At 33.8% G+C, this 288,358-nt stretch overlaps 4 protein-coding genes across 6 annotated transcripts; 2 read left to right on the forward strand and 2 right to left on the reverse strand.

Annotated features, from left to right (window-relative positions):
• The first annotated feature begins 25,432 nt into the window (after positions 1-25,432).
• On the forward strand, positions 25,433-161,258 carry Fs (Follistatin). Of its 2 annotated transcripts, none has more exons than XM_077437691.1 (7): positions 25,433-25,751; positions 58,985-59,294; positions 119,472-119,663; positions 124,029-124,253; positions 124,389-124,625; positions 158,586-158,816; positions 160,758-161,258. In XM_077437691.1, exons 2-7 carry the CDS (start codon positions 59,162-59,164, stop codon positions 160,829-160,831), a joined length of 1,092 nt encoding a protein of 363 aa, XP_077293817.1. In that variant the 5' UTR covers positions 25,433-25,751; positions 58,985-59,161; the 3' UTR covers positions 160,832-161,258. The 2 variants fall into 2 exon arrangements, with proteins under 2 accessions (XP_077293817.1, XP_077293819.1); XM_077437693.1 differs by lacking the exon at positions 25,433-25,751 and adding an exon at positions 52,109-52,302 and having other exon boundaries at positions 160,758-160,964.
• A 9,579-nt stretch (positions 161,259-170,837) lies between these two features.
• LOC143917150 (oxysterol-binding protein-related protein 9) lies at positions 170,838-253,103 on the reverse strand. Of its 2 annotated transcripts, none has more exons than XM_077438562.1 (15): positions 252,857-253,103; positions 210,842-210,970; positions 210,364-210,570; positions 208,900-208,977; positions 208,246-208,296; positions 208,074-208,161; positions 201,500-201,620; positions 178,939-179,042; positions 176,911-177,017; positions 176,752-176,837; positions 176,418-176,671; positions 176,155-176,329; positions 174,021-174,243; positions 173,714-173,941; positions 170,838-171,794 (listed from the first exon to the last, which is right to left on the reverse strand). In XM_077438562.1, the coding sequence occupies exons 1-15, from the start codon at positions 253,049-253,051 to the stop codon at positions 171,645-171,647; spliced, it is 2,196 nt and encodes a 731-aa protein (XP_077294688.1). In that variant the 5' UTR covers positions 253,052-253,103; the 3' UTR covers positions 170,838-171,644. The 2 variants fall into 2 exon arrangements, with proteins under 2 accessions (XP_077294688.1, XP_077294689.1); XM_077438563.1 differs by lacking the exon at positions 252,857-253,103 and adding an exon at positions 229,245-229,571.
• On the forward strand, positions 211,161-213,402 carry LOC143917155 (very long chain fatty acid elongase 4). Its single transcript, XM_077438571.1, has 5 exons — positions 211,161-211,353; positions 211,433-211,623; positions 211,693-211,936; positions 212,024-212,166; positions 213,214-213,402. The coding sequence occupies exons 1-5, from the start codon at positions 211,305-211,307 to the stop codon at positions 213,400-213,402; spliced, it is 816 nt and encodes a 271-aa protein (XP_077294697.1). The 5' UTR covers positions 211,161-211,304.
• Positions 253,104-258,090: 4,987 nt separating the features above from the next.
• LOC143917247 (uncharacterized) lies at positions 258,091-262,639 on the reverse strand. The gene is made up of 3 exons (XM_077438732.1): positions 262,574-262,639; positions 258,929-262,431; positions 258,091-258,845 (listed from the first exon to the last, which is right to left on the reverse strand). The coding sequence occupies exons 1-3, from the start codon at positions 262,637-262,639 to the stop codon at positions 258,347-258,349; spliced, it is 4,068 nt and encodes a 1,355-aa protein (XP_077294858.1). The 3' UTR covers positions 258,091-258,346.
• Positions 262,640-288,358: the final 25,719 nt, after the last annotated feature.

Here is a 288,358-nt window from a genome sequence, read left to right on the forward strand (position 1 = left end):
CAGCAAATATGCGAGAAATGAATTATGTATGTAGGTAGCATATTTTTATAATATTCAACAAATTCGATATGATAAATAGCTCGAATTTTCGGGAAACTGAGGGGTATCATATCGATTTATTGGATCCGTCACAACAATTAAGCTAGAAAAATCGGAAAACCCTAACAAGAGACTGTCGATCTGTGTTTTAATACCCAAAAGATCAAAAGATCTTGCCAGCAGCGTATTTGACTGGGACTTGAACCTATGAACTTTCTACTGGTATGCAATAGCTCCACAAGTACACTGCGCTGTGGTTGTCAATTTATTTATACCCAATTATATTTTCTCATGATGCCATTTCTTAGGTTGCCTCTGAGCTACATCTATGGAATTAAACTTGTATGTATATAAATTTTGAAATCATATTCAAGTATCGTTACATTGATAGTTTTTGCCAATTTGACGAGGAACCGTTTCAACAATTAAATCAGATAAATTGGCGAACTCTGGTTGAAAACGACCGACTTATAGTCACAGATATCCAAGACAAACCAGCAGCACTGCAGATAATACTCGGAATAAATTATTTTCAATCGAGGTTAACCCACAGGATCGAACCCGGTAACACCTTGGTGGTTAGCAATAACGCAACCACCAAGCTATGCTTCTGGCTGATGGTTGCTAAAATTTTAACAAATAATAAGGTGGGGGGGTAATTAACATTTCGTTAATGTGTCTTTTTTTATTACTTACCTCTTATACAGTTCACATGGTTTTCGTGTTAGTGGTAATTTTTTATATCTCTTATCCGATCGTTTTCATACTTTGCCATATTGCTCATTTTGGTCATCAATATACATTAATGTATAGTCTGCCATTACGTTGGAGATAAAATAACGTATACAATGCGTTAATTGTTTAAACGCCTATAATTCACTCTATATTTTATAAAATTTGCTCTATTGGTTCTCGTTATCTCTAATATATGAATATTTATAGTTTTAACTCTCATATGTATATATAAATTTCAAATTTGGCGTCTAGCTTCATGTAATGTAATACACGATATATATTAATTTTTGGCCAAGTATGTCAGATCTGACATTTCACTGCTAAAAGTATATATCTTCACTGAGTTTTATCTGCGAGATAAGTATTCAATAAGAAGTTATGTTGTATCTAATTGTTAATATGATTTACAATAAGCTTACATACATTTAGTTTTTTACAATAAGTTTCTTTTCTTTATTTATTTGTAAAAACGAGCCGATTTTTAATGCTTTAGTAGCGCACCCTTGAATATAACAACGGTCCAGTTACGAATAATAGCCGCTTTCCGGGAAATTTTTGAACGTAAAAGTTCGGGTCCGGTATCGCAATGTCCCGATTTAAAATCGTGGTTTTACGATCTCAATAAAATATACGATGGGACGAGTGTTGTCGTCTGGGGTGAGATATGGGGTTGAAGGTTTACACCCCCCCCCCCCTCACCCATCCCCTTTTCTTGATTCTATGAGGCGAAAACTCGAGGGGGAGGGGGGGGTTTAACAACTTCCGGCACCGATTAACTTCTCTGCGTTTTGCGACCCCTCGTTTAACAAAAAGGACATTAAAAAGTATATCGTGTTTTTTTTAAAGCGTATTTACATTTTTACGCGGCTTCCGTTTCCTGGCGTTTAAAGAGTTGGATGTGAAATTTTGGCATTGTTTTAATTATTTAGTGTTGCGGTGGTTGGAGTTTATATGTATTATATACATATATGGAGTTCGGTCTTTCGTGTCATGTGAGGAGGACGTGCTTCTGCGTTCCTCCCGCTATTACTCGCTTAAACCCGGCTATTGCACGAAATTTAACTTAACCATCTAATCACTTATTTTACTAATTGCATCCTAGTATAATTTAAGTGTAAAAATAAACAGCAAATCGGTCGTAAAAAGCGGTTTTATATCAGTTATTTCGAAAAATTTTGTGCTAATTTTTGTGTCAAATCGGTGTCAAACGAGATACATCTCCCTACCTGAATACAAAAAAAGGGTCCTTCGCCAGCCAAGTCGGTCCCACAGAAGCAATAAATCTTCCACATAATTGCTTCCAGCCAAAAATCTTTAACGAACTTTACTTAATAGAATAATAGCAAACAGAAACGGTGTTTCCCAACTGTCTATCAGTTCTTTTTCATATTTAAATTATATTAAAGTAATTCGTGTAATTTTATATACTTTACTAAAGTTATTATTAAAATATTAAATTGCAAACCGCACTCACATATATAAATCCGTTGTCTCCAAAGAGGCGTCTCACGATAAAGATCTGTAAAAAAGTAGTATAACAATTGCTAATCTATTATTATCATAACTAACTACTTTCACTTACAAAGTAACCCTGTTAAATGGCATGTAATAACTCATAAGTGATCCAAGTGATACCTAGGATGACTATATGTCAAAGCTGACCACAGAGAAGAGTTTATGGCGGTAAGAACTCACTCCTTGAATGGAAATCTCTCTCAAGTACCGCCTTTTTCTCAACACATCTTGGATAAATGCGAGAAAAATAATATCCAAACCTCCAACAAGGTAAGAGTGACGATGGATGATAGCTTAGCTAATAGAAACCTGTATTTAGCCACGTACAATGTAAGAACGTTATCGAGTGAAGGAAGTGTGCTTGCATTAGAGAATGAACTAGAAAGTATCAAATGGGATTTAGTAGGACTTAGCGAAGTAAGACGAAAACAGGAAAACCAAATAATCCTAAAAAGTGGTAACTGTCTCTACTGGAGAGGGCTACCAAATGGTAGAATAGGAGGAGTAGGGTTTCTTATCAATAAGAGAATAGAAAGAAATATTATAGAAATAAACGACATATCGGAACGTATATGCTATGTAGTATTAAGAATCTCGAGCAGGTACACTTGTCAAATCTTCCAAGTGTACGCCCCCACATCTAGCCACCCAGACGAGGAAATAGAAGACTTCTACGAAAAACTACAGGGCGCATACGATAATAGCCGCCACCACTTTAAAATAATCATGGGCGACTTTAACGCAAAAATAGGACAAAAGGCAAACACAGAAAGAGCAGTAGGCAATTTTGGTACCGGCCAAAGAAACGACAGAGGCGATCGCCTCATAGAATTCGCAGAACACAACAGGCTCTTCATCACTAATTCATTTTTCAGGAAAAACACCAACAATAAGTGGACTTGGGAGAGTCCTAAAGGAGACAGAAACGAGATCGATTTCATCCTAACAAATGCCCTGCACTCCGTTAAAGACGTTAGTGTTTTAAGTAAAGTAGATATAGGCAGCGATCACAGATTAGTCCGTGCCAAGATGGCCATTAATATAAATTGCGAACGTAGGAAATTAATAAAAGGATGCAGTAACTCTCCAGATTTCGCTCAACTAAGGTCTAGGAAAAAGGAATTCGAACTCGAACTTGGAAATCGATACGGGAAATTAAACCCAGAAGCAGACATCGAGGAATTGAACACTGTAATTAGTTCGGTTCTAACCTCAACAGGTAAGAAATTAGGTGGTTTCAGGAAACAGATTAAATTAAGCAAAATTTCAGCGGAAACAAAAAACCTAATTAAGCATAAAAGGAATTTAGATAGGGATAATAATAAGCAAGAATACAATCTAGTAAATAAGGAAATTAAGAAGAGAATAGTCAGGGATGTCAGGGATTTTAACAGCAAGCTAATAGAAAATACCATTAAGAATAACCGTAGCCTGAAAAAGTGCAAACAGGATCTTTTCTTAGGCAAAAACCAAATGATCGCAATCAGATCAGAGAGCGGAGTAATAATTAGGAATAGAGAAGAAATCATAGACAGAGTTTACACGTTCTATGCAAAACTATACGAGAACGACAACGGCCAATTCCCCACTCTGGAATCGACACACGGCCAAAGGGTTCCTGCAGTATTGCCTAGCGAAGTAGAGGCCGCGCTAAAAACTGCAAAGAATGGTAAAACCCCAGGGGAAGATAATATTCCCATCGACTTACTAAAATGTGGCGGCCCCCCCCTAATTAATATCTTAGCTAGGCTTTTCAGCAAATGCATCCAGAACCAAGCTATACCAGAAGGATGGAATAACGCAACTATCATTTTAATACACAAAAAAGGCGACAAAAGCGATATCAAGAACTACCGACCCATTAGTCTACTTTCAGCGGTCTACAAGCTCTTCACGAAGGTTATTACAGAAAGGCTGAAGAATATCCTCGACGAGAACCAACCTATAGAGCAGGCAGGGTTTAGGGCAAATTTCAGCACAATGGACCACCTCCAAGTAGTTGGCGAACTAATCGAGCGCGCCAACGAATATCAACGGCCACTGTGCCTAGGTTTCGTCGATTATGAGAAAGCCTTCGATACAGTTAGTCATAATGCAGTACTTAACGCTCTAAAAACACAGGGAGTGCCGGAACCCTATGTGGGACTGTTAGCTACAATATATAAGAATGCCACAGCTTCAGTTAAAATTTTTTCAGGTACAGATAGATTTAGCATAGGAAAAGGAGTAAGACAAGGAGATACAATCTCGCCCAAGTTATTCAATGCGGTGCTTGAGGGAGTTTTCAGGAAATTGGATTGGGATACAGCCGGAGTAAGCATCAATGGTCGCTTTTTGAGTCACCTTCGGTTCGCAGACGATATAGTTTTAGTAGCTCGTGATTCAGCTGACCTACTTATCAGACTAACACAGCTGGACAGGGAAAGTAGAAAAGTAGGATTAAAAATTAACGTAGATAAGACTAAACTAATGTTCAATAGTTATTGCATGCCTGATAGCATCCCCTTAGATGATAAACCAGTAGAAGTAGTAAATAATTATTTATATTTAGGTCAAATAATTGACATGTCTGGTAGTAAAAATGAAGAGATAAAGAGACGTATGAAATTGGGGTGGAGTGCATTTGGACGGATGAATGCTGTTTTTAAATCAAAAATGCCACTCTGCCTGAAGAAAAGGATCTTTGATCAATGCGTTTTGCCAGTGATGACGTATGGATGTGAAACTTGGACACTGAACGCCAAGATGCAAAATAAAATCCAATGCACTCAAAGAAGTATGGAACGCTGTATGCTTGGCATAACGAGGAAAGACAGGAAGCGGAACACGTGGGTGAGAAATATGACAAGGGTAGTGGACATAGTGGATAGAGTGAAGAGATTGAAATGGCAATGGGCGGGTCACGTAGCTAGGAGGATGGACGAAAGGTGGACAAAAGAAGTGCTTGAATGGTACCCGAGAGAAGGCAAAAGAGTAAAAGGAAGACCGCAAGGAAGATGGGTGAACGAAATTAGGAAAATGTGCGGAATGAGATGGATGAGTGTTGCGCAAAACAGAGACGAGTGGAAGCGTGTTGGAGAGGCCTTCATCCAGCAGTGGATGGCGAATGGCTGTAAATGATGATGATGATGATATACATATATGTAGGTACATACATACATATATAGGTTTGATTTGTCTTTCAGTTTTGCTCTACTTCTGCTGAAAGTTGTGTCGTAGACGTGTTATATTACCTGTGACCCCGATGTTGATTATTGTAATGTATAGAAATTTGATATATTGTATTGAAGTGTATTTTTCATTTCAATTTCCCATAGATGTGAACTGATTTTACACGAGTACGATATTTTTTACTGTTAAGTTTGAACATGAAACGTCTGCCCCATTTCTCATGTGCAATTTTCTTTATATGCAATTTATTTTATTTTAATTTATTTGCAATTTATGATATATAGATAAAAAATAAGTATGTAATAAAAGGATTTTACATACATACTGAGCAATTAATTAAAATTTGAATCAGTCAATGCGATGATTTCATAATCATTATTAGTAAATTAAAATTAAAGCAGAAATCAAGTCAAATTAACATAACTTTGCCCAGATTTTAAAAAACACACACACATATATTTTAATACTACAACTCTACACACACACACATATTTTAATTGTATTTCACTATTAGTGGTTTTTTACCCAGCATCGCTCGGTATTTGTAATATAATATAAACCGCTTGAACATGGCTAATCTAATAGTAAACATTAATCGAAAAAAAAATTTAACGACAGCCAATCAGAAACGAATGGTTTTTTTTATATATAAGGGAATCGGAATTGAAACAGGAATCCGTAACCGGAACTGAAAAAGGAATCCAGAACCGGAAGTGAAAAAGGAATCCAGAACTGGAACTGAAACAGAAATCCGGATCCAGAACTGAACCAGGAATCTGGATCCAGAACTGAAAAAGGAATCGGGATCTGGAACTGAAAAAGGAATCTAAATCGAAAACGGAATCGGAATTTATTGATATCGTCGAACCAAAACTTACATACATACATACAAAGTATTTTTCGAAATTATATATAATATAATATAATATAATATAATTATTTCATGAAACAATTATTGTTATTAAATTATATGTAAACAGTGCTTCCTATGTACGGAACGCGGGGAAAAGATGATTAGATTTAAATGTCATTTTAAGAAGTTTACTTTTACTTAGGCGAGTCTTTTGTATACAAATAGAGAATATTTTGTTTGACTTCTAAAGTTGTTAAAATATGTTTTTAATTATAAAGGGCAGATATTTCTTTAACATTTTCAATTATGCTACGTACATACATATGTAGTTTGAAAGTCAGCTTAAAGTTACGTTACTAAGTGTACGCTTTACCATATTATGTGTTGTTTATATTGAAAAATTAAGAAACTGATATGAATTTTAGATCAGAAATATTTCGTTCAAATGTTTTCTAATTAAAAACGTAAAGGAGGCATGTAAAAACGGTTTGTAGCGGCACAAGTTTTTTTAAGTAATTAAATTTTGATCTTTGATGCCAATTTTGTCGGATAAGATTGGTCAACTGTAGCAAGAAATCGGCTAATGTTCTAATATTGCCGAAGTTATAGAACTAATCATGTACAAATAGGAAAATCGAACATTTTTTTCCCATCTCAACTAGGATACGCATCTTAAGCTATCACAAAACAGGCAAACTATGCTATCTCTTAACGATATCGCTACTGAATTAATGAATGTGTAATCGAAGCTGGGCGGGGAGATGCAAATACGGCGCGGCAAAGTCACCCCTATTGCCTAATGAGACTAAATGTTGTTTCATAATTAAATACGGGAGTTAAGCTCTCCCATCCAGTAACTTGTGTTTTGCTAACGAGGCTCAGTAGCCCTTGGCTATAAAAAATGGTTGAAGGTTGTCTGCAGGCTGTGTTTCCTTCCATGCCTCCGTCTGCCCTTGCCCCACATTACAATCTTTCTAACATCGTCGCGTCTGGGTCGTTATTAAATTGTTTCAATTTTTTTCGTCTGGCGCGGGTGTGGAAGGCTTTTGTTCTAAAAGCCTCCACGTTGATCGATTCGTTATTAATAATGTAATGGACCTAATTGCAAGTCGGGCTAGACTGTGTAATCCAATCCGGTGGAGCCGCGGCTCGGATTGACTCGTCGTTGCTTAGCATGCCGCAATTTAAGAATTAAGATATCGAGCCGTGAGGGGCTGGTAATTATTTTAAAAGGTTCGTTCTAGGGATGGGGAAGGTCGTGTGTGTCGTCGTTTGTAGAAGTTTCGGGAAAACTCGGCGTTTGACCTTGCGCCGGAAAAGTTGGGCGGAAAAGTCGACGTTCGAACTTGGAAATCTTGAACATTTCCTGTACAATCTATTTACGGTTCAGGTATATAACATCCTTGAAGAAATATTTCGTGAATGTAAAGTTTGTCTTTTCGAACTGTAGCTATCGACAGTCAAGTAGTAAAAGTCAAAGGTTCATTTACGATTTCCTTATAACTAAAAAAGCAAAAGTTTCATTTACGATTTTGTTATAACTAAAAAAGTAGAAGGTTCATACATTACATGTTTACAATGTAGATTTGGAAAATGAATTGGGATAGATATATAATTTAGATATATCATATAAGGCGCTAAATTTGAAAGAGGCTCAAGTCCACTTTTCTTCATTTCGAGAAATATTTTGCAAAACATAAAATATTATGTTTTGCGTTTAACTATAATTTAAAAATACTGGTGGCCTGTAATACGCTTTTTCTGCTTTTCCGAGTTTCTGGACATATCGAATTAAAATAAGTGATGACAATTTGTGAATTAAGTCAAACAGAAATTGTCTTTTTGGAATTCCGCCACTTTTAAATATAACGGCTAATTTGTAGTTTTCGGCGGTAGAAATTGAATTAGCACTTTTTATTAAAATTATCGTCGTTGCTTTCAAATAGAAAATATAAATACTACAAATTTAATATGCAAAACCATGGAGGATATAAGGATACTATGAAGTAAATATTTATCCATTATAAGGATATTATGAAGTAAATATGTACATCAACAATTTTAATCAAAACGATATGAATATATGTATAGGTACATACATAAATAAATTGCATATTGTTCACGTCAAAGATATATGTATATTGTATATGTAAGTATATATTTTAAATGACATAGAAACATTCTGTTTCTAATTTTTAACCTTTTATTAAATATGTGGGGATATCATATTTATGTTTATGGTTTAAAATATTAAAAAACAAGGTATCATTAAAATAAACTAGAGCGTTTTTAATCGTGTATTAAATTTTCATATTTCAAAATTGAGATATAATTTTATTTTGTAATACTTATTCTAACATCTCCTAAAGAAAATAAAAATTATTATTTGACTTTCATTATTATAAAAGTAATACTTATTGAAAAATCGAAAACATTCAGCAAAAATGAGGATTACTTTAATGTACATTTACATATGTAATTATGTACGTATGTATGTAAATATGTACATATATGTATTGTCACGTTTCAATGAAGATTAAATATATTTTTCTTTTTTTTTAAAACTACTTGGTTAACTAACCAAGATTTCTTTATTATTATTATTATTACGTTACATTTATCTTATTGATAGGATTTAATTACGGAACGGGGAATTTAAATGAGATACGTAGAACTGTTTCACGTTAACTTTAAAGGTAATGAGTTTATATACTCTTCTATAAAACAATGAAGTGTTGAAGACACGTATCGTACAATTTTGGTTAGTCAGTGTTTAAGGTGTGCTATAAACCTACGGTGTTACTTATTAAATTAGGTGTGCCACAAATAAACGGTGTTATTTATTAAATTAGGTGTGCCACAAATCAAAGGTGCTACTTATTAAATTAGGTGTGCCAGAAATCAATGGTGTGTCTTATCAAATTAGGTGCGCCACAAATCAATAGTGTGTCTTATCCCTACTGGTTAGTCAACTACATTGACAAGCGAGGTACATAATAGTATGTTTGTACATATATATGGATATGCGCGTATTTTATAATAATTTATACGGCAAAAATATTTTATCTCCTTAACAGTTTCCATTTCTGGTTATAAATTGATTGTATTAGTTGTATCAAAAGTATGGTATGGTATAAATATGTATGTGTGTATATTATTGTATTAGTCGTAATAAAACGGAACTCGTGCAAAATGAAAAAAATAAATACATACAATGAGAAATCGCTTGAAATATGTAAGTCATTCTTCTACTTTATATGAAATTTGTACAACTTTAGCGATAAATCGTCCGATAGTGTTTGCCGGATACACATTTCATTCCTCCTCACAGAGTTATGATCGTTTCCTGCAGAATACACTTAGGGGACGGCGGGCCGGGGGAGGGGATGCACTTCCGTTTTCGGTCCAGGGGTTGAACGGATCTCCCTTCCTCTGTTTTACCACTACCACCTCGTCGTCCTCCTCCTTCTCCTCCTCCTCGTCGAAATCCGAGTAAGGGCACAAGACCAAGGGCAGACTCGTCCAAGGTCAACGAGATCTCATCTCAGGTACAAACTTCCTGTCTAGCCGGTAAAACGCCGGCTTTTCCGCTACGAAATGGCCGACGCTAATAGCGCGTCTGAAAACTTTCCGAGTGGGTGCAAAAATCGTCGAGCCGTCCACTCGCGAGGTCCAAAATTGGCGAAAGAAGACAACCTTGACCTTTATACGAGGGAACTGGTCTCGGAGAGCACTCCCATTATAGATAGGTAGACGCCGAGCGAAAGAAATAGATCGATCGCGGTATGCGAACTGAAAAACAAAACATATACTGTTATGACACCATTGAAGAATGGACGCAAAAAATATACTATGATTCTGCAGATGCGAAATACGCTAGTTTGTGATGCTAATACAATAATACTTATGAATAATAATTGGTTGGTTTGGTAGCTTATGTACAGTCGGCCCGTCAAATTACGTAATAGCTATGAGAGAAATGTATGAAGTCCTTTGAATGACCGTGAAAAAATATTGTCAGCTCTGTTGATATTCACAAGGAAACCAAACGAATGTTTGTGAAATAGCTTCTAAAAACGTGTCAATATGATTTTTTGTCACCATCGTAATGGCGGATGACATTTCTACTTATATTGATGACCAAACCGAGCAAAATGACAAAGTATGAAAACGATCGGATAAGAGCCAAATTTTTTTTTGACTAGTGATCGTAAGTGAAAATAAGAAGAGGTTAGTAAAAATGATATACTTTGACTTTTACATTCTTCAGCGGATGGATCCATTTCAGATTTGATAGTTTTAAGTTGAAACTTATCTACGTTAAGTGGAACGAATTGGATTTACATGACCGAAAGTGTTACGGAAAAGTTGCACTTTCCTACACAAACCTATCCTGTATTTTTACTTTATCTGTGTAACTAACATATGTATGTACGTAGTAACAATAGGTGAAGTTTTGTGATCATGCGAAAATTCTAACTCGAAATTTTGACTGATTCGAACTCAGAATCGATCACTGATCCGTTTTCATGATCTAGAAAAAAGTGTGTGTGTGTGTCTGTATTTTGGTGATTTTTTTCAATTATAATAGTAAACTACAACTGATGGACTTCCACCTCGTAGTAGTCCTACCAAATGTTTCAATTTGTAAAGCTGAATCAACTTTGGGTTGAGAAGAGCGCATATTATGTAGATATAGGCTTTCATTAAATTCCTCTCCTCTTATCAGAAAGATCAGGAAACGCTCCTTAAGTTTTTACAGATCTGCACTAATTTTAGTATCCAACTGCTCAGATTCACGTTAAGATGGAGAAGAATCAAATTATGCAACGCAGATAAGAGAGTACATGTTGATGAAGCGTCCCTCAACTCCGAGGCCGTATTGAGCTGAGTCGTCGGAAATTGATACGAAATTGGAAATGCTGCATTGACGTCTGTGGATGTCAACAACCTGCAGTGGGAAAACGACACAGCATGGAGCTCGTTATGTGGGTCAAAGATTACCCACGTGGTCGCACGGGTATTTGTTACGTTCTGGCAAAACGTCTATTATTGTAGTAACTACTCGGTAGGACTACATATTGCTTGCCTAAGCGACTTTGCGCTATCATTATCTGGTTATACGATCTTGGGTCAATGGATTCAATTAAAGGTGTTCGATATCATGGGTGATGTGAATACGATGATAATGTGCATACATCTGTGCTACTACGAGTATCTCTTGGTGATGAATCTTTTGGGCTGGGCATGCTCTTCAGATGCTTAGAAGGAGATATAATAAAAAGGTAAAGATTGTTTCATCGTTGATCGTCTTTTGGATATTTGGTGGTTGCGTTGTAATGGAAAGCGAGAAAAATGAAGAGAGGACAGCTTAAAATTACAACTAGGATATGTTCTTAGTTTAAGAAACTAAAAGTCGGCTTTTGGTGTCAGCAGTGGAGTGCCGTGAAATTATGTATAAAAGTATTTAGTTGCCTTCTTGAAGTTTTAGTAAAAAAAATAAGAAAGTGTGTTCCTTCGACTAATATTAAAAAAAAATAGTGTTCGACTTTGATATCTGATGAAGACTTTTTAAATTTATTTTTCATATTAGCCAGCAGTATGGCTTAATGGTAGCGTGTATGTTTAGCACCAAGTGATCAGTGGGTTCCATCCACCATACTGCTCGTTAGACTTGTGACTCCAAATCGATTTTTTCTTAACAGAGTTTGCCAATTTTATCTGATCATTGTTGAAACGGTTCCTCAAAATTGGCAAAAAATCATCTCTCCTATTGTCACAAATCTTCTGTATTTATTGTGTGTATAATTTGTAGAAATTATGTACCAAATCTAAATCCATAGCTGTCTCAATGGATTACTATCACTGGAATTTATTTATTTGCACTTTAAAATTACTAAAGCACACGTTATTTTGTAACTGGCAACGCTATGTTTCCTATCATAAAGTACGTTTGCGTCTAACCTCCTTTCTATGTTTATTTGTGACATGGTGAGCGAATTCATTTATTCGTTACATGAGCCGTTATATTTGAAAGTGGCGGAAGTCGAATTTTTAATTCCAAAAACACTATTTCTGTTTGACTTAATTCATAAATTGTTATCACTTCTTTTAATTTGATATTTTCAGAATCTCGAAAAAGCATTAAAAACGTATTACAGGCCACCAGTAGTTTTAAATATTGTTAAACTTAAAACATTATATTATCATATCATCTTTCTTCAAAAACATATGAAACATTAAATTACTAACTGAAAATTATTCGATTAAAAGTTCATGATACGATGTCACAATTTTCTAAATTTATATTTGACGTATCAGTATTGGAAATAAAGTTAAGGTATACCAAGTGAACTTATTTATAATAGTACTTATTTATTTTAAAATTAATAGTATTTATTTTAAAGTTTTAAGTATTCGAAATAAAGTTATGATGTACCAAGTGAATATTATTACAAATAAAGTTCAATTATGCATACTTACATATATTCCCCAATTCACTATACCATGCGTAAAGTAAAATCCACTCTCAATAACAAATAAATTTGGCACTTTTTTCAATCCAAGCATGTTTTTAGCACGTCTAAGCAATCGGTTTTTGGTACACAAATTTTGTTTTTTCCGTATTTTATATTTCCTTTGAGGATATATATGTATATATAGCAAATTTACATTTGTATGTGGTGTAACAAAATAGAATGTATTTTTGGCTTATTATGTTGTGATTTTCTTCTAGAAATACATGTGTATATTTAGCAGGAAATATATTCATACACTTTTTGGCGTATTGAAACGTTCGCCTTCGACAGTTTTTCCCCGATTCAATTAGCAAATAACCATTCAAATTCAACACGAAACCGTTAGTAAGCTTTGAAACTCTTATCGCACGCATCACATACATACATACATTATTGGTAGGGTTGCCAACAGGTCTCTTTTTAAGAGAACATCTTCTCTATATTTTTACTTTATCTATGTACGTAGTAACAATAGATGAAGTTTTGTGATCATGCGAAAATTCGAACTCGAGATTTTGACTGATTCGAACTCGGAATCGATTACTGATCACGTCTTCATGATATAGAAAAAAAATGTGTGTATGTGTGTGTGTCTGTGTATTTTGGGGATGTTTTGAACACCGTTAGTCTTATCGGACTGAAACTTAGTATCAGTTACTGAAATTCTTATCGACACGACGTAAATTTTTAAGTTGACTGGAAATGGTACCTCCCCTTATAGGTGTCCTCTTTTTTTTAAGTTTTTGAATTCAATTATCTCCCAAACCGCTAACTGAATCGGACTAAAAAATTTTTACATGTAATAAAAATAATAATTTTCAAAACCTTATATTTTTAAAATATTTTTTATATTATAACCATAATGTCCTCTTTTTTCAATTTCACGCCGTCCGTACATATTTTCTCTCACAAGATATGACGTGAGTGGGGAGGCTTTTGTAATACCTGGCCAAAATGTCAATGAAGAAAGAATATTTATCATGATCAACGGTCAGTGGACTGAATAAGTTGAAAATTTCCACTGTCCAGAGTATTTATTTTAAGTGTAGCGTATAATTTAAAAATATATCATGTTTCGAATTTTATAAAGAAATAAACGAAAACAAGAATCTTTTGCATCAAATTAGCAGTGTAGATAAATATAGCAACACAGATGATAAAATTGATAGTTAGAAGGAAGATGATTAAATTCATTAATTAATTTTTAAGCGCACTTTTCAAGTTCCTAACTAGATATGTATGTTCCGGTAATTATGAAAGTGGAATAAGTCATATAATATTTCGTTTGAGATAATTGGACTTAATTTGTTTAAAAAATTATTTTGATACTATGTACATAAAAATATATGTTTATGTCACAGTGAAATTATATTACAAGTGAAAATATATGTTCACTCACGTTTCAGTGAAATCATAACCAGCTACATTTTCAGGGTTGGTTTTATTCATTTAAGATTAGATTGTTAGGGTTGGTATTATTTAAGGGTTAGGATAGGTTAGATTGAGTAAGGGTTGGCCCTATTCATTTAAGATTGGGTTGTTAGGGTTAGATTTATAGAGTTAAACGTTGCAAATTCATTGTTTGATACATTTTCACTGCTTGGATTGGTGAAAATATATTTTCGCTTGAAATATGCTTTCACTGTAACATACACACTATGATTCTAAGCCTAATAGATGTGTATAATCTTTCCTGTACTGGTGGAATTTTACGATTACCATGTAAAATAATGGTATTTTTACTAACCTCTTTTACCTTTTATTTACGATTACTATTAAAGAAGAATTTTGTCTCTTATCCGATCATTTTCATACTTTGCCATATTGATCATTTTGGTCATCAATATAAGTAAAGGTATCATCCGCCATTACGATGGTGAAAAAATATCGTATTAGACACGTTTGAAAATTCTCCCACGAAGATTCCCATCATTCACATCGGTAGTTTCATTACTTTTCGCCCTGCCATCTCGCTGTCAGTTTTTAATTGTTTAAACGCCTATAACTTTTTCTTTTTTCACTCTATATTTTTGGTACCTTCAATGTCTTATTTCACTTTAATAATAACTCGCACAATTATAATAAAAATAAACATTTGTTTGCTCAATGTTTTCTTTTTTATTAGAAACCTCTTTTTAGTTTCACTTACGATTACAATTCTGAAAAAAATTTGTCGCTTATCCGATCGTTTTCATACTTTGCCATATTGCTCATTTTGGTCATCAATATAAGTAAATGGATCCTCCACCATTACGATGGTGCAAAAATATCGTGTTAGACGCGTTTGAAAATTCTCCCACGAAAAAGTGCCTGCCGTTAATCGCCCAAAAAGGTTGAGGGGCATTGTTCGCCCACTACGCTCGCCTCGGCGTTTTCTTGGTGAATATCCATAGATATATAATACACATAGATCCGCCCTCACGCTTTATACTGGTCTCCCTTTTGGCGCATGCAAAATACATGGCGCATGCACAGTTTCTCTCAGTAGGTAGGTAGGTACCGCTGCATCGTAGGGAAAAAAAAAACATTTTTTTCCCAACTTCCCCGCTAGTTAAGCCCCCCGCACCCCTCAGTTAGTGAAGACAAGATCTCCGACCAAAATCACACGTTAAGGCCCATCTAGTGTATTATACATCAATGTGAATATCCGCATTCGCCGTCATCTAGCTTTAATTGCTTAAACGCCTATAACTATTTCTTTTTTTCACTCTATATTTTATAAATTTTTTGGCCATGGCACTTGGCAACCCTAATTATTATCAGTATTGTATCGAACACTCGTGAGTCATCGTCATCGATTCACGAAACTCCTCATTTAAAAGAAACCGTCTCCGAATATGTCGCGACATCACATATTTGATTGAGAAGAAGACGAAGCACACGTGCACGTCGAAGAAGAAGAAGAAGACGAAGAAGAAGTGACGAGTTTTTGAAAAGGTGATGTTCGCATATTTGCACCGGGCGATACTTTGTTTGTGGCAAAGACAATTGTTTTTGTTCAAATTAACCACCTGTGGCGGCCGACGTCCGCGCCAGAGGTTCTTAAGCCTTCAAATTGGTATTGGAGTGTTTTTAAAAAAATCGATCGGCTGATCGATGGTGCAATTTCCGCGTCGCGAAATTGTATCGGAGCGCACGCAACATTGTATGCGATTGTCGAACACACGAATATGCACCTAATTGACGCTATTAATTTGGCCGTCGATCGTTCGGTCAACGGTACTGCGGTTGCGATCTTCCAATTTCGGTTTTATCGTCGGTCATTATTTATCAAAATGCGCAGGCTGTGTATTTTTGTATGTATAATGTTGCGGTGCGGCGATTGACGACACCTGTCCGATGCGTCTGCTCAAGTTTTTGCGGCCGTCTGGCAGCGATAGGTTAAGTCGGTGCGCGAGCCGGGCAAAAATGGACATTTCTCCGTGTCCGGTTGCTTTCGTTCGATTAATTTAATTATATTTTAAACGGAGATGCGCTTTTCAACGATTCGCCATTGTAATTTGTCGGTATGCTGTTCGCGAAAGTTGCAAAAAAAAAAAAATCGTTTTGAAATGTGAGTACATTTTTATTTTATTTTACATAGATATATGTATATACCAGGAAGGCTTGACAGGAAGACCCCAATGCGCCTTCCTGGACAATTAATAACAAACAATGCAGCATTTTATCTATATATATATATATATATATATATATATATATATATATATATATATATATATATATATATATATATATATATATATATGTATATAAAATTGAATGTCTGTGTGTGTGTGTGTCTCGAATAGGCTCCTAAACCACTAAATCCATTACGATGGAATCAGTTGGATGGATTTGATGTATGCATGTCCAGTAAGATTACTGTGAAACAAAAACCGGAAAAAACCTCTTAATAATAATATTCGTAATTACGATTTTACTGACGCGAAAGTAAAGCGAGTGTGACAATAATCGCGCCACGCCTACCTACTACTCGAATGTACTGACCATTCAGGGCTGTACTCCAAGCACACAGCGGATGGCCTACGTCAACAAATATATCTATGTCTGTGGAACGGGAACGAGAATGGGAAAGGGAGCGGGAACGAGAACGGGAACGAGAACGGGAACGAGAACCGGAACGGGAATTGCAGGCGTTATTGTGGCATTTCAACGCATGCTGGGTTCAGCTAGTTATCACACAAACCACTGTATTTCCAGAAGCTGAAGAACACGAAATAACAATTAATGAATTAATTAATTACAGAATTAATCCATTGAGATATCTATGGATTTTAGATTTGTACATATATTTTACAAATTGTACATACAATAAATACAGAAGATTGGCGGAAGCAGGAAAGATGATTTTTTGCCAATTTTGAGGAACCTTTTCAACAATGATCAGATAAAATTGGCAAACTCTGATGAGAAACAATCGATTTGTAGTGACAAATACCCCCAAATCTAACCAGCAGTATGGCGGATCGAACCCACTGATCACTATACTGGAGCTAAATATACGCGCTACTATTAAACGATACTGCTACATATGTATAATATTTCATATGTTCATCATATGTATTTCATGTTCTCAAATAATTTTTATTTTAAACGGCGCATAGACAATATTTGTTTGCGTGCCACAAAAATGCTGGTATTCTCACTACGAGTGAGTAAACCTTTGCAGAGTGCGTTGGTGCTTAAAATTATTTATTTATTTAAATTGGCACACAAACAGAATAAAATATAAAAAAAGAAAGCAGTACTGTGAGACAAAAAAATAATAAATACAAATAAAAATATAATATTCCATGTACAGTGAGCACCACATGGTAATATAAGAAAACCGATTTTTACCGATTTAAAATTCAGCACACTTCTAATTAACCCTTTTAAACGAAAACAAAAAATAGTGTGGCCAGAATACTATCTCAATAAACATGTTTCAATACAAAATACTTAATATAAAATAGTATTAACAGAGGGAAAAAATCCCAAAGAAAATACGTACTTTTGACTTTTGATTTAAACTGGACGACTGCTTAGAGAGATTTGAAAGCTGAAAAGTACTATAAATGAAAGATAAAATACCCGACTATATATTCCAATATTCATTTTGAACAGGAAATTGACAGATTTTGAGACATCGACCGAACAACACCAAGATATAGAAAAATCGCGCGATTTAAAAAACACATTCAATATCTCCGAATCTCGGGCCTATGAACATTTTATTACCAGATTCGTGTTTACTGGGCATATATCTATAAGAAAAGTCATATCTCGTTTCTGAACCAAAAAAAGGCGTCATTTGTCGAACAGTGTTATTGCACTCGGACGTATTTATACGTTTGGAAAGATTACCAACGTGACATCATGAAAGTTGAATCACTTCCTGAATAAAAAGTTAATACATCACATTTCCGAGAAGCTCTATTTTTTACAAGGTTTATATTAGTTTCACTTTGTTGCTCTTATTATATTATTTATAGCAGGAATTTCAGCATCTTTGACTTGAACTTGATATGTAAATAACGTTTTACTTTTATTGTTTTCTGAAAATATTGCGACCAATGATAAAAAGCAATGGGGTGGGGCGTTTATGCGCGCACGTACGTATTTCCGAAAATCCATTAAGCATGGCTTTCATCTTAATTTGGCTTAGACCAGCCGCTTAACTTAACTTAACCAGGGTTTGAAACTCCCCGGGCCCCAAACGAAGCAAGTCCAGCACTGATGACAAGTTATAATATATAGTCTTAAAAAATATTTTAATTTAGTTTTTTTTAGTAACTCGGCCAGTAACAGTGATCGTAAGAATAGCCATGTTTTATTGTTATAGAGCAGTTCTAAAAATAATGCAATGTTTATTTTAATACGTTGTTATTTTATTGAATTGATTGCATGAGTCAAATACTTAATTAATTGCATTCAGATTTAGTACAAAAATATTCTTAATACTAATAGTATAAATTTATATAAAAAAATACTATTAATATAAATTTATTAATGTCAAAATTCAATGCAATAACCTTGTTTCAAGCTTTCTTGACTTTCTTCTAAAAATATTTATACATACATATGTAAATATATATGTACATATGTATGTATTCTTGGGTAGCATTTGAGCTAATCATTCATTTGGCTGCATATCCCATACCTTAATTTACCAACATATACCATTTTTCATTATTCCAAACATTCGTTACTGATAAAAGTCATTGATGAACTCTTTCTTTACTCCCATTGACGTACTCTCTATTGCGTTCAATCAGATATGTACATATATGCATAATATTGTGTGCGTAAATGAATATAGATAAACATTTCAAGACAGCAATCAAAAGCGAATAATATTAAAAATTGAATTAAAATATTAAGATCAACATCAAAATGTCACTCAAATAGCACACCAGATCTAACGCATATATTACATATTCCGGAATAGCAACTTATAGACTTACGAGCAGAAGAATTCAAACTATGTGTTCCAAAAAGACACACAGACACACACACACCCGATGTATTTTTATTGTGATCAAATATTAACATAAGGTTTCGGTAAAGCGTTCAAATTAGCGAAGAGACTGAAACTGGCGAACGTTAGCAGCAGACGTCTCGGTCGCAGCCTGAAAACCGGTCAGGCAGGACCAACCGAACGAGACGGTTTCATTCTAGCAACATAAAAACCGTATTTATGTATATATGTATTATGTATGTGTGTGTGTGCGTATATTTGGTTGTACAACATATTTATACATACACAATGTTACGTGGAAGTGTTTGAAATTCGAAGTTTCCCATAAAAATGCCCGTACGAATCTGCTTAGCCGTTAGTCGTTGCGTCGCTCTTCGGTCTATGCTTTTGTTTTTTTCTTTTTCTGTTTTGTTTATTTATTTTTAATAAATTGATATCCGCCAAAAGCGTATCCAGAAGCTGCTAATTTTCCGCTCAATCTAACGCCAAACGTCCAACATCATTGATGCGGCAAATCAAGATAACCGACCCAAATGTGTCCCAGACGGAGTTTGCTTTTTATTTTTGTGTCGCACTTGTCAAATTTTATCAGGTTTTTTGTTGTTGTTTTGTACTTTTTTTTTTAATTTATTTGAGTCTGCGTCATTGAATTTTTTGACACATGCTAATCTGTCGATCGAAAGTGATTCCTTTTTGTGTTGTTTTCTAGAGGTCGTGGGATTTTGTGAAAGTCATCTACATATGTACATATGTATGAATGTACAATATGGGCGGGTAAAATATGTGACGATGGAGAAGTTTTTTTTAGAAATGAGACATAATTAGTTAATCGAAATCTTTTTCAAATATAAATAATAGATACTATTGGCAAAATCGATGTAGAAGTTACATTTCATGCTTAATTACTTCGACGTTTTGATGGTCATTCTTCCCAAGAGCATTTCTAATTTTTTAATATATTTTTTTATCTAGTATAAAAGATTATGCTCACCAATGTAAATATATTTTTTTATAGAGGAACTTGAATGCTTACATCCACCATAGGTATGAGCCGTTATATTTGAAAGTGGCGGAAGGCCAATTCTCAGTTCCAAAAACACTATTTCTGTTTGACTTCATTCACAGATTGTTATCACTTCTTTCAATTGGATATGTCCGGAATCTTAAAAAGGCAGAATAGACGTATTACAGGCCACCAGTATTTTTAAATATTGTTAATCGCAAAAATATATATTTAATGTTTTTCGAGATATTTCTCAAAATGAAGAAAACTGGATTTACACCACAATGTCACTTATCATTGCTAAAAATTCTAACCTCTTCATATGTATGTATGTACATACATATTTATGATCACATAACAGATTAAATACATCTCAGTCGGTTTATATGATATTATTATACATATGTAGTATTAAGCTAGAAGAAAACTGTTGATAATTGTGAACTTCTAGAACACCAATGATTTTGGTTAGAACCTTCGAAGCCCTTCTAGTTGAAGATTTTGCCCCATTTTTGAATACAATTCACTTAATTTACATACAAGTTAATTCACTTAAGTACCTAAATATTAGGAAATCATTCGTGGAACTTTTTAAATCTTCTATGGAGCTTTTTAAAGGTTCCACGGCAACTACATACATAAATACATACATTTGTTGAAAAACAATGTTTTAAAATTTTGGCTCCTCTTCAGACATGAAATGACAATCATAGAAACGAATACTGATATAAGTTTATTCCAGATATCCATGCATGATCTTTTGTAAGACGATGAAGCTAGCAAAGAGCTGCTTCAAACAGTGACAAGATAATATAAATAAATGTATATAAAACTAGGCAATAGTCCTACTTTGAAGATGACTCGGACACAGAGCATGCGTTTGAAAGAAAAGCCCCACCTATCGGAATCCTACAAGCGAGCTCGCTTGACTCTCAGTACTTTTTTTAAATGTATTTTTAATTTCGTTATTATTTGAAGATCCGCGAGCAAATTGGCGCTAGACATTCCGCAGAGAACGAATTCATAAAACGGAGATGAAAAAGAGTCGACGAAAGACCTCAACGCAAGAACGACGTCGATGACCGTGGCAAACGCCAACGCAATTTCTTCGCGTTGAATAATTGCCGCACTTTTTTGCAGCTCAAAAATGCCACGAGATTACGTCTCTCTCTCCCTCCCTCTCCCTCTCTCTTCTCGGATGTGCATATGTGGTATTATTACATACATTGTATATGTGTATGCATGTCTGGCTTTGGGATGGCCTCGTGAACTACATACGTATTATAGTTAGACTCGGCTGAAAATTCAACCTAATTTGTCACTTGTGTCAGTTTTCAAAAGGACAAATGTGAAAAATGTGAGACATAAGAGAAAGTTGGAAAAAACATAGATTAATTGAGAATGTGTGAAAAAGAATTTCCTTCTGGACTAAATACATATGTAGATGATGTTTTTTATCATGCTTGAATTCAAATGTCACTGCCTCATCATATGAATTCGCCAATTTTAAATGTAGCGAACCTTTCTCAATATATTACTTTTTGATATTCCCAGTGTGGTATATCCTCAAGTATGCCAATGTTAATCGATGATTTCTTTGCCTTTTAGAGGGACAGAAAGTGGTCGAAGAAGGGACAATGATTGAGTGATGATCTAAGATGAATGCAGGAAGCTTTGTATAATTCAAATCAGATTTTATCAAGAATAATCTTAAGTCATCAGTAAAATTGAATACAATTTTCGACTTCAATCAATAATTGAGCCGTGGAACTTTCAATATACATATAACTAAGCTTTTTTTATATTTTGGAAGATATCTTTTGAGTAACGGTTCAGGCAAATCCACATTTTGCGGAAAAAATCCATTCATAAATTAGCTATACTAACTGTAGGTCCTCGGTAAAGTGCGGAAATTCAGGAAACGATACTCGTGGGCTAGACATAGTATACATATGTAAGTGGAATAGCCGATATATTATATATAGTAGAGTAAATAAAGAGACTTAAATGGCATTGGGTGAAATATTCAATAATATAAATAATATTCAAAAGAGTGTAAAATGATGCAAGGGAGTTTACAAGTGAGATGGGTATATGAAGTAAGGAAAGTGTGTAGAGGTTGTGATCGAGAAATTTTGACTCTCGTTTCTCGAGAATATTTTATTGTGAAAATTCGAGGTTCTCGTATCTCGAGAAATCGTTTATTAGAATCTCGAAAATATCGAGAATATTTAAAATTTATCACTACATGTTTTTGTTCAATAAACTGACTGATTTGTATACTTGTTAACTCATAAATAATTTTGTGAAGTATTGTAATATGTATAAATGGTCAGTATTTTTATTATTTGTCCGTTAAGTTATTATCCGGTCATCATATATTTAAGTACATATACACACGTCACAACGAAATCGCACCATTTTAAAGTTACATATATGTGCATGTAGGTACTAATCACAAGTGGGAAAGTATTCGGTTATGATATCACTAAAACGCCAGTGAAGATATATTTTCACTGACAATATGACCCCACTGTAACACACATAAAACAAAGATTTTTTATTTATTTATTCGTGTATTTGCTCCTTATATATTAATCAATGCATATTCAGTATTTTAATATGAATAGATGTTCAGTATTTTTATTATTTGTCCGGTCACAAAAACACGGGCAAAGCCGGGTGGCGAAACTGGGAATTTTATAAAATTCTTTGTTACATATTGTTATTTTTACTATTTGAAATTATTTTTGTATATTTTTATTTTCTTTTCGTGCCTTTTTTATAATATTTTTTTTTATATAATCTTTCTTTCATCATGTCTTTAATAAAGTTATAAACCCTTGATATAATATACATATGTAGTGTTTGTGTCCTTTTGATGTTGTCGATTTTATATGCTAAAAAAATCAATTCACTATATTAAAAAAAAATAATACTTTCTCGAGAATTCTCGAGATTCGAAACAAAAAAGAAAATCTCGAATTCTCGAGATTCAAATATTTTGAGAAAATAAGATTCTCAAATCTCGAGATTCAAATATTCCGAGAAAATGAGATTCTCGAATCTCGAGAATCAAAAACAGTCGAGAAATCACAACCTCTATTAATGGTAGCGTGTATGTTTAGCACCAAGTGATCAGTGGGTTCGATCCGCTATACTGCTGGTTAGATTTGGGGGTATTTGTGACTCCAAATCGATCACTTCTTATCAGAGTTTGCCAATCTTATCTGATCATTGTTAAAACGGTTCCTCAAAATTGGCAAAAAACCATCTTTCTAGCTGTCACAAATCTTCTGTATTTATTGTGTGTATAATTTGTAAAAATTATGTACAAAATCTAAATCCATAGATGTCTCAATGGATTAATTCTGTAATTAATTGTTATTTCGTGTTATTCAGCTTCTGGAAATACAGTGATTTATGTAATAATAAAAATTGCTGCATTGTTTGTAATTAATTGTCCAGGAAGGCGCAATGGGGTCTTCCTGTCAAGCCTTCCTGGTATATATCTATGTAAAAATAAAATAAAATTAAAAAATCGAATAAACATTTCAAAAATCATTACATGGACGTACATACATATGTACCTATTATATGTACATATGTATGTATATACATATATATCACATATTTTTATCCTTGACATGGCGCCGGTCAGTGTTCGTCTGAAAACGATTGTACATACAGACATACATACATACATAGATTAATGCCACTAGAAAGAAGTTGAGTTTGAAAACGTTTTATCAACTGTGCCAAGTGTAGAATAAATCAATCACCAATCGTATACATATTTTTATCATTGACATGACGCCAGTCAGCGTTGATCTGAAAACGATCTTAAGGATTTTTTGCCGATCCGAAAATACCATAGTCAGTGCTTTACAAAGATTCATTTATTTCATTTATTATGATAATATAGGGACCGAAAGTCATCAGACTGCTCTCCAACACGCTTCTCCAGTTCGCCTCTTTTTTGACCAGCTCTCATCCATCACATATCAATTATTTTCTAATTTCATCCACCCATCTTCCTTGCAGCCTTCCTTGCACAATTTGACATTTTCTCGAGTACCATTCGAGCACTTCTTTCGTGCTCGAATGGTACTCGAGCACGAAAGTATGGTATAATAGGTACGATTTCACATGGATACAAAGAATGCGTGGATCGAAAAATAATAAAAATTTAATCTAATATATAATTTCGAAAGAGACTTTGTATATATGTGTGTATTGTATTAAACATTTTATTAAATTTATTTGAATAGTTTTATTTTTTATATATTTATTTGAATACTCATTTGTTTTTTTTTTATTAAATTTACTGTCACGAACAAACAATGTTATATGTATACATACATATATACTGTACATATGTATACATACATATATACTGTTTCTTTCGAAATTATATGTATATACCAGAGTCCGGCGCCTGCAACCTCGGAGCCTTCGCCCCCAGAGGTTTCTCCCCCTAGGGCTTCGCGCTCGGCGGCTGCGCCCCCTAGGGCTTTGCCTTGGGGACTTCGAATCCTTTGAATCGAAAAAAATCGAATCGACGCCTATGAATCGAAGTTTCTTTCGAAATTATATATTAGATTATAGTTGTATATTTAAAAATAATTACTAAATAAATAATGTGTTTTAATAACATATTTTTTTAATTTTTACTAATAGGGATTAAACAATAAAATAAGCTAAGTGTTCCATTAAAATTTTCGGGTTCACGAAGTGTTCCATTGCAAAAAAGGTTTGGGAAACCCTGCCCTCGTATATTTTGCTGGTTAAAGAAATAATAGATAAAGAAAAAGTGTAAAATGGTATTCGTAATTAAAACGCAAAATGCTAATAAAATAAAAATACGAGTGTGTCTCATGCTATTTTACAATCGTATATGTATTTATATCGTCGATGCAATACCGGTCAGCTTCGATGTTACGGTATGTATGTAAGTAGAGTGAGTGGCTTGCTGAAAAGTGGTGTCGGGTGGCGCAGCACCCCGCGAACGCTCATGAATCGAGAGTAGTGTTTCGCCCCCCACCTGGTGGGGCCCCCGTGCGGTGGTGGGGCGCCAATCGGAGCCCCCTTCGAGCCCCCGCCCTCGTGTTGCGGTGTGGTGTTGGCGCGTAAACACACGCGGTTCGACCGAGGCGAGGTGCGCGCGCGCACGTCTGCACGCCCGCGCGTGCCACACACGCCACAACACGCCACAACACGCCACAACACACCACAACACACCACAACACACCACAACACACCACAACACACCACAACACACCACAACACAACACACCACACGCCGTGCCGGTGCGATGCGATGTGTCGAACGCGAACTCCATTTGCTATCTACGATTGTGTGTCAGTGCTATCCTGTGAAACTTTTTAATTTTTCACTTTTTAACCCGCCCCATCCTCCCCCCACCCACTGCGGACGAGTGTTGTTTAATCAAAGTAAGTCTTGGTGATTATTTTTTTTTTATATTTTTTAATAGTAATTTTTACTTTACTGTGTACTTGGAAATGATTTTTTTTTTTTGATTTTTTAATGCTTTTTATTATTGCTAAATTATGTTCATAATACATCTTATATCTGTTTTAATAGCTACTGATCTACTGATCATTTTCTATTTTACAATTTTAAATTAATTTTGTAAGTATTATTTATTTATTTATTTAAAGTTTGGACCATTGTAGCATTACAGGAATTCCTAATGCGCCACAATGGTCAAAAATATAACAGAAAAGAAAAGAAACAAAATAATAACTAAAGAAATTAGACATAACAAAAACAAAACATATATGTATATACACAAACAACTAATAATAATAATAATAATAATAATTACAAATTATAAAAAACAACAAAGAAGGGAATGTATTATAAAAGAAATTTGATCTGATCATTTTCTATTTTACAATTTTAATTTAATTTTGTTAGTAATCATAGTATTATATTATTCTATTGTTAATTTATTTATTTATTATTAATTATTTATTTGGAAAATTTACAGTTTATTACGTTACATAGATTGATAGTAAAAAAAACATAATTATTTTAAGTAAACCATTAATAATTTTCGCATATAGGTAAAAAAAGAAAAGCTTAAACACTTAAAATAAAAAACAAAAATAATAATACAGTAAGATAATTAGAGAAAACAAAAAGAAAAAAAATAGAAATAACAGTATAGTAAAAATATCAAAATAATAAGAGTAATAAAACGATAATAATATGATAAAAATTATGAAATAATAAAAAATAATATAATATATAACAAAAAACAAAAAGACAAAATAAATACATCAAAATAAAAATTCATAATCACAATTGTACAGCGTAATAGGAAAAAAAGCTCAAAAACCTATTTACAATTCTTATAAATGCTCATAATACATCTAATACATAGTATTAATTAAAGACTCTCTAAAGTCGATGACCTAAAGCAGATTGTGTTTAGGTAATCTAAATGAAGTTTTGTAATTTGGAGAAAATTCGACTTTTTTTTTAACTAATAGATTTTGTAAAATAGTATTTTTTTTAAATAGATTTTGACTGATTTGAACTTGGTATCGATCCCTGATCATGTTTCTATGGTTTTAAAAAATTGTATGGATGTCTTTTATCGGCGGTTTCCAATCTGTGGTGGTAGGCGAAAAAAAAATCACTAATGGCGGACATGCAATAGTGAATGATTTATAATCATAAATAGAAATATTCACAATACATCTTATATCTATTTTAATAGCTACTGATCTACTGATCATTTTCTATTTTACAATTTAAATTATTATTTTTTTGGTTATCATAGTATTTTACATTATTTTAATGTTAATGTACAGTATAATAGGAAAAAGATCTCCAAAACCTATTTATGTACAATTCTTATAAATGCTCATAATACATCTAATACATAATATTAATTAAAGACTCTCTAGAGTCGATGATCTAAGACAATTCGGCAATTAATACCGTTTTATAAAATAGGAATATAGAAATAGATTGAATGCAGCTCCAGACTCGAAACAAGCAACTCATTAAATCTATTTTGTAAGGAGATTTACTCAATAATAGAAAATATATTATATGTACTTTGTAACTTTGTGTTTTTATGAACACCATTTATCAATAATAGAAATATATGACTAAATAGTAGATAAATATATTAAACTTTAAGACTTCGCGAATAACTTTTTTTCCACAAAATTTCTTAACAAAATAAATCCATTGCGTCTTTACATTCCATACCATGGAAATACTAGATAATTACACTTGCGATAACAAATTTCATGAAATACAATCATTTTTATATGGTGTTACAATTTAGCGTAATGTATTACCAAGTGGTACGCGAGTTAAAAATGGTTGGGAGCCGCTGTCTTTGATAATTAATCACATTGAATTTTTATATCTATATATATACATACATATATAGTTTTGATTTTTTTTTTTATTTTAAGTCGATCGATTGGTCATATAAGTTTTTGGATTAAATTAACTCCTGAATGGATCCGGCTGAAATTTTTTGCACCCAATGTATGATGAATTTCACATGCTAGTGTTTTTACAAGGCTTTTATATTTTTCACTTCGCTAATGATTCGGGCAATATTCTCACATTCTTCCGATTGGTTTGAAACTTTGCCATTTTGCGCGATTTGGTCACCGATAGAAATTTAAATCGCTTTCGATAGTTCGACGGTGAAAAATAACCGTAATAAACATGTTTAAGGATGAAAAAATTTTGGAGACGACGATATACATATAGTGGCCAGTTGCTTTGCATGTTTGACTTTCCACCATCCACTCGTTTTTTCAGATTTTATTAAATGTTTTTTACTTCAACCGCTTAATCAGTTTTTTTATAAATTTTTTTCTTCGAAACTTTTCGGCGTATTGAGTTGTAATTTCATATCAAGTTAAATAAATTATAAATTGAGTGAAGATCTGTCAACCGGAAGTGGGAGTTTATTTATTAAGGTATTGTTTGGTATTTTTTTGATTCAGTATAGTTCAATAAAATGGTATATATTATATAAAAATAAGTGGTAGAATTTTTTTTAAATTGTATTATTGCTATTAACGTTATACTACAAATATATTATAATTCGCAAATCAAAGTCAAAGATACATTGCGTATTTTTAATTAAATTCAATTTTTTGATATATAATATTGCGGACTCCAATGTAAAGTATGAAATGTCAATTCTTTATGAACATTTTTGTTTCATGAAGGTGTATTTTTGTATCAGGATTCGTACTAGTTTGTTTTAAAGTCTCCATAAATGTACTTCCTATGATTATTATAAATTAATTTGTTTATTTAAGTTAAATTTTGGACCATTGTGACAGGAGTCCCTAATGCGCTAAAATGGTCGAATAAATACAGAGAGATGAGAAAAATAAAAATATATATTATACATATGTTTGTATATACACAGACAAACATGCATTTATACGTAATAAAAAAAAACAATAGCAGATAAAGTAAAACTATCAAATAATAAAATACAAAGTAGGGAATGTCTTGCACCTATAGCCAGCACCAATATATGTACATATGTACATACATATAAGAACCGGCCGCAAATACATAACATCCCTGCGAGACGTTTTATTATATAAGATGTTTACGATTATTGACCACAAGTACAGTTTTAGTGTATACATATGTATGTATTTGAATCTTATTGAATGTACATTTAAAATTTGTCTTAAAATACACCTTCTTTAGATATTAGGATTTCAGTTTCTGAGATAAAAAGGTTTTAATTACAAACAATGTGTCCTTTTTACTTCTAAACTTTTCCGTCAAATTTGCTTTCTTTCTATTTATTTCTAACAATTTTCTCTTTCGTCAAAGTTTACCTTTTTTTCTATTCAATTTAACATTGTTCGCTAAATGGTTTTCTTTACTTCATCAATGTTGGATTTTTTCTATTAAATATGTTCTATAATGTAGTAGAAACTTATATAAAAAAATTGAATTAAAACAGTCAAACAATGACAACAATATCTACATACATATGTAAATAAATATGTAGATATTGTTGGCTCCTAAACCACTGACTCGATTACGATGGAACTTTCAGGATTTGTTGTATGCATGTTCGGGAAGATTACTGTGAAAAAAAAAACGGGAAAAATTGGGAATGGAAACGGGAAAAACGGGAATGAGTGTCATTGCAACGCTATAATTTCAAATGTTTTCGCGTCGCGACCATCGTGTTCGCTGTCTGCGTTTTTCCGACAAATGGGAACGGGAACGGGAACGAGAACGAGAACGAGAACGGGAACGGGAACGGGAACGGGAACGGAAACGGGAATTGCTTGCGTTATTGTGGAATTGTAACGCATGCCGGGTTTAGCTAGTATACAATAAAACAAACAATAATGAAAAGTGACCGCACTTTCAGCTCTTAGAATTTACAATATGTTTTAGATTATTTTCAAATATAAATTAAAAAATCAATTCATATATAATATACGTACGTATGTATAAATTATACGAGGGCAAAAACATATCGTGCGTTTATTTTAATCGGCAATTGAAAAACGTCGAATCTGCTTGTATGCACAGACGTATCAACAGCACTCATGTATCACTTCAGATCGAATTTATTTTTTTGTGTGCCACTCGTGAATATGCGACGAGGGTAAACAGCCGTACACGTGTACGAGTACTTAAAAGCAATTGCGAGAAAAAGAAACCGATGCGGTAATAGGATGATTTCAGCCACGGTCGCGATCGAAACTGGTCGAAAGTTTTCGCGCGCGAATTTCTGTCATACGTGCGCGTCGTCTCGCCGGCGGCCACTTTTTACTGGTTTTCGTATGTATATATATATATATACATACATATATATATATACATATATATATATATATATATATATATATATATATATATATATATATATATATATATACATATGTATACATATATATATATATATATATATATATATATATATATATATATATATACATATGTATACATATTTCTGGTGAATAACAAAGTTTGGCAGAATTGCACTTTGGCATGGCTCCATAAAAAATGTCATACGGCCAGGGACGGCTTATTATTACCATCCGGACGCGAATTTTTCCGCGAGCTCGGTTGCTGAACTTTTACGAGTCTTTTTGAGCGCTCGCTGTTCCGGTTTTTGTCCAAATTCCGATGGATGGCGTTTTTTTTTTGGTTTTTTTTTTTTTTTTTAATATTTCTAACCGTGTTTTCACTTCCTGTGACGGTTTTAATACATGTATGAATTCTGGCGGGAATTTGTTGCGGTGGAAAATATCGTTAGAGGCGTACGATTTGCAATTCAGAAAATGAACACAAAAACCAGCGCGAATGTCAATACGTGACGTTTCGTTTAAAATATGCAAAGTTGCTTTTATACAGGGTAGCGCGACTTCCGTTATCATATTACAGAATGCTTTCATGTCTTGTGAAGTTTGAGATGTGCTGTGTTTTCGCGTTGATAATAATAGCATGGGTGATGCAGTTTTAATTGCTATGATTTGTTTTTATATACGGTGACCATATTTCGCAACACTCAATACGGGACGCCCCGCAAAAACATTGTCCCCCCCCCTTTATAGAAAAAAGTGTGTCCAAAAATTATTGTAATTTTTACAAACCTCTCATGTTTCACTTACGATTACAATTCTGAAAAAAGTTTGCCTCTTATCCGATCGTTTTCATATTTTGCCATATTGCTCATTTTGGTCATCAATATAAGTAAATGTGTCCTCCACCATTACGACGGTGAAACATATCGTTTTAGATGCGTTTGAAAATTCTCCGACGAAAATGTGCCTGACGTTAATCGCCCAAAATGTTCGGTCGCACTGTTCACCTATTTCGCTCACTTCGGCGTTTTCTTGGTGAATATCCGTTTTTGCCGTCATCTAGCTTTAATTGCTTAAACCATTTCTTTTTCACTCTATATTTTATAAAATTTGCTCTATAGGTTCTCATTATCTCTCATATATAAATATGTATAGTTTTAGCTCTCATATGTATATATATAAGTTTCAAATTTGGCGTATAGTTTCGTGTAATGGCATATAGCCTCTATATATCGATTTACGGCCAAATGTGTCAGATCTGACATTTCACAGCTAGAACTACATCTCTTCACTGAGAATTATCTGCGCTTTAATTGAGATGTTAAGATAAGTATTCAATAAGAAGTTATGTTGTATCTAATTGTTAATATCATTTATCAATAAGTTTTTCCCTCAATCAATTATTTTAATATTGACAAGGAATAATATATATTTTTCAGAATGTACGAGTTTAAATAAATAAAAAATAACTGAACATCATGCGCCGCAGGCTGATTTTTTTTTTGAAACGTAAAATTAACTAATAAAATAGCTACGAATTTTTCAGATTTTCCAAAGAATAATTTTTTATCTTATTTCATTTTCATCTTTAAAAGGACTGTACGTTCTGGTAAAAAATATATTATATCTTATGTATGTGTACATAACAAAATAATAAATTAAAATTAAAGAAATCAAAATTTTTAGTTGCACATAATTTTTGCAATTAAAAGAATATCTTTTTGGAAACGTTGAAATTATGATGAAAATAATAGCACAAAGTGATTTTATTTTTTTACATATGTATATTAAAATATTTTGTTACAAAATGTAACAAAATATTTTAATATATGTAACTTTATAATGAATATATCGTATGCAAATGTATATTTTATAATAATATTTGTTTTTGGGAAACTAATTCGTTTGGAAATATATGTATAATAAGATTCTTATGTGCATCGGTGTACGGACAAAACGGGACAAATCAAACAACTGTACGAAAACGACGGGACAAACGCAAAGAATGTGAGAAACAGGACTGTCCCGGCCAAAATGGGATGCATGGCCACCCTATTTTTATATAATCTTAAGTTGGAAAGTGGTTTCGAATAAATATGCATGTAATGCAATATGTAGGCCCAAATCATATTGCCTTATACTGATTTGTAATCAAAGCATAATGCAAAAGTTTTTTTGTGATTATATCTGCTATATACATATATGTACATATGTATATGTAGTTTTTAATATGAAAGTATGTTATTGATCATTCAAAATCAAATCATATCTGTATTGAATTATAAAGTCTAATTGAAGATAAGCTCACGGGTCGATTACAAGAGTTGAATGAACTCTCTTATCTGTGTTATTTTAAGATCTTATTACAATATTTGACCGCAAGCTGTTGCAGCTTTGAATTCACGTGTAGACAGTTCGCGGTTTGATGTTCGATTCTCTCGATTTATTTATGACAAATTCACAATTCGCCAAATTTACTACGCAGCGTTAAATTATCTCTTGTAATCCCAATTCAATGTTTTTTTTTTATTGCATATCAATTGTATCGTTTATGTATGTATGTGTGTGTGTAGATAAAAGTATTTTTAATTTATCTTTTCGTTAGATAATCGAGTACGCCTTCTTGTTTATATATATAAAGACCTAATAAATGATGATATAATAGCTAATTATTTATTGCTGATTTGCTTTTAGTACTTTTTGCGATAAATGTAAAATTATCTACATTGTATTTGTATTTCATTCATGTCGGTTTGTAGCGTTTGTTTATTTCTTTCTGTTAAAGAAAAACGTGCATGCGAAGCACAACTGTTGAATAAATAAGTCGGGATTACTGAAAAAAAAAACAAGGAGAAATCTATTTTAGGAAAAGTCTGTAAAATGTTAACGTGGGGGCATCTTCCAAATCTCGTTCATTTTTGTGATAAAAACATCTATAGAAAATCCTGTCTGCTTTCACTTTGTTTCTTGTCTTTTCAAGTCTTCTCATGGAAAATGTTAAAATATATTTTTGTATGTATTTATTTATTTAAACCATTGTGGCATTACAGGATGACTAATGCCCCACAATGGTCAAAAAATAATAGAAAAGAAGCAAAAGAAATTAACTATACAGAAATTAATACGTATTTATACATACAATTCATAAAAAACAAAAGCTCAAGCAATAATAGAATTAGTCACATAACATATACAAAACAAATTATAAAGGGTATCATTTATCGGGGTCTACCTCACGGGACCGAAAGCCCAAAAAAGCAAATTTCGGAAGGCAAAGATCGAAAATCGAAAGATCTTAAGTCGAAAGATAAAAAAAAGGTGCATGGTAAACAGTACTATGTATATATAATATATATGAGTGGCATGCGGTGAAATAATCTCTCTTTTTGTCATACAGCCTTGTTTAATGTGCGCGCAAAGGATTCGGGAGGAAAAGCCTGTTCCTCTTGTTCCTGTTGTATCCTGCTCGCGCAAATTAAGTGAGGATGTACGACGGAGGGAGAGAGAGTTTTACCGCACGCCACTGATATATATATACTAACCGTTTTTCATATGTATGCATGGTAAACGAACATTTTCGACTTTTTAACATTCGGTGCGGTGACGGTCACCCCATTTATCGGTCCGGCAAAATAGACTTTAGATTTCCAGACAAATTCGGTATTTATCACGACATTATATGCGAATGCCCATCTCTAAAACATTTCGCCCTGCAAATATAAAGAGTGCCTCTACTGATCATTTTCTATTTTACAATTTTAATTTAATTTTGTTAGTAATCATAGTATTATATTATTCTAATGTTAATGTAAAGCGTAATAGGGAAAAGAGCTCAAAAACCTATTAACAATTCTCATAAAGGTTCATAATACATCTAATACATAATATTAATTAAAGACCCTCTAAAGTCGACGATCTAAAGCAGATTGTGTTTAGGTAATCTGCGTTTATACCTGAAGGGTATAGACAGTTTGTTAGTAATCTCTATTACAAACGAAATATTATTTATGGCATGCAGTTTTCTCAAGTTAGTATATATGGGTGTATAATAAATTATTTTTAGGGATTTATTTTGGATTATTTTTATATCTAAATTTTGAAATTGACTAAGTATATATGTACAGTTTAGTTAAAATCTGGAAAAATAAATGGGACATAATCGGCTTCGTTTTATTGGTTTTCAAATCTTGGCACTGGACATTTTGAAGTACTAGAAATTCTGATATGTATGTATGTATGTGTGTATCATAAAAAAAAATCGAATAAATCTTTACCGCGGTGAAGTTAGCACCTCTCAATCAAAAGTGTATGGTGTGTTTAAAAATCCTCATTTTCGATTGTGGTTTTTTGAATGTTGATACGAGAGGGGCGTTTGGACGTTTCTCGATGCATTTTGAAGGATGTATCGACGTCGGGATATTGTTCACGTCTGTGGTGTGCTTTTTTTCATTTTGGCAACCAAGTCGAAGGAGACGAGATGCATGTCTGCGTTGCGGTGAATAACTGGTTTAGGATTTGCGCGAAAGCCACTTGTCCCGCCTCTGACACCGGCCAAGAATGCAAAGATGATGACCTCTGAAATGCCAAATGAGTTTGACGAAATTCCTCAAAAGCCTCGCGAACGTTTGACCTTCCGCAATGGCCGAAAAAAAGATTTCAAAAACACATCAAAGGATCCAGAGAACGTCCATATTCTAAAAGAATGGTATATGTTCTCTTCGCGATGTGGCTTTTATCAATTTTCAGTGAGACATTGACTTTATCATTTTCTAATGATACCATATTAGCCAGCGGCTAATACCATATTAGTTGGGTTATAGTATTTGGTCCGATAGGAAGAATTAGGAAATGGCTCAAATATTTTGGATACAATCGATAATTTTGATTACGAGATGGATCAAATTTTGAAAATCAAATATTATTAATAGAATGGTGTTTTAAAACTGTAAAAAATCTTTCAATTATATTGACGATTGAACCGCAAATATTCCGTTAAATGAGTTCAGTGGTCTACCAGTCTTGACTATTCACTATCGACTAAAACTGATGAATCTTTTACTACTACTCCTTATACATAGTATTCTCAGTAGATTGAATTACATTTTAATTTTTTTCTTTCATAATTTAGTACCTTTATGTTTGCTTGAAAATGGTTATATTATACTGATTCTGGATTAAGAAGAAAGATAACTAATGATCGTATTTAATTGAGTTTGACATTGCTTTTGATGTAATACTTAATTTAATGGGACATTTTATCTTTTTTTGTGATAAATATTATATTTTAGAGCGTTGTAATAAATCAATTTTAAGAGAGTTGAACAGATTTCAATTGATTTCTAGATTGAAAGTAGTGTATAAAATAAACTTTCATATTTATTTGTTTAATTTTTTGACAGACATATCAGTCCATTTAAGTAAAACCACAAGATAATGATACTCTCAATTTTGTATTCAGTATTTTGCTGACGTAGTTGGTAAGCAAAAGAAATTGACAAGTAAAAAAATTTATAAACTTATCGCTTTGATACAGAGATAATTGGTATACATATTCAATAATATTGAATGTATTTTAGCGATGTTGAGAATTGTTGAATGTATGGTATATATATTATTTACTGTATTACAAATTTAGTAATTACTATGTGTGTTTTCGTTTTCATAATAGTGAATAATGTGTTTTGATGTCGCGAATATGGATAAGAAGAAAATTGAAACGCATCGCGAACGAAATTTTCCCGCGGGCACACACGCTATGAATTATTATGTTTTCTCGGTCGGTGTCGGTTGAACGAACCCATTTATTAGGTCATTGTCGACGTGTGTTGGCCGCAAATAATAATGTATCAAGTCGAGGCGCACGCCACTGGAAATTGCGCTAGCAATTTCCCGAAGATTTTCCTCGGAAAATAGCTCGCATTGTTGGCACGCGTTTCCCGACCGCCAATCTCGAGCTAGCGCCCCTCAATGGATTTATTGTGTAATCGGGAACGAAAATGCTCAATCATACGACAAGGTGACCGTGTAGAAATATATCCGTGATCTAATCGATCATATTTGTCTTTTTTGGTATTGAAAGTCATGTTTTTAAAAAGAAAATGACAAGTAATGAAATTTAATCAAGAAAGGCAGCAAAATTTTCGCAGTTATTTTATTTTATTTTATTTTATTTTATTTTATTTTATTAATTGAAAAATCAACAGACAGGATGTACAGAGATAGGTATAAAAAACACAAAAAGTAAATAAATAATATATGTAACACCCGAGTCCAATAATAGATTTTTACAAAAATGAAAAAGATAAATATAAGGAAAACAAATTAAAAAGTAAAGAATAAAGGCATGACAAAATATGTAGTACATTGCATAATTAAACTATAGTATTAAAATATTTGGAAAAGGTTATAAGATAGAATATAAGAAGAAATTGAAATTTACAAATATAAAAAACAAATGAAAAAGGTAAATACAAAATAAACAAATGAAATGGAAAGGAATGAAAGCTATAATATGATTAAATAGCACATTACATAACTAAACTAAAGTATAAAAATAATGGAAATATTGGAAAAATAGAATAGAAGAAAAAATGAATCAATCGGTCAAGATTCTCTTGATGTTAGACCTGAATTGATGTAGGGAAATACCAAACAGATCAACCTCATTCAGCTCTCCGTTAAACATACGATAAACGCGCTGCAGATAAAAATATTTTTGGGAATTAGTATTGAAAGGATCAAGTGAAAAGAGTGTAACGCGTCTAGGGTATCGAACTGGGATTCTGAAATTAACCTTATTCAGTAAATCAGAACAATCAAGGAAACCATTTATGAGCTTAAAGAAGAATATAGCATCAGAATGTCGTCGCCTGACAGAAAGATTGTTAAAAGAAAGGATTTTTAAAATGTCGGAAACAGTAGAATGGGTATAGGTAGGAAAAAGGTAGCGTAAGGATTTAATAAATTTAAGTTGAACTTTCTCAATACAATTAATATGGGATAAATAAAAAGGTGACCAGATAATTGAGGCAAATTCAAGGTGAGACCTTACAAAGGAAAAATAAAGTAATTTTAGTACATAAGGATCATTAAAGGGTTTTGTTGAGCGGAGTAGGAATCCAAGAGATTTAAATGCTTTGTTGGTAATAAAAGAAATATGTTCAGAGAAATCTAGTTTATTATTGAGTATTACACCAAGATCCTTAATAGAAGATGACGTGTTAAGGATTGAATGATTTAATTGATATTGATTAGTAATAATTGACTTATTTCTAGTGAAATTTAAAATAGAGCATTTTTCTAGATTAATAAAAAGATCATTATTTAAACAATATATAGAGAATCTATCTAGATCTTCTTGTATCTTATGACAATCGTCTATGGTGTATATAGGTTTGTAAATTTTTAAATCATCAGCGTAAAGAAGTATAAAGGAATGTTTGAAGATGTATGAGATATCATTAATATAGAGTAAAAAGAATAAGGGACCTAAATGCGACCCTTGTGGGACACCGGAAGGAATATGTCTAAGTGATGATCTAAAACCATTGAGAATTATGATTTGGTGACGATTTAGTATATACGAAGAGATCCAACGAAATAAATTTCCTCGGATTCCGAGGGACCAAAGTTTATTGAGTAAAAGGTTGTGATTGATTTTATCAAAAGCTTTAGAGAAATCCGTATAAACGACGTCTATTTGGATTCGTTTGTCCATATAAGATGTGAGAGTACTAGTGAAATTAAGCAGGTTAGTCTCTACCGATCTCCCCTTAAAAAAACCATGTTGTTCAGGTATAATGTAGTTTTTGAAATTGGAGAAAAGGAAATTATAGATAATTTTTTCAAAGATTTTACTAATGACAGATAGTTTAGATATAGGACGGTAATTCTCAATAAGATTCTTATCACCTTTTTTAAAAATAGGGGTGATGTAAGATAATTTCCAATAGTCAGGAAATTTACCGTTCGACATAGAAAGATTGAAAAGGATTGTTATGGGAAGAGATAATGGGACAGCACATTTAACAAGGAAAAAAGAAGGCAAACCATCACAACCCGCACCAAGATTAACATTGAGAGAGTTGATGTGACTGAGTACAGTAGATAAGTCAAAATGAAAAGTAGATAAGTTACAAGAAGAAGTATCTGTATTAGAGATAGAAAGGTTAATGGTAGAATCACTATTGAAAGTGGAGTCAAAATAGTCAGCAAAAATGGTACAGATTTCAGAACCATGTGAAGCCGACTTATTTCCATAATACATTACGGAAGGATATGAAGAGGAGGTATTTTTTTTTGAATTTATATATGACCAAAATGATTTGGGATTAGTTTTAATATTATTTTGAATAAGAGAAATATAATTTCTAAAGCAGATTAAAGAATATTTTTTAATTCGAGCTCTTAATAGTGAAAAACTTTGATAATCTAAGGGATTTGAATAAATTTTAAATTTTTTATGGAATTTGTTTTTTTCTTTTATTATTTTAATAAGAGACGATGTAAACCAGGGGGGATATTTGGTACGTTTAGATTTAAGAGTAAAAGGGACGTGGCATTCAATAATATTTTGTAAGGTATCGTAAAATTTTTTACAAGCTAAATCAATATTTAAATTGGACAAAAGTGAATTCCAATTGATATCGCTTAAAATTGGAATAATTGTAGCATAGTCAGCTTTTCTAAAGAGGAAAGTTTTATTATAATTATAATTCAAGGGTGAAGATTTGTTGTAAATTATTGAGATGCAAAAGGATAAATGATGAGAATCTTCATGGATTAGCGTAGAGTCAGCACGAGAAATATATAAGGGGAAACTACTAATAGCTAGGTCAAGAATACGATTATTAGTATTTGATAAATAATTGTATTGATATAGTTTATTATAAGATAAGAATTGAGTAAAGGAAAGGGAAGAAAAATTAATACAATTGGAAGGAAATAGATGCAGATTTGAGTCGTATTTGTCCAATCAATAGTGGGAAGATTGTAATCACCGAGTAAAATGAATCGATCCTCTGGATAATTGGTTATTAGATCAGATACTTTATTTAAATGGGTAACTAATAGAGTTTGGTGAGAATTACCAGGAGGAATATAGACAGTACAGATATTTAGTTTAAAAAATTTAGTGGTAATAGTAATCCAAAGGTCTTCTGTGGAAGTTAACCAATTATTTTGAATGACAGAGGGTAGATTATTTTTCACAGCTATGATTACACCACCACCAAATATTTGGTTATGAAGAGAATAATCTCTGTCACGTCGAAACACCTGATATCTGGCATCAAAAAACTCACTATTATTGAATGAGTCATTTAGCCAAGTTTCTGATAGACAGATAATATCATAATTATTAACTAATACATTTTGAAGAAAAGAGTCAGATTTAGTTCGGAGACCTCTGACATTTTGATAATAAATGACAAGACGATTAGAAGACATTGTAAAAAAGGAAGTAGATAGAGCACGTAGTGATATAAATATAAATATCCATATGCATAAATGAAAATAGATATATGCATATAAACATACACATAACTGCATACACAGATAAAGATATGGAATTATTAAGCAAACCATCCTTGGTGATACCAGTTGAAATGCAAAGGTATACATGGACACAAATATAAAAATGAACTCGTACCTTTTTTAGTTTATGAGTAAAATATATGTAAATAGCATAGTTAAATAGTAATAATAAAAATAATAAATTATATAGCCATACGTACATAATTGTTTGCACATACATTATAATATGTGATGCAGACCAGTAGACAATAAATGCATAGATAATTATTAGGTTATTAAAATTTAATATTGCACTTAGTCATTTGATTTTGCAAAGATCTGATTCTTTTGAGATTTGTATGATATTGGAGCTCGCACTTTTTCTAATCATGATCTTGCAATCTTTAACCCACAAGTAGGCGTAGTTATATTCAGTTTTCAATTGGCGTGCTCGCTTCAATAATAATTTATTCGTTGGTGTAAGGTGATCCGTTACGTATAGGGTGGTGGGCGGGCCTGGAATATTGATGTCGTTGGTGGTGATGCCGCGGCGGGCGCGCACGGCCGCCATCAGCAGCTCCTTACGACGGCGCTGAGTGACCACTGAGGTACGACCACTGATGACGTGCGCACACTCACATCGCTGTTGCCCTCTCGCTGTTGCTGTTGCTGTGAACCTGCAACGCCCTGGGACGGGTACGGCCGCACACGGTGTATGGTGTCAATATCTGTGTATGGTGTCAATAGCACATAAGTCATATAATATAGACACTAGATTTTCACCCTTTTTCATAGGTATGCCGGATATTTCTACATTGTTTTTTCTAGAGAATTGATCTTGCAGATTGTTTTCTTGTTTCAGTTCAACAATAGTATTTTGCGCCTCAATTAAACCTTTATTTACATCAGAAAAGCAGGAAATTTTCTTTTCAGCAGTGGTTAGTCTCCCATCAAATTCATCAGACTTAGCCTCTATTGTGAATAATTTATTGTTTATGTCTGTGATTACAGATTTTATGTTTTCAAACTCATTTTTCATGGTATTAAAGTCTGCTCGAAAGCATTTAATTTCATTAAGTATATCAAATAAAGATGGCTGAGGACTGATGACTGAATCTTGAGAACTGAGCATTAGTGATGAGGACTGAGACGGCGGAAGGGGGTTAGGATGGATACGGCAAGAAACGCATCGCCATTTTTCCTTATTCTTTGACGTCATTTTTTTGTATTTTGTTTCCGAAATCCCCACACAATCATGGTGGAAAGGTTCTTCACAAAGCTCGCACAGCACATAATTAGTCAACAACACAACACTTTTGCATTTATAGCAAATCATTGTTAAGTATTATTAGTTATTAGCGTCACAATTTATAATTTAAATAAGAGAATATTCTCAAAATTTCGCACAAAAATATGTATGAAATAAATAGTTTTTTGTTTAACAATGTTGCATTATGCTGTAATATTATGCTATATAATAATATGCTCTGGGTTCGAGAGTTAACTTATAATTATAGATGGTCAGTAACTTAATACGAATTTAAAGAGCAATATATCAGTTTGGTCAGTAAATACGTTAACTCTTTTATTAGAAAATCTGTCGTGTTTTCGACTGAAAATAAACTAAATATTATTTTATTATGCGTAATAGCACAATAGACGTTCATATATCGAATTACTAACCAATTGTCAAAATAAACTGATCATTTCATTTAATTACTAAGCAATCGATGTATGTTTATATAACTGATCATTGCAATAATTGACTTGAATGTCCTGATATTGTTTTTTTATTTACTGATCCTTGATTATTCATTGACTGACTAAAATAATTTAAATTTGGTTACTGATTAAATATACATACATAGATAGGACTGTATGAAAATCTTATCATATAATGAAATTATTCGATTTTATCAATTATTATACTGAATTATATCACATTATATTATATTATATTTTATTCCTGATTCAAATACTTGAAATTCTTTGCATGCATTCATATGATGCTGTCTGTCTTAATGATAGCCGGCCTAATCGTAGAGTTGTCATTCAAAACCGATACTATTATGGTAAATTAAATCAGATCTATGATATTATGATGCTTTTATTAAGGAATGTCGTTTTATATAATTGTTCCATTATTTTCCATTGAATTTCCGCAATCAGTATACTTTATTATTGAATTATAACGACATTGTTCATGGTTAATATTATGTAAAATGTAAATGAATTGACTAAACAGTAATTAATTAAATATAAATTTAAATATTATGTACAAAAATATGTTTGCAACGACTTGGCTATTACTAATTAAGACGTACATATGTATTTACAAAACCGTTAATTAAAATTTGCCTAAATTTGCGGAACCGCATGCAAATTCCCAACATGAAACGTCAACACAAAACTTTTGTATTCGAGAAACAGGAATCGTTTTGAAAAAAAAAAAACTAATAAATTCTTGTACAATAATATGGATTCTATTTTGAATTCGTGTATTTATTCTTAGAACAGGTAGTTAAATAGAATATTAGTCATAATGCTTTTCTAGTTTAGTACTGAGATAATTTATTACATATGTACATACATACATATATCGCCTGTAAATAAGTTTTACTTAAAAAATTTTTTTTAAATCGCCGAATTTCGAGATGCTGAAAAGCTTGAAATTTTCGCGACATCTATGTACAAATTGGCAGCATTTTATAAATCTGTAAACTGGAATTTTGCGAGAACGAGGACAGGGTTGTCAATTTTTTTGGAAACCCTGTGTCAATGATATCGAATAAATTGGAAAACTCTGATAGGAAACGGTTGACCTTAGAGTCACTTATCCAAGGTCTGGCCAACAGCATAGCCGGGGATTGAACCCGTGTCCACACAATTGAAAGCAGTATACGATAAACATTGATCTATGCTGCTGGTTATATAATATTCATTTTTGATTTTTAAATGCTTTTTATTATTACGAAATTATGTTCACAATACATCTATTTTAATAGCTACTGATCTACTGATCATTTTCTATTTTACAATTTAATTTAATTTGGTTAGTAATAATATTCATTTAAAAAATATCTATACTTAAAGAATTAAACGATCGAAGCTTATGATTATTTTCAGAACACATAATATTTTAGTGTATTTGCATACATACATACATGCATAAGCATTATTTTGAAACATTGAGAGTGATAGCTTGATAATAGTGTTAAAACTTATTCAAAAATTCTTTTTAACGGTAGTGAATTTCTCTGCAGCATCATGAAATGATGTATCAAATTAAAATTCAACAATTGGAAAAGCACTCTATCGCCCCACCTTTTTCTCCTATTTGCTCTCAACTCCCTCGATAATTATCTGACAAACTTAGTCTCTTATCTCTTGTAGATTTTGTGTAAGGGAATTTTACTTCTATAGTTTGTAGTGTATATGTATGTACATAATGTGTAAGAATAAGAGTTTCTTTTAGAATTTCAAGTCCAAAAAGGCGTCCGATAAATTGTCTCCTGATCTTTTTAATATACGGGGAATACACAATGAGAAGAGTACTTGACGGATGGGAAGTTTGAATAAGAAGAGGCGACAGAAAGATTTCTAACATAAGATTCACGGACGAGATGACGGTCGTTGGAATACTTCGCAGAATAGAAATTGAGAGTAGACACCTGGGTCTAGATTTTATACAAAAATCCTATTCGATGACAGAATTGAGACTGTCATAATGTCTAACGCTCTAAAAGACTATGAGGAGGTCGACGACTTCGTCTACCTAGGTGCCTTGATCTTGACCTTCTTGGGAAGGAGGATGCCAATCCGCAGAAGAATAGGAATGGTGAAAACGGTGATGGTCAGTCTAGTAAAAACACGAAAGGACCGCTCTATTATGAGAAGAACGAAAATCCGTTGTCAATTTTTCGAGAGTTTTCCGTATTATGAATCAACTTACTAAGTATCATCTACTTTATTTTTTTGACATTCAATGTTTACCCCGCTTTAGAGCTATGCACAACAATTGCGTCTAGTGTTGCTTGCAAGCAGTGGTGTAGCCGGGCCAGGTCGCCGCTCTGGTATTTCTTTTTGAGCCAGGTGTCAAGTGCCAAAGCCAGTGCCAAGGCGGCACCTTGGCACTTTGATTGATATATGTAAACATTGTTTTTCGAGTACAATTAAAAAACATTTTAACTAAAATTTCACATAAAATTTTGTATTCCAAATATTGTGAACAGACTCCCGTTCTAACACTCGATGACCACAATCGAATAGTAATCTGAACATATTCAGAACTTAAAGGACGTTTAATGAAATTTATTGGCTTTTTTATCTAAAACCACCCAAAACTTCGAAAGAAAACATTTTTTGAACTATTGACCATTACGCACTTGAGGATAGATAAAATGAGGGAACTCAGCTTAAATGGATAGTCATCTCTAAATTCACAAATGTTGCTGTTTTGCAAAATCAAAGATGTTGAAGAGGATGCATTATGGAAGTTTTTATAAAATATAAAAAAATTCATCATAATTTCAACAAGTTTTAATATTAGGAAAAAAAAATTTCGTAAGGAAAATATCAGGGAGGAGGGGGGGTCGTAAAAATTAAACACTGACCTGGTTCTTTTTTTTAGCACTACACTGCTTGTAAGTAAAATTTTTTGGCCATATGGCCGGGAAAATTTGGAGAGTCTGAACGCTTGAGGGAAGGCGAACGAGAGGTCGATCTCCCAGAAATGGTCAGACCAAATCAAAGTACCGAAAAGACCGTCCCTTAAGAAGGCTGTACACCCGAAACCTTAATTTTGTTGCCGTTCCTTTCTTCGATATATATATTGAGTGAATGCGACAATATGTATCAATATATGTATATATTGAGTGAATGCGACAGTTGCGCTTCGACCAGATAAAACGTATTTTAAATCGACAAAATCGAGGTTTCATATTCTCCTCCAAAACTGGAACAATTTAAAAAAAAAATCATCATCGATATGAGAAAGATATTTTTTATGCAACTATGCGCGTATTTTTTTTTAAATCGACCGTTAAATAAGCACGCTGGACTGTTTTCGTGGGTGTAAAAAAGAAGCGATTTTATAGATGTTTGGCGGCGCTTAGCTCCTATAAAAAATAGCTGATCAAAAAAATAAAATGATAGGTGCATTCCAATGGTGGATATATTCATAGAATATTAAAAAATAATTTCTCTAGTGCCATAATTGAGGAAGGAAGAAGTGTAATACGTTTGTATGGACAAGGCGCTGGTGTCCAGCCCTCTTAACGCTGCTTTCAAATTGGCACAGAACCGGGAACTAGTGGAGACGGGTCGTCCATCAAATTCCAGACATCGATGACCACGATGCTCAGCATCGAGCAAACGAGGAAGAAGTCTGTAGTGTAAAACACATGGTCGGTGTTTTTTTTCATTCCTAATCGGACACTAGTTCACGAGGCCGCAAGACAGTCTCGTAATCTCGTGGCATTTTTGTGAGCCGTTGTGGATAAAGACGAAGTTAAAAAAAAGTGCGGCAATTATTCAACGCCGTGGAATTACGTTGGCGTCTGTTGCCACGGTCGTCTGCTTCGTTCCTGTGCGTGTCTGGCCGTGCCGGATCTTTCCATCCTCATTATGGCCAACAATCTCGACTTGGGTCCGTCTGTTGAGTTTTTTATCCCACTGACGGATCCGACGAGCACTTGTCCATAAAAAAAATGTCTGACAAGTCTAGTACACGTGTACATTGTTCGTATGTGTGTATGTACGTGCCAAGTCGATAAACACCGGTTGCCATACTTTCATCTCGGAATGTGCGGTTCCGATCCGGCACGTTCCGAAAAGACTTGAATCCCGAATCTCCTCCGAATATCCGAACGTGTAGACGGGCCTCTTGGCATTTTTGCGAAATCTCTATACGTTCGAAGAACCATTCAAGCATCTGCTGGTTTATTTGTCAAATAGTATTCATGCAAATTCAAGTCAAATAGCAATGATTTGAGATCGGTGCGACCCAGTCCTATTTGGGACAAAAATGGGTTTACCATTGTCTATTACATTGCAAAAAAAAAGTTGGCCATTGTCATTTATTTTTTACATATATACCAGGAAGGCCCAATGCGCCTTCCTGGCCAATTACAAATTTACAAATTACAATTCAGCATTTTTTTTATATAAATCACTGAATTACGAGACACTGTTAAACTTTTAAATCAATGAGACATCTATTAATTTGTACACAAACTTATTTATTGTACATTAATTAATAACAAATTATAGGTGACACATCGTATATAGGAGGGATTTTTAACCAATTTTTTTTCCGGTAACCGTTTCAACAATGAAATCAGAGAAAATTGGCAAACTCTGATAGGAAAAGGTCTAACCAACAGCATACTCTGAAAAATTCATTTTAATTCGAAGCCCGGGCTCAGGGATCGAACCCGCCGCCTCTCCACGCTAAGCAGAAGCTTAATGACCGAGCTATGCTGCTGGTATTCCGGTACCCGGAAAGATGCACCAAATTGCACTGAATAGTAGCGCAGTTTCGACAAGTCCCAATTTTCAAAGGCTCTCAAAAAGAACTTACGCAATAGAATTCGACAAAAAAAGGTTAGCACCCTCGGACAATATACAAATACCCCTTGACGCTTTTTTTGTGAAATTCTATTGCGTTAGTTCTCCTTGAGCATCTTTGAAAGTTTGGATGTCTTGAGAGTGCAACTATCACGAGTGCATTTTTCCGGTCACAGTAATAGACAATGATGAACCTATTTTTTTACAAACCTCCTTTACGTTTCACACGGTCTTCGTTTAAGACGTCATTTTTTATATCTCTTATCTTGTCCAAATAGCACTGGGTCCCGCCGAACTTTAGTAATGATACGAATTTAGGTAGTTCGCCGAATGTGTAGACGTAGCATAGCCAGCGGCGTGGACTAGTGGTTAGTATATTATGCTTTCGAGCAGAGTGGTCATGGGTTCGAGTCCTACTAAAGTCCCGCTGCTGGCCAGACCTTGGTTTGTGACTCCAGGTCGATCGTTTCTTATGAGAGTTTGCCAATTTTTCTGTTTTTCATTGAAACCGTTCCTGTAAAATTGGCATCTCCTTTCGTATTTCTCTTACTAATCTCAAGTTATTCAGCGGTTCGCGAATTTGTTTATAAAATGCTGCAAAAATTTCTCCATAGATATCACTGTTGATGTTTGTATGAATTCGCATTGTATAATATGCTTATGTATATTGCTTGTATTGGATCTGTATCACATGTAAAAAAACGTTAGCATGCCATGAGTTTTTAAATAAATAAATTCATCAAAGAAAACTTTAGTGTAAGGATTAAGGGCGCAAACACACAATGGTACGCGGCGGCACGTCTTTTTTCTTAGATAGTTTTGCACATGTAGTAATAGACGTCACCGATAACGAAAATGTAGTATTTTCAAACGTGTCTATTACGATTTTTTTTCACCATCGTAATGGCGGATGTGATTTTCACATATATTGATAACCAAACCGAGCAAAATGGCAAAGATTGAAAACGATTGGAAGAGTGTGGATAAGAACCCAAATATCGTCAGACGAAAAAATCGAAAGCAATTTGATAAGAGGCTAGTAAAAAAAACGCTAGCACACCTGATCTATGCCAAGCTAAAAATTACCCCCCGGAGTGTTTTTAGTTATGTATTTTCCTTGTATTGAAGACATATGTATATGTACATAGATTTGATAGTGATCGATAAAGGTGATTCCCATATTTAAAGAAATGTATGAACAACTTACCGTAATAATAAGATTGTAAGAATTGACAATGGTATTAGAGACGCCCAATCACAGCTGGAGTTTGCCTAGACATGCCGTGCCGTATGATTCTGTGTGTTTGCGCCTTAAGAGTACATAGGTATATGAATCGGAAATTCCAATTCGGAATGATATTGAAAGTGATAGTTTGACTAGTTATAGTGAATCGAATCAAAAAGTAATCGGGTTGAAGTGTGTAAATGTAGAACGATGTATCCTATAGTATAGGATTTCTTGCAAAAATGAAAACTAAAATACTTACTGTAAATCATTGGGCCAACTGATTAGAAGTCGTTATTCTTGCTCTATTCAGCGATTAATGTATGTATGTACTATTACTATGAAAGAGAGTTTCCATATTTTGCTGATACGTATTCTTAAAAAAAGACGTATTTTTACGTCAAAATAGGTTGATGAGTTTTAATATTGTACATAGTTAGCAAATAAGCTCTGACTAATAAGATTCCCGTATTTAAACGTTCGGGTATGCTAAAGACCAATTGGAAGCGAAATTTAGAGTTTTCCTACTGTCAATACGGTGTATTAGGTATATTGTATATTGACGGAATAAGGTGTATTGGGTATATGTATATGGGTACATATATAAGAAAAGTTGTCGTAATATAATTTCCTCCAAGTGGATTGGTTTTTATCGAATAATTAATTTAAAGATTATTCAATATTGTCCAAAAAGGTTCTATTATTCAGACGTAATTCTATTATGTAGATATTTTCATTGAAAGTCTTAAAAAAAAATAAATTCTCACTTTCTTTGCACGTTTTTTTTTTACAGCTATCGTTAAGCATTTAATCAACGAATGCCAAACTTTTCAGCAACTTCTCACTGGATGTGAAGTTGCTGAAAAGTGTTAGGTGTAATCATCTGACAATAAATTTGTCAGATTTAACCAGCAAATTCTGACAGGAGATGATTATTTTGGTTTCTATTATTGTTTAAATTTTGGAATTGTTTACAATAAAATTTTGTGTGTTTATAAATATTTTTGTCCGATAAAAAAATCCGCAGTTTTCAACTAAATCCTACGAAATTTGGTATATTACCTTAAAGTACCATTGGTATCATAGCGGATCTATAGATGGGTTTTAGAAGAGTTTAGAGCTTTGGATCAAAGTGCTGTTACGGTATCCTAATAAAGACAGCAGTATTATTTTGAAAGGCTTGGGTGTTTGAATACTCGAAAAACACCCGAGCAAAACTTGGCAATTTGAAGATCCATTTAAATATTCGAGTTGTCTTGGAAGGTGTCTTTTGAAGGTTTTTTCCCAACTTATATAAAAAAAATAAAAGCTTTTAAAAGCCCAGGAGTCCTGGAAAAGGTCGGTTTTGCAAAGCAAAGCCCAGATTTAAAGTTCAGATTTAGTCTCAAAATTTTAACATATTTATTTAAAAATATTTGGGAGTGGCGGCAAAGCTGATGAACACAAAGGGTTGACAGACTATTAGCCGAACGGAAATTACACCGACGTAGATTTGGCCGAATGAAATTTTTAATTGTTTAAATTTATCAAATATTAATGAGGTCGAGGTGATTTCTGAATAATTTTTATGATTTTATTGAGTTTTGGGTAATATCTATACACAATTAAATAAATGCCCGTTCGGCCGAAGGTCCGTTGGCCTAATGTTTGTTTGGCCAAATGTCCGTTCGGCCAAAAAGCCGTTGCCCTAATGTTCATTCAGCCAAGCGTCCGATTTCGCCAAAAGTCCGCTCACGGACCAAAAGATTTATCAATAATAAAATATAATAACAAAAATAGGAGAAATGAAAAAAAATACGATACGAATAAGCCGAAAAAAAGAATTATAAAACCCATTTAATTTTTGGGAGATGATCAATTCATTTGGTAGACGATTTCAAATATTAACGACTCTATTTGAAAATAAGGCATAATATCATCATCTAAAGTCGCTCGCCATACACAGTTGGATGAAGGCCTCTCCAACACGCTTTCAGTCGTCTCTGTTTTGCGCAACTGTCATCCATCTCACCCTACACATTTTCCTAATTCCGTCTACCCATCTTTCCTGCGGGAAAAACGAATAATATATACATACATAAACCGGTATGCAATCCGTAATGGAGGGATTCATTATTTTCAATCTCATATCGTTTGAAAGTGATTTGAATTCGGAAGGCATTTTTGATATTCTTCCTTGAACTCTTTCAATACATATCACATCCTTTTCACGGATCTAGGAAACTTACCCCCTGGACACACCCCCCGGACACATACCCTCGGTTGAAAATCCTTTGGACATTAACCTCCCGTGCAACCCCCCCCCCTCGGGTAAAGGATAAAAATTGACAGTTTCTTTAATAAAAAGTCAGTATCAATGCTAATTATTTATTTCAGCCAGAAAAATACAGATTCAGAAATACAGATATTAATAATACACATATCAGATTCTTTATAAATAATCAATAATCAATTATAAAAAATCAGTAATCAATAATAATAATTTAAAATATACAAAACTCCAAAATCAATTTTATTTTAATCTCTTTTTCTTTTCCATTTCTCGATTTTACGAATTCCATCATGGATAGTCTAAAAATATTTAAAATATAATATTAATAATATAGCAATAATATATACTTCTATTAAAATTAACTTTCAATACCACAGAACGCAAACGCTAACTGGTAACTGAAAATCTATTAAATTGATATTTATTCTATTTACAACAATAAATTGAAATTAAATATTGTATATAAATTGAAATTCAATATGCTCTACCATACTTAATTTATTCTTATTTATTAATTTAAAATAATTCATTATTTATTAATATTTTTAAACAATTTTTATTAATGTCCAGGGGGTTTTTGACCGAGGGTATGTGTCCGGGGGGTATGTGTCCGGGGGGTATGTGTCCAGGGGCTACATGTCCAGATACCCCTTTTCACGCACGTGGTCTTCTCCGAGCAACGCCGGCTAGTTGCACATTGATCACTGATTTTTATTATTGATTATTGATTATTTTTCAGAATCTGATAAACATATGTATTATTAATATGTGTATTTTTCTAGCTGAAATAAATTAGCATTGATACTGACTTTTTATTAAAGATACTATCAATTATCCTTTACCCGAGGGGGGGGGGGAGGGAGGAGGGTTTGCACGGGGGTTTAATGTCTTCTCCGAGCAACGCCGGCTACATTGATTACTGATTTTTACTATTGATTATTGATTATTTTTAAGAATCTGATAAACATATGTATTATTAATATCTGTATTTTTCTAGTTGAAATAAATTAGCATTGATACTGACTTTTTATTAAAGATACTATCAATTATCCTTTACCCGAGGGGGGGGGGGGAGGGAGGAGGGTTTGCACGGGGGTTTAATATCTTCTCCGAGCAACGCCGGCTAGTTGCACATTGATCACTGATTTTTATTATTGATTATTGATTATTTTTCAGAATCTGATAAACATATGTATTATTAATATGTGTATTTTTCTAGCTGAAATAAATTAGCATTGATACTGACTTTTTATTAAAGATACTATCAATTATCCTTTACCCGAGGGGGGGGGAGGGAGGAGGGTTTGCACGGGGGTTTAATGTCTTCTCCGAGCAACGCCGGCTACATTGATTACTGATTTTTACTATTGATTATTGATTATTTTTAAGAATCTGATAAACATATGTATTATTAATATCTGTATTTTTCTAGTTGAAATAAATTAGCATTGATACTGACTTTTTATTAAAGATACTATCAATTATCCTTTACCCGAGGGGGGGGGGAGGGAGGAGGGTTTGCACGGGGGTTTAATATCTTCTCCGAGCAACGCCGGCTAGTTGCACATTGATCACTGATTTTTATTATTGATTATTGATTATTTTTCAGAATCTGATAAACATATGTATTATTAATATGTGTATTTTTCTAGCTGAAATAAATTAGCATTGATACTGACTTTTTATTAAAGATACTATCAATTATCCTTTACCCGAGGGGGGGGGGAGGGAGGAGGGTTTGCACGGGGGTTTAATGTCTTCTCCGAGCAACGCCGGCTAGTTGCACATTGATTACTGATTTTTATTATTGATTATTGATTATTTTTAAGAATCTAATAAACATATGTATTATTAATATCTGTATTTTTCTAGTTGAAATAAATTAGAATTGATACTGACTTTTTATTAAAGATACTATCAATTATCCTTTACCCGGGGGGGGGGGGGAGAAGGGTTTGCACGGGAGTTTAATGTCCAGGGGGTTTTTGACCAAGGGTATGTGTCCGGGGGGTATGTGTCCGGGGGGTATGTGTCCAGGGGGTACATGTCCGGATACCCCTTTTCATGCATGTGTTCTTCTTCGAGCAACGCCGGCTAGTTGTACAAATCAATATTTAGTAAAATTACTGCGCTTATAATTGCTCTAAGTTCGTGTTTGAAAACTTGGAACTAAAAAAATTGTTGACGGGATATTCGACGGGGCTATTTGGGGCTTTTGCCATAGCTCGCAGAGTACACGCCGTATCGCGATACCGAGACGTGGAAATGGTGGAGGGGGATGTTGGGTATAATTTCCGGTCGTTTTTCCCGCAATGAGATCGACGGTGTGGGTGTGGGTGTGTGTGGTGTGTGTTGCGCGCGTGCCCCCTTTCGGGCACTTGTTGCTTGCGGCTCGCCACGTGGCCCCACCGCACGTGCCGCAGTCGCTGGCGGGACGCCGGGCCGTGCGCTTGTCTCTCATCAACACCACACGACACACGCACACACACACACCCACCACTGCATCGCTGCAACTGCAACTGCAACTGCAACTGAGTCTCGATATCTTCGCCATTCGACATCTGTCAAAGGTAGGCGGAAAACTCGTATCGCACCCGTGTTAACTTTTCGCGGAAAATTTGTTTTTTTTTTTTTTTCGGGATACTTTTTGACGTGCTGTCAAACTTCTGTCAAAGTTTTGAATTTGACGTCGCTTTATATATACTTGGTTGTTTTTGAGTTGATTTGATAATTTTGATTTTTTTTGTGTAATATATTATATAGTGGTTTTACCCGGCTTCGCTCGGTATTTGTAATATAAATTGCTTAAACATGGCTAATCTAAATAGTAAATATTTTATTTAAATTTAACGTCATGGATTCAACCACTCAAATCTTACGTACAAAGTCGCATTCGAAATTTAATATTAGATGTATGGAGTTTGAAAGCTTTTTCAGTCACATATGCAAAAATTTGAAGCTTAATAATTTTATCGATGTTTTATATTTATTTTTTTTTAATTTGTAGGAAATTTTATCTAGTTTTATTATATATATAAAATTTTTACGAAATTATAATCTTTTATTGTATATTATGTAGGAATTGCAAAATGACTTTGACATTGAACTAAAAAAATGCTTACGCTTGGTTGCGAGGAAAGCTTGTCGGTTTTAATCATTTCTATGTAAGAATTTTAAATGATATAATAGTTTTATTGAATCTGAACGGATTTTAATTATAATACGACGTCGATTCTGTGAATTTTTAGTCATGTCTTTCACTTTTTAGAAATATTACTGTCAAAATGTATGTCGTTTTCAAAGAATTTGCATATTGACTGCGATGAAGTAAAAAAAATATTTAAAATGAAGTAAATTGCAATTATATGTAGTACACCAATTCTGTAAATTTTTAGTCATGTTTTTCACTTTTTATAAATATTATTGTCAAAATGTATTTTTTCAATGAATTTGCACAATGAATGCGATGAAGTAAAAAACATATTTAAAATTAAGTAAAGATAATTTATTTTTATTAGCTTTAATATCGAGTCACAAAAAATGAACTTTTTCAGATTTACAATTTTTTCGATTTGTTTTTATGAATGTTAACTTGCTATATATAATATGTACATCCCATTTTTATTTAATAAACTAGACTTTTTTCACTTACTTAAAAGCTATGTATGTATATAGTTTTCCGTAAAATAATTTGAATTGCATTCATGCATAACATATTATTAGTTTTATTTTTTTGAATATAAATTAATATAATTTACGTTTCATATATCGACTTTTTACAATTTTTATGCAATAAATTTATATTATTTTTAATAAACTGTTTTAAAAAGAATTTTCAATTACCTCATAGTTATCGTGTAAGATTTATACACTATACATTGTATTTTTAAATTATTCTATGCAAATTTGATTAACAATTAAATATAATTCTTTGCACACTGATCGCGTGTGAGGAAAATTTGTTGGTAAAAATGAAAACTTGCCTATAACTGCAATTTTAGTTATTGAGGAAAATAATTTAACTGTTATTTATTTCCGTCGTTAATTTTGTATAATAAGCTAACTGTAAAATTGCGGAAAATCTATACGAATTTTTACACCGAAAACATACATAGGGTTCAATCATTAATGCATATTTTTTATATTTAAACACACTCTGATATAGCAATAATTTTTTTTTAACAATAAAACTAAAATTGAATAATTTTCTAAATAATTAAATATATTGATAATTACATCATCGCAATTTTCCTCTTAATATTGTTTACAAATTCGCATTCATTTTTAAGTACGCCAGAGCAATATTTTCAAATGGCAATTATATGCGCATAAAATCATGCGATCGCCGCATAATCATTTTAAATGTTTATTCATATTGTAGTAGCTAATAGTGGAGATATTATACTGTATAAAGTTATTACATTCAACACACAGTATTTTATTAAACATAGACACCATTATTTATAATAACACTCGATTATTTCAAAAAAACAAGACAGTAATGACGAGATATTAATTTATACTTGCTCAGAATTGTATTTGTATTTGCGATGCACAACTAAGTCTTTATGTCGTAGAATTGTATTTCTATGACATATGTATGTCTTAAAATCTGTACGTAAAAAAAGGATGACGCTTAATCAATAATGATCAGTTGGTCCTGTGATTTAAATTCAGTCCACGAAAAATAATGAAAATGACTATAATAAACGAATGATGATGTTCACAAATCAAATGTACAAAACAATGGTAAAAATTATCTATTGTATTTAAATTGCAACTGTGGAAGTTTCATTTCTGTAACGCTAATTAAATTTTTTTTTTTGATTTTTAAATGCTTTTTATTACGAAATTATGTTCACAATACATCTTATATCTATTTTAATGGCTACTGATCTACTGATCATTTTCTATTTTACAATTTTAATTTAATTTTGTAAGTAATCATAGTATTATATTATTTTAATGTTAAAGTACAGCATAATAGGAAAAATAGCCCAGAAACTTATTTACAATTCTTATAAATGCTCATAATACAAATAATACGTAGTATTATGTACGTTACTAGAAGATAACGCTAACTAATAAGTCATAACGTAAATATGTAGTTCTACATTTGATTAGTCGATCAGTTGAATAACCATAAATACACCTTTACAATTAAAACCATTGAATCAAAATGAAATGATTTGAATTTTCAACTGAAGTCAGTAAAATGAACAAAAAAGCTATTGCAAGTTCGTAGTTTTAAGTCGTACATGATTCTATGTACGTTCAAACACTAGTGAATCTACTCTGGTATTTATTTGTAATGGTTAAATCTATACGGGATATTCTGTCGAAGTGTCTGTTGACGTATGAAACATTTATACCGATTTGACGTAATCAGACGTGGCGTGCGTCGCAGCGTTTTTATACACGTTTTACATAATTTAGAGTTAAATTTGAAAATTGTCGATTCGTCATCGTGTGTCTGTTGTTCGACGAGAGACTGTATAAATACACATATGTATGTATGTATGGTATGTGCGAGTGGATGTTAACCATGTCTCCGTCGGACGGGGTGGTAACTGATGCGAGACGTCTGGGTTATGAAAACTAGACAATCGGTCTGTGAACAAACCTGACCGGTGGTATAATGCCTGAGAAATGCATTGTCGGTGGTCAGGGTTCCATCTTATGACGGAAGAATAAAAAACTAAACGTGATCCGCTTGAATTGTTTCCTTTTCAATGCATTCCCCAGTATGGTGATCCATTGTGTGGTCGAAATTGGTTACATGAATTATTAGGTCACACTTTCAGTTGATAGCTAATTGTTAACTGTATCGTATTGTGTTCGTAAGATAAGTAACTGTTGAACTATTTATTTAATTGATGTGCTTGATGCGTCTGTTTTGGTGCATTGTGTTGTATGTCAGATTTATTGTGTAATATTAGAGCATGAAGGTGAAAACTATCTTTACATATGTAGGTTTCTTTGATTTTCTATTTTCTATAAGTGTTCGCCCGTTGACATTTCAGTGGGTGGTTTTGGAATGGAATTGATAGGTTATTTGATATTGAAGGTAGAAAATACACGAATGTGCTTTGATAGAGTGTGAACTGTAGGGATGCCAATCGAATATTCGAATATTCGAGTGTTAGAATTATTCGTCTGATTTTTCAGCCATTCGTTTTTCGAATATTTCATCAACTATTCGAATATTATTCATGTATATATATTTTTATAAACTAAATACACAAAATCAACATGAAAAGAGAGATGACGAAGAAGCCGACGATTATGAAGAAAATGAAATACGTGTATAATGGGGATAATTGTGATGAAAATGAAGATAATGAAGAAGATGAAATGTCTACGTGTGAAGAAACGGATTTTTATTCATTAAATACGGAAATGTTTGAAGAAAATCACTTTTCCATCGATAATAATCTCTTCGAAATTTTAGAAAACATCAGAAAAATAATACGAATATTTAAGAAGTCACCGGCGAAATATACATTTTTACAAGAAATTATAATGAAAAAAGAAAATAAAAAATTGAAATAATTATTGGCTGTAAAAACGAGGTGGAATTCAATGGAAACTGTGATAAGCCGATTCATTCAAGATTCATTCAAATTTATGCTTAGTACATACATACATATGTATGTATGTACATAATTACCTTTTTTTTCAATTTTCGAATATATTCGAATAGCTCTTGATTAACTATTCGATATTCGAATAGTTGAACTCGTCGAATATTTGGGATCCCTAGTGTGAAGCAAGGAACAAAATTGTATTTAGAAAAAATTAGGAGTTTGTGCATTGAATGTGTTAAAAAAATGTGTTAAATTGCATTTAAATACTAGAATGAATACGATTTAGAATATTTGTGATATGATTTGTATAAAAAATCAATACTATTTTCATTCGTTGTCTTTCTAAAAGTGAAAGTTTTACAGACGACTACAGTTATGAATATCTGTTTTATCTTTAAGCTATTCAGATTAGTTTTGTACGAATATAATAGTTATTATTATGATTTGAATTTGAAATTTGAAATAAGCAATATATTTACTATATATAGTACATATATATTACGGTTTGTAATATAAAATTTATTCGGCGTTTAATAGCGATTTCTCATTTTGTATGTATGACATGTTGTATGGGGAAATTTTTCATCTTCGTTGGGCTATATTTGGAAATTTTAATATCAATATTTTAATTCGAGAAAGAAAAAAGAAGTAAATGTAAATTTAGAAAAAAAATTCCACATAACTTATTTAAATGTAATCGATTTAAGTACGTAACATAATATGAATACTTTACGTAATATTGTATGAGGTTTGAAATTGAATAAATATTTTTAACTTTAAAAGCATTTATACAATAAAATGAGCTTTGTTATATACAAAACAATAGTACGATTGGAATTTTAATATTTAAATAATATTTTAATACATACATGTTTATATTATAATCATATTTTATTGACACGTAAACACAATTGTACATTTTGAAAGTCTGGGAATGAACAGACGATTATATAGTTAATTTTCTTGTATAAAAAAATTTAAACTTACATACTTACGAAATAGAAATATTTTAATTTTTTTCATTATCAATCAGATAGTTGATAAATAAAGGGCAGGAAACCAATTTGTGGGGAATCTTTTCAGCAATAAAATTAGATAATTTGTAAAACTCTCATTTTGGAGTAAGGGTTCCAAATATTCTTATACATACTACATATATTTGAATATCGAATAAAATAGTAGATTAAGTGAAGTTTTAAAAAGGTCAAGGTATTATTAAAATTTTAAGGGAATCGTAATCTGGTACATCAAATAAAACTAAATGTGCTATAAATTGAAAAAAAAAATGTTACTATGAGAAGGTATTCGAATATTCGGATTTGGAACCGCTAATTTGGAGTCACGAATATCCAAATTTGACCGCAGAAATACTTGGAATCGATGTTATAATAATAATATATACTTATATTAAAATTTACTTTCAATACCACATAACGCAAACTCTTACTGCTGACTAAAAGTCTTTTAAATTGATATTTATTCTATTTACAACCATAAATTGAAATTCAATATGCTCTACCACACTTTATTTATTATTATTTATTAGTTAACTTTATTATTAATTATTAATTATTTATTAATATTTTTAAACAATTTTTATCTATGGCGGGGGTTATTTTCACGGGGGTTAATCTCCAGGGAGTTTTTGGCTGGGGGTATGTGTCCAGGGGGTACATGTCGGATACCTGCATTTAGGCTTGTACATAAATCAAATTCTGATATTTGTGACATAACGGGTAGGAAGATTTTTGTGAATTTAATGCAGGAACCGTTTCAACAATGAAATCAGATTGGAAAACTCTGATACAAAATGATAGACTTGGAGTCACAAATATCCAAGTCTGACCAGCAGTATTAAAGATTAGTACGGGATCGAACCCGGCAACCTCTCGGTGCTATTTTTTTTATTTTATTTATTTATTCAAATAGAAAAACTGCTAATACATATAACACAAAATAACAACAAAAAATTATAAATCCTCTTCCACAAAGGTATCCATTAACACCCTTCAAGAAAGCAGCAATGTTATTAGAACTTCTAATGCCTTCAGGAAGGGCATTATACATTTGAACACCTCTGTGAAAAACACCTCCTGCAGTTGTAGCTTTCTTAACTCTACCTATAATTTATTTATTCCTATTTCTCGTTTTATAATTATGTATACCTCTATTCCTAACTATATGATTATTAAAATATTTGGGTAATAGATTCTTATCTAGCTTATATATAAACTTATAAAGTGCTTACTTTAAGACTATTTCTAATGTCCAACCATTTCAATTCATCTAACATACTTTTATTACATTCTTACGTTTCCTCACGTTCAAAATTGCTCGCATTGCTCTATTCTGCACTTTCTGCAGTTTATCAATACACAAACCACTAAATACATTGAGGACTGTAGCGCAGTATACAGTATGAGGCCGTACAATACAATTATATATCAATATTTTACTTTTTGTTTTACTTTTTACACCGAGCCAAACTGCTGGCTAATATAATAATTTGATTTTTTAATTTCTCCTTCATATGAGTAACTTTAAAGCTACATATATGTACCTACTTAGTAAGCAAAACAAAGATACTGACTATAAGGGTTGGATGTCAAGTAAAATTTTCCTCTCGAAGCTTTTCCGATGACTAATTTGGTGTTGTCTGTTGCAGGTGCTAGGTGAGGCAGTGCAGTGATCGTTTAAGATGAGCTTGCAGTGGTGCAGCGGCGCCGAGACGCCGGCGCCCTTGTGCGGTGCCTAGTGTGCGACCCTGCGTCTGCCCCAGGCGCCCTCAACCCGCGGTCCGCGGTCCGCGGTCCACCGTCAGTCCCTGGGGGCAGCTGGCGAGATGAGTGCTGCGGGCCGGCATCACAAACCCAACACCCGCCCGCCCCCCAACCACCCCACAACCAACCCCACATTCGCCTTCTTCGCCTACCATCTGCTGCTATTCCTCATGCTGCAGATCACTCACGTTTCCGGTAAGTCATTATTATACACACACTCATATATTATATTAGCCCAATTACATCTGTTTTTTTTTTTTTGTGCTAGCACTACATATTATATACATAATATGACATACGATATAATTTATTTTCATCCTGGGATCCTATAAGTCCTACTACTAATAAGCGTTACCGTTGAGCACATCACGGTTTGAAATTTTGGCTTTAAATTTATAATATACTAGTGGTTTTACACGGCTTCGCCTCGGTATTTGTAATATAAACCGCTTAAAAATGGCCAATCTCCAAGTAAACAATTTATTTGAATAGTTTTGTTTTATTGAAATTTATTTGAACATTCATTTGTTTTTGGTTTATTAAATTTAACGTCACGGATTCTACGAACCAACGATAGTTCTTCTTCTTGTTAATGCCTTGTCCGCATCCGGACGTTGGCGACCACCTCGTCGATTATTTGAAAATATCCGCATCGGTCTTCAGCGACTCGGAACAACTCTTCGGCGCTCATATCGGTCCACATGTGCATGTTTCAAGCCAAGATAACTTCTTTCTGCCAATCCATTTTTTTCCTTCTATTTTCCCCATGGTTATCAAACGGAGAAATTCGTATTTTGGACCCCGTATCATGTGTCCGAGGTACTCCATCTTTCTCCGCTTGATGACAGAAACAAGTTTCCTGCCTCTTCCCATCATGCCGAGGACAGCTTCGTTTGATATCTTTTTGGTCCACGGAATCTTCAGCATACGCCTATAGACCCACATCTCAAAAGCTTCGATGCGGCTGATCATCTTGGTCTTCAGAGTCCACGTCTCACATCCGTGTAGTAATACTGTCCAGACGTAGCTCTTCGCGAATCTCAACCGCGTATGAAGATTGAGATGCTTGTTTGTAAACGATAGTTACATACATACAAAGTCCCTTTCGAAATTATATATTAAATTATACCAGAATCCGGCGGCGCCTCCTTGGGACTTCTCCCGCGGCGCCCTGGGGGCGAAGGCCCGTCCCTCGTTCACATGTCGTCATGGAAACTTCGAATTGATGCACCTCAAGTGTCTATACTTGGTCCTGAAAACAAATACATACAAATATGTGTATGTTACATCCAATGGTGCTAAATTTTTTAAAAAGGCATTCTTGACTTTATGAAATAAACTTATTCATATAGAAAAAAGATTTTTTTTTTAAACTTGAAATGAAAATTTGAGAAATTTTCATTTGATATTTGATATTTTCTGCATACTTTCTATGTTCTACGATTTGATACAGCCTACTTAGCAATGATACGTAAATACACATTATATTTGCTCCTATATTTAGACTTCTAAAGCTACGTTGATATTATTATGGTGATTTTTATTCAACCAATTACATTAAGAATTCCATGGAGGAAAATATCATGCATACATATACATATGTAACATATGCAACTCTGTAAAACAAATATTTTTCCTCACTTGGGGATAGCAGATAAACTTTAATTTATGTCTACTTACCTAATAACGACAAAATACTCAATCTGCAATGTTGAGTCAAGCATTTGAATCTCCTGAAAGATTTTTACCGTTTTTAGAAAATACATATACGGATTTTTACAGACACACACTTGACGTATTTTAAAATGCAATTCAAAATACAATCAACAATGTTGATCTTTAACACAGTTGGCTTTAAACAACGGTTCAAAAGGTTAATAAGTTTTCGTTGTACGATCAATTTTATAGATTTTACTGCTCAAATCATTTAACAGCTCCAACAGATAAGGTTTTATTTTCAAGTTCACCGAAAGGGAACGTAAAATTTGACCTTGTGGATACCTATGTATATGTAGCGCTCATATATACATATAATACGTACATATATTTAGTTAACCCTTAAAGGTCGACTCTCGTTATTGTTGTGGCGGCTCACTGTCGTTTCGGCGAATCGAATCTGTTTATCCGTTCGGCGAACAATGGAAGTGTATTTAGCGTGGGTTATGCAAAAGTTTGCATTCCGACTAGTTGTTATGTTGAATGAGGGATGTGTTTAGTCTGATGCCGCCGAAGTGTAAACATTTCCGAATTATCTCGCACGTGCCGAAACGTCGGCCAAAATTTGCAAAAATGCACTATCTTCACCTAGAGGTCAGTTTATCCCCCCGCCCCCGCCGTTCCCCTCTGCTCTACCTACATACATATATATATGTACATATACTCATTAAAGTTGAATCAAATCAATTGAATGTATATTATATGATATCTAAAATGATCATTGACCGTATTACATTATATTTGTATACTTGGACTTAACAAATTACGTTTTTTATTCGGCGAAAATTACATTGAGAAACAAAAAACCACGCTTTTCACTTACCGGAGCGGAGACTAATCGATCTTTACTAAGCTTGACTCGTTGAATTCGAATATGACAATGATTTTTGTTGGATACCTCTAATTTGTGAGATATGAGCGTTTAAAAAATGTGCAATTTTTACAGATTGTTGGCTTTTGCTCAATCTTTAACTCAAAAACTAGTATTGCTGTGCCAAAAGTGAGTATTGGAATCAATAGTCAGATATTTTTTCTATATACTATCATTTTTTTTTGATTAAAAATACGTATAATTATTTATCTAGCTAATTTTAGAGTCAAAAATTTACTTTTTCTACACAGTTATCCTTAGTTTCACTTCGCCTGACATTATTCCTATATTTTTCCGATCGGTTTGAAACTTTGCCATTTTACGCGGTTTGGTCACCGATAGAAATTAAAATTGCTTCCGCTAGTTAGATGGTGAAAAATAATGGTAATGAACACGTTTAAGAATCTAAAAACTTTGGACACGATGACAGCCAGTAGCTTTGTTTGTTTGACTTTTCGCCCCCCACTCGTTTTGTCAGATTTTATTTATTTAAACGCCTATAACTTTTTCTTTTTCATCCTATATCTTATAAAATTTGTATTATAGTCTCTCATTATCTCTTATTTTTAATTCAAGAATAGGTATATTATGAATATTATTCCACATGCATGTATGTATTGGGTCAATTTTATACTAAACCACGTTGACAAACATTGGTTTTAATTTTCAATTTTTCTAGTGTTATTGATCACAATTTTACTTCGTTTCCAATATGTATAGGGGTAGATCGATTAAATACACATAGTATTTGTATACATAGATCGATCGTTTTAAACTTTGTATGCAATGCTGATCACATAAAAGTGCAACGAAGTAAAACACTGGTTTTAATTTAATGTCATTTTAAGTAAATTTACTGTGTATCCACACTCGATGTTGATCATAAAATATTCTGATCACGGTGAATGTTGAACCCTTTTAAAGATTTACATACACACCGTATATTAGTTGTAATAAAATATCGATGTCATTAAAGATTAAATACCTTCCTTTAATGTTGGTTGCATTCAACTACATGTTCAGAATGGTCCATAAATAACAGATGGTTATACATTAAACGGTACTACGTTTAATTTATTTAGCAAAAAATATTTATTAACGTAAAAATAAAGGGAAAAGTGTGCCAATTTGAAATGTATATGTGGGAAGAATTATATCACTCAATTGATGACCGTTTTCAAGAATACACTTTTGGAGCCGTTTTCGGAAATTCGCCTTCACTCTTCCCAGTGTTTCTAATTGTTGGATTTGATTTTACCTCCTCCATACCACCATAAATAAAAATAAAAAAAACACGTGGAAAGGTCAGGTGAAGGGGCAGATATTGAATGCTGATCACACTAAAATTTGATCCCATAAATATTAATTGCACAATATTTTAATCCCATTATAATGAATATCGATCGTATTGATTCGTTACATTTTGATCGCATTAAGTATTAATCACGCAAAACATTAATTAAATCATCTTGATGAGCATTGGTCACATACCTATGTACATATGCATGTAGGTACATATACATACTTTGAATTCCATTTGAATAAAATTGAATTCGTCAATTTTGATCACATTAAACATTGATTATGTTTTTTTGTTTGTATATACACATGCATGTAAATGATAGGTATTCTAATGTTTTGCGTAATAACATTTTTTTTTGTCATATCATTAACATCATTAATATTCGTCTGCTCTTACAATATATGTACAGGAGTGGACTGGGATTCCAGCATTTCTTCTAGGAAAAGCTTGTTATTTATCATTAATATATGAGCCGTTATATTTGAAAGTTTTCTTCATTTCGAGAAATATTTCGCAAAACATTAAATATAATGTTTTGCGATTAACAATATTTAAAAATACTTGTGGCCTGTAATACGTTTATTCTGAATTAAAAAAGTGATAATTATTTGTGAATTAAGTCAAACAGTAATAGTGCTTTTGGAACTGAAAATTGGACTTCCGCCACTTTTACCATATTATATTATTACCAATTAGATATATTATACCAATCAGTACAAAACTACAACTTTTTCATACCAAATAATTTATAATTACTTTAAATTATAATTAATTTATTATTACATTTATAATTTCTTTAAATTATAATTAATTTATTATTACATTTCTAATTTCTTTAAATTATAATTAATTTATTATTACATTTATAATTACTATATTATTAAATTTATAATTAATTTATTATTAAAATAATTAAAAATTAGTAATTTAAAACCAAAAGTAATTGAAAATAAATATAGATAATACCAATACCAATTAAATATCAAAAATTATACTAGAATTTTTTCGTGAAGAGCACACATGTTTAAGAGGTCGAAAAAATATTGAAAGAAAAATTGAACAAGAGTAAACTGCCACTTCCAGTTGACGGATGCTTAACAAATTTTAAATATAACTTGTTATTAAGCTTAAACTTCTAGATATGAAATTTCAGTTCAATAAACCAAAAGATTTCTGAGAAAAACAAGATATAAAGTTCTGATAATGGATTTGTAAAATATCCGTTATCACTTTTGGAGGATTTTCTTTTTCTAAGAAAAAAATTTTCAACGGCTCCCAAATCCTTACTATTCTTTCAATTTCTGGAAGGGGCAATAAACACCTACTTCTTAATGAGATAGCAGCAGACTCGCAGAAATATTTAAGTTTTTCATTCCTTGCTGTATATATTGAAAAACATTTAAAACTACAGATGTCTATCGACAAGACAGGCGGGGGTAAATCGACCGGGATAAATGACTCTCGGACAGGGACACTGGGACAAACCTCAAGACCGGGACGTATAGCAGCCCTAGGGTAGAGAGTATTCCCAGATTTTCTCATTGGAGTCAATCCGACACAGCAAAAACCCAAAATTTGAAACTTTCGAGAAGCCCAGACAGGAAGTGGGCCCCTCTGCCATCGTCTCGCAACTTTCTTCTTTTTTACATCTTTTTCGACGACCTCGAATTCTGAAGGCACCGTGACACATTTTAAGAGGCTTCTATCCCGCATCCCGGGAAACCTTTCAACGAATCCAACCTATCCTTCATTTTACACGCACTCTAAATATAGATCACCGTCAATGAAAATACTCTTTCGGATGCTGCTGTGTGGGTGTCGGAGAGTGCTCTCTCTCTCTCGGACCATCTTCGATCATCCGTCCAAACACACCGGGCCATCTGCATTCTCAAAGAGCATCCAAGTTTATTGCGCAATTTCCCGTGTCTATTCAAAATAGCCGCTGCGATTGTTTATAATAAACCACTGCCCGTTTCCAATATTAGACTTTTCCTTTGACTTCCTCGGCTGTCCGAAAATAAACATCCGAATGCACCTGCCGAGGATTCGCGCAATTCACAAAGTTTGCATATTCCGTTTTTCGGATTAGAATAACCTGTATGTACGTGTGTGTTTTTTGTATCATTATCTTTGCTATCGTCTGAATCTAAACGATCTTTCGTCTGCTGGCGTTGATGATGCACTCGGCAGATCGCTTGACGGATAAATTTAATTATACTTATAAATTGCTTGTTTGATCGTCGTGCACTTGCGTTGCATAATAAAATGACTAACCTGTTGCATCATTGATATGATTATTCGATTAGATTTCTGTATAATATTACACTTCAAATGAAAACAAATTGAATTGATTATTTATTCTTCGACCCAAAATTTCAAGGTGCTTCATCTGCTATACCTATGTACATATATACCTACTGTTACGTTCTAATGAAAGATTAAATAATTTTCTTTTTTTTTTAAAACTACTTGGTTAACTAACCAAGATGTATTTATTATTATTATCACTTTACATTTATCTTATTGGTGGAATTTTATTATGGAATGGAGAATTTAAATGAGATACGTAGAACTCTTTTACTTTAACTTTGCTTCACTATTTAACTTTGTTCTGCTGCTGATGTGTTGACTGCTACTCTCGGAGTCTCGATGGTGATGACAAACACTCTTGGAGTCGACGATGATGGCAAAATTAATTTCTAATAGTAATGAGTTTATATACTCTTCTTTAAAACAATGAAGTGTTGAAGACACGTGTCGTACAATTTTGGTTAATCAGTGTTTAAGGTGTGCTATAAATCAATGGTGTTACTTATTAAATTAGTTGTGCCACAAATCAATGGTTCTACTTATTAAATTAGGTGTGCCACAAATCAATGGTGAGGTCTTATCCCTACTGGTTAGTCGACTACATTGATAAGCGAGTTACATAACAGTACATATAAAAATTAATGGTCATTCATCTGCTGTATAAATCAACAGTTCACAATAAATTTAGAACTACCAACTTTGTTTTAATATCTCATGGCACTTTAACTTATACACACACACACAGTAGATTATAAAACTTTTACCGATTCAAGCAACGCCGGGCAGTTCCAATTTTTATTAAATTTGAAATTCTAATACATATATACTAGCCAGTGCTGTCCGGTGTTTAAAATTTTCAAAAAAAAATTGTATAGGGCCTTTTAGCCCTTCCAAAACCCTTATACGGTTAAATTAGGGCTCCGTGATAATAGTATACCAAATTTATTTATTCAATATTGATATCTAAAATATGTGAAATTGAATAACGGACAAACTCCCACTTACCTGGCGTTCCTCGGGCGATTTTGTATGGGAGCTAAGAATTGCAATACCGGTATAGCGGTTAACCGGTAAATCGCTTAAGTTTCTTCATCGGTAGATTTTAAAATTTACCGGTATTTAACGTCAACTATTTGATCGCGAATGAAATACATATACAGGCATAATATTACATTAAAAATCGATGGAAATTACGTATTGTGGAATAGGTTGTTTGGAATTTGTTTATTTTCAGGATTAAATGTGGCAATTGATAAATTCACTGGCAATACAGATTAACCAAATCGTAATAAATGCGATCAGATGGTCGTGACAATTGTGATTGAAACTTTCAAATAGTTTAAACTATAAATTAATAAATATGATTGGTTTACAATAAAAATAAAAATGATTTATTATTCCGAATTTATTTTAATACATTTATGTATGTGACATTATTCAAATTAGATTTATTTGTTATTACTTACAATTCAATCAAGGTTAGTGCTTTTAGGAAAAGTAACCACATACAGCTAAAATCTACGATTTTTCATTTACCGGTAAATACCGGTTTACCGGTATTAGGATTTTTTTACCGTTTACCGGTTTATGTAATTTGACGGTAAATTGCAATCCAAAATCGTTAGATAGTTACTATATATAAAATTCGGTGAAATCATCGCACAAAAGTGTACTTTTTTATATACAAATATATAAATAAATATAAATTTAAAAACTTAGATGCATACACATGATGCTTTTAAATTCAATATATTTTTCATCTAAAACATCCCAGCAAAACTTATTTGAGTTTTAATTTGAGAATTGAGTAAATTGATCAAATAAGAAAAAAATTAATAGTTTTTGAGCTCTTTTTCCTATTATGCTGTACATTAACATTAGAATAATATAATATTATGATTACTAACAAAATTAAATTAAAATTATAAAATATGAAATGATCAGTAGATCAGTAGCTATTAAAATAGATATAAGATGTATTTTGAACATAATTTCGTAACAATAAAAAGCATTAAAAAATCAAAAAAATAAGTAAATTAGTTGCAGATTTGAAACTTTTGATTATTAAATGAGGACTTCGTATACATTGAATGTAGTTTTGGCTAAAAGAACCAAGCCAAAAAAAATTTCAACATTTAATCATATGCATAAGTACAGGTGGTGATAAACAGTACATATGTACAGTCAAACGTCGATTATGCATACATATCAGTAACTCATTTACAAGCTGTATAGTTTTTCTTTACAAGTGCATATAAAATTGTGAAAAATCGTTGACAAAGAAAGAACATTTTAAAAATTCTCTTCCGCGCGCGCGACGGCAAGTGGCGACATTTTCCGACCATAACCCGCAGTCATAACAATGTCACGATTATGGCCATTATTTTTACGTATAATGATCATGCGTTATTTATGCCTCGTGAAAATCGACATAAATTGTAAGGTCGACGAGCAGTCGGAATCCGCAGACCATGACCGTTCGTTAATGACCCACCATTTCGGATTCGCATTGCTTGTGAACCACTTTTTGCACACCCTGTACACATTCAAATATCGCTATATGTCAGACCACACTTTACATTACATTTTTTTTACATTTTAAGTGACCCAATTTCATATGGGACATGTTGCTGAGCAACTTGTTGCCTTCTTCTTCTCTTCTGATCTTTTTTTTTATATTTTTATCTAGGTGTTTTTTGAACAAATTGTTATGAATATGATATGATTTCATATGTATATGTATTTCTTATTATTCTTGGAAACACGACGTCAACTTTTCGTCTAATTTCGCTAAGAGCTGGGCCACACCGGGTGACTTGCTAGCGACTTTGTCAATGATTTGTTCCCCAAACGTACATAAGTTGGTCGTGATCAATCTTGGTCACCCAGCTAGGGCAACCAGAAGCGACCAAAAATCTGCTCACTAATACCTATGAGATTTAATAATACCTATTTTCTTTCAATATGTAGTCATCGGCAATTAATCATTAAGTATGGAACCCCTCGATACAACGCTATACATTTTGAGGGATCGCAGTTTCATGTGTAATGAAATCACCATGACTAGCCTCAACGCCGGCAACTGATCTCGCAGGTCGGGTGACTCTACGACTTGGGCAACTAGTGACTTTCTTAGTGTGGCACGTTCCATATACTGCATACATTTGATCTGGTCGCGCAACAAAGTCACCCGGCGTGGCCGTGCTCTAATCCTTTAGTTCCCAAATTGAAACAACAGCAACAGTGGTGCAAAATAATTCGGTTCCCGGAAAAATAAATAAATTGCACTGAATAGTGGCGCAGTTTCAAGTAGTTCTAATTTTCAAAGGAGTTCAAAAAGAACTTCCGCAATAGAATTCTACGAAAAAAGTTAAGCAGCCTCAGATAACATACAACAATAATACCTCTTCACGCTTTTTTGTGGAATTCTATTGCGTTAGTTCTCCTTGAGCATCTTTGAAAGTTTGAATTTCTCGAGAGTGCATTTTTCCGGTCACCAAATAATATTCCAAAATATTTGGAATATTTGTAAGTTGCCTCCTCTTCCCAGTCGTCTCTATTTAGTGACTTTGTCTCAAGTGAGATGTTTGTAAATCAAGTTGTTCTCATTGATTCTTGTACTATTTACACCTACATAAGTATGTGTATTTTGTAAATTTGTGTGGCAATTAAGGATTATTGGCTTTTATTTTTTGCATTCTTACATAAACTTACATTTGTATAGAGAAATGATGTTGGATCGTAAATATGTACATATTAATTTTTGAAACCCTTGGAAGTTGTTCGAAATGATACTAGCCGTCGCACTCTGGTACGTTTATGAAAATAGGTAGAATTAAGTGGTTTTCGCCAAAATCATCACAGAAAAAAATCTTGGGTCGATGCCATCTCAAGAGTTTGCTTAATTTTTTTATAGTATAATTAAAATGCGCTTAACTGCATCTGTAATCGAGTCAACAGCATCACAAAATTGACAATGTGGAACGGGTCAGATTTATCTGTTTTGAAAGTCCTTACGCTCTCGTTTAGAAAGTTTGGTTTAAAATGAAAAAAATTTAAAATAAATTAAATTAATAAAAAATGCATCATATTCGTAATCAGTGAGCTTAAATTAGTAATGATTGTGAGTTTTAGCCTATTCGAATAAAATAGTCAAATTTTGTAGCAGAGCAAAGCGGATAATAAAACGTAAAATATATCTTAAACTATTTATTACGTGTTATTATTACCATAGTTATTAATTGCGGACGCCATTATAATATGATTAATATATGTTGATGAAAATCAGTCGTTAGCTTTCGTTCCATATACTAAATCTAACTATTTTTTTTTGGACCAGTGTGCATCGGTATATTTAAATATTATATATTTAAACTTCTATTGAAAGTGATTTCTTCTGGTTAACTATTATTGTAATACTTCATCTATATTTGTAGCTTTCATTATTATACTGTTACAAATAAGGCAATCTTTTAGCTCGTAGATAATCACTCAATTAGGGAAACTTGTTGCCAAAATGATTTGCTTTTAATCATTATGTTTAAGAACTCGACGACGCACAGTCAATTTCTTAAACTTAAAACACTTAAAAGTTGATGGGAAACACTTAATTGCTTAGATATACTTATTACTTTGAATATCTATACATGCAAATTAAACATACATATAATCGCGTGAACTGAATTTTTGAATAATAAACGAAAGGTGATTACAATCAGATGTTTTTGTCGCTGTTGTTCCTAACATTAAATGTGACTCTTTTTATTACTTAATAACTTTTTGTCACTGTTTTTCAATTTTTAAAAATACTTCAAGTTGACTCATTGATTCTGTGATTAGATAAATAAATACCAGGAAAGCTTGACAGAAAGACCCCAATGCGCCTTCCTGGATAATTAATTACAAACAATGCAGCATTTTATTACTACATAAATCACTGTATTTCCAGAAGCTTAAGAACATGAAATAACAATTAATTAATTAATTAATTACAGAATTAATCCATTGAGACATCTATGGATTTTAGATTTGAACATAATTTTTACAAATTGTACATACAATAAATACAGAAGATTTGTGACAACAGGAAAGATGATTTTTTGCCAATTTTTAGGAACCGTTTCAACAATGATCAGATAAAATTGGCAAACTCTGATAAGAAACGCGATTTGGAGTCACAAATACCCCCAAATCTAACCAGAAGGATGGCGGATCGAACCCACTGGTCACTTAGTGCTAAACATACACACATACCATTAAGCCACACTGGTGATTAAGCCCATGTTGCCTCGTCGATCGAAGTTTAGAAGCTCACCCACTTCAAATTTTTTTTCAAATGATCGTCATATAAAGCAGAATCTCAGATGCTTCGTGTCGTGTTCGAATTGCATACATTGTACGCGGAGCGGGCATCCGTTCTTCGGTTCATCCTAGCGTAAACGAACGTCGACGAGTGTTCTTTTTTGCATACGAATTCTAGTTAGGCTGGTGTCTAAAAATGTTGCATGCAAATGTTTCGAGATGTGTCTCTCTCGTTTAGAATTTCAAATGTACGTACACTCGAATGTCGTAAAATTTCGCGAGATTCTCGACGGTCACGAACGAGCGTGTATGATATGGATATATATTATGCGAGTCGAGATAGCGCTGGAGAAATATGTCGCCGTTCGATTCCGGAACTCTTTTCCTGTTATTAAAAACGGTGACGAAACAACGCCAATTCTACCGGTTTTTCCGGAATTGGTGTCCTTTGAGCGTTTCGCGTTTGAAATCCTAAATATGTGGCACTTGGGCTAGGCGCGCAGATGCATGCGATTACCTTGTCTGTGATATTCAATTGTGTAAATATTTTTCTTGTATACAATTGGCACACAAAAAAATCCACTAACTGCTTGGAGCATTGTTGTGAGAAAATTGTTGACAATAATGAACACTCGTCTGGGGAAGTACCAATTTTTCTTTATCAATCGTTATATATGTATGTATGTACATATGTATGAAAATACATAAGCATATGTACATATATGTATATTCATTATGTATAAAATCTTTTTCTCATAGTGAAATTATGATTTTATTTGGTGATCGGATAAATTCACTCGAGAGTGCTGCACTCTCGAGACATCCAAACTTTCACGGATACTCAAGAAGAACTAACACAATATAATTACACAAAAAAGTGCCAAGGGGTATTTTTATGTTATCCGAAGGTGTAAATCCGTTTTTGTGGAATTCCAATTGGTAAGTTCTTCTTGAGTGCCTTTGAAAATTAGGATTTCTCGAAACTGCGCCACTATTCAGTGGCGATAATTTTTTTTTCAAATTTTTAAGTTAACTGGAAATGTTACCTCCCCTTATAACATACATACATATGTAGTTGTCCTCTTTTTTTTTAAGTTTTTGAATTCAATTATCTCCCAAACCGCAAACTGAATCGGACTGAATTTTTTTTATATGTAATAGAAATTATAGATTTTATTCTCTAATATTTTTTAAATATTTTTACCTGAACCGGAAGTAGTACTTTTACTCTAGAGAACCAAGGTTTTTTTATGTTTTTCTCAGAAACCTTTTGGTTTATTGAACTGAAATGTCATATCTACAAGTTTTAGCTTAATATCAAGTTATGTATAAAATTTGGTAAGCATGCGTCAACTATGTAGAAGTGGCAGTTTACTCTTTTTCGATTTTTCTTCCACTATTTTTTTCGACCCCTTAAACATGTGTGCTCTTCACGAAAAAATTCAAGTGTAATTTTTGTATCAATGTAAAAAAATCACTAGATTTAATAAACCGGAAGTGGAATTTCTTCCTCTTGGAAAGGTCAAAAATGTTGTGGCCGCTATTCTGTTCACACCCCTGAACATATCAAACTGAAAATGTATATTTGTATTCTTTATGTACTAACTTAGAGCTGATAAGGTTTTGGTTAGAATTCATAAACCGGAAGTAGTGTTTCTTTTTTAAACAATATTTCATTATTTTATTTTGACCTTTTAAATTATTTTTATTTTCTTGATATTTAATGTGTATAATACTGATAGATTTTTTAAGTAGTAAAAAAAATTTGAACAAAATCTGCCATACATTTGCGCTCAATTTGTATCGAAAATGCTGTCATAGCAATTAGTATTTCACAACGTTGCCGGTATGTTTGAATGTGTCTCTACAGTTCAATATCGAATTTTGTTTTGTGACTTTATTATATTCCTCAAATACATAGATAAAGTCATGGGTTGATCACATCCGAATTTTTTTAATGTCGACCCCCATTGAAAAATTCCTGGATCCGTCACTAGACTTATCAGTGAGCTATTAAAAGAAGTGATAACAATTTATGAATTAAGTCAAACAGAAATAGTGTTTTTGGAACTGAAAATTGCACTTCCGCCAATTTCAAATATAACGGCTCTTATATACAGGTATTATTATTATTTTATTACATTTTATACCAGGTAGGCCTTACAGGTAAACTCAATGCGCCTTCCTGGCCAATTAAAAACAATACAGTATTTTTATTATACAAGTCGCTGAATTACGAGACACTGAAAACTCAAAAATTAACGCGACATCTATGAATTTTACATAAATTTTATTGTACATTAATCATACTCAAATAGTGGTGACATAGTAGGTAGAAAGGATTTTAGCCAATTTTTAATCGGAAACCGTTTCAACAATGAAATCAGAGAAAATTGGCAAACTCTGATAGGAAACGATCGACCAGGAGCACAAATATCTAGGTCTGACCAGCAGCACTACAGATATACTCGGAAAAATTATTTTCAATCGAGGTCAACTCATGGGATCGAACCCGGCCCCTCTCGGTGTTAGGCAGAAGCTTAACGACCGAGCCATGCTGCTGGCTTAATACATTAGATAGACTACTGGTCGAGTATACATTAGATAGACTACATATGTACATATGTAGATAAAATACTCGACTCATATTTCTAACCGACTGAATTATAAGGATCACTTCCGCGTCGTAGCGGCTGATGATCCTCGGGGGATGATTTCCGACCCATGTGGGTGGTGGTCTCGGGCGACGTTGCTTGACTCGGTGCCGGTAACGGGAACCGGTGCATCTGAGGCCGTTAACCGCGGCCACCAGACTGGAACGATCGGCCCTACAATGGCGATCACAGCCGGATAACGAGCGGCCGTTATCGGACTCTCGTTATCTCCCTCTCTACCTATCCGGATAACGAACGCGCGCTATGCTAATTCCGCTAATTCTGCGTGCCGGTGCGTGCGCGCATATTCTCTCCTATCGGTCGCCATTCAGATCTGGGATGTTGAATACATACATACATATAGGTATTAGACTGGAGTGGAATATGCGAATTTCGAACCTAGTGGAAAACACGTCATCTCAAAGAAATGTAAAATTAAAATTCCATCGAATTTTGATTTTTAAATGCTTTTTATTATTACTGAATTATGTGCACAATTCATCTTAAATATATTTTAATAGCTATTGATCTGCCGATCATTTTCTATTTTACAATTTAAATTTAATTTTGTTAGTAATCATAGTATTATATTATTCTAATGTTAATGTGCAGCATAATAGGAAAAACGGCTCAAAAACCTAATTAAAATTCTTATAAATGCTCATAATACATCTAATACATAATATTAATTAAAGACTCTCTAAAGTCGGCGATCTAAAGTAGATTGTGCTTAGGTAATCTGTGTGTTATACCTGAAGGGTAGATACATTTTGTTGTAATCACCGAGACTCTTCACAAGTGTGTTAGTATGGTTATTAGTGATTCTGTCATAGAATCTACTGGTTAGTTTGTTAGTAATGTCTGTAACAGACGGAATATTATATATGGCATGCCGTTTTTTCAGGTTAGTATATATGGGTGTATTATAAATTATTTTTAGGGATTTATTTTGTATTATTTTTATATCTAAATTTTGAAATTGACTAAGATGCAAGTTTTCCACTAGGTCTTTCGTGGGAAAGTCTTATCTCGCTTAATCTGCAAACATATACTGAGCTTTCGGGATGATTAGGCATTTCTTATATTCACTCTTTTGACCACAGGTTTGTATGTATATACATACATATTTATATAATGTGATTTTTTTATAATGCATCTAAAAAAAAAAAGTAAGAGAGAAAGAATATACAGAAATGGACGGAGAATTTTCCTCTGTTTGAGGAAAATTATGGACGGAGTTTGAATATTCGTGTGAAGTATAAATCTTTTCATTTTCTATTTAGGCGTACCTACACGTGGGATTGTAAGACCCTTGAAGAATTTCCTCTTTGTATTATATTATGGTGTTCAATGGGATTCAATGCTGTTTTATTTATACGAATTCTTAGCATTGTTACGAAAATAACAAATCCGAAATTTTGGTAATCTTCGAATCAATACATCGGGGATATGTAAATTTATGAAAATTTCAGTAATTACAGGCTGTCTTCATTTTTAAATCATATATTGAGTCCAAGCTTATGAACTATTGATCTCTAGGTTAATTTTAAATTTTACATATTTTTTACGTTACAATTAATCGGCTACAAACTTTTTCAAATAGATTCAAAGTGTGCATTTCTTTCATTTTAGACAAAAATTTAGCATCATTTTTTGTTCCAAATTTCGGCTTACTTATTATTATACATTATCCATTCGATAATGTTAAATGTATATATTTTAAAGCCGTATCAAAAAGCCTCAACATGAAGTCATCGCCTTATTAACGAACGAATAGATTGTTCAGTAGAATTTCGATATATTGAGAACTACTCTAATATTCATACCTCAGTATAGTGTACTTATTTTCTATCATCAATGTATTCAAAATATTATGTTTTTTTTTTACAAATATTGGTCACTAATACCATTTATTTAGTTTAAAATCTTGGTTAATAAGTGGGATATGATTTTGTAGGGAAAAATTCACTGAATATTTACATAGAAGTACAAGCTCGAAGAAGCTACATATGTAGACTTCAGTTGACTTGTTTGCTGCATAAATTCGATCGTTATCTTGATCTGGTTCAATCAAGCTTTGATGTTATCCTTACTCCTGGGTTCCAAGTTTCCGGACTTGGTTCGCTTTCGCGTTTAAAGGTCGAGGGCTTACATACTTTCTTCGACACGATGCACCGGAACAACCTGCACTGCCAGACGTACTTTATTCGAGAAGAACAAAAAAAAATAAGTTAAAAAAGAAGTAGAAAGAAGCAGCGTATGTCTGGCGGCGCAAGCAAGTACTTCCCTCAGGATGTCCGCGATGCACCTCGAGAGAGTACCGAGAGGTTTAACATTCCTCGAATTTTTTTCGTTTATTATCTTTATAGCAGTGATGCTTACGAGGTAAGAATTTCTCTTCAATTAACTTTTATGTTTTCTTTTGAAGTTCATTGAAGTTTGAAGCGCGTTGTTTTTACTACGAAATACAAGTACTCGTATTATACCTGCGGGTTTGGTGCAAACGATCGAAAAGCGCCAGACAGATTGAACCACAGATTAACTGGATGGCTGCTTTAACCGCAATTCTCGACTTCACGAATGAAAAATTGCACATCAGATGACGAGTAACCTTTCGATGTGCACAGATGCAATTATTAAAATTGAGTTGGAAGTATCTTTCTTGCGAGTTTTTAATAATTTAATAAGGAAAATTCGAAACTAAAGTATCAGAAGCACATAACGTATACAGGGTAAGTGCGAGCAGTGCGCACGCAAAAGGTACACGTGTCGTTAATCTGTGGTTCAGTCTGTCTGGCGCTTTTCGATCGTTTGCACCGCATCGATACCTACATATAATACATACATGCCTACTTGTGTTGTTTGCGCTGAAAATTTGACCTAGAAATTTTTGTTTTATTTGTTTGGTTTTCCTCGTTCGATATTCGACACGTTTTAAAATTAGATCCATCGATTTGAATTCAAAAGTGTTAATTGCTGTCTGCACGCCATTTGGTGAATCATTGGAATTCGAATAATATGTATAATTAAGTAGCTGAAATAAAACGAGGTGTATTTATAGACTTTGATCGACATCGAAATTTATGTACATACGTCCATAAATAATTCTGTTTATAATTAAGAATTCGTTTGTGCGTTTGCTGCATTTTTGAATGAGTTGGTTTATAAAGTAATCATTTCTTACTCTCATATTCTGTCTGATATTAATCAATGATTTTAAAACGACTTTATATGTATAAGTATGGTCAATGAATTCCAATTGAATAAACATTTAGTTAGATAGTAGATACATACATACATACAAAAAGGAAAAATTGATTTTTTTCTATATATATATATATATATATATATATATATATATATATATATATATATATATATATATATATATATATATATATATATATATACATATATATTTATTTATATACGTATATTTGTATTAAATTTAAATTGAACTACATATTGTGTCAGAAATTGATCTCTACTTGAATATAAAAGTAGAGTAGTATTTCATACAATTTTTCACTGGCTTTAATCATTTTTGGGCTTCTGTAGATTTAAAACGGGCATAGAAGTCCTTCAAAATATTCACAATTTATCTTTAGAAATAGTTGTAACAGCTTTTTTGTTTAATTTGTGTAAATTTTGCTGTTTTTCATGCAGTGTGGTGTACTTGGAAAAGGATTTTTTCAGTTATTTGTCCTTCAATTTCAATTGCCGTTGGCCATTTCAATTTTATAAAAATATATTTTAATCATTTATTATAATTATAACCTATTAGTGAAGTAAAAATATATATGAGAGATAATGAGAGCCTATAAATACAAATTTTATAATATATAGTGTGAAAATGATCATATTCATTGAGAACCGAGCCGAGCCATATCTGAGCGAAACAATGAGAATATTCTCAATTCAGTTTAAATATTATACATATATAATAATAATTGCCATCTATAGATTTATACGGGGGGGGGGAGAGGGTGGGAATATAAGGTTATAACAATAATGTGTACACATACATATAACAAATGTAATTACAATAAAATTAAATAACTAATTAAATACGTTAAAATTAGTCGTTAAATTAAGTCAATACAACTAAGTCGAAATGTCAGCTTCTTCATCATCCTTATCTTCCTCGCGGAGTACCGTGTTCACATTGTCCAAGTTAACTACAAAAAAAAACTTTGAAATATCTTAAGTCATTTGTGTTATTCAATCATTTGAGTATAACCGTAATTTTAAATTTGACAAAATTAAATCGTACAAATTGGGTATAAAAAAAGGCATCGGCCATATCAATTTTATCATTCATTATATAGCCTATTAGTGAAGTAAAGATATATATGATAGATAATGAGAGCATATAATGCAAATTTTATAAGATATAGTGTGAAAAAGTTAAAGTTATAGGCGTTTAAATAATTAACATCTGACAAAACGAGTGGTTGGGGGAAAATCAAACAAACGAGGCTACTTACTGGCTATTGGCATTATTCGAGTATTCAAATTATTCGTCTGATTTTTCAGCCATTCGTTGTTCGAATATTTCATCAACTATCCGAATATTATTCGTGTATATATTTTTTTATAACTAGATACACAAAATCAACATGAAGAGAGTGATGACGAAAAAGCCGACGATTATGAATAAAATGAAATATATAATGGGAATAATTGTGATAAAAATGAAGATAATGAAGAAGATGAAATGTCTACATGTGAAGAAACAGATTTGTATTCATTAAATACGGAAATGTTTGAAGAAAATCACTTTCCGATCGATAATCTCTACGAAATTTTAGAAAACATCAGAAAAATAATACGAATATTTAAGAAGTCACCGGCGAAATATACATTTTTACAAGAAATCATAATGAATAAAGAAAATAAAAAATTTAAATTATTACTGGCTGTAAAGACGAGGTGGAATCCAATGGCAACTATGATAAGACGATTCATTCAAATTTATGCTTGGTACATATGTAATAACCTATTTTTTAATTTTCGAATATATTCGAATATTCGATTTACTATTCGGTATTCAAATAGTTGAAGTCGACGAATATTTGGGATCCCTACTTCCCATCCGTACTCTATCTATGGGCGAAATCACACACCGGTGAATGTGACACGTACCTTTTTTTTAATTTTCGAATAAATTCGAATATTCGAATAGCTCTTGATTTACTATTCGACATAGTCGACGAAGATTTGGGATGCCTAGTATGTAGTTTGTCAGACTAACGGACGAAGTGAGACGAATAAAAACCTTGTAATAATAAAATAAAATTACATAAACATAGAGGAGTGTGTGTTGATGAAGTTATGTAGAGTATGTGGTGGGCGTGTAGCGGTCCGGTCTGAGGGGTGTCTAGACGGGGGCGGCAAAGTATATATCTCGGCTGCGTCCTCCACTGCGGCCGCTGCCTTGCTGGTTGTTGTTGTTGTCGTCTCCAGTGTTGTCCGAGGATGTTGGTTGTGGTTGTGTGTTGTTGTCGGTGCTCTCTCTCGCCTTTATTGGGTCGATCTGGCCGGGGTTCAGTGCACCGCGCGCGCACCGGCAACTTTTTTTGCCACACCACACACGACCGGATGATTCATCGATTACGATCTATAGGTCAAGATTCCGATTCGGAAAATCTTTTATATATACACACACACATACATATATATGTAGGTATGTATATTTACATATATACGGGTATGTTTGTGTATCGGGTCCTTAGGGCGCAAAAGGCTATTACTTACATTACTCTGTAGTTTTGTTTCTTTCTTTGTATTCTGTCAGGAGCATGTTGGTGATTGTTCAAAATTACGTCACTTTTTTTTGGTAGTATTATATACTAGCTGTATTACCCGGCTTCGCTCGGATTTGTAATATAAACCGCTTAAGCATCACTAATCTAATAGTAAACATTTTATTAAATTTATTTGAAAAGTTTTATTTTATATAAATTTATTTGAATACTCATTTGTTTTTACTTTATCTATGTACGTAGTAACAATAGATGAAGTTTTGTGATCATGCTAAAATTCGAACTCAGAATCAATTACTGATCACGTTTTCATGATCTAGAAAAAATGTGTGTGTGTCTGTGTATTTTGGGGATTTTTCGAACACCGTTAGTCCTATCGAACCAAAACTTAGTATCGGTTACTGAAATTCTTATCGACACGATGTAATTTTTTTTTATTAAATTGACTGTCACGAACAAACAAACATATATATTAAGTCTCTTATAAAAATTATATGTACGCCCCTGGCGTCTGCGCCCCCTAGGGCTCCGCCCTCGGCGTCTGCGCCCCCTATTTGCCGTCTAGGGCTTCGCCTTCTGCGCCCCCTGAGCCTTTGCCGTCTACGGCTTCGCCCTCGGCGCCCCCCTGAGCATTTGCCGTCTAGGGCTTCGCCCTCGGCGCCTACGCCCCCGGTACCAATGCGAATCAGCGCCTAATCGAATCAGCGCCAAAATCGAATCGGTGCCTATGAATCGAAAAAAAAATCGAATCTTTTGTTCGATGATGTCACGGATCTACGAACGAACGAACGAACCAAGGATATATACAAAGTCTCTTTCCAAATTATATATTAGATTACATTTTACATTTTATACCAGGAAGGCCTTACAGGTAGACCCCAATGCGCCTTCCTGGCCAATTACAAACAATGCAGCATTTTTATAACGCAAGTCGATGAATTACGAGACACTGAAAAACGCGCAAATTGACGAGACATCTATGAATTGTACATTAATCATACTCAAATGGTGGTGACATAGTAGGTAGGAAGGTTTTTAGCCAATCAGAAAAATTCTTTTCAATCGAGGTCAGCTCATGGGATCGAACTCGGTGCCTCTCGGTGTTTGGCAGACGCTTAACGACCGAGCTGTGCTGCTGGCTAAATACATATATGTTACAGTGAAAGCATATTTCAAGTGAACATATATTTCCACCAATTCAAGCAGTGAAACTATATATTTAACACTAACAACCCAATCTTAAATGAATAGGGCCAACCCTTACTTAACCTAACCTATCCTAATCCTTAAATAATACCAATCCTAACAATCTAATCTTAAATGAATAAAACCAACCCTGAAAATGTAACTGGTTATGATTTCACTGAAACGTCAGTGAAAATATATTTTCACTTGAAATATAATTTCAAATAAATTTCAAAGCTCGTATTAAATCCTTTCCAAAACTATGTACACTTTGAAATGTCAATGTCAGTATTAGAAAAGAAAAGTGTATGCAACTTACAATCAGCTTATTTTGATTTTTATATGTTTTTTATTATTACTAAATTATGTTCACAATACATCTTATATCTATTTTAATAGCTACTGATCTACTGGTCATTTTCTATTTTAGTATTATATTATTCTAATGTTAACGTACATCATAATGGGAAAAATAGCTCAAAAACCTATTTATAATTCTTATTAATGTTTATAATACATCTAATACATAATATTAATTAAAGACTCTCTAAAGTCGACGATCCCAAACAGACTGTGTTTAGGTAATCTGTGTTTATACCTGAAGGGTATAGACATTTTGTTGTAATCACAGAGACTCTTCACAATTGTGTTAGTATGGTTATTAGTGATTATGTCATAGAATCTACTGCTTAGTTTCTTAGTAATGTCTGAAACTAACGGAATATTATTTATGGCATGCAGTTTATAATCAGCTTATGAACGATTCGCCCTGTACCTACAAATTGTTTTCTTTTGATATTATTTTTTATTCTTAGTCTGTATAGCAACACTCGTTGCGTTGAACCAATTTGTAGGAAAAAGAGCTCAAAAACCTATTTATAATTGTTATAAATGCTCATAAGATATCTAATACATAATATTAATTAAATACTCTTTAAAGTCGACGATCTAAAGCAGATTGTGCTTAGGTAATCTGTGTTGCGTATGTATGTATGTATATAATACAAAATGTTCTACTGTCTGTACGAAATACTATTGGTCGGGAGGCGATGAAAGAGATAGCATGTACGTTTTTCCTAATTCCAACTGTAAGTCTGGATCAATTATAAGTCAGCCAGATTTGTTGCAATTTTATACGAAAAAAAAATGTATTGATTTTTTTAAACCATTGTATTTGTTTGATTTGATTTTTTAAATGATTTTTATTCGTCATAAATTATGTTTGTACGTACATATGTATTTTCTCAATAAATCTTAGGTCTATTCTAATAGCTTTTGATACAATGATCATTATCAACATATTTCAAGTCTTAGAGCTTTTTTTCCTATTATGCTGTACATTAACATTAAAATAATATAATACTAACAAAAAAAAATTAAAATAGAAAATGTTCAGTATATTAGTAAAAATTATAATACATAGATCCATTATGAACATAATTTGTTAACAATTAAAATCTAAAAAACTCATTATCTATTGTACACATTATTTATCTTGTCGCTATCAATAGTATTGTCTAATTTAATATCTTAGTATAATATAAAATATTATAATGGGAAAAAAGCTCAAAAACCCATTCCTTGCTTGGGATTTTTTGTGTAAATCGTTCTCATTGAATCAACATTTTTAAGAGTGATAATCTTTTTTTTTTTTTGCTTGAGAAACTTTGAAGTTTTCCGTTTATTTAATAATAATGTTTTAATATTGCATTGATTTATCTTACATATCTCTCAGATATTTGTCATAAATGCAAATTTACAGTTCGTAATTTTTGTGTTCATGATATCCTAACTTAGACCCTAGTCTGGTTTTGAAAGGATCATATAAATCATACATATATAAGATCATAATAATCACATATGTATGTACACATGTGATAAAACAGGCCCTTTACAAAAATGCTTGGGCAACGCCGGACAGTTTATGTCCGCTTTGTAATTTATATATAGAACATACATATATAGAAATTTCTATTATTGATGTACCATCTCACAGCATCCTTACTCAAAGCCTCATAAAAAATGCCCAATTAACGCCAGGAGAAGTTTATTTTCCTGCTATTCATTTTAGAATGGTTTCCTTTGAAGGCTATTTCAATCGCTGGAGAAACGCCGGGCAAAGCCTGAAAATTTCACTTTGCCAGGCAACACTAGTAAGAATGATAGTTAAGCTCTGGATTTGGTTTTAAATACATATGTCGTGTTGATTTTTCCGGTTTTTTCCCCGCTGCCTGGTGTTGGTTCACTGTTGTGAAGGGCGAGCTTTGCAGTTTTTTGTTATTTAGGTTTGAAGCTGAAAGGTGCACTGGGTAAAATTGATGGTGAGAGGCGAAGAGTGGTAGACGACGAAATAAAAACGAAAAATATGTGCATATCTCGAGAGTGATTAAGTGATTCGCGATAAGAGCTTGCAGCGGAGAAAACGAGACCGCGCCCTTTAAGGGCTATCGCAAGGAAAAGCGAGAATTTCGAACGGAAAGTTTCCACGCCGTCTTAATGCCACACTAACATATTGTTTTGATTATCAAATCAGGGTATGAAAACATACATATATCAGTATTAAGTTATACTTTTTTTTAATTTGAAAATTTAATTTAAATATATTCATTTTCATCATTATAAGTTCTTATAACAAAATTGTCATATAACGATCTTAATCGTAGTTTGAAGTTGTATTGGGATTATATACCATTTTCCTATCGATTTTCCGTATTTTTCTTCACGTATATGGGGTAGTTTGGTTGGACAACCCTGACCGTGCGATGAGTTGCAGTTATCCGTCGGGCAGCTTCTTGCACCGAGATAACCAAAGTGCATTGTCGACCGCGGTGCATCCGGTCTCGGTTCGGGTTCGAATTCCGCGAAACTGGTTGCACTTTTTGAACGCAACACGCCCAGTTGCACGCCCGATGACGATTCGACAATAATACGCATCAATGTTTTATTGCCGAGATCGAATGTCCGGATTTCGACGAACGATGTCTTCGAATCGAGCTGAAAGCTCACTTTCCTCACAGACAGGGATAGCGCTATCATAAAGACGCTTTGACGTAGTTCTACACTATTCGAAATAGTACAAATTATCTCTCACATAGTAGTGATACTTACGAAAAATCAAATTATGTTGAATGTTTTATATAATATTCAGATACATCAAAAATAATATTCAGATACAAACGAGTTTCAGTTTAATTTTGGACCATTGTGGCATTGCAGTAGTCTCTAAGGCGCCATAATGGTCGAAAAAATACAGAGAGGTGAGAAAGTTATATATTATTATGTACATATATACACAGACAAAATATACATTTATACCTAATCAAATAAAATAATAGCAGATAAAGTAAAAATATCAAATGATATTTTAAAAGTACTAAATAGGGAATGTCTTGCACTTACAGCCAGCACCAATATGTACATGTAATAACCAGCCGCAAATACAAAACATCCCTGCGAGGTCTAAATGATCTAAGAGATCAAAATTCCACTCATAAATCTCATTCATTATGAAAATAATTATGAGCGCAGGCTACCAGACAAATAGGTTAAAATAATCTCCGATAACCTACATTCATTGAGGTGGAAAATATTACGTTCAAAATATACAATATAACAATCTTAATGTAATTGTTGCTCAGCAGCAGATATGGGTAATACCCATTACTCTTTCCTATATACATATGTAGGAAACGAAGACATGTTTTTTGAACTTTCTCAATCATTTGAAAGTAATTTGCTTCATGCGGATTCCACATAATCGCATTATACTCTAGCATTAAATTTTAATTTTTATTAAAAAAATTAAAGTTTTGAACCCACCTAAAGCTTATTATAAAGTGGAGCTTTAAGTTTATGATTAATGTATAATGTTATTACATTTACATTACGTTGATGATACTTTATGTACAACTTGTAGCCAAGTTAAATATTAAAAAAAAATTAATAGAATTTTCGTCGCGAAAAGAACGAAACTATATATTTTGAAGGTGACATTGGGTCAAGGAGAAAGCTCTGTTCAACTTACATTGTATGTATGTACATAGATTCTGGGTCTTAAGCCGAAATTAATTTAACAAACTACATAGCTATCGTCCGAGGAAACTTTAGAGAGCTTTCATCACTCATAGCTGTCTTCGTTAACAATGGAGCCTTTTAAAATTCAACTACCCCTTCCGTCCATAATTCAAATCTAGAAAATCAACTTTGGGTAAAATAATAGAAGCGACGCTTCTTTATTATTCTATTATATATTATGTAATATTTTATTAAATTACTAACTAACTAGGCGAAACTCCCGTAGCGTCGTCTCGACACTCCCGAGAAATTTATTATTCTAATAACTTTCGGCAATAATTATTACGCGTAATCGTGTTCCTGTCGTCTGGGAAAACTTTTATTAGTATTTCCCAGCGTTAAGGGATTATGCGGCCGGAAAAAATAATAATTTTTCAAAAAAAAAAATAAAATAAAGAAGTTCCGTCTTTTTAATGTCGACTATAAAAAAATTCGCCGTTAAAAAAAGTGTCTGAAATATTACTTTTTAAAATTAAAAAAAATATATGGAAAACGAAGTGGACGAAAGACCTTCGAAATTATTCCTTTTCTTTTGATTCTCCCTCTTCTATAAAAGTAGAATGGGAAGTAATTTTTAATTCCTTCTCATTTATACAGTCTTCTTCTTTACCGGGAAAAAGTTTTATCGCACTTCGAACAGATTGAGACTAATTATATAGCATAAAAATAATTCTTAAGTTACATGATTTTAAATGTTACATTTCTCATCTCTCGTCTATTAGAAAACGCGACTTATTCACACATGATATAATACAAGTACTGAATGTTCTGAATATACAATTTTTTATTACAAGCTTTTTATTAGCTTCACTCTGGTATTTCAGTAACATTCCTACTCGACAAAAATTTATTATCTGATTTTGAACCAATAAATTTGTGAAATGTTGATGATTCACCGGTATAACGGTATTGCGATCCCTAGATTCAACTCAAATTCTGATAGAATATTATAAAATTTGGCTTATATGGGTCAAAATTGATTGAATATATCCACTGATTCACTTTTAAACCATTTTCAATATCATATATGTAATACCATATATCATATAAGAAAAAGTAAAACTTTGTTTCCAAATCAATGCAATATAATTTAAGTGTACTAATTTGATTTTTAATTGTTTTGGGTTGTATATGTATATGTTTTATAATATACATATGTATACAAGTGCGTTATCGTCTCTCGACACAGGTCAAAGGCTGGAACAATTGGAGTAAAATTAAATTGTTACATAGTATTGTAGTGATGTACAAACAGATGAACATAGAACCAATCATGACATAAACGCGTAAGAAATATAATATGATAACTGTATTAATTATTTATTAATTATTTTTGACTTCAATGATAGCGTTATGATCTTACAGTTCAATCGATTCTGTGCGTATTGATTTTATTGGGTCAACATTAAATCGGTAATTGATGACACTTTGATAGCTTGTTTTTCTTTCACGTGCGAAGCGAATGCTCATATTACATTTGTATTGTACTACATATTTACTCATAAAAGTTACGAAAACCTATAAATTGAAATGTTTTATTAATTAAATCCTACTGAAGACCTATTACATGTTATCGATTACTATACTCTAATATTCACGTCACGAATTTAAGCCTTTTAGAAGCTAATTCAAATTATTCAACCGAAAGTTGAAACAATAACTATTTACTGACTTTGATTCATATTCATATGTTAGCAGTACATATTTGCTTCTCAAAAATGCTTTCATATAAACGTTTATATACTATCTCGTTCTCACACAAGCATATCCCATTTTCATATTGTTAGTAGATACATATATCTTTTTACTTTATCTATGTACATACATACATACGTAGTAACAATAGATTAAGTTTATTGAAAATTCGAACACGAGACTTTGACTGATTCGAATACTGATTACGTATTCATGATCTAGTAAAAGGTTTCTGAGAAAAACATAAATAACTCCGATTCTCTAGATTAAAAGTGCTACTTACGGTTTTTCCACACCACTGAACGTATCAAGTTGAAAATTTATATTTGTATTCTTGATGTACTTACTAAAATTCGGTAAGGTTTTGGTTATAATTTGTAAACCGGAAGTAGTATTTTTTTTTAAAACAATATTTCATTATTTTATTTTGAACTTTAAAATTATTTTTATTTTTTTGATATTTAATGTGTATAATATTTATATTGATTTTAAGAAACAGAAAAATTTTGAACATGATCCGACAACCGGAAGTAGAACTTTTGTCTTGTGTAAGTTTCCCTACATGTGCGCTCAATTTGTATGGAAAATTCTCTCATAGCCTCAAAATGCTCTCATAACGTGTATGTATATTTCATTGTCGAATTTTGTTTTTTATGCTTCTAACATTCCTCAAATATATACAATAGTCACATCAGAATTTGTTTCTAATCTGTTTCCTAAAAATTATTTTGTTAGGAAACAGTTTATTTATTAATTCAATTAAATACATGGCACATTATTTAGTAATAAAAATAAGAAAATAGAATTTTTATTTAGGTTGGTATTTTTATTGCAAACTAGCATTAACTTGTTTCACTTTTCAAGAATTGTGATGTATTAGTGTTTTTATTACCGTGTCGGAATTTTATTAGGTTCATATTTTCTTTTGAAAATTGCCATTTAAACGGGTGAGAGTGTTTGTTGGATATACATATAAATCAATTTGTCGCCTAGTTTACGATTCGCTGTTTTGGAACCGAGCAACAGATTTATACGGCAATTTTTCCACTCGGAATTCAAACATGTCTGGGAAAACTCGTTCCGATTTTCCCAAATTTATATGTTTTGACAGTGTCACGCATCTTTTCTAGGTATAATGCGAGAGCTTGCGTATATTTAGTCTTGGTTCGTTCGCATGCCAGCTTAAACTTTTCACGGTCAAGTTGTTAAAATAAAACGTGCATCACCTTTCAGCTGAAAACGCGACAGGAATAGCACGCGTGAAAGATCTACTCAACGAGTTTTACTCAACTGTTTATTCGACAGATTTTCTCATGAATGAACGTACGAACGGAAGTCGAAAACAACAACATCATTATACACATGCAAAATAGGAACATATGAGCTTATATAACTATATCAATTAAAAATGTACATATGTATTATAATACATATGTACATACGTAGGACGTTCAAAAGTGGTAATTATTCGTAAACGGAATTTAAGTTTTATGTAATCCCAAATATGATTTGTTTTATCATAGTATTAAGTAAATAGCATTGCACAAAGTCAAAATATCTGAAATTATTAATACTATCTATTACAGATATGTGTATTGAAAGGGCTCAAAGGAGAATTTCAAATATAATGTATAATTCAGTAGTGATAGGTTTAGTAGTAATTTTGCTTAATGGACCTAATTATTTAACATCCGCAACTTCGTGATGTATTGAAAGGGTTCAAATAAGAATTTCAAAAATGCTTAAATCTCTTGCACACCATAAAAAAGAACTTAAATCTCTTTCATACCATATGGTATTGTAATTAATGAATCTCTCCACATTGGAGATGAGAAAAATATTAATTGTAGTTACAATAATAATAAAAACATAAATAAACATTACAATTGTCATATGATTAACCTCCTCACGTTTAACAAAAACACACAAACTCAAATAATATATTTCTTCCAAAAAAAATTACAGATTCCTTCTTTTCAAATGGAAAGGCTAAAAATTAGGATAGTCCACCAAATGAATTAGTAACTGTTAGTTACCATAAGCCTATTTAAAAATAAATTTGAAGACTTCCTAAAAACTAAATGGGTTTTTGTAGTTTTGTATTTTTCAGTTTATCCTTATCGTATTTCCGTAAGTTTTTGTTTTTATTATTGAAAAAACTCTTGTGTTTTTAGTAACTTCAAATAAATAAATTCATCAAAGGAAAACTTAAATGTAAGGATTAAGGGCGCAGACACACAGTGGTATGAGACACGTATCTTTTTCTTAAATAGTTGTGCATATGTAAAAAAAAAAACGCCAGCACGTCTGATCTATGCCAGGCCAAAAATGTGTTTTCGGTGATATATTTTCTTTGTATTAACATAGATTTGACAGTGATAAATAATGTTTATTCTCACATTTGAATAAATGTAGGAGACACTTGTTGAAGTAATAATATCTTGTGATTTTACAATGACATAAGACACGCCCATTAATAGCTGAAGTCTATCTAGGCATGATGCCGTACGATTCTTATGAAATACTGTACGGTTTTAATGAAAGTCGAGAGAACATCAAAGTAGACCGTTAATTTCAGTTTTTGGTGAAAATATCACTGCTATAAAATATCAAATCCGAATAGCAGTTCAAACGACATTCTTAATATCAGCAGAGAGCATTTTAAAAGATCATTGCAATCGGAGCTAAAGCCTTTGAGCGAAATGAAACGTTTTGTAGTTAAGCAGCTACAATCAAAGTATAGGTATACCGATTTCTAGAGGAAAGTTGGAAAAACCATATAGCAAAATGTTTTTTAACTTATATTATAAATGGTACAAATGTTTTTTAATTTTTTTTTGGTCTTGTTATTTACATTTTATGAGAACTTTTCGAACGCCCCCCCCCCCGTATGCATGTGTGTGTGTTAGTTTTATGCGATTTCGTAATTGTAAAATGTGTGACCTTTAACGGTGTCGTAGTCGTCTGAATCGAAAAGAGGGTAAAAAAATGTATAAATAAGATAATCTTCGTATGGTCTCGCGACGCATGGGCGCCAAAACGACGTTTTTTCGCGACGAGCTACAAATAATGTTGTAAGTTCGGTTCGCGTGCAATTGTCGCAATAAATACGCTTAATGTGACGTCGGTAATTACCCGCTCGTATAAATTTGAGCATTGCTAAAAAGAGGGGTTTATTTCTGATCCATAGGAATGTCCGCGCCTCAAAACCGAAATATCGCACCGAGCGGATTACAGCCAGAGGGCGTAAATCTTTTTACGCTAGGACGATTTTCGTACTACGAGTCGGTAGAAAACGAAAATATACATGCTTAAGTACATATCTGACGGATTCCGAAAGTCACACATGTCGAAAATACCTCATGTAGTATGTATGTAAGTAAGTTGCGTTATCCTAAGCCTGTATTTTGTATTGTTTCTAATGTTATTCACTATCAACTTTTATAAGTTGTTCGAGAACATTTTTTAAGCTGGCTCCATTACGCACAAATACATGAATATGTTTTTAAAATACGGATGAAAAGTATTGAAAACACTCTTGACGATTATAATTCCAATTTTTTCGTGGTATTCTCCATTGTAATGGTATGTTTCATATAATAATGCAAATAGATGTCTTCTATTTTCAGTCGTATTCAAATCGTAAGAATGGTCTCTTTTGTATGATAATAATGATCTATGTACATCTACATACATCTAGTATGTACACAATGAATGCCATGATCTGTTTGTCCTCTCTGTTAGGATGGTCTCTTTTGGATCATAATAATGATCTAAATCTACAATTGTAATGGTTATTTATAATTTTATAGACTTCAATTAGATCACTTCTCATTCTTCTAGTCTCCAAAGTGGAACGATTCATTCTTTTCAGTCTCAAATCACATGAAAGTGTGATATTTAAGTTATATTAAAGACCTGTATCATCACGATTGTGAAAAAGATGCTGAAAATTCACAATAAGTACAATATTACGATTTAATTTTTGTAAAAATTGAACGTTCGATTCGTCACAATGAATCATGAAATGCTAAAAATACCGGTCTTGACATCTTCAAATTTTTAAATATTCAAGTAAATGTTTTATACGCCGATGAATTGGCATACAGAACAATGTGTATTCCATTTGTATATTCGATTCAATATTTGAAATAAAAAAGTTCTTATTTAAAATGAAGATTTCAATTGAAATTTCTTACACGTACTTACAAACATATACACACAATAATGTTTAAACGTTCGTAGATCACTGATTTGCTTACAGAAGCGATTAATTTGAATCTGTCCACACGGTGTCTATTGTTGCCAAATTGCTTCTGTTTTTATAGACGGGTGGTCCATATAATTAGACTTTTTTATTTACCGAAACAATAAGATATAATGAAATACGGCAACGGTTCAAATATGCCAGAAAACAATAATAAACACTAATTTGATTCTATTATTGCAATGAATATAAATTTCACACACACTATATTACACGCACGCTTCTCGCGAAACTACGACATTATAGACTTATATATTAACTATTATATTTTATATGCATATTATATGTATGTAGTACGTATAATCAAAACGCACAAACGAAAACATTGTAAAGTAATTGTGCTAATGGTATCGTAAGACCTTATTATTGGCCTATTGAATTGATGTTTGTTATTATTGACATTAGCCGAGTTTGATTGTGCGTGCACTTTATATGTTTTCATCGATTTTTATGGTCGGAAAATTTATTTTTCTATATACCTACATATACATACATATGTACGTGACACACTTAGGCCTGTTTGTTTTCGTTCCAGCATCCATCTTTGATCGTTTATGTTATAATTTATTAATTCGTGTATTTGTAATGGTTCATAGCGGTGGCGTACCGTGACTTTAACATATAAATAGGGGACTAGGTTTGAAAAAAACATTTTTTTTTAATAATAATAACCTGTCTTAAAGCGGTGATTATAATTTTTCATTTTTGTGCATCCGATGTAGCGCGAGAACCAAGTATGCTGTCGCATTCGTGCAGTGTATTGTAACATTGTAACGACGTAATGTAATTGATTTATTATTTAAATTATTTCTTATTACAATATAATTCCATGCAAGGTCTTTAATAATATTACTGTAAGTTTTGCCGTCCATAACATGACGTTGACAATTACTTTTATCGTCTAAAAAATATAAATTTCCATTTATATAAAATATATACGTATTCCATAAATAAATTAATAATATCAACAACTTATTTTATAACAAGTATTTTATATTAAAATTTTATTAATGTAAATATTTCAAAATACTGTAGCATATGCTAAAAGGAGCCGCCGTTATAATTGGTTTTCGAAGATTATCTCCAGGCTTAAGTGCTGTCGGCTAACAATGAAGACCCCCCCTATAAGTGCTGTCGGCTAACAATGAAGAATGGACTTAGTGGTCGGTAACGGCATTCGGTCGCTTCCCGCTAGAGTTCTCAGAACTGACAGCGTGAGACCGTGGGACTGCATATCTGGTACATGACTATAACAATAGGTAAACAAATGCGTTGAGGAATATGCAGTGAGCGACCTGTCTTTTATAAGCAGGTACTTAGGCCATACCAAGGCATTCTGGACGGACCACTGGTGGTGCGTGGATCTCCTTAATCACCCAATAAATGCTGTGAAGTGACTTTGGTCTTTTATTTGGATCCTCCACCCACCCCCTACGCAACACGACCTCAAAACTAACAAAAAAATGTTCAATTCAACCGACCGCTATACGCACAAACAATGTTGTATTTCTAGAACAAAATGCAATGTGAAACTGAAACGAAGTGTAATTGGCCATTACGGGAGTAGGGGGTGAATGCGATAGCATGTACATTTTACGTCAGTCGCACGTCAGATCGCGTCGACTATAACATAAATATTCTAAGTAGCCTATCATTCTTAATATCATCTTGTTCTTAAAAAAATAATATTCTGAAAAATTTGGCGAACAATTGATCGAGAATTAAACATTCCAAGGCGTCCAGATTTGTTCTGAGGGAATAGTTTTGCGAACCGAGTCCCTTGCCATATTAAATAATGACGTTTGACGTTTGATAAACACAAATCAAAATAGTTTTGGTGAAAATTCCATAAATTCTTGAAGAGACGAATAAATTAAAAATGTTTGGTCTTCAATGGAACGCCTATAAGTACATAACTAGAGTACGGACCCAAAGCGCGCCGCTCATTGTTCAATTGCTGTAAATGCTTTGTAAAAAAGGTTCGGCAAACCTTTAACAATGTATTTACAACATTTGAACAATGAACGGCGCGCTCTGGGTCCGGGCTTTATACATAACAATTTGCCAGTACCGCGAAGGGAACAGAATTGAGCCGGCGAGTCCATGCAAGCAAACGACGCGGTGGACCATACCATAACAATGCACTACCACTACCGCAGGTAGGGCTGATTCCGGTTTCTAAATTTCGCTAATCCAAGTGAACAATGTCAATATGGACAGCGATTTGAATTTATTGAAATTAAATTCTTAATATTTTTAAATTGAAGGGAACTAGCCTAATCTCACTAGCCCAATGACGGCACGTCACTAGTTCGTAGACATACACGGTTAAGCACTCGGCTTAGACTTTTTAATATTTTAATGACTATCAAATTTGAATAGGGATGTCTTTTGCATAGTAATTTTATTTTACATACATATTTTCACATACATATATACAAATATACCAGGAAGGCTTAACAGGTAAACCCCAAATGCGCCTTCCTGGTCCACATAATTATTACATAGATACATGTAAATCTAAATATCTGACATCTATGGTCAGTATACATACATATATTACAAACATCGTATTAATACGATAAATAACGATGAATAACTTTCATGTAACAATACGAATTTTATATTCGATAAACAACCACAGAGACATATATGGTGAGCAATATGGCGAAACCTAAGATATAACAATAACTAAAGGTTCGCAACAGAAAATTGGGAAGGAAACGCCAATTTTACAGTATAAATGTATTTTTTGTCTACAAAATTTTTGTCTAAAAATAAAAAAATATATATATACATATGTATATATTTTTATTTTTCTCATCTCTCTGTATTTTATTTTTTTCAATTTGTATTTTTTTGACCATTGTGGCGCATTAGGGACTCCTGTAATGCCACAACGGTCCAAACTTAAACTCAAATAAATAAATAATTTGTCTTTAGTATAGCGTTAAAGTTAAACGAAAAATGTATCGTATATGACCCTTATAAAGAAGACTATTGTTAATTTCGATGATGTTCATAAAGAAAATGAACATGACATAACGATTTATTTTTCCTTTTAGGCAAGATATCTCAAGCTAGGATGTGTCTATATTTAAATACATCGGTTGAATCTGCTTTAGCTCTGTTTCTTATTCGTCTTTGGCAGTTTAAGAAGCGTTGATTTGACGTGTTTAGTATGAAAGTGCGGGTTCGAGGTTGTCGAACTATACACCTATAGCCGATAACCCATTTTCATGAATGAATCGAGAAGCGCTCGTTCAGCAAACACGTGCTATATACCAAACAACTATTATATATACATATGTATATACATACGTATAATGTTATGAATTGATTTATCTCGTCGTGAGATCTTTAGCTTGTTTGTTTCTTTCGTTCGTTGTATGATGATTTATTTTATTGTTCGATTCGATTTGAATCTTGATATATGATACATACATATATGGCAGGAAAATCTTATTTGATCTTCTTATCGAGTTTCGTCTCTGAATGTATGTAATTGATTTCATAACGTTGGAATGTAATCTGTATATGTTTCATTCATTCGTTTTTGTATTTATTTTCTATCAATCTCTTCTTGGATTGGAGTCGTGGGAGACTTTGTTGAAATCAGAAGCTGAATCGTGAATTGGCGTCAGCACGATTTTATATCGAAATCGGAATCGATTCCACATTTAACTATAAAAAATATACAAATTTATATCATAAAACAATTTAATACAGTTGTGTAGTCGTTAAAAAAACGCCATTCCAAATCCGATCTACATATACTCCAACTTTGACTACAATTTTAAAAATCACTAATCAATCCGACCAATTTTTTAGAATTTCGAAATCTGTTCATTCTCGGTGCAGATTTATGAAACCTTATTTGATAAATCATTTAGAAGTTCAAAAATTATTAAAATTTCATTTAAAAAGTGCAAACACTTTTATTTTAAACTAAAAGACGTGATCACTGGACAAAAATCAGTAAAAAAACATACGGTCGAAATTTCTCTGAAATTGATACACCGTATACAGATAAAGTAAAAAAAATGAACTATTAATGAATTAAAAACGTATATGAGAAAGTATAAAAGCTTGTAATATTAACTAAGTTTATGTGAGATGAGAGTAAAAAAATTAACTTTTACGACTGTTCAATTGGGTTGTGAAGGGGCGGTAGAAAGTCGTTTTTAGATAGCTAGCTTTAAAAAATTTTAAAAATTAAAAATTTTAAATTTTTAAAAATCTTTAAAAATTTCATCTAAATCTGACTCAAGATTTAGATGTAATTTTTAATGATTCAATCCCTCTGGCTTTATGTCAGAGACATTAGCTTACTTCAATGTAACCCCCCCCTCGTATATCAGTAAAATATCAAAGCGGTTCACAATCACAACATAAATTTTTGACGTGGAAGAATTTTATGGAACTAACATAACTAGAGTGAAGCTAATAAAAAGGCTGTAAGAAATCTAGAATCACTCGATTTTAAATGACTCCGTAACCCTGCTAAAAACCACCACCATCCCGAATACCTTTCTAAAGGAGATCTTTCCCGTTTTTTTCTAATTATCTTACTTAATTAATTACTTATTTGTATCTAATTATTATTATTAGTTTATTGTTGTTATAACTATAATCTAGGTTATTATTTTTATGATTATTAATATTATTATCTTACCACTATCATTGGTACTATTTTATTGTTATTTTTTTATTTTTAATGTTTAAATTTTTCCTTTTCTCTCACCTACATACATATATGCGAAAAGTTTTAAAATGGTTTATCTTCTAATAATTATTTTTTGTTACTAATTTTGAAATCAATAAAACTGTAAATTTTCTTAACAAAATAAATAAATAAAGGTTATTTACATAATTCTGATATATTCTTTCATCTCATGTAATTTATTCTAGCAACCATTTTAGCAAGAAATTTAAGAAAAAAATCTGCTTTGCAGTTCCTATATATGTCCATATATAACTTTAACGTAGAATAATATAGAGAATGAGTTTGATTTAAAAATATCATAGCATCATAGAGATAACTGTTAGCTGACACGCATAAGAACCGTGTGACCCATATATGTAAATAATATCAACATTATCATAAATTATATAAAGGCAAATTCTGCTGCTTCTTATTCATAGAGCAGGACTATTTTTACATCAAAATAGCTGCTATGACGTCAAAGCGTTCTATTACACATAATGCCACCCTATCGTAGCAAACATAATAATACGATTACGCTTGATACATTGCTGAACGTTACCTTGTCTCGGTTATGATTGGATGTGTCGTTATTTGGCACGGTCGTTTATGGTGAGTTTGGGGGGGGGGGGGGGAAAGGGGTGGGTGGGTGGGTGGGTGGGAGGGCTCACCCGGCAGCGACAATCAGCCGTATTGTCCTGTCGAGGACAATAGGCAGTAAATCATGGGCGAGAGCACCTCTCAGGCTACCAGTGTTGGCCCTTCCGAGAAGCCGCAGCCTCAAAATAGCTCATCCGAGTGGCACAATGGACCCGCGGGGCAAAAACCAACCCGGACCCGGAAAAACCCGTTTTCGGCCGTTACCCGTTTCGGGACGACGTGCGTTTTCCTGTTTGTCGCCACTACTACGTCCTCCATCCAAAGGACTAGCGTAGCAAGATTTCGGCGTCCGGGTATACGCGAAAATTCATCTCACTCAAGGCAGCCTCTTATCTTCATCAGTTATCGTGCTCTTGCACTATCCAGTCCTGAACTTATGTAAATTAAAAATTGGATTACGAACAGGTCGTAATCCTGACGACCGTGTCAAGATTAACGCTAGGATGAAGTTCCAGTCATATGAAAACAAAGCTTTAGGGTGCAGACATACAGAGTGGTACGCGGCACTTTTTTTTTGTTTTTATTACAAGGTTTTTACTAGTTTCACTTCGCCAATCGGTCTGACGAACTTCCTACATTCTTCCGATCGCTTTGAAACTATGCCATTTTGCGAGCTTTGTCCGCCGATAGAGATTCCAATTGCTTCCGCTAGTTTGATGGTGAAATATGTATAATCGTAATAAACACGTGTTAGTTCTAGTTAGTAATAAATTCCTGCCCGTCAAAAATTTGTGTTCTGATTTTTAACCACTTTCGCTATTTTGATCGCTTTGATATTTTACTGACATACGGATGGGTTGGTTAACATTGAAGTAAGCTAATGTTTTTTTTTTAATTATTTCTTATTTAACTATATAATATTATTACAATATATGTAATTCAATGCAATGTCTTTAATAATATTACTGTAAGTTTTGCTGTCCATAACATGACGTTGACAATTATACTTTTTGTCGTATAAAAATATAAATTTCCATTAATATAAAATATATACATACGTATTCCATATATAAATTAATAATATCAACAACTTACGTATTTTGTCTTAAAATTTTAATTCTGTAAATGTTTGTTAAAAATACGAAACACTAACTCAAATTCTATCGACCGTTATACGCACGAACTATTATGTATTCCTTGACCAAAATGCAATGCGAAACTGAAATTAAATATGATTGGCCATCGCGGGTCGAGTGAGGGGGGGGGAGGGGGGTGAATGCGATAGAATTTGCTATCGCAATTTGCTCATGTTAGATCGGTTTAACTATAACTACTTACATACATATGTACATATATATTAGTTAATTAGTAATTAATTAAATTTATATTTTACCATGATGTCAGTACGGGTTGCCTTTGAGCGACACCTATGGTATTAAACTTTTACATAATTTTAGATTATAAATTTGAAATCGTATTCGAATAGTGGTGATATAATGGGTAGGATGGTTTCGCCAATTTGATGATGGGCCGTTTCAACGATAGGGTACGATCGACTTGGAGTCACAAATATCCAAAACTTACTAGCATACTCTGAACGATCACTGCATCTTGCTCGTCGCGTTTGTTTACCTATTGTTATAGTCACGTACCAGATATGCAGTCCCACGGTCTCACGCTGTCAGTTCTGAGAACTCTAGCGGGAAGTGGCTGGGTACCGTTACCGACCACTAAGTCCATTCGGGGGTCTCCATTGTTAGCCGCCAGCACTTAAGATTGGAGATAATCCTTTAAAACCAATTATAACGGCGGCTCCTTTTAGCATATGCTGCAATATGTATAATCACAAGTTCATGAAATTGGAGTAGTCCTTACTTTGTAGACGAAGTGCTTTGATTAAAGTGCTGCAATATCTCTAATAGGTTCACATTTTATGTGTTGTGCCGGTTGGTTTCAACGGGTGGCTTCGAAAAGGAATTTATATACGAATTAAAATAAAGTTATATATTGAATTAATATGCGCGCGTATATTAATTCAACCGTTCACCCGTTCAAAATGATGAATGAATGTGTGTTTGTGTACGCTCCCGCGTATCTGACGCTGACGTCACCCGTTGTAACCCTCGCTCGGTGCTCAATATCAGGAGCACATGTCAGACGCTCCACATACCCCCACTTTACCGCTACCCCGCGTCTCCTCGACACGATCGAACGTCACACCACACCCTTATGCATAACGTATAAATCCCCATACTTGTCCACGCACTCGCACATATTTCTTTTTAAATGTTTAACTTCGCTTATGATTCTGGCGAAATTCTTACATTCTTCGGATCATTTTGAAACCATTTTGCCATCATGCCATTTTGCGTGGTTTGTTCAACGATAGATATTTAATTAATTTTGTAGAATTTTGAAGAAAAATAAACCCCATTTAATGTAAAATTGAATCAAAATAGCATTACAATCATATCGAAATGTCGCGATGCACTTTGCGTAACAAAATAAAAGACCATTTTTACAACAACAACAAACAATTTAGTTACACAACATACGGAATCGAGACATGTGTGCATGTGATGTGATGTGAAGTCATTCGACACATGTTACACGAGTGAAAACAATCGGATAGTCGCAAAAAATTCGCACATTGCACGACACATACGTAATATCGGCGATCGTCAACCTTTTTTCCACCCAAAAACGTAAGTCTAATCATACATATGTATGTACATATTACTCGTATATTGGAAACGAAACTCGTTTGAGAATCATTACTACCAATTTCTTTGGTGACCTTTGCGCACGTGTCGTAACCGAGAACAAAAGTTGTCAAAAAGCTCTCGAGAGGAAGCTGGATGCGATAAATCGGTCAGTGACTTTTCACACACACACTCCGTTTCGACCGTGTTTTCTTCGAAGCTCGAACTTGTTGTGTAAATAAACAAATTGCACTTTATGCCAATCGGTCGGTCGTGTTTGTTTGGTGTGTGATTTCGGCTCGATTCAGAGTTTCGGATAGGTGTTTTCAGTGCTGTGTGGAATGCAGTAGGGTTTATTTTACATATTTAAACATACATATGTACTTACAAATATATCACTCGTGTTGAAGCAATAAATCGTAAATCACTCGATTTCAATTTGATTGATGATAAAAACGCTCAAAATTGCATCAGTTTCTTGACTCAAATTAACCGAACCGATTTTCTTGAAATTCATACAGTTGACATCTATGGAGAAATTTTTATAATTATATTGGCGAACCTCAAGATGCTGACTAACTTGAGATTAGCAAGAAAGATAGGAAGGAGATGCATGCATGCTATGTACATATGTAAATACAAACTTACACATTGTTCTCTTCCAAATGATAATTATGCTGACTCAATGTTGATTGTTGCGATCAAATCGAATGCTCAAGTTATTGCTTCCATACAAATCAATGAATACTTTTATAAATGACTCGGAAATTCAGAATATAGTAACTTCCGTTCTTTTGAATCATCGAGCAAATCAAGAGATGAAATTATTAAGATTTATGCACACAAATAATATCGTTTCTACAGCTGTATCAACATTGATTCTGCTATGTACATGTTTACATCCTTTACTTTGTATGTACAATTTAAAATGAAATGACGAATATCAAACTTACTACGAAGTATGTTTTACTTCCAGTCTTGCCTCTCCACCAACTTCCATCCAATAGATACAACTTTAATATATAATACATGCCTATTTAAGACACTTATTCAAAAGATTTGGGTTCAATTATACACCCAAATGTTAAAATGTGTCCAAAAAAGTAATAAAGGCAATTTTGAAATGTTATCATGTTATCAATGTGCTCTGATAGATCGTGAAAAAAAGAACGGTATTTATTTATTTATTTTATTAGAATACATGGGGGAAAAGCCGATAGGCCCACAAAGATTGCCTTAGTATAGATGATGAGATAAAACAATAAAACTTATAACATTAATAAGATATTATACAAAAAAGTAAACACTATAAGGGATATGACATAAGAGATACAAAGAATAAAGATAAAAATAAAAAAAATACCTGGAACAGTAAATTATTAAATAGCAAAAAGCAAAAATATATAAAAGATATTGGGAAAGAAGAATTACAGAAATCTTTTAAGTTTAAGAAATACATCTAGCTTGTTTTTAAAAATATTATGGTTTTCAGTAATTATTACATTATTGAGAGGACTATTCCAAATTGAAACCACTCTGTTTGAAAAGAAGGAATCTCTGATCAATTTCTTCGATTTTTCTTCTTTAGACCTCTGAGGTGAGTGTTTTCATTGAACGTAATAAGTTTGGACATGATAATTATAATGAATATTTAATATTTTAAAGACTTCGATAAAGTCGCCTCTTATTTTTCTAGTCTCTAATGAAGTGAGATCCATTATTTTCAATCTTTCGTTGTAAGAAAGTGATTTAAGTTCAGAAGGAATCTTTGTAATTCTCCTTTGTACCCTTTCGATAAATATAACATATTTTATTTAAAATGAGGATTCTATATATTAAAAGCATATTCCATGTTAAAATTTATATAGATTTTTGATAATATATAATAGTTAAGTTAAGAAAATTGAATACATGTTTTATTACATACAAAAAAACTTCATCTATTGTTACTACGTACATAGATACAGTAACGAGTATGTTTTAAAATGTACATATGTAATTCCAACTAGCCAAAATGTAAAGTTATTGTCTTCATAGTGTAAAGACGTGATATTTTAGTTAGTATGCAGACGTAGCACGTTCATACATACATATATAACGCTACGATGATTGAACGTAAACCGTCTATAAATTCCACGTGCGAATTTGCCATAACGCGTTAATCGCTTCCTAAACGTTCGTCTGTCTTCTGGAAAGCGAATCGTGGGTGGTTTGGCGCGCAATCGCGGCGGAAAGCTCGTCTAAATTTACGTGTCCGAATGCAAATGAGCGAACGCATGAATGGAACGACCGTGAATGATGATTCACGCCCGGCGGACTCGTCTACGACGATTTCACACACGATTATCAACCTTATCGACACGTAACTTGCGAATCAGACAAATAGACAGCCCTTACGATGCGTGGGATTTTAAATTGTGAAAGATAATAACTTCAAGTTCTCGCACGGAAGCAGCAAAGTCGGGTCTATTCGTATGGTGTCTTTTTCCATCGTACACTCGTGCTAAGTATTATTATTTCGGTTTGAGAGATAAGCGTTTCCTCTTTTTTTATAAGTTGCAAGTATTACTAGACAAATTAATTTTTTTGCACGTTCTTTTCGTATAAATAGCACATGATGAAATAACGTGCACTTTGTACGGGTATGTACATATGTCCATATATATGTACATACTTTGTATATGTACGTATGTCCATACGTCTGGACTTCAACAACTCGGCTATTCTCAAACTGACGATTATATTATTAAATTATGCAATATTGAAGGACAAATATCAGAGTATTTACACGTGTATATATATGTCCGTGTCAGGGCCGTGTAGTCGATTAAATATTCCGACTCTTCTTTTTTTCATTTTTCTTCTGACTTCTCACTTTTTCTCTTCTTTTTGTATTTTTTCAATATTTTACTATTATAAAATATTGAAAAAATACGATTTTTAAGAACTTAAAGATTCCTCGTTTATACTAAACGTCCTTTATTGTTCCCATTTTCGTCTTCACTCTTTGTTTTTCATAATTTTATTTTATTTCAATCCCACATGTACACTCACCTTTACAGATCGCTCCAAAACAACGAGTGTACTAATACAGATACAATACAATAATACAAACAATACAAGCATTTTAGACAATGCAAATTCATCCACGGTGACGTCTTTGGAGAGATTTTAGCAGCATTTTATTATCGAAATCAGCGAACCTCAAGACGCTGGATAACATGAGATATTGGAAAGGAGATGCTAATTTACAGGAACCATTTCAATGAAAATCAGAAAAATTGGCAAATTCTGTTAGGAAACAATTGACCTGGAGTCAAAAATCAAGGTCTGGCCAACAGCTACTAGTGGAAATCGAACCGTGACCACTCTCTGTTCGAAAGCATAATATGCTAAACACTAGTCCACGCTGTTCATTATATATGTATAATGTGTCAGAAATTGTTGTAAATTTGACTATTATTTTTTTTTTGATTTTTAAATGCTTTTTATTATTACGAAATTATGTTCACAATACATCTTATATCTATTTTAATAGCTACTGATCTACTGATCATGTTCTATTTTACAATTTTATTTTAATTTGTTTAGTACTTTGACTATTATAAAATTGTTCATTAAGATGAATTGCTAATCCTAATTTTATTATTTCTCAGCCAAGTGTACATTTATTTATTTATTTATTTATTCTAAACAGACCATTGTGGCATAACAGGAATTCCTAAAGTGCCACAATGGTCAAAAAATATAACACAAAAAAAAAAAAAACAAAATAACAATTAAACATAAACATAAATACATCCATACATAAACATTAAAAATAGCATTTAATAATAACAGACAAGGTAAAAATATCAAATAAAATATAACATAAGGAATGCCTTGCACCTACAGCCAGTTTCAATAAATATGTAAGAAACAACTACAAATACAAAACATCCCTGTAAGGCCCAAATGGAAGAGAGTTAATCAAAATTTCACTCATAAATCACAATCAATCATGAAAACAATGATGAGCGCAGACTACCAGATAAATGGGTTAGAGTAATTTCCGACAATTTACGCTCACTAAGGTGGAAAATATCACATTCAGTCTCGGCAGCAATGATTTCATTAAGAAGTCGGATAGCTCTTGGAATAACATTACATATATTAATATGTAGTTTTCTGCCCATCTTTTTGGTCTACTTCTGAATATTCTTTTAGAATCCTAAACACATGCCATACTCAGCTCAGTTGGATTTATTTCACTTGTTTTATCATAGATCTGGCTGACTTTTTATTGATAATATCCTTTCAGTATGCATAAAGTGTATATAAAATTGGTCTTTAAAATATAGTTTCAGTTTTCCAATATGAAAAGATCAATTGGTAAGAATCTCATGGTTTATTTTCTTATGTATTTACAAATGTAGAATGATCTTTGTACATATATTTGTTTTCTTCAAAACACTTCAACACAGTGGACGATTCAAATATGTAGCTAATGGCAACCAAGACAAACAAGTACAATACATATTTATTATACATATACTTCATGGACAAAACAGACGCCAGCGAATAGAGTTCCTATTAAACAGTATAAATAAAACAAAATCTACAAATCCTACTCCAAAGCTATGTATGTCTATACCTGACACGTTTCACCATAGAATCTCAAATATGTACAATTATCGATCGCAATCGTGCGACTTATCGCACATGCTTAAATTACAACGAAAGAATGAATGAATGACGATTATTTCTGACGGCAGAGATTCCTCAACTGTTCTTGTTATATATTATATTATATTTCACATTACATCGGTGCCGTGGTTTATGTTGATTATAGAGATCATCTTCTCGGACAGTTCGTAGGTACATACACACGTACATATGTGTGTATGTGTGTGAAAATCGTCGTAGTATCGTCAGTGCGGTGCGGAGGGGTAAAAAAATATATGGATAATAATTAAATAATAATAAAAAAAATCGTTAATGCCCAACAATCCCGGATGTTTACGAGCGAATGACTGGTCGTGCGATTGCACGTGTTGAAATTCGTTTTTTCTTGCGCGTCTAGAATATGCGTGCGCGCGGTCAAACATCCTATTGTTTCGATCGAATTCCACGTGGTATTTTCGTAGATTGGTGAGATCATCGATCCAGGCCTCGTCAAACTGCGGGGGTCGCTTTGAATATATTTAATTTATATCTTTTTGAGTTTGGGTGACTTTGAAAGTTCGGTTGTCTATGTAAGTCTAGGTATTTGAAATTATATATGAAACGTCTGATTTGGGTTTTGACGCAGTTCTGCAAAAAGCAGTCTATTAGTTTATATTTAAAGCTCTCAACAATACATTTTTGCCACTATTTCCAGGTTTTGGATGTTTTTACCAATTATTAATAAATAAAACTAGGGGTAATTGACGTTTTAATTGTTTTTCGGAATTTTCTGTTGATTGAAAAAGTCGTACTTCTTATTGGAAATTTCGCATATTTTCTAATTAGATTTTTTTAAAGTATTGTTGAAGTCTGTCTTTCACATTAAATGCATCAAAAATGATTGCATAAATTCGTGCCCAATTTTCATAAAATTTTTCCCCTTTTTTAAACTAAAAACCATATTTATTCCATACATATAAATTGACTATTAGCATTTTTTTATATGTATTTTATATTTGATTCATATTAAATTCGATACAAATTATTCTCATTACATACCTCCTTTGCATTTCACATGGTTTTCGTGTTATTTTGACAATTTTTTTGTATCTTCGAATGCATTTTCATATTTTTATACCAAATGGAATGACTTTGTTTGACTATGTAAATGTATATTTTAGGTTAAAAGGTTGGAGCTTACACATGATAGCAGGTGGTTGCGTTTATGCTATCCACCGAAGGGTTCCCGGGCTTGAGCCCTAGCTTAACCTCAATTGAAAATAATTTACTCCGAGTATTTCTGCAGTGCTGTGCAGGTCATACTTGAATATTTGTGTCTCTTAGTATATCGTCGCCATTCAGATCTGGGATGTTGAATACATACATACATATAGGTATTAGGTCCTACATATAGGTCCTAGTGGAAAACACGTCGTATCAAGGAAATATAAAATTAAAATTCCATTGATTTTTTGATTTTTAAATGCTTTTTATTTTACTTAATTATGTCCACAATACATATTATATCTATTTTAATAGCTACGGATCTACTGATCATTTTCTATTATACAATTTTAATTTAATTTTGTTAGTAATCATAGTATTATATTATTCTAATGTTAATGTACAGCATTATAGGAAAAAGAGCTCAAAAATATATTTACAATTCTTGTTGTTGTTGTTTTGATTTGTTGGGCAAACTATGTATAAGTAACATATATTTCAATAACTTGGAATTTATTTAAAAAAAGTATCAAATACATTTTTATCAACTACTAGTTTTATTACCCGGCTTCGTTCGGTATTTGTAATATAAACCGCTTAAGCATGACTAATCTAATAGTAAACGTTTTATTAAATTTATTTGAATAGTTTTATTTTACATAAATTTATTTGAATACTCTTTTGCTTTTTTTTTATTAAATTGACTGTCACGAACAAACAAACATATATAGTAAGTCTCTTATAAAAAATTATATGTACACCCCTGGGGTCTGCGCCCACTAGGGCTCCGTCCTCGGCGTCTGCGCCCCCTAGGGGGCTTAGCCCTCGGCGCCTACGCCCCCGGGAACTTCAAATCCTTTGAATCGGAAAAAAGGTGAATTATTTGTTCGATGACGTCAGAACAATAGACTGTTGACGAAAAATATGTAGGTACATAAATATATATATCCATAAATATACGAACAAACTTTAGTGTTTTATACATACATATAGTATGTAGATTCTACAGAAACTTTTCCGAAACAAATTACTCAACAATTTGGAGTAGTAAATTTTTTAAAGTAGATACTAATATCTTATAAAATTATCTCTATGACGGAAAAATCGGGTGATAAATCACCTACAATGTGCATATAAAACAAAAGCATGGTATACGAGCGTTTTCACCTCACGCTCTTAAAAACTTTTATAACACGCTTCATAGCATTTGGTGACTAGGGAAGGGACTCATAAATTTTAATTCGGTTTCGATGTAGGCTTTTCTATAAGAAGTTTTGAAATTTTCAACATAGTGTACGGACCGTAGTTTGATCGTTTGAACTGTGGCACGCATGCCTCAGGACTCACTTGGCACACGCACTTGTGCGTCGCACACGCAAGCCGGTTAGACCCGAACTCATTTTTGACCTTGGCTTATAAGCTTGTTACTCTTTTTTTTGTTATTTTTTTTTCGTTTTTGCTCTCAAGAATGTCTGTGCGTGTACTTATCGACCGATCCTCGGATTGTTAATTGTGCCTTAAGAGATAAAAAAAAAATCTAAAATATATTCTTCGATTGTGGGCACGTTTGTGTTTCATATTAGCATCGGTTCTATCAGATCGAGTCGTGGATATTTATATACGGGTATATATTTTTTTGGGGCCCAACTTTAAAAGATGATTGTACGAGTCTATGGTTGGCTATGCAAAACGTTAACACGTCATGAATTGACTAAATTGACTATCTAGGATCGATAAAAAATTTAAAAGAAAATTTGAAATTTGTACTTAGGTCACATTATGAGCGATTGATTTATTAAATATTATTTGGTTTACAAATCTATCGCCTTCGGAGAGGTGCAAAATTCTCATTTTTTGAATACACAACAAGATATTATTAATTATAGAACTAAACTAGACGAGTTTACACTACAAAAACAGCTCAATTTTAATTCGGTCAAAACTGCCATAGAATTTTAACAATAAATCACCAACAAGAGCAAATTTGACGAAAATCTTGCAAAAAACGTTTAAAATGCTCAAGTTTTAAAAAAATGTAGTTAATGATAACTCGTTTTACTAGTACTAATTCTTTAGAATTAAAGTGTTTGCCCACAAACTAAAGGCTACAGGGATAAAATTCTAGTAATCTGTCTCCTGAATGATTATTTTTTATTCTTATAACCTCTGACTTTATTACGATGTTGATAAGTTGAATCTGATGTGAGATTTTAACTAACTTTATCTAATTTGTGAGTGAGCTTCGTTTAAAATTTAATGTCGTATAATAATTTGCTTTCTGAATTTCTATTATATCCTTTTTAGACGACATTTTATAAAGCAACCTTCTCAAGGACGTTTCAAAAGCCACTAATATATTTTGAAACAATAAAGCGGCCACATTCCGTTTTCTAGTATGCACTAAAAAAGAATAGTCTTTGATCGTTGCAATTGGTGATTTGAAAGTTGAGTATAGTTCTATGAGCGTAGGTACAAACAGATTTTATTAATGTTCAATAATGTCACTCACAGTGTGCAAAGCGAACAGTGCAATAAAACAAATGCAAGAGTGCACGAATGCAATGTGGAGTGTCCTTGGTCGAGTCTCATTGTTTCGGTGCAATTTGAATAAGCGCAAAATGCACCGCATGCACAAATGCAGTCGAGGGCTGCTCGAAAACTCCACGAGGGGGTTCAATTGCTGCATCAAATGCAGCCACTCTCTCAATCCCTCTCTTTCTCTCCGTGTATTTCAGTCGGCCTATTTAGGTCAAAATGCGACATTCTCGCCGAGGTCTAAACCTAAAAATATGCACCGCGATATAAATAGCAAGTCTAATCGTAATCTGCAATGCTCAAAGTACCCACCCAACTACCAGATATGTCAAAACTTACATATATACATACATAATATTCTATCGGTATGCAATTTTACTATGACGTCATCGTAGCTTTGATGGATTATGCTATATACCTATACATTGTTGTAAGCAACTGAATGGACATTTGAAAATTAAGTGTATATGTACGTACATATATGAAATTGACATTGAGAAAAGTGTTCCATTTTCCCCTAATTAGTCCATACATGCATATGTAGTATTGATATATTTTTGTAAGCTGATTTTGAGAGCTTTGTTCTGGTAAGAAGTTAAAATAATATCAAAATAAATATGGGTCTGTACTGAATCGATCAGTAACTACATATATATACTTGCTTTTAGCCAGTTATTATAATAAATGGACAGCAAATAAAATAAGCATTGTAATCATAAAAGTGGTCGGTTTATACGTATACATAAATATATATATATATGTATGTATATACATATGTTGATTGATTATTTTTTTATTATATATGTATGTGTACATATTTGACAGATAAATGAACAGTTTATTTTGACAATTGGTTTGTATTTTGACATATTAAGTTGAATATGAACTTAATATGTCAAAATACGAACCAATTGTCAAAATAAACTGTTCATTTATTGAAATGATTTTTTTAAGCCGAAAAGACGCGAGTGAATTTTAATTTCATAGAATGGACATTTTGATGTATTCATTGTAAGCAAACTGATAAATATCAAATTCGGACTAGTTATAAATAACTAACCAAAAATGTGCAGATACATTTTATCAGGTTTTATAATTCAACAATTAAGTATACATACAGAAAATGTTGTTTCAATCTTAGTAATATATAACGGCAACACCATTCAATGTTACGTTAAATTCGTAAAATAAAATAAACCTCCTACCTAGTGGAATTAAAACGAAGCTCATTCGTTGAATTAAACAGTCGTTTTGCATACCAGAGCGCGTAGTAGCCGTTGTAAATAGCGCCGGCGTTATGTTTTCGCTGCATTAAATGGGCATTTAAATATTTTCTGAATGTAAAACAGAAAACACATAAACATTTTGTTGTGTCAACACTTTGTGGTTCATTAAGAATCTATCGTCGAGGTGTGCTAATAAAATTGTGTCGTTTGGCTCGCGTCCTAATAGGCTTATTGACCCGCGATTGCGAATGCGATTCGCAGCGCATTTTTCCACAGCTGTCACGCGCGCTAAACGGTGCTCTATTTTGGAAATGGGATGTTGACAGACTTGAAAATATGTCTCTAATAAATTCGCGAAGATCAAAGTGGCGGAAAAGCCAATGAAAAGCTGGAAAATGTATGCTCGTATCGGAGAACGTACGGAGATATCAACGAGCGGCTAAGCGTTAAACTCTCCATGCCATTCTTAAGTGGTAGTTTTCTACACATATTATTACATAGATTTTCGTTATGAGTTTGTTTGCAGGATTTTATTGAAGGATTCAGTTTGTTACTGTTGAATTTTCGGATGTTCCGTGTATTTTTATGCATCCGGCTCGCGCTGCTGAACCTAGCCCAATTGGCGCAATTACATACTGTTATTTGTGAATCGGGTGCAATAAAAAATAATAAGCAACGATGACGAAATTATAATGCAGTATGTGCGCACAGTAAAAAAATATGTACACGTATACAGATATTATACAAAAAAATCATATAAAAAGTGCAAAAGTGTATAGTTTTGTGACATTAAAAACGTGTCAGTCAATTTAACAAAATATACTTTGAACCATTCTTAAAGATATGTATTAATGATATTAAGATTAATATTGTCATTTTTTTCATTGATTGCTTTCAAAATAATAATCCATATTGTATTTGCATAGATTTTTCTCTTTTTTTATTTTCCACAATCCATTCAAGCTGATTTATTACCGAATATATAATATATTATAGGATTAAGGCTATCAATAGTAGATAATTAGTATGATTACGTAGGTTTAATTTTTTCATATGCCATTAAATTATCTATGTATGTAAATTTTTATTATAGTTTGATAAAAAATATATAATACAGCATAATTTTCAAATTAGAGTGAGTCATTTTTAATAACAATATATTTGTCTGGATGGAAGTGTATTTTAAAAATCACATTATGAATTTTTTCCTTACTATACGTAGTAGAATCTCCGGAACATACTTATTACTGCCACAACATATTCGAATATGAAATTGTAAGCTTAAAATATTTAGATAGAGTTTGATAAAGGTCAAAATATTATTATCGAATCGAATCAAATGTGTTTTAGGTTTAAAAAATCAAAGAAGCTTGTATTAAAAATATTCAAATACATTTTCCTTAACGACGGGTTTCCGACGGAATTTATTTCAATACATACATATGTATGTAGTTATAGCAACAATTTTTTCAACAAAATTTCGAGTACATACTATTATAATAATATTCAAATACAAACTGGGGATTTTTTTACGAATGATGCTCGTTGGTTTTAAAGAAAAATCTATAAGTGTATCAAAATCATTGAATTATATCATGGTTATTTTTTTCAAACGTACAAACATATTCATTCGTCTTTGCACTATAATAAAAGTTTCGCATATAAAATGAGACCGTATAATTTTTACACATAAACCCAATCTATATAGAATGCAAATGAATAGCATAGCCGAACAACAATTTTAATAATTATTAAGCCGTCGCGTAATTTACGTGCTATAATAACGGCAGCAGAGTCGTTGTCGCGCTAACGACCGTAGACCAGACGTCTTTATTATAGGTATTTATAGAAGTAAACGTAAATCATAAATGAGCAAGAGAAAGAGAGAGAGAGAGAATCGGGTCAGATTGTGCAACACAGCGATAAGTGCACTATAACCGCATATAGTGCAGTCTAGACGCGGTTTTCCGGCTGGGTCGCATGACAACAACACTCGACACGAAACGTCGAGCAAGGTCGCACTTTTGTATGAAAATAAAACTGCGTGGGTAGTTCAAGTTAGAACCGTACTTAATTTTAGTCCTAAATGCGTATATTATAATATTGAAAAAAATTGCATTGAATGTATGTAAGATTGTTAGTAAGATTGGAAAGAAAGAAGAGGAGGATATATGTATGTACATTGTCAGTCGGAATTGAAATGTATTGCTTTCGTCACAGTTTGATTATTCTAGGATTATTAATTTTAGTCCTAAATGGGTATATTATAATATTGAAAAAAAATTTCATATACAAAACCCATTACTCATAAAATAAACCAGGTTGTGGAAGCTTTGAATATATGTATGTAAGATTTGAAAGAAAGAAGAAGAGGATATATGTACATTGTCAGTCGGAATTGAAATTTATTGCATTCGCCACAGTTTGATTATTGATTTGCTCCGGAAGAATAGCATTAATCAATCTTTAGCAGAAGAAGAAAAATCTTTTGTGGCTATTTACGGATGTTTCGAATTTCATTGACTTTCTTGGGTGTAGTTAGGTTAAGCTTGGATCAAAATTCCTTGATATACTTGATCTTAGAAAATCAGGAGATATATTTTGACATTTTTTGTGTGTAAAAAGCGTAATATTTTTATTCTACTATATAATTTTGTCCGCTTTACTTTCTTCTACACTCTCTTGGATAACATTTGAATGTCCATACATCATCCATTCATTTTTGCATTCAGATGAATCGATCATCTCTTTCTTCTGTTTCTCTTTTGATCTTTTTTCATCAAACATATGTACATATGCTAATATCAAAGTACATTCCTCGTTTCTCTTTTGATGTTGTTTCATCAAATATACATACATATGTATGTTTATATCAAAGTGGGTTCAGATGCACTCTTCTGTTTCTTTTTTGATCAAACATATGTACATATGTTTATATCAAACTGCATTCAGATGTCTAGATCATGTATCTCTTCTGCGTCTCTTTTGATCTTTTTTCATCAAACATACATATGTTTATATCAAAGTACATTCAGATGCCTCTATCAAACAGTACACCTGTTCCTGCTTTGATATCTTCTCATCGAACATATGTACATTTACATTCAAATACATTAGTATATATAATATATGTATATCAAGGTGCATTTACATGTTTAATGCTAGTCGAGGTATCCGAATGCAGAAATGAATGGATGATGTGTGGAAATAGTATTTAAATGGAATGTAGAAGTATGTAAAGAAGGTAGAATCACTTAGAATAAATAAATGTAAATGAGGTGGAGTTTGAGGTGGAGTAAAAATAGTGAGGTGGAGTTTAAAATAAATTTGCACAAGTTGAAGAAAATGAGTTTTGAAATGCTGACGATGATATATACATATATAAATATGCAATAAATGTATATCCATCTATTATAATATTACTTAATTTTGTACTTTTTCAACCCTTTCTTTTGAGGAAATTTGAAAAGAAGAAAATGAAACCTACCTTGATATATAATAAATGTTATGAAAAATGGCTCGTAACGCCTTTTATAACTCAGCAAAATATAATTAATGGATTTTCATTGTACTTCAATGATGTTAAAATACTCATGTAAACTTTCAACAATGTCTTTATAAACCTTGCATTTTAAGAAATGAACTGATTTCGAAACCAACTTATTACTTATTGTATGTATGTACATATGTACGATTTATATAATAACATTAAGCTTCAATTATATGAATTAAAAAAATAAATACGTATGATCAAATTCGAACGGCCTCCGTATATTATGTAGAACGAGCTCATTCTAAAGTGCAAGGCACAATAATAAAAAATATAAAAAAACGTACACATAAAAAATAGCATTGAGTGAATGCATTCGTACACGTAACCGATTGCATGCATTATTATGTCGCGTGACCTTTGAATGGCGCTCTGTTTTAATGTGACACATATATTGTTCATGTTTATTATTCACGAAAAAGACAGAACGTTTTGTTTGGCGTAAATTTACAAGACAATGGCGATAAATATGCAATAAATCAATTTCATTTTTTTATTTCAAAGCGTTAAACCAGTAATAGGGGGCTTCCACTGTCGAAAACACTCCAAATAAAGGGTTCAATTTGTAAGGTTGATTATTTTTAGGGTCGAGAATATGCATATGAGATTATTATTTCCATTACATTTCTCTCCTCTTATGAAAGGTCACCGAAATGGTATTATTATAATGGAGAATACTACGGCAAACTTAAATAAAACTTGATGAAATGTTGATGTTCATATAGGAATTATAAAATAAAACGGTGACAATGATGAATTGAAAATATCTTTGTAATTTAGCAACTCTTTTATTTTCATTTTTGCCAAAAATAATGAGGTACATACGCAGTTTTACTTTTTAACACAGCAGACAAATCTTGATCTTGAGTTTTGCAATAATATATGTATGTACTTTAAGTCAAAGATAAAGCGATCTGTCACTAGATTTGTGTGTCGTAGAGATTGCTACTTGCCAAACAAGCGTTCAAAATCCACTTTACCAAATGAAATCACTTCTTTCTCATTTTCTTCTAAGGTCTTTTCCATGTGGGAAAAGAAAACCGAAAACCTAATGAAAAGAAGCCGTGTCATATTCTCAATATTTAAATAGCATCTATGAAAAATCTCGTTTTGAATCTATGAAATACCGAAAATTAAATAAACTTTAGGAACATTGCATTAAATGTGTGCAGTTTTTGAACCAGTTCAAAACGATATATATATATATATATATGTACATATGTAAATAGAGGATCAGATTAAATATCATTTTATGACAACTAAAGTTCTCCACATCTATATCAGTGGCAGCTTTAGAGAAAGCCCAATCCCAGAAAAATGACAGGAGAGTCGTATCAGATGGTACGGCCATGTCATGACACGAAACATATGTATTAGACATGAGGAAACAGCCGAGAAGACGTGGTAAGCTCAAACATGGATGGGACTCATCACTGAAAACCAAAAAAGATAAGATTCGGCGAAAAAGAAGAAGAAGTCTTCCTTATTTATTTATTATTAAATAGAAAATTGCTAATTAATTATTTCTCAATTAACAACTTTAAACTAAAACTAACTATAATTAGTAACCCTAAAATAATATAATATAATTCCAAACATAGCATTTTATTAAACTTACATATATAATTAAGCCATCTTCCACAGAGGTATCCATTAACAACCCTTAAGAAAGCATCAATGTTACTACCACCTCTAATGCTCTCAGGAAGGGCATTGTATGTTTGAACACTTTTGTGAAAAACACCTTTTGCAGTTTTTGCTTTCTTAACTCCACCTATAATTAATTTATTCCTATTTCTAGTTTTATAATTATGTATATCTCTATTCCTAACTATATGATTATTAAAATAGTTGTGTAATATATTCTTATCTAGCTTATATACAAATTTTAAAGTGCTTAATTTAAAACTATTTCTAATATCCAATCATTTCAATACATCTAACATACTTACATTTCCTCAAATCCTTAAAGAAAATGTTTTCTTTTTAATCGAGAATGACAATAAAATCGCATTTAATATGTGCTGGTATAAGTATAGGTATAACTCGATTATGTTTAGGTGCATTCGATTTTTCATTGTTTCACAGTGGCGTCTCGGAAAATTTCGATCGTGTTTCGGCGGTCGTGTTGCGCGTTTTTCCTCTCGATGCGATGCGGTGCGGTTTATTTGCATACGAGAGGCGTAAATTACGTTCGCGAATTATCGTGTCGTTATTGGGTGATTTAACACGTCTTAAGTGGTCGCTTTAGCCTGGTAAATGCTAGGCGGTCGCTTTATTGATATGACGTCGGTAATTACGTCGTCGTAATTTGAATAATATTACGCCGAGACGACGATGATTTATTGGACGGGTCGATGGCTACTGGAATTGAAACCGTATGATACTCTCGCGGACGCAGTTTTTCCCCGTGATTTATTTACATACCTTTTGTGTTGTTTTTTTTTCGTTCTTGTTTGCTTTTATTGTGAAGGGTGTGTTTTTGCGGTGGAAATCCAGCTGCAGGCCCTGTCGAGGCGTTTTCGTCAGTGTGATGTGACGTTTAAATTATATGTGTATGCACTTTGATTGCGTATCCTGTGAATGAATTATGTTTCAATCTGTAATGGTATATAATTCAGTAGTGATAGGTTTGCTCTTCTTGATTGGAAATAGTTTTGCTTAATGGACCGAATTTTTTAACGTCGTGAATCTTTTTTGTACACTATCAAAAGGATATGTATTGAAAGGGTTCGAAGAAGCATTTCAAAAATGCCTTCCGAACTCAAATCACTATCATACGATAGGAGATTCGAAAATAATTAATCTCTCCACATTGGAGATGAGAAAAATGTGAGGCAATCTAATCGTAGTTTGCAATATCATTAACCTATTAACGTTTAGAAAAAACACCCATCTGAGAGGGTGTTTTTCCATCACACTTTCAGACCTCGGAAAGATATATCTTACAGATGACTTTCTTTTCAAATAGAGTGGCTAAAATTTGGAAAAGTCTATCTAATGAATTGGTAACTTCTAGTTACCTAAACCCCCTTAAAAATAGTCTTGATGGTTTTCTTAATATTTAATGGGTATTTGTAGTTACTTTTACTGTCAGTTTCTTTGTTTTTATTATAATTGTTTCTATTTGCATTTCAATATTTTCTATTTTCTACATACATATATACATATATGTTTTATTTATCGTTTTATAATTTCCTAAATTAACTGACAAATTTCTTGAATTTCATTAGCTTTGCCGTCTCTACCAATTATTTATAAATAAAACTATGGGAAACTGACGTTTTAATTGTTGTTCGGAATTTTCCGTTGATCGAAAAAGTCGTACTTCTTATTGGAAAATTGGCATATTGTTGATGTCTGTCTTTCACATTAAATGCATCAAAAATGATTATATTGAATGATTGCATAAGTTCGTGCCCAATTTTCATACTATTTTACACCTTTTTTAAACTAAAAATCATCTTTATTCCATAAATTCTTTATGTGTATTTTATATTTGATTCATATTAAATTCGATACAAATTATTCTGCATGTACATATGTATATTCATATTTTCATATTACATGCATATACATATTTTTATACCAAATGGAATGACTTTGTTTGACTATAAATGTATATTTTAGGTTAAATGGTTTGAAGCTTACACAAATTAGCAGTATAGCTCGGTGGTTACGTTAATGCTATCCACCGAAGGATTCTCGCGCTTGAGCCCTAGCTTAACCTTGATTGAAAATATTTTTTTCGGGTATTTCTGCAGTGCTGTGCTGGTCATACTTGAATATTTGTGTCTCTTAGTCTATCGTTTCCAATCTGAGTTTGCCGATTTAAATACATATATGATTTCATTGTTGAAACGGCTCCTCATCAAATCTGCAAACCCATCCTACCTACTATTTGCCACCACTAACTGAATAATATTTCAAATTTATAATCTATAAATTTATATACGAACAAATTTCAAAATAATATGAATGGTAAAATTTATGAAAAAGCTACGCCAGTCATAAAAGGTTGAGAGCCAGTATTATAGATCGCCGATAATGTACAGTGCTGGTCATATTAGTTATTAAAATTATTTCCCGGGTGTAGGTTAGGTATTTAATGCAACTAAAGAAAAGTTTTACTATCTATTTTTTTGATTTTTAAATGATTTTTATTATTACTAAATTATGTTGACAATACATCTTTTATCTATTTTAATAGTTACTGATCTACTGATTATTTTCTATTTTACAATTTTAATTTAATTTTGTTAGTAATCATAGTATTACATTATTCTAATGTTAATGTACAGCATAATAGAAAAAAGAGCTCAAAAACCTATTTAAAATTCTTATAAATACTCATAATACATCTAATACATAATATTAATTAAAGACTCTCTAAAGTCGACGATCTAAAGCAGATTGTGCTTAGGTAATCTGTGTTGCGTATGTATGTATATATGTAATTCAAAATAAATAAGATTATTCTCTATATTATAATACACTAGCTTTATTACCGGGCTTCGCTCGGTATTTGTTATATAAACCGTTTACACATGACTAATCTAATAGTAAACATTTTATTAAATTTATTTGAATAGTTTTATTTTATATAAATTTATTTGAATACTCATTTGTTTTTTTTTATTAAATTGACTGTCACGAACAAACAAACATATATAGTAAACTTTTTTCGAAATTATATGTATGTAGGTATACCAGAATCCGGCGCCTGCGCCCCCGCGGCTGCACCCTCTAGGGCTCCGCCCCCCGGTGGCTGCACCCCCTAGGGCTTCGCCCCCTGCGGGAAGGCGGCTTCGCCCTCGGCGCCTTTGCCCCCGAGGACTTCGAATCCTTTGAATCGAAAAAAATTGAATCGGCGCCTATGAATCGAAAAAAAAATCGAATTTGTCGTCTACGAACGAAGGTTACATATGGAAATACATATATGCAAAGTCTCTTTCCAAATTATATATTAGATATGTACATACATACATATATTACATCCAATATGACTGTCCTCAGTTGTAACACATATGTATACATTTTTGCGTTGCATATTTCGGTCTCGGCTCAAAACGAAACTAAATTCGCCATCCAGACAGACAGACACACACAGAGACGAGCCGTTTGCAATATTTAACAGGTTGTTTCGAGTGTGTGCGAGTGTGTATGTGCACGTTTGTGCAAAAACGCTGCCGCCTATTGGTTCAATCACCCCGATCGCGACAATTAGAGAGATGCACGACACGATCTCGGTCAAGGTGAACCGGCTCGATGGCCACTCTGCAAAACGTTTCCTCCTCTTAACATGTGTTAACCGTGCCGAACCGAAAACCGAAAGAAAAAAACAAAACAAACAACAAAACCGACCGATGCAACCTCGTATCTTTGGATCATCAATTAAATGCTGCTAAATGCGCTACCGGATTGCTCCGACCGCGAATGCGATCCGCTCGGAAAAGCGGTTCGCGTCTTTGGCACTTTTCCGAGCCTGATATCATTTTACTGTATTTTCGGTACAAACACACTTTTACTCATACACTTTTTTTCATACATATGTACTATAGTTCAGGTGACCCTAAATTGGCACTGTGGCTAACTGTGTGCATATCCAATCGCATTATAAACACATGCATGTAATGTATAATTGCAAACCGCAATCATATTTTGCATACATACATACATACATATAGCCAGCAGTATGGCTCAGTGGTAGCGTGTATGTTTAGCATAGATTATTTCTTATCAGAGTTTGCCAATTGTTGAAACGGTTCCTCAGTCACAAATCAAAAATGCTCTCATAGCCGGTATGTGTGAACGTGTATGTATGTTTTATTATCAATTTTTTCTTTTTTTTTATTTATTTATTTTTTTATATACATATATACAAATATACCAGGAAGGCTTAACAGGTAAACCCCAAATGCGCCTTCCCGGTCCACATATAATTATTACATAGATACATGTAAATCTGAACAATATCTGACATTTATCGTCAGATATTACAAATATCGTATTAATACGATAAATAACGATGAATAACTTTCATGTAACAATACGAATTTTATATTCGATAAACAACCACAGAGACATCTATGGTGAGCAATATGGCGAAACCTAAGATATAACAATAACTAAAGGTTCGCAACAGAAAATTGGGAAGGAAACGACAATTTTACAGGAATCGTTTCAATGAAAATCAGAAAAATTGGCAAATTCTGATAAGAAACGATCGACCTTGACAAACCATGGTCTGGCCAATAGCGAGACTTAGCGGGAATCGAACCCGTAACATCAAGTACGAGATAATTCAACATTCACCACTAGACCACGCTACTCGTTATATACTTCTCATATTCCTCAAATACAAGGATTAAGTCATGAGTTGGTCACATCTGAATTTTTATTATTATTTCAATTTTGGGTTCACATTGTTCGGTTTATTATTTTGTTAGCAAAAAGTATGTAAAGCTGGTGTACAAAATTGATATTAATTAAAAATTATCATTAAATTATATATTTATAAATAATTTATAAATATATGTTTAATTTAATTAATTAATTAAGTTATATGTAATAAGCAATGATATTATGTAATATATAACTAAAAGTGCAGTTTGATAATCGTTCTTTGGATAAGGAAGCTGTCCAGTCCAGTCATGGACATTATGTACTCAAATCCGAAGATTATGACTACTTTTGTTCAATAAGGAAATCGCTTTTCCATTAGAGACTTGTCCAGTATCTTCCCACGTAACTACTATGTATGTGGGTATGTACTTGTCCAAGCTCGTAACTGACAAAGTTGACGAGCACTCATAATTCGATACTATGTATGGGCTAGTGTTGTGCTCGTTGATTTCTATGGGTGGTTACGGAAAGGAATTGATTACTAGCTGTATTACCCCGCATCGCTCGGTATTTGTCATATAAACCGCTTAAACATGACTTATCTAATAGTAAACATTTTATTCAATTTATTTGAATAGTTTTATTTTATATAAATTTATTTGAATACTCATTTGTTTTTTTTTATTAAATTGACTGCCACGAACAAACAAACATACATAGTAAGTCTTTTATAAAAAAATATATGTATACAAAATTATATGTATACCAGAATCCAGCGCCTGCGCCCCTGGCGCGGAGGCGGCTTCGCCCTCGGTAACTTTGCCCCCCGGGGACTCCGAATCCTTTGAATCGAAAAAAATCGAATTATTTGTTCGATGACGTCACGGATTTACGACCTAACGAACGAAGGTTACATACATACATACAAAGTCTCTTTCCAAATTATATATTAGATATATAAATATAATGTAAAGTAGTTTATAGGCGCGTGCGCGAACGCATTATTAATCCTAAAACACGCTCGTAAATCGCACATGTTTATCGTCACTCGGCCTGACGTCACATGACGCTCCACACCCCCCCTCCTACTTCCCCGCGTCTCCTCGAACACTTGATTGGCTGTGTCTCCACGGTCTGTCACAAATATACACACATACATGATGTCCGGTTTTATATATATACATACTAGTGTTGTGCCCGTTGAAATTTCAACGGGTGGTTTCGGGAACAAATTGATACATGATTTAAAATAAAGTTAAAATACGTATAGTAATAATTAATCGAAATTGGAATTGCATAAAACAGAAATCGGGAATCGGAACTGAAACAGTGATCGGGATCTGGAACTGAAACAGTCATCGGAACTAAAACAGTAATCGAGGCTGCCGCCCCGCGGCTTCTGCCGCAAATCGAAATCAATTATATAATAATACATACGAGTACATCCTGGCATAGTAAAATTTATTTTTTCGAAATCGAAAAACCTTGATACATATAGTTACATTAAACCTTACAAAGCCTATTCCGAAATTGCATATTGGATATTAAATTTTACTAGGCAACTAGGCGAGTGCAATGGGTTCACAGAGCCCGAAAGCCTAAACCTTACACAGCTTTTTCGCTGGTGTATTATGTGTATTTGACTTGAAATTGTTTGTATTTTGTCTTTTTTTGATGAACTTTTGATTTTTTGGGTACAGGTGGCATATGCTGGGCGTCGATGGAGCGAGGTGGTCGTTGCAAGGAGCTGACTGCCGAGCAGGTGACCAAGGAGGAGTGCTGCTCGGCCAGTCAACCCTTGGCGGCTGCCTGGAGTCCAGACGACCTCGACTCCGGTGCCCTCTTCTTCTGGCGGGTGCTCGGCGGCGGGGTGCCTTGCTACGGCTGCCGAGGTATCAGTATGTTTCATTCGTTCATTTTCTTTCACACCCATTCGATCACACTTTCATGTCGAAAACATTCATCCCACACCTATCCCTCATCGTTTTCATCAAATATTCAAAGTGTATCTTGCTGGATTAAAGTGACACTGTCTCTATTTCGTTCAATGCGTGCGCGCGTTGGGGCGAAAATACACTGAATCGTACACCATGCACGTACTCGTGGCTTCCAGCTGGGAAGAGCATTCCTTCAGATCATTGTTAATTCCTACGATTTTATTATTTCGACAAATTTCTCCAAAATGGGAATTACCGTTTCTAATCACTAACCGTTTCAAACCGATAAATATTAATTTACCAAAATTACTCCAGGGGATGATTATGCAATACAATATTAAAAAAAAAACACGTGACGCATACAATTATGTGTGTTTGCACCGTTGCCCTTTTTTCTATATCTATATTATCCAACTTTCAAAAGTATTTGAGGTGAAGCTCGAGTCATCCCATCGATTGATTGCATCAATACATGTTCGGTGACCCGGTTCCATGTAGACTTTTACTAGGAACTATATAATTTGTACAAGTAGGCTAGACTTAAGAGCCGGGCCACATCGGGCGACTTGCAAGCAACTTGGTCGGTGACTTTGATGCCCAAGCGTAGTTGCTCTTGGTCACCCAACTCAGGCAACCAAAAGCGACCAATAATCCGCTCACTATTGCCTAGATTTAATGCTGAGTGGATACTGAGACGATCAACTTTAGCAGCCGGGCCACACTGTGCAACTTGCAAGTGACTTAGTCAGGCCACATACCAAAACAGCACGCAGCGTGCACGCTACAATTGTTTAAGGAAGCAATTATTGAACACATATGTACATATATGCCACAAATCAATGGTATGTCTTATCCCTACTGGTTAGTTATTTTAATTGTTAACATTGATTACACATCATGTGACAATGAAGGAGTCACACATGATGTTGTAATACTAGTGACGAATTGGCGACATCTTAAAATAATGGTCGAGGGTTGTCCTCCGCCCTCCAGCTTTTTAATAACCTCTTCTTAGATCAGAAACGATTTTGTCGTGTGACGAAGTTTGGGTTCTTATCAGATTGTTTTCAAACTTTGCCATTTTGCTCGGTTTGGTCATCAATATATGTATAAATTTCGATGGTGAAAAACAATCGTAATAGACACGTTTGAAAATACTCCGTCATATTTCTTCTTGACGTCTATCGTCCGAATTCATCGTTCAGACAGATTGTTCGTTTTAGCCTCTTCTTACTTTATATGCCTTTGTAGTAACATATATGTAACTATGTTACTTAATCAGGTTACTTCATACAGGATCACTTCGACGTCTCAAGAATATTTAAATACTGGTTTTGCCCTGAAAACAGTTTTATTTTTAGTTATATATGTATATAGGTATCTAGTTTAGTTTGAACATACTCGACAGGTTCACTTGATGCCCAGGATTAGGGCTTGCTCTAGCGAGGGGCCAAATAGATCTCGGCTAAGGGCCGGGCCACACCGCTCAACTCGCGAACAACGTGGTTGATGGCGACCAGACCAATGCATGCAGGTAGATGGGACATGCCACACTCATCAAATTGTTTGTCGCACACATTTCCATACATTTTTTCGTGTCGCGCAACAAGTCGGCCGACAAAGTTGCACGGTGCGGCCCGGCCCTTCGGGTTCCATGGTAAAGGACGCATCATGAAGTGTCATTCTATCTATCAATTGAGATGTCACCACAAAACATGTCGGTTGATCAACAGATCTTGGGTATGAAAGTTGCGTGATGAAACTTTCGTCGTTTCGAGCTTATGAATGGGTCATAATCCCAACATGAATCTTAGCTCAATCGCCGAGATTGATGCCAGGCCGTTGTCCCGTTCGTTGGGAAACATCACTGAAAGCTCTTAAGCGTGTGGAAATCATTCAGTCACTTTATCGTGCACGTTGGCCGTTTGTTCTCAATCATATGCACATATGTGTACATTCATATGCAAGTGAATGCGGATCGCTATCGCGCGAGTACTGTGCAAATATCTGATTGCTTTGCGTGGTGCCAAATAAATTTGTTATTTTAGTGGCAATGATGGCGATAAAAACGCCCCGGGCCATTGACCGCGCAATTTAAATAGCATGCATTTCAAATAGTGGCTTAGATGTGTTGTGTTGGTGCTGAAACGTTTATGAGCTCTGTATGTACATACGATCAGGATACATATTCATTATTTGTCGAGTGTCGAAAGATATGGGTTATTCTGGGTGTGAAATTTTCTTCGTTGTATGGTGTTTGGTGTTTTTTTTTTTTTTGTTCTCGATAGCATCGACCAGGGTCGTACTGCGGCTGCTTTGGGCCCCAGAGGCAAAAAGCTATCACGAAATTAATTAATATTATATAAGTGAAGGCCAAAAAAGTGCAGATATTATTTGGCGCCTGGTCACCATGACGAGGCGCCTATTATAATAATGTACAATATTTTCCTGGCGCCAAAATATTTTTTTTCAAATCTGATATTAATCAAGCTGCAAACAAGAATTCTTCCTATCAGTCATCTTCCTTCTTCTCATCGCATAATCATTAAATTTATTTTTATTTATTTTATAATTTATTTCATTCTTGTCAAAAAATATGATTATGTATATATAAAAATTTTTTCAGTCTGAGATATAATTTTTAATTTTTTTATGCTTACATTAGATTTCTTAAAGAAAAAAAAAGTAGACTGATACTTTTAGCAACAGTTTTATATAAAAAAAACAGTCAAAATAAGTACCACTCTAACAAGGCGGTTTAAAAATAGTTAGAAATCCTTGCGGAACGGTCAGTTTTAGATTTAAAGGCGAAAATCACTAACACAACACACCGCATGGAACTGTCAAACTATTGTGAAAGTACCGTTAGCAGCGTAGGTAGTCATAAAAATCGAATGTACGGTCAGCATCTTCTGACGATCGCATATATCACTATCAACGTTCAGAACAATATGAGTGACCTAAATATATAAGAGAGATAATGAGAACCTATAGAGCAAATTTCATAAAATATAGAGTGAATTATAGGCGTTTAAACAATTAAAATCTTATATCGCCATATCAAGGCGAACAGGTTAGAAGACACGGGACGAACGCTTATTAAACGTCAGGAAGATTTACTTTCCCCGTTTTTAAAACGCGTTGTATACGATATTTTATCTCCAACGTAATGGCAGACGATACATTAACGTGTATTGATGACCAAAATGAGCAATATGGCAAAGTATGAAAACGATCGGATAAGAGATAAAAATGACCACTAACACGACAGCCATGTGAAACGTATAGGAGGTATGTAAAAATACATACTAAATACTAGTCTATTATGAATTTAATTATAATAGAGGAAATATATTGAAAACTATTGACATATGACATGAACTAATTTCAGATTTTTATATTTCATTTGTAGGGTTTTGTTTTGAAGATTGATTAGTAAGAGTAAGAATGGTTTTTGAAACTGATTTATTTTATATACTTAAGTTAATTGAGATGTTCAACGTATTAAATAAATGTTTTAAACGTATTAAACAAAATTGTTTCATAACCTTTTGTACATAATAATATAGAATACGGTGTTTCAATTATATTCATCTGTAAAAATATACCAAAAATTATACATTGAAAATGTTATATATGTACCTACATACATTGAATGGACATTAGGCTGAATGAATATTTAGCCGATCAAATACATTATTAAGAGATCACTTAAATAAAATGTGATATTTTTGATTTAAGCAATGAAAAATTTCATTCAGCCAAGTGTCCGATCTGCCAAGCGTCCATCGGCCAAGTTTCCATTTGGCCAATAGTCCCTCAGCTGTTTTTTATATAATTTCCTCCTCCTTTAAAGAAAAAGGTAAATTGGTTCTGTGAAACAACTAACAAATGTAAAAACAGATTGGCATACATAAATTGAATAAAAGAAAAAAAAACAGAACTTTATAGTAGAATTAGGCTAAGAATCGGGGCACTTTTGCCAATTTGTTAGAAAAAAATATGTTAAATAATTAATAGTTAATTTCTAGTCTTTTAGCATCTCGAAATTCAGCGATATAGGTAATAGGAAATGCTGCAATCTTTGTAATTGTCCAGGAAGGCTCATTGAGGTTTCCTTATTAGGCCTTTCTGGTATATATCTATGTAAATTAAAATAAAATAAAATTTTCCCCCTTGCTATGGACACCGATGCAAGGATCTATTGTTATTTTCAATTGCCATGGCGAGTAGCCCGAGTCTAATTATGATTGATTTTAAACATTTTTAGCGTCTCCTGACGAAATTCAATCAACTGAGTGTATACTTTAAATTTTCCAGAGTCGTGCAACGGCATAAAGTGCGGTCCAGGTCGACGCTGTGCAATGCGTCACGGCAGACCACAATGCGTATGCGCACCACAGTGCGGAGGGGCGGCAGGTGCGCGCCCTGGGCCAGTCTGCGGTACTGACGGCAGGACCTACAAATCCCTGTGTCGACTGCGTAAACGGGCCTGCAGACGCCGAAACAAACACCTCACCCTAGACTACTACGGACAATGTCACAGTAAGTGCATATCAGTATGAATATTGCGGCTGGAGGGCTTCAATCGATGATTGAACACCCGCGACCAGAGGGCTTCTATCCTCGACAGTCCATTGTTAACACATTGCTGACCGGTGCTGTTTGGTTTTGGTTCAGGTTCTTGTGCGCACATCCGCTGCGGCTCGAATAGACATTGTTTGGTGGACCAGCACGAGGGACCGCACTGTGTTAAGTGCACGCATTCGTGCTCGCGGTCCCTGCCTTCTAGCCAGCACGACACGCGTCCTGTTTGCGGAACAGATGGCAACACCTACCCTTCTGCGTGCCATCTTCAGAACGCTGCGTGCCGAGCTGGAAGGGCCATACCGCTCGCATACAGGGGACCCTGCAACCGTGAGTATTCGATTTGATTTAAAATACATATGTATATTCATAAGCACTCAAATCCAGAACATTCCCAAAAACCAGAATTTCCCAGACAATCAAATTTTAATATGACTTAATGTAACGTTCAGTTGGTACAAAAAAAGTGCCACAATATGAAACATGATGAATACAACTACGCATTCGCTAGGTATACTTAGTCAGCAACTCGGTGGTTAGAATTTATTCCGAGTATAATCTTTAATGCTGCTGATCAGACTTGGATATGTGTTACTCCAAGCCGATCGTTTCCTATCAGAGTTTGTCAATTTATCTGATTTCATTGTTGAAGCCGTTCCTTCAAATTGGCAAAAACTATCCTACCCACTGTGTCACCACTATTTGAATATGATTTCAAAAATTTATTATCTATAACATAGATGTCTCGCTAATTTTCTTATATATGTATATATATATAGTATTTGTATTATTTATTTATTTATTTATTAATAGTTTTGGACCATTGTGGCATTACAGGAAGAACCTAATGCGCCACAATGGCCTACATTTGATAAATATATAAAAATAAGTACAATTAGTATAAATAAGAAAAAGTGAAAAGCAGAAAACATGGTAAAATAAAATAATAATAAAAAAAAAGTAACAAAAGGAAAATAATACATCAGGAAAAAAAAATGAACAAGTGTAAAAATCAAAAATAAAATCTATAAATCCCATTATTTGTTTACATTGAGCAAAATTAAAATAGTACATAAAAATGTACAAAGGAGAAAGAAAAAGTAAAATATGAATAAAAAATAAAATAAAATCACAGCAAGGCCCAAATGGAAGAGAGTCGATTAAGATTCCACTCATAATCACATTAAAATTAAGAAAGTAACGATGAGCGCAGGTTACCAGATAAATATGTTAAAATAATATCCGATAATCTACGCTCACCGAGGTGGAAAATATCGCATTCATATATTATGTAGAGTGCGTACCCAAAGCGCGCCGCTCATTGTTCAATTGTTATAAATGCTTTGTAAAAAAGGTTCGTCAAACCTTTAACAATGCATTTACAACATTTGAACAATGAACGGCGCGCTCTGGGTTCGGGATTTAGTATTATGCTTATATGTCTGGTCACAAAGACACGTTAGAGTATTCCATAATTTCAATGTGGCTTATATGTAAATAAATAAAATAAATACTTCCACTACAGAAATTACATATTCGCAGTGCCCTAATTACACTTGGCAACAACAAAAAAAATACCGGAGCAAAGACTAAGTTTGACCCACTGAATTCGAATATGATAATGATTTAGTTGGGGATCACTGTCGAACCCATGTCAATACAAAGATAAAATATCAGTGAAGACACCCCAGGGGGTGAGTTTTATCCAGGATCGCGACAGTAGAGATAAGGCGAAGTAGCGTTTTTCTTACATGTGCAAAACTATTTAAAAAACGTACCACGTACTCCGTGTGTCTGCACCTAGTGTTGTATTACATATGTATGTTAATACAAACACAAAGTATTGTATTAACAAATGAGATCATTATATGGAATTCTTTACATTTCAATAATTGATTTATATCTTGTAGGACGAAGAACATACATATGAAGAAATATAAATATTATATGTACATACATATATGAAGAAAGCCTTTATATTGGGAAATATAAATATTACCCCTATTTATTTCCCACTGCCTTTTTACAAGTTATGCTAAGATTTGACTCACTTCGAGAAGAATTATTGCCATTTCCAAATATTTCTTTGGAGTATTAAATGGAAGTATTGACAACCCTTCGATTTTATTGGAACCTAAATTTTGAGCGCCTGAATGCGGTGAGATGAACATCTCATTCAAATAGACTCGGGTTGAATATCATGAAACTGACCAGTTTATCACATGACAATTAAACAGGTCCAAATGTTCATCTATAACATTAAGGATCAGGATAGCCTTGACAAGAGACGGTTTATTGAAAGCAGACGTTTTCACAGGAATAGTTTGGAAAAGTAAACGATGACTCAAAGCTCTACCGCATTCAGGCGCTCAAAATTTAAGTAATTTTTATTGTCTGATGTGACGCATTGGGGCAACCTGTCCGGTCACATTGGTCTTATAAATAATAAAATAAAATACGATTTTAGATTTACCCCAAACCATTTTGACTGCCAAATAATTGAAAAAATTTTGCAACATGTATGTATTTCGCGGAGTCCATTTATGTTCATTTTTATTTCGACCAAGATAAATATTTTGACGTTCAGCTTTCAAATCAACATAAGAACACACTCACCATTGAGACCTGTTCTCAGCACGGTTAAATACCTCATTAGTCGTTAAAACCCAAACCGAAAACTTTTTCAAAGCAATCATTATTTAAATAATACCACCATTTTGAGTCAGATGTATAGAATTATCAGTGGAAAAGGAATTGAGCATTGGAAATGCACTCAAGGCGAGCGACAGCGTCATGGGATTTATGTCGAAAATTACAGTAGCCGAGGGGATGAGCGGCATTTTTACCTGATTATTATTTTAAACGACACCCATATAGACGGTCGTTATGTCTCGACTCGAACCGCTCGTATAGATAAACCCCTGACCATGGGACCTTCGTCTCACCGTCAATGTCACATGTTTCAACTCTCATCTGTGCATATATAACTACATATGTATTTGAATTTTGTCGAAAGAGTGTGACAATTCGTCGTAAACGATGCTTGACCGCGAGCTGTGAAAGTTTGCACGTCGTGCAAGAGATAATATGCACAGCAAACACGAGTGCATCGCGTTGATTAGTCCTTACTGCACTTATGTACATACATACATACATATCAGTACTATTAACCAGTGGGTTTTCCGAGGGTTTCCGGAAGCCAATATTTAAAACTAGTGATAGATAGGCCCGATGAAATATCATCGGGTACAGTATTGAAATAAAATTTTAAAATTTATTTTCATATTAATTTTTTTTTAAATTTTATCGAAAAATCTTTGACTTTTAATATACTAGTGGTACTACCCGGCTTCGCTGGGTTCCACTTTTGACGATCTTTTACGTTTTACCACGGAATAAAAGTAAATTGATATGGAAATTCAGAATAATGCATTGAAATGAGAATACCGTCAAACCATGAAAAAAATCTTCGTTTTTTTTATATTAAATTAATTTGAATCGAAAAAAAAATTATATATTCAACGACCGACTTTATTTTTTAACAAACATCTTTGATCAATCCAACCAACTATTTATTTATTTTTATTTATTTATATAATATACTTGGGGGAGGCGGCTAAGCCGATAGGCCCAAAACTAGAAACGACTTTGACGACAGTCAATCAGAAACGAATTACAAGCGCCGTTTCGGTTTTATATATATATATATATATATATATATATATATATATATATATATATATATATATATATATATGTATAAGATATGAAAAGAGTAAATATTATTTATTTAAAGCTGGATTTTTTAAATCCGTGATATGCTCCAGTAGCCTTGTTTGTTTGATTTTCTGCCCCCCCACTCGTTTTGTCAGATTTTAATTGTTTATATACCTACATATAAAATAAATTGAATTAGATGATTTTATAAAGTTAAATCTTTGTTTGTCCGCAATTCAAATTTTTAATTTCAAAATACCGGTTGTATCGATTTTTTAAAACAACATATATCTATGACTAAAAACTACGAAATGACCGTTCCATATAAAATCTTTAAATTGATTTAATGTGTTGTTATCGTCGTGGAATTTCAACGTAAAATAGCTTTATTTATCAAAAATCACAAATTTATACGAAACATTATGATCCCCTGTAACTGGGCCGTACCTACTTCGCAGTATTCTGTATTTGGTTTGGCGTCTTTTGACATAGTTTCACCTTGTTCAATAAGCATTTTGAAACATGCAAGCTATGTATACTTGGCCTATAAGGCGTACATTTATTACAAATAAATAAATTTAAAAAAAAATACCGGAAGTACCGGTACTATACTACTTATACCGATATTGAAAATTTGGGTATTTTTGCAATCCCTGGCTGTGACTGACATAACACTGATTGTTCGTACATACATTGCAACTATAATGTGCTGTTTTTACAAGCTTATTTATTATTTATTTCACTAGCTGAACCGGGGATGCGTTGCAATGCCAGAATAAGGCATTCAATTCCCGTTCCCGTTTCAAGTGATGGTTGGAGCGAACTAACTCAACTAACATCTCTTCAACGCCGTTTCGTCATAAAATGGTAACGTGGTTACCAACGAACACATTTCCTTGACTACACAATGGCGCTTCAAACTTTCGCGTCGGTAAAATCGTAATTACGAATATTATTATTGAGAGGTTTTTCCCGTTTTTTTTTCACAGTAAGCTTCCCGGACATGCATACAACAAATCCTGAAAGTTCCACCGTAATCGGTTGAGTGGTTTAGGTGCTATACGAGACAGATATTCAAATTTATTTGTATATATAGATTTAAACTATACTCTCTTTATCGAGTGCACCTAGTTTATAAAATAACATTGACTTCTCAGTTGAAAACATGGATAGTTGATTTTTTTGTTGAAAACCCGTCGTTTCTGAAATCGTTGTCACCACTGTAATACAACCGAGTCAGTATTGCTCTGTGGCTTGTCGCGATTTTCTATCGGACTAGAAAATAAATCGGATTAGTATGTGGGAGTTGTTCGGAGGTGTCGACTGGTCGTTGGTAGGTGTCCAAGAAGTGCACCGGGAGATGCACCTGGGTTCGGATTTGCATTCCGCGTGCGATGCACCCGCCGCGTCGGTCAACGTAACCGAAGCCAACCGCCCCAGACTGTGTTGTTGTGACCAGACACTGCCATAGCCAGACTCCACTCTGCTTGCAGATAGCTGGACCGACTGCTTTTCGTCGGCAGACACTCCAGACGCAGACGGTCCGACCCTGACCATCGTCTATGTACTTGGAGTGCCTGTTCTTTGAGCGGTTTCAACTCGTATGAGTTCCCGCTTGGCAATTTTGTGTGTGTGTGTGTATAATCCAGAACAATATATCCAATTTATAAATTGCATATATTGTTGGATTCAATTAAAAATAACTAATTATAACTAAAAAATAAACCGTACTGTCCAAAAAGACTCCGGAACTATCAGTTATTGCGAACTGACTCAACTGTTGATCTTGGCACACTGTTTAGGAGTGACTTCAAAATTTCGACTCATATTTCAGATATGTACTGTAGGGCTATCAAAATGCTTGGATTTGTTTCGCGCAATGCTCACTACTTCCAAGATCCAAGTATAATGGTGTTGCTTTATTGTTCGCTTCTTCGGAGCATATTAGAGTTTGGGTCTGTAATTTGGAGTCCCACTGAAATTAAATTCTCTCTCTTGATAGAAAGAGTTCGAAAAAAGTTTCTTTGATGCCTTTATATGAGAGAATATAAATATTACCCCTATTTATTTCCCACTGCCTTTTTCCAAGCCTGCCCATTATCGTTTAAACCTCTCCACTCTCTCCACTATATCCACTGCCCTTGTTATACTTCTCACCCAAGTATTCCATTTCTTATTTTATAAGGATAGGCACTCGAGTGCTATTCCCCAGGAAATAGGGGTTGCCTATTGTCAATTTCTATTGTCAACATTTTTTTTGCTCTCTAGCTTTGTAGGACAATAGAAATTGACGATAGGCAACCCCTATCTCTTGGTAGAACGAGTTCAAAAAAGTTTCTTAGATGCCTTTATATGAGGGAATATAAATATTACCCCTATTTACATACATATTTCCCACTGCCTTTTTACAAGGTATGCTAGACTTTGACTCACTATCTTCGAGAAGAATTATTGCCATTTCCAAATATTTAGACAGACTAAAAATACATTTATACAGACATAATCATAAAAAACAATAGCATTATAATAGTAGATAAAGTAAAAATATCAAATAATAAAATACAAAGTAGGGAATGTCTTGTATCTTCAGCCAGCACTAATATATAATATAAGAACCAGCCGCAAATACAAAATTTTGTATTTAAAAGTGAAAAATCAAAGAAAAAGCTTGTATGTATATAGTATATGAAATTGAATTCGTCCAATGTGGGGAGTTGGGGGGGGAAGCACCCCATGGAAGCACTCATGGAACCCCCTTGGATCCGCCTATGGTTATTAGGTAATTAGTGATCTTTCACTTTACCGATTTGTCATTTCAATCAGTACAAGCTCTGTAGTACAAGTTTCATAGTCTAATTCTAATAAAACAACCATTAATTTATTTTTCTCTCAAGAAGATATGTGTGCTTATTTTAAGTTGAACTTTTGGGTTTACCCCTGCGTGTCGGCTTTTGAAAGCCTGTTTACAAAGCGTTGAGCAACTGACGTTGACTTTATCAGTTTTTCTTCATAATTACCTACAGGAAAATTGCTTACAACTCTAAACAAATATGTATGAGATTTATTATTGAAGTTGACACATTTTTTACTTATTATTACTTACCTCCTTTACGTTTCACATGGCTTTCGTGTCAGTGGTCATTTTTATCTCTTATCCGATCGTTTTCATACTTTCCCATATTGCTCATTTTGGTCATCAATACACGTTAACGTATCGTCTGCCATTACGTTGAAGATAAAACATCGTAGACAACGCGTTTTAAAAACAGGGAAAGTAAATCTTCCTGACGTTTAACAAGCGTTGTTTAACAAGGCGTAAACTTTTCGCCATGACACGGCCTTATCAATTTTAATTGTTTAAACGCCTATAATTCACTCTATATTTTATGAAATTTGCTCTATTGGTTCTCGTTATCTATAATATATAAATATTTATAGTTTTAACTCTCATATGTATATATAAATTTCAAATTTGGCGTGTAGCTTCTTGTAGGGTAATACACGATATATATTGATTTATGGCCAAAGATGTCAAATCTGACATTTCACGGCTAAAAGTATATCTCTATACGGAGTTTTATCTGCGAGATAAGTATTCAATAAGAAGTTATGTTGTATCTAATTGTTAATATGATTTACAATAAGCTTACATACATTTAGTTTTTTACAATAAGCTTACATACATACATACAATTAGTTCAACAGCTACCCATAACCTCAAATTGCATTGTTTATTTCTCCAAAACAAACTTTCTAACCAATACAAGCTACACATGTACACAGATCAAACAGTGATAGTTTTATTTTTAGTTATCAGCTGATTTAATTTATCTGATGATTGAAAAGTTCATTTCTGTTAATACATAAACTCATTTATGGACAATCATACATTGATAAACTATTCTTAACTGTATGGATTACATTACAATTTCATTGTTAATATGATTACAACTTCAATTTTATCATTAAAGCAATCTTAGTATTAATAAGCTATACTAAGCTGTAAGATTCCCGGCATAAATGAGTATACATAATTCCATCTTTGCAACTGGACTTGATGACTATGATTTATAGAAATACTACATATTGAGATTTTAAAGTGCCTTTAAAGTCATTTAAATGCGATATTACTCAACAATGCAAATAATTATAAATAATAATTAAATTAATTTGTAAATAATTATAATTTAGTATTATAGTAATTTCTGTAACACTAAAAAGTAGAAAATAAAAAAAACCTTGGTAAAAAAAGGTTTTTTAATTACTTACCTCTTATGTATATAATATTAAGATATATCAAAAACTCAAGTAAAAAAAATAAATGTATATAAAAAACTTTAGTAAAAAAACTCAAGTAACAAAATAAATGTATATAAAAAATAATGTACTAAAATATAAAAAAATAAATGTATATAAAAAACTTTAGAAAAAAAACTTTATTAAAAAAAAACAATTTAAAAAGGCAATTTAATCAATATTTCAACAACAAATGTACAAATGTGTGGGATTAAAATTTCAATCAAAATGATTTCAATGATTGGGGTTTCAATCAAAAAGATTTCAATGATTGGGGTTTCAATCAAAATTATGATCCCGGCTTAAACTAATGTAATTAAATATATTACTAAGAGGTATGGACCGCTTTAAGATCATCACATACATATGTACCAAGGCGGCCCAGATCATGACTACTTTTTTACAAGGTTTTTATTAGTTTCACTTCGTCAGTTAGTCTGACAAACTTCCTACACTCTTCCGGTCACTTTGAAACTTTGCCATTTTCCAAGGTTTGGCCGCCGATAGAGATTTCAATTAGATCCACCAAGTCGGTGGTGAAATATAATCGTAATAAACACGTAAAAAAATTCAAATATTTTTGAGACGGTGACAGCTAACCCATCCAGTAGCCTTATTTGTTTGACTTTCCACCCCCCACTCGTTTTGTCAAATTGCATTTGTTTAAACGCCTATAACTTAATCATTTTCACAATATGTCTTATAAAATTTGCATTATAGGCTCTCATTATCTCTCATATATATTTTTACTTCACTAATATTTTAAGGTTTTATTAGTCCTATCTGCTAGTTTAATAGTTTTCACTTTTGGTGTCGAATTATATGTAATTATAGCTTCATGCTTTTTTCCAAAACAATTTGGGATCAGTTAATTAAGAGAGTGAAGCACAACATTTTCAATCAATCTATCATGATGTCCACTTCTGAAATTTACTTATTTATTTGTAATGGAAAGTCAATGGAAAAGACATGGTCAATCTATCTTATTTGTAGTTTTAAGTTCAAGCTGCTTCATAGCTTTAAATTTACATATCAAATATTTAGTATGAATATGTATGAAACTATTCGTACTAAATATTCTCTAGAGACAACTCATATCTAAATGGGATCGCATCGAACGAGACAAGTCGTAGTTGAGATAGTAAATTAGATGACGCCGAGGGACGTGTGGGCAGTGGATGAAGAAGTGTCTGGACGTCGCCGTCGTCTTCGTCTTCATCTTGGAGGTTCTTCAAAGGCTCGGCAGAGTTTGAAACTGGTCGAGCGGGGATTATTTGGTGAGGAGGGGGCGCGGAAAGGGGGAGGCATCGAATGCACCAACAACGGGGCTCCAGCTGCAGCAGCTGCATGTGCAGTGGACACGGGCGCAATGAACCTGGTGCGATGTTTGACAAGATAAATGGCGCGGAAGTCTGCCAGGAGCTCAGTGAAAGTACTCCAAGACCAAAACACCACGACTGAGAACCACCCCCACCCAAAATTTCAACATTTTCTACAAACTTTTGGGTACACTGTGACTAATCGACCCTTAGGACCACTGTGTAACAGTCTGAGATAAATATTAATATTTTTTTAAACCACTATACATAGATTTAATAAGCTTTAATTGTGGCATCCCTCGCTTCGGATTTGTTGATTGATGTAAGTATACGTATGCTTACGGTTTATAAGACGATAGACGTACTACGGCAATCCCGTAGAGCACAGACAATACGAAAAATATTATTTAGTACATATTCATATAAAATGTTCCATAATATGTATGTGGCGTAGGCTTAATAGCAGTAGCTGACACGATCTATTCATATTATACAGCAGTAACGTATCAAGCAAAACTAGTTCTCTTTGGCCATTGTGGAAATATTCACGCATGACGTGACGTCATAGTAGGTTATCAGAAATTATTTTAACCTATTTGTCTGGTAGCCTGCTCTCATCACTGTTTTCATAATTTATGTGATGTATAAGTGGAATCTTGATTTTTCCTCTTCCATTTGAACGTCGTGACCCGTGGGGATGTTATGTATTTTTTAGAACCAGCTGCAAATATAAAACATCCTTGCTAGGCTCAAATAGAAGAGAGAAGATCTAAATTCAACTCATGCATCACATTTTATTATGAAAATAACGATGAGCGCAGCTACCAGGCAAATAAGTTAAAATAATATCCAATAGCCTTCGCTCACCTAATAGGCTTATGTAGGCCATTGTGGCGCATGCGGTTCTTCCTGTAGTGCCACAATGGTCAAAACTATAAAATAAAATAAATAAATAGTGGCGAGTGCACGCGTACTAACGAAAGTGCGCATTCGGAAACGTTATATTGTGACAATATTGATACGAAGAAAGTAATATTCGCCTGTAATGTATACCTTATATTAGCCGATTTTTCCTTAAACAATTCTGAGCGTGCTGAAACGTGCAGTGCTGTATGGCATGAATAGAAGAAATATACACCCTATATTTCTTGTATTCCAAGAATGAACTACATGAAATTTATTTTAATAGATTTCGAATGATTTAGAAAAGGGTACTTCGTAAAAAAATAATTTTATATATTTCTACGTTCCAAAGTATGATTTAAAGGCGGTAGCAATAAGTCATATTTTTGACTGTTCACTTGCATATTCTTGTTGATCGATGAATCAATGCGGGAGAAAGAGACAGCTATATTATCGTAAGCTAGTTTTCTTGGCTTTTGGCGCGTGGTATTGAGTCATGCAGTCGCCTGTTGGCCTTACCTATGTGCGTTTGCATGTTGATGCTTGTCGTTATTTATTAATACAAAACTAGTGAAAAATATGCTATAGAACTAAAACTTTTTTTGTGTTGATGTATAAAATGATTAATAAGATATATATTGAACCCATTTGTATTGAGAAAAGCTGTATATTGATTAAAAAATACTGCGGTGTTACTCGACCCCGGTCCGGGACACTCGTTCGATCTCGACGCTCAGTCCTTCAAAGGCTAACATGGACACGAAGATTCGCCTTCCACCGCTGGAGTCGACGTGCGCGTCCCGTGCCGCACTTTTGAGTGTGTTCTTACCATTAGAGTAACTCCTCGTGGTACTATGAAAAATATATTTAAGTACATTCGAAATCGTGAAGAACGCTGATTGTATCATTCGATTTTGGTCGGAATTCGATCCCTCAACTCTATGCTTACATGGCCAGTAGAATTTTCGAAATACATATGTACTAGTGTTTTGCGAGATAAAATCACTAGTTACTTGGAAGTAAGACGCTGTGTGCAAATGGCGCGAAATCGCTCGGTGTCGAATATCGAGCCAGCGGCTCTCAACCTTTCCGGCGCCGACGTAACGGTCACTATACAGGCGAAAACACATCGTAAAGATAAGAAGTCAGGGGGTTCGTTGAACTTGTCGTGTTATTTACTACGTCGATATCGACGGCCATCGTAGTGTCCCACGCACACGGTATTGTTTATCCGCAGTCTCCAGACGACGACTCCAGTGCTGTTTTGTAAGGGGATATGTACATCTGTGTGTCCTGTTTACTTGCATGTACATAGGTACAATCCACAACAGAATGTTGTTATTGCACCGGAATAGGGGTTGTCAACCTTTCCTCGCCTCGATCCAATTACCATTCAATGAATACATACACAGGTGTTTTCATTTGCCCCGGGAGTTCACATCGTCCGGCTTTTGTAGCGCAGTGTTGCATCGGTCTAGTGTTCTATGCAAGTAAATACATATTATTTTATTTTATTTTTATTTTTTACATATATACCAGGAAGACCTTACAGGTAACCCGAATAACTCCAACCCTGGCCAATTACAAACATTGCAGCATTTTTTTTATTATTCAAGTCGCCGAATTACGAGACACTGAAAAACTCGAGACATCTATGAATTGTACATACATTTTATTGTACATTAATCAATCTCAAATAGTGGTGACATAGTAGGTAGGAAGGATATTTAGCCAATTTTACCGGGAACCATTTCAACAAATCAGAGAAAATTGGCAAACTCTGATAGGAAACGATCGACCTGGAGTCACATATATCCAGGTCTGACCAGCAGCACTACGAATTACGAGATACAGAAAAACTCGAAAATTAACGAGACATCTATGAATTGTACATACATTTTATTGTACATTAATCAATTTCAAATAGTGGTGACATAGTAGGTAGGAAGGATATTTAACCAATTTTTACCGGGAACCATTTCAACAATGAAATTAGAGAAAATTGGCAAACTCTAATAGGAAACGATCGATCTGGAGTCACAGATATCCAGGTCTGACCAGCAGCACTACAGATATACTCAGAAAAATTATTTTCAATCGAGGTCAGCTCATGGGATCGAACCCGGCGCCTTAAGCCTTAACGACCGAGCTATGCTGCTGGCATATATGTATGTAACATACATTAGGCCGGAGCGAAAAATGCGAATTTTGGATTTTCATCGATGGACCTAATGGAAAACTTTTGTCGTGATAAATTCAAATTTTGAATTTCCATCGACCTACATATGTACATATGTACTGGATAGCTTGCGTCGTATCAAGGAAAAGTTTTAATAAAATTTTCGCCCTGATTTTATTTCGTACTAGCTGAACCCGGCATGCGTTGCAATGCCAGAATAAGGCATGCAATTCCCATTCCCGTTTCAAGTGATTGTTGGACCTCAAATAACGTCTCTTCAAACCAACTGGTAACGTGGTTACCAACAAACACATTTCCTTGACTACACAAAAGCGCTTCAAACTTTCGCGTCGGTAAAATCGTAATTACGAATATTATTATAAAGAGGTTTTTTCCCTTTTTTTTCACGGTAAGCTTCCCGGACATGCATACAACAAATCCTGAAAGTTCCATTGTAATCAGTTGAGTGATGTAGGAATCTATACGAGACAGACAGACAAACAGACATTCAATTTTATATATATGTATATAGATAATTCGTAATCTTTCTACATTCAAAATTGATTAAGAATTAATAAATAAATGACGATTTTATGAAAAGTCCATTTCTACTATACAAATGGCCGTTGTGCATGTGGAGCGCTTAGTATCGGAGTTTCTGGTAAAATGGCGACTTTGAATTCTCGTTAATCAGTCAAAACTACCATATTTCCTCGCTTATATGACGCCATTGATTTTAAGATGCACCCTAATTTTTAGAGACCAAGATAAAAATAAAAAACATCAAACTCGACCCAATTAAACAATAAGTGTCTATTTAGAGCTTATTTTTTTAAAATAGTTGAAAAAATCAAAACTATTCTAAAGAGAAAAGATATATGAAAAACCCTTTTAAATATTCTAAACTTCTGAAGGTTCTCGTTTTAACTTCAGAAATATTTAGGCTAAGAACCTGGTTATAAACGTATAGAAAAGGTTTTTTTATATACCCCGCCCGGTGGTTGCGTTAATGTTAACCACCGAGAGTTCCCGGGTTCAAACCGTGAGTCGACTTCGATTGAAGAGAATTTACTCGGAATATTTCTGGAGTGTTGCTGGCCAGATTTAGATATTTGTGACTCCAAGTCGGTCGTTTCTTATATCAGAGTTTGCGAAATTTATTTGATTTCTTGATCTTGAAACGGCTACTCAAATAATCTCACCTACTATTTTTCATCGCTATTTCAAATTTATAATCCATCAGTTTAAATACAAGCTTAATACCATTGGTAATGTGTGTTGAAGCTTAATACCATTGGTACTCAGGAGTAAAACTCATAATGGCATCATGGTAAAACATAATTTAAAACATCAATAATAACATTAAAATACCCACATCTTCCCCCTCCCATTTGAGAATAATCTGTAACTAAGCTAGCTTGTTACTTATCTAATGTGTATGCAGATTTTGCATGCATTAGATTCACTTTTGTAGTGTATAGTAGTAATACTCCATCTGAAAATTAAAACTCAAAATTTTCTAAAAACGGAATACCACTAATGTATCATTTTAATACGTTTTTTAATTCATTTCATCCATTGTCCATCTAAAAATGAGAGTCTTATTCCTATTAAAATAAAAATGCTTGACCTATCCAATTTCAAGTCTACATATGTACATCTCTCAGTATGCACAAAATTCTTACATACGACCATTCATTCTGCTTAAATTTATAAAATAGCTGCATAATTCAGTTTGGAAGTTTATTTATAAACCCATCATATATGTAGGAATCGATCAGTCGATCGTTGACCGTATTCAATTATGTATAATGGAAATTTTCACTATTATCGTGTCTAAGCGCATTACAATACGTACAATACGTATGCAATTGAATCTAATTCTGCGCGATGAAAGGTCGGATTCGATTGATTGCATGTGCATTTGCATCACTGCATAGGCGGATTTGATCCGAGTTCATTCATGAAATAATTACATATGATGATTAGTCATCGACGATTCTTCGTTTGAATGTACATACATACATATGTACATACGTATGTATATTATCGGTTGGCTTTATCAATTTATGGGTATCGGCGTTTGAACTTGGGAGTGTTTGGAGCACGCGATTGCATCACACGATGTTGCATTTGATATGCAAAAACCAGTTTTAATTGCAACGTCAATGCACATTGACGACCGTATTAAAATGCGACGTTTAACGATGGCTTATCGGACCGCGATTTTCGCCCCGTCATTTTCAACGGTAAAACAGTCGCATATATATACATATGTACATATGTATGTATGTATATTCAGATAAACTTGAGCAGTTCAACAGTGAATACCATAAAGATTGTGTATTATAATTTTTCAAATAATATAATATATTGTATATACAATATATAGTTGCACGTGTTCGTGCACTTGATAAAATTGACAGTGACGGAATTCGCGCATGCGCATTGTCGCTGAGTAAATCCAGTTGTTTTTGACATGCACTAGTGTGACGTCACGTTTGTGTTGGGAGTGCAAGTAGCGAGTAGACCGCGCGTGGGTCTATCAGTTTGACTTGACTCATATTGGATTTAGCATGTGTAGGTTCAACTTCCATCTGTCGCAAGTGGTCTTCTTCGTTGGAATGGTCCCATTTGAATCGGTAATCTTCTTATGGATTTTATCAAATCTGTTCCTTTATTCCTTTTCTTAGCAAAACTTATCAGAATTTGTTTTTCTTGATCTCTTCTGTCTTCTATAAAAGGCAAAGTGTCAATCTTCTGAAAAATCAACCTTTTCAGAAAATAATGTATGAAAGCTTAATTTAAGCTGCATCCAAATTAGGACACACGGAGATTCAACTCGCAAAGGTTCAGGTTTCATATTTTATAAGTAGTCTTTTGCGTTGGGATGGTCACATTTCATCTTTTGATGGATTTTATCAAACCTATTGCTGTTTTCCTTGTCATTATTTTTAATGTGAGGTATAAATCTACTGGAAAGTCAAACTTTCCAGGGAATAGTGTATCATATCCAAATGAAGACACGCGAACATTCAACACGTGAAGGTTCTATGTACTTCCATATTAAGTAATCTTCTTTGTTGGAATGATCCCATTTGTATCTGCAATTCTTTTATAGATTATCTCAAATCTGTTTCTTTCTTTCTTGTCTTGGCAAAACTGTTTTTGGAAAAAAATTGTGTTTTTTCGTTCCATTTGGTCTTCTTGGAGAATTTATCTTTCCAGGAAATAATGCTGCAAAGCTTCTCTTAAGCTGCATCCAAATTAGGACACATGGAGACTAAGCGCGTAAAGATATGCTATGGATTTTCCCAAATCTGTTCCTTTTATTTCTAGACTTTGGCAAAACTTGTCAAAATTTGTTTTTTCATTCTATTTTGTTTTCAAAATATAACTCTATTGGAGAATTAACCATTCCAAGAAACAACGTCGCGAAATTTTCTTTTAAGCTGCATCCAAATCAAATCAAATCTGACGATAGTTTAGAAACTATTGTTGCGTCGGGGTGGGTGGAGGATCTAAGTAAAAGGCCAACAGTCGTATCACAGCATTTATTGATGATTAAGGAGATACACGCACTGTCACTGCTCAGTCCAGAATGACCTGATATCGTCTACGTACCGCCTTATAAAGGGTAGATCTCTCAGGACGCTTAATCTGTTTACCTGTTGTATAGTCACGTATTCGGATATGTATTTCCACGACATTGGGTCTCCCCGTACCTATTCTGAGAAATAACTAATAACGGTCATTGTTTAGCCTAAATGCACTTAGAGTCCAGATATAATCCTTGGAAGTAAGTGCAAGCAATTAGTTAATCCGATAACAGATATCCGTTGGCCTAAGTGCAATTCGCTCAATCCGCGGCGTACGTAACACTATCATAGAATTTTTCTTTACATATGTACATAGTATATGGGAGTCTCATAGTTTGAGGGGCATCGGCAAGGCCTTGCAAGGCTCTCCTTTCAAAGGATTCCTGTTGCGGATTGACGCTATACAAATCGCATCGTAGGGTCTGTATGTACTCGTACGTATATGTAAATTATTATTGTTGTTGCATGCCGTTGCACACTTATCCATGCATTGTGGGTGCATGACGCGATGACGTTGCACTAAATCGCATGGCGGTCGCATTGTTCGACCAGATTGCACAAAATTCCGATATTTTCGCACAATTTGCATGCTGCGACCGGGCTCTGCAATAAAAGGATCATCCGAGTGCTTCATTTACTTTTCAATTTACTCCTGTGATGTGGTTGGAATTTTGCCGCGCCGCTGTCGACTTTGATGTTTGAAACTGTTGCAGATGATTGTGCATGTATTGAAGATGCTGTGATGGGTTTTATACACTTGGGTTCCAGAAACTTTAATCTGTATTTTTTTGCACTTATTAAATTTCGTTGCAGTATCATTAATTATAGAAATTATGTTCAAAATTAAAAAAAATCCCAATTTTAAATACAGTTTGGAATTTTACAGATGCAAACTCCATTGAAAATATGTATTCTAAGAAATCTGTAGTAGTCTTCCGACTGAATATTAACATATGTATGTACATCCTTTTCAAAAAGATTCTACTTAACCATTTGAATTTTGTATTATTTAAAAATATATGATGAAGAACTTATTTTGTATAATTTTAATATATAGCGCCAAAAGCAGGAGCAGATATTTTACAGATTTTCTCCACTAAAATTTAAACTCATAGCCGGAAAATATCTAAAACCCTTTGAATTTTGTGTTTCGTAATTTGTTGGCATGATCTTGGGTTGCTTATTCATAGACACTAATGATTGCTTTAAAATTGTAGATATTTTTTTAGAAATATATTTTTCTTTTAACAAGCTTAGTTATAATTTTTTTAATTTTTCCAAATTTTGACTCAATTTATATTTATTCATATTTACTCAGACATTTTAAAAAACTTAAAAACTAAAAAAAATACCCAAATAGGAATCGAGATTTTTACATGATTCGACAATCGGTATGCAAATATATTTATTTATTTTCATCTGATGATGGAATGAATCACTCTTACAGAACTATCCGAAGGTTTTCTTTTTTTTATTGATTCTAATGTAAATTAATTTCACAGGCAGAAAATCATTTAAAAAATTAGTATAAAAGCGACAAACAGCATTCAAGATTTTACAGATATATAATTCCTTCTATGTAAAAAATGAATCATCTAAAATTCAGTGATAGAATCATTCCACTTTCTTAAAACATCTCAACTATTTACTATATGTAGTTGATTTCGACTTGCATACATACATAAAATTAATCCAAACTAAATAATGGTCTAAAAATGAAATTAAAAACCCGCGAGTCTGCAGAATTCGAGTTTGTATTGAGACTTGGTCCATTGCAACTCAGAAATTTTGGTCCGCAGACGCGTATCAGCCTCAGAGCTTTTAACAGTGCAGTTTTCTTTGGCAGTGAAGAAAGCATTTACGAGGTCGTGCGGAACTGCATTTTGAATTGCATAAGGCTGGTTGAGTGACCGCCGCACGCGTGCACTCAGACGTGCCAAGGACGCTACAAGGACACATCAAGGACGCGTGTGACCCAACTTCCAACATCCCAACACCATAATCCTCCTCACGCATCAATTTAAGGACTCTAATCATCAGCAGTGTCATCCGACTTCCATAGCAGCGGGTTTCCAACAAAATATTCTACCAATACGTAAATTATATAGTCTACGTTAATTTTTTTCAATATTTTGTATTTTTTATTTATGAGCACATAAATATGTACGATCATGCATCGTCGAAGTACATATGTATGACACCGCTCTCTGTCAGTGACACCGCTCTATGTCCAGAGGTTTTTGACTTTGCGATTCGGACGCCATTGTGACAATGATAAACTCGTTGTTGGAATATTGTGTATTGACAAGTGATCTTCTGGATACCTCAAATCAGTCCTGGAGTCTTACTTTCAGCAGTATTCAGTATATTGTGTTGAGGGAACAGAACTATTGATTTAATTCTAAGGATTTCTGCTTTTTGATTAAATAATTGATGGGGTATGAAAGCTTAAGAAAATCTTCAAAGCTCCTTCCAAAAACCGTCCAAATTATGAGTAGGGATTGCAATTTACCGTCAAATTTCATAAACCTGTAAACGGTAAATGATTTTACCTACTACAGGTATACCGATATTTACCGGTAAATAAAAAAAAATCGTCGATTACATAAGTGTATGTGGTTCCTTTGTCTAAATACGTTAACCTAGATTGAATCGTAAATAATTGAAAATAAATCTCAGGTGAATAAATGTGTAAATTTGTAATAATATTTGTTTTTTAATTTAAACCAATCTTGTTTATATATTTAAAGTTTGGACCATTTAAAAGTTTGGATCACAGTTGAAACGTCCGCTTGATTGCATTTATTACGATTTGGTTGGTATGTGTTGCCAGAGAATTTATCATTTTGAAATTGCCACATTTAATACTGAAAATAACATGAATATAGAATTATAATATAAACATTTTAACATTCATTATATAACCTATTAGTGTCCTTTATTCGAGTTGGCTAATTGGTCGGTGAGCCGAGCTCTCTGATTGGTCGATGAATCGGGCTCTCTGATTAGACGATGAGTGCAGCGCGCTAATTGGGCGGCGTGCACTGATCTTCCTATCTATACGCAACAATATTATGCAGTAAGATGCCTGTATATGTACATATGTACTTGATTCGCGATAAAATAGTTTCCGGGAATTACTGGTAAATTTTAAAATTTACATGTATTTACCGATAGCGAAATTTGGCAATTCACCGGTATACCGGTATTGCAATACCTAATTATGAGTACTACGAGATAGTGTACCTCGTTTGATGCTTCCAAATTGAAAACTGTATATTTGCAATTCTAAACACACTAATAAACACTGAACTTTGTATAGTAGATAGTTTATAGTTTTTGAGGAGTCGTCCCACCTGCTGTTTGTTATGTGGGTGCATTTGCTATGCAAGAAACGGCATCAGGGCGGGTGCGGCCTGGGAACTGATCTGCCGGATAGACGTTGACAGCTACTGCTCCTGCACTCGATGAATAAACCAACGACATTCAGAACCAATTATAAACACCATGAGGACAACCGGAGCAAGTCCTGTCTCGGCTCGAAGAGCGGAAGCCGTTTCAATAAAATTGTCCTGCATAACCTGAAACGTTATCTGGATCTCATTAGCGATTGATTTGTTTCCCAGGATTGTATTGTAGCGATGTCATTAGTTACCAATTTTATGCTCGAGTCCTAGATTTTTCCACCTTGTATCTAAGAGGTTCGGATTTGTCTGAAAGTTGACTCTTATATTGCATATGTACATATATCGTTTGAGGTTCCAACAAATTGGCATCCCTGTCCTATCTCTCTCGCAAAATTTGAGCTATTCAACATCTCGATTGTTATTGATTTGAGTAAAAATGCTAGAAATGTTTCCATAGATGTCTACTTACACCTTGCCGTACAATTATGTGTGTGTGTGCCTTTAAGTTCCAACAAATTGACATCTCTATCCTATGTCTCTCGCAAAATTCGAGGTATTCAACATCTCGATTGTTGTTGATTTGCATAAAAATGCTACAAATGTGTCCATAGATGTCTACCTACACCTTGTCGTACAATTCTGTGTGTGTGTGCCTTTAATTTTCAACAAATTGGCATCCCTATCCTATCTCTCTCGCAGAATTCGAGCTATTCAACATCTCGATTGTTGTTGATTTGCATAAAAATGCTACAAATGTGTCCATAGATGTCTACCTACACCTTGTCGTACAATTCTGTGTGTGTGTGTGCCTTTAATTTCCAACAAATTGGCATCCCTATCCTATCTCTCTCGCAAAATTCGAGCTACTCAACATCTCGATTGTTGTTGATTTGAATAAAAATGCTAGAAATGTATCCATATATGTCTACCTACACCTTGTCATACAATTCTGTGTGTGTGTGCCTTTAATTTCCAACAAATTGGCATCCCTATCCTATCTCTCTCGCAAAATTCGAGCTATTCAACATCTCGATTGTTGTTGATTTGAATAAAAATGCTAGAAATGTATCCATAGATGTCTACCTACACTTTGTCGTACAATTATGTGTGTGTGTGCCTTTAATTTCCAACAAATTGGCATCCCTATCCTATCTCTCTCGCAAAATTCGAGCTATTCAACATCTCGATTGTTGTTGAATTGAATAAAAATGCTACAAATGTGTCCATAGATGTCTACCTACGCTTAGTCATACAATTCTGTGTCTGTGCCTTTAAGTGTGGTTTCCCAAAAATTTTAACTTTCAATTTGACATCTCCATTTGTATGGCGTACAGACTTGTAATTTGTAGCTCAAAAGATCCAACCCACAAGAGATATTTGTATATTGTATATCCAACTTTATGAATCTATTTTTGTTTCTATTCAAATCAATGTAGCTTTCATAATTCAATTGGCTCAAATTACTATATTATGTGGATTGAATCTATTAAACAGAACTATGGGTGATATATTCAAAACTTTATCGTTGCTTCTACGTTTTCCTTGGCCTCAAATAAGCTTGAACTAACTATATATGTAGTTTAGAGTTGCACAAAAATAAATTCATATATACTTACATGGATTGAATATTTTATACATAGCCTTAAATTTTAATAACTAATTGCCAATTATTCTGTTTAATCACAGTTAAAGAGAAAATCTACATTTTGTACAGCTTCAATTAAGCTGGAGCTAATTGAACTAAATATACGCAAACTCTCTTCCCATTAAACTACCAGAATATCCAAAATTGTATATTCTCGGAAGACTTTTCAATATGTCGATAGTAGTCTACCATTTTAATTGCAAAAGTGCGTAATCTCATCCACTATTCACTATTCTATTCACACGCCCTTAAGTGCCGACATTGATATGTCAAGAACACGAATGGCAAATGGAATTATGTATAAAATCGTACTCATTTATGTATGTATGTTCTGCTTCTTATTACAAATATACAAACTAGAAATGTCTAATTGAAGCAACAACCGCAAATAGTGCGTGGATGTGATCGAGGATAAGGATAACGAACGCCAGGAATGTAAATATGCAATGAAGATAAGGTTGGATAGTTTAATTGAGGATGGGTTGATTCAATCTAAGCTTGGCATCTTATCTCGGCATTTCATTATCATAATGAGTGAATTTTTTTTTGTCGTCGCGGCTACTTTGTAGCGATGCAAATGTATGCAGTACCTGGTTTGACCTCATCTACATAGATTGACCAGAGTGCACTTCTTGCGGTGTTGAGTATCGGCTGACAATGCACATTTGTTGCGATGGGCTCGTGTTGCACTCGGAAAATCAGCATCGGTGTAAAAAAAGAAGACACAGGTCTGCATTTTTGCTATGTGTGCATAATGATAATGAACCCGATGACCCAGAATCGCCCGGCGCTGCTCGGACGGGTGAAAGAAGGACGGGATCTCTATGATCGTAAGCTTCAAATGCATTCCAAAACGATCTAAGTTAGAGAAACATTATGTAATGTTTCAAATTAGGTAGTCATAAATTGAATATGTAGATTTGAATGATGGAAAACGATCAATTAAACATATGTACATATATACCAGGAATGCCTAACAGGTAAATCCCAATGCTACTTCCTGGCCAATTACAAACATTAATAAGCAATTATATTAATACTGTATCATAGTGATATATATTATGAATAATTTCGATAACAAGTACTAATTTTTCGAGAAATACATACATTTTTTACATAATGGTTAGTATATTTATTATATCAGCAAATTCGAGTTGCCATAAACTCAAATTTGCTATGACAATGTATGAAAATATAGCACGATACCCGGCATTGCTCGAATGCATGAAAATTGCTTTGATCCCTTCTGAAGGTCTAAATTAGAGTATAAAATTTGATAGTTTTAAATTGAAATATGTAGATTTGCATGGCGGGAATATGATCATTTTATTTGATCATATATGTAGTACGATACCTGGCGTTGCTCGAATGGATTAAATTTGAAAAAAAAAACAACGTGTCAAAGGCTTCAACTCCTTCCTAAATCCATCTACGATTTATATTAGTTTAAGTATCATGCGATTGTGAACCAAATTTTGTGACGATGAGTGTACATACAATATATTTTTATTTTTTATTATTTATACATACATATATACCAGGAAGGCTTGACAGGAAGACCCAAATGCGCCTTCCTGGACAATTATTTACAAAAGATGCAGCATTTTATTATTACATAAATCACTGTATTTCCACAAGCTGAAAAACACGAAATAACAATTAGTTAATGAATTAATTACATAATTGATCCATTTAGACATCTATAGACTTAGATTTTGAACATAATTTTTACAAATTACACACACAATAAATACAGAAGATTTGTGACAGCAAGAAAGATGATTTTTTGCCAATTTTGAGGAACCGTTTCAACAATGATCAGATAAAATTGCCAAACTCTGATAAGAAATGATCGATTTGGAGTCGCAAATACCCCTAAATCTAACCAGCAGTATTGCGGATTGAACCCACTGATCACTTGGTGCTAAACATACACGCTACCATTAAACCATACTGCTGGCTACATATTATGTAGGATATACAAACATAATTTTTTTATATACATATATAATAGAAGAAAGACTAGCCGAACTACTCAGCATTGCTCGGTTGGGTGCAATATAAAAAAAAATCCTTACGAAAATCATGTTTGTATACATATGTATATGTTTTAAGTTAATCTATTAAATTTTGTGGTTCTAAATTGAAACTTTACATAGCGGACAAAAAATGTATATACAAATATTCATATTTATAAGTATATATGTAGAAGAAAATTACGGCTTCTGTAAAATAGCGGTTCGGTTAATAAGCCGATCGTAAATCTTCAGACACGTGTCTGACATTTACTTTTGATATCCTTTTTTTGAAATCATCGCATCTAATGATTTATCGTCCGACACTGGCTCCCACCCAGTTTTCGGATGTAATTATTATTTTTTTCTCCATTCGAATTCATCTGAAAATATTTTTATGATGTAATATGTGGAGATTAGAAACTTGGATTTATTTCGAGCCCCTAAATTTTGAAACACGTGTAAGAAGATTTACGTGGGAATGGGATAATAAAAGCTTCAAAAATTTTAAGATCAAGGTTATGAAGATATGTCGTAGGCAAAGACGTTTAATATTTATTATTCGGACGTATTTTATATTTATAAGCTTTATATGTCCAAATTGATGGAAATCGTGTGGTGTATCGGATTCATTGTACAACTATGTATTTGGCTGCATTTAGTGTTTGTACATACACACATGTGTACATAAAATTGTGATGACTTTGACAATCAACTGATGGAATGAGTGTATTGTTATAACTCCTTAGCTGCCATTTTGCAATTTATTTTTTTTTATATATTCTATTTATTTTTTTATAATTTTGCCATAGTGACATTACAGATTAGCACCAGGTCGTCACTATGGCTAATTTATTACAAGACATTGAAAACTCATAATTAACGAGATATCTAAATACATAATTATTACATACATACACATGTAAATGGAAACAATACGTGACATCTATGGTCAGATATTACAAACATCGTATAAATACGATTAATACCATTTTTCATGTAACAATGCGAATTTTTACATTCGATAAATAACCACAGAGACATCTATGGTGAGAAATCTGGCGAAACCTGAGATATAACAATAACTCAAGGTTTGTAACAGAAACTTTACCTTAAAAGCCAATTTTACAGGAACCGTTTCAATGAAAATCAGAAAAATTGGAAAATTCTGATAATAAACGATCGACCTCGACAAACTAGGGTCTGGCCAACAACGAGACTCTTAGTGGGAATTGAACCCGTGACATCAAGCACGAAATAATTAAATACTCACCGACCACGCTGCTAGTTTATTTTATGTTATATTTAAATCAATAAGACTAGTGAAATTATAATGTAATGCACTTGAATTAAAGGTGCTTTCGAATTGAAAATTGCAGTTTCAAAAAGAGAGGTTTTGATAGATTTGACGTATGGATGCGAAACTTAGACATGTTATATATGTGATATACATATATGTATGTATACATAGATACATAGATTGCATTGTACATACATAGGTGAGAGATACGATTCGAGCAATTGGCGTAGTGGGGTGATGAAATTCAAACGAAAAGATTCAAATGAAGAGATTCAAACGAAAAAATTCAAATGAAAAGATTCAAATAAAGATATTCAAATGAAGAGATTCAAATAAAGAAAAAAATAACCAGCAACATAGCTCAGTGGATAGCGTATAATGTTTTTAATTGATAGGTCATGCGTTCGATATCTGGTCCGGTGTTGCTGGCCAGATCTTGAATATATTTATGTGACTCCAGGTCGATCGTTTTCTACCGGAGTTACCCGATTTACATGATTTCATTGTTGAAACAGTTCCACCAAATTTGGCAACCTATCCCAGTTTCTCGCAAATTTAAGTTTCTAGTTTCGAATTTGTTCATAGATGTCTCTATGGTATTGTATAAATATAATTATATTTGTAATGCTTGGAATTGTAAATACTTATGTACAAAATAAAATGGGCCTACCTGTAATAAAATAAAATGAAATGAAGAATGGGTGAAAACTGAAAGTTCTCGAATGGTATATACATATTTACAGTCGAAGTGTAGTGCCATTCATTTTCGAATACAATTCAACTAGTAAATTATATCTCTACAAGTGCAAATATACTTTCAACAATTTGCTCCAGTTGTAACTGTTGAGTTCTGACAGCTCTGATGTTCTTACAGATGCTTTAGAATTCAATAACGCGTTAATATTTGCTAGGTATTACGAATAAAGGTAATGCGTACCGTATTACGATAACTCTAAGATGTGTTCAAAACAAAAAATGTGACTTTCCAACTCAATCTACTAGTCGAGTGACGTTTTCACAAAAACCAAACGTCTCCATCTCACTTATAGTTGAACTTTATTTTCAGTTGTAATATATTTTGATCATTTGGCATACAATTCGTCATATTATAACTTAGGTGGATTAGACGGAATATATTCCACCTAGTCAAAATATACTACAGCTGAAAATACACTTCAACTATAACGGCAGTTGGTACCAGGTTAGATGGAAAATATTCCAACTAGTCAAAATATACCACAACTGGAAGATACACTTCAACTATAAAATATACATATGTACATAATAGTGTGTAAAATAATGGAAGGAAGGCGTCAAGAAAAATGTACGGACTTGTGTTTATAAATAGAGCTGCTGAAAATTATGATATTTAAATCATAGTTTTCTGTAATTCATTTAAGTATTGATCTTTTTAAGAATGTAGCATTTCGTGCCATCACAAAGTTCACATGCTTGATTCAAATAGTTTTAGAATGACGAAAAATCCATTCGCAAGAATGTTACATGTGAAATTTGAATCATGTCTACAAAAAACAGCAGTTAAGCCAATCTTCTCAGAAATCGGACGAGCCAGGAACTGATCCGTTTTCCTCAAATTTTAAAAATGACTCATCCCAAAAGGAGACACGACCGATTTGCACAAGCGATAATGGGATAATCATACGCGGAACGTTCAGCCATCATCAGCCGGATAAGTGGTTGAATGATTAGAATCGAGTATAGAGGTTGAGAAGGCCAGACGACAAGACAAGAAAGGATTTTTCTGTGTGGGAACGAGGCAAGTTTAGAAGCGTGCTACGGTACAGTACCGACGTATTAATTAATATACGTCATTAGTGTATGGGGGCTTGGTCGTGACGGCCGTTAACACCAAGAATGCGGCGGCAGCAGTTGTGCGCCGATTTTTAACCTGAAACCTGAGGAATTCGAGACCACAATGTCGGTGGCGCACCCACGCGCCTTTTTTCCCCACACCAAATCGTCCAACTCCAACGGACAAGTCATTTCACCCAGTAGTTGGTGTATGTATATGAGAGGTCCCGGGTTCAAGCCCTGATTCGACCTCGATTGAAAATAATCATACTTCTCTTCTTCATGTGCCCTGTCCTCCCAGAACATCAGCAACTAGACTTCCCATTAGGGATCCCAGTCGAATATTCGAACATTCGAGTATTCGAATTTTTCGTCTGATTTTTCAGCCATTCGTTATTCGAATATTTCATCAACTATTCGAATATTATTCGTGTATATATATATTTTTTATAAACTAAATACACAAAATCAACATGAAAAGAATGATAATGAAGAAGCCGACGATTATGAAGAAAATTAAATATATAATAGGAATAATTGTGATAAAAATGAAGATAATGAAGAAGATGAAATGTCTACATGTGAAGAAACAGATTTTTATTCATTAAATACGGAAACATTTGAAGAAAATCACTTTCCGATCGATAATAATCTCTACGAAATTTTAGAAATCATCAGAAAAATAATACGAATATTTAAGAAGTCACCGGCGAAATATACATTTTTACAAGAAATCATAATGAATAAAGAAAATAAAACATTGGTTAATTATTATTGGCTGTAAAAACGAGGTGGAATTCAATGGCAACTATGATAAGACGATTCATTCAAATTTATGCTTGGTACATATTTAATTACCTTTTTTTTATTTTTGAATATATTCGAATATTCGATATTCAAATAGGTGAAGTCGACATTATTCGATATTCATATTCATATACATATATTATAGTATTCGATATTCATATTCATAGCCAGCAGCATAGCTCGGACGTTAAGCTTCTGCTTACCGTCAAGAAGGTGCCGGGTTCTATCCCTGAATGAAAATGAATTTTTCAGAGTATGCTGTAGGTCAGACCTGGATTTGTGACTCCAGGTTGATCGTTTCCTATCAGAGTTTGCCAATTTTCTCTGATTTCATTGTTGAAACGTTTCCCGGAAAAAAAAAATTGGCTAAAAATCCTTCCTACCTACTATGTCACCACTATTTGAAAAATTTGATTGATGTACAATAAAAATTTATGTACAATTCATAGATGTCTCGTTAATTTGCGAGTTTTTTCAGTGTCTCGCAATTCAACGACTTATAATAAAAATGCTGTATTTGTATTTGTAATTGGCCAGGAAGGCGCATTGGGATTTACCTGTAAGGCCTTCCTGGTATATATGTAAAAATAAAAAAAATAAAAAATATATATATTAATATTAGACATATTCGATATTCAAATAGTTGAAGTTAATATTTGGGATCCCTACTTCCCATCCGTACTCTGTCTATGGGCGAAATCACACAGTGGTGAATGTGGCACGTGGTTTTTTTTTATATAGAAAACATGTGACGTTCATGGCACGCATGCATGGCACATGTCCTTTCGAAACAACACTTTTGACCTATGTCTTTGAAATTGTTCGATAACGATAACGGTGTATCCCATATTCGTTATCGTTCACTGTCAAGCAAGGATACAATTTTACCGAAAATGGTCCAAAGGGTCGTTTTGGTATAGATCACTGTCAAGCAAAGATAAATACTACCATAAAATTTCAACGACATAGGTCGAAAGTGTCGTTTTGAAAGGACGTGTGCCATGCATGCGTGCCATGAACGTCGCATTTTTTCTATATGTTAACTATCTAAAAAAAATCACGTGCCACATTCACTGCTGTGTGATTTCGCCCTATGGCTGCTCGGAATAATGCTCGGCTGCTGAGACCAGGCCCGGCCCGAGGGTATATGGCACCCATAGGCAGATCGGTTTCAGCGCACCCCCTCTTAAATTTTTAAACAATAAATTTCATGTATGTTCTTGAAACATTATGTTGAAGAAAAACATATTAAAACAAAAACAAAAAAATAATTTCCCATCAGGGCCAGCACCTCGGAATTGGTTCATCGTACCATTCTCAGCATCCTTCTGTATGTCCACATCTCAAAAGCCTGTAGCTTTTATACATGGCATCAATCAGCCATGCTTATAACCCATACAGAATGATGCTGAAAACGAAGCATCATAGAAGTCTATGTAGGTTGGAGTGCTGTGCTAAGATCACGTGTAGTTGGGAAATTTTTCATTTTGAAGAGTGCAGCTCTTGCTTGCTAATTTTTACGTTCGCATTGAGTGAATGAAAAAAATTGTAAAAATCTGGTCGACTGACTTTCGATCGGACCAGTTGCAAATATGTAACTCGCAATGCAGTTTAATTAACGTTTTTTTTTCTCCCTCCCCCCTGTCCTCCCCTGTCTCATTAGTTCGTCTCGGTAACATACCGTACAAATGTGCAATTGCATTTTAAAGTGCACCGGTGCATACTAAGTCAGTTACTACATTGTATGTAGAACAGAAAGGGTTAAAAAGAACATGCAATTTAAGAGAGAACTGGAACACGCGCTCGTTAAGAACTAATCGATTAATCGATTAATAGAGGCACATGTGTTTTACAAGTTACGAAAACTTGCATATTAAAAAAAAGCACACAAAACGATGACGTATGTACATTTAAGAAAATTGATTTATTTATGTATTTGTATAAGGTATGTTAATAATTTTCCACTACGAAAAATCATCCAATTGGTTGGCCAATGACTTCCGGAAAACCTTTGTTCAAAATTTTAAATTTCCAGAAACCTGTTAAATGTCCATAAATAAACATTTGCTTTCCAGCAATGTGTTTTTGAATTATTGGCAATTATTTGAGAAAAGATAAATACATAGTAGGATATTCTTAAATCTCAATGAGAGGTCTTGAATGTTTACTTTATCATTTACTACCCTCGAATTAGTTTGTTAAATAGCCATTATATACAGTTCTTATAATTTCAGACACATTTGGTAAAGATTAAGCCGTTAGAGCCGTTATCCGTAAAAAATAAGATTCTCGTGGATATTTAGATATTATTATAATAATATGATAAGGGTAGTTGATGTAATGGAGTATTTCTTGATCAATTTTGTATTTCTTGACCAAAATGCAATGTGAAACTGAAACGAAATGTAATTGGCCATCACGGATTGAGTGGGGGGTGAATGCGATAGCATGTACATATTACGTGAGTCTCATGCTATAGTATGAATTGAAAAAATCAATCGAATTTTCTCATGATCAAAAAACTTGATATAACTACATACAATATATGCTATGTATCGGAAGATATTTTTTTGTTGAAAACCCGTAGTCATGGAAGTTGATTGACTCCCTGAGTATTGCCCTGAATAATCTTTCCAGAATAGCATAAACAAGAATTCGACTAAGCAATCATTCATTGTTTACAATTCATCATGTGCATACATACATATGTACATAGCAGAAATGTTTTCTCGGGATAATTAAAATTTAACGTCCGCATCTGCATCCTCGTCTGTTTGCACAGTGCACTTCAAAGTGCAACATTTTCAACTCCCATGCACATTCTACACACACACACACACACACTCAATAAGTAGGTCTTTGATTAGTTATTCACTGAAGAGTATTATAGCGATCCGGAAACGGTTATTACCTACGTGTCCGGATTGCAACGGAGACACGACCAGACAGAGACTTGAACGCGCGTTGGCTTCCCGTGGGAAAATATACGCAAATTTCAGAATCGGTTAACCCTCTCGGTGCCACATTAACCCACTGCAAGCGATCCTCCTCCGATCTGCAAAGGATGTCACGTATGGGGATGTTTTAATATTCCGGACACCGTTGCATTTTTTCGCGGCGTTTCGTTCAAAGCCGCATGTCGCGAAATGTTGTTTAATTGTCGTTCTCCTAGGATTGTGGCTCGGCTTTTCGCAGAAAGGAGCCGACGGAAGTCTCGATCGGTTCATTTGCGAATTTTACGACCGTGGGTTTGTTTGTGTGTGTGTGTGTGAGTTTTGTGCGATCTTTATTCGCCGATGGTATCTGTCTATTTTCAGATTCGCGAGTGCACTCGCGTCGAATATAAATTGGCCATTAGAGTGCGCGCGGCTGCGAGTTTGAAACTTTTTTCCGTTCGGTTTCGGTTCGTCGAAAATCACTTTCGTTTGTCTGACGAGGTGTGATGTCTGATGGTGATAAAAATATCATTACATACTCCGATCAAGGACATATCCAAAACCAAACATGATCATCTTAGCAAATTGTTTGCGTCTAATTTATCATATGTTTTCTGACATAACCAGCAGGGTGGTCTAGTGGTGAGTATTGAATTCTTTCATGCTTGATGTCACGGGATCGATTCCCACTAAAGCCAGTAGCATAGCTCGGTCGTTAAGAGGGCTGGACAGCAGCGCCTTGTCCATACAAACGTACTATACTTCTCCCTACCTCAATTATGGCACTAGAGAAATTATTTTTTAATATGCTATGGATATCCACCATTGAGGTGCATCTATCGTTTTATTTTTTTTAATTAATTATTTTTTATAGGAGCTAGGAGCCGCCAAACTTCTATAAAATCGCCTCTTTTTTTACACCCACGAAAAGAGTCTAGCGTGGTTATTTAACGGTCGATTTTTAAAAAAATACGCCAATAGATGCACAGAAAATATCTTTCTCATACCGATGATGAAATTTTTTTAAAAATTGGTCCAGTTTTGGAGGAGAAAATAGTAGAATATGAACCCTCGATTTTGTCAATTTAAACAACGTTTTATCTGGTCAAAGCGAAACTGTCGCATTCACTCAATATATATATTGATATATATTGTCGCATTCACTCAATATATACATACACTCAATATATATATCGAAGAAAGGAACGGTAACAAAAATAAGGTTTCGGGTGTACAGCCCTCTTAAGCTTCTGCTTAACACCGAGAGGCACCGGGTTCGATCCCATGAGTTGACCTCGATTGAAAAGTATTTTTCCGAGTACATCTGTAGTGCTGCTGGTCAGACTTGGATATTTGTGACTCCTGGTCGATCGTTTCCTATCAGAGTTTGTCAATTTTCTCTGATTTCATTGTTGAAACGGTTCTCGTTTAAAAATTGGCTACAATATCCTTCCTACCTACTATGTCACCACTATTTAACGTACAATAAAATGTATGTACAATTCATACATAGATGTCTCGTTAATTTGCGAGTTTTTCAGTGTCTCGTAATTCAACGACTTGTGTAATAAAAATGCTGCATTGTAATTGTAATTTGTAATTGGCCAGGAAGGCGCATTGGGTTTTACCTGTAAGGCCTTCCTGGTATATATGTAAAAAATAAATAAAGGTCTGACCGCACTATGCGTCAAACGAACGATCCGACACTTCACAACAGTGTGCGACAATATTAGGTAAACCGCACTTGAACGACAGCGATGCGACACTACGCAATAAATTATGTCAATCATTCGTTCGGTACCTCTGTTTGATATGCGAGGAAGAAGAACGATCGAGAAAAACCAAAAGATTATGGCTACATGCTATTTAAAAGTCACGATATGAAGAAGGAGAATAATTGTCGCAATGCAACCCCTACTTAACGACATTTGCGTCACGTCGCGAACGACACCTTGCGTCAAAGTTGGTCGGAAAGTCAACTTTGACGCACGATGTCGTTCTACGTCATGCGACTGTCGTGCAGTGCGTTATGTCTCATACAATTTCATAGAAATAATATTTGGTCGCGTACTGTTGTGAAGTGTCGGATCGTTCGGTTGTCGCATAGTGCGGTCAGACCTTAAGAGTCTCGTTGTTGGCCAGACGTTGATTTGTCGAGGTCGATCGTTTCATATCAGAATTTGCCAATTTTTCTGATTTTCATTTCCGGTTCCTGTAAAATTGGCTTTTACTTTCCCAATTTTCTGTTGCAAACCTTAAGTTATTGTAATATCTCAGGTTTCGCCAGATTTCTCACCATAGATGTCTCTGTGGTTGTTTATCGAATGTGAAAATTCGTATTGTTACATGAAAAATGTTATTAATCGTATTTATACGATGTTTGTAATATCTGACCATAGATGTCAGGTATTGTTTCGATTTACATGTGTATGTATGTGATAATTATGTATTTAGATGTCTCGTTAATTATGAGTTTTCAATGTCTTGTAATAAATTAGCCATAGTGATGACCTGGAGCTAATCTGTAATGTCACTATGGCGAAATTGTAATAAAAAAATAAATGTCTCAAAACTGACCTGTCTTAACAGTCACTATAGCATCGGCCTCATTCCGATTATAATGATTTTTCAGCCTTATTTTCAGTTGCTAACATTGCTATAAAAGTAGAAATTGAAAATAAAATAAAAACTATTGGTTTAGAAACATAACATGGTTACGACATTTATTTATTTACATACATATTACCCACAGTGACATTACAGAATACTCTAACGCGTCACTGTTACATACATATAAGCATAATTTCCTTCTCAAGGTCTCTTTCCCCTATTGAGTTCGCTTATAGCCTTCGGAACTATCAGTTATTGCGAACTGACTCAACTGTTGATCTTGGCATACTGTTTAGGAGTGAATTCAAAATTTCGACTCATATTTCAGAGATGTACTGTAGGGCTATCAAAATGCTTGGATTTGTTTCGCGCAATGCTCACTACTTCCAAGATCCAAGTATAATGGTGTTGCTTTATTGTTCGCTTGTCCGGAGCATATTAGAGTTTGGGTCTGTAATTTGGAGTCGCACTGAAATTAAATTCTCTCTCTTGATAGAAATAATTCGAAAAAAATTCTTTGATGCCTTTATATGAGGGAATATACATATAAATATTACCCCTATTTATTTCCCACTGCCTTTTTCCAAGCCTGCTCATTATCGTTTCAACCTCTTCACTATCTCCACTATATCCACTTCCCTTGTTATACTTCTCACCCAAGTATTCCGTTTCTTATTATTAGAGGTAGGATAGTCACAGTGCTATCCATTGTTCCATTGTTGTAAATCCTTTGTAAAAAAGGTTCGGCAAACCTTAAACAATGCATTTACAACCTTTGAACAATACGCGGCACCTTCTGGGTCCGGTGACTACTTATTATTAAGGATAGGCACTCGAGTGCTATTTCCCAGGAAATAGGGGTTGGCTATTGTCAACCTTTTTTTTGCTCTCTAGCTTTGTAGAACAATAGAAATTGACAATAGGCAACCCCTATTTCCTGGGAAATAGCACTTGAGCGCCTATCCTTATTTATTATATCCTCGTTGTGCCGAGCATACAGCATTCCAAACTTCTTTGAATACGTTGGACTTGGTCTAATATTTTGGCGTTCGATGTCCAAGTTTCACGTATATTATGTTTGTAATAATATTTTTTTGAAAATTGGCCAGAAAGGCACATTGGGTTTGCCCGTTAGGTCTTCCTGTTATAATCTAATATATAATTTCGAAAGAGACTTTGTAAGTATTTTTGATTGAGAACATCGAAAACAAGTCAAAGTTTCTATGACGATGATTCGATTGGTTGAATATTATTTTTTTTCGATTGAAATAAATTTAATAAAAAAACAAATGAATATTTACTGTTCGATTAGCCAAGTTTAAGCGGTTTATATTACAAATACCGAGCGAAGCCGGGTAAAACCACTAGTGTTGAATAAAATAATATTATAATTATAGCGTTTCTCATGTATATATTTTTTAAATACTAAATTATACTCTCTGACTAATACTATACAGAAAAGCAAAAGGAACATATCCATTATGTAAGCATTGTAAGATATATGAAGTTTTTTTTTCAATATTGAACTAACGCACACCAACATCCTGTCCGTAAGTGGAATTAGATAGAATGTTTTTTTGCAACGTGCATTGTCTGCGACGAGCGCTTAGAATATTAACTAATCCTAAAAATTGATTGCACATGAATATATTTTTGAATCAATTGTCGCGATGCGTGATTACGTCACGCTCACGCATCACGCACGCTCGTTCGCTCGACTAAAATGGTGCTTTTTCCTGTTGCAGCTGGAGCATCTTGCGGCACCATCAGGTGCAAACCTCGTCAGGAGTGCTTGAGTGACTCACGCACCGGCTCGCCAAGATGCGTGACTTGCGGAGCGCGCTGCCACCAGAGACCCAGACGTACGTTATGTGCCACCAACAACCGGACGTACACTTCTTGGTGTCAGATGTTGAGGGACGCGTGTGCTACCGGTTACGTCATCGACACCAGGCATGCGGGACCGTGTGGAACAGGTAACATAACCTAACTCTAAACATAACCTAGTGCAACATAACCTAACTCTGAACATAACCTAGTGCAACATAACCTAACTCTGAACATAACCTATCTCAACCATAGATATATAATACACATAGATGGGCCCTAACGTGTGATTTTGGTCGGAGATCTTATCTTCACTAACTGAGGGGTGCGTGGGGTTTAACTAGAGGGGAAGTTGGGAAAAAAAAGTTTTTTTCCCTACGACGCAGTGGTACCTACCTACCTATTGAGAGAAACTGTGCATGCGCCATGTATTTTGCATGCGCCAAAAGGGAGACCAGTATAAAGCGTGAGGGCGGATCTAGTGTATTATACGTCAATGAACTCAACACATGTAACATTAGCCAGCAGTATGGTTCAGTGGTTGGCGTATAAGAGGTCCCAGGTTCGATCCCTGGCTACACCTATTGTAAATAATCATACGCTGTATGGTTTTTGGTATTTCTGCGGTGCTGCTGGTCAGATTTGGATGTTTGTGACTCCAATTCGACAGTTTCCTATCAGAGTTTGCCGGTAGTTATATAGATTGAAAACTAAAAGTAGCCATATATTGTTGTCGGGTGCCATTCGTTTATCATGCATACATATGAAAAACGGTTAGTATATATGTATATCAGTGGCGTGCGGTAAAACTCTCTCCCCCCCGTCGTACATCTCACTTAATTTGCGTTAGTAGGATACAACAGAAACAAGAGGAACAGGCTTTTCCTCCCGTATCCTGCGCGCGCACCTTAAACAAGGCTGTATAGCAAAAAGAGAGAAATAATTTCACCGCATGCCACTGATATACATACATATATTATATATACATAGTACCGTTTACCATGCACACTTTTTTTTGATCTTTCGACTTAAGATCTTTCGATTTTCGATCTTTGCTTTTTCGACCTTTTCACTTTCGGTCCTGTGAGGTAGACCCATATATATGTACATACATATATTAGTCCAATTATTATAATATCTTAATTTTTATGATGTTTATCATTTTTACAAGGCTTTTATTATTAGTTTACACGGTTTATATTAGGTTAACTTCGCCAGTCGGTCTGAAAATATTCCTACATTCTCTCGATTGGTTTGAAACTTTGCCATTTTGCGAGGTTTGGCCGCCAATAGAGATTTCAATTGCTTCCGCTAGTTCGATGGTGAAATATAATCGCAATAAACACGTTTAAGAATCTCCAAAAATTTTGGAGACGGTGACAGCTAATCCATTGCCAGCCTTGTTTGTTTAACTTTCCGCCTCCCACTCGTTTTGTCAGATTTTAATTGTTTAAACGCCTATAAATTTAACTTTTTCACACCATATATTATAAAAGTTGCATTATATGCTCCTCATTATATATCATATATATTTTTACTTCACTAATAGGCTATATAATGAATGATAAAAACATGTTTTTATAAAATTTATATGGCCGATGCCCTTTTTTTACATACCTCTTTTACGTTTCACTTACGATTACTATTAAGTAAAATTTTTGCCTCTTATCCGATCGTTTTTATACTTTGTCATATTGCTCATTTTTACATACCTCCTTTTAGCTTCACTTACGATTACAATTCAGGAAAAAATTTGCCTCTTATCCGATCGTTTTCATACTTTGCCATATTGCTCATTTTGGTCATCAATATAAATAAATGTATCCTCCGCCATTACGATGGAGAAAAAAATTAGTTTTAGACGCGTTTGAAATTTGAATTTCTGAAAAGTGCCTGACGTTTATCCAGTTTTATTTTTTAACATAGATGGCGGTAGTAAAATAAAATTATTGGTATTTTTATTCAAAATAATAATTATACTCAATTTATACGATTTAATTTTTTCAAATTTAAAATTACGGTTATACTCAAATAATTTAATAATACAAATGATTTAAGATATGTATTTAAAAGTTTCTTTTTTTTTATAGTTAACTTGGACAATGTGAACACAGTACTCCGCGAGGAAGATAAGGATGACGAAGAAGCTGACGTTTCAACTTAGTTATTTTTACTTAATTTAACGACTAATTTTAACGTATTTAATTAATTATTTAATTTTATTGTAAATACATTTGTTATATGTGTAAACATTCTTGTTATTGCCCTATTTCCCACCCTCTTTCCCTACCCCCCCCCCCCCCGTGTAAATCTATAGATAGCAATTATTATTATATATGTATAATATTTAAACTGAATTGAGAATATTCTATTGTTTCGCTCAGATATGGCTCGGCTCGGTTCTCAATGAAGATGTTAAAGTTGAGTACAAATTAAGAACGGTAGAATCTTTCTCGAGCGTATGTGGGTGTAAATGATTTTTGAATTCCTTAGTGTAAATGTAGATAAGTTAAATGTGTGAAATTGTTTACAAGGTATAATCCTACATACAAAAATATATTAATACTGAATGTTTCTTTGAAAGTATTATTAAAAAAATATATAAAAACAAAATTGATATTAGTGTAAGTGCATGCAGGTAATATACAAAAAAATTATCACTATGTATTTTAGAATATTTACGAATAAAAAACTCTCGGTAGGAATGAACGAAATGGTTTTCCAATATAAATATTTGCATAATGTGTATTTCTCTATTTGATTGATGGTTTGAGTCGATGAATTGAACGGACAATATATGTATTTGTAAACGGAACGGTTGGCAACTCTAGTCATAAGAGAATTTTCAAAATATATGCAATTGTAAATAGATATAATAATAAATAAATAGAATTACTTTATATTTCATAATAAATATTGTGTCCTCGTACACTTGTTGCAATTTCTACTTTTCAATATACAGGTTTTTCATCCGAAATCGACCCTTTCACGGTCAATTTGAAATGAAAAAGGGTCAATTGGAAATGAAAAAGCGTCAATTTGGGATGAAAAATCTATATCTATATATATTTTGCGTCAAGTTTTTAATCCAAATTGTAATTCCATCATTATAATCCGCATTCTAAGGTTAACGCAAACTAACCAAAGACATATATGTATATGACAGATATGGTTTCACTAAAACAATAATTAAAGACACACATAATATGTTTCTAATAAACATATAGTTTATCAATTTTAATTAAATTCAAATTTTACAAAACTGTCAATAATTCATTAATTACATACATATATCAATTCCCAATTCACGCTCAACTAATTATTTACTGTTTAAAACGCATGTTTTTTTTTAAATAATACTATTTATGTACTTGAATTAACAATCATATTTATTTGAATTATTCGTTTTCCTTGTTTGGAAAGTTTTTTTTGGTTCCAAATTCGGTTTTGAAGCATTATATCGTAGTCATCTTTTAATTATAGACAATTTATTGTTACATATGTATTTGTAAATATGAAATGAGTGTTTTGTAATGATAAATTGACGAAATCGTTATGTCTATATATGTATGTTTTAAAGCATACAAGTGGGTGACCCAAAAAAATAGTAGTTTTTTTGGATAAACGCTAATAGATCTCATATACAAACAATAGATATAATATGATTATTGGATAAGTTTCGATTTTGTAGGTGCCCATTGTATATGTGTGTATTGGTTTCTAAGTCCAAAAAGTAGATTTTATCTTTTTAGAAAAAAAAAGAATTGATGTTTCCAAAAAAAAAATCATTATTTACGGGTCCATTTAACTTCTAACTATTCACATATGAACTATATATATGTATGTGTATGTATGTATGTATGTATATCGCTTAGGCATAAGTTGACTCATTGTGAAAACTGAAATTATGTTTATTCCATTTATTGTTATTTTTTTTTAAATGAATGTATGAATATGTATTAATATATATTATATATGTGATATTATATAAATGATACATTTTAAATTTTACATAGAATGCTTTTCTGTAACCATTGTATCTCAAAGGTTTTAAATAATATGTACTGAAAAAAATATACAGATCTCAATGCGCTAGAAAATAAACCCACTTACTTACAATGTTGTAGAATATATTAACATAATATGTGGTTTTAAATTTTTTTTTTTTATGCAATTTTAACAATGGGAACTAATGGAATGAAATCTATATTTATTTATCACAGCTGCATTGATACTTCTTTCCATAAATACATTCCAAATTGAAAATATAACTAAATGGAAGATTTTCCCCTCATTTCTAATATTGTTTTTGTAAAAGAGTTGTTTTTATTTGTTCAAATAAGTCTCAATAGAAACCTCCGTAATGTGGATTGTTAGTGAAAACAAGGTTTAAACTCTTCATCACATAACAAATGCCGGTATTATATTGTAAATTGTGTAAAATACATTTATTGTAGTGAAGTTATAAAGAAAAATTGTGTTCAATTGAATATTTTCCATTTCGTATGTTTTGTTCTTTGCGAAATTCGACGTTGAACATTTTAAACGTCTTTGAAATTCGATTTTTGATGTTTCCAAGTTTCAAACTGTATGGCTTTAAAATGGTTTACGTTTAAAATTCAATATCGTGTTAGCCCCACCAAAAAGAAACCAATAAATATTAAATTAATTAAACTGATGTTAAATTTATAATACCTAGTCTCCGAATATTGCATGTTATTAAGGACGTCTACTTACGATTAAGGACAATTGTATTTTGCCAATGATGTGACAGTTATCCTAATCCTAGAAAAAATGATTTATTTTAGTTGAAAGAAAGAAAATGAAAAAAATAATATTTGAACAAGAAGAAATGTATTAAAATAAATAAAACACATTGTAGATATTTTATTTCACTTGTTGACGCTTCTATTTCTTCTTCCTATATATTATATATAAAAGTGTATGTTCGTGTAATATAGAAAATTTTAAACTTACTAAATGTCTATTGGTTCCTAACAAAGATTCGCTAAAAATAAATTTAGGTAAAAATAATAAAAAAAAATGTTGTTTCTGAATTCGATTGTATTTTACAAATATTATAAGCTATCGTTTTTATTATTTTATATACATATAAACTGGTACAGTTTTACCGTAGCCATCTATTTTTTTTTTGTCATGTGTATCAATCATAATAAGAGGTAATATAACTTCATTTATATATGACTTTTATTTGTATATTGAATTTAATTTATATATAATGCATTATTTTATTTATTGAAGAGGGTTTTCTTCACGCTTTCTGTTAGAGTACTCCGTAGTTTATAACAATTTTTGCAATGCCAATGTTACATTCAAATTATTGCATACATTATAAAAACAAAACAGAAGACCGAAGAAGAAAACCGTTGTACTAACAATCAACAAAGACTGGATACATAAGTTGTATGTTCGTTCAATAAATTGATAAAATAAAAATAAAATGTTTTATTTAATATATTCCACAACATATTAAGAGGGCTGGATACCCAAAACCTTAATTTTGTTGCCGTTCTTTTCTTCGATATATATATTGAGTGAATGCGACAGTTGCGCCTCGGCCAGATAATATCTATTTTAAATCGACAAAATCGAGGTTTCGTATTCTCCAGTTTTCTCCTCCGAAACTGGACCAATTTTTAAAAAAATTTCATCATCGGTATGAGAAAGATATTTTCAATGCTTGTCTTCGTATTTTTTTAAAAATCAACCGTTAAATTAGCACGCTGGACTCTTTTCGTGGGTGTAAAAGCGAGGCGATTTTATAGATGTTTAGTGGCTCTTAGCTCCTATAAAAAATAACTAATCAAAAAAATAATAAGATAGAAACATGCCTATAGTGGATATCCATAGCATATTAAAAAATAATTTCTCTAGTGCCATAATTGAGGAAGGGAGAAGTGTAATACATTTGTATGGACAAGGCGCTGGTGTCCAGCCCTCTTAAGCTTACAAATGATTCAAACTATATTTAAACTATAACCCCAACATCCCACCCCAGCGGCGTATACCTATATAACGTACATATGTGGGTTCGATGATTACTGGTCACAAAGTCACTAAAATCTCTATAACGGAACATCTGGCAGCCAAAAAGTCCATCATACTAACGATAACTATCATACTAACGAAAACTTGAGTGCCAAATATTGTGTATTCGCGATTTTCATGGCAAAAATTGTCTTTGTGACCACCGCAATGTGACGAATAGTCCAATTACCACATATGTGGTACATGGTTTGATATTAATGATTTGTAATTATTTATAAAGTAACATATTTCTTCTTCTTCTTTCTCGTTTAATCAATGCTGAACTAACGTGTGTATGTACAAATATACTAACTTCTACTTCTTTCTCGTGGTCATTTCTATCATTTGGATTCTGGTGGACGATCCTCTACTCCTCCCAGTCTTGTGCCAAGTTGAATACAGAGCTTAGGGACGATCCAGTCAGTTCTTTAATTTAATCTGACCATCTTATGGCAGACCATCCTCTCGCTTGCCTACCCTATAGTGTTCCGGTGACTATCAGAATATATAGACTCTTCCAATTATTCCTGGCAATATGGCTCAAATAGGAAATAATTTTTCTATATGTTTTTGAGAGTCTATCTGAAAGTGCCAGCTCTTTGATGTTCATACGTCTTGCAGTCCATAGAAGGTTTTTCTGCCACCACGTTTCGAAGGCATCTAATACATATATCCCTTTCTCTTTTTCCCTTTTTATGATTTGTTTTTGTAATGAATTGATATTTATCGCATTATGCCATTACGGGTTGCCCCTGAGCGACATCTATGGTATTTAACTTGTACATATATAAATTTGGAATCATATTCAAACAGTGGTGACATAGTGGGTAGGTTGGTTTTGACAATTTGGTGAGGAACTGTTTCAACAATAAAATCAGATAAATTGGCAAACTCTGACAGGAAATGATCTACTTGCAGCCATTTCCTGGTTCAAACTTACAAAAAAGATTCAAACTTGAATCTTAGTAGTTTAGTTGAAGTATTACTGGCTTATGGGACTAACTATCTCACAGATGGGGAAATTTGTCAGTGATTGAAATCATATTGAAAATAAAACTAGACTCGAGTTTCCAAAATATTTGCAATTGACTGAAGCGTCTAATCCTCTGCTTAATAATTTTGACCATTTAAAAAACCTTATACCTACTACATATATACATAGTTTATCACTATGATAAATTGCCCAATAAATAGACCATTGCTTGAACACACATATCTAGTAATGACCAGAGATAAACGTGGAGGCACTATCGTTAATTTCTTAAAAAAAAACATGTATAATACTTACGTGCTCTCTTGCTTTGAACACTGAAGAAACCTATCTCTAGTAATGACAAGGTACATATGTATGTGTGTATTTGCCCGTCACTAACTACTTTAGATCAGCTCATCTTCATCTAAATATTCCCAGCATACTGTAGAAAACCCGGTCAAGTTCAATACCTTCTCGTACTTGAACCACGTATCAAGATTACTCCAATTTCCAAGTCTTCCTTCCATAAACCTCAGAATACCATAAAATAGTATACCAAATTTAGTACCTCGAAATTTAAAGCTGTAGTTTTGCATAACAGACAAACACAAAAGCACCGCACGCCACTGATATAAATACATAGGTATGTATGTACATATATAGTTGTCTAAATTGCAATAGTTGATTTGCTGCCCAATGCAACGCTCCTCCCACAGCATAGTAAATCTGCACAGTTTATCTACGGGCCGTGCAACCCGTAATTTGAACGGACTAATGATACAACATTATATGCGTCCGATCCGGGTAGTGGCCAGCGGAGGGGGACGGTAGTGTTTAAATATTGTATACCCTCATTAATTTTGATGCAGCGTATAATTATCTTGATTTAAAAGATCGTTACTCTGCCGGCCCGTACACTCCTCGTTTCTGTCTCGTTAATTTACGAGCTTGGCCCTCGGCTCGCAATTTTCCATATGTAATCGGAGCGGTTAAAGCGTGTTGATGGTATAAAAAGCTCTCGATGAAGCGATCCTTTGGAAGTTTCAGCTCGCCACTCGATAATGGATTGAAATTTTAAATTTCAATGCGGTCTGTCTAAAAGGGTTCGGTGATTATTGCTTATAAAGTGCTCGCCCAAAAGACACTGAAATCTCTATAACGTAAAATCTGGCAGCTGAAAAGTCCATCATATTATACTAACCATAACTATCATACTGTAGCGTATACTAAAAAGAGCCGCCGGTTAAGTGCAATCGGATTAGTCTGAGGCGCATCCCCGACACTGTGCGACTGTTATAATTGATTTCGAGGATTATCTGCAGACTAAGTTCAAGTAGGCTAAGCAATGGCCACCGAATTGGCATAGTAGCGGCACTCGGTCGTATTCCCGTGGAGTTCTCAGAAGTGACCGATAGCGTGGGACTTAGTGTCGTGGGAATACATATCCGGGTACATGCCTAAACAATAGGGAAGTAACCGGACGTCGAAGATGCCCTGAGCGACCTGTTCCTTTAAAATGAGGTACTTAGACCATATCAAGACATTCTGGACGGAGCACTGGCAGTGTGTGTATCTCCTCAATCACCAATAAATGCTGTGAAACGACTTTGGCCTTTTACTTCGATCCTCCACCCCCTTCTACGCAACAATACTAACGAGAACTCGAGTGCCAAATATTTCGTATTCGTGATTTTCATGACAAAAATTGTCTTTTACGCAATGTACGTAATAAATAATCTAATTACCGTCTAAAACAGGGGTACAAATCTAAGGCATGTGTTCCATACGAGGCCCGTGGTAGAATTTCTTAAGCGTGTACAGGAATTCTAACAATTGCATAAATATTTTAAGACAATACAATTAACCAGTAGCGTAGACTAGTGGTTAGCATATATGCTTTCGAAAATAGTGGTCAAAGGTTCGAGTCCCATTGGTTGCTGCTGACCAGACCTTGGTTTGTTAGTCCAGGTCGATCTTTTCCTATCAGAGTTTGTCAATTTTTCTGATTTTCATTGAAACGGTTCCTGTAAAATTGGTATCTCCTATTCTATCTCTTGCATATCTCAAGTTATTCAGTGTCTTGAGGTTCACCAATCTATATATATAAAAATGAATGTCTGTGTGTGTGTCTCGAATAGGCTCCTAAACCACTGAACCGATTACGATGGAACTTTCAGGATTTGTTGTATGCATGTCCGGGAAGATTACTGTGAATAAAAAACGGGAAAAACGAGAATGAGTGTCATTGCAACGCAATAATTTCAAATGTGTTAGCTGCCTACGTTTTTCCGACAAATGGGAACGGGAACGAGAACGGGAATGGGAACGGGTATTGCATGCGTTATTAGTTCAGCTATTTTGATTATAAAATGCTGCAAAAATTTCTCCATAAATGTCACTGTGGATGTTTGTATAAATTCACATTGTATAAAATGCTTATTTATATTGATTGTATTGTATCTGTATAAGTGCACTCGTCGCTAGTGTTCATGTTCTATGAAATAAAATAATAGATCAGCAGCATAGATCGGTGGTTAGCGTGTAATGCTTTCACCCATGACCACTCGGTCACGGGTTCAATCTCTGCCTCGATGCTGCTAGCCAGACTTTGGATATGTGACTCCAGGTCGATTGTTTCCTATCAGTGTTTGCCAATTTATCTTATTTCATTGAAAGGGTTCTAACATATGGACAACCTTATCCTATTTCTCGTAAAATTCTAGTTTTTAGCATACCGAATTTGCTGATATATAAAATGTTTGTCAGATTTATCTATAGATGATATCTCTATGATGCTCTGTAAAATTTCTCTATAAATTGTTTATAATTGGCTATGAAGGCGCATTGGGGTTTACCTGTCAGCCCTTCATGGTATATATGTATGTATGGACATATGTATAAAAAAAAAGCTATTAATAATAAATAGTAGATTCTCTCCTGAAATTTTTTGCTTGCAGCGCATCTGAGTACTTGTTTAATATGTAAAAAAATGTCAACCCTCCGCTAAAGTCAACACGTTAGATCTGTTTCGCAAGAAAACGGAAAAAATTCCATCATTGATCAATCCGCGTAAAATGGCGAAGTAACAAAACGATCAGACGACTGTAGGAATTTTAGTTCAATCGTTTGCGAAGTGAAACATAGAAAAGCCTAGTAAAAAAGTAAGAAGGGAAAAGAAAAATATTGAAAATAAATTTTCCTCCCACATTTTCACTTATTTTTTAGGATTTTCTTACGCCTTTTCGCTAAACAGATCCAGCGGGTTATATGAGGGATTACTATAATTAAATTTAATAAAATACAGCGCATTGAATTGAAGTAAATTTTCTTTTGGGGCAGAATATTTTGTTTATAAAATAAAATAATGATAAAGAAAGGGGAGTGTTTCTTTCAGGAAAGTTACACGTCCTTTGAAAAATCATCACATTTCAATATTTTCTATCAACGGTTGAGATAAATGATTTTTTTGAATGGTAAATGACACATTATAAAAACTCGAAACTTATATTTTTGGGTATGTGAATTGAAGAGGTTCCTAATCACTTGTCTATATGCTTGAAATGTTTGGGTAAATAAGTCCAATGTTTGTTTTCAAAGTATTTATTTGCTTGATCAACTATATAACTAGTTAACGGCAATGATAATAATTATATATATGTATATATATATATGTAGAGTTAAGAACCGAAATGCAAAATAAGAAAAAAATTATAATTACCTCGTTACAAATTATTAATTTATTGCACTATATCAATATTTATCCATAATTTATTACAATATTTGTATAGTTTTTTCACTTTTTATTTTTACTTATGTTAATTTTCATAAAATACGGGTTTTTGTTTATAAATAAGCGTACGCGCGGTGCTCATTTTCAAGAGAGAGAGAAAAGAGATGGAAACGTTCCAAATTCAATTGTGAAATTCTTGTTTTTTTTTTTTGTTTAGATAAAAAAAGATTTTTATTCTATTTAAATTAAACACTAAACATTCACTATTCTACAAAATACGTTTTTTTTTTATTTAAGAGAATAGAATCTGAAAAAGGCTTTGCTACTTTCGTTCGCGAAAAAGGCCATACATGATCGATCACATTATAAAAGTATTACAAAAAAAATTAAATCATAAATAGGACACCGGATCGGTTCCCTCTTTGAATTCGTTCAAAATCAACTACCACTTTTAAATCCAATGTGACGAAAAATCAACAAAACCAAATCACATTACAATAATAATATCTAAGTAATCTATGTAAATGTACACAATATAATAATAATAATAATATAATATTTTACATTTCTTTCTAACGTTGTTACCTTGTATAAACAATACTATCACAATTTTCTAAATGTATACAATTTTATTTTTGATAAAAATTTCTTTATATAAAAAGACATTCAAACAGTGAAATTTCTCATCGAAGAATTTCAAAATAAAGTTAAATAAAATCGATCTATAATTTTTCATCTACATATTCAAATTTCATACAAAATCAAAACATACAAATACGAACATGAAAATTTCAACACCTTTTTGAACCACATTGAACGTAAAAAGTCAAGTCTTGATAATTTTTACAGCATCTTAGACCCACATCTCATATTTGTCACTCGCTAAACTATGTAGTAGTTTGAAACGGAATCTCAAATACACTACAATATACATAAACGTGGGCTAGTTAATCTGTACAAATAAAAAAATAATGTATTTTGTGGTTAAACAACGAAAAACATCACATTGCTTCATTTTTAGTATTGCATATATAATATTATATAAAATGTGTAATCATTTGTATTTATTACGTGAACAATTAATAGAAAATTGAATAAATATACACAATTCACGGGATGTATACATGCTTATACATTACCTTAAGAATAATTTTAACATGATTTTTACTATTATTATTATTATTATTATTATAAATTTAATAATAAATCTAATCCGTAACCTTTATCATTCGTTCTATTGGAAACGCAAACTTATGTATTCATTTCTTGGCAACGATCGATATCAAGACAAAATTAAAACAATTCAATAGTTAAAACTAGAAACAGTTTTAGACATTGTATATTATTATTATATACTTTGGAAAAAAAATAGCAATCAATATAGAGTTTATACGTATAATAATAATAATATAATGTATTATGTATATAAAAATGTAACTAAACGTTTTTTATTTATTTTTTGTACAAATGACAATACTAGTGATAGTATAATATATGTATACATATATGACATTAATTATCAACGAGATATGTCAATATATATTATAAATAGATGAAATTAATTATTATTTTGGCGTAAAAATATACAAACTCTAAGGAACTCACATATTACATACATACATATAGTTGAATAAGATCAAGACGATGTACAAATTTGAATTTGTACCCAAAATATTACAGAATTCACTAAATTTAACGGTATCGATTATAGTATGTTTAACTTTCAATGCTCAAAATTGGAAGAAATCTAGACTGCAACATGAAAAACCAACCAGAAGAAGATCGGCGACGGTTTAAATTGTTAAAACGAAATCAATTCATCCTTTCAAAATTAAATGCAAATAATTCTACAAGACACGATCAGTCTTATGAAACGAAAAAAATCAAAAACAATTCGATGTAGAGATACATAATATAATTTACAACAAATCGGAATCTTCATACGACACAGTCTCCGTTTGTTTCCGAGTCTTCGATGCACTCGTCGATTGCGCCGGCGAACGATTCATTAACAACATACCAATTTAACTAGCTTGGCCTACTTACATAATAGTAAACATCAAATTTGCAGCCCGGTTGCGCTTTGTATCACATGTGTGGGGGAGAAGGGGGAAGGTGGGAGGAATAGGGGGGGGGGTCGGAGGAATAACACTTTGTCGCGAAAGCCGTCAATCGGACGGTTCAAAAGCGCATTGTTTACTTATGTCACCGAACGGCTGGATAACTTCACCTCAACTGCACGTCGGTGGGAGAAGTGGCGTCGCTGTAGTGCGAATCTGATTTGCTCGTGTCGTTGGATAGGGAATTGTTGTCTTTCTGGCGATTCTTCAAGGGATTGATGAATTCCCAACCGTCCTCTCCGTCGTTCTTGAACAGCTGTAATATTAAAGTAATGCATTCAATTCAATATAGGTATACATATAATGCTGTCATCCAATGGGTCTCCAACAATCTCCAGAAATCTTTTACTTGCCGACAATATAATAGAATACAGTAGAACCTCGATTATCCGGATTGTTAAAAACAAACACAAATTTTACAATTTTGCTGCTTTGTAATGCATACCATAAAAATTCAATAGTAAAACAGAGAAATGAGTCAATACAAAATTATATAATAGGATACAGTATAGCCTTGATTATCAGGATTGTTAAAAAAAAACAAAAATTTTACGATTTTGCTGCTTTGAAATGCATACCATAAAACTTCGATAGTAAGACAGAGAAATGAGTCAGTTGTCTTCAAAATTCAATACTCAAAGGACGTTTGTTTCTTGAAAATTTGATCACGATTTAAATATTTACTTTTAATATTACCAATATAGAAAAGAAAACGTGTTGTATTACACTGTTCGACACGAAAAATGGTTCAGAGACGAGATATGACTTTTCTTATAGATCTATGCCCAGTAAACACGAATCTGGTAATAAAAAATTTTGATTGGCTCAAGATTCGGAGATATATGTGTTTCTTAAATCGCGCGATATATCTATATCTTGGTTAGAATTAAATAAAATTCCACTTAGAAAAATCATATTTCGACTATTCTTGTGGATTAATAACAAAAATTCTATTGATAACTGGCTTACCTCGATAAAATAAATAAAAACGATTGATCTCGAATCACAAATATCCAAGTTTGACCAGCCGCACTGCAGAAATACTTCCAAATACATTCTTTTCAATCAAGATCAACCCAGGGCTCGAGCCCGGGAACCTCTCAGGGGTTAGCATTAGCGCAACTACCGAGCTATACTGCTGGCTTGTTTACATTTAATGATTTACATATAATAACAAGCCAACCGCATACTATATAATATTTCAGGAATAGACTACACGAGTCTTGCTGACTACTTTGATATTATACAAATAATTCATTGTAATACTAAAATAATAAATATGTCACTAGATTGTAAACGCTTAACTTTCTAACTTGTTTTTCGAATTCCATATGTTATTTCATACACCAGGTTCGATTCTGTGCTAATCTTTAATACTGCTGGTCAGACTTGGATATTTGTGACTCCAAGTCGATCGTTTCTTATCAGAGTTTGCCAATTTATCTGATTTCATTGTTGAAACGGTTCCTCCATCAAATTGGCAAAATCATCCTACCCACTATGTCACAAATATCTGAATTTGATTTATGTACAATAGTAAAAAATTATGTACAAGTCTAAATCCATAGATGTCTCTATAGATTAATTGATTGTTAATTTCGTGTTCTTGAGCCTCTCGAAATACAGCGATTTATGTAATAAAAATGCTGCAATGTTTGTAATTAATTGTCTAGGAAGGCACATTGGGGTCTACCTGTTGGTAATTGGATTATTAGTCACATCACGATCGCCCAAAAGACGATTTTTGTCATGAAAATCGCGAATACGGAATATTTGGCACTAAGTTCTCGTTAGTATGATAGTCATCGTTAGTATGATGGACTTTTCGGCTGCCAGATGTTCCGTTATAGAGATTTTAGTTACTTTTGGGCGAGCGCTTTGTGACCAATAATCACAGAACCTACCTGTTAGCCCTATCTATGTAAAATAAAATAAAATAAAAAATGTGAAGATTTGACGGTTAAATCTATTATTATACGAGGTTTTACTGTATGTACTATAATAATATTTTTTTTAATACATACAAAGATGTACATATAATAAAGCATCGGCCGTACAGTCTTGTTAGCTAAAGTATGAATTATTTGTTGGAAACCCGCTGTTGTGAAAATTGGATGACACCACTGATTATAAGCAATTAGATAATTATAAGCATATTAAAAATGGTATATATACAGCAGTCTCCCAAGGTTGGTTTGTGATCTCCCGCTGCTTGGCCGATTCGCGTTGAGCTTGTTCTACGATGCATTTGGCACGAGTGGCTCCGTCAATATCGTCAGCTCGGAGGCCGACGGTGACGTCTCGCCAAACGCGTCTCGATTCGTTGGTGGCCTGAGAGCCGATGGCTCGTACCAGTTTGCGTTGAGCGCGCATTCGACTCGCATCAAATAAGATTTCAGTTCTCTGAAAACCACAACAAAGTAATTAGTAAGAGTTGTTTCTGTACGTTGCGAGATAATGGCCGATTGGTATCGAAGCTCACTCCATTTTCTGTCCACTTCATTTCCATGTGGGTGTTCCATTCTCCCTGTGCCGTGAGGAAGGGTTTCTTGTCACCGGGTCCGAACACTTCGCAGGACACTCGATTCCGCTTTCCGCCATAGAACGGTTTTGTTAGGAATTCGATCGTTCCTTTGTGACCGGTGGCCGCACACTCCACTGTGACCGTGCCGCCCAGTTCAATCCAAGGTACGGTTAGTATAGATCTGTAAAATAAATAATACAATATGATAAATAACGTTCCATGACAGAATATATCTAATATATAATTTCGAAAGGGACTTTGTATGTAACTATGTATGTAAGGTTTGGGTGGGAGTTTCTATGATGATGATATCGATATTGTTGAATGTTATTTTTTTTCGATTCAAATCAATTTAGTAAAAAAAAAAATTAATGCTTACTATTAGATTAGCGCTCCGCTACAAATCGCTGCAAAACACGCGGTTTTCGATTCGGTATTTTTTGTCTCGACGAAATTCGCGACTTTTTGACCGCATGTTCACTTGAACTTGTATCGATGTCGAACGTATGGATGTCTCTTTCGCACGCATATATTTTGCCGCGAGTAATGCTCGCATTTATGCGAACTCTATGTCAGATTCCCAATATATACACTTCTCCACTCGTCTTATGATCCTGATACTATTGTCTCGACTTGCCAGAAAGATCCAACTCAATTTTAATAATTGCCAATCATCAATGCAACATCGAAATGTTATCTGCGCGACCCAATGAATATCTCGTCTTTCGTACATGCTTAAATTCAAACAGTCGCGAATTTCGTCGAGACGTCAAATACCGAAATCGAAATGAGCATGCAGCCGCGCCGTTTGCAGCGATTTGTAGCAAACCCTTAGATTAGCCATATTTAAGCTGTTTATATTATAAATACCGAGCGAAACCGGGTAAAACCACTAGTTATGTATGTATGTATAAAGTGAAGCCCAAAACTATTGCATGCGTTTCTGAGTATACACAGTTCCAAATTATGTACATATGTGTACTTTATATACACATGTAGGTGTAGTATTATAGACAGGAGCATATTTTTACACACAGGCCAACATCAAACAATTTACGTATCGTAATATTACAATTTACGATACAAATAACAATTATAGAGTTACAATGCATCTATATGAGATAAAGGTACTGCAATAATCATAAGTACTAAAACTGTCATCGACATACATAGTACATACATACATGACAGACAGGTCATTACTGTCATTTCGCATATACATACATCACTTCTTTAGATGTTACTTTACTCGATTAAATCCAGGTGACTTGAAAGCAACTTCACGGTGACTTTGTTACACGACCAGATCAAATGTATGCAGTTGAATGGAGCATGCCACACCAGGCAACCCACTGGTTGCTCAAACAATAAATTCACCCAACCAGAGATTGGTTGCCGGCGTTTGGTCTGGTCACGGTGATTTTATTGCTTGAGTAACCAGCAAAATCACCCAAAATATATAATATTGTATGAAACATGCCATACCAGGTAACCCACTGGTTGCTGATTTTACTGCTTTAGTGACCAGCACGATTCCTCAAAGTGTATGGCGTTGTATTAATGGGTGCCACACTCTACGTGACTAGTCTACATAGTGAAAAAACTATGAATACGTATGACTGTATCGTCACATGTGGAAAACTTTTAAATTTCACTCTGAATTAGTGAGCGGATTCTTGACCGCTTTTGATTGCCCGAGTTGAGAAACTGAGACCCGGGTCACACCGAGCGACTCAGTTGAAGGTGGCCAGACCAATGTATGCAGTTAGATGGGGCGTGCCACACCCATCAACTTCTTGGTCGCTCACATTTCCATACATTTTTTCTGGTTGCGCAACTAGTCAGCCGACAAAGTTGCTCAGTGTAGCCCGGGTCTAAGAGTGACCATGAGCAACTACGCCTGGTCGATTAAAAAGCCACTATTAGGTCGCCCAGTGTGACCCGGCTCTTAAAGTTGATAATTTCAGTATTTACTCTGCAATAGATCTACAATTCTGTGCACAGATGATAGGGATCAGGCTGCCGAGATCGTGTTGAAAATGATCTCGGCATCCTTCACCCTAACTGAAATGTATATATTCTACGCCATTACCTTCCGTATCCGTTGGGGAATGTGAGTACGTATTCTTCTTGCAAATCTGGCAACGTAACCGTGCCTTTGCCGATATTATGTACACCGATAGACAATCCAAGGAATTTGCTCTTCGTCCAGACCCACGCGTCAAAAGATATGCGTTTATTCACATGCTCAGCATAGAATGCCGATACTGCAAAACAACAAAAAGCAAAATAGAAATATAAAACCCAAAAATCAGTGCACATTATTAAGTTTCATATTAAAATAACATCACTCACTCGGCGGATGATGCGAAACCTGTTCGGCGACGAAGGTGAGTTGATCAGGTCCACACCAAGGAACGGGACCTTCCGAGACCGGCAAACCTCCCACACCTCCATTGCTTACTTGCCAATGGCACCGGAATATCTCGCCTAGAATTGGATTGTATGGTTTTTTGGCTACGGTGGATTTGCGACCCGCATGATACGAACTGAGGTACCATCGGATCACTTGGACCATTCGATCTCGGGGTGTCGGCATGTCAGCTATTCTGCAACATCAATTGGACAATATTAAATAACGAAAATTAATACATATGTATATATGTAGTTTATTATGTGCGATGCTAACCTGATAAATTGGTCAGGATGTGCAAAATAGTCTGCATACATTTCTAGTAACGATCGTCGCTCTAAGATAAACGTCGGTAAAACGACCTGAAATGTAATGTTTTGTGTTAGCGTTGTATAAATATGATTTGTTTTTGTTTGAAAAATAAACAATGTTTACTTTTGTAAGATCCATTCCTATTTTAACTTGAGATAGTAGATGGGTGACGACAGAGCCGTGAGTCTCCATCGAGCCGATGTCGCTATCACTCTCACATTCGTACAATGCTGAAAAATAAATATTCCCAATTTAAACAATAGTCTTTTTGATGATTCAATTTTAATTTATCAATTTAAAATTTTTTAAAAATTATAGTAAAAAGTACCGAGTGTAAAAATCTCTGGAATAACAGTCATCGAAAATAAAGTTGTATTTTTATAAAGTTGGAAAGGATACTTTCGTTTTTCGGATTTAGTTTTCTAACCCAGAAGAATGCATGTATGAATGATTAGGGTTTTCAATCAAATATTCGCCCGATTTTCAGCTATACAAATATTCATTTATACTATTTCGAATGAAATAGGCAGCCATTTTTTCTTTCTTTATACCCAAGCGACCATACCAATAATGCCGTTCCAACAATCCATGATCCTTTTCCATGCACCTCTATTTATTTTAGTATACCTGCATTGAATGTATTGAAAGCCGCATTCTATATATTTGCCGAAAGTCACTTGTACATAACTATGTATATACCCACTGCAAATTTGCATTTGATGTTCAATTAACGTTTTTTAATATTTCACAAAATTCAAAAATTAAACGATTAATTATAACTAACCAATAATTAGTTTAGTTAAATAATATGTTATTGACATTTTGTTGATTTTTTGCACTATTTGTTTAAATCAATCAATACTGGTGAAAGTCGAAAAAAAAATACCAATATTCCATCAATTTTTATTCGATATTCGAATATTCTAAAACTACGAATAATTGAAAACCTTAGTTGGCATGCATGAGTTGAATGAATGATGAGGTTGGTAACGTGTAACGCGGCGAACAAATTAGTCCGTTGTGGCACTCCGCCATATAAACAATGTTGTAAACCAATGTCTCCTGACAACCAGATCCAACAGTGATAAAGTTTTTAATATATGTATGTATACGATATAACTAACCCAAGCTAACTGACAAAAAAGCAAAGTTTTGTTACAATGAATAGATAGATAGCATATGTGAATATATCAGAATGGCCAGCAGATTAGAATAGTGGTTAGCATATAATGCTTTGAACAGAGTGGTCACGGGTAAAAATCCCACTGGTTTCTGCTGGCCAGACCTTAGATTTGTGACTCCAGGTTGATCGTTTCCTATCAGAGTTTACCAAATTATCTGATTTTCATTGAAACGGTTCCAACAAATTGGCAACCCTACCCATTTTCTCGTAAATATCGAGTTTTCAGCAATCTCGAATTTCGCTGAATTGTATAAAATGCTGCAAATTTAAAAATTTGACCATAGATGTCTCTGTGGGTGTTAATTGATATGTATTTACTTGTATCAAACGTACAATGTTTCTGGCCAGGAAGGCGCATTGGGGTCACCTGTTAGGCCTTCCTGGTGTAGATTAAAAATAAATAAATAATATTATAAATATCACACCCCTGCAATAAAAGTAACAAGAAACAACAACTACTTACGTACTAATAGATTGTTTCATCTACGGGTCACTTAAAATTGTTGTATTATAAAACAGAGCAAAGTCTATTTTTTCACTTAATTAAAATAGATATGTATAAATAATACGTATTCAATGAAAGCAAATTTTTAAGTTATCACTTATTTAAAAACGGTACAAAGTTTAAGCAAAGAACCGAGACATCACAAGTTAAACTACATATGTACGATATGAAATTCTAACATCAAACCAACGGATCTAAAGTACAAACAACTGTCAATCCAAGGTTTTATCCCACGTTCGTATGAATTTTTCAATCAAAACCGACCGTCTGCAACAAAACCAATTACAGAACTTCCCGACTTCAGCACGAAGCCGACACTCATTTCTAACCCGCCAATATGACAAACTTCAATTAACCGCGGCGAGCATACTCTGACTAATATCGAATGTCGACCAGCACGGAATACTAATCACGTGTCGGGAGTCCCGATTGAATTTTAATTAAACGACCGAATCATATTCACCGTCATAGTCGATGGAGCCGTCTTTGTTTCTCGGAAGCGTCCTGTCATCGGAGAGGGAGGTGTCGGAGCGTGCAGGCGGAGGCTCCGTTTGTTGTCGAGACACGCTGAAATAAGAACGAAATGTATAATTAATAACAAAAACAATACACACACTAGAAAAAATGACAAAATTAATATAATACCTTGCGCTCTCTCTTCTTAGAGACCACCGGCCTGAGAATACTCTCATCATTTTGACAGATTTTATAAATACTGATTTGGATTTAAAAACAATGTCGATTCACTATCACAGTACATAGTTAATGTTTGTTTTAATTTATAATATTAAAAAAAAACGACACATTTTTTTAATCACTTCATTATCGTCCGCTACGTCTTAGTGTATTTAACGGCATATTTTTCGATATGGAATAGGTTTGTTTTTAATCTGAAACATTTTACGTTCTCATATTGGATGTTTATCGTTGAAAGGAAGTATATGTGTACACATTTGTATAACAGAAGAAACGGGATATGCGCGGTCTAATTGTGGTTAAATTGAAACGATAATTCAGCATTTATCTTATTCTGAGTTTAATGTTACGATTTTAAAGTTAAATATACTGAGAGGTGAATGGCAAAAGGAAACAGGCAAGCGTATACGCGTTTCCGAAATAAATTTTGTATGTCATTTTTTATTATCGTTTTGAGCGGTAAACGTCAAAAGGAAGTTTTACTGAAAGTATTTTTTTTAGCGTCAACGCGTATTTTATTTGTACAAATGACAATATACATCAACTGATAAAATGTACAAAAAAAACTGCTCAATCTATGTCAATATAAGGATAAAATTTCATCGAAAACATTCCAGAGGGTGAGTTTTTCCAAGAATCGCGATAGTATAGATTAGTCTTGCTAGCGTTTTTTTGCATGTGCAAAACTATCAAGAAACGAGTGCCACATTCTAGTTTGTGTGTTTGCACCTTAACTGTTACGAGAGATCGACAAACCTACATTTTATACAAATTTATTATCATAAATTAAATGGGTAGAAAAAAATTACCCTATACATTACAAAACCTAATTAAAATTCCACTTTTTTTTTTACTGCGATAAAGTTTAAACTAAATACCGAACTCATTCTGGCACGCCTCGAGGATCTAATATCTTTGGTTGGGAACTTCGTAAACAAAACAAAGTTTCTGTAACGACAATTCAATTGGTTGAATATTATATTTTTTTCGATTCAAATAAATTTAATAAAAAACAAATGAATATTTACTATTAGATTCACCATGATTACGCTCTTTATATTACAAATACTGAGCGAAGCCGGGTAAAACAACTAGTTAAATATATTTAAAAGGTATTTGAAAAAAATACGACCACATGCGAATCGAGCATAGAACCAACAAATTTCTTCTCATTTTTTTTATTAATGGCTTAAAATGCCATAACCCATACGATGGTATTTCATCGGGCACAACACTAGTATTGCAATAATATTGCATATATAGTTAAATAAGAAATAATTTAAAAAACAAAAATGAACATATTATTTTACGCCCTTACAATGTTACAACACATTGCACGAATGCGACAGCATGCTCGGTTCTCGTAAGGATTGACTATAATTCTCACATTTCGATAGATCAAAAGAAAAGTGACAAAATTTTGTATCACAACAGATTTCCAAAATTAAATTACGTCAGTAGAGTTACGTTGAGTTAAGCGTACATACATAACACGCCTTCACTTTGAGCGGTAAATGTCAAAAGAAAATTAAATCAAGTCACAATATTATTAACGTGACGCGTTTCATTTCGAGAGGTAAACTGACAAAACTCATCCACACCGGATTCACGTAATATATGTACAGTACCCGGCCATATTACTTGTTATACTTGCCATATGCGTAAACTTTCACATTTTTTTCTATTTGAGAACACCCTTGTCGACTGAATGTTTTTTTTTTATATGCACCCATTACTCCTTAATTTATGCGCGTGACTTTTGGTGACCATACAAAAAAAATCAGACCCTTTTTTTTCATTATGCAAGAAATGCATCAAATGTATCATCAAAATAGTGTTCGAGCGTCGGCTGAAGAAAACACATCTACATTGTTTTTAAGCGAAATCAATTGCCGATTTTAGGGCGGTTTCAGACTAGCGTATTTTTCTGCGCATATATCGTCGTTTCGGCATACGCGCTTACACGCGCGCTACATTTCGCGTTTCAAAAAACCGGACTCGCGTACACGGGCTTATTCCAGCGTGTTCGCTCCAACCGGTAGTGGTGATTTAGTATCAACATGGATAATACGAGCTTATAAGCGCGTCTACGTTCGTACGAGTTGCGCGTATGGAAAACGACGCGCCTATACGCTCCTACATGCACTTCAAAAAACGAGATTATACGCGCGTATAAAACGCTAGTCTGAAACCGCCCTTAGTGATTTTATATCACTCAGTGTTGTCTTTGAATATTTCTGGTGAGTTAAATTTATTTTATCTAATATTATTTCTCATTCTGTGTTTATTAAATAAAAAAATCAATTTTTAAGAAAAAATGGGTGGTCCAGATATTCCCTTTTGGAATCTGGGAAGCTATCCAAACGAGAAATTTCCTAAATAATTGGAGTATCCGTCAATTCTGTGAAACGAATAGCGAAGAAAGTTGCAGTTATGGCACCCCTTGAATCAAGAAGGGTAAAAAAAATGTGTCCGCAAACGAAAAACAACCCCCAGACTTGATTGTAACTGAGTCAAATTGCAACTGAGGTTCGGGAGGATAGGTCAACAACCACTAACAAAATTAAAAAAAAAATTGTGAAGTCGACAAGGGAGTTCTCAAATAGAAAAAAAATGTGAAAGTACGCATATGGCAAGTATAACAAGTAATATGGCCGGGTCAAGCGTCAAAAGAAAAAAATGGCAAATGTTAAATCACAACCAAAAAACGCCCCCATTTAATTTCCAAATTTGTCAAATGGTAAATTGACAAACAGCACGGAAGTCGACAGAACTCCAATAATCACCACCACTGACTGACATGACTTTAATCCTCACGAGGAGCGGTCCAATTAATAATAAACCAAGGTTTAAAACGCGAACGGTCAGTTCGAAACCTTCAATTACATAACGGCGAATGTGAAACGTTTATAAACAAAAGCGGATCGATAACCCTAAACGCGCGATTAACAATATTCGTGACCTCGGGTCATTCGCAAGTGTGTGGTGTGTTTGTGAGGAAATCGCGATTATGACGTCAAAAAAAGGCTCGATAAGAGTAGTGATGCCGACCCTAGCTGTACTTAGCCATATTTCAACCGCACCTTTGACGATTGACGATCATTTATACGCACAATATGATAAATATATGTGATGCATGTAAGTATGTAAATGGCTTTCGCTCGTTTTAATTGTGTTATTGGGAATATCTAGGTTAATTGCAAGTATAGTTTGACCTGTTAAATTGACCTCATAATCTAATTTAAAAATATGTAAAACAATTCCGAAAAATGAAGCTGAATTTAACAGTATACATACGTATATTTAATATCATTTATACATATGTACCTGTGGTAATTGGATTATTAGTCACATTACGATCGCCCAAAAGACAATTTTTGACATGAAGATCGCGAATATGGAATATTTGGCACTCGAGTTCTCGTTAGTATGATAGTGGTGTAGCGCATATGCTAAAAGGAGCCGCCGTTACAATTGGTTTTCGAGGATTATCTCCAGGCTGAAGTGCTGCCGGCTAACAATGGACTTAGCATATGTCTAGTGGTCGGTAACGGCATTCGGTCGCTTCCCGCTAGAGTTCTCAGAACTGACGGCGCGAGACCGTGGGACGGCATATCTGACACGTGACTATAAACAAACACGTCGAGGAAGATGCAGTGAGCGACCTGCCCTTTATAAGCAGGTACTTAGGCCATATGAAGGCATTCTGAACGGAGCAATGGCAGTGCGTGGGTCTCTTTAATCACCCAATGAATGCTGTGAAGCGACTTTGGCCTTTTATTTGGATCCTCCACCCACCCCTACGCAACAATAGTTTGGACTTTGCAGCTGCTAGATGTTCCGTTATATGTAGCGATTTTAGTGACTTTTGGGCGAGCGCTTTGCGACCAATAATCACATTTTGACATTTGTCGTGTAATTTATTTTACAGCCGTGCCAAAAATACTATCCCTTTAAATATTTAAGCCGTCATATTTAAAAGTGGCATATGTCCACTTTTCTTCATTTCGAGAAATATGTCGCATAATGATTTTCGTTTAACAATATTTTAAAATACTGGTGGCTTGAAATACGTTTATTCTTCTTTTCCCAGATTCTGAACATATAGAAGTATAAGTTTTAAAAATGGATCAAACTATAAGTGTCAATAGAAAAATTCTGTGTATTTTATGCGAATTTTAAAGCCAAAAAGTGCTGTATTTATTTACATCTATTTTGTTATTTTCAATACAAATACAAGTTAACTTGTACTAAATATGTACGTAAATGTAATATATGTATATGTATGTAAATGTAAATTATACTAAATATGACATTATGGCATAATAAAAAAATGGTAGTATGAAGGGCAATGATAACGACGTTAGCGCGCAAATTATTATTTTTTATATTCAATTAAAAAATATGATAATTATAAATTCAAAACAGTCATTAAACACCGTGGACTAATGGTTAGCATATATGCTCTCTAACATAGTGGTCACGGGTTCGAGTTCCACTAGTTTCTGCTGGCCAGACCTTGGTTTGTGACCCCAGGTCGACCGTTTCTTATCAGAGTTTTGAATTGAGTCATTTTTTCATTGAAACGATTCCTGTAAAAAAAATGGCATCTCCTTTCCTTATCAGATATTCATTGAAATGGTTCCAATAAATTGGCAACCTTTACCCATTTCTCGCAATTTTATAGTTTTCAGCATCTTGAATTTCGCTAATTCGTATAAAAATGCTGCAAATTTCGAAATTTGACGATTTATATATGAAAAATAAAAAATGCTCCGAAAATGTAAGTTTATCAAAAATTTGTCAAAATGTATCCACAGATGTCTCTATGTTGCTTTTTTAAAATTATTCTAAAAAGTATATATAGATGATTGTAATTGGCCAAGAAGGCGCATTGGGGTTCACTTGTTAGGCCTTCCTGGTATATATTTACATATATGGGTTCTTGGAAGAATGCACTGAACAGTGGCGCAGTTTCGAGAAACCCCAATTTTTGAAGGCGCTCAAAAGGAACTTACCCAATAGAATTCTATAAAAAAGGGTTAACTCCCTCGGATAACATACAAATACCCCTTGACGCTTTTTTGTGGAATTCTATTGCGGTAATTTTTCTTGAGCATCTTTGAAAGTTTGGATGTCTGGAGAGTGCATTTATTGAATTACCATATACATATGTACTAAGTATATAAAAAATTAAAAAGAGATCATAAAAAATGTGATTGATACGCTTGTAAAAGTACCGATTAATCTTAAATAATATATAAATTTCTTGAAATGAGCTGTCAAAAATAACCTTATTTTGCGCGCTACTGTCGGGGCGCTATTGTATTATAAGTCGGTATTGTTCTGTGCGCTAGTGTCGGCGCGCTTCAATTCCGCGCGCTAACGTTAATTTTACCATAAGGAGTTATTATATACTTGGCAAAGCCGGATACATAACATCATAATAAGATAAAAACTGCAAAACCAAATACACACAGTTCATCCTCATTTCTTTAGTAAAATAAGCAAATACATACAAATAAGTAAATAAGCAAATACATAGTACAGATTATACGTAACACATGCATGCTATTTAAAAAAAAACGACGATTAAGCAACAATGCAATTCAAAACTTTCGTTGAAATCGCATTTAAATACGATTATGCCGCATAATAGCGTCCACCGTCGTTAAATTTCGAATGAATCTGCCAATCAGCGATTTTAATTGATTACTCAGTCCACAGTTGACTTTGGTTACACAACAAAGAAAAATATTTACCCGCTCGCAAAAGGTAACAACCAATTAAAACTTTCACACACACACAGCGTTTAATTTAACGCTATGACGATAATAATAAAAGTGAAAAATAGCAATTTGATACCCGGAGGGGAAAATGGCGTGCGACAACGAGTTTGCACAAAACACACACACACGCACGAAGGGAAAGGGTTAACACAATGTGGCCGTAAATTTTTAACGACCCTTCAAAAAAAAAAAACGACATGAAGATCTTATACATATGTACATAAATGACGATATGAAGTTTCCGAAAAAATAAGGCTATCGCTGTACTTGTGCGATTTAAAGTTCACGGTCAAACGTTCGACCTTTCTATGTGCTTTCCACACTTTCTTTCAATTCCCTAACGTGAACTTCGCATCAAAAATTTAATTGCAATATGGATAATAATGGATTCTTTATTCAGAATTACATACATACATATTTACTGATTAATTTATATTTTGTTATCTACTATATATGTTCATAGGATATGTACGTACATCTAATATATAATTTCGAAAGACACTTTGTAAATATGTATGTATGTAAACTTCGTTCGTTGGTTCGTAGCCGACAAATTCGATTTCTTCTTTCGATTCATAGGCGCCGATTCGATTTTTTTCAAAGTCCCCGGGGGCGACGGCGCGGGGGCGTAGGCGCCAGTGGCACAGCCGCCGGGGGCAAAGCCCTAGGGGGCGCAGCCACCGAGGGCTAAGCCTCTGGGGGCGAAAGCTCCGGGTACGCAGGCGCCGGATTCTGATATACATATAATTTCTAAAGACAGTATATATGTTTATTTGTTCGTGACAGTCAATTTAATAAAAAAAACAAATGAGTATTCAAATAAATTTATATAAAATAAAACTATTCAAATAAATTTATATAAAAAAAAAACTATTCAAATAAATTTAATAAAATGTTTACTATTAGATTAGTCATGTTTAAGCGGTTTATATTACAACTACCGAGCGAAGCCGGGTAAAACCACTAGTATATAATAAAGATGAATATTTGTTTGTTTGTCCTCTATTAAGTTATATCTCATGGCAGTGTAACTTAAATCGTGGATTAAAAATATTTGAAAACTTTCGATCGAAAACGCCGGAATAAGCCCGTGTACGCGCGTCTGGTTTTTTGAAGCGCGAAAAGTAGCGCGCGTGTAAGCGCGTATGCGGAAACGACCGTATACGCGCAGAAAAAACGCTAGTCTGAAACCGCCCTAAAGAAGTTTTACTTTAAAAAAATGCTATTTATATATTTAAATAATTTCGATTTTGTACTTAAAGCAACAAAAGTGATTAAGAAGCTATGTAGATATGAAGCAAAATGATTCACACATGTTGGTTCCATCGAATAAAACTACACACACACAAATCATGTTAATATTGACATTAACGCTGGACACAGTCGATATTTATATTGAATAAAATTACTAAGTACCTATGTGCGATAAGATTACTGAACAATTTCAAAGGGAAATTATTAATTTTTCCAACACATAATATACAAAATGTGGAAAACACAATAAAAACCAAGCACACGCAAATATCAAACAACATTACAAACCAAAAAAAACAAAAAATTTCAATGTTTATATTTTGATGATTTATTGCGGCTGTGGTTTTATGCGTGCGCGATATCTCATCTTGCGATTTCGCAAAATAAATATGCATATAAAAACATTTACAAGAGGCAAAATTTTCAAACAGCTATTGATTTTACCGGTAGTAAAAGCGAATACACTCATACGCGCGCACCAGCTTCGTTACGAATGCTGCATCTGGTATGTCACTTTAGTATGCACACTCTAATATAGCCCTCAGCCCTTGTAATAAGGGATGCGTGCTGAAAAATTCATCGCGATAAACACGCACCGTATACAACTCTGCAATCATATTACTGTATTAGGTGGGCTGAAAAGTTCATAGGCTGACACATAGATAGCGCTACTAGTATTAAATCCATATGATTTTTAGTTAGCCCTAACATTAAAAAGACACGTGTATTAATTTGACAGCTGTCGTACTATTAGTTTGTGAGTTATATCATTTTGAGTGAAGCAACTTTTATTAGTTAAAAAATGGATAAAAAGGAATTTCGTGTGTTAATAAAGCATTGTTTTTCGGCGAAAAAAAATACTATTGAAGCCAAAGTTTGGCTTGATAAACATTATTCGGACCTTGCACCAGGAAAATCAACCGTTGAGAAGTGGTTTGCTAAGTTTAAACGAGGCGAAATGAGAACCGAGGACGATGCACGCAGTGGACGCCCCAAAGAGGCTGTTACCGACGAGAACATCAAAAAAGTCCACAAAATAATTTTGGATAACCGTAAAGTGAAATTGATTGAGATAGCTGAGACCCTAAAGATATCAAAGGAACGTGTTGGACATATCGTGAATGAATATTTGGGTATGCGAAAGCTTTGTTCAAAGTGGGTGCCGCGCGAGCTCACAATCGACCAAAAACAACAACGAATTGATGATTCTGAGCAGTGTTTGGAGCTGTTCAATTGTAATAAACCCGAATTTTTGCGTCGATATGTGACAATGGATGAAACATGGCTCCATCATTTCACACCGGAGTCCAATCGACAGTCAGCCGAGTGGACTGCACGTGATGAAGTGACTCCAAAGCGTGGAAAGACGCAAAAGTCGGCTGGCAAGGTTATGGCATCAATATTTTGGGATGCGCATGGTATAATATTCATCAACTATCTTAAAAAGGGAAAAACCATAAACAGCGACTATTACGTAGCGTTATTGTAGCGTTTGAAGGACGAAATCGCGGAAAAACGGCCCCATTTGAAGAAGAAGAAAGTGCTGTTTCATCAAGACAATGCACCGTGTCACAAATCAATGAAAACGATGGCAAAATTGCATGAATTGGGCTTCAAATTGCTTCTGCATCCACCGTATTCTCCAGATCTGGCCCCCAGCGACTTTTTCCTGTTCTCAGACCTCAAGAAGATGCTCGCTGGACAGAAATTTTGCGCCGATGAAGAGGTAATCGCCGAAACTGAAGCCTATTTTGAGGCTTAAGACAAATCGTACTATAAAAATGGTATCGAAAAATTGTATGACCGCTATAATCGTTGTATCGCCCTCGAAGGCAACTATATTGAATAATAAAATCAAATTCTAACAAAAAAAAGATTTTTTCTATGCTAGCCTACGAACTTTTCAGCCCAACTGTTATATATGTATGTATGTATGTTTGTGCGCGGGTGCTTTTAAGGCTATCAACGATGCGGTATAATTCGATGATTAAAAAGTATTTTTGGAGATGTTTCAAAAGCAACAAGCATTAACGAAGGGTATTTATCTCTAAAGGACCGAAAATTCATTCAGAAAAGCTTACGTTTTGTTTGGGAAAGTTATTAGCTTATAAATGAAAATTCATTCAAAGGAAAACAGTATTCAAGAGGGAATTTTCATGAAAATTATACCGATACATGCACACTGTCCCTAGCTTAATTTTGATAGTTTGTTAACTTATACTGGACAAAGTTTTGATAGTTTGCTGTTGATATGGCTAAACGCTACATTAAATATGGTTTTCCTCTTCTACAAATATGTACGAGTACTGGTAGATAATATCTGTATAGAAACCAATCTGTATAAATGGCGCATTATGACCATCACACACAATATATTATACATACAAACATAGAAATATATTTTTGTGTATTAGAATTCTATAATGTCTCCACTTTTGCGCAACTTGAGCGCATGCGCTTGTCGGAAGTAGTGCGTGCGCTATGGCATGCGCTTTAGAGATGAACGGACGCGTTTTGACAGATTGCACGGCAACTTTTCGTGCGACATGTCACGTCACACACTCAAATCCGAGGAAATAATAAGTTGTATAGAAAATTATCAAAATTTTCCGCTATTATGGGACTACATGGATAAAAATAACGTAGATAATAAAAAAATAAACGACGCTTTAAGAGTTTTGGAAACAAAATATAATGACCCCTGAAAAGTGAAGAAAAAAATTAAAGGTCTTCCATTATATTATTGTAAAGATAAAAGAAATACAAAAAGAGTGGCGCTGCTATAGTCAATTTTCAGTCCACGGTATTGAACAAGTGTGGATGGTTGATTGCATATGTCACGCATACGCCGTGAGGCATGCACAAGGGCGAAAACACACTGAATGGTACGGCACGTCCTTTGGCTCACCGCTGTGACCGTTTCACAGTGGGGGTTCCCCAAACCGAATTCGGGTGCAGTTGCACGTGCAGAGTGCATATGTTTAGGAGCTCGCACTTGTATGCATATCCATAGGCAACCGAGATATGCGAGATATATGCGATTCGCCATTGTAGATCACTGTCAAGCAAGGATAAAATATCACCGAAAACACTCCAGGGGGTGACTTTTGAGACTGTGTACCAGTATTTTTATTTTATTTTTATTTTATTAATTGAAAAATCAACAGACAGGATGTACAGAGATAGGTATAAAAAACACAAAAAGTAAATAAATAATATATGTAACACCCGAGTCCAATAATAGATTTTTACAAAAATGAAAAAGATAAATATAAGGAAAACAAATTAAAAAGTAAAGAATAAAGGCATGACAAAATATGTAGTACATTGCATAATTAAACTATAGTATTAAAATAATTGGAAAAGGTTATAAGATAGAATATAAGAAGAAATTGAAATTTACAAATATAAAAAACAAATGAAAAAGGTAAATACAAAATAAACAAATGAAATGGAAAGGAATGAAAGCTATAATATGATTAAATAGCACATTACATAACTAAACTAAAGTATAAAAATAATGGAAATATTGGAAAAATAGAATAGAAGAAAAAATGAATCAATCGGTCAAGATTCTCTTGATGTTAGACCTGAATTGATGTAGGGAAATACCAAACAGATCAACCTCATTCAGCTCTCCGTTAAACATACGATAAACGCGCTGCAGATAAAAATATTTTTGGGAATTAGTATTGAAAGGATCAAGTGAAAAGAGTGCAACGCGTCTAGGGTATCGAACTGGGATTCTGAAATTAACCTTATTCAGTAAATCAGAACAATCAAGGAAACCATTTATGAGCTTAAAGAAGAATATAGCATCAGAATGTCGTCGCCTGACAGAAAGATTGTTAAAAGAAAGGATTTTTAAAATGTCGGAAACAGTAGAATGGGTATAGGTAGGAAAAAGGTAGCGTAAGGATTTAATAAATTTAAGTTGAACTTTCTCAATACAATTAATATGGGATAAATAAAAAGGTGACCAGATAATTGAGGCAAATTCAAGGTGAGACCTTACAAAGGAAAAATAAAGTAATTTTAGTACGTAAGGATCATTAAAGGGTTTTGTTGAGCGGAGTAGGAATCCAAGAGATTTAAATGCTTTGTTGGTAATAAAAGAAATATGTTCAGAGAAATCTAGTTTATCATTGAGTATTACACCAAGATCCTTAATAGAAGATGACGTGTTAAGGATTGAATGATTTAATTGATATTGATTAGTAATAATTGACTTATTTCTAGTGAAATTTAAAATAGAGCATTTTTCTAGATTAATAAAAAGATCATTATTTAAACAATATATAGAGAATCTATCTAGATCTTCTTGTATCTTATGACAATCGTCTATGGTGTATATAGGTTTGTAAATTTTTAAATCATCAGCGTAAAGAAGTATAAAGGAATGTTTGAAGATGTATGAGATATCATTAATATAGAGTAAAAAGAATAAGGGACCTAAATGCGACCCTTGTGGGACACCGGAAGGAATATGTCTAAGTGATGATCTAAAACCATTGAGAATTATGATTTGGTGACGATTTAGTATATACGAAGAGATCCAACGAAATAAATTTCCTCGGATTCCGAGGGACCAAAGTTTATTGAGTAAAAGGTTGTGATTGATTTTATCAAAAGCTTTAGAGAAATCCGTATAAACGACGTCTATTTGGATTCGTTTGTCCATATAAGATGTGAGAGTACTCGTGAAATTAAGCAGGTTAGTCTCTACCGATCTCCCCTTAAAAAAACCATGTTGTTCAGGTATAATGTAGTTTTTGAAATTGGAGAAAAGGAAATTATAGATAATTTTTTCAAAGATTTTACTAATGACAGATAGTTTAGATATAGGACGGTAATTCTCAATAAGATTCTTATCACCTTTTTTAAAAATAGGGGTGATGTAAGATAATTTCCAATAGTCAGGAAATTTACCGTTCGACATAGAAAGATTGAAAAGGATTGTTATGGGAAGAGATAATGGGACAGCACATTTAACAAGGAAAAAAGAAGGCAAACCATCACAACCCGCACCAAGATTAACATTGAGAGAGTTGATGTGACTGAGTACAGTAGATAAGTCAAAATGAAAAGTAGATAAGTTACAAGAAGAAGTATCTGTATTAGAGATAGAAAGGTTAATGGTAGAATCACTATTGAAAGTGGAGTCAAAATAGTCAGCAAAAATGGTACAGATTTCAGAACCATGTGAAGCCGACTTATTTCCATAATACATTACGGAAGGATATGAAGAGGAGGTATTTTTTTTTGAATTTATATATGACCAAAATGATTTGGGATTAGTTTTAATATTATTTTGAATAAGAGAAATATAATTTCTAAAGCAGATTAAAGAATATTTTTTAATTCGAGCTCTTAATAGTGAAAAACTTTGATAATCTAAGGGATTTGAATAAATTTTAAATTTTTTATGGAATTTGTTTTTTTCTTTTATTATTTTAATAAGAGACGATGTAAGCCAAGGGGGATATTTGGTACGTTTAGATTTAAGAGTAAAAGGGACGTGGCATTCAATAATATTTTGTAAGGTATCGTAAAATTTTTTACAAGCTAAATCAATATTTAAATTGGACAAAAGTGAATTCCAATTGATATCGCTTAAAATTGGAATAATTGTAGCATAGTCACCTTTTCTAAAGAGGAAAGTTTTATTATAATTATAATTCAAGGGTGAAGATTTGTTGTAAATTATTGAGATGCAAAAGGATAAATGATGAGAATCTTCATGGATTAGCGTAGAGTCAGCACGAGAAATATATAAGGGGAAACTACTAATAGCTAGGTCAAGAATACGATTATTAGTATTTGACAAATAATTGTATTGATAAAGTTTATTATAAGATAAGAATTGAGTAAAGGAAAGGGAAGAAAAATTAATACAATTGGAAGGAAATAGATGCAGATTTGAGTCGTATTTTGTCCAATCAATAGTGGGAAGATTGTAATCACCGAGTAAAATGAATCGATCCTCTGGATAATTGGTTATTAGATCAGATACTTTATTTAAATGGGTAACTAATATATATAGTATATGGGCTAGGGGTGCTGCGTTTTTTTTGCATGTTTAAAAGTATCTAAAAAACACGTACCAAGTACCTACCATAGGGTGTGTTTTCGCCCTAATTTTGAATTTTTAAATTAAAATTAAAAGTGAACGTTGAAGACAAAAACGACTAAGTTGAGACACAGCTAATGGAGTAGGCATCAACACTATTTTCACACTTGAAATGGAGGTGTTATTTAAATTTATAAAATACAGAAGAAGGGACTAATAAATAGTCTTCGGCGTTGGCTGGACGTTTGTCAGATAACAATAGAATTCTCCATTACTTTACAAAGCAAGAGACAACAATGAACCATTTTTTGTGCAAAAAGCATCCTCAAACTTTGCTAATAAACTAAGTATTCATCACTTGGTAAGATAGAGAGAAAACACGTTCGTAAGATAGAGAGAAACGCAGCGGAAAGACAACGAAGCTTTAAAACGTCGAACGATGTCAAAGATTAACCGCTGTCTGTTTGTGTCATGGTTAGGTTAGGTAAGTTAAAGACAAAATCGTATGATTTATCATGTCAGAAAATGCAAATTTTCTGAAAGAGTTGATCTGATCAACAAATTGATTTGGTTATTTCATTCATCCAACTATATGAAAATGAGAAAATAAAATCGGTTTGTGGATCAGTTCCGTTAGCTAATGGAAGTGTAGCGTATGCTAAAAGGAGCCGCCGTTATAATTGGTTTCCAGGATTATCTCCAGGCGTAAATGCAAGTCGGCTAACAATGAGAGACTTAGTTCTTAGTTAACAATGAGATACTTAGTTCGAGTTCTTAGAACTGACAGCGATAGCGTGGGACTGAATGTCGTGGGAATACATATCCGGGTACATGCCTAAACAATAGGGAAGTAACCGGACGTCGAAGATGCCCTGAGCGACCTATCCTTTATAAGGAGGTACTTAGACCTTATCAAGGCATTCTGGACGGAGAACTGCCAGTGCGTGTATCTCCTGAATCACCAATAAATGCGGTGACACGACGTTGGTCTTTTACTTGGATCCTCCACCCACCCCTACGCAACAGTCGGTCGGTAATTTCAGTCATAACAATGGCAGTGACGCGACGCGACGCGACACGGAGCGACATATATGAACTTTCATCGATTATCGATGTTTTACATAGAGAAAATTTGATGAAAAAAGGCAGTCAGAATTATAGAGAGCGATTCTAAAGTTGGATAGAAATAAGTGAATACATAATTAAGTTGAATTTTATAAATACGCTGGTGTGAACATATACAGTTAAAACTTCAAAAATATTCACACCCACAAAGCATAAAGGAGCGTTTATATATAATATAAACCGACAAATGAAATAAAATCAATTCCGAAACCACTTCAAACGACTCTCGAAGCTTCCGCTGAAAGTTCACTCAAGCACGTACCCGACCAACCTAGAAAACCTTACATCATCTAAATATGTACATTACATAATTAAAAAAAAAACACATCACGAACACTACAAAAGTAAATACGAGAAAATTCATACACATTATACAACGAAAAAAAACTCGTTAAAACGAGTGTATTTATACCGAAACACCAGACAGACAGGCGTACGACTAAATTTAAAACAGGACAACAAACCAAATCGACCCGATTGTGGCAACACGTAAATAAACAATGAACCAAACACACACACACACACACACACACGCGCGGTTGCAGATTTTCCGCGCATTTTCCACCTCCGAAGAGGAAAATCCGCCGAGGGGCGCGGAGTGTTGATCAATAAACACGACAACTGGCGCACAATGCGAAAACAACAACAATCAAAACCGAAGATCAAAAGGACCTAAAGGTGGTACTCCATCCGAAGATCAGGATGACAGTCACCAAACAATAAACATTCAACCGAGAGTGACACGTTCATCCGCGAGGTGATTCGGTTGACTTGCTTTGTTTTCGCAAATTTGAGGTTATTTCCGACGAAAGCTTGCACGTTTCCGGCGCGCACTTGTCATCGGGCCGGTTTACTTCCGGTTGACAGTTCGACAGACGACAGGGGTAAGACGAGACGTATGTTACGCCGACGAGCTACTGCGTTCAACTGGAGAGGGACGCCTGCGCGTATCGGTGCGCCGATACGCCGCAAAAGCAGGGGTCGACAAACTTTTTGCAAAGCAGTATTACAGCCCCGTTGGTGGAGGGGTCGCACTTGGGTGATGTGAAGTTGACAATCTCCCCCGCTCTCCCTCTCTGTGACGTCTGCGATGTGCGTCATCCGAAGAATTGCGCATTCATGTATAACTAGTGATAGGCCCGATGAAAAATTATACCATCGGGAGCATTATTACATACATGCATACATATATGCCAGGAAGGCCTAACAGGTAAACCCCAATGCGCCTTCCTGGCTAATTACAAACATTGCAGCATTTTTTATTACATAAATCGCTGAATTTCGAGATACTGAAAAACTTGATATTAAGGAGACATCTATGGATTTAAACTTGTACGTAAACCATATTCAAATGGTAGTGACATCGTGGGTAGGATGGTTTTTAGCCAATTTGATGGAGGAACCGAAGAAACAGAATTCAAAGTCCCCGGGGGCGCAGCCACCGAGGGGGAAGCCCTAGGGGTCGGAGTCGCACTACACGAATGCGACAGCATGCTCGGTTCTCTTAAGTCTCACGCTACATCGGATCAACTATAGTCGAACCATAAAAAAAAATTTCATTTGTTTTTTTATTAAATGTATTTGAATTGAAAAAAAAAGAATCACTAACGTCTTTGACCAAGCCAGCCAATCAGAAACGACTTTGACGACACCCAATCAGAAACGAATTACAGATGCCGTTTCGGTTTTATATACAAGATTATTAACCAGGTGCACGCATTCATGCACTTGATAAAAGTGAGCACCGTTTACAAAAAATGCGCATTGTCGTACGAACAAGCGTATAGAATCGTATAGAGTAGAAAAAAATATCAAAGCTTCGCTAACGATCAATCCATACCATTCGACATGCAAATATATCGGTTACTTTAAGAATATCATCATCATTTGTCATCCATCTCACCCCACACATTTTTCTGATTTCATCCATCCATATCCTCTGTGGCCTTTCTTGCACCCTTTTACATTCTCTCGGGTATCATTCGAGCACTTGTATCGTCCGTTATTTTAGCTACGTGACCCGCCCATTGCCTTTCAATTTCTTTACTCTCACAATAGGTAGATATAAAACGTACATATTACATAACTTAATTGATTTTTTAAATAGGTACATACTTTCTACACGATTTTTAAAATCGTACTTAATAATATCATAGTGTACATATATAGGTTACATATTATGATATATCGTGCCAGATAATGCCATCACCTTAACTAGATATACCAATTATCTGACAGATTTGATCTGAACAACAAATTGATTTGGTTATTTCATTCATCTATATGACAAAATAAAATTAGGTTTGTGGATCAGTTCTATCAGTATTATTTGGAAGTATTTTTATTTATGATATCTTATTTTATTATGTTTTCTTTTCGCAATGGAAGTACATACAATTTCTTTGCCCCCACAATAGGTAAACATAAAACGAATTACACAGCTTTTTACTACACACTTTTTTATATATACATTTCATACAAAACAAACTAGTTAAGAAACGGGTTAGGTTTTTTAAATATTCTCAAGGGTGGGGGGCGGAGGGTGAGACTTGGGCACATTCCCAGCTTCCCAATTTAGCTCAACGGTGCAAAAGGGTGTGGGTGCAACGTTTCGTAACACATTCAGCCGCATTAATTCAAGATACTCAACCGAATGTTAAGAGGTTTTCACCTAAATACAAAACTTTGAATACCATTCGACCTGACCTGGCCCAAAGTGATCATAAAACCAGTTGCCCAAAAATCCATCACATCTCCATCTGGTCAGATTGATGTGATGAGGCCACCACTCCTCCGACGAGAGTCTGAAAGACTTTGCATACTTTTAAGGCTATAAAAAATTATTATTTTGAATAAAAATACCATTATTTTATTTTACTACCGCCATCTATGTTTAAAACTCATAAACAAACGGTGGATAGACGTCAACGACTATCTCGCCGGGTAGATTTAAAACGCGTCTATACGATATTTTTGCACCATCGTAATGGCGGAGGATCCATTTACTTATATTGATGACCAAAATGAGCAATATGGCAAAGTATGAAAACGATCGGATAAGAGGCAAACTTTTTCCTGAATTGTAATCGTAAGTGAAACGTAAAGGAGGTATGTAAAAATGACGAACCAAAACTTTCTGAATAGTGAACAAGCACTCATTGAAGAATTTTGTAAACAAAACCCACTAACAAAAACGGTTGCCAATCTCTGACGGTCAGATTCGAACACGGGTAATCTTTTGCAGAGGGAATTATGCGAGTGAAATCGCGCAGCATAATGGACTTTTTGCCACCTTATAAGGGAGAAGGACGACACTTATGAATTTCATTCAAATCGTGTGACAATCTCAATGACGTCAACGCCACACCGACTACATATTACATCAATAATGCAGCAGGTGGATACACACATACATAGATATTGTATCCTTGAACCACCCAACACAAAATCCAATTGCAACCGTGCACGTAGCTGAAAATGCTATCGATTCGACAGTGATGAAAGAATAGAACGACTGAAAAAAAAACAATAACCCAGCGAAAGCCTTGAAAGTGAACAGTGGCATATCGCATAAATGTCAAGTATTCGCAAGTTTTGTGAATTATCTACGAGTCGGTCGGTTATCTTTTCAGCTGTGGGGCTTTTTAGGGTTGTAGGTCGTGGAAACTTCCAGAGAGAAGGGGTGGCTTATCGTCGTGGAAATATTCGCGTGCAGAGGGTTGACGGTTAGTCTGTCGTGCCAGACGTCTTTTATGGCATTCGCGACCTCCATATACGAGCCATCGGAAAAGGGGTTAAACGTAAAATCATATTAGCCTCGTACAAAAGGAGAGAGAAAAAATCGCGGTCGAAGTTTCAGAACAGCTGGAACTAGCAAATTAGTAGAGCGCATACTTATGCCTGTCTACAAGCTATGAGTCCTGTAATTGAATGCTATTGTTGAACTTAACGACTGGGCTGGGTTTATGGACGATTTAACGTAGTATTGCTTAATGGAACTAACCCACATTGAGCTGTGCACTGATGGAGATTTGTCAGCAGACCTTGTATAGTCTCTGGTTGCGAAATTTTTGTCGTATTTACAGACGCTACGATATGCCCTACTAAAGATCGATCACATAATCTTTTGACATTGTATCTATTTTTAGTGAGCTTTGAATAATTTTGATACAGTTACAGTTAATTAATTTTTATCGTTGAATAAAAAATATATTTTAGTGTTTTTTTTCTAAATCAATTAATATATAAAATTATTTGAAAATAATATTTGTATTTAGTGAACAGTAGACGATAATAATCAATTAGTGAAGTAGAAAAAATATATATGAGAGATAATGAGAGCCTATAATACAAATTTTATAAGATATAGTTTGAAAAAGATAAAGTTACAGGCATTTAAACAATTAAAATCTGACAAAACGCGTGGGGGGCGGAAAGTCAAACCGGCTAAGAGCAATGGGTTAGCTGTCACCGTCTCCACATTTTTTGAATTTCTAAAACTATTTATGATGATCAAATTTCACTATCGACTTAGCGGAGACAATTGAAATCTGTATCGGAGGCCAAGCCTCGCAAAATTTCAAAGCGATTTACCGATCACAGAGTAAGAAGGGAACACTTATTTTTGAAGGTCATTTGGCGCGAAGATCAGGTGATCAGCGCTAGTAAACCATCGGTCGACGAGCGCAACTCACATAATCTATATGTTACAATACTATTCTTAAACAAAAAATATATATATTTAAAAAAAATGTTTTTAAAAACTAACCTCTTCTATATTTTGCTTATAAAATTAAGACAATATATGTATAAAAAACCTAATCACCAATTCTTTCCGTTAACTTTGATCATGAGTATGGCAAAGTGCTCAATCTGCCATAGCGAGAGGGGAGCGAAAAGGGAAAAAAAATCAGAACAGTGTGGACAAATGGGACAGTGTGGACAAATGGGACAGTGTGGACGATAGACGTCACCGTGAATGAAGATGCAGTATTTTCAAACGTGTCTATTACGATTATTTTTCACCATGGTAATGGCGGACGTCATTTCCATACATATATTGATGACCAAACCGAGCAAAATGGCAAAGTTTGAAAACGATCGGATAAGAACCCAAACTTCGTCACACGACCAAATCGTTTGCGAGCTAAGAAGAGGTGAGTAATAAAAAGCAACAACATTATAATTAAAATAAATAAAATCGGCAACGATATTTTATTTATCCCTTTTTTCATCATCATCATTCACAGCCATAAGCCAGCAGTATGGCTTAACGGTAGCGTATATGTTTAGCACCAAGTGATCAGTGGGTTCGATCCGCTATACTGCTGGTTAGACTTGGGGGTTTTGTGACTCCAAATCGATCGTTTCTTAGCAGAGTTTGATCATTGTTGAAACGGTTCCTTAAAATTGGCAAAAATCATCTTTCCTGTTGTCACAAATCTTCTATTTATTGTATGTACAATTTTTAAAAATTATGTAAAAAATTTTAATCCATAGATGTCTCAATGGATTAATTCTGTAATTAATTAATTAATTGTTATTTCGTGTTCTTCAGCTTCTGGAAATACAGTGATTTATGTAATAATAAAATACTGAATTATTTGTAACTAATTGTGCAGGATGGCGCATTGGGGTCTTCCCGTCAAGCCTTCCTGGTATATATGTATCTATGTAAAATAAAATAAAATTTGCTTTTGCATGCCATATTTGCTTTTGCATGCAGTCGTAGATGTCAGTAAGTGACACACATGGGTTAGTTTGATTAAGAAAAAAATTATACCCAACTAAGAAAGGACCTTTATATCGCTTCTAAGGACGTTCTGTGAAGATTTTCCACTATTTAAATACGACAGTCGAAGATTCGAAAGCTTTCGAGCTAATTTGCGAAATTTGAAATCTCGTCAAATGTGCGAGACTTGAGAGGGTCATTGCTCCGTTAATACTTGCATTCTCGCCCGAACAGATATGTAATTTCAATTAAGCCATCATCGCGTTGTTATGGGTTCGTTTTGAGTTATTCTCGTTGGGGTAATTTACGACGTCGTCAATTAATGGCTTTCGAGTGCTCAGCGTTTCAGATAAATTAATACGTTCACGCAAACTAAATAAGTACGTGATCAAAGCTTGCGACAAAGTGGCAGTGCAGACAAGATGGGCGTATCGTGTTTATTTGGCTTTTATTTAAAACGGCGCTTTAACATACGAAGCGAGCGTACTTTGTATATTTTACGTGTAATTTCAATGTCATGAGTCTGAAATTAAGTGTATTCTAATGGGTTCAATTAGATTCTGAAAGTGACTTTGAGTATCCAAATTTGGTTATCACTGGGCTAATTAATGTTAGCTCACTCTTACATATTTGAACGTCGTTATGCAACAATGTATGTATTATCATCATACTCGTTAGGGTCGAGATTTTTCAACCAAAATGTTTAAACGTCTATAAGTGTTCTTCTATCATTTGACAAGTATGCTGATGAAGTTTTGCAATAATTTAAGATTAATAAAAGAAAGCGTCACAATAGTCTCATTCCTTCGAGGATATTTCTTTAAAATTATATCAAGTATTATTCAAGGCAATTACAAACATCGATCATCAAACAGTACAATCATCAAAGTGACATATGTATATGGACAATTTTTTTCAGTATTTTTAAATATCAACAAATTATGAGATGCTGCAAACTTAAATATTGTGAGAAATAGGATAGGATTGTCAATTTTTTGGAACCGTTTTCAATGGAATCAGAATTCAGGAATTGATCGACCTTGGAGTCACATATCCAAGGTCTGGTCAGCAAAAAAGCCAGGAATAGAACCCGTGCGACCACACAATCGAAAGCATTGCATGCTAGACACTGATCTATGTTGCTGGTAATATGTTTATATACATATAATATGCACATACATATATTTATATACTTTTAAAGGCGAACACACACTAAACCGAAGGGCAAAGGCATGTTCTTGGCCTCACGTGGTGAAAAATCCACAGGGATTTATTTTTCGACAACTTTCGCCTACATTTTTTCAAATACGAGAATCAATTACTCTCAAACCTATGTCAATTACAAGCATTTAGGCCTAGGTTTTTTTTACATGTGCAAAACTACATATGTAAAAAAGAAACACGTGACCCGTGCATCTCCATGTATGGGCAAAATCACACAGCGGTGAATGTGACACGTGGTTTTTTTTAGATACTTTTAAACATGCGAAAAAATTATGCGTGCCATTCATGGAACGCCCGGCACCACAATGATCCTCTGGACCTTTTTCGGTCAAATTGTATGCTAGTATTTATCCTTGCTTGACAGTGATCGATAACGGTGTATCCCATATTTGAAGAAATGTAAGAGACCACCCACGGCGAGGAGCCATGCACACGGTGTGCCATTCATCGCTGTATGTTTTCGCCCTATATCGTCCCCCGTATTAGTTAAACGCCTGTATATAATTTACGTATATTTTACTACATTTAAACAATATGGATTATAGTTACATTTAACTATTTCAAAGCTCTTACTTGAGCTTAGAGGTGCTCATTTAAAATATAAGTTTTCTTATTTTTTTTCTATATGCATATGTATTTACATAAGACTAAATCACTCAATTTCTATTAACCGATGGGATGTTTAATCACAATTAGACAAGTAATAATAAAATATCAGCTCTTGCTTAAAAAAACTTTGGTACGTTTAGCTAATTCTCTTGGGTCTTCTACTAGCTCCAAAAGAAATAACATTTCATTGAAAGCGAACTGAACTTTCAGGACAATGAAACAATCAAAATAATAATCAAGTAGGAATAGCGAAACAACACGAAAAAACTCACTGAATATGTAATAAGCATAATATATCGCATTTTATGTGCACCACATCTCTTCCTTTTGGAGCGATAGAGGAATACCCAATAAACCGCGTACGGCCGTTAACCCAGAAACCCCGTTTTACTCCATATACCAATAATTTATATATACTGTACACATATAAAATAAGAATATACGTGCAATCGTTTCCCACTTCGACTGACCGACGATTCGGTTCCCAGGAGATTATATACATATGTAGATTATAACACAAACTTACGTTGTTGGAGTGCCGACGAGGCTGGACGAGCTGAACGGAGCATCGTCTGCATCGTAAAAGTCGTCTTCTTCCTCGGAACTGGAGTAGGAGGTGTCTGGAACCACCAGCGACATGGCTGGACCTGAAAGACGGGCAGAACGACATCAAATATGGATGAGAGGAGGGAGATACGAAGAAAAATAAGAAAAAATAAATAAAACAATATAATGAGATCAGACACATGTGATAAGAATTAAAAGTGTTGGAACGGACACGTGTATGACACCATGGCTTGGAAGCTGTTGCAGAAATGAATCATCGTCGGCTCGAAAGTTCGAGCTAAACCAGTTCCTCGGATTCCCCATGAGACGGGCTGGGCTCGAGTGCGACGAGCTTCCGCCACTCGAGTGTATTTGCAAATTCTTTAACCTTTTCCATACCCGAATTTAAATGCAATATATATTCAAAACTGTTGGCAGTAGGGGAAATATATGTTTGAGATAGTGTAAACATTTTTATTAAAACGAACTGAGCCAAAGATCGGCGTTGGGACTATGTTTTTCGCACAAAAAATGGTTCAATATTGTCAACTATGCTTTTATTGCAAGCCTCTGATTAGCTTTCTTTCGCAAAAAATTGAGCTAAAATTCCTACACTCTTCAGATCGTTTTGAAATTTTGCCATTTTGCGCGGTTTGGTCAACGATGGATATTTCAATCGATTTTTATAGTTCGATGGTGAAAAATAATCGTAATAACCACGTCCAAAGTGGCGAAAATTTTGATCACGGTGACGTTTTTATTTATTTATTTATTAATTTAAGGAATAAAATATAAAAATAAAGTTGTATAGTGAGACAAAAAATAATAATAAACACAAATAAAAATATAATATTCCATTTACAGTGAGCACCACATGGTAATACGTTAACGTTTAATAGGTAGTTGCTGTATTTGTTTGGCTTTTCACCACCCACTCGTCTTGTTGGATTTTAATTATTTAATTCAAACTATATCTTATATAATTTGCATTGTAGACTCTCTTTATCTCTCATATATATGTTTACTTCACTCCTAGGTTATATAATGATTGTTAAAATAAATGTTAATTTTTTATTTTTATTTTTTAACTAATGGAGCGGTTTATAGTTATTTGAAAAGCACCAAGCCAAAGCCAAATTCTTGTTATACCTGTTCAAGTATTTAACGTTTGAAATAGCGAATGGGTAGCGTGAAGTCTTGCGAAGTTATCCAGCTGTCATCGCGTCGATCTGACAGACGATGAAATTTTAATGATTTAATTCCTCAAGCGACATTTCGGAGACATTTACTTAAATGACAGCTAGCCCCCCATATGTCGGCAAAATATCAAAACGATCGGAAGAGTGGAAGTGGTTCAAAATCAGCTTACAAATTTTGCACCACGAAAACACAGTTAGTGAAGCTAAAAATACGCGATTCACAAAATTTTGTCTTCTGAAGAGTAGGAGTCGAGATTTACAGTTTGCCTACTGACAAAATGACTGAAATGAATTATATAATAATATAGGGTATTTGTATTAATGAATGACCGTTTGGATTCATCGGAGTCTGTCTGGCGTCATTTCGCAAAGAATTTTACGTACTTTTTGCTCGTGTTGGAAGTGTCTCGTTAGAACAAGTGGTGTTCTTAATATATTCGAGTTGGCCATTCATTAGGGAGCGGTCATTTACTAGTACAGTTACCCTACATACCATACCACATACTATATTTTATATTGCTGAAATATATCAAAGGTTGCATAGTTCTTTGAATGAACATGTAGTTTCTAGTAGACAAATGTAACGTTTAAACTTTTCATAGTTTTGCATTAACGGATATGGACTACGTGTAAAGGTCTATTCATACTGGCACTGCACGTAACCAGCAGGACGAAATTAATCTTTGATACAATTTGTATGGACACATTCATGTCTAACGTGGCATAGACGTAATAGCAGTAGCCGACAAAATCTATTCATACTATACAGCAGTACATGTCACCGTAATGTATCAAGCAAAACCGGTATTCTTTGGCCACTGTGGAAATATTTACGCACGATGTGACGTCATAGTAGTGAGTGCACGCGTACTAATGAAAATGCGCATGCGCATATGAATATTTTCGAAAACGTCATTTTGTGACAATGATGCAAGCAGTATTGCACCATATTGTCACGTTCTGTAGTGTATACATATGTAAGCCGATTTTGTCTTGCACTCAGTCGAAACTTCAAGTCTGAGTGTACCGAAACGTGCGTTGATGTATCGTATGAATATAAAGTGTTGTTTACGTGAGTTTTTATGCTGTGATGTAGCCGTGAACTGCTGGATAGACTTTAAACAACATATAACCTATTCACATTGAGATAAAATCCCGAATTTGTCAAAAACGAGATGTACTCGACTAGATAGGATACCTATGTACATAGGTTTACAATGGAAACTTCAACTTGCATAAAGAACCTCAGAACTGCATCTTAGTGCTAATTTTCTGTATAATTGTAATATACTTCAAAAGTAGAAAAGAGAATACCATTCAGATATAAAATTATTAGAAATATAATGACAAGTGATAAAGATATATAAAATATAATACGTAAAAGCAAAATATCAAAAACTAAGCCACCACTCCTTTTCCTACTTTCCATTATCCAACTCAATACTACTACAAATTGCGATTAAACTATTCTACGGTGTAATACAAATTAAAAGAACTTACTTGAGTGTGCAAACGAATACAATGTATGTATGATATATGAAAATGAATAAATTAAAATTATTATGCATACTCATACCGTGACAATGAAAACTGAAAAGTAGGTAAATCAAAATGAATGTCAAGAACGGGTTAATAACAACGGTCATACGAGTTATAAATCAAAAAGCTAAATATACATACATAATACGAAACGCTGTCGACTGATATAATTAATCGCACGACTCTCATATTTAAAACCCAAGTGTGTCACGACATGTCACGGGTCATACCCGGCATTATGAATAAAAATGGATATTATCAACGAATACTTCAACTCGGGTCACCAAGAACAAGGACGCTTAAACTAAAATCGGAGATTTCTGTAGCGAGTGCAATCGAGAGTGAGGAAAATCGGTGAAAATTCGAAAGCAAATTTTTCCGGCCGCACCCACCCGTTTCGTGCCAAATTCGGCGAGGGAAACTTCTATTTGCGGACAAGACAATACGCAAAAGTGGAAAAATGAGGCTATTGAATAATGGAGGCGGGACTAAAACGAGCTACATGGCGAAGAAGAGTTATGCCTCGGGTTGGGCCTTTCGAATTTGAATTATCGAGAATGGGATAAAATGGAAAATGCGACCCGCGGACAATCGATAATGAACGAATTATTTCCGTGACATGCTCCTGAAATAGAATTCATAATAATAAATGTATGTACGTGGGGTGTTAAAAAGTTACCGGAAAGTCATTAATATACATTAACGGAATATTTTATTGTGCGAGGGAAACTTTTTGGTAGTTGTTTTAAAGCTACGTCTCCATTTGGTCGTTTTCGTCTTCAACATTCGCTTTCAATTTTCATTTCAACATTCAACAGGCATGCAATCAACCGTCCACACTTGTTCAATACCGTTGACTGAAAATGAACTATGTAAAATCAGTGCCAGTGCCACTCTTTTTGTTTACTGTCTTGTTTTCTCTTTACAATAATACGACCGAAGACACTTCATTTTTATATTCACTTCTCCAGGTGACATTATATTTTATTCCCAAAACTTTTAAAGCGTCATTTATTTTTTATATTATTTCCGTAATTTATACCCTTGCAGTTCCATAGTAGCGGAAAATTTTGATAACCTTCTATAAAATTTATTATTTCCTCCGAATTGAGAGTGTGACGTAACATGACGCACGAAAATTGCAAGAATACCAGACTGTGCGCTTCCCGTGCAATCTGTCAAAACGCGTCTGTTAATCCCTAAAACGCATGCCTTCGCGCATGAACTACGTTCGACAAGCGCATGCCTTCGCACATGCGGTACGTCAAACAAGCGCATGCGTCTCAAGTTGCATGAAAAATGAACAAGTGGAGAAATAGCTATCAGTTATTCGCGCTGCACGATACTTCAAATTACTTTTGCATCTGTGAATATATATGTATGGTAGATTCGGATACATTTCAAGTGCGCAATGACACATAAACATTGTATTGGAAAAAACTGATATCATACATGTTTTTAGAGACAATGACTCTTTATGGGTGGAATAATCGTTTTAATGAGCTTCAAGAAAACATCAAACATGACGGTTTAATTTGAGTCCACCAATTGATAGTGAAAAGTAATAACCGAATAACAGTGCAAGTGAAAGCTCAGATTTTAATCATATCTGCAGAATTGTAAAAAACATTCTAAAAGACAAGCTTTATTCGAGCAAATATAAAAATGGTGAGCTTTTAATTTGCATATTGCCAAAATATTGCAAAGACTTCTGTACAGATTCGATAATTTTATTTTATCACCAAACCATTTAGTCACTAAACTTCCTCTCTACAGAAGTATAGGTCGATGGTTGCGTTAGTGTTAACCACTGAGAGGTTCCCCGATTCAAGTCCTGGGTTGACCTCGATTGAAAAGAATTTCTGTAGTACTGCAGGTAAGGATATTTGTGACTCCAGTCGATCGTTTCCTATCAAAGTTTGCAAAATAATCTGATTTCATTGTTGAAACGGTTCAAAATCGAATGAAAGTTTGAGCAGGAAAATATTAAGAGCGGGTTGCTACAATGGTAATCCAGTTAAAGCATATATAAATAAGAGTAAGTGCATTTTGCAGAAAAGTTGCAAGATTTTCATTCAAAATACCAGCAGATTTTTATGGAAAATTTAAGGCAAGCATTGAATATAAATTATACAAATATTAAGATATAAAGCATTGTAGATTTAGCGGTTGATTTACAGAAGTCCGAGTTGGTTCAAATATTGCTACAAGTTATTTATTGTTTTGTGCGTCTCGGCGAGTTGTATATATCTAAACAAATATAAAGTTTCAGTGGTTAATAAATCCTAACCAGCTTCTGAAATTGTTTCCGCATAAATTGCTCCCCAATCTAAAGTTTATATACACGGAAGAATTACAAGACATTTTAATTGAGTAAGTTGCCCATTTTGAATTACATACATATATAGATGTAATCAATTTTGTCACTTTAAATTGTTACTACTTTGAAAATGGTTTCCAATTTCAGTGCTACATAATTGATACATTTTGTTAGTAAAAACAAGTAATTTCATAATTCTACTGGCCAATTTAAATCATCGCCTAATACATACATATAATATTATAAACAAATCATTAGTCTAAGAGAATATTTTGCACTCATAGACATCACCGTTCTACATATTAAATACGACGATATTTACTTATAAAATAGAATAGAAACTTACGTCGCAGATGAAAAATAGAAAATCGATTACTATTGATGCAAAAGACCAGCTGGGTTAAGCGTTGACAGATAACTGTCCAAGCGGGTGATCGAATCAGACAGGAGAGCCGCATTAAAAGATGGAAGCACATCGCGATAGCGTAAATAAACAAAACTTTGTTTATGGCCGAACAAACTGAAAGGAATGCTTGTGATTCAAGAGAACATCTCATGTGACACCGACAACACGACACAGAAACTATAAAACTTGACTCATATATGTAATATGGGAAAAAAATTCCAATACAAGATTAGAAACAATACAAGCATGTCTTTGATCCAAGTATCAACAAAAAATAAACTGTGCTGATGATAATGGATGTGTTGTTGTGTGCTAATGATTTTGTATACCTGTTAAAGTACGTTGTATACTTGGATGCCTTCTTTCTAAACATTCTGAACCTTCTTCGATCCCTTCAACTACTACAGACTCTACTCCTGTCAAAGAAAGCCAAATGTGAATTTATTTAACTAGTGAATACAATAATATTTCAATAACCAAATCATCTTTGCAATGACGGATCAAAAGATAGCTATTACATAGGGTTACCAAGTAACATTGAATCTGTACCCATTTTTAATGAGATTGTTTCATAAACGTTTATTTATATAGAAGGTCACAAATTCAAAACAAAATTTTTATATTTAGTAATTTTATGCAAATATATGTTTTTTCCGTGATGATCTTCACATCAGAATGTTGTAATCATCTCTATAAACAGTGTTGAGAAGCAAAATTTAACTTAATAAACGCGTCAAGTCTCAAATTTCGGCCGGAAATATTCTTTTTTGAAAAAGGAAATGTGCGAAGAACAATAAAACGTGTGGTAACCCTTACATATAAGCAGAAAATATAACGACGACCGATCGGAGCAAGTTATTAAACTGTCTTGACATTATCGTCTGAACTTCACAAACGTTTTGGGGTGGCAAATACAATAATAAATCTAACGTAAACTCTGTAAATATATGACATTTGAAGACTTGTTCAAGCTCAAAAATAAATATATGTTCCGGGAACCTACACATTCCGTTGCAAATTCAATATATTCAACTATCAATCGTTTTAAATGTATTTAGAATGCAAAAAAAAAATGATGATGATACATTACCATCAGTCGGAATTGCAGATGGTATTTCATCGGTGCTGATGATCGAGGTCGGTCCTTGATAAATTCCGTTTACTGGATTTACAGTGTTCTAAAATGGCCGACAGTGCATTATATTAGAATAAAAAGTATAGAAATGCAATGATTAATGTAGGGCAGGTATATTTTTGCTTACCTTGGCAATTTGCAGTAAAACAATGGAATGTTTTATGTTTTCTAACATAGCCTGTATGACAAAAACAAAAATTATTACATACAATGAAATAATTACTGGCCAACAATCTTGGCAATTCAACATTATTTATATTATATTAAAATTTACACTAAATAATTCACATATACAATTGTACACTCATGTAGAAATATAAAATACGATATTTTCATTAGATGGAATTGCACCATTGTGCATTTATGACTAATTAATACCATCAAACTACAATTTGCAATTCAAAATGGCCGTTCAGTGTGAGACCAACGTTGTACTTTCTTACAACGCGAAAGACTTTGGGTCTATAAATTCTTTAACATACCAAAAATAGTATATTTCTATTTACCTATTTAGAACAAGTTAGCTTTTAATAAAAGTTAAAGGATGCCTTGCTAATAATATTACTAATGGATTATCAAGTTCCAGAAGATAAACCAAAAAGATTATAATTTTGCATGATTATACATATTTGGCCACACTGTCGACATTATGCAGTTAATGCAAAACGGAATTTTATTATTTAACCCCATAAGTAATTAAGTATCAATCTGTACAGCAAATATAATATAATCGGTATTAAAAAGACATAAAAACCATCAAGTATATAAATGAAAATCTTACATTTGCTTGGTCGTGGATACCTTGACATTTAACCTTATCGTCAGGATCGACGATGTCGGAGATTCTGTCTTTCAATTTCTGCAACAAAATTTTAAAATCAGATAAAAATATAAATACAGTGTACTCTCGATTACCCGGGCTAGTGCTGGGGAGCATGGGACTGAATAATAGAAAAAAAACGGATAATCCAAATTATCAATTTTTTATTTCGTTTCTATTGTCACATCACTCATTCGTTGAAAACTCAAATCATTTGAATCCTGATCAAACCACTATTCAATGTTTTCCTGATCAACATATACAAAGTATTTTAAATTAATCTGCATATTTCAGATATATTATTTGCCTCGATCTCTTCAAAATCCGTAAAATCTATTTCCACATTATGAAGAATCTTTCTCCATGATCGAAACAGTGTTATTGGTTTTACTTTCGAGCACAATTTTCCTATTCCATTACATATAGTTTTGAGAAGATCAGCACGGTAAAGTCGTTTATTGATGATACGACACCTTGGTTTATAGGTTAACCGTCGTTTGTTTTTAATATAGTTTCATTCGAATGAGAAGCATTATCTATTAACAATACTGCCTTCTGTGGCAACCATTTTACTTTTTTTAATCCCTCACTTCAAAAACCCATTTAACTTCACACATTTTCGAAGATCTCTTCATCCATCCATACTCCTTTTTACATATTACATACCTCCTTTACGTTTCACTTACGATTACAATTCAGGAAAAAGTTTGCCTCTTATCCGATCGTCTTCATACTTTGCCATATTGCTCATTTTGATCATCAATATAAGTAAATGGATCCTCCGCCATTACGATGGTGCAAAAATATCGTGTAAGACGCGTTTGATATATGCCCGGCGAGATAGTCGTTGACGTTTATCCATCGTTTGTTTATTAGTTTTAAACATAGATGGCGGTAGTAAAATAAAATTATTGTTTTTATTCAAAATAATAATTTTATATACAAATTATAGAAGAGGTATGTTTTAAAAAACTTTTTTTTTATACATTTCTTTAAAACTACCTATTTTTTACAAGGCTTTTCTTAGTTTTATTAGTGATAATAATCAACAGGAAGAGTTTTTATATCAGTTCCCTCAAATGATCTAGGTTTGTTTTCCAACACATGCTTGTAATCTGCTCTTCGGATTATGTGTGTCTGTCTGGAAGGGGACTTTCCTTTTTACAAAGCAATTTATTTAATGCAAAAAGAAATTAAATTAATTACTGAATATGCGTATCTAACGAAAAAATTCTACTTATTAACCAATGCTCCAAATCTCCGTTTGTTTCATATGTCACAACAGAAGCGTATTCTTATTCAAAAATAACAAAATTTAAAAAAAAATTGAATTTATTTCAACCATGGATAATCCGCGCCCAGATAATCGAGAGTACACTGTACAATAAGTGATTTAAAAATAAATACAAGTACTTGCAAACTTACGTTTACTTGATCTATCATAATTTGTAAATAAGCATCGGCTTCCGACACCCTTCTTTCAAAATCTAAAGGTCTAGCTCGAGCAATTCCACCGCCTCCGTTTCCAGGCACTCCTATAATTCCAGTGGTACCACGTCCTACCCGTCCGTGCCTTAATATGGTGTCTTCCAAAGCTCGAACCCACCTTTCTCTCTCTTCAGCATCACGAGCCTGTAACATAAAAACGATTTTTCAATTCCGAGCATAGAGGACTTCAACATGTCAAACATTTGTACTAATTGTCATGTAATGAAGTTGTCTTGGGAAAAGTTATCTTTCCAATGCCTTCTGCAGCAGAAACAATCAAGTGGAAATGATTTTTATGAATAGGAACTAATTTTGTATGCACCGTTTTAACAAGAACTATCAGATAAAACCGGCAAACTCTGATAGGAGCAGTCTTTTGATGGAATTCTGGTATAAAAATGAATGTGTACAATACCTGAAAGTGAAAAGTCTTGTGGTCGACGGTGATGGTGAAATTTGAATCGTCCTCATCGTCGATGCCAACCACAGCAGCCCGCAGACGGACGCATCCTCGACGCACTCCCCTCATCATTTTCTCCTTCGACTGGAATAATAAAAACGAAACTAACATAACGCATTCAAAATACACCACACTTTGATGAATGCAGTTCAAACTGAGTTCAATTCGGAATAAAACAATGTCACCCCTAGTGACATTAATTAATGTGAGTTCTGATCGACTATAAAACGGTATGCACTAAATGCAATTCATGTTAGTTATAATCGAATTTAGTGAATAAGAGTGTCTTGTGTTTTCTCCATCGATGAGATTATAAATCTAATAAAAAATACATACTAATTCAAAATAAGTGATAAGTTTTTCAGTACAAATTTAAATAAAAATATAATTTTTTAAACTTATTCAATCATATATAAACATGACGAACATTTTAAAATATTATACATGGCTTATAGACGACGTAGGAGGTATTTAAATAATTATATATATATATACGTATTAATCATCAATAATATCTTCTCATATTCTATATTGTACATATTTCAGACAGTCGAGTGAAAGATTGGCAAACAGTTAACAGCCCCATACCAACTATCACAATATCCTTGCTATACATTTATATGATTAAAATCTTTCTTCCGAATTGGATGAAAGACAAACAACCGTACAACTTGAAGAGAACGATACAAGCGTACAACATTTCACTAGTCTTGGCCAATTGTGCATTAGTGTACGGAGTAAGTATCAATTCCATATATCTATAAAATTCAATTGAATGTAAATTTTATAAAAATGGAAAAAAATAGTATATAACTTCAGGAAAGATCAGTGCTTTTTACGTCGGATGCAATATACCCGATTATTCCGATGATCCACTGTCGGTTAGGCAATTGAATGTTATGTGGTGGACGTTAGTCGTTAAAGTATTGGAATTGGTCGAAACTTCCTTTTATATATTGAGGAAGAAGCCTGAGCAAGCGTCGTTTCTGCACGTATATCATCACTGGTACGTCATCATACTGGTGTGGATGGGAGTCAAATACGTGGGAGGTGAAGATAGACGTTCTTAAAAATACTCGCATAAGTGTTGTTAATATAAAATAATGGATCAGAGCTATTCGTTTTATATGAAAACAGGTGGAATGACGACTCTACAGACCATGATGAATTGTGGTATTCACGTTTTGATGTACTTTTACTACTTCCTCACATCAATTTGTGAAGGTGAAACGAGGAGGAGCTTGTTGAAGTGGAAGAAAACTCTGACTATACTTCAAATGGTAAATATACATATGTATATCTTTCTATGTTTAATATATTTTTGAATCTAACAATTAAACCAGTGGCGGCTCGTGGTAAGTTTTTTCAGGGGTACTGGTGTGCTGCAGTACCTTATTCTCAGTATTAATTTAATTATCTCATGTAAAAAAGTCTAAAGGTGCAGACAGACAGAAACGTACGCGGCACGTGTTTTTTTTAGTTGTCGAAATAATAAGATCGTACGAATTAACAATGACGAGCACGTGCATGTCTTACGATTCAGTGTGTTGCGCCTAAAATGTTCTCTAAAATTTTATTATCATATTATATACATATATAATATTGCTATTCTGTCTGTGTCTGAGATAACGCTCGCCATACTATAATAGTCTTTTCGATTCGACATAAATATGTACGTCACAGCTTAACTACTGCCAAAACGTACATATATACGAATACAATAACAAAAAAAAAAACTTCTATACATACTGATCGCTATTAATGTTTCCGCTTGGCAGAGAATTTACCGCCATCCATTGAAAATTTATTTAATTAATTATTTTCATATTGAATAATTAAATATAAATATAAAATTAAATATATTTAAAACGTATTTTAACCCAATAGCCCATGACCGACACATTTGTTTTATTTTTTTTTTTATTTAATAACTTAATATGCCAACACCCATGCGATGATATTTCATCGGGTACAACACTATTATTAATTTCATGAGTAAAATAACTAGCTTTTTTTTATTTAAATTCAATTTAATTTAATTAAAGAGGAAGAATGGAATTTTTTTACTTAAAAAATAAATTTCACATTTATAAATGAATATTTAAAGAAAAATTAAATTAAATTTTTGATCTAAATAAAAACATATATATGGTGCTTAACTAATAAAATAAATTAATTAATCAGCATCATAACAAGTCTATCACAACTACTGGCGAAACATTTGTTCATACGTTTTCATCAAATATATTTAATTCGATCTTAATTACACATTTATAATTCTAAGCAAAATTTATACTTAATACTAAAAAAAAAAACAAACATTTCAGGTCCAATTCATATCGCTGATGCTGCACGTGGGCATCAATGCGAGGAACGGCTGTGCCATACCAACCACACTGATATATATGTACATGCCATTCATTTTCACCATATTCCTACTGTTTGCAGACTTTTTCAAAAACAGTTACTCTGACAAGAGTACAAGGGATTTACACAAAACTTCAAAAATGCTATAAAAAAAACCACAAAACCCATATATGTACATAAATAAAACAGATATTTGAAACGAAATGTTGTTTTCATTAACACCAACTATGTATGCATGCACTTCATCAACTGCATACATAACACCAACTATGTATGCAGTTGATGACGATAAGAAAGTTGTAGAAATACATACGAACGAGGTTCACAATAGATTAATAATTCATATTCAAATCAACGACTGACCTGTGAAAATATGAATCGCAAAACATTTCCCAGATGGATCCACTTAAAGATAATGTAATCAAAAACGCTGTACAACAATACAGAAGCGAATTAATTATACTATGTCGATTGTGTGATAATTCACCAACGACAAATCGTAGATCAACCGTATAGTTACTTTTTAATTATTCACCGCAAGATCAAAGTTGACGAGGCATTCAATGCTAATACGACGTTTCGTGAGCGAAAGAAAAAGGTTTAATTGAAACTATTTGGTGGAGTGCGTCCGGCAATCGCAGACGGCATCCATGTCTGGTGATATCCAGCGTGCTTTGAACCCTGGACTTGTGAATTCGGTCGATCCAACTTGGCCGCTGTTAATATTACTGCTCCTAGTATTTGTATTTTTGCCGCACGCCGTTGCAAAGCTGATTCAGAGGCAATCTGAACGTTCCAGAGCCGAAGAGTGAGTTGCTCAGACTTTAAGTATGGATTAATATTAATGTGAAAAATCTTTTGCCTTCCATTTAGAGATATATTTTTGACTTACATATTTGGAGGCATTTACTATAGGCCCCAAAGCGACACCAATGGCCAACTTTGTACATATGTATTATACAATATACATTTATAGTATTACTAGTGGTTTTACCCGGCTTCGTTCGGTATTTGTAATATAAACAGCTTAAACATGGCAAAAAAATCTAATAGTAAACATTAATTTATTTTTTTATTAAATTTATTTGAATAAAAATAAAGTAATAATCGACGATATCCATGTCGTCGTCATAGAAACTTTGATTTGTTTTCGATGCTCCTAACCAACCTTTAAACCTTAAATAGTTACAAATATACAGTCGCGGTCACAAAAGGTGGAACATCAAGATTATGCGTGAAATTTCAACATTAAATGTGTAACATACTTAAAACCAACACTCAAAGTCGTTAAAATAGTAGATGATATCGTAGTGCACTATTTAAAAAAGATAAGTATTAAAAATATATTACAGAAAGGAGGCGAGACAAGCTTTATGGCTATTTGACTTCAACGACAGTGTGTTCGCGCAAGAATAATATTTGGAATTAAAATAATAGTTTACATGTATATTTTTAATTTTATTTATCATATATACTATTTACAAATTAATAAAAAAGAAATCAATATTTGGTTCCGGCTCCTTTTTGCTTTTATCACAGCTTTTATTCTACTAGGCATGGAATCTATCAAAACTCTCAGAATTTCAATCGGGAATTCATCGTACCACACTTTTTCTATTGTTTCCTTTAATGAGATGTTGTTATATTTATTAATCCTGTACTTAATGGCAATCCAGAGGTTTTCTATCGGGTTCAAATCGGGACTATTTCCTGGTCACGTTAGTATGGAAACTCCCAGTTGCTGCAAATAATCCCGTACCTGCAGAAAAGTCACGAAAATACTTCAGTTTTTTGCCCGAAATCTTATTAATGACGTTCAACAGCATTAAAAAATAACGATAATTACCATTTTAGCTCTATGACAAAGCGCAGAGTCATTTTGAAAAATAATATCATCAATATTAGACATGCGGTCTTCCATCGATGGAATGAAACTTTTTTCCAAAATTTTTTTATACATTATTTCGTTGACGAATCCTTGGACAAACTTCATGCGACCAATTCCAGAATAAGAAAAGCATCCCCAGACCATTTGACTTGGAGGATGCTTCACTGTTTTCAGAGTACAATTTATTTTGATTGTATTTTTCTCCAACTTTGCGTCGAACATATTGAAATCCATCACAGCTGAACAGGTAAAATTTGGATTCATCCGAAAGCATCACTCGTCGCCAATCCAATGCCGTCCAATTTTCATGCCATTTCGCCCATTCTAATCGAGTCACCATCATTTTTTTCGTTAGAAGAGGTTTTTTCGCGGGTCTCCGAACGTAAATTCCAGCTTCTCGAAGTCATCTTCTTATAGTTTCGACACTTATTTCGATCGAAAATTCACTGGAGAGGTCTCTTCGTATCTCTACAGCAGTTTTAAATCGCTGCTGTAAAGATAAACGTTTTATCAATCGATCTTGTCTCTCATTTGTGCCTCGCTTCGATCCCGTTCCTTTCTTCCGAGCTAAGGTTCCCGATTCTCAGTTTTTCTTTAATATTCTTAACACAGTTGATAGCGAACATCTAATTTGAGCAGAAATTGATCGCATTGGAAGTCCGAAACTCACCAAACTCGCGATTTTAACTTTCTCTTCGGACGATATTTGGACGTACAAACTCATGTTCTTCGAATGTTTTCAAATTGTGATCCTTCGAAGACGAATTATCAAACCAAAATGAGCTCGAATCATCGAAAATATTCATATTTAAATATGCAGTCGTTAAAAACCCTACACATAAATCTTATTGCCCAAAAATCGTAAAATCGACTATGTTCCACTTTATGTGACAGTGACTGTACATACAGTCTCTTTCGAAATTATATATTAGATTATTATAAATTTTAAATCAAATTTAAATAATGATGATGCAAAAGTCCAGCGTGCTTTGAACCTTGGACTTGTGAATCCGGTCGATCCAACTTGGCTCTTAGTGTTTGTATTTTTGCAGCACGCCATTGCAAAGCTGATTCAGAGGCAATCTGAACGTTCCGGAGTCGAAGAGTGAGTTTCTCAGACTTTAAGTATGAATTAATATTAATGTGAAAAATCTTTTGCCTTCCATTTCGAGATATATTTTTGACTTACTTGGTGGGCTATTTGATATAGAATTATTTAGCACTGAAGCGGACTCGGCGCGAATAGAAAATTGATTGTATTACATAATCAATAGCGTACGAAAAGTCTTCGAGGAGTATTTCAGGCTATAATTACAATAAAACTCATATAGTAATCTAGCAAGGAAAATGAAACTACGTTTTAGATAAAAGTTAAACTATGTACTTAATAAATTTAAATTATTTATGATTGAATGATTTTATATATGTAAGAATTATGACATTATTCAGAATAAAAATAGGAATTTATATGGTAAAATAAAATAAAGGATTTAATTTATTAAATAAATCAAATGATCGATATAGTCCGGTCAAATTAGACATTCAAGAATACATAAATTCACAACAAGCTGAAAGTCAGTAAAATTGTTCAAAATATAATTATAAATGACATGTCAAAACTCCTCATCGTTCTGATACCTGGAAAAAATTTTACCTGAGGTCAAAGGTCAAAAATATGGGTTTTTCGCAATTTTCAGCAAAACGGTAAGTTTTATCATAAAATTACTTCGGACAAAAATTGTAGATCATAAAATTATCTATAAAAAATGTATCAATGCTTTTTTTCCTAAGAGCCACCGTTTCTGAGATATAACGATTCAAGAAGTTGTAATTGTCATAATATGTACACGTTTCCACGCCACCTATGAGGTAGTGTATGTACTTAGCGCGTTTTCTTTAATGTGGTTTCCCCAGTAGGCCTATTCCATAGGTCTGTTGTGATTCTGTTTAGTTTGAAACTATTGAATAATAACATATATTAGCAAGGGTTGGAAATGATAAAAGCGATGGAAATTAAAAAAAAGTAGAGAAAATTATTCATCTGATTCATAATCTTCAAATACTTCTTCTTGTTCTTCTTCTTGATCTTTTTCTTGATCTTCCTCTTCTTCATTCTGGGTGTAAGTAAATTGCGCAAAAAGTGATGTATCGCATGTCTCCTCGTTGATATCAAACGAATCCTCTACTGTTCAACATTAGAACACGACCAGCCTTGACAAATTGTACATGCGAGAGAAGAAAACAGTCCAAGTTTTTTGCAACCACATTTAGCACTGCATCCCTTTTTACAGTTGCAAAAAATTGTGTTTAGCAGTTTTTCCGGCGCAGGTGGGAGTAAAGTCTGAATTGGTTCTAATGTATTGTTGACCAACTTCCAACCCCAGTCTTTTGGGTCTAGCTGATAACCAAGCCACACTTGAACTTGGTAATATACCCGAAAAAGATGTTGATGAGTAGCAGCTGAGGTTGGAGGAAGACAAGCTAATTGCACTTGTTTTTTATTTCGAGTGTTTTTAACGAAATATCCATATCGATACTTATCTAAGCAGGTAGTTTTTTTAGGAGCTCCGTACATAGAAATAAGAAAGCGAATTCCGTTGGTGATAACTTCTTGTGGATTACTGTTTTTAAAAACTTCAGCATATTGAACTAAATCTTGTTTTTCAAACATTTTAAAAACTATTGTTTTACCTTTCCTGTAAAATGCAGATGTCGTATCACAGCCAGTTATTGCGTGTAAGAATAGTACATGATTTTGACACTTTGCAAAAGTAGATAAACTTTTCGATGAATATATTTCCGATTTATGTTGAGCTTTTCCAGGTTTTAAGAAGAAAATAGATTTTTCAGTTGGAGTTCGAGCAGTGAGTAATACGAGTAAGTCTACATCTTCACAAACAACAATAGTTGTATTTGTCAAATTGAATTGCTCTATTGCTGTTTCAATAATCAGTACATCTGCATCATTATTAGCTTGTTTTACCATTATATTTTCAGCAGTAAGCTTTTCTTTCAACATTGAAATGAACCGAGACTTGTGAGTATTTGTAAGAAATTTATGTTGACTGGTAGGAACTGTGATCAAATAAAATATCAGAAGATGAAGATGTTGCTAAAGTTCGATGACATTATTCTGCAGCTTTAATATTTCTCGTGCAATCATTATAGCCATCAAATACGACAGTAACTCTGAGACCAAAATGTCAACGTACATACTGAACATATTTATCTAAAATAACGTTGAATGTTTCTTCGCTATCCCACACAACGCGGTGTAGTAAGTATCCTCCGTCAATGATGTACGTCGTATTAGTGTTGTTAATATCAATATTTACCTTTTGAAAACAATCGTAAATAGCAGATAGATGTCATCAAACAAAGATAAAGGGTAGGGAGCCAATTCATATTCAAAATATTTCTCTATTTCATCTTGAAATGCTGCAGTAATACTCATGCGTTAGAATATACGTGGCGTACTTATGCATATTATTATGACGATTACAACTTTTACAACTTTTTGAATCGTTATACCTCGGAAACGGTGGCTCTTAGGAAAAAAAGTATAGATACATTTTTTATAGATAATTTTATGATCTACAATTTTTATCTAAAGTAATTTTATGATAAAACTTACCGTTTTGCTGAAAATCGCGAAAAATCCATATTTTTGACCTTTGACCTCAGGTAAAATTTTTTCCAGGTATTAGAACGATGAGGAGTTTTGACATGTCATTTATAATTATGTTTTGAACAATTTTACTAACTTTCAGCTTGTTGTGAATTTATGTACCTTCACTGCTATTTTTTGGTCTAATTTGATCGGACTAATATTTTAAGGGAACAAATTAAATGGAGTTTTATCCAACACATTGTCAGTAACTTTTACGAAAGTTAAGTGATAACAAAAAACCACGTTTTTTACTTAACGGAGCGGAGACTAATCAATATATGCCAAGTTTGACCCACTGAATTCGAATATGACGATGATTTTTGTTGGTTTCGTCTCGTTTATGATATACATATATGCGCTTAACCATTTAATAATCACCACGCGTTTGTAGAAACCGATTCGATTATTTTATTATGTGTTTAGTGCCAACCCTTGGCACTACATCTTGAATATATCACAAATTAACGATTTAACAATTTTCAATTTCATTAGTATCACAGGATATTTTTAGATGTCACTGTGAAGAAACCAAAATTAATTTCAAGTCATAGCCTTAAATACGAAGGAGTGCGCACCGGTGCGCTTATGGCGATGAAGTGGTTAAAAAAATGCCCATTTTTTTTACAAAATTTTGGCTTTTGCAGTCATTAACTCAAAATCTAGTATCGCTGTGCCAAAAATAAGTATTAGAGTCTACAGTTTGGTATTTTTTTTTCTATTTATGGTGATTTTTTATTGCTTTTAAATCATTGATTAATTATCTACCGAATTTTGAAAGTCAAAAATATATTATTTACAATTTATTTCTCGAGATATTGTGTATTAATTGGACCAATTATACATACATTTCACTACGTTTCCAAGAATTGGTTTCCAATCTCAATATTTTTTTATCTGGGCGTAATAATTCGAAATCTAAATGATTTAGTGATAATAGTGTACTATGTATATATCGATGGCTTGGTGCACAAATATTGTACATACATATGTACATATGTATGTCCATTTTTGAATTTGTAACGAATTTTAAGTTTGTACCTTGAAAGGAAAAACCTGAATTATTCCAGCATCTACAAACTTAAAATTCGATATGTACATATGTATCGTTGTACAAACAGAAAATAGTCAGCAGTCAGTGTCCGATAATATACATAACTCACTGATCATCTATTTACTGACCAAATCAAACAAAGTTACTGACCAAATAAATACATGCCTTTTTGTAAAAGATAACATTTTAAACGTTTAGAATTCAGATAAAATGACAGGCTATAAATAGATGTATAATCATATCTTAAGAATTTCATCACTAGTCATCCAAAATTGGATCTGTCAAGGCTGCTGTTGGACTTAGGAGTTTGTCATCCATTATTTATGATGTTACTAATTAATATTTTGCCTGAATTTTGCTTTGTTCAAACTTTTATTTTTTTAATAATTAAAATAATTAAAATTATAATTTTAAATCATAATTAAAATTTTATTATTTTGTATTGGATAAACCTATAACATTACTATGGCTACATTCAAAAATTAATTTTTAAAATCTATAAAAATTATTAAATCTTTAGAGCATTGCTGCAAATTATTTTCAAAATTTTTAATACAGTGGCTTTTTTCCTTAAAAATAAATTTAATTTAGTTGACCTTTGATACTGAAGGTAAATGTTTCTTTGTCGCTTTTCTAGACATAGCAATAGATACAAACCAAAATTTTGTCCAGTTCAATAATTGCCAATTGTATTTATAATATATACTAAAATTAAAATGAATTAGAGAAAATCGACTTTCATACTCGTCGATTAAATGAGAAGTGCGTGCATGTCAGAAATAGTACAACACAAAAGCTATTAGTGACCGATTAGATTACCATCATCTTTGATCTTATCAAAGTTCGATAGTTGATGATTTTGATCCATTATGACATTCAAATTGGCCATTTAAAATTACAGATAATAGCACTTATTAAAAATGACGAGTGTCCATCAAACCTTCGTGTGGCTATTCGACGAGCTCGGAGGCAAGTTACTACCATACAATTATAATACCATAAATGACACACATTTTAAAATATACATTGCATTTGCAGATCCGAGAGTCAAAGATTGGTTTCTGATGGCCAACCCCATACAGATGACGTTTCTAATAGTCTCGTATCTATACATCATTAAAAGATACTTGCCGGAGTGGATGAAAGACAAGCCGGCTTACAGCCTCAAATCCATCATCAAAGCTTACAATATATCTCAAATTATTCTAAACGCTATCGTTTTCTATGGGGTACGTTTCATATTATATTATACTGGAGTTTTTCCCATTGTTATTTAAAGTAGTGAATTTTTGGCAAAGAATTACAATATATAAAAAATATATGCAGATACACAGAGTGGTACCCGGCATGTGTATTTATTTTTATAAATAGTTTTGCACATTTAAAAAAAATGCTAGTACGCCTGATCTATGCCAGGTCAAAACTCACCCCCTGGAGTGTTTTCGGTGATATCTTATCCTTGTTTTGAGTGGTCGATAGCGGTGATTCCCATATTTAAAGAAATGTAAGAGAAACTTGTCGAAATTATAAGATCGTATGAATAAACAATTGCATAAGACACGCCCATTCCCAGCTGAAGTTTGCCTAGACATGCCATGCCGTACGATTCTGTGTGTTTGCGCCTTAATACTACATTTCAGCAATCTTTGCAGTAGACGACTTCTACTACAATGAATTTCAGACATATGCAAACCTTAAAATACGTAATTCCTATTGGTCAGCTAATCACATCTAAACTGACAAATAGGAATCGCGCATTTTTCTATACCATTGCGGGTTTTGCCCCAATGCCACACCTATTCCCATCTTTTTACATATGTATTACATATACATTTATAGTATTATTATTACAAATTTGAAATCAAATTTAAATAATGTTTGTCAATCGATAATAGGTTGCCAATTTGTTTGGAACCGTTCAACAATGAAATCACATAAATTGGCAAACTCTGATAGGAAACGATCGACCTGGAGTCACATATATCCAAGGTCTGGCTAGCAGCAACGGGCCAGGTATTGAACCCATGACCCTACAGTTGATAGCATTATACGCTAACCACTGAGCTTTGTTGCTGGTATATGTATACATATATGTATTTATATACGAAATCCATATCTGAATTGGATGCGTCGAATAAAAAAAAATATATAAACTAGCTTCGCAGTTCATTGCAAATTATGTGCGTGACCGCTCTGAGCGATGCATCGATCTGCGATTTGTACAATGTTATAAATACTGGACATTGGCAAAAATATGTGCATATTATAATTTACGGCTATGACAAGTTTCTATTCCTTTCTTGTCGAAAATCAACTGATGTTTTCATTTCCTTAGAATCAATTCGCTTTGTCAATCAAACTATTCTTTCTTTACGAATATTATAATGAGAAGTTTTCCGAATTCGCTCTGTATACAAAATTGTACACTTTTATATTGAAAGAATTAAAATAAAAAAGGTGGTGGGGAGGGGTCAAGGTCTGAAAGCACCGTATTCAAATTTCATGCGAAATGAAACGATCGGTTGCTTTTGTTATTTCAAAGCGATGAATCGAAGAAAATTTTCAATACAACCTAAAATAAAAATAAATGGGAAACCGCGACGTTTTCCCATCAATAATTCACCAAATCAATGATTTATTACTGAGAATTTTTCACACACAATAACGAAAAAAATGGTCTTCGAACGAACCCACTGCCTTAAATACACATAGCGTTTTGAAGGCGGGCTGGGCTGACTGTAACGTCAATTTGTTCTTTAAAATTTTAATAAACTCTGAAGCGAGCTGAATAAATTAAAACAAATTACACTGAAAGACGCACAAAGCCTACATCTCAATGGAGGAACAATAAACTTTCATTACATTACATAATATAAAATACTGAAGGAACTCAAGATTTTCTTTAGCATTACTTTGACAGGCGAGCCAGATACATATGTACATACACTAGCGGTCAAAATTTCGGTATTTCAAAGTACTTATGTATAGTTGTAAAGTTACATCATCAAATACTATTTATAAGCTGTATTTAGGACATACAGCGTTTTTACTCCAGATTCAATATTTTACAAATCAAATTCAATATGTTTCATTTCAAATTATGTGTCAATATTTCAAAAATTATATTTTTTTTATAGTGATAAACCTGTACAACTATAAGTCTTATAATAGTGTGAAAAAGAAAAAGAACTAGGCGTTTAAACGATTAAAATTTGACACAACGAGAGGGTGGCGGAAACGCAAATAAACAAGGCTACTTACCATAAGACGTCAAGATGGTCAAAATTGTAACATTTTTTTGATTTGAATATGTATTGTTGACCAAACCGCGCAAAACGGCAAAGTTTCAAAACGATCGGAAGAATATACGATATAGATAATATCCATCGGTGACCACCACCGCATCGAAAGGTCGAAAAATCGAAAATGTTCGATTACAATGAATACATATGAAAAGCGGGTAGTATACACCAGCAGTCACATAAAACGGAACGCTTGTGAATTTTGCGACATACGTGTTTGTTCTAATCATCACTTCGTTATTTGTAACCTTATCTTAGTTATTTCTTCTGCATATTGGTAAAAAAACGTAATTCTTTTAAGCTATGTACAAAATACAGTTATATTGTATATATGCAAAATAAAACAGACTTAGGTACAAAAAACCCGTAATATACCTGCTAAGGGTACGCCTTTGTTCATTGTGCGTCAAATGCTTTCAAACATTGAAAAGATCATGCTCAGCTGATACCTTTTGCTGTATGATTGTTCTAAGGGTAATTAGGGGTTTAATAGTTTTTATTTTATAAAATTGATGGATTTAATATTTAATTTTGAATTTTTAAATTAACAATATCGATTTTTCAGAAATTGGTCGCTGCAGGGATATTTCCGCCGTAAAAAAACTTTGATTGCTGCGTATTTGAAAGCGAAGAAGGTTTCCATGCGAAAAATTGCCAGAAAAGAGTGTTTCGGTAAATACAGTTTCGAGAATTTCGAAAAAAATGGAAAAGAACCTCTCCAAAACAACTAACCGTTGGAAGAATTGTGGTAGAAATAAGGAAACTACCCCAAGGACCGACCCCAAAATTATTTCTCAAGCAATGGAATACTGCATGAATCTGATCAAGCTTTAAAATTGAGATTCGAAGATAAAAATATCGAAATATCGGCGTCGACAGTTAAAAGTCGGTGCTACAAAGCAAGCTCTACCTAAGTCTGTTTTATTTTGCATATATACAAGATAACTGTATTTTGTACATAGTTTAAAAGAATTACGTTTTTTTACCAATATGCAGAAGAAATAACTAAGATAAAGTTACAAATAACGAAGTGATGATTAGAACAAACACGTATGTCGCAAAATTCACAAGCGTTCCGTTTTATGTGACTGCTGGTGTATATGTACATATATCTGTAATCATGTTATTATTACTGTTATCATGTTATTATTACTGAATGACCGGCCACAGCGACGCGTTGGGGATCTCTGTAATGTCACTGTGGCAAATATATGTTAAATAAATAAATAAATAAATATCAGTGGCGTGCGGTAAAACAGTCTCTCCCCCCCCCCCCCGTCGTACAGCCTAATTGAATTTGCGCAAGCAGGATACAAGAGGAACAGGCTTTTCCTCCCGTATCATGCACCCTTTTTTTTTTGATCTGTCGACTTGAGATCTTTCGATTTTCGATCTTTTTCGACCTTTCGATGTCATGAAGTAGACCCAATATCCATATGTTGTCAGACCAATGAGCGAAGTGAAATTTATAAGAGCCTTGTAAAAAAAGAAACAGTACCTTACTCTACGCAAAAGCTGCGCAAAATTACATACATTTAAAATATGCAATTGATTATATGTAGTTCTTTTGCTGATTCGAGATGTGAATTAAATTGGAAAGATGGGTGCGCACACGTAAAAAGATTCCGATCGCCCGTGTACATTATTGGATGAAATTTTCATGAGTTTCCCGACGAAAGTGCTCGACAAAGCGATCCGCGGAGAGTTTCCCCGCCTGAATAAGTAAATTTCAATTCATCCAAGGAAATTTTCACTTGTATATTTCACCAAAACGGAGCCAGCGCTAAGATCTCTCGTGAAAATCGACATCATCACCGTGAAACTATGTATGTATATGTATTTCCAGCTACTGACTTCGGGATGGACCACGACTTTGCACCTGAGATGTCTGATGCCGGATTATTCGAACGACCCCGAGCCGGTGAGGATGGCTAACTGGATGTGGTGGGCCATGTTCCTGAAGACTACCGAATTTTTAGATACTGCATTCTTCGTACTGAGAAAGAAGGACAATCAGGCTTCATTCCTGCACGTCTTTCATCACATCATGAATTTCTCCATTATGTGGATAGCAGTCAAATACGTAGCAGGTAAAATATTGGATATATGTACATATGTACATACATACATATACAGGTGCTTCTTTAGTATGCGGTCTAACTTTGAATCGCAGTCGACTATTTTTTTACTTTATCTATGTATGTACGTAGTAACAATAGATGAAAGTTTATGATCATGCGAAAATTCGAACTCGAGATTTTGACTGATTTCGATTGCCCCATAATGTTGTCGAAGCATTTCTATCAAAATATCGTCAGCAGATACATATCTCTTAACCAATTCTTAAATGAATAGGGCCAACCTTAACCTAACCTATCCTGACCCTTAAACAAATAGGTGTTGGCTGCTAAGATATGTTTTTTTTTGTGAAAATATTGATGAAATAAAACCTTAAAAACATTATATCTTAGCAGCCAACACCTATTTATTTAAGGATCAGGTTAGGTTAGGTTAAGTTAGGGTTGGCCCTATTCATTTAAGATCAGGTTGTTAGGGTCGGTATTATTCAGTCTCATTGAATAACACGCGAGAACTGAAACAGTGAGACCGCATATTAAAGTAAAAACGTGAAGGTAGATCGCATACTAAAGTAGATATGTGATGGTAGACCACATACTAAAGTGGCACCCATATACATACATATATGTACATGCCATTTACGCAAATCGTAATAGTGTGTGTGATTCGCACAAAACGCGACTTCATTGGTCGTTGATGACGACATATGACCAAAATTGACGACTATTGGTCAGTGCAGCTCACACACTCACACTACTGCGATCCAACTTCTTAAATGACATTTATATTGAACTATTAAATCAATTGTATTTGCAGGTGGAATGGCCAGCTTGACACCATTGATCAATTCGTTCGTACATGTGATAATGTACTCGTACTATCATTTATCATCGGTAGCTAGTCCGGAATTGAGAGTTAGTCTCAACAAATACAAGAAGTGGTTGACGACAATTCAAATGGTATGCACTTGTTATATTATAATATTAAAAATCGAGTCATGATTAGTCTTCGGCGTTGTTTGGGTGATCGTCAAATAGCAATAGACCGCTCCATTAGCATACAAAGCAAGAGAGCAAAAAAACATGATTGACAATAGTGAACCATTTTTGTGCCAAAAGTTTCGTCCTAACTCTGATCTTTGGTCATGATCAAAGATCGGCGTGAGGACAATGCTTTACGGTCATTCAAATGGTATGTACTTGTTATATTAAAATCTAGTTGTCATGATTAGTAGCCGGATCCACAGCGTGCCGTTTATTGTTCAATTGTTGTAAATGCTATTGTTCAATTGTTGTTAAAGGTTCGCCCAACTTTTTTTTTGTACTCTAGCTTTGTAAATAGAGCCAAACTGTCCCAATTCCTGGAGAAAGCACGGTGTCTATCCGCAATCTAGTCATGATTAGCCTTCGGCGTTGGCTAAGTGCTTTTTATTTATTTATTTAAATTTGCACCATTATATACACAGACAAAAAATACGTTTATACTTAATCATAAAAAAAACAATGGAATTTTAATAATAGCAGATAAAAAATATCAAATAATAAAATACAAAGCAGGGAATATCTTGTACCTATAGCCAGTACCATGTTCCATGACGTCATATCAAAACAATTCGCTATACCGTCCCTAAATAAGTCTTACTTCAAACATACACCTTTTTTTGGAAAAAAAATATGTATTCTTTAAGTTTGGACCATTGTGGCTTTACAGGAGTCCTTGAGAGGGCTGGATACCCGAAACCTTAATTTTGTTGTCATTCACAAGGCAATATCTAAAAAAAACGAATGAATGCCGTATTTAAAGTCGATGAACTTGCAAATAAATACGTTTTCTCAATAGTGCTAAAATTAGAAGAATGTTTTTCCGACTTGCACCAAAGATTATTTCATACATTTTTCAAGAATATTAAGAACTTGATATAATAATTTGAATTTTGTATGCATTTTTTCACATCAGTTGTGGTGGGCTTACTAGCTTCGGCGATGATATGCATATTTTTCGCCGCGGTTTTTTGTTGCAGAATTTTTTTGACGATCTTATTTCATAAAGTGGTGAAGGGAAGATTGATGAGTCGCGCGCGCTTGTCGTCACAAATAGCATTTTTAAAAGGATACGACAGGACGCAAAAGAAGGAAAAAAGCCCGAGGAAAAGAACGAACGAATGCTGGCACACATATACGTTTGTTTGGGTCAAATGAAGTTCAATTTAGAGTAATGGAAGTATATAATGCGATGACGAATGAGAACGTCGGTTCAAATTCGACCTTCCAATAAATAGCTAGTAATAACTAACTGTAATCGTAAAAAAATTATCAATCTATCAATATATTTATATACACTAATGTACCAGTGGCATGCGGAAAAAATCTCCCTGTTTTTGTCGCTATGACGTCACAAAGTCCATTTGTATCTGCTCGCGCACACATAAGAATGTGCGACAAAAATAGGGAGAATTACACGGCACGCCACTGGAATGTACATAAATACGTATAATAAGAATCAAAATTTATTTGTCCGTCATATAAATATATAGTATTCAATTTGGGAACAACGAATTTGGCATACTATGTATCTCATGGTACTCTAAATTAGGGCAGAGACGGTTTCTGGAAGAGATTGGGTCTGTGGTCATGGGACCTCATACAAAACTTTCATTTTTACAAGCTTTTATTACTTTTATATTTTTTATTCATTCCTCCGAGCAACGCCAATCGGCTAATCTATATTTTTTATTTTATTTATTTAGATATTTTTGCCACGGTAACATCACAGATTACTCAACGCGTCACTGTGACCAGACATATAAGCATAATACAAATACTATGTATGTACCTACATATATTTTATATGGAAATTAGCAAGACAATGTATGTTATAGTTGTTTTTTTTAAATCATATTCAAATAGTGGCGAGTTAGTGGGTAGGATTGTTTTTGCCAATTAGGTAAGAAGGATATTTAGCCAATTTTACTGGGAACCGCTTCACCAATGAAATCTGATAAATTGGCAAACTCTGATAGGAAACGATCGACTTGGAGTCACAAATATCCTAGTTTTATTGGTAAAACAGCATTTAAAATTAGACTCGGAATTAATTCTTTTCAGCTCACGGGATCGAACCCAGCAACCTCTCGGTGCTTAGTATCAATGCAACACCAATCCAAGCTGCTGTCTCTCTTTCATTTGAATAAATGAGGGAAAGACTTGTCAAAAACTTGAATGATCAATAACTTAAAGACACGCCTATCACAGCTGGATTCTAACCTAAGCGTGCCGGGTCGCACTTTTGAGTGTGTTCTTATCATTAAGTTGTTATTCAAACTTGAGCAACGCCAGCGAGTTTACAAAAATCTTATAGCACTACGATAAAAAAAATTGCCAAAAGTCTTAAGCCGTGTTCAAATTAGGGCACGACAAGACACGTACAGACACACGGCGTACACCGCAAAGCCTACAGAAAATAATGAGTCACTTAGTGTCTCTGTTTTCATAGGAGTGCACCTTGTATGTCCGTGCGCGTCTTGTGCGTCCGTGTATGCCCTGTCCTAAGCAGTATATTACGTATTTACAAATAATTAGTTTCAATACAATAAAAGATCAAATATTCTTAAGTTCCTTCGCGAATGTGACCATATCAAACACCCGGAAAGCCAACATTGCATTATGATATTTAAACAGTAAACAGGGATCAGCGCTAAAATCTCGTGCAAAGACCCATAATCGCATAGCGTGCAAACCGATCAGTACGTGTAATCTAGTGTAATAAAAGATTTTAATACAAACCGCTACTATTTCTACGTACTAGAACAAACGGCTGCGTGTATAGAAATAGTTACCCATTTTATTGTTATTAAAAAGGTTGAAAATTCTCCCTCCTATGCATGTTATGGAGAACAGTTTCAAGCTCAGACCTCGACGATTATGCGATCGATTGGGCGAACGAGTCGAATCACATATAGTACATACATATATTAAAATAAATAATAATAAAATTGAAAGTACTGATTTGAAAAAATTGCAGATCCAATTCACGATCCTCCTGATCCACAGCCTGCAGGCTTTAGCACCATCTTGTCCAGCTCCCAGAGTCATCGTATGGATATATATTCCAACTTTGCTCGTCGTTTACTATTTGTTCGTGGTCTTCTTCATGAAATCGTACGGCAAGAAATCGGAAGAGAAGAAGAATGCATAAAATTCTACCATCTTTGATTGGTACTGTATTTATTGATTAATGCAAAAGTATCGCGGTTTATAAATAAATGTATATATGCATAATAAAAAATTGTGTTTGCAACGTTCGTTTTCGTTAAAATATCACACTGTACTAAATAAGTATATAAATATGACATTAAAACAAATATCTTTATCAATATAGAGGGAGGGGAGGCCTTCTAATATCCTACTTATCGATATTTAGATAATGATCGGCGATAAAATTGAAAATATACATAACCGAATTAATATTTATACCATTACAAGAGTACCCGGCATTATCTGGGATATATTATACAAGTATAATAAATTTAAAGGACATCTGTTAAGAATAGCCTATAAGTGAAGTAACAATATATATGAAAGATAATTAGAGCCTATAATGCAAATTTAATAAGAAATAGTTTGAAAAAGATAAAGTTATAGGCGTTTACACAAACAAAATTTGACAAAACGAGTGGGGGGCAGAAAGTCAAACATATAAGGCTACAGGCTAGTGGCAAAGTTTTAGCTATCACCGTCTCCAAATTTTTTGGATTCTTAAACGTTTTACGATTATATTTCACCATAGAACTAGCGGAAGCAATTTAAATCTCTACCGGCGGCCAAACCTCGCAAAATGGCAAAGTTTCAAAGCGATCGGAAGAGTGTAGGAAGTTTGACAGACTAATTGACGAAGCGGAGCTAATAAAAACCTTGTAAAAATTGAGCGGCGGTATACTATTTTTAGTTTTGTTTTATGAAATTATTTACAAGAAAATTGAAATTATATTATAGAACTTCGTTTAATATGAAAAAAAATCACAAATCCCCTCCCTTCCTATTATTTGTATCGCTTATTTCCCCTCCAAAGAATTGTCTTATCTACATATGTATGTACATACATCCATATATACGTATGTTATATAAATGAGGTCGTCACGATAGCTAACAATATGATAAAAAGGACCCAATTTAAATAATAATAATTACAAAAATATGTAAATCGTGTAAATCGAAAAATAATGTAAATCGAAACGAAAAATCGTTTTTATGTCAAAATGCTATTTTAATTACATCAAAAATCAATTATTTTTATTCGGTCTTCCAGTTAGTCCATACACCTACTTTTTCAACACACATCAAATTTACATAGTAAGTTTTTGACTGACGTCATCAATCAGCCGGTGGTTGAGTCGAAGTCACGATATATTTTCAGTTACGGTGACAATTTCTCACACGGCGATCTTGCGCACGTCACTACAATCTCGATCACGGAGTATCTGGCACTCGAAAATTCCACCCACTGAGACACACACACGCGAACTATCGCACTAACAAGAATTCGAGTACCAGATATTCCGTATTCGCTATTTTCATGGCAACGATTATCGTGTGCGAAATTGCAATGTGCAAAATTGTCCGTTTACTATATTTTCATATAATGAAAAATACGAGCGATACAACGAAACCGAAAAATTGTTATTTTAGTCAATACGCCACTTACAGACATTTAGTCAAATTACACCGAAAATCAATCGTTTTGATTCAGACTTCCAGTTATAATCCGTCCGCTGAAGGAAGACTATTAGGCCAAAAACACAATGAGTGGTATGGGACGTCACATGTCCTTGGCTTCACTACATTATGTATGTATATATTTGCATATATTTAGTAGGTCGCACGTGTATGCATAACCATATACAAATGTCAAGTTTCTCCTACATTTCTTTAAATATGGGATTCATCGCTATCGATCACTGTCAAGCAAGTATAAATACAAGGATAAAATATCACCGAAAACACTCTAGGGGGTAATACTTAGGTTTTCAACGCACATCAAATTTGCGATCCCATTTTTCATAAATCTGCACGTTTAAACTGAGAATTCCGAATGCCAGACTGACGTCATCAATCAGCCGGTGGTTGAGCCCGAATCAAGATACTAGGACTAGACATTGAGTGACACTATTGCAATGGCCTGCGAATGTTTCCGAATGTATTTGTCGACTTTGATTGAAGTACCACGTGTTCCAATATTGGCGCCAAATTCGATTTGCGCAAATTAAATTAAAATCGTATCGCTCGAAGCTGAGGGAGCATCTGTCGAACGAACGATGCGTTCTCCGTGGAGAAAAATTCGATTGCGAATTCGAATTAATTCGCAAAATTAAATAAAAAAATATATAAATTTATATTTATACGATATACCTGGCTAACGGATACCCAAAGTCGTTAAAATTGAACGTTTTTCAAGTGGTGTGATCGAAGCTGCGAGTCAGATTCGCGCATACCCGAGTGAACGTGAAATTTAATAACGAAAGAACCCAAATTTATAACTCTTTATTAAAGTGTACGATTTTATTATTAAGTCTTGGGAACGCGATACTCGCTAAGATATTGGACTGGGTCTTAATTTCCGGCCCTTGCGCACGATTAACAAAGCCGCAAATTAAAACGATACTATAATAAGTAATAACACATACATATAGTATATTGGAATTCAAATATTATACAATCTAAAATCATGTAATTAATTGTAAAGATAAGAGAAAGCTTTACCAAAACAAACTCCTTATCTATGATGTAAATATCATAACATAAAGATGAGACTTTCTGCCTGTTAACTTGTACAATGTGAAGTTTAGGAGAAACTTGTCGAAATAATAAAATGGTACGAATTAACAATAACATGAAGACGCGTTTTGGCTATTGCTAACTTCATAGAAAAACTTTTTATTACTCTTTTGCATTCAACACAGTTGTATTTTAGTTGTATTATTATTAGTTATTAGTTGTATATGTGTTGTTATTGCTATTGAACCAATGACTATCCGTAGTCTATTTATGAATAAATATAGGCGTTGTAATGATGATTTTCAAATAACAATAGACCGCTCTATTAGTGTTCAAAGCAAGAGAACAGAAAAGCATGGATTTTCTTAGAAATTGACAAAAATCTGTGCCGTCACGATCCTTTGCAAAACTCACCCCTAGAATGTTTTCGGTGATATGTTATCCTTACATTGACATAGGTTTGATAGCGATCGATAACAGTGATTTCCATATTTGAAGAACTCTAGGAGAAACTTGTCGTAATAATAAAATCGTACGAATTAATAATGACATGATGATACGTCAATCACAGCTGGAGTCTACCTAGGCGTGCCGTGCCTCACTATTGATTATGTTGTTTCCATTACTTGAACTTATGTTCCCGCTTCGTCGCTTCACTGTGCACTCCTCAATATCAAATCGACATTAAGAATTCGATAAATATTTTTTCTAATTAAATTATTATTTGCCTGCATAATTTATTACATATTTATCTATTCTAATATGCTATGTATTATATAATATACATGACACAATACTTTTACATTAGCAAGCTTTATATTAATGACAAAAGCTAAAATTACCTTTAATGGAAAATTATAATATGGTTCAGACCAACAAACTCGAATTTCGGTAACGTAATTTTCTTTGTATAAAATAGCCTTGTGCTGTCATTTTTGTGTTGATTTATCTTAGTCGGCTGCAAGTACAGCCAGAGTATGTATCAAATTTATCAATGATTAGTGGTTGTCAGACTTATCGATCGGTATACGAGTGGACAAAATTGAAATTTTATTTAAATAACAAATAAGATTTCCCAGAAACAGTGCGACTAATTGTGCCTCGTCCAAGTGAGTTGTAAAAAAACGGAAATCTAGTATGATAAAAGGTTCATAAAATATCGCAGTTCGGAAGAGACACTCTCAGTTCAAAAAGTCGAAATTAGAGAGTTGAAAATAAAGATAGAAGAGATCGAAAATAGAGCGGCGAGAACGTCTTGGCCAAAGAACAAACAACACATCGGCCATTTCAATTTACAATACCATATTTTAATCATTCATTATATAACCTATAAGTGAAGTAATATATGAAATATGAAAGCCTATAATGCAAATTTATAAGATATAGTGTGAAAATTATAAAGTTACAGGCATTTAAACAAAATCACTCAAAACGAGTGGGGGGCGGAAAGTCAAACAAACAAGGCTACTGGCTATTGGTAATGGGTTAGCTGTCACCGTCTCCAAAATTTTTGAATTCTTAAACGTGTTTATTACGATTATATTTCACCATAGAACTAGCGGAAGCAATTGAAATCTCTACCGGCGGCCAAACCTCGCAAAATGACAAAGTTTCAAAGCGGTCGGAAGAGTGTAGGAAGTTTGTAGACTAATTGACGAAGTAAAACTATTAAAAAGGCTTCAAATATTTGAATAACAATTTCAATATACATACATACGTTTCAAAAAGTAGAGTCAATATAAAAAAATTAAAGATTAATATTGTAGATAAAAAATATTTCCATGAAATCTGTCGGTGAGTTTATTTATTTAATTGTTTACATACCAGGAAGGCCTTACAGATAGCCCCATTGCGCCTTCCTGGACAATTACAAAAATTGCAGCATTTTTATATTATTATAAAAGTTGCTGAATTACGAGACACTGAAAAACTCGTAAATTAACGAGACATCTATGAATTGTACACAAATTTTATTGTACATTAATCAATCGTAAATAGTGGTGACATAGTAGGTAAGAAGGATATTTAGCCAATTTTACTGGGAACCGTTTCAACAATGAAATAAGATAAATTGGCAAACTCTGATAGGAAACGATCGACCCGGAGTCACAAATATCCCCGAGGTAAAAAGCCACCACGATGAAATTTCGGGACCCGCTTTTATTTGGGTCTCGAACCCACCTCTACGCAAGAACGTTTCAAAAAATGCATATAGTTTAAGATTATTTTCAATGTAAAAAAAAAATAAATCGTCATCAGTTTTATGATAAAAGAGGCTACCGCAAAAAAAATGACCTTCGCAAATATATGTACATATACCGCATATATGTATGTATGTAGATCGTCAGACTTCAATCTTGGACAATCCGAAAGACCGAAGGGTATGATATGAATTTCGAACGCTCTATCGAACATTGCAAATGACGCCCACTACATCTACCCCTTTTACATTCCGATTCGAAATTGGGCAAATATGTATTATACACGTACATAATATTGTACGTACGTAGGCAACGAAGTCAAAAGACCCGTTTCGCGCTTTCAAATATTAAATGAAATACACGAAGGTACCAACCGACACACACCCACCAACAAAGCCCACGGCCCCCATTCGAGCAGATATAAATTTCAATCGAAGCCAGCAAATTAAGGCCTCAAGGTACGCAAGTCTTTTTCGCCTGTCGAACGCATAACAAGATCCCTTAACTAAATTGTAAGTGTGTATGTATGTATGTACATACGTGTGTAATATATAGCGCCCTTAGAGTGCATAAGTGGTAGCTTCGCACAGTGTAATTGATCAGGTAAATAAGGAAGTTTGCAAATAAATCAAGTGGACTAAATATAAAAATTATTATTTTTTTACAATTCCCTTTTTTCGCGTAATAGATGGCAATAGAGTGGTGTTGAATTCGGTGACAATTTCACATACGATAATCGTTGCTACGAAAATCACCAATATGGAATATCTGGCAATCGAAAATCCCACCCAACGAGAGTCACACGCGAACTATCACGTTTATGAGAATTCATCATGTGCCATGATATCGCTATGTGCGAAATTGATTCATGAGTGATTCATGATGATTCATGACGATTGGGGGTGAGCTCGTTTTCTGTTAGTGTTTTGCCTGTTGATATTTCAATGAACGGTTTTGAAGTGGAATCAATACATTTACACTACACACTATAAAAGTAAAACTTCCTTACCCAAAAAATAGATAAAAAGGAAGTTAGGTTTGTGAGGTAATGATTAAGTAACAAAAGTGAAGAGGGATTGGCCTTTCTAGCATTCCGCTATTTCATTTCACGGCAGTAGGAAGAAAAATACGCGATTAATGTTGGTCAGCTAAGATTTTTTGATCAATAAGAATCGAGTATTTTACGACGAGTATGAATCGAAATGAGGTAAGGGGTATGTATCGAATGAGGACGAGTATGAATCGAATGAGGGGTAAGGAATGAGGAGATGGCATGCCCTCCAAATTTGAAATTCAAAATACGTGTAGACGGGTTTCCGAGATCGAAATGAAAGACGCCAGTAGTGGTAGAGGTAGTTCATTGTTCTTGATCCGTCGGCCTATCAGCTCTGAATGAAGCACAGACTGAAATCGCCAAATATGTATACCTAGCGTGTACTCTCAACACGGAAAGGTAATTGGTCGATGGGTCGCGATACCCTATTGGCTGTTGTATACAGCTTGTTCATACGTCGATGACTTTTTAGCGCGAATGCGATATCAAATGATCAGCGCTGGTAAACCAGTGATCGACGAGCACCAATCACCTAATATCTACGCAAAAAAATTTAACTTTAAAAAGTTAACAACGTACTGTGATAGAATATGAAAATAAGAAAACAAAACTGTATTTAGTCAAATTGTAGAGTTATCACCTTTGCACACTAAGGACACTTAAGTATCTGGGGTGTAGCTGAGAATTGTGCGAGGGATAAATAGGGGGGTGATGTGTTTTTTTCGTCTTCGTCCAGTGGAAGTGGGTGGCTTTCGAGGAGCGCAAAGCTCTCAGAGGACGAAGCTTTTGCAAAGTCCATTAATTCTGCCGTTATTTTTTATTTTCTTATACACGGAAACGTGGACGCCGTGAAAAGCTTGATCGTGCACTCTTCCCGTTTCGGCAGTTTAACTTTTTCTTTATTTTATTCCTCGTTTACGAGATCTGCGCTCTAGTTTTCGCCAACAATCGAGTACAATACTGTGCAAATTATTTCGTTAAATTTTGAACGATACTACATCCGTTTCCCCTACACGTAATTATACGTATTTATTTTCCAATTCAGAATTTATAAATTGCGATACAAAAGAGACATCCTCAATAACATACAATATATCACCTAAATAAATGTATATGTACACATCAAAAGCAATCAAGTTTTCACGGCTCCTTGTACATGACTCTCAATGGGCACCTCTGCTATTACCATTGTATTCTAAGTACATATGTACATATTTATAATTGTGCTAAATGTTTAATAACTACATTCGATAGAATAGATCATTTTAAACCGAGTAGTGTGCGTACACGACTGTAAACGACTCTACTACATAGGACGATAGAGATACACGCAAATATGAACTTTTAATTGAGGTTCAGTTTACTGGATGCGTGATGTCACGCAAACGACATAGCAAGTATGTTATATGCTAAAGTTCAAACTATGAAATGAGATATTTTCAATTAAAACATCAGAAAAACCTGATGAATGTCCTCATTTGTATGACAGCTATAACATATTTTGGATTTGAAATATTATGACTATACATACATAGGAAACCCACAAGGGCTATCCCAAATAACAATACGTAACAAATAACAAGCAAACAAAGTTTTTCTACGAAGTCAACAAAAGGAAAAGAATTTTGCGTCGATGATTATATGTAGACTAATTATGATACTTGTTGCTATTTTGCAAAGATATGGATTTGTATGGAGGAGAAAAAAGACGTAGAGATCAGCAGACAATTCAGCAAACAAGTGTGTATTTATTTTATCTGCCGTAACGGTTTCTAAGAAATAAGCAACTTATCTGCCAACAATCGATGTTTTGGTTTAAAACACAATAAAATGGTAATGAGATTCAAGTTACGACTGTCTTTCAATAATACACTACAGAAGTAAAGCTTCATTACACAATATATACTACATACATACACACTAGGTAAGAAACAGGTTAGGTTTGTTAATAATTAACTCTCAAAGAGGAGTTACTTAAGTTTCATGAAATGTTTCAGAGTTACAAATGTTCATGTTCCGTGACGTCATATCAAAGCAATTCGCTATACCGTCCCTAAATAAGTCTTACTTCAAACATACACCTTTTTGGAGACCAAATATATATTACTTATTTAAGTTTAAGTTCGGATCATTGTGACATTGGAGGAGTCCCTAATGCACCACAACGGTTGAAAAAATACAGAGAGATGATGAAAGTAAAAATATATACATATATACGTAATCACAAAAAATAATACCATTACGATAATAGCAGATAAAAGTAAAAATATCAAATAATAAAACACATAGTAGGTAATATCTTGCATCTACAGCCAGCACCAATATATAAGAACCAGCCGCAAATACAAAACATCCCTACAAGGCCCAAATGGAACAGAGAAGATCAAAATTCCACTCATACATCACATTAAATTATAAAAATAATTATGACCGCAGGCTACCAGACAAATAGGTTAAAATAATCTCCGATAACCTAAGCTCACTAAGGTGGAAAATATCACATTCAGGTTCAGCAGCAACGATTTCTTTGAGAAGTCGGATAGCTCTTCGAATATGAGCCATTCGATAAAGAACTGTGCGAGCAGGAGGTACAACCATCAAATGATGATGTTTACAATGCACTTAACTTAAGTCCCAACTGTTCCAGCAACGACGGGTATGACGTATTACCACGTAGAAGCTGGAGAACAGAACGAATTAATGAGAAGTTTCTCCAGAGTTGAAGGGAATTATTCCCAAGCATACCCAAAAGGAAAGGAGTAGGGTAGAGATATGGGTAATACCCATACACTTTCCTATATAGGAAACGAAGATACATACATATGTGACTTGACACTATGTACATATATTCTTCCAATGAGAATTTATTGAGAAGTCAGATAGCTCTTGGAATAGGAACCATTCGATAAAGAATTATAACTAAAGCATCCAAAGAAAAACACTTAAACCCAGTAATGCTTCAAAGACGATACTTACTAAAACTAATTAAAGATAAAAATACTACATACATATGTACATATACATACACGACCAACTAAACAACACTACTCACCATCATCCGCCTCATAGTTTTGAAACACAACATATGTACATCTAACTTAACACATTTTACAAAACTATTTATGCTGCACTACTGTACAATACTAATGTGACAACTTCCTCGTTTACTCAACGGCGCCACTATTTAGGTCAAACTTCCGCTCCTTTGCGGATAATTGACTTAAACCATAGGATTTATTTCACGGCAGAATCGATTTAATATCAAACTTACACGTCTGAAAGCCCTCCTCATGACAATAGATAACCAGACACGGCTACACTTCAACACAACATTTCAATTTCACCCACAACAGACCGCAAGAGGGACTTGCGCTTGCCATGTCCGAAACATACAAACAGTCCTACTAAGCACATGTGACCGAGCTAAACTGGAGTGTCGCACTACGATTATGCACTACTTGCGCTGCTACCTACCCACTACATAGGTCTTCCTTCTTACGTTGTGAATTTTTAATGCAATGCGCAACGGTGTGTCGTCATCGTTCTCCTTTCCCTGCGAGATTTCGGCCTACATATCGCGAGACCTTCGGGAACGAAAATAAAAGATCTCCTGGGAGAGGCTGGGTGTGTATTTGTGTGTGGGCAGAGAGAAGAAAAAGAGATAAAGGTTAAAAGAAAGGATTCGCGTGCGCGTTCATCTCCGAAGGTACGACTTGACGGATGGCTAGCGTAAAACTATGTATGTACGTTATGTCTTTGACATGAGGCTTTACATTTTGTGCGAAATAAGTTTCTCAAAAGTGGGCAAATGTATGTTTTTTTCTTATTCGACATGATACACGGGTATTGCTTTCGAGAAGAGAGATAAAAATATAAGAGAAAACAATTCAAAGCCGTGGTAAAGTTCAGTCCAAGGACGTCTGAAATATGGTCATAGTTTTATATCGTATACAAACTCCTAAAAGATAAAAATTAAACTAATATATACATATAACTTTAATTAAATGATCTAGTTACTACATATACATATATACGATTTTAATATCGCGTGTATTAAATCGATTAAGGAAACAGATATACAGGTGAGGAAAATGCTAGAATAGTACCCAAGAGAATGAGCAAAGAAGCAAGATATGTAGGCAAGACGTACTTTAGTTTGGCGCAGTAGGAGAATTAGCAGCTTATGTAGAGTAGAAAAAAGTGGAATAAGTTGATTTGCATTTGTTGAAATATGCGATATGTAGCTAGAAGATCGTCCAATCTTTTAATGGTGGTACCCAACAGAAAATATATCATAATACAAGGAAGTAAAGAGTCAAATGGACGAGTGTGATTCTATTCTGAGATAAGTTTTAAGTCAGGAGTAAATTCCAAATGGATTTGTACTAAAGATATCATAAAATTATTGAATGAATAACGCCGAGAACAAAAACACTACTATTGATAACGGTCATTGGCATAATGTAACATGTGAATAGAGAATCGGTTGGAAGATCTCGAATGATACTAAAGTATTTTTTTTAGAGGTATAGAAATTATAAAATCGTGGCAATGGTGATGATATTAGCTTTATTAAAAGATAATATTATGAAATTAGTGTTTAAATATGATTTAGGGCATTCAGGCGCCGCAACTGGTTTGAATAGAGCACAATCTGGAAGTCCCATTTTCGACCACCTTTTCGAGCAGCTGAGGCAGTATATCGGCAATAACGCGGCAAAGGCTTCCAAGTCAACCATCGTCTCTGTTTCATTGGCGTAGAATAGCGACTTCACAAACGTCTTTGATCAATCCGGTCAGTCAGAAACGAATTACAGACGCCGTTTCGGTTTTATATATAAGATATTTGAATCGAAAAAAAATATATAATATTAATTAACGACCGACCAATCACAAACGTATTTGACCAATCCAGCCAATTAGAAACGACTTTGACGACAGCCAATAAGAAACGAATTAAAGACGCCGTTTCGGTTTTATATATAAATTTTCCACTAGTATGGGACTGCAAGGACTAAGAGGAGACATATGTAGCGAATAGACACTGCATGACTGAATATCAAACTGTGTATTCTGGAGTTGACGAACGGCATGATGTATTGATTTACAGCCAGATTATTTTATGACTAAAGAGGATGACAATGCAATTAAATTCTCTCACATTAAATTACCTCTATGCGTAGATATATTTAACAATAACAATTTAAATATACACATACAAACTAGAAATCTCATTATAATCATTAAAACAAAGTTGAAAATGAACACGATAATAATACTAAGCGCACAACAGAATGTTACAGAACTATAATATAATAGCAGCAACGATCTGCCGGAACGATACATCCCGGGAAATTCTCATCATACAAGCACATATGTACATATACATATGTAATATAAGCGACCGAACTGAACAACGCTCAAAGTTCAAAATCCACATACATATTATACATACATACAGTTTTGCAAAAACTATTACTGCACACGCGTAAACTATAAAACAAAAACTTAAATATATACGTCATCAAAGCAATAAAAAATATTTTTACGACCCATCTACAACTTTTGAGCCATACTGAAATAACATTTACAAGCTTGGAAGCAAACGACGAATAAATACATACATATATACATACTCGTCCACAACTACTGGATTAGCCGCAATGCGCCAATGAAAGACTCAATTCGAATCGGGAACCGGGATAAATTAGAACCATAATCCGATAAAAAGTCAGCTCGCTAAAAACAGGTACATATGTACATATACACCCAACAGGGGTGTAAATTCTCGCGGGAAACCGCAACCTTTAATGGACAACCCGTCAGGAAATGAGATGGTGTGGGAGCATACACGTACATATTTCACCCCCTCGGCAACATATTGAATAATTAATAGGTCGTGTGCGTATAGAAGAAGAAAAAAAGAGCGGGAAATCCGCACCAATAATGCGACCGACATAAATTTTAGATGGATTCCAGATGAAGTTAATCGGAGACCTCTTCAGAGAACGAGTGGACCAACGTAGGCACATTTGCAGTGTGAATATTTACATAAGGAGGGATTAAGGGTAAAGCTAAAGGATATCTGGATGGAATTATGCAGTCGTAAGGGTCTGTGATAAATGGCCGTTTGATATATTGTATGTACGTGGAAGTCGTGGGGTTTGTTAATTTGGCCGAAAGTTCGTTCTTAGTTCGATTTTATAATCTGATTTGGAACTGGAACCAGAGGGGTGATGTCAAGTTGAAGTATGCGTTTGAATTAGGTAACAAGCATAACGAACGAACACGCACGAACACGACGAACACGGCGAACAAGACGAACAACATAACTAAAATGCAAGTTCGCGAGCACAACGCAAACACTCGAACCCTCTTAACTCCCCACATTATTTTATTTTATTTTACATAGATATATACCAGGAAGGCCTAATAGGTAGACCCCAATGCGCCTTCCTAGACAATTAATTACAAACATTGCAGAATTTTTACATACTTCTTTTTTATTACATAAATCGCGGTATGTCAATTAATTAATTAATGAATTAATCCAAAGAGACATCTATGGATATAGACTTGTACGTAAATTTTTACATATTGTGCATAAATTAAATTCAGATATTTGTGACATAGCGGGTAGGATGATTTTCGCTAATTTGATGGAGGAACAGTTTCAACAATGAAATCAGATAAATTGGCAAACTCTGATAAGAAACGATCGACTTGGGAGTCACAAATATACAAGCCTGACCAGCCATATTAAAGACTAGCACGGGATCGAACCTGGTAACCTCTCGGTGCTAAACATAAACGCAACCACCGAGCCATACTGCTGGCTATTATTGAATAGTTCGTCGATGTTCGCCATGTTACTAATGCTCGCCGACTCCTGTCCTTTTGATTTGAACGTCAGAAGGACAGCGTGGACTAGTGGTTAGCATATATGCTTTCAAACATAGTGGTCACGGGTTCGAGTCCCACCGGTTGCTGCTGGCCAGACCTTGGTTTATCATTCGAAGTAGATCGTCTCCTATCTCTAAACAGTTCAACCAAATTGGCTTTCCTGTCTCTCGCAAATCCGAATTTATAACATCTCGAATTTGTTGACATGCTACCCACTCTGTAAAATATATGTATTTCACGGAATATTAGTATTATCGAATTTGTTCATAGACAATCTATGAAACTATAAACATAATTGTTTAACGATGTTTGTAATTGGTCGGGAAAGCGCATTGGGGTTTGCCTGTTAGTCCTTCCTGGTATATATGTCACGGTGAAATTATATTTCAAGTGAAAATATATTTTCACTGACGTTTCAGTGAAATCATAACCAGTTAAATTTTCAGAGATGGTTCATTTAAGATTAGATTGTAGGGGTTGGTATTATTTAAGGGTTAGGATAGGTGAGGTTAAGCAAGGATTGGCCCTATTAATTTAAGATTGGGTTAAATTTATAGAGTTAAACGTTGTAAATTCATTGTTTGATACATTTTCACTGCTTGAATTGGTGTAAATATATTTTCACTTGAAATATGCTTTCACTGTAACATATACATGTACATATGCATATGTATAAAAAAAAGTAAACTGGCTCGACTCGGCTGATGTTGAAATTGTAAATTGTATACAACAAAAGCGAAAATTCAGGGCTTGTGTACACATGTAATTTCACTTTCAACTTTACATCTGCGCATGCATTGTGTGAAAGCCTTGTAAATGGAAAAGCTGAAGCACGTGTACTTATGTATGTACATATATAAACAAATAGATCACTTACTAGCGAAAAGAGTCGGCTTTGCACGGGATAAAATCGTATACCCTGAAACTATTCCAGCTGGATGAAATCGTGCGATGAAAATTTTTCAAATTTCCTTTATATGCACATATGAAAATATTGTACACGATATAAAAGGGAAATTCAATCTGTTTATTTATTCAATATAGTATCTAAAAATTTTACTTATATGCGAAAAATTTTCGCAACAAAAGGTCAGGTTACATCTGACCCACATCACAACAGGGAAGGGTTCCTTTTTTAGTACATACATACTAACATACAGTGAGTGTATTTACATATACAGTACACTCTCGATTATCCGGGCTAATGCTGGGGAGGAAGAGCACGGATAATTGAAAAACACGGATAATCCGAATAATCAAATTTTGACTTGGTTTAGAATATAATATCATATTTACAACACAAATTTTTGTTTCATAATTTTAATACTCATTATTTATTAAGAAAAAACTCATAGTTAAGCAGATATGTGGCCATTAGTAGTTAGTACTAGTGTTGCCAAAATATAAAAAAATTGTATACGAGTATAACGACGTTTCATTAATGATATAACACCTTGGTCCATGGGCTGAATTAAAGATGCCACATTAGGGGGAAAAAAATTTGTAATCATACGTCCATCGTTTGTTTTCAATATGCTGTCGTTGGGATGAGAAGGAGCATTATATAATTACAACGCTGCTTTCTGTGGCAATCCCTTATTTTTTAAACAATCTTGGATCTCTGGAATCCATTTCTTTATAAACCAATCTTAATCTTCTTTATGAACCAAAAATCTCCCTGTCCATCCATGCCCCTCTTTGACTATGTATGTATAATACATATAAAATCGACGGGAAGATTGTTTATTTCAGTTCCCTTAAAAGATCGAGGTTTCTCTATCTTCCCAATCACCAAAAGTTTCATTTCATGAGTTCCTGATGACTTTCCACAACACATGACAGTTATCCTTTCTTTGGACGATTTACATATGTCTAGGACCGGACTTTTCTCTCATTGAAGCCAGCGTATTTGTCGGCAAGCTCATCTATGTAGTACAGGCCTGTTTCATCTGCATTATAGATTTGATCGGGTTGCAAATTTTCTCTTTGCAAATATTTTCGAAATTAGATGCAGAGTTTATCAGCAATTAAACATACGTATGTTACGAAAAAATCTGCACTGAATACACCCACTTGTTACTTCTAAGCGACTGAAAGAATTAACGCAATCGTAAAAGACGTTTAAAAAGGGAACGAAAAACATTTATATGTGACATCATTCGTTTCAAAATACACGCGTGTTTACGCTCTCAATCAATCGGTGCATCCCAAAATCAAATAAGAAATTAAATTCATTTTAAAAAATTAATTAATATTTTTCAAGCACGGATAATCCGCAAACCAGATAATCCGCACCCGGATAATCGAGAGTATACTGTATTATACAAGTCTAGACGATGTATTTTAATCGAACTACAAACATACAAAAGTGCAAACTTGAATCCATCATAGTATTTGTTTTATAAAATAAAAAAAAATGGCATCGGTCCACGAAAGGGGATGAATTTTCCCCGTTTTCCCCAAAATCCAGGGGAAAGTCCGCCACACGCTCAGACCGAGTAAAATTTTATAGCTCAGATCCAAAAACGATAAAACTCTCCGAGGGAAAATCGAGAGTGAGGAGTAATTCAATCCATCCATTAATGATTAAATCGTCCAGCAATTCATATCGAACATGATCGGACTCAAACCATCGTTGATTGATGACGCGTACGCTAATTGCAAGTGTACTGTAATGTTTATATGATTTACATATATACAACAACCGCAATGGCGCTGGGTCAGAATACGTCACGGGTTTTAATGTATGTAGGTGTATAATTCCATCAACCACTAACGTAATATGAGATCGGCAATCAATCGGTAGCTGATGTCCGAATTACCATATTTTATCAAAACTGACAGGTCTAATAGCGGGCCTGCCTTAACTGTCACTTACGACTTGACGTTGATGCAATTACACCAGTGTACACATTATACAAATTTATTATAATTTATACATTATATAGTATATTATACAGTATAACGACTTACGTATACGGTGTCATCATCATAGTGACTTGATATCAAACAAACATAATTATTTTGGACTCGAAAAATCCCAGGACAGTTATTATGTAGTTAACCTTCAAATTATCTCCTTGATCTTCAAATGTATTCCAATTGGATGACACGATCATGTTCGCATTTCTTATGACACATTAGATTGGGTCACCGATCAGCTAATCATTTGAATGCAAAATATGATTCAGTATAGGGCCTGTTAAATTGGACATTGACTGAAAAATATGTGTGCAGACAAATCGGTCTCCAACAATTTATCTGTCGTACATATTTTTTTAGTGGCAAGCAAATTTTCTGCCAACAGATAAATAAGGATTTGGTTCACAATACAAAACAATCGATCGGGTTATCCTAGTTACGTCCGTCACTGTCTTTCAATGACTCTATATTATTAAACTAGTATTATACCCGTTGATATTACAACGGGCAGTTTTTAAAAGAAATACATGAACATGAATTAAATTCATTTCCACTGGTAAATGTTTTATTCTAGAATATGCATACATATGTATAGATAATTAATGTGGGATTTAGTTTTCTAGCCTAAAAGAATGCATGTAGGAAATTCGATTAGGTTGGCATGCATGTGTTGAATAATAGTTGAGTTGTCATCTTGCACACACATATAAAGCGTCAAGTGATTCAGTTCGTTGCGGCGCTCCGCCTAGCAAACAATGTTTAAGCTGATCAATGTTTCCTAACCAGATACTACATATGTATGTACATGTGTATATGTATAATAATGTACAGGACAGTATGATTTTTTAAACAAAGAACTTCTCAATTTTTTGACAAGGTTTTACTTAGTTTCACTTCGTCAATTGGTCTTTCAAACTTCCTACACCCTTCTGATCGCTTTGAAACTTTGCCATTTTGCGAGGTTAGGCCGCCGATAGAGATTTCAATCGGGTCCACCAAGTCGATGGTGAAATATAATCGTAATAATCACGTTTAAGAATCCAAAAATTTTGGAGAAAGTGACAGCTCACCCACTGCAAAAAGCCTTGTTTGTTTGACTTTTCGCCCCCCACTCGTTTTGTAAGATTTCAGCCGTTACTTTTCTATTTACATAGTATAGTTTTATGAGTCTGAGTACATAGTTTTATTTGAATATCATTGTTTTTAATACGATGCTAAATTAAAATTTGATAAAAGAACTTTTCATTCAGCAAAAAAATATAAAAAAAAACTAGGTTGAGAGATTTATCTATTGATAATACTTTCGTAGGCTCTGTCTAACTACGACAGATATCGTGACCAGAGAACTGACTGCAAAAAAGTCACCATTGATGCCTCATAAATATTAATTTTTATTACATTTTATACCAGGAAGGCCTTACAGGTAAACCCCAATGCGCCTTCCTGGCCAATTAGAAACAATACAGCATTTTTATTATACAAGTCGCTGAATTACGAGACACTGAAAACTCGCATATTAACGAGATATCTATGAATTGTACATACATTTTATTGTACATTAATCATCCTCAAATATTGGTGACATAGTAGGTGGGAAGGATTTTTAGCCAATTTTTAATCGGGAACCGTTTCAACAATAAAATCAGAGAAAATTGACAAACTCTGATAGGAAACGATCGACCTGGAGTCACAAATATCCAGGTCTGACCAGCAGCACTACAGATATACTCAGAAAAATTCTTTTCAATCGAGGTCAACTCATGGGATCGCACCCGGTGCCTCTCGACGCTAAGCAGAAGCTAAGGCTAAATATGTACAGTATCAGTCATCGCAATGGCCTCAGTACTGGAAATTAATAAATACAGATAGAATTACGTTTCACATAAGAGCGCGCAGAGTGACGCCAATGTTCCACCAACAAATACAATACAAAGATGGGACAGTTGAAATTTAACTTGTCGCTGACCAAAACTTCGGGAGATAAGACACCCTCCCCTATCTGGGATAATTCCAAGCGAGGATGAAATTACATATGGGTCACGTCGATCGATGACTTGGCACGCCTAACGGCAAGAGTGCACAGTAAAAGGATTAAAAAGAAAAAGTAAAAGAACACAAGACAAAAATGACAAAGGGGGTAAAAATAACTGGAGTGAGCCTCCCGCGTCAGCAGTCGTGACACAACGGCAAATCGTGAAACCATACACAGACCGCTTGACACAGTTTCTCGAGAGCGGATGCTAGCGCTTTTTATTCACCAAACTCGTCGACAGCATAAACTCCCCAATTGGCCATTTTACAATCTGCTTAAGTAGCTACGTGATAAATTAATAGGATAATGTTTCACATTACATAAGGTAAACTTACCGAAAATGTACATATCTACATACATACACACCAAATAAGAAACGGGTTAAATTTGTGAAGTAATTTTCTAGTAGGGGGGGGAGACGTAGGCACCCTTCCAGTGTCACGCTCAAAAGTGTGTGAGAGCAATATTTCGCAACATTTTCAATCAATATATCGTGCATAAGGAAGTTTTCACTTCAACAACTTGTACAATTAAATAAATTTTGCCATTAGTTGTTGTTGAACTTTCAAGCATATTAAATAATATAGGTCGTTCATTTACTAAGGCCCACTCCCACTTCTCAAAAAGATGCTCAGAAGCAACGGCTATCTTGCGTGCGCGTCTTTTCCGTAGAGTGGGGGTGGGCCTTCATAAACGGAACGATCTCTTTAAAGTATTCTCCTCAAGGCCTTTCGCCCAATTGCTTTAATTGTATTTAAATAAAATTGAAAGATCTGAGGGTTAGAGGTAGGCTATCGTCCATTTGTATTAGACGAATCCTCCAGTTCTGTAAAGCGTTCTGAAAAGCGTTGAGGGAATCAGAGGAAGAGAACGATCCCCTACAATATATTTTAATTGTTTTATTATGTTTCACTACAATTCCATTACAGGTTTTACCATTGAGTGACACCTATGGTATTAATCTTGTCCATATGTACATATGTATATAAATTTATAGATTTTAAAATTGAAATCTTATTCAAGTAGTGGTGACAAATAGTAAGTAGGATGGTTTTGCCAATTTGATGAGGAACCGTCTGAACAATAAAATCAGATAAATTGGCAAACTCTAATCGACTTGGAGTCACAAATATTAAAGTCTGACCAGCAGCACTGTAGTAATACTCGGAATAAATTCTTTTCAATCGAAATCAACCCAGTGCTTAAACCCAGGAACCTCTTGGTGGTTAGCATTAGCGCAACCACCGAGCTAGACTACTAGCTAAGATGGAGTTATCAGGTAAGGGCTGCCACTGGGAAAAAAAAGGTGCGGGGTGTAGAAAGGGCTGGAGAACCATGACGGGCTGCATTATGGAAATCAGAAGACAGGAAATTTACGACCTTCAGACATGAAGAAAACGACGGGAAAGAAATAAAATCTTGTAAGAAAATCATAAAATGATGCATTGTATGCGATTTATAAAGGGATTAGCTATTTATTATTTTCATGCCCTATTGAGCTAACTCATAATGTCACCCTCCTGGAAAATTTTCCAAGGGGAAACCCAGGTCGTAAACTGCGTGCATATATCTACAAATACGCGACGAACAGTCAACCTTTACCAGCAAACGTACTAAAATGCAAAACGATTTTTATTGCATCCACAAATTAAATTTATATATATATATATATATATATATATATATATATATATATATATATATATATATATATATATATATATATATATATATATATATTATATATATATATATATATATATATATATATATATATATATATATATATATATATATATATGTATATGTATATGTGTATGTGTATGTGTATGTGTATGTGTATGTGTATATGTATATGTATATGTATGTGTATGTGTATGTGTATGTGTATGTGTATGTGTATGTGTATGTGTATGTGTATGTGTATGTGTATGTGTATGTGTATGTATATGTGTATGTGTATGTGTATGTGTATGTGTATGTGTATGTGTATGTGTATGTGTATGTGTATGTGTATGTGTATGTGTATGTGTATGTGTATATGTATATGTATATGTATATATATATATATATATATATATATATATATATATATATATATATATATATATATACATGAATATAAATGAATATAAATGAATATAAATGAATATAAATGAATATAAATGAATATAAATGAATATAAATGAATATAAATGAATATAAATGAATATAAATGAATATAAATGAATATAAATGAATATAAATGAATATAAATGAATATAAATGAATATAAATGAATATAAATGAATATAAATGAATATAAATGAATATAAATGAATATAAATGAATATAAATGAATATAAATGAATATAAATGAATATAAATGAATATAAATGAATATAAATGAATATAAATGAATATAAATGAATATAAATGAATATAAATGAATATAAATGAATATAAATGAATATAAATGAATATAAATGAATATAAATGAATATAAATGAATATAAATGAATATAAATGAATATAAATGAATATAAATGAATATAAATGAATATAAATGAATATAAATGAATATAAATGAATATAAATGAATATAAATGAATATAAATGAATATAAATGAATATAAATGAATATAAATGAATATAAATGAATATAAATGAATATAAATGAATATAAATGAATATAAATGAATATAAATGAATATAAATGAATATAAATGAATATAAATGAATATAAATGAATATAAATGAATATAAATGAATATAAATGAATATAAATGAATATAAATGAATATAAATGAATATAAATGAATATAAATGAATATAAATGAATATAAATGAATATAAATGAATATAAATGAATATAAATGAATATAAATGAATATAAATGAATATAAATGAATATAAATGAATATAAATGAATATAAATGAATATAAATGAATATAAATGAATATAAATGAATATAAATGAATATAAATGAATATAAATGAATATAAATGAATATAAATGAATATAAATGAATATAAATGAATATAAATGAATATAAATGAATATAAATGAATATAAATGAATATAAATGAATATAAATGAATATAAAACATCATGAATAAATTTTATTATTTTATGGTGTTTAACCTAGAAATTCCACCCGGCGTTGCTCGGTACTTGTAATATGTATTAATACAGAGCATCGCAACCTCGTGACCACGGCCCTTTTTGTACCGTACGCGCCACTTTGATCTAACGCGTGCGAGCGAGATCGCGTGTGAGGGAAAAAACCGATGTTAGTTAACGTTTTGTCACCTATGTATGTAGGGACTAGCTAGCGACTGCCGATAATATACATGTACATATGGACGTAGCTGATAAACTCTACGAATCATAAACAACGTGTTCCGCGAATACCAAATATAGTTAAATTTTTCGGGTATATCCCGCTTCAGGTAACCATACCGTTGCGCGCTTACTAAAATCGCGCTCGACCGTTAGCCGCTCGGCACAAACATCACGCCAATACCACAACAACTAAATAACACAAAAAATAAACTATACGTGATTCTCGCATTTATCTGAATATTAAACACTTAATCGCCACGCGTTTTTATCCCATGGGTTAATGGGGCCCATCGACTATGCCGCCTTTCTATCGTATATAATAATCGTCGAATGCGTGTGTCCGTTAACACCATGCTCCGTCTCTCTTTCTCCCCTTGGAATCGTATATCATGGAAAGAGACGCGGCATAGTGTTTGCGCATGTCACTTCGGGCAGTGGCTATCGTATATAACAATTATTTTGTTTATGTCGGCCGATCAAATGGCGGCTTCCGTTGATCCGACTTTTTTTACCGAGTGCACAAGTGTGTACACGCAGGCCACTAGCAGTATAGATAAAAAATATATATTACGCTTAAAATTAACAACTCATAGAATAAAATTTTATGAATTCAGAATATTAAACGTGTCACCCTATGACATGGTCGAGTTTGGGTCGCCATCTTGCGAGTTGGGACCGATTCGACAATGTTGGTGGCTACCGCTTTACTTCCTTCCCGGCCGTCACATTAAACAGCACAATAGCACAATATAAATATACAAATGTACTTGTTATTAAAGTGCGATATTTTTGTATCGAAATTACATTGTAATTAAAACAGGTCAAAAGTCAGCTTAAATCACACTACATACATACATATATACATTTGTTGTAACATTTTGATTAGATTCGTAAAAGAAACACCAAATATCAGTACAATATTTGGTATTCTCAATAAAAACATAAAATATACTAAACAAGTTACTGTCCTACATATATAAAAAGGATTAATAAACCGTCACACAACTTTTAATGAGTTTACCGTGCGGTTCAATCATCGTAAAGACCGTTACAATGACTCATCCCATCAAATACCATCGATTAATAAAACAATCCCAATTCGACGGAGCATTCGAAACACGACGGCACACACGATATGCACGACGCATACAAAATGCAACGTTAAAAATTAAACGATAACAATAATTATTATTAACGTTGTTTCACTACGCTTCTTATCAATTGCCAGTGTTGTTTATTTTATTTTTTTATTATATTTTCAACATTCGATACGAGATAACGCGAGACTCGACCATCTCGGAGGGACTGCAGCCTCGGTGAAAATCGTAGCCGGCGAAAAAGCCACGTTTGTTATCGTCCGCCGTGGACGATTATTATGTAAAGTTTGATTGACACAGTTGTTTCGTACTCGGGCCACTTTAAATACACAGATGGTGATAATTCGAGAATACACGGCCTCTCAAATTGTACGGCCGTTCTACATAGAATGAACTTACATATGTATAATAATCCATATATTGTTCTCCATTTAAATTACTTTATAACCAAAGGTTTTGTATACAGATATTCCTTGACCTTATTCAGATCATTGTTATATAAACTTTTCTAACTGTTATCTATATATGTAGATTTTTCAACTATTTATTATTATGCTGTAAACATTAACACTAAAATAATATATTATAAATATATATGTAGATAATCACTGAATCAGTAGCTATCAAAATGAACAATAAAAAGCTATTAAAAATCAAAATCAGATAAAAGTTTTCACATTTCAATTCCTAAACATCTTTCTATAACTTATTGATTGTTCCAGAAACTATCTAACTTAGTTACTGTATTATTTTGTTTAATTTTTTTTCACATAACATACAAATTAACTTTTTTTAATTATATTATTTGTACTAAATAAATAATTCTTTTATTTTATTTGAAAACAATATATGTATGTAAGAAAATTGTATGTAAAAAAATTCAAATAAAAACAAATGAATCAAACGATTGATTTTCATATTGAAAACAGTCTTATCTTTCCATTGAAAATTTATGACTCATCGTCACAGCTTTACGACTCGATAAAATGAATCATTTAAACATGAAACGTCTAAATGTTCCATTCAATATCATCGAGAAATGATTCCAATTTGAAAACACTTCGATTTGAACCAGTTTCGAAACACTTGAAATATTTGCACATTTCCTACAACATACATATGTATATATATAAAGATCGACTAGTTGATTTAAAGGTTGATTCGACTAGTTGATGATGCATCGTATGATTAAGTATTATACATATGTATATGAGGAAGTGTCTGATGCATGTTCAACTTGGAGTACGTGGTATGGTGTGGTGATGGTGATGGTGAGAGTGAGGGTTTGAGGTTAGGAGGGGAGACTCACGGTGTAGTAAGAGAGGAGTCCTGCGGTGTCGTCGAGCACGAACCACCGGTACTGCCAGCCCTTGACGACGTTCGTCCATTTGGAGAGGGAGCCCTCCATGGCGGGGGCGCTCGACGGGGGCACACTCCCGCCGCCCGCGCCTCCGCCCCCTGCGCCCCCTCCGCGCCCCGCCGCCCCGCCGACCTGCACTGACATTAGACGGACCGGCCGGACGCCGCTCGCCACCTCCAGCCCCACCGCACGCAAACCCACTGACAGCGCGCCGGCATAACACTCGCCGACACGGCCATGCCTTGCGCAATCGCTTCTACCAACTCACGCTCTACTCAACTCGCACACTTTGACGTTTTACTTTCCTTGCTATTTTTCGATCATTAATTTGTTAGAATACACCCTAGAGACAGCCCTGGTTAGACCTCAATTGAAAATAATCACATGAATGATTTACAATATTATATATAGTAAATATATATACAGAGGTGCTGCCGGTTAGATGTGGATATTTAACCAGCAGCGTATACTAGTGGCTTGAATATTATGCTTTCGAGTATAGGGCAGATGATAGGTTTCGACCGATCCCCGGCGGGTTTGGTGCATCCGCTCTAAAATCGCCAGATAAACGAACGACAGATTAACAGAACGGCAGCTTTAAGGTCTGTTCATACTTAACAGCACTGCACGGCTTCAGCACTGCACGGCTTCAGCACTGCACGACTCCGTTTCAAATATGTAATTTTATTACATTTCTATTCATATCTACCTACACGTCGCGGTTACGTCACGTTTACAGCAATTTGGCTGAGTGCAAGGCAAAATCGGCTTACTTATGCATTAAAAGCCATGACAATACGGCGCAATATTGCTTACGTCGTATTGTCGAGTACTTACAATATGAATGCATACACGTGCAGTGGCGGACTGGCCATACAAGCGAACATGCCCGATGGCATGGGGGCCCCACTATCTTTTAGAAAATATGGGCCCTCAGTAAAATTAAATAACTTTTTAACTACTTCACGTGTGTAAAAATTTATAGGATATTGCACTTTGGGACATAAAGTTTGGGTATTTCAACAAAACAAATTTCTTACGACATACACAAACAACTAATACCAGCTTTAACAGCGCAAGGATCGGTTAACTTTTTTTATTAGGCTCGAAATGTAAGTTTCAACATTTACGTGGGCCCTTTTGCCGGGCCCATTTCCAACCTCAAGATTATGTATATACCAATATCTATGTAACGACTACCTACTGAAATAAAAATGGGAATAAACGAATTTCTGTGAATAATATAAACTGAATTGCTTAAATCAATTTTGATAGGACAATTCATTATCAACCAGCGATTTAAATTTACTTCATACTTTCAAAATAACATTTGATTATACATACTTCGACGATATAGTAAGATTTAAATACACAATTTTAAATAGTGGAAGAAAAATCCGGTAAACTGCCAACAGGAGTAAAATGTCACTTTCAATCAACGGGTGTTCACGAAATTTTATATATCAAGCATTAGGTTTATTATTATAGATATGAAATGTCAGTTCAATACGTCGAAAAGTTTCCGAGAAAAAAATAAAAATACCTCGATCTTATAGGGTAAAAGTACTACTTCCGGTTGAGATAAAAATAATTTTATATATACGAATACATATATAAAATAATAAAAAGATACAGAAACACACACTCAGACACACAGAGCCGCATTTTTCTATATTATGTAAACGTGATCAGTAGAGGTAGGATAGTCACAGTGCTATCCATTGTTCCATTGTTGTAAATCCTTTGTAAAAAAGGTTCGGCAAACCTTTAACAATGCATTTACAACCTTTGAACAATACGCGGCACCTTCTGGGTCCGGTGACTAGTGATCAGTGATCGATTCTGAGTTCGAATTTTCGCTTGTTGTTATTACGTACATATGTACATAGGTAAAGTGAAAAGACAATCGGTAGAAATTAAGTTAATTGATAGTTTTTTAGTGACTCAGTTTGATGGTCTATTTATTTTGTTGACCATGTGAAGATTTTTGGAAAAAATTTTTCGCCTGCGGCGCTTTTTACATAATATTTTTTTATAATGATTTTTTCAAAAATTAGTTATAAAATATGAAAAAAATAAGGGTATTTTTGAAAAAATATTATATAAAAAGCTAAAATTTTCATATTTTATAACTCAATAGGGGGTATGCAAAGAATATTTTCCATTTTTATTCCGATATAAAAAAGATTTTTTAAAAAAATATTCAATTTTGCATTCTTACCTAGGACAAGGGTTAAAACTAAATATACAATGTAATTTATGGATCTATGGGCTTTTGCCATTTTTCTTGTACCTAAATTTGTTTATTCCATTTTTTAAAATTCCATTTATTTTTTACCCTTGATTTTTAGCGTGATGGAAAGAAGACAATTTTGTTATATGGGGGGGAGGGGGGACAAATTTTTGTAACCCCGGGGGCCCCGGGGTTACAAAACACGTGCATTCGTAGCTGTTACAAAACACGTGCATTCGTGTAACACGTGCATTCGTAGCTACGCGTCAGAATACAAGTCAGCAAAAATGTTTCGGAGTTTATCGAACGAAAAATTATGTATAATCGCGCTGTTGTTGGAAGAAGAAGCTCAAGAAGGCAATAAAAAAGCACGGAGGCGTTTTGATGTGCATCCCATGTTAAAAAATATAAAAACCGAAGGAGAGTTTTGGACACTGTATAAGGAGCTTGTGGATGATGGACAATTTTTTTTTAATTATTTCCGTAAAAAATTTAAAATTTTTTAAAATATTTTTTAAATATTGGTGCCAAAACCATGTCAAAAGATTGAACAGCTGTCAACTATCACTATCGATAATTGGTCCAAAACAGCAAAGAGGCAGAATCATGGCACGTAATTCGCGTGTATATTTCCACGATGGCCAAAAAAACGGATACGATACGTTGACGGATGTTGCTGTGAGGTATGAACAGGAATTGTCGGGTACTGCTGTAAGCCTGCCGTGGCGTAAACGTGACGGTTGGTATGAATATACCCATACAAAATGTACCAAAGAATACTTTTCGTACGGCCGGATACCTGCTGAAGTCGGTACGTGCTGACTAGGTATGAATAGACCTTTAAACGTAATTCTCGTTTTCTCGAATGATAGATTGCACATCAGATGACGAGTAACCTTTCAATGTGCACAGATGCAATTAATAAAATGGTAATTATTAAAATTGAGTTGGATCTTTCTGACGAGTTTAGTAAGGCAAGATTCGGAACTTATCGAATCTTGCCTTATTAAACTCGCCTGAAAGATCCAACTCAATTTTAATAATCACCATTTTAATAATTGCATCTGTGCACATCGAAAGGTTACCCGTCATCTGATGTGCAATCTATCATTCGAGATGATGAGAATTGCATTTAAAGCAGCCGTCCGTTAATCTGTCGTTCAATTTGTCTGGCGATTTTAGAGCGGATGCACCGCATCCATCCCCGGCCTATGGAAATACTGATTGTGTTTGTAAGATAATCGTTTTATTTATGTTCAGTTGTTACAATGGTTGTTAAGCTGAACTCCAAAGGTTGACTCTGGCGTGTGGAGCTGGTGCGTTGGTTTATATACATTGTGGCTCGATGCGTGCCGTGTGCAGATGTCTTTATCTTCAGGACACGTGTCGTAGTTGCATGATGACTAAAGCCCGGACCCAGAGGGTGCCGTGTATTGTTCAAATGTTGTAAATGCATTGTTAAAGGTTTGCCGAACCTTTTTTACAAAGGATTTACAACAATGGAACAATGAGTGGCACCTTGGCTATCCTACCTCTAATGATGCCATCACTGCTGGGTTTCGTTCATTTTACGATCGAGAATCAATACTGTCATATTTGTTTTGATTATGATAAATCAACGTGATATAATCATTTATTATTGGGATTGAATTATGAATATGTATTCATATTATGATAATACATTATGAATCAGTTCACTGATTGTTATGATCATGCAATATTTCTTACACGTGATAGCTAATTTAAACATACGAAAGTATTTTACTTGTTGAAATAAATAACAATGATTCTTGCACAATATACAAATATATGATTTTTTTATATTGTTTTCATAATAATTAAATACTAGCATAATTCATAATATTAATTTGTTCATTCACTAAATAAATTCATTCAATTATTTGAATTGAAAAAAAATAATTTTTGACGACAGCTAATCAGAAACGAATTACACACATACACATAACGATCTTCGTTTTGTACATAAGATTAAGATTTTAATATTGAACATGCTCAATTAATGATTTTGATTGTCATTGTTGTATAATATATAACTAGTGTTGTGCCCGATGAAATATCATCGCATGGGTTATGGCATATTAAGTTAAATAAATAAAAAAAAGAAATGTGTCAGTCCTGTGTTCGATCCGCACGCAGTCGTATCTTTTTCAAATACATACCTTTTAAATTTATTTAATTTTTTAGTATGAAAAAAATGATAAAAACTCCCTACCTACCTACATATAAACAATATAAAACACCAATAGAAAAATTAATTAATACAATAAATTTTCAATAGATGGTGCTAAATGCTCCGAGACAATTTCCCTAGGGAAAACATTGGTAGCAAACAGTATATACATATATATATATATATATATATATATATATATATATATATATATATATATATATATATATATATATATATATATAGAAGTTTCTTCTTGATCTGTTATTATGTTCGTATTATATTCATATATTTTTTTTGCTGTGTTTTAACTGTGAGGTACATATGTCACACACACACACACAGAATACCGCCATTATATCTTCAAATATAAAATATCCAAAGAGACTTTGCAAGGCTTAAAGAATGTAAGGTTTGGGTGGGAGCATCAAAAATATCGTTTCTATGGCGACGATATCGATATCGTTGAATATTATTTTTATTCGATTCAAATAAATTTAATAAAAAACAAATGAATGTTTACTATTATATTAGACATGTTTAGGCTGCTTGTATTACAAATACCGAGTGAAGCTGGGTAAAACCACTAGTATATAATAATTAATACTTACTCATCTTAATCAAAAATTAATATTTTTGTATTAGTTCATTACAATATTATATATGTAGGTATGTAGATATGTACAATTAGATGAAATTGAAACAAATATGCAAATTCTGAAATAATCCAAGAATATGAAATAAATATAAAGTCAGAATAAAAGTTCAGTACAAATGGCTACTTTATTTTGTTATATTTAATAATAAAATTATTACAAAATATTCGTCGTTCACGCAATCATTCATGCCTTGAAAAATATTTTACATAGATGGCCTCATTAATACACCACAATTAATTAACCCCCATTGGCAGCATCATCACATTCTAAGAAATCAGTCATTTACCATATATTTACAGTTTTTATTACAACTAAAGGATTTTTAAATAATTTTTTGTATCGTAATATTTCACACGTCAGTTGGTATCGGTTTGGAGCGCCCTCCCCATTTTCATTCTACTGTACCCTGAACTGATTAAAACTTGATTTACTGGTTTACTTTCTTCGTGAGAATTATCGTCGATTGTTTTTCTCGCGATGATACTTCTCTCCGTCGTCGAAGATGTCGCAACTTTGTTTCCGTAATCTGCAGTCTTTTGTTTGCTACTATTACTTTTGTCCACTACTATATGCTTTTTCGCATCGACTTCGGAGTAAACTGGCTTGTGATTGTTTGGTTTGGTCTCTTTTGGAACTGATTTTGGTGGCTGGGTTTTAGTTTCTGCTACAACTTTTATCGATGACTCTACCATGCCGGAATCTGCTAACGTTAACTGGTCGAAATCCTTGCTTTGAGCGTTAGTTTCAGCTACTTCGACGAAGGCTGTTGACAGTTCCCCGCTTAACTTGCTGACAGTTTGGGTTGCAACGTCATACATGAATATCTCCTTATCCTCATCTTTATCATCGTTTGTTCTGAAAAAATAATAGTAAGATTTTAATAATAGATCAAATTGAACTGTATTTTATTTAGCATAAGTACAAATATACATAGTTACCCAGTTACAAGAAGAACAACAGACTGAAGATCTGGTGAAGTGCTATTTTCTTTTTCAAGCCATTTTTTGTAGTTGTCGATTGTAGGAGTCCTTACTAATCGTTTCAAAGCATCTCCAGCAATGAAGTTGACGCCTTTCATTTTATCGGAAGCTGCTCTTTCTGATCGTCCACCTTCTTTGTCCTTTGAAAAGTCATAATTTACTGGTGCAAGAACTACGACGGAAGTTACTTTACGACCTTTCAACTCAGGCACATCTGGTAATGGAAACTGAGCTCCACTAACTTTCAAAGGCAAGTACCTGTTGTATTTTTGGTCGTGTAATGATACCGGTTCAACTTGCCTAGCACCTTCCTGGACGTATTTTTCAGCTACTTTTGAACCTTTAACCGTGTTGGGATCGAAATGAACCACTTTCATCTCTACGTCCTTTTTCTTTCCATACGAATCGACGTACCTTCTGATATTTTCCGAACCAGCTTCGTCTTGATCTGATTCGGCATCACTATCATCAATGATCGACGATGAAACTACTGTTTCACCAGAAGTTTTTACGACTGCACGTACCGGAGAGCTTCCAGCTATTTGAAGACCACCTCCTGCACCGTAGAAGTTGGCCAATTGCTCTGGAGGTAACGATTCCAAAGGAATATCTCCAACCTGGTCATAATCCAAAACACTTATTTGAGCATTTTCCAATATTCCTGAAGAGAGCAACTGTTGTCTCAAATCATCTGGTACCTCATCGGGTAGCTCGAATTCTACAGGCTTCTTTTTCTCCGACTTCTTTTCGGTTGGTTTTTCTGTTATACTATTGGGAGTTGAAGATACGTATTGAGATGGGGTAGATGATGGAATAATTTGAGATTTACCCGCAGATATCAGCGGAGGTCTATTCGTGTTGTGGGATACGTATGGTGTTTGGTCTGGATTTCTACCTTGAATTTGTATGTGTTGATTTTGTCTATTATCGGATACTTGCTGTTGATTTTTCAATAAGAAATATTGGTCATTTTGTATGTTTACTTGATGCACCGGTGACAAAGTCGAAGTTTGTGTTGACTTTTGTGTCAAAGTCAGCAATTTGTGTTGCTCTTCTTCACTTATCCTTAGCTTCTCTTGCAACTGGATGATTTCTCGTTGATTTTGTTCGAATACCGAAAGGAAATCTTGTCCGGAAGATTGTTGTTGTTGTTGTTGCTGCTGCTGTTGAACGTGATTTTGGAAATCTTGATTAACAATAGGATTACGTCCCTGTATCAATGGACTAGCTTGAGGCAAACTTTGAGATTGGATTATTTGAGATTGTTGAGTATTTTGAATCGGGCCTGGTGTTATCAGTAAGTGTTGTTCATATTTCGGAATGGAAGCAATCAATTCACCTCCGGGTGGAATAAATTGAGCTCCAGGGAGCGAATTCTGAATTTGTTGAGGTGAATGTTGAATTTGCTGAGATGAATGTTGAATTTGCTGAGATGAATGTTGAATTTGCTGAGATGAATGTTGAATTTGCTGAGGTGAATATTGAATTTGCTGAGGTGAATGTTGAATTTGTTGAGGCGAATGTTGAATTTGTTGTGGTGGACGGTGAATTTGTTGAGGCGAATGCTGAATTTGTTGAGGTGGTTGAGGTTGAGGCAAAGGCTGCGGTCTAAGTTGAGGTTGAGGTTGAGGCTGTGGTCTAACTTGAGGTTGATTGTACTGAGATTGATGATTATGGATCACACTATGTTGATTTTGATTCAAATTCTGAGAAATTGATACTAAATTCTGGGTTTGAATTTTTTGATGTTGCTTCTGCTGCTCAAACTTAGCGTTCGGAATGGATATTGGAGTTGGAAGTAGGGGAGGACGTGGACGATTGCGTTGCTCTTGGTGTTGATAGTGTTGCAATTGATCCTGATAACGTTTATTGTACTCTTCTTGACTGAGAGGTAATGGTGGTTGAGATGGACCTCTGGGTTGTTCTCGGAAGTTGTGCGCCGGTTTGCTACTGGGAAGTTGTTGATCGCGCGGTGGTTCAAATTGCTCTGTCGTAATCGTGTGATAATTCTTTTGTAGGTATTCATGTTCGTTGAATTGGAACTGTTGTGGTTGAGGACCTTGATGGAACGGCCTTTGTGAGAATTGCTTGAATGGTGGAGGCTGATGACGAGGCGGTTCAGGACGCTGTTGGAAGTTTGAAGTAGGTCTGTAGGGAGTTTGAGGTCTTTGAGGTGGGCCATGAGATACTGGAGGACCGTGAGCTATTTGAGGACCTTGTGGAGGACCACTGAACAGTGGTGCGGTTGGAGGTCGTGAAAATTGATTTGGAACAGGTCTGAACGGTTGGCTAGGACTATTCTGCAGGGGTAGGTGTTGGAAGTTATGCGGGCTCTGATTGTTTGCTTGGAATTGTATCCTCTGTTGCGCATGCTGATGCTGACTCTGTTTGAAATTAACGTTCTGTTGGAAGGATTGAGTGGGTGTCGGCTGCTGGTCTCTGATCGGCCCCTGTTGTCTCTTTTGGAATTGCGTGGGAGCTATAGGACTCTTGGGTATCAGTGGTGATTGTGGGAAAGCTACTGCCACGTGAGGCGCCGATTCTTCGTGACCTTCTGGCAATGCCGTGTCGTGGAATTTATAACCGCGTTCCTCAGAAGATGATCCGAAAGTTACTCTAACTCCGCTGTCGCTATGGTAGTGCTCAGAGTCTGGTCTTATAATGGCTCTGAGAGTTGTACTGGGCGGTGGAGGTAACGTCAATCCCTCAGGCGCTACAGTAGTGTGTTCCTCGTAATGGTGATCATCCTCTAGATTCGATGGTGGAGTTATAGCCGGAATCGGCTTGTCGTAAATCACATCTTTACCATCACCGTGTGGGTTCTGCTGGTACTTCACATAGAACACTTGAACTGGCTCTTTGGGACGACTATAAGCTGGCTGTGCTAGTAGTGGTGGGGCTGGCAACGATTCGTTGGATTCCTTAATAATAATCTCTATAATAGGCTCAGGATGTTCGTAGTATGGTAAAATAACAGGTCCGTACGGTGGACCTGGAGGTGGTAGCTCACCATGATGAGGGGCATACACATTCCCAGATACGTAATTATTCTCAGGTATCTGATCCGAAATTGTAAGTATTTTGGGTTGGGCTTGGATTTCATTCCGAGACAGACCATCTTCTAAATTGTCTCGGTGCGCATCATAGAGTGGATCCTTTTGCGAGTATTGAACCATGGGTTCCATCTGAACGGCATATGGAGGAGCAGGCAAGGATGGCCTTGACCTTCTGAGGGTTCCATATCCAGACCTGCCTTGGTACAGGTTCAAATTGCGTGGTTGACCATCATTTGTAATCCTCCTATCTAATGATCTAAATGAGGCAACATGTGAATGAGGTAGCGTCAAGGAATACTCCAAGTTTCTTCTGTCTCGTATTTCTTCTCCCAATTCTTTGATTGACTTTGGTTTCTTGTTTTCGATGGCCGTCACACTCAAGATGACGGTGCTTAGAAACAGGGCCTGAAACAATGATGAAAAAAATGTTGGTTAAATTATGAAATGTAAAAGTGCTCGGTGCATTCTTAAAGAGACATCAACGCATAGTCTGAGGGAGAAAGGGGGAGGTGGGGCTTTTGCAATATCGGAACATTGTCGATCCGACCGGTTTTTCCGTTATGGTCTTGTCGAGTTCCGGCAATTGCCGGATTTCTCGGGAGAGTTGCACCATTCAATTGGCACACGTGGGTTTTCACTCCACGATCGTATTGAATGTGAATCGTCCGTTTTTTTAATATCCAATGGAAAAATCGATTTGAGTCAATGAAATCTCATATGGGCTGTGACTGGTCACTACGGATATACATTCATAAGTATACGTACATCCCATGCATTTATACGCATCTATTAAACATTCTGAAGTTAAGATAAAAGAGCTATAGGTATATAAAAACATTCAGCATCAGCAGAAGTACTAGTTTGTATACATATATAAAATTACAACAAGTTTTCCAAAATTTTGGTATAAATAAGTACTGATATTTCCAAATACATCAGTGTTACACAAAAGCTCAATTAGCTCTTAAAATTCATACAAAGCAGTTGGTTCGTAGTCGGTAATATTACCATGAATATATGGGTCACTTTATGTAAAAGTGGATCAAGTACATATGTTTGAATGTACATACATATATCGGATAACCTGTTTATTACTTTCGCTCTAATTAAATTATGCATTCGAGATCGAGATAGGACTAATAATGGCGTCCTTTTTAAATAACACAGAGAAAATATTGTAACAAAGGAAACAATGCAAAGCTTAACTAGAAGCCAACTACATATATGTAATTAACCAATCATCAGATTAGATAATTATAACTAAGACCGTCACTATCTATCAATGAGCTCTTTTACTTTTGTTCTCTTTGTGTCTACCCCTAATAGATGCTCAAAAAAAATATACATACATACATATATGTATAAGAAAGTCAAGTCACATAGTATATAAAAAAAAAATACCAAAGTCTTTCAAAATCAGTTTAATTTCGCCTTTTGGAAAGTCAGCAACTAATAAAAGAGGATTGAAATCAGAAACAATGTATTGCACAAATTAAGCGTATTCATTCTTGAACAAAGATTCACAAAATTTCAGCTACAAAATAATCATTCATTGAAACTATAATCCAAAATCCACAGCAACAAATTTTATATCTGAGGTATTTCGTTGAGTTAATTTACTTAATATGGGTGTTTTACTTGTCTATGTAATAAACAAGACTTGTCTATGTAATAAACATAGCTGGGTAGGTACAAAAAAGGGTTCATCTTAAGCACAGAAAATGACTCAATGAGCACCTCTGTTACAAATATAATATTAAAATTAAAGTTCAAAAGCATATTTCAATTCTAAAATATAAATTAAAATATCACAGTAATATTAGAAATAGATATTCGACAAGCACTGTGAAACCCCAAAAGTGCTAATCTGATGATTCGTGACTTAACACGAAAAACTATTACATAAAAATATTTTCTACATCGAAAATGCTGCGACTTTACTATATTTGTATTTCAAAAACTTATAAAAAGGTGCGTCTTAAATGGTTGTGATCATCCGGCACAACGTGTTAGCATACTAAATGACAGAAAGGCGAGTGATTTTGAAAATTGAATGTGAAAAAATAACTGAAGTGCTCCCTGCTGGTATCTTCTTTGCGGTGATATATTTTCCTTGAATTTACATAGGTTCGACAGTGACTGATAATGTGATTCTCAAATTTGAAGAAATGTGGAAGAAACTTATCGAAATAATAAGATCGTACGAATTAAAAATAACAAGAGGTTACGCCCATTTCCAACTGGAGTCTACCTAGGCATGCTGTGCCGTACTATTCTGTGTGGAATTTTTCTTAAAATACAGCACAAATATCTCACTTCCAATGGCACGTTGTAAAGACAGGTAAAAATTCACTGTAGGGGGTCTCAAATCTACAACTTATTTGATTATATTTGATGTACCAGATGAGGATTTCAATAATATCGGGATTTTTCCCAAAACTTCATCTAATAATATAAATAATTTAAATAATTTAAAGCTCACTATTCGATATTTGAAGATTTATAATAAGACCAGAAGAAATAAAGTGCATTTGAACGAATGAATGCGTTTTTTAAATAAAAAATGGTACTTTGCGTGAAGAAAAAGATCTTCGATCAATGTATTTTACCAGTGATGACGTATGGATGTGAAACTTGGACATTGATAGCCATATAGCTACACAAATTCCAATGCACTCAAATATATATGGAACGTTGTATGCTCGGCATAACGAGGAAAAAAAGGAAACGGAATACGTGGGTGAGAAGTATGACAAGGGTAGTATATGTATATAAGAGATATAAGGTATATAAGTGTATATAAGGGATATAAGTATATATAAGGGTAGTGTGTATAAGGGATATAGTGGATAGAGTGAAGAGATTAAAATAGCAATGGGCGGGCCACGTGGCTAGAAGAATGGACGAAAGGTGGACAAAAAAGTGCTAGAATGGTACTCGAGAGAATGCAAAAGGCTAAAAGAAAGACCGCAGAGAAGATGGGTAGACGAAATTAGGAAAATGTATGGGGTGAGATGGATGAGAGTTGCGCAAAACAGAGACGAGTGGACGCGTGTTGGAGAATCCTTCATCCAGCAATGGATGATGAATGGCTGTAGATAATGATGATGATGATTAAGACACAAAGTCTTAACGCGTAGGAAGGTGTAACCACTAGTTCAACTTTTCCTCAGCATGAATGAGTCTAATTGATACTGCTTATTAAGTTCGTACGATGAAAATCTAGAACAATTAACACTTGTCATACGCGCAATTAGCATTGTGCTTTTAATTAGTAAAAAGAAAATGCGGGAGGAAGGCATTGTTACGACACGATAGAAATGGAAAGAAAACAAGATCCATTGACCCATTAACATTATTTCGATCCTCTTCATCGCCAGCAGAACAAACACGTTCGTTAACATTCTAAAAGCACGAGAGCCGTTTACACAGTGGTCAAATTGACCGACTCGCATTCCGAGCTCGTCCGCTCGGAATTTATTAGCATCTCTGAGTTTTAACCGGAAAACGAGAAAATTACCACACGTTAACAATTGACACCGAACCGCAAAAAGAACACATCGTGCTTCTGCATATGTACGTATGTATGTATGTATGTAAGTGACATTCAACCTCAATTCGTACACATTCACTAGTAGGTATATTCGATAAATCATAATCAACAAGTGTCACCGTTTCGATCATACACGTATCATATTAATATATACACCCACGCACACAGCACAAAAAAGGTCTAATCGATTCTAAATCAAAAATTCTCTGTTTTTGGAATACTTAAGAGAGGAGTAAGTAGCACGTGTCATCTTTGAATAAGGACCGTACACTTTTCCAAAAGAAATTTTGTTTAGTCATTTGAACCAAATATGTACATACATGCAGTGTCCTTCTTCCACAAAATAATATATGTATATTTCATAACGAAACGGAACTTTTTTCATGTGTGCTCATTTCTTTCCATTTTGCAGGACTAAGAATATACATAATATAAATCGATAAAAATCTGCGAAAATAATTCGAGAATAATTTTCATCGTGCAAATTATGATGATTGTCTGTCTTTCTTAGTTAGAAGTTGCACGAAAATAAAAATAATACAATAAGTCCAATTCACAAATTGTTATCTCAGTAGAAAGTTACTTGTTTTCTGTCATTTTACATCGCGTTACATCCGTATTGTCACTGTTAGTGTAACCTTACTCAACTAATGTGTGTCGCGTCGCGTCTTATCTTGTCACGAATTCCTTAAGATTTATGTTTATATATACATATATCTACATATAGTAAATAGATTATTTATTTTGTTATATATACCAGGAAGGCCTTACAGACAAACCCAAATAAATCTTCCTGGCTAATTATAAACAATTTATGGATCAATTTATGGAGATATCTAAGAATAAATTTGACAAACATTTGTGCATTTTATAAATCAGCAAATTCGAGATGCCATAAACTTAAATTTGAAAGATACAGGAAAGGTTGCCATTTAGTGGAACAGTTTCAATAGAATCAAAGAAATTGGCAAACTCTGATAGGAAACGATCGGCCTGGAGTCACATATCCAAGGTCTGGCCAGCAGAACCGGAGCCAGGGATTGAACCCGTCATCACTCAGTTGAAAGCATTGCACGTTAACCACTGATTTATATATAACATATACATACATATGTATAATATATAACACTGTTAGCAATGGGAAATATATGTAGATATAAATTCATAGACGAAAATGAGTGGGTAATTTCAAGAAGTTGTGCGTATTCTACACTGATGAAAGATAAGGTAGGATAATCGTACATTCAATTGGTCGTGCCGCGTCAAAGGTGCGTCGAGTGTGCGTTTTTCTTTGCGCTTTTGAAAATTCTCCATACAAAATATCATACAAAAACCAATGAAAAAGAAAGAAAACACGGTCTCACGTGTCGAAAAGTGTTCTCGACACGTGAAACAGATATATCTCTATATAAAAAACACAAATAAGTCACGAGTTTTTACGATCGGTTCCAAAGGTCACCGATCCCACGATCCCTTATACTTCAGGTTATCGCCTTTAGGTGTGAAAGGATTGTTTTTTTATTTCGTCTCAATTTTTTGAATGGCTTTGGGCTCACGGCACTGGTCTTAGAGTCAGATTCCTCCAAAAGCTATCCCATCACAGTTGTGTTATGTTATACGCCCTAATGAACTTGCCCTTGACAGTAGCGAGGCTTTGCAGCACAGACCAACACACGCAATCTAATCTTGTTATAACCCAGACCGAATTAATCATTTTGAAAATGAGTGAAGGAAATCGAACAATCGTATTATACAAAAAAAAACTTGAATAGTTTTCTCTTTATCATTGGCACTGTTTAGACAAAAGTGTCACTTTTTATATTGTATTTAATATGTAGGCAAGATACAGAACTTTCTTCATTGACGCAAGGACAAAAAGCATTTAATTCAATCACAATGGATATATTATCGTAATAAAAAAAGGAATAACTTTGTCATCAGCTTTGGCAAAGCGAAAACAAATGTGTCACCTGTGACACTATTCAGAAGAGAAATTTTATATTCATATATTAAATTTTCGAGTGGGTTTCGTCACATATCGAACAAAAGAGTCCCATTGTTGTGTTTGCCAACTTTATTATAATTCAAAGTCATTCATCAGATAAGATCGTTATACCTTTTCGATAACAAACGAAATTTCCTTGAAAAAAACGCGTTTTTTTCAATCAACTCGATAATAATGCGCATGCTAATTAAAATAGCAACATTAATTATTAATTATCATTGTCGTTGTTTGTTTACAAATATGAAAAGTCGAATTGGGACAGTGTCGTCATTCGAAAGATTTTCTCAAACTGATTAATCTTTAACCCGCGAGAAAAACCAAACAAGACACGACACCGTGAAAAGGGTCATCGGCACTTCTATTTATCTACATACGAAATTTTAATAAACTGTGACGAGGCGTGATGATGATTATGATGATGATGATGATGATGCACGCACGCGCAGTTCAAACAGGTCATCTTGACCTGCGCTCGATGAAAGTTTCGCTTATAACAGTTACGTCTTTCATTGAAGCCGACGACGCTTTCCCAGAATTTTCCACTTGTTTAATTCTAGGAAAATTCACATTTTCAAATACGCACATAAAAACTGCGATACGTAATAAATTACGCGATTGAAGTCTATACGTGTATAATATAATATTTTTTTCAGAAGAAAAAAGTAGTAGTAGAATGTGAAAGGCGAAAGCTATTCATGTTGTCATAGTATCCATACATAGTAATAAAAAAACAGAATAATAAATTAAAATTTAAACAAAATACATCCTCAGTAATAATAATAAAGGAATAAAGCCGTAAATTTTATTACAATATATAATTTTACGGTGCAATGATGATTCATATAAGGAAACATAACCCAAGTGTTCGGAGTATACTTTCACTATACATATTCTATTGTGTTCATTGCACAACGCTAAATATCATATTTGAATGCAAAACTTTTTTACAGCCAAAAAAAATGTTTTGATAAAAGCGTCACTTCAATATGTACAAGTCGAATTGGAAGTCGTTTCTAAAGCGAGTGAAAATTATAAAATAAATAAATTAAAAAACAGGACTTTTCGCGAATTTTTTGTAGTCTATGTACATTGTGAGTCAAAGTACCATAAGATAGTATACTAAAATTGATGTTTCTAAATTAAAAACTGTAGATTTGCATTGTGGACAAACAAACAAACATGTATTTTTAAATAAAAGATGTTATATTATATAGTAAAAATACACATAAACATCACTGTACTGAATCACCAAAATTGAACGATCAATTAAGTTAAAAGGCTAAATATTATACATAGTACATATATACATATATAGCAATATAATGAATTTAATATATGTATGTATGTAAATATATATTAAAACGGAAGGAATGTATAAATTAGCAGTATAGCTCGGTTGTTACGTTAATACTAACTATCGAGAGCTCCCGAGTCTAAGCCCTAATTTGACCTCGATTGAAAATAATTTATTCCGAGTATTTCTGTAGTGCTGCTGGCGAGACTTTGTATATGTGAATCCAAGTAAATCCTTTCCTATCAAGTTTTCATTGATTTCATTGTTAAAACAATCCTCATCAAATTGGCAAATCAACCAATCTACTATTTTAATATAATTTCAAATTTATAATCAACAAAATTATATATGTCTAAGGTTAAAACCGTAGGCGTCGTTAAGGGCAACTGTAATGGCACCATAGTAAACTTTACATTGTATTTAATTGATTGAGATTGCGCTGAGAAAACTGACACGAACGCATAAATATGCTTATTTGTACGTGGATGGCCGGACGAGCGTGCTAAGCGAATTGACCGCAAGGATTATGCATGCTAAAACCGCTAGCGACAATAGCCTCGAGTGTGGTACATGTATCAATTCCTTTCCCAAAATACGCGTTAAAATATCAACGAGCACATCACTAGTATATTTATAAATATATGTATGTAATTACGTGTATAAATATATGTATGTATAGGTATATAAATATTAAGTTAAAATGTTGAAATGAAAAATTATCCCAATTATTTTTATTTTAATGTGAGTAGATTTAAGAGTATTGGAAGTATGTTAGATGAATTAGGATGGATGAGTATTAGAATTAGTCTAAATATTAGTACATTGTCTTTTGTTTATAAGTTAGATCATAAGTTATTACCTAAGTATTTTGATGATTATATAATAAGGAATAGAGATAAACATAGTTTTTATACTAGAAATAAGGACAAACTAGTTGTAAGTAGAGTAAGAAAGAATAAGACGGCTGGGGGTGTTTTTCACAGGGGTGTGCTCATGTATAATGCCCTCCCTGAGTGCGTCAGGTCTGCTAAAAACATGGATGCATTCCTGCGAGGTGCGAAGAGACACCTCTGTGAGGGACAGTACATATAAGTTAATTATAAATTTTAGAGTTAAGTATAATAATTAAGATGTATTTTTTTTTAAATTAGCTTGATAGCTAAAATATATATAAATAAATAAATAAATAAAATAAAATAAATTCTGCCAACAAAATTCATCACAAAATTTTTCAGCCAATGACGTACTAATTTCCATACACCGTCTAATATGCTGAAAATAATTTTAGTTTTAATGATTAATTTTGCTTTCGACCACATTATTTCGATCTGAGAACAGATACTGTTTTCACTAGGCAGTTTCGAAACAGTTTCTTTTCATTGTTTTGACGATTTTTTTCCTTGGGAAGATTTTACAAGTGAAAAGTTCCCACAAGACGTGCAAATTTGGCAATCTCACATATTCGAAACGCAAAAGAAAAACAGCCTAACAATTAATTGTATCGTCGGCGATAAACGGCCTAAGTGGCGCCCTCTCAACCTAACAATACCCACCGCAACAATTAAATATCCCAAAACACGATTTAATTTATCGATCGAGACATTTCGAATTCGCATCATCACACACACACACACACACATACACCGGTACGAAATTTGACCCAGAAATTATGCATGTAAGAATAAGCAGATCGATCAAATCAACTGGACCGGAGTTTGAAGAATGTCGTTTCGAAAAGTCGTAATCAGATTAATATAATAATTACATGCAGGCAATTCGTTACAGTTTACGCAATTTACATAATTGTTCATTTGTGATAAGACATCATCGATGTGACCTTGATTAAGGCAACTCTTTTTGCATTCGAGTATACACATATATGTACGCATGTGTGTCTTAAACATCAAACAGCTCAAAATCTAATATATATGTATATGTACATAATTTGGAAAGAGTCTTTGTATGTATGTATGTAACCTTCATTTTGTTGGGTCGTAAATCCATGACGTCATTGAACAAATAATTAGATATTTTCGATTCAAAGGATTCGAATTCCCGGGGGGAAAGGCGCCGAGGGCGAAGCCCTAGGGGGTGCAGGTGCCTGATTCTGGTATACACATAATTTCAAAAGAGCCTTACTATATATGTTTGTTTGTTCGTGACAAATAAATTTAATAAAATGTTTACTATTAGATTAGTCATGTTTAAACGGTTTATAATACAAATACCGAGTGAAGCCGGGTAATACAGATAGTAAATAATAAGTATTAAAATAAATACATGTGTATTTACATTGGAAGAATATACATAGTGTCAAGTCACATATGTTATATAGATATCTTCGTTTCCTATATAGGAAAGAGTATTGATATTACCCATATCTCTACCCTACTCCTTTCCTTTTGGGCATGCTTGGGAATAATTCCCTTCAACTTTGGAGAAACTTCTCATCAATTAGTTTTGTTCTCCAGCTTCTACGTGGTAGGTAATCCGTCATACCCTTCGTTACTGGAACAGTTTGGACTTCAGTTAAGTGCGTTGTAAACATCATCATTTGATGGTTGTACCTCCCGCTCGCACAGTTCTTTATCGAATGGCTTATATTCGAAGAGCTATCGGACTTCTCAATAAAATCGTTGCTGCTGAGACTAAGTGTAATATTTTCCACCTCAGTGAGAGTAAGTTATGGAATATTATTTAACCTATTTGTCTGGTAGCCTGCGCTCGTCATTATTTTCATAATTGAATGTGATGGATGAGTGGAATTTTGATCTTCTCTCATCCATTTGGGCCTCGCAGGAATGCTTTGTATTAACGGCTGGTTCTTATATGTACATATGTATATTGGTGCTAGCTGTAGATGCAAGATATTCCCTACTACGTATTTTATTATTTGATATTTTTACTTTATCTGTGTATTTTTGTCTGTTTATGTATATTTTAATTTTTCTCATCTATCTGTATCTTTTTTACCACTGTGGCGCATTAGGGACTCTTGCATTGCTATGATGGTCCGAACTTAAATTTAAAGAAATAAATTAAACTTGAACTTAGATATCAAGTTCAATTTCAAGTTGTTTGTACATTTACCAGGCCTGATATTACATGGCAAACATATTTATCATAAGCTTTAGTCCAGTTTGACAATCTAACAGGTCTATGATCACTACATTATCTCATTTTTATTTTCTAAAGAGTAAAAAAAGTTTGGAGGATAATTTGTATCAAAATTTTGAATCTTAACCAAATAAGACCAATATCAAGAAGAATATAGCAACGAGTCAGTAAAAAAGCTCAGTGCATAATTTGTATCAAGAATTTGAATATTAACTAGATTGAAACAAAATTACTAAATAATTTTTTTATTTTTTATTTTTTTTTATTTTTTTTTTATTTCATACCAGGAAGGCATTACAGGTAAACCCCAATGCGCCTTCCTGGCCAAATTACAAACAATACAGCATTTTTTCGTCGCTAAATTACGAGACACTGACTTAAACTTGACAATTAACGAGACATCTATGAATTGTACATACATTTTTATTGTAATATTTACATTAATCATACTCAAATAGTGGTGACATAGTGGGTAGGAAGGATTTTTAGCCAATTTTTAATCGGGAATCGTTTCAACAATGAAATCAGAGAAAATTGGCAAACTCTGATAGGAAACGATCAACCAGGAGTCACAAATCCTGGTCTGACCAGCAGCATTACAGATATACTCAGAAAAATTCTTTTCAATCGAGGTCAGCTCAAGGGATCGAACTCGGCGCCTCTCAGTGTTAAGCAGAAGCTTAACGACCGAGCCACGCTGCTGGCTCGGTGGCATAATTAATGAAGACTCATTCGAGGGTATAAAACACTCCCCTTTAACTAAATACAAATTAGGCGATCGAGAATTGAAATCATTATACTTTTGTCTTAATCACAATGAGGGTATAAATCATCTCGTCCTGAAGCTTTCAAATACGGTAAAAATACAAAATAAAATATTCAAATAGCCTAAGCGACAATCGAAGTATCAATGACGACGATCCCAAAGACTTTCGGCACACCCTATACACATTTAAATGCATATGTGTCACGCGTCAATTTCTTCGACCCAGATGAACCGACGACCCACGCTTCGCAGATTAAAACGACAGGTGTGGTCAACGTCTGCTCACACACAGGACTGTTCGAAATTCAAACCAGCATCAATTACATACAGGTGTACATACATATGTAGGTATATTATAATTCGATCGTGTGTCCCAGACAGACGGATGAACCGAATCAATGTCAAGGTGAGTGTTTTTGGAGTTTTGGCCTCGGGGCGTTTCACGCTCGGTTCAAATGTCAGTCATTCGTTCCGTTATGCATACATTATGCACAGACAATGTGGCGTCATGTTATCGCGTGCTTGAATGCAGTTCGTGTGTTGACAGGATGACTGTTGGAACCTGTCGTGTGTAATGACGATCGTACAAAGGTGAGCGCTGTCCCTGGAAGTTTCGTTGATGTCACTAATTTTACTGGAATATTTTAAAAGCAACCATTCGATCTATAAATATTGAAAAATGAAACTATGGAATCATATTGATATCTTTGAAATGCCATGTAATCTTCTGGGATACTGGGATGCGCTAATTTCAATCAAATCTCAGTTGAAAATTTATCTCCAAGCACAATATATGTAGGATGTAAAACGATCATTTTTTTGCACGTGTAAAAAAACTATGATATGGCACCCATGCCAAAAATCCTGGTAAACAGTCGCTAAACCAGTGATCTAAGCTTTGGTTTTAATCTAATTTTCTAGGATTTAAATCGAATGGGATACGTGGTTGAGTTGACGCAATGAGACTAATCAGTTTATTTGAAAATATTTCAATCGGTTAGACTGGCTTCATAGAATATATGAAAGTATTGTCGATAAACGAACAAGGATAAATTAAAGTATGAGAAGTGTCTAATTAGAAGATCTTTTTGATTACAGCTTACTGTTTTCATTCAGAAGTGATATTTTTGAAATTCAAATTGAGATGCTGTAAAAGATTGAGAAAAATTAATCGTCAACCTCATATAGTTGATATTATAATTACAGTCCTGATCATAGACCTGTTAGATTATTAAATTGGACTTAAGCTTGTGTTAAATATGTTTACCATGTAGGATCAGGCCTGGTGCATGTGCAAACAACTTGAAATTGAACTTGATACGTACTATGTTCAAGTTTGGTTCAAGTACGTTATATCAAAGCAATTCGCTACAACGTCCCTAAATAAGTCTTAATTCAAACTTTTTTGGAAACCTATTATTTATTTATGTTTAAGTTCGGACCATTGTGGCATTACAGGAGTCCCTAATACGCCACAATGGTCGGAAAAATACAGAGAGATGAGAAAATAAAAATATATGCTTATATACAAAGAAAAAAATACATAATCATATAAAACAATAACATTATAATGATAGCAGATAAAGTAAAAATATCAAATATTAAAATACAAAGTAGGGAATTTCTTGCATCTACAGCTAGCACCAATATATGAGAATCAGCCGCAAATACAAAACATCCCCACGAAGCCCAAATGGAAGATAGAAGGTCAAAATTCCACTCATACATCACATTCAATTATGAAAATGAAAATGAGCACAGGCTACCAGACGAATATTTTAAAATAAATTGTAAATCTAAACATACATACATATGTACATATTTGTTTGCTATAATCGAAAAATCTTCGTAATGGTTTCAATGTAACTAAATAATTAAAACGCGTCGATATAAAAACGATCTTCCATTCTCAAGAGAGTCCATTTGTTTATTTTTATATTTAGTTTTAATTTAATAAAACGGACTTAAGTCCCCCGAATACATATATAAATACAGATGAGACGATATACAAAGACGCATTAACTATTCAACAATGTCAAATGCTACATTAATGAATGAAAAAGTGTGTCAACCATACCCTTGTTTGAACATTTTATTACAGCTATAATTAATATTATGACACACAGTAAGAATATTGATTTAAAATTTTTCTATCAATTGAGCTGTTATATTTGAAAGTGGCGAAAGTCAAATTTTCAGTTCCAAAAACTATATTTCTGTTTGACTTAATTCACAAATTGTTATCACTTATTTTAATTCGATATGTCCAGAATCTTGGAAAAGCAGAATAAACGTATTACAGACCACCAGTATTTCTAAATATTGTAAAAAGCAAAACATTAAAATATATATAAAAACGGACGGGATATTTTCACATATGTACATATGATTGTATGTGCGAGTACGTAGACAAGTACTGAAATTTCAAAAAAACAAATTTTAGAAAACCAGGAGTGGCGTGACGACCGCTCGTATCCAAGAGACGTGGGGAAGTGGGGACCAGAGCGTCTAGCATGTGCTCCTGATATTGAACGGGTGACGTCAGCGTCAGATGCGTTGCGCGGGAGCGTACATACATACACACATCCACGAAGTCACACACATTAATTCATCATTATGACGTGGGCATTAGACTTTTTACTATTAATGCGGCGTACCCGCTTATAAATTACTTAACATTATATTTATATATAACATATGACTTTATTTTAATTCGTGTATCAATCTTTTCCGAAACCACCCGTTGAAATCAACGGGCTAAACCCTAGTATTTGATATTTCGCGAAACATTTCTCGTAATGAAGAAAAGTGGACTTATACCACTTTTAAATATAACGACTCAATTCATTAACACGCGTATGCAAACATCTGATTGAATATCCGTTTAACTAAAACGTGTGAACTATTCAGAACGAATTTTACTTTCGGCGACCCTTTATTCCTCGTGAAAGTAAAAAATAGTACAAGAAAATGATAAAAATTCACACTCACACGCCTTACTCATATATTTGAAAAAAATAAATGGAAATATTTTAAACATTTATGAGTGATTAAAGCCCGATCCGGATTTGAACCGGCGACCTTTACCTTTTTTGTGCGCACAAGATAATACTTTTATATTTTTTTCCTCACTTTCACCGTTTGAGTGGCGAGCTGAAGCGGCTGCGGTCCAAAGAGGCGATTATCCGGTATTGATAATTGGCGAATATCGAATTATGCAAGGCGATGTGTTTCAAAAACCGGACGTTTCGGAATTCGGTGCGAGGAGAAAGTCAAGGCGAAAGAAAACACATACGTATATAACCAGCCACACCGAAACAGCACTGACATTGATGAATGTCACTGACATGGAAATAAAATACATCTCCGACAATCCCACATAGCCGGGGTCCGAATGGCATTTATAATTTTCCTAAGCGGTTCTATGTAAGTGTTGCTTCGCCATTAATAACGGCCTAATGACTCCTAAGTGCATAATTTTCTTCGGAACGTGTTAAAATGCTCATACGGTGCTTGCATACGTTTATATCGTTTCCCATATCATTTGCGTCCTATTAGCGGAAAATGGCCAATATGAGTACAATAGACCTAAACGACCTCTAGAAAGAAAGCTTACTATCATATTATATATATTATACATATGAAACATACATAGAAATATATGTACGTATATAAACTATAGAAACTTTCTTGGAAAACTTCAACTTTTCCCTACAATGTGTTAGTAGGTCGGAATTGTTAATTTTTTCCCCCAATTTTCAATCATTTTCAATCACAGGATACAGTTTTTATCAATGGAACTGACTCATACGAATACATAAATAGTTATTATTTAACATTTGTAACTTTGTGATTCTTTTTTGTACAATATATTATACAAAGTAGTGCTTCCAATCCCGGAAGATTACTTTAGCACCGGGATTGCGCTGCTAGGAATTTCCAATCCCGGGATCCCGGTGCTAGCACCGGGAAATCAAATGTATAGAAAAAAAGTGTTTAATTGCTTATTTTCATATTTCAAAACCGTTCAATTGAAATTTTGCAAACACTCCCGATGTTTCACGCAAAAAATGTATAATGGGAGGTACCATTCCCGGTCAACTTGAAAATTTGAAAAAAAATTACGTCGTATCGATAATAATTTCAATAACCGATACTAAGTTTCAGTTCGATAGGACGAACGGTGTTCAAAAAATCCCCAAAATACACTGACATACAGACACACATACATACACTCACACAGACATAAAGATACACGTGAAAACGTGATCAGTGATCGATTCTGAGTTCGAATCAGACAAAATATGCTACAAATATCATTGCAGTTGAACACAAAATCTGCGACAAAATACAGGCCGTTGATACAATTTCGTGGGAACGGCAAGCCGACGTCAAAACGGGTCAGAGAAAACAAATGGACTATGACTGTCATTGCTCATCCCACCATTTTTCATTATATAATATTGTTTTCTGTTTTTTCTTTATTATTTTTGTAAAAATAATATTTTTAAAGAAATTTTGCCAGCACCGTAATCCCGGTATTCAGACTAGTTTCAGCACCGGGATTCACGGTACTAGAAAACACCGGGATCCCGGGATTGGAAGCCTTAATACAAAGCTTACAAAATTTTTAATTTTTATTGCTTTTTTATTTTTTTCTTTAAATATTTTGGGTAGCATGTGAATGTTTGTTAAATAAAATATGTTTTTATATATTTTATATGTATGTATGTTTATTTAAAATCTGTATTATTTATTTATTATCTGGCCACAGTGTCATATTGGGGTAACTTGTAAGACACTGTCGTATTTATTTATTTACATATTTGCCACTACAGATGAAATTACAGAATTCTCTAAAGTGTCACTGTTACCAGCCATATAAGCATAATACAAATACTATACATATGTATATGTATAAGAATAAAGACAAAAGAAAAACTCAAAAGAGTGGAGGGATTGGATGAAGGGCACAGGACTGTCCATCAAATGGGCAAAACAGAAAAAGAAAACTTCACAGATCAACATCGGAGGACATTCTATAGATAAGTCTGTGACAATCTAGAATTCTCTGAGCTATTCCTTATTCTGATCACCTCGACAGGAAGCTCTTAGTTTAGAAATAGGTTTTTGAGGTTTTAGAAATAGGGTTTTAAGTTATTTTTCCTATTATGTTGTACATTACCATTGGAATGATATAATACTATGATTACTAACAAAATTAAATTAAAATTGTAAAATAGAAAATAATCAGTAGATCAGTAGCTATTAAAATAGATATAATATGTATTGTAAACATAATTTAGTAATAATAAAAAGCATTTAAAAATCAGACAGGAAGCGCAACTTCTGTAAAGAGCGGCGAAAACGATCATTGATCGCTTAGAATGAATACGTAAAGAGCCAATCATATTTTCAATTTTCTTTTGAGGTATAAGCGCATTTTGAATTGCTTCAATTTCAATAACACAGAGTGGACAATGCTATCTCACACAATAAAATCCATCACGTTGAATATTCAACAGCAACGAAAATCTCACAAATTTCAAACAACCCATCAAAAATTTCCAACACCACGCCGACATATCACCACAAGCTTAACATAATTTCCTCATCAATTCCGTCCGACATTCGATCGTGTGAAAATCGCATCCGCAATTCAACCCGAATCCCCGCGCTTTAAATTCACAGGTGAGCTGCAGACTACCTGGCGTGTCTCAATCAAGCCCACGGACACGCGGACGCGAATCACGTACTCATTCGCCAAAAATTCGACGAAACAAAAAGTGAAATTGGCGGTGATAATGACACACGCCGCGGTGGTCTTGACCCGGGGGCGAAACCGGCCCACTGATTCGACCCGCTCATCCGGAATCTGATGACGAAACCGGATCAATCTAAATAGCGAGTGTCGTCTTCTTCATCTCACTGTCCTTCGTGATGGAAATTCTGATCGACCTTTCCGGCACGAAAGTTTGACTAAAGGTCGTCCTCGATTCCGATCTGGTATGCCTACTAGGCGAAACGAAAGCAGATGGTATCGTAAGGCATTTAGATCGGTATTTCTTATTGGATATAACATACAACCTATATGAAGTGGTGTGAAATTAAATTGAAAGAAAAATTTACTTTCTTGAGTACCTATGTACATACAATGATATATGATATGATAAATTTTGAGTCAATATATTTTTTTCAAAAACAACTTTAACCAGCAAAACGTTATCCGGTTGTTGTGTACAGAACTCTGTTTCCAAATGTGTTAATGATTTTCATTACAAAATCTTTCTCTTTTGGAGACTTAATCATGGCAAATACATACAGAAATGAGACGTTTGATGATATGAAGTGATGTGAAATGAGTACATGTACATAAATGATATAATGATACAACCTATATGAAGTGATGTGAAATGAAATGAAATGAGTTTTATTATAAGCAAGCCCATCTTAGTAACACATGATTTATGTAGGACAAATTTAATACATCTGTATTAAACCTAAACACAAAATGCTTTAAATCGTGAACTTGGCGATATATATACAAGATCAGAATGGTAAGTAGATCAAATGGTTATTGAAATATTTATAAATGGATGAGATGGGTTAGTCTGGATAGTATAAGATTAAACCAGGTGGTCTAGTCATCCAAAATCCTTCAAGGGAAATAAATGGTAAGAAGATCGAAAGATTGAGCGGATAAATATCTGATGTGGGAAATGCGCAAACAACGAGCATGTGTTTTGAAGCGTTGATCTTTACATTACAATATCGAAAGCAATACATACAGTCTTTAAAATGAAGAAGACATTTAAATATGAAACAAAAACCTAATACAAGCTAGTAGCCAAATCATTATTTGAGATAGCATCACTGTTGGGTACAGATATATGTATGTATGCCATATCCAATTGACTTGTGTGTAAATATTACTTCTTCGCAATTTTGGACTATCTTGCTGACCCCATGTTCCTCACAAACTTTTTATCTTTCTACATCTTCTCGTTTCAAAAATATTTTATTCTAAACATTTCTACACTTATTGAATCTTAGAATCCATTAAACATTGTAATGACATGACGAAACGCACTCGAAGAGATGTGATACATACATATGTACATAGAAGAATGAGAAGATTCGCATGCAAAATAAAACAGCCAGGAAGTAATCGGTTGTAAGTTCCTGTTTTTTTTTTTGCATTGGAGACACCCGGCGACGTGAAGAATCATTGACAATGATCGTCATTGTCAGTGTCATGTCAGTGGCATTCTTTTGAGCTGGCACGCTCGAACGTGCACTTCCATTCGTTCCTCATTCCCATGACTGATTGCCGTTCGTGGCCACGCGATCATCGCCGCTTACGACCGAAGAAAGTGAAAAAAAAAATACACACACACACGTGTCTTAGAAGCCAAGGTTAATAAGAGCCGTTGCTCTTCATTTCCTTAAACGTGGCCTGTGGAAAAACTCGATGCTTCCACTTTTTAGTGACGGTGAATGATTTTTTTTAAATCCACTTTGGGCTGGTTTTAAACGTCTTAGAAATTGTCTTTGCGTGATTTGAAGGTACCTTTATACATATGTATGTACGTACGAGTATATGCTATATAATTACTAACATTCGATCGTAGAAACTTTGAAATTAATTTTTTTATATTCATCTTATTTAATTGTAGGAACGGTTCCATCGAATAATCATCCACCAACATATCAAAACCATTATCCTTTTCCACTTTAAATTTAATTTTATTTATTGAAAAATTAACAGACAACATGATGTAGAAATGCATGAAAATAAAGAGTAAATATAACAAAATAACATCCGAGTCCAATTACAGATTACATAAAATGGTGCATAGAAATAAAAAAATGAAAAAGAAAATAATAAAAACTAAAACATGACTAAATAGAACATTGCATAGCTAAACTTAAAGTGTTAAAATATTGGAAAAAGGTTGTATATTAGAAGAAGAAATGGATCAATCGGTCAAGATTCTCCTGATGGTAGTCCTGAATTGATGTAAGGAAATACCGAACAGATCAACCTCATTTAGCTCCTCGTTAAACTCGATAAGAATATTTTAGGGAATTGGTTTTGAAAGGATTGAGTGAAAAGAGTGCAAGGCGTCTAGAATACCTAACTGGGATCCTGAAACCAACCTTACTCAGAAAATCAGAACAATCAAGGAAACCATTTAGGAGCTTAAAGAAGAATGTGCCATCAGTGAGTCGTCGCCTGACAGAAAGATCGCTGAAAGATAGGATTTTTAAAATGTATCGCCTTAGTTAAGACATTACTATGTATGTAGATATACCTTTCCCTACATAAAATGTATAATACATATATGGAATGAATTTTTAAAGGTATTGACCAAATTTTTCAATTTTTACCTTAATATACACTCATTTTATCTACATAGCTTAGGTTTATAAATGAAAATAAGAACAATATCAACCACTACATTTGAAAATACTATACATATGTATATAAAATAAATAATGAATGTAATAATGCTTCATATTTTTTGACTTTAATTGGTTACAATTCAGTGACATTCCTCTCCGCCAAAAATTGTGATCTGATTTTGAACCACTTCCACTCTTCGAGTCGCTTTGATATCTTACCGACATACTGGGATTTGCTAACATTGAAGTAAGCTAATGTCTCTGACATGACGCTAGAGCAGTTTAATCATTAACGAACTCATTAAAATTTACATCCGGAATCTTGTGTCAGATCGGAGCGATGACAGCTAGCTATCCAAACGCGGCTTTCTACCACCCCTTCACGACTCACTTAGAATGGCTAAAGCTAATTTTTACACTCTCATTTTTTTTTGATAATAAAACGTACACATTTTTCATAAGAATGCACTATGTATATATTTATGTACATATATGCTAAAATTATGTACATATTTCAATATATGAAACATTCATAAGGAAAATGTGGGTTTTCTTATGTTTTTTTAAGAATGTATGCATTTTCTTTAATCAAAAATATTTTGAATTTAAAATAGATATAGACCATAAGTAATTCATTACATGTTATGTAAGATTGATTATATATTTATTAATTCTTAAATACTAAAATTCTTTGATATAGATGTTGATAGAAGCTAATCTTCTAATCATTAAGAGATTTATATTAAGATGGTTGGGACATATGGCATATCATACGGATATTTTTAGTTAAACTAAAAGTTGAAAGACAAGTAAGAGCAACATAAAAAGATGAAAATCCAATGAAAGGATATTTCAGATGGAATAAAATACAAAATTTTTTTAAAGAAAGAAACAATCCTAGTCCAACCTACATATTATTAAAAAATATAATGATCTTATACTACATTTACATATGTACTTTATAAGTAATAAGACAATTATGCAAAAGAAAATGCTAGAATCTAGAACACTTTCGATATCATATTTGCAATGTCAAATTGACACATTTTCCTACAAATTAAATACAAATACTTCCTGTCACACTTCTACAAAACTATTATCACCCGATAGCTAATCAGTCAGCTAAACACTTTCTATACGCAAACAAGCATATTATTTTGGACATCGCTTGTTCTCAATCAGTTGTGCAAACAGAAACTCACGCTTAAAACAAACGAGACACGACCAGAACAAATACTAATGAAAGTTTAACAACTGTCGACAAATCCTTATACATGCACACTATTATTATAAGTATCGATCGATTAGTTTCCATTTTTTTTGCAGTGCATATAAATTACGCCATTGTGAAAGACACGTTTGTCGAGATCTCGTTCAACCTTTCACCACGTTAAATAAGTATTTTTTTCAATATATCAATATTTATTGGAGATAAAATATATGTATAAAAAAATTGGCAAATGCAATCTATCAAGAGACATACGTAATAGTACTTATCGACTTTCTTTTATAATAGATTCACATTTGACTTTGAATTCCAGCAAAACGTGCTATTTGCGATTTCTCTATGGTTTTTTTTCCATCTACCGATGACTACTATTGAACTACTTGATCAATTTCATTTAATTAATAAACTTTTGCTATTCAATACTAAACACATAGCATAAAGCTTAAATTTAGCATAAAGATAAATGCAACATGCAATTTTACAGTTTTAAATTTAGGATCATCAATAGTATGTTTGGTATATGTAATCTCTGACTTAAATGTGTTGAAAAAATTATTTTCTTCCAGTCACATGCCTAAGCAACGCCGGGCAAATCAGCTAGTTGCTTAAAACCAACAGCATAAATCAATGGTTAGAATGAAATGCTTTCAAATAGAGTGGTAACGGGTTCAATCCCTGCCTGATGCTGCTGGCCAGATCTTGTATCTGATACATATCAATCTTTTCTTATCAGAGTTTGCCAATTTATCTGATTTTTATTGAAACGGTTCCAAAAATTGGCACCCTTATCCTTCTTACAATTTTTCAGCATCTCAAATTCGTTGGTTTATAGAAATAACGCAAAAATGTTTGTCATATTAATCTATAGATGTATCTATGATGTAAAAATTACTCTATGAATCATGAATTGAATTATTATTCAATGTTTATAATTGGCCAGGAAAGTGAATTGAGGTTCATCTGTTAGGCCTTCCTGGTATATAGTATGTATTTATGTATATGTATGTATTATTAAAAGCCTCTTATATTAAATTAATAAATAAATTTGGCCACAATTAAAAAAGCTAATAATTGTGCATTGAATGTCTATTGATAACGCATGTGTGTTCAGGGTTGTAGAATAGCCAGTACTCCCCGGTACGGCGTTCTGCCACCTTTTATCGGCACCGGTACGCGACCCGGCATAAAAATTTCAAAAATCAAAATAGTATAAAACTTTTTTCGAACTGAAGGATACATTTATCGCTCGAAGAATACTTTGAGGATACACTCGATGCATTTCTTGCATAATGCAATAAAAGTGCAAAATCGAGCGTACCGGCACCTCAAAATTTATCGCTACTATAACTACAAAATTTTTCACTGTGTATGTTGGATCTTTTTTGCATGGTTGTATCCTAATGAACGTGCATCAGTAGTAATGGGAAACCGTAGATTGTATTGAAAATCCTAAACAATAAGCTTGAAATGTGATTGATATTATTCAAGATGATGAATTAAATGACGATTTGTGTTTTAAATACAGAAATTTGATAGCACCGTTTTCTATGGAAAATCCTGAGTTGATTTAAACGTCAATTATATTTTTTTACGCGGTGTATGTTCGGTCATAGTACGAGCGAATTTTCACGATCGAAACGTGAGTTTTCCGCACGTGAAAATTCACTTGAAGAATTGAATGCGGAAGACACGTCTCGTTCACGCGAGCTTGATCACAATGTTAACATGTTTAGCTGCCGTTTTATGCGAACACAATGCGACCAATTCTCTCATTCGGAATAATAGAATCGTCTTTTGACATATTTCTTTTTTCCATTTTATGTATTTCACTTATTTTTTATTCTTTCGCCTTTGGACCGCTCTTCATCGTCACTTAATTGTCCGTGTAAACGGCGCATGCAAATGCCGACGTGTAATTTTGTGCACATTTTACATAATTGCAGAAAGAAGTTGAAAGGTAGTGAAAGTTGAAAGGTGTCTCAGACGTCCGGACGTACGTCTGTGCATTTTAATTGTCCACATGTTTATTTGTTTTATTTATTTTTTAATGGATTATTGTCCACTTTTATCTCGGAAAGAATGTTGACGACTTCAGCTTGTCTTGTGCAATACAACAAGTAATACACAGAACTATTCAGAAGCTGCATAGTGACGTAATTTTTGCATCATTTCAAAATATGCTTATGTTGTACATACATATGTATGTATTATTAGAGAAATTATTTTTGGAACAATTTTGAAAAGAACCAAATCTGTCACCAATCCATTCATCATCTTCATTATTTTCAATCCTATCAGCTTCTCCAATTATATTCAATCAATCAAATTTCATCCATCATATTAGTATTAATATTATTTTATTTGCATTTTTTTTAATTTATAAAAATAAGGACTAACAGGTAACCCCAATGCGCCTTCCTGGCGAGTAATATTGTGCATTTGATACAAATATTATTAGTATTATACAAAGTACATAAATACATATCAATTAATATCCACATCTATGGTCAAATTTGTAAATTTGCAGCATTTTAAAAAATTCAGTAAATACATATCAATTAACACCCACAGAGACATTTATGGTCAAATTTGTAAATTTGCAGCATTTTATACAATTCACTGAAACTCGAGATTTTGCGAGAAAATGGATAAGGTTGCCAATTCGTTGGAACCGTTTCAATGAAAATCAGATAAATTGGCAAACTCTGATAGGAAACCATCGACCTGGAGACACAAATCCAAGGTCTGGCCAGCAGAAACCAGTGAGATTTGAACCCATGACCACTCTGTTCAAACAATTATATCACTAGTCTATTCTGCTGGTCACTAGTCTATTCATATGTACATATGTACATATATATTTCAACATTCATTTGTCCATCTTCCATTCAAAGAATCCTTGCATCCTTTCTGATACTTTGTCCATCTTCTATTATTATATTTAATGTATATATCAAGCATAAATTTTTCATTAACTACACTATATCTAATAATGTTTTAAAACTTTTATATTAATTGTTATTTAAAACATACATACATATATTCTTCCATACAAACATCACACATCAGAATTTGCTCGGCGTTGCTCAAGCGCTCGAAGTTAAAGCAAATGTGTTAAAAAATTTAACTATTTCAGAAAATGTTGCAGTCTACAAGTTCCAGTTGGTATTCCAAATTTGAAAAGTTCATTACTTCAGATTTCATAGTGGAAAATTTAGTGTCAATAATTCAAAAACTCTTTTTCAGACATCAAATTATTAATATTTACACTGTTAATTTTCAACATGTTAAAATATAAGCATTTAAATTTGCAAACATATAAAGAAACAAAAAAATAACATCGAAATCTACCTCACAACATAAATTTTAATCGTTTTACTATCGTCAGCTAATGGATACATTCTGATAAAGAAATCTGCACAAAAAATTTTCATTAACACCAAAATCATCCAAAAAGATTACCATGTAAAGTTTTGTTCGTACAAATTTATAGATCTTGATACAAGTTAGTGGGTTAATGACGAATTACACTACACATGATTGAACGTTAATACATACGTATTTTAATATTTAATTAACACGACTAGATGGTATGTATCGGCAGCACGTTTCGTTAAACGAATAACGGTAACACTTCTAAATAAACAGTTACTTCAAAAGTCCACTTTTCATTAAGTCGATCGTTCTATTAAAAACACATACACACTTACTTTGTGTTTATAAAAAACTGGATCATATCGTTCACGTTTGACAAACCAAAACTCGATCGGCATTGTGACCTAAATCGTGTCATATAAGACGACTATGTTAGACTTAAAGGTGAGACATTTTTAAATAATAATAAGTCTGTTAAATAATATGCGAATTTAAAAAAAAACTGTTAGATCTTCAGCGTATATATATTTAGATTAAATTGATAGTTTGCGTGTATGTATTTAGCAATGATTTATCGGATCAAATATGTGGAACGATTTTTTTTGTATCCATGTCCGTTTGCACGAGTGACCAAAATTGTTCGAAAAAACCGGTAGTGGATTTTGTTATAATTGTTATGCATAAACGATTCATATTATAATAATACATAACTATTGTTATATACACGGCAGCATTGATAAGAAAGATTTTTTCAACGGAGCTTTTATTGAAAACTTCAGACTTGGATAATGTTGATTAGAAAATTTGCTTTAAAACTGTTTTAAATAAACGAAGAATTGAAAAGTATTATTAAGGAAATATTTCAAAGCTTTAAATACCCTGTTGATATATTTATTAAAATATGTATATAAATAAAACTACAAACTACTAAAATTACTATAAATTATTAAGATATCCTACACTTATTACAACCCTAGACTAAAACAAAGATTTTAAAATAATTTTTAAAAGAAATATAAAATTTCTATATTTTATTAATATTAAATAGTAGATCGTTCATAAATATAGATCATCAAAAAATAATTTTGTATTAAAAACACAACTACAGATGATTACATAATATATCGATGACTAATTAAACAAGAAAAAAAGAAAGAAAACTGTGTAGGATTTTTTTGAGTCTGAATAATTAAACAAATTTGCAAAATTTTAGATAATTTCCCAAAAATTGAGATGGCAAAAAATTTGCTGTATTTTTTTTTGGAAAAGACTTTGTTTGATTGTTAACGATATTTGCTACAGTAAAAATTCGTTGAATATATTATATTTTTTTATCACTTTTACTAATGGAACTTTCTTTGTGTTGTAAAATTTTATTAACCGATTCATAAGAAAATTGCTACTTTTTAGCACTGACAAATTTCACATTTGTATATCGAAATATTAATAATTTCACCGAACAATTTTACTACCTCAATAAATATCTTTAATTTGGAAACGTTAAATATACAAATAATAACGATTTTCACGAAACTTGCAACTCGTTTATCGCAAACGTGCATATTTTCGCGGCCTAGTGGTCTGAAAACCCTAATTTCATCGAAAATAAAAATGAAACGATTATTATACAATTTCTTGTTACGTTTTAAATAATGACAAATTACATTCACTGGCGAAAATTCTTCAGCCAAACTAACCAGATGGCATGTGTTCGAATCCATTACGTGCAAAAAGTGGAATACATAGTGACGAAATTTAAGTAGACCAATGAACGATCAAATGAATGCTATTTTATCATATATTATTACTAAACAAATTGGGTTATATCGTCTCCATATATTTAATTCAAATATACGTTTCCTTGCTATTTGACTGTCTAATCAAACAAATTTGAATTAATCATCGATAAATTTCTCTACTGAATATTCAACTTCGAATTCAAATACGAAACTTATTTTTAACCCAATTCAATCCTAGCGCGTTCTTATCGACTATAAAACAAACTTAAATTAAAATTCTTACCCAAATCATATTCATATTTGCAAATCTTCGTTCGTTCGGGTGGTATATATCGTTATCCAGAGAAAGTCACACTACACACAAATTGAACAGTATTTTTTTTGTACATACACTTTTTATTTGAAAAAAATCAATTATTGATACTCCGACCGAGAGAAAAAGAAGCACAAATCACTGAAACGAAAAAAAATGATATGAAAAATATAGCATCAATATAAAAACACACGAGCGATCGAATCGAGCGGTCGAACTTTCTTCGCGTAGGTCATTACCGCACGCGGAAGAAACATTCGATTTCCTCCTTTTTTTATCAACATTTATAATAATATACGATTTAAAAATTAAACTCCAACGTTGACCGATATTGAAAATAAAATGAAATAAAATATTCCGTTTGAATTCAACACTGTTTTTTTACGATTGAAGTGAGGTGGTGAAAAAAAAATTTTTTTCGTACCGTCAGCGCCCCATTTCGTTGGCGTTTTATTTCGAATTATTTTTAATTATATTTATTAATATTTTTGGGGGGCTTTTTATAACGCGTTCGTTGTTTTCGACCGTTGCTGACG

Source organism: Arctopsyche grandis, chromosome 9, assembly GCF_051622035.1.
Source record: "Arctopsyche grandis isolate Sample6627 chromosome 9, ASM5162203v2, whole genome shotgun sequence".
In the NCBI taxonomy this organism is placed as follows: Eukaryota; Metazoa; Arthropoda; class Insecta; order Trichoptera; family Hydropsychidae; genus Arctopsyche; species Arctopsyche grandis.

What these genes read in the sequence shown, in the direction of transcription:
- Fs (XM_077437691.1), top strand. Translation starts at nt 59,162, where the DNA reads ATGAGTGCTGCGGGCCGGCATCACAAACCCAACACCCGCCCGCCCCCC. An exon ending in GCAGATCACTCACGTTTCCG is followed by an intron (nt 59,295 to 119,471) that starts GTAAGTCATTAT and finishes TTTTGGGTACAG; the next exon opens with GTGGCATATGCTGGGCGTCG. An exon ending in CTACTACGGACAATGTCACA is followed by an intron (nt 124,254 to 124,388) that starts GTAAGTGCATAT and finishes GTTTTGGTTCAG; the next exon opens with GTTCTTGTGCGCACATCCGC.
- LOC143917155 (XM_077438571.1), top strand. Translation starts at nt 211,305, where the DNA reads ATGACGAACATTTTAAAATATTATACATGGCTTATAGACGACGTAGGA. An exon ending in ATTGTGCATTAGTGTACGGA is followed by an intron (nt 211,624 to 211,692) that starts GTAAGTATCAAT and finishes GGAAAAAAATAG; the next exon opens with TATATAACTTCAGGAAAGAT. An exon ending in GGGAGTCAAATACGTGGGAG is followed by an intron (nt 211,937 to 212,023) that starts GTGAAGATAGAC and finishes ATATGAAAACAG; the next exon opens with GTGGAATGACGACTCTACAG.
- LOC143917150 (XM_077438562.1), bottom strand. Translation starts at nt 253,051, where the DNA reads ATGTCAGTGCAGGTCGGCGGGGCGGCGGGGCGCGGAGGGGGCGCAGGG. An exon ending in GTATCCACGACCAAGCAAAT is followed by an intron (nt 208,297 to 208,899) that starts GTAAGATTTTCA and finishes TTTGTCATACAG; the next exon opens with GCTATGTTAGAAAACATAAA. An exon ending in GGTTTCGCATCATCCGCCGA is followed by an intron (nt 176,330 to 176,417) that starts GTGAGTGATGTT and finishes GTTGTTTTGCAG; the next exon opens with TATCGGCATTCTATGCTGAG.
- LOC143917247 (XM_077438732.1), bottom strand. Translation starts at nt 262,639, where the DNA reads ATGGTGCAACTCTCCCGAGAAATCCGGCAATTGCCGGAACTCGACAAG. An exon ending in AGACCATAACGGAAAAACCG is followed by an intron (nt 262,432 to 262,573) that starts GTCGGATCGACA and finishes TCATTGTTTCAG; the next exon opens with GCCCTGTTTCTAAGCACCGT. An exon ending in GTTGTTCTTCTTGTAACTGG is followed by an intron (nt 258,846 to 258,928) that starts GTAACTATGTAT and finishes TTATTTTTTCAG; the next exon opens with AACAAACGATGATAAAGATG.